Raw genomic sequence first — 288,358 nt, 5'->3', positions numbered from 1 at the left:
CCAACACGAGAGATGTCAATTGAAACAAAGGAGAGGATTATCAAACTCTTAAAAGAGGGTAAATCATCACGCAATGTGGCAAAAGATGTTGGTTGTTCACAGTCAGTTGTGTCTAAACTCTGGACCAAATACAACAACATGGGAAGGTTGTTAAAGGCAAAAATACCGGTAGACCAAGGAAGACATCAAAGCATCAAGACAGAAAACTTAAAGCAATATGTCTCAAAAATCGAAAATGCACAACAAAACAAATGAGGAACGAATGGGAGGAAACTGGAGTCAACGTCTGTGACCGAACTGTAACTGTTTGTCACTCATTAAGTCCATGCCTCAGAGACTGCAAGCTGTTATAAAAGCCAGAGGTGGTGCAACAAAATACTAGTGATGTGTTGGAGCGTTCTTTTGTTTTTCATGATTCCATATTTTTTCCTCAGAATTGAGTGATTCCATATTTTTTTTCCAGTGCAGAAGGTTCCAGGTTCAAATCCCACCCCTGCCACATTTCTCCATGTAATGTGGAGTTGTGTCAGGAAGGGCATCCGGCATAAAATCTGTCTCAATTCAACATGCAGATCCACCCTGGATTTGCTGTGGCGACCCCTGCAAACAAGGGAGCAGCCGAAGGGACTTACTTACATACATACTATACATACATATATATATGTATATATATATGTATGTATTTGAGAGTGTTACATCCATTCATGGTTAATGACAGGAGTGGAAAGCAGACTCATGAGGTGTGATTAATGTCATGTTAATTTGAATTCATCAAGGAGGAATATATGTAGGACATGGCATCATAAACCTGGAAAAAAGAATTTTTATGCAGATTTCCACCTTTTTACATTCAAAAGTTTTAGTCATAAATCTACGGCATTTATGTATAAATGAGGCCTTGGGTCTGAGTCATTTGGAGTCTAAGACAAACACATACAGGGCCTTCCGCACACAGTGTTCTCCCCCTTTCCAATTAATCAAACCCACACGTGGTTGCACTGAGTGAAGGTGCTGTGATGTTCCACACCACATTTGGAACTCAGTTTGTACCAAAATCATTTTCAGTGGCCAGAAAAATAGACATGCACAATGCAGGCTCACCTTTATCCTATGTGAAGTTACTCTGGACTATATTTGAAGGTGTTTCTGTTTTATCCACTTCACTTGCATAATTAAGGTGACAATGTGTTGCGAACACCCCCCCCAAACACAATCACAGACTTCAGTCTTGACAGTGACCATGGAGCTGAGTCAACACCTTTTGCATAATAACAAAAACTTTTAATTATTAGACTTGTTTAAAAAAATATCAAATGAGCGCTGTGTTGCACAGCATTATAACAAAACAGGTCTTTTTTAATTTTTTATACTGAGTGCATGCACTAGGGTTCACAAAAATAAATTAAAAAACACAATAAAGGCACCTTAATGGCCTCTTCTTAGTTTCCAGCACACTTTTTCCAACCCTATTATTTCCAATTATTATAAGTTGCAGTCAGCAAGTTAAAGTGTTTGTAAGTGACCTAAGAAGTGAATCACGTGGTCTCTTCCATGTGGTGCCCAGCACATTAAGAACCCATGAAAACGATACTTTAGCAGCACGTAGACGGACACCTGCGTTACCTGATGTCAAAGTCTGCAGGGATTAAACTTCTGTCTCAGTTGCATCAGTCTTCATTGATTTCATTTCACTGATTACATTTGGCGGTAAAGCCTGCACGTCAAGGGAGCCAACCCTGACGATTTGGTACGCTGCCATGTTGACTAACGCCCCGGTGGGGGGTGGGGAGGGGGAGTCATTGGGATCAATCATATAGTCATTGAACAGCCAGTCATAGTAGACTAGTCCTAAAAGCAGGGTTGTCACCAACTTCATTGATTTACGTAAACTCTGCAGCTATCGTTTATCCTATCACCAATAATGTCAAGTTTGATTATGCACAAATTTAAGTCTTCTCGGTCAGTTTGGTGCATACACTCAAAAAAAAAAAAAATACTCATTGGGTGAACTCAATTCAATTATTTGTAGGTTTTCCATCTAGTAAATCATGTAGCCCCAACTCAAAAAAGCACATCCATACAAGATAATTTAATTTAATTTAGTTGGGACTACATATATTTATTAGATTGCAATCTGATCCAATGAATCAGTTTTTTTGAGTGTAGCTCCAAATACATTTTGCAATGGAGAAAAAATAATTAATAGATTCTGTAGATCATTTGAATAAATGATCACTATTTGCATTTGTCTGTTATGAGTCTCTAAACACACTGAAAAAGGAGAAAAGTTATATCAACTTTAAAAAAGCATTACAAATGGTAAAACCTGAGTTCAGAGTTGTTTGAACTTAAGTTTGTAAGTTAGGTTTGCTAACTTACAAACAGTGGTGGGCACAGCTAACCAAAAGTTAACAATGAAAAAAACACGAGAGGGTGGCGCTCCTCACCAAAGACTCCCACAGGCGAATGACGTAACCGACAGGCGTGAAAAAACTCTTGCATGCCCACGAGGGTTCAAGCATGTCTGATGTAATCACACGTGATTCAAATCCATATGGTTTTTGAAAAAAATATAAGGTCCGTTACTTTTATCACAGACCTCATACAAGTAAATTCTTTAAAAACAAAATCATACATTGTGATTTCCGGATTTTTTTTTTTTTTTTTTTTAGATTATGTCTCTCACAGTGGACATGCACCTAAGATGAAAATTTCAGACCCCTCCATGATTTCTAATTGGGAGAACTTGCAAAATCTCAGAGTGTTCAAATACTTTTTTTCTCACTGTAGATTTTGAGCAGTGTTTAGGGTCGTTGTCTTGTTGAAAGATCCAGCCCCGGCGCAGCTTCACCTTTGTCACTGATTCATGAACACTGTTCTCAAGAATCTGCTGATATTGTTTGGAATCCATGTGATGCTCAAACTTTAACAAGATTCCCAGTACCTGCACTGGCCACACAGCCACACAGCATGATGGAAGCACCTCCAGATTTTACTGTAGGTAGCAAGCATTTTCCTTGGAATGATGTGTTCTTTTTCAGCCATGCATACCACCCTTGTTATGTCCAAATAGCTCAATTTTAGTTTGATCAATCCACAGCACCTTATTCCAAAATGAAGCTGGCTTGTCGAAATGTGCTTTAGCATACCTCAAGTGACTCTGTGTGTGGTGTGTATGCAAAAAAGGCTTCCCCTGCATTACTCTCTCATCCAGCATCTCCTTGTGCAACTTGTGCTATATAGTTGAACGATGCACAGAGACACTATCTGCAGCAAGATCATGTTGTAGGTCTTTGGAGCAGGTCTGTGGGTTGATGACTGTTTCTCACCATCCTTCGCTTCAGCTTATCTGAAATTTTTCTTGGCCTGCCACTTCAGGCCTTAACTAGTCCTGTGCCTGTAGTCTTCCATTTACTCACTGTGTTCCTCACAGTGGAAACTGACAGCTGAAGTCTCTGAGATATCTTTTTGTATCCTTGCCCTAAACCAGGATGTTGAACAATCTTTGTTTTCAGGCTGAGGCAATTTTAGACTTCCAGTTTTAGGGGTGCTTAGAACATTTTTACAATTTTTAAAATCTAGATGTCCAGAAATACAATTTCCCATGATTTCAGAGTGAAAACATTGCTTGTAAAAGCTGTATTCATTGTCAAAATAATGTAAAAAAAACACATGTTAGCAATGGATAACGGCCTATACATAAAATTCCTGCATTCTGGTGCAGTTTATATAACAAATAATTTAATCTCCTAATGTGTTGAGGGCAATTAGTAATTGCAACTTAGGAGCAGGTCTGAAATATTCAGAGGCTGAGTAAAGTATATTATCCTTGTTTTTATATTATGAGCTATAGTTATTGAAGATTTTTTATTTCATCTTAACAGATTATTAGTCATAGTACTTAGTACAGAACACTCACCCTGGTATCATTTTTCAATTACATTTTGACAGTTTTAGGCATTACTTAGCTTGTGTTTTAGTTTTGGCTATTCATTTATTTATTCTACAAACTGATTGATGTCTCGGTTTTTCTGGCAGCACACACATCCACGTTGTAAGTCATAAAAATACAGTAGCTGCAGTTGTTATGATCAGTGAGGTTTAGTGCTGTGTGCTGGAGGACCTGGTTTAGCACAGCGACAGCAGCACTCCACTATAAGGCTGGATGGAGAACACAGATGGTATACTGCACATAAATGGGTTCAGGATAAGAATATATGAATGAATTATTTATTGAATTAACAGCAAAGCATAGAAAGGACAGACAAGATCTAATAAAGTCCTTAAAAGGAAGAAAAATAAAATGTGTGACTTAAAAGTCAGAATTCGTACCAAAACCAGTAACACAAGTAAGACACCTCCAGAGTCTCATACACATGTTCAATTTACCCTTTCCATCCTTTGCTATTCTCAATGTCCATATCTACTATCACATGAGGTCTATAGAGTGCACAAACCTCACCTGAAGCTTTTTTGCTTTTGAAAAAAATGCTCTGATATCCATCACTGCACTGCAGGTTTGGTTTATCACTTACTGCCAACAAATAAAAATACAAAATGAGTTTATGATTTATGCCTTTTTAGCAGGAATTTAAATTATTCACTTATTCATGCTGTGCATTAAACTTTGTGGTAAAGTTTACTGTCTTAATTCTGAAATGCTTAGTTAAGGACCTTAACTAATCATTTAAGTCAGATCTGTGTACATGATATTTGATGTGGGAGAGGGATTTGTTAATGGAGCTACACAGATTGAAGGGCAGCACCATTTAGTAGCTGACAAGAGGATTTAGTTGAAAAAAAAAGACAACACTGAATCAATCTTACATTTGACCACGCGCACTAATTTGTAGAGCAATATACTGTGTTTAGCGATAGGTAGCTAGGTGAGTAAAATAAGCACTTTTCAGAAAGTTGCACTTGCTCTTCACATTCAGAGACATAAACTATGAATAAATACCTCGCAAAAATCACTTGACAGCGCGGCTGGGCAAGGTTACCATGCACTCACAAGACAGCGCCTCTGCTAAATGAGTGCCACCCGCAGCAGCACCACACGACACAAACACATGCCAGAGTAGACGCAGTTGCGGATGGAGAGAGAGATGAATGTAGAGGTGCTTCGTGGATTGAACCATTTGCCCAAGAAGGGGAGATGATCAAGTTACTGTGTTTTGTAATACATATTTTGGCATAATGCTTTAGGTTGTTTAAAAAAATAGCAGTATAGAACCGCACACACACACACAATATATAATATATATATAATATATTATATTATATAATATATATATTATTATATATAATATATGAGAGTTGTTTAGAGGCTCCCATGTTCCCACTCATTAGAAGAGATGCAAAGAGGAGAAACATTTGTAAATGGACACCTTAAATACTCTTTCTCACAATTGGATTCACCTGTGTAAGGAGGTCAAGGGTTAATGAGCTTACCAAACCAATTTTGTGTTCCAATAATTAGTGCTAAATGTATTCAAATCAATAAAATGACAAGGGTGCCCAAATTTATACACCTGCCTAATTTTGTTTAAATAATTATTGCACACTTTCTGTAAATACTAGAAACTTCATTTCACTTTTCAAATATCATTGTGTTTGTCTGCTATATGATAAAAGACAACAAGACAACCAGTGGATTCACTTGCTTTGTCATTTCTAAATCTTCCAGCTGAACAGCCGCACTGGCATTCCTCATTCCATCTTTCTGTCACACATTCTTCTGTCATGTGGTTGGAAATGGATGGTTTGGAGGCAACAGAAAGATTTTTTTTTTACTGACATTTTGTCTGACTGTCCCCTCTACCCCCCCGCCACCCTCTTTCTCTTCTTCTAAACATGACAATCTGTCACAGATTTCCTTGCCGATTCATTTCACTGGTGAAAACGTCAGGACATATTACATCTGAAGAATATTTATTTCCTTCATGGCAGCAAAACCCAAAAAACGTGAGCCCTAGAATAACTCCTGCAAGACATGATAGGATATTTTAACACTTCTTGGCGTGTTTAACTCAAGCGCTCTCCTCTCTCTTGGTACCCGGCCATAAATGTGTTTTTTGTGCTGTGAAGTTAAGGGGTGAATTCGCCTACCACAAATGCCTTCTTCAAGTCTCAGTCTGCAGTGAAACAGTCTGTAGTTGGTCCAGTCAAAGAAAAAATATTAACATTTACTGGCGGGAACTGCCCATTCCATGAAATATGGTTTGCTAGAGTTTGAGTATGACAACATTCAATTATTATTTTAAATGTAAGGTTTAAAAACTGAGTAGTCCGAGTGCATCTGCAAAAAGTAAGTCAACTGTGCACTCAGAGATTACACACCCACATATACACTTAAGTCTTGACAGAAGACTTGAAATCACCATCATAAGATTAAATATTTTACTCAATAAAAATCTAGTATTTCGTGATCACTTAGAAGTAGAAGTATTGTGGTTTTTAAGAGATCACTAGGTTGTGTTAGATCTCATTTTAGCTACCGTTCAGAGGCCTGAGTTTGATATGAAGAGCTGAACACCTGCCAAAACTCAAAGCTGGGGCCTGACTTATGCTCTCATATTTCATTGCCTCTTGATGAGGGGGCCCGTGGAGCCATTAATCAAACACGTCACGGCAGACACTTCCCCTTAAAACTGGGCCCAGGCTCGGCTCCATCTTCTGTCCCTTAGAGGCACCAACTTTCACTGGATATTTCAGCTTTTAAACTCTTCAGTGGAAAGTCACTGAATTTCTGCATTAAATTACTTCAAAACTGAGTCCATTAATGCAACTGAGGCCAAATGCAGTCATCAATCTCCTGGCATATTGACAAACAATATTTCTTGCTACCCTATTTATTCTTTTTGAAAACTGCTCAAGGCAGATGGAAAAGTCACAATTTACCATTCAATGCAATAAAAAAATAATGTTGTGAAAGTGTAGTGACACGGACCCACAACAGGGGGCGCAAACGAACGGTCAATAGATGAGCCAAAAAGTAACAATTTAATGTTGTGAATGTGCACAACGAATACACAGACAATGTCAGAATATGATTACAGTCAATCCACAAAGGTGACGTGTGGGCAGGCTCGAGGATAGAAGACGTCTGTCCTGAGAAGAGCCGGAACCACACGATTTCCGCCGCCACCGAACCTGGTGAATACTGGAGCCGCCAAGTCCCGAATTCCCAGGTGATCACCGTCCCCGACTGTCGGATCTGGTACTGCTGGCGAAGAACAAAGACAGTCAAGTATGGGTGTGTGTACACCCCGTAACAACAATGGTGGGAATGCCACCTCCACCTCTAACACACACTCGTGCAGCGTCTGTTTAACCACTTATCTGACGGACGTAGGACGAAACAGTCGTGACCCACGCCGGTCCTCTGGTTGACAGCTGCAAAACAATAGCTCTTAGAATCAATTAATATAGGCAGAGAAAGTTACCTCCAAAGAAGTACGATATCTCTGCGATGAGGTGGAGATGACGTCTGGGTTTTATGGAGTGAGATGATGAAGAATGAGTGACAGCTGTCAGGAATTAATGAATGACAGCTGTCACTCCCGGCTGTCACTCTCGTGCCTGAAGCCCGCACTTCAGGCAGGGCGCCCTCTGGTGGTGGGCCAGCAGTACCTCCTCTTCTGGCGGCCCACACAACAAATAATAATTCATAATTTAGCCTTCTCTTCTGCATGTGTAGTGTAGAAGACAAAGGCGTCCGTTTTCCTCAAAATGGGTAACGTGCAGCATAAAAGGACAACGAATGAGATGTCATTGCCTTGACTGCACCCTTCAAGAAAAGTCAATGTTTCCATGATGTGCATTTATCTGAAATATTTGTACCTGATTACCTCAATGATGTACATAATCAATGTTCTGAGAAATGTTTGTTTATTCTACTACTTATCGAAGGTCCTTGAGCCATTTTCCAACAAAGGTGCTTTGTGCATGTCAGTTGACCCCAGAATTATCCTTGAAGGGTTTGTTTTGGCAAACGTCCAGGTCATTGGGGTCAAAAGTCAAAATTATGATTGCCAAAGCAAGGTCAAATTTAACAAAGAACAATCACTGGGGTCAAGGTTGTGTCTATGTGGTTGTTAATTGGTCTACTCCTCCCAGGTCAGCTTGCTGATTTCTACCAAACTTTGTCAGTGAATGTTTACCCAAAAATTGGACAAACGCTTCGGAATTTGATTTTCATCCAAATTTGGAGGGCAGCACTGTGGTTTAGACATACTGCCTCACAGTGAGAGAGTCTCGGGTTCCTTTTGAACCTGGTCCTTTCTGTGTGGAGTTTGTATGTTCTCCTCTTGTTTGTGTAGGTTCCTTCTGGGTTCTCCAGCTTTCATCCACTTCCAAAGGCATATGGGTTAGGTGACTTGGCAATGACAACTTCAGTTTGACAGCTGGTGTGAGTGATATGTTGGCCCTGGCAGACTGTCCAGGGTGTGCCTCATCTCTCGCCAAATGACTGATGGGATAGGCTCCCAACCCCCATGACATAAAAACGGAATAAATGGGTATAGAAAATAATGAATGAATGAATGAATGCACTCAATTTGGACTAATTGTGTCACATACTTAGGTGAATACCCAAATGACCTTGCAGTGTCAGCCAGAGGTCAATCATTTGGGCGATGGTCAAGGTTGTTGGCATTAAACATCAGCTTGCCATAGCAGTTACAGTCTTCATGCCCATGGTACCATTGCCGAGTAATACAAAGCACAACAATAACCAACTAAGTTGGTGGCTGTGGTTGACAAAGGATGAATAAATTATAGGCCTCCTCATGCCTTCTGCATTAGCTGAACTTCAAATGGTCAACAATTAACTGCATGTTTATGAGATGAGGTTTCTCCTGAGTAATCTTGGGAACTGCGAGATTGACATTGTGTCAAATGAGCAGCTACATAGGGAGCCACAGAAAAGGTGAACTGCTTGGATTGTAAAGAAACATACATTAACAGGTGCTTCTTTCTGGACCCCAACAACGACATGAGGCCAAGGGGATGCCCTGGCAATGGGCAAAAGATTGTATACTTTCTGAAAATGGGTACAGACGCCCCATCAGCCTGGATAGTTGCTGGTTCAGGATGTTTCAATAAGGTGGAGGATTCTCCTAGGTCTGGCCTGACTATTCTCAGAATACACTATTCTTTACATTGCCTCAAATAAATCAAGTCTGGGAACATGCACTGGTGCTCTGCATCCATGCATCTGCTTCACCACAGAACCGTGCAGGGTCCTTGGTAGCAATAATAAATACACTCTAATAAATTGAACTTGGAGTTTGCCAATATTGGCTTCGTGGAATCCATGTTAAGATGTACATCCCTCACTGTCTTCAGAGGAAGTTATGATGGCTAATGTTAGCTTATGAAAAGGACTTATGACTTGAGGAAAAATAACAACCTAGATAATTACAAGAGAATACTATGTCATACGCTCTTGTTGACTGTGCTGCCGGACACATACACTGACACATACACTACACATACACAGCTGTATTACAAAGTCAGTACATGCCATGCCGTGTTCAGAATAATAGTAGTGCTATGTGACTAAAAAGATTAATCCAGGTTTTGAGTATATTTCTTATTGTTACATGGGAAACAAGGTACCAGTAGATTCTGTTGTGTGGGCCGCCAGAAGAGGAGGTACTGCTGGCCCACCACCAGAGGGCGCCCTGCCTGAAGTGCAGGCTTCAGGCACGAGAGGGCGCTGCCGCCATGGACACAGCCGGGGGTGACAGCTGTCGCTCATTACCTCTTGACAGCTGTCACCCATCTACTCAACATCATCTCACTCCATAAAGACCAGACGTCATCTCCACCTCGTTGCCGAGATATCATACTTCATTGGAGGTAATATCCTCAGCCATTTGTGTTTCTAATAAGCTGTATATTGTGAGTGTTTGCAGGAGTACTGGTCCCTCTTCTTGTGGAGGCTGAGTGAGTGCAGGACGGCACTCTTTTCCTCTGAGGGATCACTGTAAATACCTCAGCATTCTGAGTGAGAGGTGGAGGTGGCATTCCCACCCTTGTTACTGGGTGTACACACACCCACACTTGACTGTCTTTGTTCTTCGCCAGCAGTACCAGATCCGACAGTCAGGGATGGTGATCACCTGGGAATTCGGGGCTTGGCGGCTCCAGTATTCACCAGGTTCTGGGGCGGCGGAAATCGTGTGGTTCCGACTCTTCTTAGGACAGACGTCTTCTATCCTCGAGCCTGCCCACACGTCACTTTTGTGTATTGACTGTTATGATATTCTGAGATTGTCTGTATGTTCGTTGTGCACATTCACAACATTAAATTGTTATATTGTGGCTCAATCTATTGGACCGTTCATTTGCGCCCCCTGTTGTGGGTCCGTGTCACTACACTTTCCCAACAGGATATCTCGGCCAGCGTCATGGACTCAGAGGGGCGTCACCCGGCTGTTGAACGACCAATGGAGAAACAGGGAGCGCAGGCGTCTGCAGGAGACGTGATTGGTGAGCTGCAGCACATTCTCACCGCCTTTACGGCTCGGTTGGATCAAATGACTGAGCAAACATCCTCCTGAACCGCAGGGTGGAGGCTCTCTCCGCACAGATGGCGGCGAGCGCTCAGGGCGCTGCTGCAGCTCGTCCTCCTGCCGACCCTGTGCAGGATATGAACGTTCCAGTGGTGGTTCAACAACCCCTCCCACCATCCCCTGAAGCATACATAAGCCCTCCTGAGCCGTACGGAGGTTGTGTGGAGACGTGCGCGGATTTTCTTATGCAGTGTTCGCTCGTCTTCGCACAATGTCCCGTCATGTACGCTTCAGATGCTAGTAAAATAGCTTATGTGATTGCTCTACTTCGGGGTAAAGCACGCGCCTGGGCTACGGCGCTCTGGGAACAGAACTCACGGTTGTTATCAGCATACACTGGGTTTGTGGGGGAGTTCAGAACAGTGTTTGATCACCCTAACAGAGGAGAGACCGCTTCCACCGTGCTGCTGTCAATGAGACAGGGACGCGAGAGCGCAGCCGCTTATGCAGTCAACTTCCCGCATCGCGGCTGCGAGGTCCGGCTGGAATAACGTTGCGCTCCGCACCGCCTTCATAAACGGACTGTCGTTGGTTCTGAAGGGAGCAGCTGGTAGCTAAGGAGGAACCGCGGGATTTAGATGGGCTTATCGATCTCGTTATACGGTTAGACAATCGGTTGGAGGAACGCCGTCGGGAGCGAGGCGAAGGACGTGACCGGATACGCGCCGTCCCTCTCCCTTCTGGGTTCGAAAAGGGGCCGCCCTCCCCACGCTCCACAGCCGCAACGCTTTGTGGGGCAACAGCTCCCCCTGCTGACATTGTTAGGGAAACGCACAGGGCCAAAATGGGGAGGCTGATCCGTGGAGAGTGTTTTCTCTGCAGCTCAACTGAGCACACACAGAGAAACTGCCCCAAACGGCCAAAACGACAACACTCGCCCTTAGAGACTGGGCTAAGGGGGGGTCAAAACATTCAAGTGAGACACAACAAATTGCCACACGACTCCCAGTCACAATCCTGAGCGGGGATTTAACCCTTCAAGCCCGAGCACTGGTGGACACGGGGTCAGAAGGGAATCTGCTAGACAGCAGATGGGCAAGGGAGGTAGGGCTCCCTCTGGTGGCGCTTCCTTCGCCGTTGCAGGTGCGGGCACTAGATTGGCACCCTCCTCCCTTTACTCACACACAAGACACAACTAGTAACTCTGGTGGTGTCTGGAAACCACCGGGAGGAGATTGAGTTTTTTGTAACTCCTTCTACCTCCCGCGTGATTTTGGGCTTCCCATGGATGTTGAAGCACAATCCCCGGATTGATTGGCCGTCTGGGGTGGTGGTTCAGTGGAGCGAAACCTGCCATCGGGGGTGTTTAGGATCCTCGGTTCCTCCCGGTTCACAGGCTAAGGAGGAGGTCAAAGTCCCTCCCAATCTGACGGCAGTGCCGTTGAGTACCACGATCTTGCTGACGTCTTCAGTAAGGATCTGGCACTCACCCTTCCCCCACACCGTCCGTACGATTGTGCCATTGATTTGGTTCCAGGTGCTGAGTTCCCATCCAGCAGGCTGTACAACCTCTCACGACCTGAGTGCGAATCAATGGAGACCTACATCCGGGACTTATTAGCTGCCGGGCTGATCCGAACTCACCTCCCTGATGGGGGCAGGTTTCTTTTTTGTGGGCAAGAAAGATGGCGGACTTTGTCCATGTATTGATTACAGGGGGCTGAATGAGATTACGGTTCGCAACCGATACCCGTTGCCATTGTTAGATTCCGTGTTCACCCCCCTGCATGGAGCCAAAATCTTTACTAAGCTGGATCTTAGAAATGCGTATCACCTGGTTCGGATCCGGAAGGGAGACGAATGGAAGACGGCATTTAACACCCCATTAGGTCACCTTGAGTACCTGGTCATGCCGTTCGGCCTCACCAACGCCCCCGCGACGTTCCAAGCCTTGGTTAACGACGTCTTGCGGGACTTCCTGCACCGATTCATCTTCGTATATCTGGACGATATTCTCATCTTTTCTCCGGATCCTGAGACCCATGTCCGGCATGTACGTCAGGTCCTGCAGCGGTTGTTAGAGAACCGACTGTTTGTTGAAGGGCGAGAAGTGCGAGTTTCACCGCACGTCTTTGTCCTTCCTGGGGTTTATCATCTCCTCTAACTCCGTCGCCCCTGATCCGAGCCAAGGTTGCGGCGGTGAGAGATTGGCCCCAACCAACAAGCCGTAGGAAGCTGCAACAGTTCCTCGGCTTCGCTAATTTCTATAGGAGGTTCATTAAGGGCTACAGTCAGGTAGTTAGCCCCCTGACAGCCTGACCTCTCCAAAAGTCCCCTTCCCTGGTCGGATCAGTGCGAAGCCGCGTTCAAGGAGTTGAAACGACGGTTCTCTACTGCGCCAGTTTTGGTGCAGCCCGACCCTAGCCGCCAGTTCATGGTTGAAGTGGACGCCTTTGACTCAGGGATAGGAGCCGTGCTGTCCCAGAGCGGAGAGACCGATAAGGTACTTCACCTGTGTGCCTACTTTTCACGCAGGTTGACCCCGGCTGAACGGAACTATGACGTCGGCAATCGAGAACTCCTTGCGGTGAAAGAGGCTCTTGAGGAGTGGAGACACCTGTTGGAGGGAGCGTCTGTGCCATTCACGGTTTTCACTGACCATCGGAACCTGGAGTATATCAGGACCGCCAAGCGGCTGAACCCCAGGCAAGCCCGCTGGTCACTGTTCTTCGGGCGTTTTGACTTCCGGATCACCTATCGCCCCGGGGACCAAGAACCAGAGGTCGGATGCCTTGTCCCGGGTACACGAAGAGGAGGTCAAAACTGCACTGTCGGATCCACCGGAGCCCATCCTGTCTGAGTCCACTATCGTGGCCACCCTCACCTGGGACGAGGAGAAGACCGTCCGGGAGGCCCTGGCATGGAGCCCGGACCCAGGAACAGGTCCGAAGAACCGTCTGTACGTCCCACCAGAGGCCAGAGCTGCAGTCTTGGACTTTCTGTCACGGTTTCCAAGCTCTCTGTCATCCAGGGTGCGATAGGACCGTGGCAGTTGTCCGGCAGCGCTTCTGGTGGGCGTCTATGGAGGCAGACGTCCGGGAATATATCCAGGCCTGCACCACCTGTGCCAGGGGCAAGGCAGCTTACACACAAAGGCCCAAGGACTCCTCCAGCCGCTGCCGGTTGCCTCATCGCCCCTGGTCCCACATCGGCCTGGATTTCGTCATGGGCCTCCCGCCGTCCCAGGGCAACACCACCATCTTCATGATAGTGGACCGTTTCTCCAAGGCGGCCCACTTCGCAGCCCTCCCGAAGCTCCCAACAGCCCAGGAGACAGCAGACCTCCTGGTCCACCACGTTGTCCGTCTGCATGGGATACCCTCTGACATCGTCTCAGATCGTGGTCCCCAGTTCTCCTCACACGTCTGGAGAGCTTCTGCAGGGAACTGGGGCCACCGTGAGGCCTCTCGTCCGGGTACCATCCACAGACGAACGGACAGGCAGAGCGGGTCAACCAGGAACTGGAACAGACCCTCTGCTGCGTCACATCCGCGCACACGATGGCCTGGAGTAACCATCTGGCCTGGATCGAGTATGCGCATAACAGCCAGGTGTCTCCCCATTTGAGGTGTGTTTGGGGTATCAGCCCCCGTTGTTTCCCGTGGTGGAGGGAGAGGTCGGTGTGCCCTCGGTCCAGACCCACCTGCGGAAGTGCCGTCGGGTGTGGCGCTCCGCCCGCTCTGCCTTGTTGAAGGCCCGGACGAGGGCGAAGACCCATGCAGACCGCCGGCGATCCCCAGCCCCTGCTTACCAGCCCGGGCAGGAGGTGTGGCTTTCCACGAAGGACATCCCCCTCCAGGTGGACTCCCCGAAACTCCAGGACAGGTACATTGGCCCCTTCAAGATCCTCAAAGTCCTCAGTCCTGCCGCAGTGAAGCTCCAACTCCCGGCTTCACTGCGGATCCATCCGGTTTTCCACGTGTCACATCTCAAACCTCATCACACCTCACCCCTCTGTGCTCCCGGACCGGCGCCCCCTCCTGCTCGGATCATCGACGGGGGGCCGGCTTGGACGGTGCGCCGGCTCCTGGACGTCCGTCGAATGGGTCGGGGGTTCCAGTACTTGGTGGACTGGGAGGGGTATGGACCCGAAGAACGCTCCTGGGTGAAGAGGAGCTTCATCCTGGATCCGGCCCTCCTGGCCGACTTCTACCGCCGACACCCCGACAAACCTGGTCGGGCGCCAGGAGGCGCCCGTTGAGGGGGGGGGTCCTGTTGTGTGGGCCGCCAGAAGAGGAGGTACTGCTGGCCCACCACCAGAGGGCGCCCTTGCCTGAAGTGCGGGCTTCAGGCACGAGAGGGCGCTGCCGCCATGGACACAGCCGGGGGTGACAGCTGTCGCTCATTACCTCTTGACAGCTGTCACCCATCTACTCAACATCATCTCACTCCATAAAGACCAGACGTCATCTCCACCTCATTGCCGAGATATCATACTTCATTGGAGGTAATATCCTCAGCCATTTGTGTTTCTAATAAGCTGTATATTGTGAGTGTTTGCAGGAGTACTGATCCCTCTTCTTGTGGAGGCTGAGTGAGTGCAGGACGGCACTCTTTTCCTCTGAGGGATCACTGTAAATACCTCAGCATTCTGAGTGAGAGATGGAGGTGGCATTCCCACCGTTGTTGTTACTGGGTGTACACACACCCACACTTGACTGTCTTTGTTCTTCGCCAGCAGTACCAGATCCGACAGTCGGGGACGGTGATCACCTGGGAATTCGGGACTTGGCGGCTCCAGTATTCACCAGGTTCTGGGGTGGCGGAAATCGTGTGGTTCCGGCTCTTCTTAGGACAGACGTCTTCTATCCTCGAGCCTGCCCACACGTCACCTTTGTGTATTGACTGTTATGATATTCTGAGATTGTCTGTATGTTCGTTGTGCACATTCACAACATTAAATTGTTATATTTTGGCTCATCTATTGACCGTTCATTTGCGCCCCCTGTTGTGGGTCCGTGTCACTACACTTTCCCAACAGATTCAGTAGATTCTCACAAGTCCAACAAGACCAAGCATTCATGATATGCACACTCTTAAGGCTATGAAATTGGGCTATTAGTAAAAAAAAAGTAGAAAAGCGGGTGTTCACAATAATAGTAGCATCTGCTGTTGACGCTACAAACTCAAAACTATTATGTTCAAACTCCTTTTTAGCAATCCTGTGAATCACTAAACTAGTATTTAGTTGTATAACCACAGTTTTTCATGATTTCTTCATATCTGTGAGGCATTAATTTTGTTGGTTTGGAACCAAGATTTTGCTCATTTACTAGTGTGCTTGGGTTCATTGTCTTGTTGAAACACCCATTTCAAGGGCATGTCCTCTTCAGCATAAGGCAACATGACCTCTTCAAGTATTTTGACATATCCAAACTGATCCATGATACCTGGTATGCGCTGTATAGGCCCAACACATAGTAGGAGAAACATGCCCCTATCATGATGCTTGCACCACCATGCTTCACTGTCTTCACTGTGAACTGTGGCTTGAATTCACAGTTTGGGGGTCATCTCACAAACTGTCTGCGGCCCTTGGACCCAAAAAGAACAATTTTACTCTCATCAGTCCACAAAATATTCCTCCATTTCTCTTTAGGCCAGTTGATGTGTTCTTTGGAAAACTGTAACCTCTTCTGCACATAGTAGAGAAGCTTGAATCTTCGACTGGACTGGGTTGCTTGACGCGAGGACGTTTCGCTTCAAATCGCAGAAGCTTCCTCAGCTAAAATTCTTGCTCTGGTGGTCTGCCTTCTGTCTTGACTCTTGTAGAGAAGAATAATCAGAAGTCACAAAAGCTGGAGTTTTAAACCTAACCAGACCCCTCCTACCGAGAGGCAGACTGCTATAGGCTAGTGACTAAACAATAGCTCTAATTAGCACCTATTGTGCTCTAGTTAGCACCCTCCTAATGACAGGGCAGCTGTCCCTCCTAATGATGGGATGGACCCTCTCCTGATGGCTCCCTTGACGACTCTGCTGATGACGTGAATAACTCATTACCATGAACAAAAGACTGAAACTGCTTTCACCTGAGTACCCCATTGTAAACAGGGGATAAAGCGTGTCTCAGACCCTCTCCCCGGTTAAGGCTGGGTTTCAAACGTTTCACAAAGAATGCCTCCTTGGCCCCTCTCTCAAACCATTTCTTCTCTCTGGCTAATATTTTAACTTCCTTGTCCTCAAATGTGTGGTTAGTGTCTTTAAGGTGGAGATGATTCCTCTCCACCTTAAAGACACTAACTACTACTACTAACCATTAACCAGGGAGTTTTCCCCTCTCCAATCAACTTTTTAATCAAACTACGCTGTTCTTCTGAACAATGTCTTGAACGTCCCATTTTCCTCAGGCTTTCAAAAAGAAAAGCATGTTCAACAGGTGCTGGCTTCATCCTTAAATAGGGGACACCTGATTCAAACCTGTTTGTTCCACAAAATTGACAAACTCACTGACTGAATGCCACACTACTATTATTGTGAACACCCCCTTTTCTACTTTTTTTTTTTTACTAATAGCCCAATTTCATAGCCTTAAGAGTGTGCATATCATGAATGCTTGGTCCTGTTAGATTTGTGAGAATCTACTGGTACCTTGTTTCCCATGTAACAATAAGAAATATACTCAAAACCTGGATTAATCTTTTTAGTCACATAGCACTACTATTATTCTAAACACTACTGTACCAGCCAGAGCTCAAAGTACATTTACCAGATTGACTTTTTGACAATGGGATTCAGTTGTCCTTCGTCTACCAGTGTCAACCTGTTGTTTCAATCTTTGCAAATCTCTGGAGGTACTCACCCAAGGTAATTGACTTATTGTGGCAAACTTTGATGAGACAACTTTGAGTTTAATGTTTACCAATCTTGTCTATGTGTCTGAGCAAGTCTGTTCTAAAATGCTCTTTTCAGTTCAAAGTTGGTATTTAGCAATTCCGTCATGTCTCATTTACAACATTAGGGACACTGCAAAAAGGGCAATTTCACGCTGTCTGAGCTTCCTCAGCTCTTATCAATCCATCTCGCTGACTCGACACAGTGACCACAGTGACTCCACCCACGTCTTTTGCAACCTAGTGGTGGTGAGTGCATTCGGATTTCTTGTTCTTTCATTTTGTCAGCTCAAAACGAGCACCATTAGACAAACGTACCAAAGCATGTCAAAAACATGTATCCTTTAATTATACTAATGGTTGCCAGAAAGCCAATGCCCTCATTCTTCTTGATATTTTGGATCATTGTTGAACGTGCTAATGACTCTTGAGTCATATAGCTTTATATTATTACATCCTGCTTACCAGGCATTGTAGGTAATCTACTACTTCACTGTACCTACTTGGATCTTTCACCCTGATTGTCTCTGGTTCCTTTTGACACAGCCTGCACATTGGTTCCAAGCTGGTATGGGGATGGCTGCCTCTAATGGCACTCTGCTGAGTGCTTCTCACCAGCATGGTGTTCTTCTTGCAAAGAGTTTTCCAGCCAGTGTCAGAATTGCTCAATATCAGGCACCTCATTTAAAAACTAACAGTACACCCACAAAACCATGTGTACCCCTGTGCTCCCCCCCCCCCCCCACACACACACACACACAGCCCCAATTCCAATGAAGTTGGGACATTTTGTATACAATGATTTGCAAATCCTCTTCAACCTATATTCTGTTAAATACACTACAAAGACAAGATATTTAATGTTCAAAATGATAGACTTTTTTGTTTTTGTGCAAATGTTTGATCATTTTGAAATGGATGCCTGCAACACATTTTAAAAAAGCTGGGACAGTGATAACAAAAGACTGGGGAAGTTGATGATATGCTCAAAGAACACCTGTTGGAACATTCCACAGGTGAACAGGTTAATTGGAAACAGGTGAGTGTCATGATTGGGTATAAAAGGAGCATCCCCAAAAGGCTCAGCCATTCACAAGCAAAGATGGGGCGAGGGTCACCACTTTGCGAACAACTGCAACAACAGTTTAAGAACGATGTTTCTCAACATTCAATTGCAAGGAATTTGGGGATTCCATCATCTACAGTCCATAATATAATCAGAAGATTCAGAGAATCTGGAAAACTTTCTACACGTAACCGGCAAGGCCGAAAACCTACAATGAATGCCCGTGACCTTCGATCCCTCAGGAGGCACTGCATTAAAAACCAACATCATTGTGTAAAGGATCTGACTGCATGGGCTCAGGAAGACTTCACAAAACCGTTGTCAGGTAACACAGTTCGTCGCTACATCTAGAAGTGCAAGTTAAAACTCTACCATGCAAAGTAAAAGCCACACATCAACAAACTCCAGAAACACCGTCGCCTTCTCTGGGCCCAAGCTCATTTGAAATGGACAGACGCAAAGTGGAAAAGTGTGCTGTGGTCTGAGGAGTCCACATTTCAAATTGTTTTTGGAAATCATGGACATCGTGTCCTCCGGACAAAAGAGGAAAAAGACCATCCGGATTGTTACCAGTGCAAAGTTAAAAGCCAGCATCTGTGATGACCAGTGCAGTGTGGCATGGAGATGATCAGCCTGTAGTACTGCTGAGATCTTTTGGAAGCCAAGGGTACTTTGATAGCAGCCTTCTCATTATCTGTATTGTTGAGTCTGCACACTCCCCCCCAAATATCACAGCAGCAGCCCCTCTCTTCCTCCTCCTCCACCTCAACACAACCTCTGCCATACATCACTGTGGACCAGGTCAGAAGACAGCTAAGGAAGTTTCATCCCAGGAAAGCAGCAGGCCTGAACAAGGTGTGTCCCCTGACTGAACTGGGAGAACCACGACAACGCATCTTCAACCATTTACAAAGTGCATTGTAAATAATACACAATTTATACCATGCACAATTTTTGCCATGCAACCTGCTCAACTGTAGCAAGGTTGCAACTTGGGGATGAAGGACCTTGCCAAAGGGACCTTAGTGAATTTCCTGTAAGATAGGGAACTGAACCGATGAGCCCCTAGTCTTGAACCTGCCACTTTAACCTCTACAGATTTGTCAAACTGTTTGTCATACTTTTCTAGACCATGGACCACTTAGCCAATGAATTAAAAATGAATTAATTAATACAAATTTTAAAAAAGTCTTGCAGACCACCTAACTCACCAAATATCCAAAAACAATTATTTGCATATGAGTTGCATTAATAATGAAATTAATACACATATGCTACTATATGGGGTTGGAATAATAATAATAATAATAATACATTCCATTTAAAAGGCACCAGTAAAACCTAAAATCCAATGAAAGAAACAACAATAAAATCAATAAAATAGACAGAGCAATATGCATCAAGAGAAATAAGCAGTCATAAACAGATGGGATTTGAGATGTGATTTGAAAAGGGGAAATGAATCAGTGTTTCTGATTTGGAATGGTAATGAATTCCAAAGACGGGGAGCAGAGTGGCAGTGGAATATGCAGGATAAAACTTTTTCCATGGTTTGTTCATTGTGTACATTCTTGCACCTCAAATCAATGTCTGAATCATAACATGACGGATCTCTTAGTCTCACTTTTGGTGCAACTGCATGTCACATTGTCTGTGACATGCCCCCCCCCCCCCCCCCCCCTTCGTGGACATTGTTATGTCTATCAAGCATACATACATATACAACCCCTGGCAATAATTATGGAATCACCGGCCTCGGAGGATGTTCATTCAGTTGTTTAATTTTGTAGAAAAAAAGCAGATCACAGACATGACACAAAACTAAAGTCATTTCAAATGGCAACTTTCTGGCTTTAAGAAACACTATAAGAAATCAGGAAAAAAAATTGTGGCAGTCAGTATCGGTTACTTTTTTAGACCAAGCACAGGGGAAAAAAATATGGACTCACTCAATTCTGAGGAATAAATTATGGAATCACCCTGTAAATTTTCATCCCCAAAACTAACACCTGCATCAAATCAGATCTGCTCGTTAGTCTGCATCTAAAAAGGAGTGATCACACCTTGGAGAGCTGTTGCACCAAGTGGACTGACATGAATCATGGCTCCAACACGAGAGATGTCAATTGAAACAAAGGAGAGGATTATCAAACTCTTAAAAGAGGGTAAATCATCACGCAATGTGGCAAAAGATGTTGGTTGTTCACAGTCAGTTGTGTCTAAACTCTGGACCAAATACAACAACATGGGAAGGTTGTTAAAGGCAAAAATACCGGTAGACCAAGGAAGACATCAAAGCATCAAGACAGAAAACTTAAAGCAATATGTCTCAAAAATCGAAAATGCACAACAAAACAAATGAGGAACGAATGGGAGGAAACTGGAGTCAACGTCTGTGACCGAACTGTAACTGTTTGTCACTCATTAAGTCCATGCCTCAGAGACTGCAAGCTGTTATAAAAGCCAGAGGTGGTGCAACAAAATACTAGTGATGTGTTGGAGCGTTCTTTTGTTTTTCATGATTCCATAATTTTTTCCTCAGAATTGAGTGATTCCATATTTTTTTTCCAGTGCAGAAGGTTCCAGGTTCAAATCCCACCCCTGCCACATTTCTCCATGTAATGTGGAGTTGTGTCAGGAAGGGCATCCGGCATAAAATCTGTCTCAATTCAACATGCAGATCCACCCTGGATTTGCTGTGGCGACCCCGAGTGCAAACAAGGGAGCAGCCGAAGGGACTTACTTACATACATACATATATACATACATATATATATATGTATGTATATATGTATGTATTTGAGAGTGTTTACATCCATTCATGGTTAATGACAGGAGTGGAAAGCAGACTCATGAGGTGTGATTAATGTCATGTTAATTTGAATTCATCAAGGAGGAATATATGTAGGACATGGCATCATAAACCTGGAAAAAAGAATTTTTTATGCAGATTTCCACCTTTTTACATTCAAAAGTTTTAGTCATAAATCTACGGCATTTATGTATAAATGAGGCCTTGGGTCTGAGTCATTTGGAGTCTAAGACAAACACATACAGGGCCTTCCGCACACAGTGTTCTCCCCCTTTCCAATTAATCAAACCCACACGTGGTTGCACTGAGTGAAGGTGCTGTGATGTTGTCCACACCACATTTGGAACTCAGTTTGTACCAAAATCATTTTCAGTGGCCAGAAAAATAGACATGCACAATGCAGGCTCACCTTTATCCTATGTGAAGTTACTCTGGACTATATTTGAAGGTGTTTCTGTTTTATCCACTTCACTTGCATAATTAAGGTGACAATGTGTTGCGAACACCCCCCCCAAACACAATCACAGACTTCAGTCTTGACAGTGACCATGGAGCTGAGTCAACACCTTTTGCATAATAACAAAAACTTTTAATTATTAGACTTGTTTAAAAAAATATCAAATGAGCGCTGTGTTGCACAGCATTATAACAAAAACAGGTCTTTTTTAATTTTTTATACTGAGTGCATGCACTAGGGTTCACAAAAATAAATTAAAAAAACACAATAAAGGCACCTTAATGGCCTCTTCTTAGTTTCCAGCACACTTTTTCCAACCCTATTATTTCCAATTATTATAAGTTGCAGTCAGCAAGTTAAAGTGTTTGTAAGTGACCTAAGAAGTGAATCACGTGGTCTCTTCCATGTGGTGCCCAGCACATTAAGAACCCATGAAAACGATACTTTAGCAGCACGTAGACGGACACCTGCGTTACCTGATGTCAAAGTCTGCAGGGATTAAACTTCTGTCTCAGTTGCATCAGTCTTCATTGATTTCATTTCACTGATTACATTTGGCGGTAAAGCCTGCACGTCAAGGGAGCCAACCCTGACGATTTGGTACGCTGCCATGTTGACTAACGCCCCGGTGGGGGGTGGGGAGGGGGAGTCATTGGGATCAATCATATAGTCATTGAACAGCCAGTCATAGTAGACTAGTCCTAAAAGCAGGGTTGTCACCAACTTCATTGATTTACGTAAACTCTGCAGCTATCGTTTATCCTATCACCAATAATGTCAAGTTTGATTATGCACAAATTTAAGTCTTCTCGGTCAGTTTGGTGCATACACTCAAAAAAAAAAAAAAATACTCATTGGGTGAACTCAATTCAATTATTTGTAGGTTTTCCATCTAGTAAATACATGTAGCCCCAACTCAAAAAAGCACATCCATACAAGATAATTTAATTTAATTTAGTTGGGACTACATATATTTATTAGATTGCAATCTGATCCAATGAATCAGTTTTTTTGAGTGTAGCTCCAAATACATTTTGCAATGGAGAAAAAATAATTAATAGATTCTGTAGATCATTTGAATAAATGATCACTATTTGCATTTGTCTGTTATGAGTCTCTAAACACACTGAAAAAGGAGAAAAGTTATATCAACTTTAAAAAAGCATTACAAATGGTAAAACCTGAGTTCAGAGTTGTTTGAACTTAAGTTTGTAAGTTAGGTTTGCTAACTTACAAACAGTGGTGGGCACAGCTAACCAAAAAGTTAGCTTCGATGACCGCTAATCCGCTAACTGAAAAGTTAGCTTTTATGATGCTAAACTGCTAAAAAAAAATTTGTGGAACTTACAGCTAACTGCTAACTTTTAGTATTGACTCAGTAAGCAGTCAGCTAAGTAAGTTTCGAGGTTAAGCACCGCAAGTGCTGCTGGGTAAATTCAAAGGCAATCACAAACCAAAAACAAACAAAAAACCAGAGCTTCTGTCTTTGTGCACCTGGCCCACCACAAAAAAAAAAAAAAAAGCATAATTTACTTTCAACATGCATCCACTCAGTCAGTGGGCAGGAGACATGAAGCACAAAGCACCTTGCACTCATGGTTTCATTTAAAACTAACCAATTTCAGACAGTTTATCGAAATTAATGGTAACTGTCGTTTTTACAAAGTGAAAATATGCACATATTTTATAAAGTAATGCACTAATTTCTGAAGGTTTGAGCGTTAAACAGACACGTGCCGAAAGGCATTATGGAAAATTCAAATGATCTGCTCTCATCACTTCCTCTCCCCACCCTCTCCGAAGTTTTGCGGGATTTGAAATCTTAATAGGAGGAATGATCTGAGTTTATAGACGTTGTTATTGTGTTTGTTTTATGTAAACCTGTGAGAAGCTCAGGTTGTTTCACCGTTACTTACAGTGGAGAATCTCTGTGAGCCGCGATCGCTTCATGTTCATGTCATTCTGGAGGAAACTGAAGTTTGCTCTTTAACATCCTGCTTATTGTCCTTTACAGCTCTGTTTGTTCCAGCAGAGTAATATACGAGGGCTGTCAATAAAGTAACGGTCCTTTTTATTTTTTTCAAAAACTATATGGATTTCATTCATATGTTTTTACGTCAGACATGCTTGAACCCTCGTGCGCATGCGTGAGTTTTTCCACGCCTGTCGGTGACGTCATTCGCCTGTGAGCACTCCTTGTGGGAGGAGTCGTCCAGCCCCTCGTCGGAATTCCTTTGTCTGAGAAGTTGCTGAGAGACTGGCGCGTTGTTTGATCAAAATTTTTTCTAAACCTGTGAGACACATCGAAGTGGACACGGTTCGAAAAATTAAGCTGGTTTTCAGTGAAAATTTTAACGGCTGATGAGAGATTTTGAGGTGATTCTGTCGCTTTAAGGACTTTTCACGGTGCGAGACGTCGCGCAGTGCTCTCAGGCGGCGTCATCAGCCTGTTCAAGCTGAAAACCTCCACATTTCAGGCTCTATTGATCCAGGACATCGTGAGAGAACAGAGAAGTTTCAGAAGAAGTCGGTTTCAGCATTTTATCCGGATATTCCACTGTTAAAGGAGATTTTTTTAATGAAAGACGTGCAGACGGATCCGCGCGTCGGGACGCAGCCGACGCGGTGTGGCGGCACAGGAAAAACACCTCCGTGTTGATAACCATTTGTAAAATCCAGGCGGCTTTTGATGGCTTTCAGTGGAGTGAGTATATGAGAAATTGTTTAACAGGCAGGACATGTTCCAACTTGTCCTTAAGGCTTTCAACAGAGGTGTTTTTCCTGTGGCGGAGCATCGCGGCGGCTGCGTCCTGACGCGCGGACCCGTCCGCACGTCTTTCATTAAAAAAATCTCCTTTAACAGTGGAATATCCGGATAAAATGCTGAAACCGACTTCTTCTGAAACTTCTCTGTTCTCTCACGACGTCCTGGATCAATAGAACCTGAAATGTGGAGGTTTTCAGCTTGAACAGGCTGACGACGCCGCCTGAGAGCACTGCGCGACATCTCGCACCGTGAAAAGTCCTTAAAGCGACAGAATCACCTCAAAATCTCTCATCAGCCGTTAAAATTTTCACTGAAAACCAGCTTAATTTTTCGAACCGTGTCCACTTCGATGTGTCTCACAGGTTTAGAAAAAATTTTGATCAAGCAACGCGCCAGTCTCTCAGCAACTTCTCAGACAAAGGAATTCCGACGAGGGGCTGGACGACTCCTCCCACAAGGAGTGCTCACAGGCGAATGACGTCACCGACAGGCGTGGAAAAACTCACGCATGCGCACGAGGGTTCAAGCATGTCTGACGTAAAAACATATGAATGAAATCCATATAGTTTTTGAAAAAAATAAAAAGGACCGTAACTTTATTGACAGCCCTCGTATATAAAATTTTTGAAATTTGGTTTGTGTTCATGATGTTCCATGCAAGTTAAATGTAGCAGACACAGAAAATGTTTTAGCAAGTTTTCAGGGTCTCATGCAGAAGTCTCTTAAAAAGGAAAGGCATAAAAGTTACATTTTGGTCATACAATGTTCATTTGCAATTGTAATTGTTATTTTGACTGCAGCAACTCTCTGGTGCACAAGGGATTATGGAATATCTCAGTGGGGCGAACTGTGATACTTTAAAATGATATTCTGTCATGAAACTGAAATGAACAAAAAAAACATGCCAATTTTGACACCTCCTGTAAAGTTACTGTAACTTGTATGTTGGTTTTTACAATGCCTGTGATCGGTGATCTACATGAGACGTTCTGAGCGTAAAATTGCATTTGAGATTCACAAATATGTTGGTCTATTTACACTCTCATCCAGTAGATGGCAGTGTTTTCTGCATTTTGACGGGTTGGGGTGGGTTGGGGTGGGGGGGGGGGGGGGGCGAGGAAGTAGTGAGAGCAGATCATTTAAATCTTCCCATAACGGCTTTCGGCACGTGTCTGCTTAGCGCTCAAACGTTCAGGAATTAGTGCATTACTTTAAAATATGTGCAATATCATATTTTCACTTTGTAAAATTGACAGAGTTGACATTAATTTTGATAAACTGTCCGGAATTAGGTGGTTTTAAATGAAACCATGAGTGAAAGGTGCTTTGAACTTCATGTCTCCTGCCCACTGTCTGAGAATCGGGGTATGTTGAAAGTAAACTACATTTTTTTCTTCTTTACAATAGCAGCTGGCAGCTGGTCCACTTCCTTCTACTGGGGACAGGAATTTTAGATTTTACAGATTTTTGTGACTGTTTAGCTGTACTTTCTGTACCAGCAAAAAAATAAGTTAGCGAACTGAAAGTTAGCAGAAGCTAGTTGGTCCACTGATGGTTTTCAAAGTTAGCTGAAAAGCTAATCTGCTAATAAAAATGTTATCTTTGCTAATTAGCAGTTAGCAGATTAGCTGAACTATGCCCATTACTGCTTACAAAATTAAGTTCAAACAACTTAATTCATTTATGTTTTACCAACGGTAATGCCTTTTTAAAGTTGGTTCTTTTTTCAGTGCATATAATTTGAAACTAGTCAGTGGTTAACATCACACTTTCACTCTGAAGTCCCAGTCCAGGTCTGTAGGATTATAGAGTTCTCAATGAATTCACACTTTTGGATTAAACGTACACTGGTGGAAAGGTATTTTTTTTTTACCAACAGTGCATGATGGCATATGCTATCAAAAGTGAAGTATTTTCAACTTTTACCGCCTGCCACAGCAGCATACAAAATGTTTTATCTTTAACGAGAAGAAAAGATGAACAGCAGCACAGAAATCACCTGGTTTTATGGAGTAAATTAATTAAATTATTGTCCATTTGGTTTCTTCTACTGTTTAATGGGTGGTGATTTCCTGGCTCCTTCCTGCTATTTGTCCAAAATTCCAAACTATCCAAAAAGTGTTTTCACAGTGTAAACACAGCAGACCATGGTGCAGGTTCATCCGGAGAGAAACCACCTCTTTTAGTCATTAGTCGGACCAAATTATGGTTCTTTGGTCTGGGCCGTGATCTTTTAGCAGCTTTCATACCTGCTGTTTTGCTTTGGACTAAACTGAAAAGTCTGCCAGTCTGGACCAAGCAAGATATGTGTGAAAGCACCCTAATTACAAGAAGTTGGGCCAGGTTATAGTCACGGAAAAAAATAGAAAGAGTGTGAGCTGAGGGAGCATAGGGGAGAGGATGGAACAAAGTTTTTAAATTGCAATTTGGTCAGGAGAAGAGGTAAAATACCACTGGAAAAGGTGTATAAAAACTTTCTCCACTCAAACAGAAACCAAATTGAAAAGAAGCTGATGTCAGACACGCACATCTACAAACCAATCAATGTCAAGTGAAGGGAGACTGAGCCTGACCTTTCTGAGTGTAAGTTCAGATGTTAAACTTAAAATTTCCTCAGTTACATCATGGAAAGTCTCTTTCAGCTTTAACAAATTTTGTTGGACCAACTTGATTAACTGGGATTGGAGCAACTTAAACTGCATAAAAATAAACATTAATGAATAAGTTCAATCAACCTGAAAAATGGTACATCTAAACCTGAGTAAATTACATGTGATCCAACACTTACTAACAGGTTTATTGGACGCTATTAAATTTAACTAACCTAAGTACATTAAGCTGGACCAAAGAAATTAACATTTCATTTAAGACATTCAATCATGTGGAAATACTTTAAATAGTTTTTTTTTTTTTAAGATAATTCAAAGAGTAATTCTTTTTGTTTGTTTGTTTTTATTTGTTTTTTGGCAGTGTAAAACCACAAAAACTGGACTATAGTGCATCTGGAAAGTATTCACAGTGCTTCCCCATTTTGTTATGTTACAGCCTTATTCCAAAATGGAGTAAATTCATTTTCCCCTTCAAAATTCTACTCACAACACCCCATAATGACAACATGAAAATTTTTAGAAATTTTTGCAAACTTATTAAAAATAAAAAACTAAGAAATCACATGTACACAGTAACTCTGCTGGGATAACATTTGGTCCCAGTCCAAGTAGAGTTAAATATACTCTATCACCAGTGACATGCGGTGAGGTTGATGGCTGGTAAGGCACTGATTTCACCACAATCAGATTTACAAACATATGAACCCCTACAGAGTAGCTTATTCAACATTTGATTGGCAGCAGTTAACGGGTTATATTTAAAATTTTGTATGAGCATTCTTTACACATACAAACCGTAGCACACAAAAAGGCACATTTAATTAAAGAAAATGTTATAATGGTCTTACCTTTACTTATAAATGAAGTCCATGCTCCTTCTGAAGCTCCTTCTGAATAAAACCATTGATGACTTGTTTGTAGAAGTCTTCCTGATCTTCCTTCAGTTTTAAAAGTCTCTCCGTCTCAGTGGAGATAGTCGTCCTTCATCAGTCCTGTTCAGACTGTATGTATGGAGTCTTTTCTGGCTTTGAATACAAGTCGTTGACCACTCGTGTTTGATGAGACTTCTTTGTAAATTCTTCAGGTCACAATATCCCATCTGAGTCCAGACTTTGTCCCAAGTTGAGAAAAGAAGGCAGGAAAAGCAGAAAAGGCAGTTCCTTGTTGGACGCCCACACAGCCAAACTTTACGTGTGAACCACTCCGTCTTCTGTCCCATCGTCTGAAGTGTGCCTAGGGTCATTGTCCTGTTGAAAGATAAACCATCGCCCCAGTCTGATGTCAAGAGCACTCTGGAGCAGGTTTTCATCCAGGATGTCTCCGTAAATTGCTGCATTCATCTTTCCCTCAATCCTGACTAGTCTCCCAGTTCCTGCTGCTGAAAAACATACCCCACAACATGTTGCTGCCACCACCAGGCTTCACTGTTTGGAAGGTGCCTGTTTTCCTCCAAACATGACGTGTGGCATTCACACCAAAGGGTTCAGTCTTTGTCTCATCAGACCAGAGAAACTTGTTTCCCATGGTCTTGCTGCAGATGGTTGTCCTTCTGGAAGGTTCTCCTCTCTCCACAGAAGAATGCTGGAGTTCTGACAGACTGACGATCAGGTTCTTGGTCACATCTCTGACTAAGGCCCTTCTCCCCTGATTGCTCAGTTTAGATGGGCAGCCAGCTCTAGGAAGAGTCCTGTTGGATATGAACTTCTTCCATTTATTTTCAAAGCAGCAGAAATGTTTCTGTACCCTTCCCCAGATTTGTGCTTCAAGGCAATCCTGTCTTGGAGCTCTACAGACAATTCCTTTGACTTCATGCTTGGTTTGTGCTCTGACATGCAGTGTCAACTGTGGAACCTTATAGGTAGACAGGTGTGTGTCTTTCCAAATCATGTCCAATCAACTGAATTCTACCCAGGTGGACTCCAATTAAGCTGAAGAAACATCACAAGGTTGATCAGTGAAAATAGGATGCACCTGAGCTCAATTTTGAGCTTCATGGCAAAGGCTGTAGATACTTATGTATATGTGATTTTATTAGATAGATAGATAGATAGATAGATAGATAGATAGATAGATAGATAGATAGATAGATAGATAGATAGATAGATAGATAGATAGATAGATAGATAGATAGATAGATAGATAGATAGATAGATAGATAGATAGATAGATAGATAGATAGATAGATAGATAGATAGATAGAAATCTCAACTAAAGTTTTTCTCACATTGTCATTATGGGGTTTTGTGTGTAGAATTTTGAGGAAAAAATTACTTTCATCTATTTTTGAATAAGGCTGCAACATAACAAAATGTGGAAAAAGTGAAGCACTATGAATACTTTCTTTGTGCACTGTGTAACACTATCATAAAGGAAAACTCATCTGTAGGTATTCAAATGCAAACTCATTTTTTTGCTCTAAAAAAATGAGTTTGAAAAAATGAGTTTGCATGACGAGAAAAACTCAGCCCAAAGCATATTTATTTGTGAAACATGAATGTGAATGAGGACACTATTGTTGCCATGGAGCTCAAAAACCTAGGTTTATGGGTGCTGTTGTGCACTTGAACAATTACGAAGAACTTCTCCTTTAAAGTAAAAATTTCCAGCGCTAAAGGGGAAATGTCATCCCATTGTGTTGGCTTTTTGGTAGGGGGCACACTATTTCTTTATCACGGCTGAGCCTTTAAAAGCATTCACTGTGGTGATGTTGAATAGCTGTAAATGTGTGAAAAGATGAATGCTTGAGGCCAGCTTGGTGGAAAACGTGATTCACTCCACACTGAAAAGACTGGGAAGCCATTGCTCAGAGTACTGCAGAGTTTAAAAAAAAAAAAAAACACAACAACTCACACATTTGGCCAAACTGACAATGCTGCTAACATCAAGTTAAAGCTCCACTGCTGTGTTTTCCACAGTCACCCCACACAATCCCTCCTTGTAAATTTATGACAAACTTATGCATAAGTTGTATTTGGTTGCAAATTTGGTGTGAGGAATGCAGAATTTAAACATGAACATTTTGAAATTTGGGCAGCTATGCAGAAACGATTAAGCTTTTGTTGTGTGTTTCAGCCTACATCAGGCAGCGGCACAAAATCCACCCAAGGTTACTCGCTGACTGCCAACAGAGCAACCGCAAATACAGTATCTACTCTCTTTGTCTGCACTGAAGAAAAACAAACACTAAAGAAATTGTTTCAGCTGGTAACACTCAAATTAATTAAGTTTGTCTAAATTAAAATAAGTTGGCATAAATATTTATTTTCTATACCCACTTATTCCAGTTAAGGGTCATGGGAGGAAGCTGGAGTCTACTTATAGGCAGACAAACCCATTCACACTGATGGTTCATTTGAAGTGACCAATTCACTTAACCTGCATGTGTTTCAAAATGCAGCCCAATGCAAGTTCTCCCGGAGGATTCAGATTTTTAAGTAGTCCATCACAATCTATTAATTAACATCAGATTTAATCTCTTAAACAAATCGGCTCTCAACCAACAGGAACCGCACACATTCCTTAAAACGTCAGTGTTCATGAGCATCTCTCGCTGTTTACAGATCACTGTCAAGACATCCCCTCCTCCACCACTACCAGTTAGTCCTCACCCTCTGCCTGTGGGCAAGCTCTGCTCCTGCCATTTCCATCCGCAGGATTTGTGATCATCTTAAGTTTCCTCTCTGCCATAATGGGGACCAGCCCTAGATCTAATTCACCACTGTGTACTTTAATGTTTCCCAGAATATCCCATAGCACCAGCAGAGTTCTGGCATCTCATGTGGATGGCGTAGATTCAGCGAGTTCACGAGCGATTATGATGATGACACATTCTCCCAAGTTGAGAGGGTTATGTTGAGGAGGTGTAGCACCTGTGATGGACTTCTGCTGTGCCCCAATGTTGTCTTATTGTCCATACTTCACGAGGTGTGAATTATGTGTAAATTACACTGTGCCCTGAACCGGAACTCTGTTGAAACCTACCTCTCCCATGAGTCATGGACCATGAGACGGTACGAGGTTCACAACTGCAAAACAAACTATAACTTTCGACGCATTATAATTTCCAACTTTAAGTTGCCTTCTGACTTCTTCTGGTAGAAGTGGAAGGAAAGGGGAGAACATGAGGGAGAACATGCAAACGCCACAGAAAGGACCAGACGGGAAGCAATCCCAGGACCTTCTCACTGTGAGGCAACAGTGCTTACCATTAACCCACCATGCTGCCCTGGCATAAATATTTCATTGTTAATTTGGTTGATCCAAATTAACTTTCTAAATATTTATTGCTTATTAAGTTGATTTGGATGAGCCATTTGAGCTTAACTTAATTCATATGAGTCTGACACAAATTAAATTAGTTATTTTAAACTCAGATAGCAAGTTGGCAGATAAGTTAATTTGGATCAACTTAATTCATTTGAGTGAATTAAGCTTTTATCTCAATTAAGTTGGTATAAGTATTATGTGTGAAGTTAGTTTGAGTCAACCTAATAATTTGAGTGTTACACTCAAACGAATTATATTTGTTCAAATGAAGTTAGCAAATTTTACTGAAATTAGCTTGGATCAACTCAATTCATTTGAGTGCAACACTTGAATTAAGTTTATCTAAATTAAGTTAGCATAAATATTATGTGTAAACTTAATTTGACTCAACCTAATCATTTGAGTGTTCTGCTTCAATTAATTAAATTCAGTTGACAAATATCACTGAAGTTAGTTTGGATCAACCTAATTCATTTGAGTGCAACACCTGGTTGAATTAATCAGCAAAATGAAGTTGAGCTAAGAATTACTCATCAAGTTAGTTTTGATAAACCTAATTAATATGAGTGTTACGCACAAATTAATTGACTTAAGTGGATAAATATCACTGAAGCTAGTTTGGATCAACATAATTCATTTGAGTGTTACCAAGTGAAGCACTTTCAGTTAGTCCAGCAATATTCTTTGTTTTTCAGTGAAGCTGTGAGCTTTCAAACAGTCATTATTGTTTCCATGTGACCACAGTTATGTTGTAGAGACAGGGCCCCATACTGTTTCTAACCTTTTCTTAAAAGTCTCCAACCCCACTTATTTAGGCATTACAAACACAGAAAGGAATAGTGTGCAAACAGGGCAGATGGCCTGGTCTGACCTCAGAAAAAAATGGGATGACTTTGATATTCCCTGGACACATGAACGACGTACTAAGATTAAAAGCCTTTTTATTCAGCGTGACCTTTCCCTCACCGTCTTTCCTCAGAGAAATCTTCTCCCCTTCCACTCCTATCACAGTGACAGGCCATCCCCACCAAAACAAAAGGCCAAGTGGCAGCTTGACACAAAGTCAATATTGTAAGTTGTTTGTGTTTGAACACATCCAACCTCCACGTTATTTTTGCCTATAGACCAAACCCACAGAGGACATGTTACAACATGAGGAAAATGCAGATGGTGATCACCACAATTGTTTGAAACCTCAACAAAATGTAGATTAAAGGATAATTTAACCCTTCTCCAACCACGACATTGTTAGCAATCGAGTCCGAATGCTCTACTCAGCTTTGACTATACAGAAAATATAAAAAATAACACAATGCTAAAATACCCTCGGCCGTATGAGCATTGTGTTCTTTATAATTTACAATTGTTTAATTAATAATTAAGATCCTATTGTCTAACGTACAATTTGTACATGTTCAAATCAAATCATCATTTATTCATGTTGTGCAAATCAAGGAATATTTGTAGATCACACTCTGTGCATTTGCAGGTATTGAGACAATTTTAACTCCATAGGAAGTTAGCTTTGAGTTAGCGAAACATCTGCAAAATGTCTTGTAAATCACTCTAGAGGTGTTATTGGGTTACAAAAACAGCAATTTTAGTTTTAGAAGTTTTTATTTCTTGCTAGCTTTTACATAATGTACCAGAATCAAAGCTGTTAGCAAGTAGCTACACCAGGAAGTGATGCCATGCTAACCTCCGTAGAATGTCTTGTTAATAAGTTCAGAGTTGTTATTAGGTTCCAAAAACAGCATTTTCATCTTTAGAAGTGTTTATTTCTTGCTAGCTTTAATATATCAGAAACATTTTGCCTTAAAGATGAAACAGAAAATGTCAAGGTGGGCTTGTCGTGTATTTTAGATTGTTAGCTTTTACAAAATATCACATTAACCCTTTAGGAATTATGGCTACTTGTATACACAACCCATATGCAATTTGGTAAACTATATACTTTATTTGACATAAATGATCTCTTTTGTGGCCATTTTTCTTGAGATAAGTCAGGGGATGTATATTTTTTTTTGTGAAACTCCTTAAATTAAAGCTGAAAATCTACACTCCAAGCACACATTGATTGCTGCATTTCAACTCCAAAGTGGTTGTGTACAGAGATGAAAATAGAAAAATTGTATCTCTGTCCATTTATTTATGGATTTGGCTGTACCGCAATCAGTGCATTTTATAAGTAATCACAAAACACAAGAAGATGTCGATAGCTATATTATGTTTTCTACGTTCATAAAAATGTAGTTCAAGATCATTAGGCTTCTTCTACAGCTGCCAAATTGATACCCATGGTTTCATTTTCACCAGTTTATTCAGAAAAATATCATTTCTTTCATAAAATGCAGTTAAATGTTTTAAAATAACTATGGCTGTTAAAAAACACTAACCTTTTAGAAGGCAAACTTTATGTCTGCTTAATTTGAATGTTTTAAGTTATTACTGTTGTTTACATTTAAGAGATGTTCTTTTATCAAGTATGACAGGATTCAGTGTGACACAAACTGATTGCATCCCGGCCTCCATCTGTGTCCAATTTTCTCCCAAAGATTGGTCATTATCACCTCCTCAGTGTGGGTGTGACCTCTCCCCCCAACAACCTGGCATTGGCTCCAAGCAGCATGCTTTATCATATGGTTGTGTTTCTTTTCTACATGAGCCAGTCCAGGAGGTGGTCATGGGTGGCATCATCCATCTCTTCAATCTGACTGGTCACCCCGGGTTCCCACCTCATTATTACCTCCGCCAGGGAAGTTGGAGGAGGTTATGGTATCACCCCTGTTTGTTTGTTTGTCTGTTTTACCGATGATTCATATTCTGATAGGAAAGAACTGATTCCATTTTCAAGGTCATAGGTCAAAGGGTAAAGTCAGGAAAAATCCCTATATTTAACATTGAATGAATTTTCAAAAATTCCTAACTGACAAAAAAAGGTAAAACTTCTTTCAAATGTGCACTTGGTTTCAGTGCGGAAGGTTCCAGGTTCAAACCCCACCCCTGCCATATTTCTCTATGTAATGTGGAGTTGCATCAGGAAGGGCATCCGGTGTAAAACCCATGCCAATGCAACATCTAGATCCACCTCGCATTTGCTGTGGCAACCCGAGTGCAAAACAAGGGAGCAGCCAAATGGAGTTACTACGTAGGATCCTATGTAGGATTTGATCCAGTTTACAGATTTTGTGGCCATTTAAATTTAACATTGAAAACTCCATTTAATGTATGTTTTACATTAAATCTTTATCAAATATGCCCCAATCACTCTCATACAGTGGCTTGCAAAAGTATTCAGCCCCTTGGTATTTTATGTATTTTAATTTGTTTATGGCATTTCTGTTTCTTTCACCAAAACATCATATCTAGGCTTGCATCTCAGATGTACCTTCTGGCAAATGGTAGCTGAACTTTCAGAGCTTATTTTTTAAGAAAACCATCCTCTATACCACTTCATCATGAAGCTGTATAACTGAGGATACAAAATGCAAAACATGCACTATGCACAATGTCTCCAATCACAGCCACAGACACTTGTAACGTCTTCTGGGTTGTCTGGATGTCTTGGTGGCTTTCCTCACTCTTCTCCTTGCACAGTCACTCAGTTTTTAAGAACTGTCTACTCCACATAGATTTACCATAGAGTGCCATACTGTTTGTATTTTTTCATAACTGATAATAAAGTTCAAGACATATTCAGTGACTTGGAAATGTTCATGTATCCTTCCCCTGACTTGTATGGAAAAAAACGCAATTAAACTGATTATTTACAGGTATTATGTGAAAGGGGCCCATTACTTATGCAACCCATCATCTTGGCTTTTATATTTGAAATAAATTTATATCAAGTTGTAGAGATTTGCTTTCAGTTTGAGTCTAAGGAAGATAATTTTAGAATTTTTTATATTGAGAAGCCTGATTTACTTTTTGTATTTGAAATGCCATAAACAAATAAAAATGTATGAAATACCAAGGGGTTGAATACTTTTACAAGCCACTGTATTTGAAAGTGAGGTGCAGACTGGCATGCACTATCGCCTAACAAAGTTTGATCCAGATTTCATCCAGATTACAGATTTTGTGATTTTGTGCCATTTAAATTTAACACTGAAAACCCCATTTACTGTATATTTTACATTATATCTTAATCAAACGTGCCTCAATCACTCTCATATTTGAAAGTGAGGTGCAGACTGGCACTCACTATCGCATGACAAAGTTTGATCTGGATCTGATCTAGATTATGGATTTTGTGAACATTTGAATTTTATATTGAAAAGCCCATTTGGTGTACATTTTGTATTATATCTTGATCAAAAGTGCCTCAATCATTCTCATTTATGACAATGAGGTGCAAACTGGCACTCACTATCTCATGACAAAATTTGATCTGGATTTCATCCAGATTATAGATTTTGTGGCCATTTAAATTTAACATTAAAAACCCCATTTAATGTATATTTTACATTATATCTTAATCAAATGTGCCTGAATCACTCTCATATTTGAAAGTGAGGTGCAGACTGACACTCACTATTGCCTGACAAAGATTGATCTGGATCTGATGCAGATTGTGGATTTTGTGGACATTTGAATTTTATATTGAAAAGCCCATTTGGTGTACATTTTATACTATAACTCAAGTCAAAAGTGCCTCAATCACTCTCATTTGTGACAATGAGGTGCAAACTGGCACTCTCAATGAATAGACTAAGTTTGATCTGCATCCGATTCGTATTGCGGATTTAGCCGATATTTGATTTTAACATTGAAAAGCCCTTTTGATCTATATTTTGTATTATATTTCATCTTACGAAAAGCCATTTCTTACAAGAGTTTGACCTCGGAAATTTTTTCCAAGGTAAAAATTTGTTGGCAGCACAGATTTGGTTGGCAGAGGTTTGCACTCTATGAGCACGCTGCTCTAGTTTTAACCTGTGATTGTCTATCTGACCAATCAAGAGGTGGGACTTGGCTTCAACTGATGAGAAACTTGACTATTGTGCAGAAGTGCAACGATCATTATGCCATTTTATAAAACTGCTTTTCAATTAACTGATTAAAAAGGGGGGGGGGGGGGGCTGGATTGATAGATCGTGGCTGTGCTGGCCTCACCTCTATACTGAATCCAGATTATTGGGGTGTTTGTTTGAGCTCACTGCAAGAACATCCTTTGGTTTAGCACTGAGAAGATCTGCAAAACACAGAAGAGACATTCCTAAAAGTTTACAAATGAGCAGAGACCTCTGCGTATTCTCTCATGAAGGGAACAAAACCCTTGATAACACCCTGCTTCCAAACGTTAGTCAAGACATTAGATGACAGATGACATCATTATCCAACACAGTAAGTCTCCCCTTTGAGCAAAATCTGTGTGACAGAATACATAATTTGCAGAGTTTTTACTTGCATTATTTATGAATAAAATCCCATTAAGCCGGTTTGCATTTGAGCAACACCTCACAAATCTGGAGCTGCGTACATGACATTACTCTCACTGTGCGAAGTAAAATAACTGTTTTGACCTCAACATATGAGATAATATCAATCGTAAATACTAAAAATACAAAAAAACTTCTGGAATACAAATTAGCCAGCCTGTTTGCTGTTTCTCTTGCCAATAAGGTAATGGTGTTCGGCCCAGTTTGTCTTTCAACAATATATCTCGACCAAAAAACATGATTTCAGTGACATTAGGCGGGAAGGTGGCTTTAGATTACACAAGAGTTGATTACATTTTGAGGCAACTGCAGATGGAGAATAATTTGAGTTTCTACAGTGTCTCGCATTCATTTCCATAATATTTCTTCTTTGCAGAAATAGCGCCCTACTAAAACCTTAGTACAGTTAAAGGGGCCATTGTGCAGAATTAGTTTCACTGTTACATATAGTTGGGGCTTCAGGTTCAACATCCCCAAAGTCCCACAATTCTGCAGCGGTGTGTGTAGAAATTCTGCCAATACAACTTTATAGATAAAATATTTACTTTTAGACTTCTGTGACATACATCACATTTCCTGTTTACTCTGTGAGACACACCCAGTGAGCCACTCTGCGCTGTGTGAACACGCCCACATCGCCTCTGAGAAAATGTATGATCCTCCTCTGAGTTGGATGGAGGCACAGAGTGCCTTGTAATTTGTTCAGGTTGGGGCTTTTTTGCCCTTTGTTTGCATATTTTACATTAATTAAAATAGAAGCATATATACATATATACATATATATACATATATATATATATATATATACATATATATATATATATATATATATATATATATATATATATACATATATATATATACATATATATATATATACATACACACACACGCACACAGTGGTGGGCACAGCTAACCAAAAAGTTAGCTTCGATGACCATTAAACCGCTAATCTGCTAAACGCTAACTGATGAAGCTAACTTTTTCATTAGTGGATTAGCTTTTTAGCTAACTTTGAAAACTGTCAGCAGACTAATTAGCTTCTGCTAAATTTAGTTCCGCTAACATTAACATTTTTTTTTCCTGGTAAAGTGAGTAAAGTTTAACAGTCAAAAATGTTTGTAAATCCTAAAGTCATACATGTTAGTTCCTGTCTGTTGTGTAACTCCAACAGTTAGGCCGGTGTTCTGTTGAGATGAGCTCCTGTAGTGTAAATCAACAGTTAGTGTGTCTGCTTTAAAGACAGCATATACATGCAAATCTTTACTTTTTCAAATTAAAAAGACACTTATTGCTATATTTTTATGTAAACACAAAATTCATGTGGGTTTTCTTCAGTGGGGAAGCTCAACACAATGGATGAGGTGTACATTTTACCAGTCGTGTTGAACGCAACACGGGTGAGCCATTCCTGTAGCAGTTCAGAAATATAATACAGAGATAAACTGTGACTTCTAATACTGGAATTTACTGGTTTTGATAAAGATGATGACAATGTTTGGGGTTTTATTTTTTCTGTATTTATTTTTCATGCCTTTATGTTTGTGATCCTGAATTTACCCAGCAGCCCTTGCGGCGCTTCAACTCGAAACTGGTTTATCGGTAGCCGGCAGTGTAATTCAATGTGGCCGCGACTGAGTCAATAGAAGTTAGCAGTTAGTGGTAACTACCGCTAAATTTTTTTTGCGGTTTAGTGTTATAAAAGTTAACTTCTCAGTAAGCAGATTAATGGTTTTATAGAAGCTAACTTTTCAATTGCGACCACTGATGCTAAGGAATCCCACCATCGCATCGGCCCTGTTTCCCTCAAGGCCTACGTTTCAATTACTTTTACTTCCTCGTTCCAGCCTAGGTATTGTCATTGACAGTTTTATTTTATTACTAAGAAATATGTATTACTGGCTTTAAAAAATGTGCATCACACCGTTGCCATATGCACATACAGTTACGCGTACTACCGGGATGTAAATGCTAAATATTAAAAATAAGTAACACCCATAAATGCAATATCACAAAATGGATGCAACATGGAATAGAATCAGAATAATTTGATGCAAATGCACATTAACATGTATGCCGTTCCCTTAAATTCATTACGGTGTGTCTTTAGCTCAAGGCTTTATTTGTCATCGTCCAATTGGTTCATGCCACCCGCTAGTAACTTTATCTCCATGTCCAGCTTTCCATCCACCAAGGCCAATTCCTCTCTCTCTCTCTCTCCGCCCACAAACAAATAAATAAATAAATATCGCCTTTGCACAAGGCCCTCTCATTCATTCTAATTAAGCCAACTGAAACTAAATAGCAGCAGCTTTGTTTACAAGGGGCTAACTGTGCTTAGCATTCTGTGCACAAAGGCACTTGTCTTTACAGCCAGTCAGGGGTTTATCTGGAGCTACACTTACTGCTTACGCTAATTTACATTTGTGTTTTTCTTTCCACTTATTTCCATATCTGCCACTGTGGGGGTAGGACGCTTTCACAGAGGAAATTTATCAATCACATACAAGCTTTAGCTCACACTGGCTGTTTCCGCGGCGACAACAGCAGCAGCAGCACGGGCCCACGTTCAGCTGTGACAAATATGAATGGTGATGCAAGAATATAATTCCCAGTGAAGAAAATGACTGTGCCGAATGAGGTAATTAAATATTTTCCTTCTGAAAAACAAAATATGAAAAATGACATTGTTTTGGGGTAAGAAAGGGTTCAGAGATAATGTGAGCCTGAAAATCTCCATATTAGCTTTCAAAGGGAGCTCACACAAATAGGCAGCAGTGGCTTCCACCAGGGGGGATAACACATCACTGACACCTTTACGGTGTCAAATCTCACGCGTAATCACATTCTCGCTGGGGAGGCCGAGATTTCGTTGTCAGTGTAAACAAGCGTTTGAGGCAACTTGTTTGCAACATTGCGTCGTTGAGCCATCAACATCATCTTATCGGTCCTTCAGAGTGGCTGTTGTTTTTGGGGATGTTTGTCAGGAAAATGATCATTTCTCTACATTGATTACAGACCCTGTAATTAAGTGTTTCTGCAGCGCAGCTTTGCTTTGATCCTTGAACCAATGAAGCAGTGCTTCAATCTTCAATCTGCTGCTTCGTTGGTTCTTTGTTTTATTTCGCTTTATCTTAATTTTTCCCCGCTAAAACCCTAAAGAGCATATGTCTGAATAATATTTACCTTTTTTATGTTAAACCGACCTGTTATGGTCTTCTGAAACAGTTGAAAGATGTATTTTATAACTTAAAAATGGGACCGATGCTAACGCGTTAGCATGTCTATAGCATTTTCAATGTTAAAGTTAGCATTAAGCTGAGCCATTATCAAGCCTCCCTCCCCAGCGAACAAAGGATTCTGGGATACTCTAAAACCGTCAATGGGGAAAGTTGCTATAATTACAGTATTTACACACAAATTAGTATTACTGAACAAAATATATACAGGTATTTTTATTAAATATTTGTAATTTTATTAGGTAATCAAAAACGTGACTTCAGTTGTTTGACTCATTATTTCTTCATGTTTTAGTAGTTTTTTAATGTTTTAGTAGTGTATTGTTTTTGAGCCTTGTGATTGAACTGAATGATGCAACATCACGTCTTGAATGGGACTCATCTGGGACCGGGAGGAGACAGTCTACATGGGAGCTTGCAAATCTCGTAATTTGTTGATATGGAGGTTGGGGGGAGAAATGGAAGATGCCCCAATTCAATGACAGATCCTGGCATCGATGGAATCACTGATTTATTCCTGTGGTCTGTTTGGTTGGGAGTCTGGTCATCACATCCTGGATATCCTCCTGTGTCATTGTGAATACTGGACTGAATGTGATTGAGCCACTGGAACATTTCTATCTCTGCATGTTCTGACAGTTGTGTTGTCCTTTTGTTTTGTTAGTGTGGTCAAAAAAATGATCGCTCCATTGAACATGTCCTGCATGATCTTTCTCATGATTTAAAAAAGAAAAAAAACCATTAGGGTTTTTTTTCTGTTGCCAGTGTGGCGACACGGTGGCTTTGTGGTTAGCACTATTGCCTCATGGCAAGAAGGTTGTGAAATCACGCCCCACCTGGTCCTTTCTGTGTGGAGTTTGCCTCTTCTCCCTGTGATCACTGAGGTTCCCTTCAGGTGTGCCGGGTCCTCCCATCTCCAAAGGCATACAGGTTCAATGAATTGGTTACTCTAAATTTACCAAAGGTGTGCATGAACGTGTTTGTCCCTCTATATGTGGCCCTGCGATAAACTGGCATCTTGTCCATGGTGTATCCAGCCTCTTGCCCAATGACTGCTATGATAGGGTCTATCACCCCTGTCACCCTTGATTGGAGTAAGCAGGTATAGAGAATGTTGCCAGTGTGCTTACTCATGAGGTGAGTAAAGTTTAAAACATTGCTGGCATTTAACATCATGGTGTGACTTAGGTTATGATGATATTTAATGCTATATAAATAAATCAAATTGCATTTCTTCACAATATTTTCCAAATTTTCGACAGAAGCTGTCATTCAAAATGCAGTGATTTTGATTATTTTAAGCTTTTATTGTTTGTTTTTAAGTCTCTTCATGAGTCTGCACCTACCTACATATCCGAACTACTGAAGCCATATGTTCAGTCGAGGTTGCTAAGGTCTACGGATCAGTCGCTTTTAGTCATCCCTAAAACATGACTTAAAACTAGGGGTGCCCGTGCTTTTTTCTGTTGTAGCTCCCAGATTTTGGAATGAGCTCCCTCTACATGTTAGGTCGGCCCCCACGTTGCCCATTTTTAAATCTTTTAAAAATGCATTTTTATTCTTTGGCTTTTAGCTCATATTAAATGTGTAGTCATTTCTCCTGTCATGTCTTTCATTTGTATTTATTGGTGTTTTATTGTTTTATTTAGCTGTTGTACAGTACTTTGGTAAACTTTGCTGTTTATAAAAAATTGCTGTGTCATTAAAGCTGAATTTGATTGGATTTTGTTTCTATAGTTATAGCCAAATTAAAAGAATTTGTAATGTGGACAAACACTGTCACATTTCAAGAACTTGATGCACCAGATCGATTGAAAGAGCAACTTTGTTTTGCTATATAATCAAGGGCGCAATTTCGAACTAGAAATTGGGGGGGACAAAGTGCGAAGCCCATAGACCGGGGGTCTGGGGGCCGCTTTAGGCCCCCAGAAGCCAACAGTTTCTAGATAAGCTCAGATGCATTCTGAGCATCCAGAACAGTAGTTTTAATGTTTTGAGAAACCATAAAGTGGACACCATTTGACTTGTGCAATTTGAAACTGTGGATATAAGTACTTTATTCTGAGAATAGCCAACATTGATTTTATTAACATCCTGGTGTAAATAAGGTATCACCACATGTGTAGCACTCAAAAAGAATGATAGCTTGAGTTTTCATTAAAAAACAACTGCAATGTGGTAAAATGTATTCATAAATATGAAAGAACAGGCTCTTAATAATTATTAACTATCACATACTGCATTTTTTTTTCAAGATTTGTTTTTGCATAAGTTTGAAAAAACAACAGATCATAAGTTTAGGATAAATTACTTATCATGAATTTAATTTTCGAAGTGGCACTAATGAGAACACTCATACTGAACATAACTTTGCTTGCATAGACTGATTTTGGAGATCAAGCAATAATTGCAGATGGGCTTTCTGAGGTCCCAGATAGCTTTTCTGATTTCCTTTTCTAACTTTCAGAATTTAGTAAACTAGCATATGGTCCATTGATACTCATGTGTAGACACTAGTCCCGAGAGGAAACTATTTTTGGTTTCAAATCTGGGCAAATGCAATCCCAGAAAATTCCGAATGTGACAAACAAGAAACAGGTTTTGTAAACAAGTCAATGCTGCTAAAAATACAAACTTGCAGAAACAAAGATACTATTCTGACATGGTTTTGCACATAAGAATGACATGGTTTTGCACATAAGACTGGCATAGCATGTTTCAAGTACACACATATATGTCAGAAGGTGGGGGGGCATACCATATTCTGTCCCCCCTGGTTGAAAAGTTGGGGGGAACATGTCCCCCCTATCCCCCACCAAATTGCGCCCATGTATATAATATCTCGTAAATGTACTGCCACCTGCTGGATGTTTAGTGGAGGCACCTACGAGTGTCATGGATGATTTGTGGAAGCTGGATCCATGATCAAAAATGATGAATAGCTGTGGTTGAACATCATGGGTGTCTGCATCCTGGGTTGAAAGATGATGTCCAATACGTGGACGAATACGACACTATTATACTATTTATATTTCCGACTTGCAATCTGCTGTACTCCTGTCAGGGGGGGATACGCAACAAACAAACAAAGAAATCCTGAGAGAGAACTTTGTGAGAAGAAAAAAGAACTCATTTGTCGTGAATAAAGCAGAGAGTCATCTCTGGATAGAAACAAAAGCAAATACCTGCAGAGCATTTAGCTGTGTCCAATTGCACATTAGCCGGCTCACTAAGCTTAAGAAGAAAAGCCTTCTGTGCCAATTGGAAGAAAACTCATTACTCAGAAACAATACTGAAAAGTGAGATGGACACTTATGGGACAGAAATGCTTTGATTCGAGACTGGCAGAGTAACTGTATTGTAGTATTCTTAAGTGTCTACCTACACACTTTAAAGACGCGGTTCGCTGTGGCTGCTTCCCGCTAAAGAAGACCAGTCACTAATTACAAACCACCACCCAGCCAATCAGCTGCCAGCTTTATCACTTAAAGCATGTGTTTACTTTTATTACAGCCTTACTCATTAAAATATTGGTCGCGCTCAGTGCTGGAGTTTAAATCCTGATTTTAACAAAATTACTTTTGGAAGGAATGAATGAGTGAAGGAGACAGGAGTTACAGAAATCCACTATTTCATCAGAGTCACATTAAAAGAGCTTGCAGCCCACTTTATTATTAGTATGTTGGTGGTACAAAAATATTTAAAGAAATATGTGCACTCAAAAATATAAATGTAACATTTTAGCTTTCGCTCCCATTTTTCATAAGTTGGAGTAAAAGATTGGAGATTTCTGTGCTCACAAAAGGCTTAGCTCTCATGTTTTCTCCACAAATTGTACTATAATTAATAACATTTCTGATGTTCTTGGGCCAGTTTCCAAATCTGCTGTGTCCAAAATTGGCCTTAAAGGGGTTGTCTTGGTCAAAGATATTTCTCAGGCAAGGTCAAATTTGCCAAACTTACAAATTGAAGGGTTTTTTTTTTTTCACTTTAATTTGTACCAAACTTGGCATGCATGGTATGATAGCTTCTGGAATTACACAGCAAGGTCAAGTTTCTTTCCTGGCTGTTGTCCAATTCCCTGAAGGTCCTTCTGCCAGATTCTACTAAAGTTGGTGTGTCAGTGAAGGTTGTCCCTGAAATTACTGTTCAGATAATAATTCACTCACTCAGTCATCCTCAACTGCTTACTCCAATGGAGGGTCATGTGGGTTGGGGGGGTGGGGGTAGCTGGAGCCTATCCCAGCAGTCATAGGGTGTGAGGGGTGGTACACCCTAGACAGTATGCCAGTCTGTGGCAGGCCCACATATAGACAAGTAAACACTCGCACACACCTATGGACAATTTTAAAGTTTCCAATCCACCTAACCTGCATGTCTTTGGATGTGGGAGGAAGCCGGAGAACCCAGAGGGAACTAACGCAAACACGGGGAGAACATGCAAACTCCACACAGAAAGGCCACAGGTGGGAATCGATCCCATGACTTTCTTGCTGTGAGGCAACAGTGCTAACCGCTAATCCACCATGCTGCCCCAGACAGTAATTATTTATTTATTTATTTATTTATTTATTTCCAATGCTAAAGGTCAACAAATTTGATTTTCATCACATTTTGGACCAATGTCGCACACATTTTAAAGAATTGCAGCAATGCCCTTGCAAGGGCAGACAGAAGTATATTATTTGAGTAAAGGTCAAAGTCATTTAGGTCAAATGTCAGGTTACCGCAATCATTACCATCTTCGTCCACTGAATTCAATGGACATCGACCTTGTTTGACCTTTACTTTGGAGACCAAACATTCAACACAGTCAAAACTATTTCATTTATTGATCCTTTTATTTCAACCAATAATGTACATCATTTTTTACTGAAATTGGAGCAGCTTTAAATTTTGACCCCTGTACAAACTGAAATTGACCTTTGTCACCATTTTTGCTGTTTTTACCCCATAACTCCAAAACATTCCATCACAGATAGTCCAAACTATACGTTTTTGGAATCATTATGATCAGACAAATGATGTGATATCGTTTTCAACATGATTGGAGCATTTTTACATTTTGACCTCTGTGTAATTCTTCATTGACCCCTACCTGGCTATAAGTACCACCCTGTGATGGCCATTATACATTTTTGTGTAGGTCATGATACACTGAGGCTGGATTGTAAGTGTCGTTTGGTCACCTTCAGTGGTACCAATCAGGTTAAAATTGATGACTGGCTCCTGAACTATTAATAAAATGAAGAACAGGTGTACAAAAAAAAGAACCAGATGGGGTAATGTAATCCCACCAATGAACACCAGAGGGACACAGAGAAGCGAGAAACCAAGTGAGGCACAGACAGTAAAATAAACCACCACAAAACAACATGTGGATGAAGAAACACCAAAAACAACAGTCAAACAGATAAGTCCAGCAAACAAAACCTAAAGTGAAACTCAGAAATAAAGGAACAGTGCACACAAAAATTCCCCAAGAAACCAAAACTAAATAAAAAAAACAAAAACACTTGAGAAGAAGGAGTCAGGCCCCTTGACTGGATGGCATCCACTGCCACTATAAACTAGACAAACCATCCGTGACATCACCCGTAGGTTTTCTGAAGAGCTGTTTTGGAGCTCAACAGTGGAAATAATATCACCAAGCTACTGATGCCAACTAATTAATTCTATCAGTGCTAATACACAAATTAGATAATACTAAAATTTCACTCAACAGAAATACTGAAACACAGACTTCTTAGATGGTACTTTAGTGAGAATAACAGCACAGCAAACAACGTTATCTCAGATATTTGTAATAAAATGCTCAGAACGGACAAAAATTATCGTGTCCACAGCAGCCACTGCTAAGAGGGATTCTGGATTGTCCAGCCTGGATCCACTTACACATACTGGCAGTCATTCAAAGTAATCATACACCATAATTATTCATAACTTTATGGCTCTAAAAGAGCTTACATTAATTAGTAATGTGAAAAATTATACCCTGTACAGTTGTCTTGAATAGGTAAACGAGCTATATACCAAAACTATTCTTTGTGCCAGGCTGTAAATTTGGATATTCAACATGGAGAAAACTGTATCTTAGTGGAGTTTACCACTTTTTTCAGCATGTACAGTATGCGATCTGTGTCTACCTCAGTACACCAAAAAAGAAAGAAAATATAATTTAATTTAACGACCTCCCAGAAGAAGGGTCCGTTCTTGTCGGACATTCTGACTTAAAGGTAGCACAAGACAGATGATATATAATTTAGAGCTGGAACATCAGTGACTGTGGCTCAGCAAGTTTTGAACAAACCAGACAAGCTCTGCATTGAATTCCTGACTGCTTCTGTGTGGTTTCAAGGTTAAATGCTTCAAATATTTTGGACATTAAATTATTTTAGTTATTTAAATTCATTTAACACATTCATCCATTTTATTTTACTAAATATAAGTTTAGACTGTTTAATACTTTGACTTGACTAAAAGTCACAACTTTCACAACTATCTCACCAAGTCCTGCCTGTTTGACCATTTATTCGCCCTATTGAGGTTTCAAATCCTGCAAAATCTCACAAAACTTCGAAGAGGTCGCCGATGTTGTCCAACAACATCATTAACATCGCAACATAAAACTCTTTGTGTATTGAAACTCTCGTGACTATATTGTCTGGGCTTATAGACGTTATTGTGTTTGTTTTATTTTCAATGGGAGATACCATGAGCTGCGATCCCTTCCTGTTCATGTCGTTCTGGGGGAAAGTGACGTTTGCTCTTTAATGTTATTGTCCTTTACAACACTGTTTGTCCAGTTTGTTCCAGAGTAAAATATATAAGATGTCTGAAATTTGGTTTGCGTTTATTAAATTCCACACAAATTAAACGTAGCAGACACGGATTATTTGGAATATTTGTTTTAGCAAGTTTTCAGGGTCTCATGCATGCAGATTCTTATTAACGTGAAGAAAAGCATAAAAACGTACATTTTGGTAATATAATGTTCATTTACTATTGTTGTCATGCAGATTCTCTATGTTGTTTAGATTGCAGCAACTCCCTGGCGCGCAAGGGATTATGAGATATCTCAATATGGCAAATTGCCTGATTTTGGTGTATTCCACATAAAAACAAAAAGTCACAATGCAAAATCCACAACACTGATTTCTCACTGAGCTGATGAGCGAAGCAAAAATCTGAGATGGCTGCCATTTTTCAAGATGGCTACCTACAACTGTGAAAATCATATCTCATGAGCAAAACAACATTTTTGAATGATTGCAGTTTCTGTTTCTGTTTTTAAGGGCCCTGTCCCACTGGCGTTTAGGAGGATTTGTCCATGAAATGAGGAGACAAAAGCTGAGCGTCCGCAACAAAGGTGGGCGGAAATGACAAATGTCCCGGGGTGGATCAGCGAATACATGAGGAAGAAAAGCGGATATAACAGGGAACAGAAGCGAAGGCGACCGCGGAGGCGCCCCCATGAGGGCACAGCTTCCGTGATGCACTCGCTCCATCCATGCCCACTCTGTCTGCATGCGTGACATACCATTTGCGACCGTGATGTGGCCGTGCTGGGCATGCGTCATATCTGTTTTGCATGCTGTACCGGTCCGCCGCCAAGCCGCGCCAACCCGTCGGTTGCGGATATCAGCGGATGACAGGGGATATGCGGCGCATTGGTTGTGTATGTCCTGCGTATATCTTCAGTATGTGTTCAGGCAGTGATGCGGATCTCATCCGCAGCAGGATTTTTGAGTCGCTCAAAAATCCTGGCTGTGGACATGCGTGCCTCTGCGGATGATCACGGACGTGTTCGGATGGCGGCCGACTCATACAGGAATGTTACACGGTTATTGCGGTTGTCTGGCAGATGTGGGCCACTTTTGTGCGCATTCCATCCGCAAATCCTCCTAAACGCCAGTGGGACAGGGCCCTAAGATGGAACCCATTTAAAAAAAAATTTTACATTGAAAAAGTGAAAGATGTATAAATCAACATTCATGCATGCAACTAGTCCATGATTAAACAGTGAAAGGGCTGGGAAGTGTGGGATGAGCTGATTATCTGCTGCCACTGCAACCTGAACCAAGATAAGCAGCAGAAAATGAATGAATGAATCCTATCCCTCAAGAAAACGGGCTGGAACTTTCTGGCATCCCTTCACTGGCTTCCGATTTCTTTGAGATCGGATTTTAAAGCGTTGTTATTGGCCTACAAAACTGTTCATAGACTGGCACCCCCCAACCTGGCTGGCCTGGTTGAGCCCTATGTACCGGCTCAAGCCCTGCGTTCACAGGGTGCAGGTCGACTGTGCGTCCCAAGGGTGAATAAAAAGTCGGCGGGTTACAGGGCCTTTTCCCACCGCACCCCAGCTCTGTGGAAGGATCTGCCTGCACAGATCTGACAGTCAGACTCTGCGTATACTTTTAAGGCTTTTTTCCCTGTTTTTTCCCCTGTTTTATCATTAGCATTTTATACGATTGTGTGTCTTCTTTTTTTTCCCTTTTACTTATTTTATTCCTTTTACTTATTTATGTTTTTAATCTTTATTTCATTTTATTCTGCCTTTTAAATGATTTTTGTGAATTGCCTTGAGGCGACTTGTCGTGACTAGGTGCTATATAAATTAATATATTTGATTTTTGATTTGATGATTTGTATGAAAAATAATCTAAATAATTTAATCTGCCTAATGATTTACGGAGTTTGAAAATGGAGGAGGACACTGTTTACAAATGGCTTTAATTCCTAAATGGTTAATGTGATGTCTTTTGTTAAGTCCCTTTAATTAACGTTAACAAACTGCACTACAAGCACATTTTAATTGTTTCCTTCTAACTCCACTGCAGTGGCAAAAAGAGACAAAATTAGCAAAATTAGTCCCTGTCCAAATACTTACAGACCAGACTGCAGATTATTATGATGGTTGGCACTGGCTGTGTGTGTGTGTGTGTGTGTGTGTGTGTGTGTGTGTGTGTGTGTGTGTGTGTGTGTGTGTGTTATGTAATGTGATCTACAGTTTTTCAGTTGTACGTGCAGATAGACGGATTGACACAGATTAGATTACAGATTGCAATCTATCCAAAGTAGGAACAAGAAATAAGTTATTTCCTTATTTCATGCCCGTCTTTGACTCAATCAAAACACTATCAGACATGGTTTAAGATCTGTTATTGCTTATCAGAGCCACTGCATCATCTTCAGAGCACACAGCATGGAGCTGGAGGCGTTTCTTCTGGGTTAGTGGTTGGAATGAAGGAGGCGAAACACTCAGCCTGGGCACCTCTGACACCTCAACAGTTTCATATAGGAAGAGGATTTGGAAGAAGAGAATGTTATTGTAAGACTGCAAAGTCGAGGTGAGATAAAACTCTAATACTGTGAATGCTGCTGTGCACAAAACAGCCGGGTGATGTCATCATTCAAGTTGGGAGATGGGACCCAAGAGTGTCCTTCACCATCAGCTGACGTTTTTGAAGCTATAGTCAGATTGTTTCATGGCGTTCTAAGTACAACAGACAAGGGGGAGGCTGTCGGGGCATCTCTTTTCCCTTAGTTTGTGTTCTCTCACTCCTTGGGCGACAAATCAATTGAATTGATCAGGCCTACCAGCATGAACAATGTCCAAATTCCCTTAATTGCGCTCGGAGGAGCGAGAATCAGAAACAGTGAGCAGGATTCTCAGCAGAGACTCTAGTCAACGTACAGCAGTCACAATATCACACACTTAACTGGAAATCTGTCGGGATGGGATTATCAAGCAAACAAGACCCAAATCAGTGCAATTTAATTCTGAATTTCATATTAATTTTCCCATATTTGGATGTGATAATGGTAGACTAAAGTCCCGTGGCCACAACACTTTCAAATTAAGACAAGGACAGAAAATGCAGAAAATAACAGAAATGTCTTGCAGATTGAGTTAAATGTTTGCAAACACAGAGGACACAAAGAAATCTGTCTTAAAGCACATGCAGACATTTCATTTGGCAACATGTCTGCTGAAAATTCACACAACAAATGTAAACCACAGATACATTAAAGACAGCCACAAAACTATGGAAGTAGGAAGTGGGTTTCAATCTAACCAGGTCCTTTCTGTGTGAGTTTGAGTGTCCGTCTCATGTTTGCAGGGATTCTTTTGCACTTCCAAAGGTGAATTAAAAACATAGCCCATATATAGGCCCTGAGGCATACTGATACTGGAGCTTATCTCCAGATTCTGCCACCCAAACATGGACAAGATGCCAGTCAAACACAGGTTACTTCCCCAGCCAAGGCCTGTACCCATTTACAGGTGGGTGGACTGAGACAATATAGGTTAAGTGCCTTGTCCAAGAACACAACAGGGAATAAGCAGGATTCATATTGATAGGACAGCTCATTATCCACTGAGCTGTCTGTTCTAATTAGGTGAACTGGAAAATCTAAAATTCAGAACAAGTCTGTAAGTGTGCATGTGTTGAACCTGTGACAGACTGGCAGCCTCGCCTTTCGTCTCTTGCCTCGCTCCCAATGACCACTGGTATAGCCTCCAGTCTCCCCCAGTAACACTTAACAGAACTAAGCAGAAACTTCAGCCATTAAATGAATGCATGAATGGCAGAAGTACTAACTGACAGACTGTTCATCGCAGATAAAATACTAAAATGCAAAAGTATGAACTGTATGAAAATTCAGTGAGGTATATCTTCTATTATACATTTAAAATCTAAGGTAGAACTCTATTAGTGTATACTAAAGTATATCTAAATATCTAAAAAAAAAAAAAAAAAAAGGAAGAGTAGAGCCACTTAGGTGCCTGGTCTTGAGAACCAGGAATGGTAGGTTAAAAAGCTTTTTTATCCCATGGGAACTCTCCCGATACCCACCTAAGCGGCTCAAGAAAATGGACAGCATGTATATAAGTGATATTTACACAATCAGGGTAGTAAACATCATACACAAGAATTATAGTTACTACATACTCTGAGGCAACTCTGTTGTGATTTGGCGCTATATAAAGGAAAATAAATTGAAATAAAAAATACATAATATTATAGGAGTGAGCTACTAAAACCTAAATAATCATACAGGAGAAGATTGTAGTATATGTCTATCTAATATGTAGACTTGTTGTAAAACTAAATTATAGCTAGTACGCTAGGCTATAAATATGGTATAGAAACAGAAGCTATGATGTAATATGTTTTAGGTATCCATCTAAAGTTCACCTGTTAGCTTACTACAGGAAGACAAAATCCATATTCTACATGTTTTCTAATGGAAACCCCAAACTTAGATACTATCTGTAGATATCTATTAAAGAACCCATAAACTGAAGAACCATTAAAAATCTACACCATGTAAAATCAAAGTGTAAATCACGAAAGTAAGCTAACTAAAGCCAGATAAGCTACCGTTAATTTAGCCGTTAATAAGTCTTGCTAGCCAACAAAGCTAAACAATAACTGTAACTGGTGTATAAAGTACAATAGCGTTGCTTCACCCTGCAGTAACAAATTAACAACAAATGCGTATATGTAAACAAAAGTGTGTATTAACGTGTTTCCCAAACAGAATAGAACCAACTATTTTGTTAGCTATGACAAACAGTGCTGCGGCCAGCTTGATAAGCTAACGTTAGCTGTTATGTTTAACTAATTATATCCCACTCCTCCATTTTTATCATTAATATAATATTTAAAAAAAGAGAAAAAGAAAAAGGACATTTGTATGTATTCACAACCATAAAGCATGCTGAAATGTATATGGAGACAAGATATATGTACCTTAGTGAAAGTATGTGCACAGAATGGTGCGACGTATTTCGGTTAAAATCTCTGATTGCTGTGTCATTTCAGGTTATGGTGGATGCCAGTGTCTGATCCTGTTCGATATCCGACAAATTTAATCAATTTACAACATTTCTAGTATTTTTAATTTTTTTTGCCATTGTTCATATTTTTGTGGTTGTGTGTATCTGTCATGACATCAAAGAAGACCAAGTTTTCTTTCCAGAGGAGAGATGAGAGCACTTCAATCTATCACTGCTGTGTACCCAAATGTACAGTTTCTGCGCAGTGTAACTCCGTTATGAGTTTTTTCTCTTTCCCGAAGGATGCTGAGCAGCAAAGGAAATGGGTCATAAATATTCGGAGGAATAATTTTGTAGTAACAAGTAACACCAGAGTCTGTTCTCAGCATTTTCTGCCTGCTGATGTGATCCAGCCGTCAACCACACAAGTGCGGCGTTTGTTTAAAAAAAAAGAGCCGTCCCGTTCTCACAATTAGTAAAAAACTAATGTTTTCATTAGCGGATTAGCTTTTCAGCTAACTTTGAAAACCATCAGCGGACCAATTAACTTCCACTAAATTTAGCTCACCTAACTTTCAGTCCGCTTGTTTGCTGGTAAAAGTGAGTAAATTTAACGGTCAAAAACGTTTGTAATCCCTAAAATCAAACATGTTTGTTCCTGTTAATTAATGCCGAGAGCTAGCTATCACTTCCGGTTCACGTCGCAAAGCACACAAGTGCTGGTAAGAAGACAAAACATTACACCCTGGACAAAAACAGTATGTAAGCAGCTCAAAAAAGTCAGTATTTTTATTTATTTATTTTTCATGCTTTTGTTTTGTGTTTGTGAATGTAATACGGGTAAGCCGTAGCTCTGTTAACAGTTTATAAATATAGTAGAGAAGCTTGAATCTTCGACTGGACTGGGTTGCTTGACGTGAGGACGTTTTGCTTCAAATCGCAGAAACTTCCTCAGCTAAAATTCTTGTTCTGGTGGTCTGACTTCTGTCTTGACTCTTGTAGAGAAGAATAAACAGAAGCCAACAAAAGCTGGAATTTTTAACCTAACCAGACCCCTCCTACCGAGAGGCCGACTGCTACAGGCTAGTGACTAAACAATAGCTCTAATTAGCACCTATTGTGCTCTAGTTAGCACCCTCCTAATGACAGGGCAGCTGTCCCTCCTAATGATGGGACGGAAGCTTCTCCTGATGGCTCCCTTGACGACTCTGCTGATGATGTGAATGACTCATTACCATGAACAAAAGACTGAAACTGCTTTGACCTGAGTACCCCATTATAAACAGGGGACAAAGCGTGTCTGAGACCCCCTCCCCGGTTAAGGCTGGGTTTCAACTGTTTTACAAAGAATGCTTCCTTGACACCTCTCTCAAACCATTTCTTCTCTCTGGCTAAGATTTTAACTTCCTTGTCCTCAAACGTGTGGTTAGTGTCTTTCAGGTGGAGATGAACTGCAGACTGAGGTCCACTGGCGCCCTCTCTGCGGTGCTGGTATAGCCTTTTGTGTAAAGGTTGCTTAGTCTCACCTATGTAGTGTTCATTACAGTTTTCCTGACATCCGATAGAATACACTACATTGCTCTTTTTGTAACTAGGGATCCTGTCCTTAGGGTGAACTAAATTCTGTCTCAAGGTGTTAACTGGTTTAAAGTAAACTGGGATTTTGTGCTGTCTGAAGATCCTCTGTAGTTTTTCCCCTACTCCTGCTAAATAAGGGAGAGACACTCCTCTTCTTCTTGTCTCCATCTCCTGTCTATCTGGTCTCTTTGTTTTCTGGGACTTCTGCACTTTGTCCAGGGACCATCGTGGGTACCCACATACTGTGAGGGCTTTCCGTACAAGTTGTTGTTCTTTAGCCCTTCCCTCTGCAGTTGTGGGCACCTGTAGGGCTCTGTTTTGAAGAGTCCTGATCACCACGAGCTTGTCTGAAGAGAGACCCAACGAGCGGCTATAAGAAGAAAATCATTAGCTACCTCCAAAACCTGGAGAAAGAGGGACTCATCGACAGGCAGACATACTACAGACTGTACCTGGGGGACGCCACTCCATGCATCTATGGACTGCCCAAAATCCACAAACAGGACGTGCCACCCAGGCCTATTGTATGTAGCACAGATTCCATCACATACAATTTGGCCAAGCACCTCAAGTGGATTTTGGCTCCTCTAGTGGGTAACTCAGACCACCATGTGGAGAACACACAAGATTTTGTGAACAAGATCAAGGACCTGCAGCTGGAGGCAGATGAAACTATGGTGTCATTTGATGTGACATCGTTGTTCACCTGCATCCCCACCGCTGAGGCCATCTCAGCTGTGAGGCAGAGACTGCTGGAGGATGTGTCTCTACTTGAAAGGACCAAACTCACACCAGACCATATCTGCCAACTCTTGGAGATCTGTCTTAACATCACATATTTCCTGTTTAGGGGGAATTACTACAGGCAGATCCATGGGTGTGCGATGGGGTCTCCGGTATCCCCCATTGTGGCCAATCTGTACATTGAGCGAGTGGAGAAGACAGCCTTGACGTCTTTCACGGGCATCTCTCCCAGTCACTGGTTCAGATATGTCGATGACACATGGGTTAAAATCAAGCAACATGAGGTCGAGGACTTTACAGAACACATCAACTCGGTGGATTCCAATATCAAGTTCACACGTGAGGATGCCAGAAACAACCATTTAGCCTTCTTGGACTGTGATGTTACGATTGGAGAGAACAGGCAGCTCCAGACAGGAGTTTACAGAAAACCCACTCACACTGACCAATATCTGCTCTTTGGCTCAAACCACCCCCTTGAACACAAGCTCGGGGTGATCAGGACTCTTCAACACAGAGCCCTACAGGTGCCCACAACTGCAGAGGAAAGGGCTAAAGATGCTCAGTCATTAGGAGAGTGCTAACTAGAGCACAATAGGTGCTAATTAGAGCTATTGTTTAGTCACTAGCCTGTAGCAGTCAGCCTCTCGGTAGGAGGGGTCTGGTTAGGTTAAAAACTCAAGCTTTTGTTGGCTTCTGTTTATTCTTCTCTACAAGAGTCAAGACAGAAGTCAGACTACCAGAGCAAGAATTTTAGCTGAGGAAGCTTCTGCGATTTGAAGCGAAACGTCCTCACGTCAAGCAACTCAGTCCAGTCGAAGATTCAAGCTTCTCTACTATGGAAACCACCTGGACAACTGAGAGCCTACACAGGTTTATAAATATATAATATAGAGCTAAGCTGTCACTTCTAACACTGCAATTTACTGCTTTTGATAAAGATGGGGACAGTGTTTGGGGTTTTGTTTTTTATTTATTTATTTTTCATGCATTTGTTTTGTGTTTGTGATCACCTTTGAATTTACCCAGCAGCCCCTGTGGCACTTAAACTGGGAACTGGCTTATCAGTAGGCGACATTGTAATCCGATGTGGCCGTGACAGACTCAGTACAAAAACTTAGAAGTTAGCGGTAACTTCTGCAAAATGTTTTAGTGGTTTATGGGTTTTGCGTTATAAAAGTTAACTTTTCAGTTAGCGGTTTAATGGTTATCGATGTTGTGGCTGGGGTGCCTGGTGTGCCTGGCTGGTTTTTGTTTGTCCTCTGTTTTCTGTCTTTTGTTTTTCCTTCCAGGTGGCATTGCGTTCAGGACTGAGTGGCTGTGTGGCTGAGTTATTAGGACCTCACCCTGATCACCTGAGGCTGGTCATGTGCAGCTCGTCAGGGCTCACAGCTGTGGTGCATCTTTATGGATTGGGGCATGGTTGCATTTAAGTCTGGAGTACACAGTGTGTATTGGCCAGAGACCCGACCTTGTGACCAGACGGGTGAGATCGTCGTCTAGAGAGCCATCTCATCATCATGGATGCAGAGACTGTACCAGGTTTGATGCCATGGTCTGTGACAGAGGAGGGGGTGAGGTCTCACGCTCATCAGCACACTTCCTGAGGTACTTTAGGTTTTGTGACTAACATGAGTACAGTCAGTAAATGTGGTGTCCCTCACACCTTATTATATTGAGCTGTTATGTTAGTCGTTTAATCAGCTTCCACTGCAGTGGAGAATTGAACTGGGTGTTCCATGCCTGCAGGGTGGGAAGCTGATTGGTGATTAAGCCAGGAAGTGTTTGCTGTTTATGTACACCTTTGAGTGGTCTCTCTGTGTGTGGAGTGGTGGACTCACATGATGGTTTCTTCTTTCACAGACTCGGTTGGTCGCGGCCACCTGGGGGGTGTCGGCGGGGTCCTTGGGTCCGAACTATTCTGGCTCCGGACCGTTTGTGCTGCTGGGAGCGCACCGTTATCCCACCTCGCCAGACCGCGCACTCATTTGTTATTATTTAGCACTCACTGTTATCTTATTAAATTCTGTTATCCTTTGAACCGTGCTCTGCTTATTTTATGCTGGGTCCTTCAAACGCTGGTCGGTTCTCCGCCTGCGTCCGACACATAACAATCGAAGCAAATTTTTCAGTTATCTGTGCCCACCACTGTGTAAAGCTGAAAGAATCTTAAACTAACTTCACATAAAACTGAACTATCTCAAAAATAAATTGGCTGTAAAGATAACAGAGCATAAAATGTAAATAAATATAAAGTATTAATTTAACATAAGTTAAGTTCACTATAATGGATGAATCTTAAAACAACAACTACAACAATAAATTGAGGTGCCGTTAATTTTATGGCAAATACATTTGTGTGCATAGTGTAGAAATGGCTGACATAAACACAGTATCTGCAGTGACTGTTTGTGGTGAGAACCTAAGCTGTACTCCTCAGTAAGAGAGGCTGTAATATTTCACTTTCTGTTTTTTCATGTTGGAGGCTATAAACAAAACTAGTGCTGCTCTGACAAATGTGCACATTTATTATTTGGACAGAACATCACATACAAACTCCAACATATCAAAAGATGCTACTGAGCAGCAAACCGGGCGGCCAAAACAGCGGCTACGCCATCATGATGATGACTGAAATTTCTCCTCTGAACTAGTTACAACTCAGGCGACAGATGCAAGTGAGGAAAATGAGGATGCATGAAAAGACAAATGAGATTCACCTCTCGACTCAGGACATTTTAGGAGGTTCATTTTTTTTCCAGCCGGTGTTGGGAAAAATGTGAATTTACTGAGATGCCATGAAAACAACTGCTGATGAATTCAACGGTGCCTTGATTAATATTTATATATGTGCAGGTAGAACATTAGATAAAAGCACACAAAAAAACTTAGTGTTCCTACCTGCACCAAATCCTGCCATAAAAGCAGAGGGTAAGTTGATGTGGAAACATATTTTATCATGCCAATTAACAGATAACAGCAACAGCATAACAACTTTGTATCGTCAGCCTATTTTGTATCCCAGTTCTCCTCTAGTGAGCACCGTGTCAATTATAATTGAAAATATTATGTTAAGGAACATCAAGCTGCCTCTTACTTGGCCTATGTCTTAAAGCGTCAGCTACCTTCACATTCCCTCCATTCTCAAAATGCAGGTCTACCTTTTACCCAAATGTGAAAAAGAAGTCACCAGGCCTCATGTATAAAGACTTGCATTGACTTTCTACTAAAAACTGATGTACACCAAAACCCTGAATCAGGCGTAAGCACAAATATATTCAGATGTATCAAAGTGTGCGTAGGCATGAATCAATGCACGTTCAGGTTGTACATCCCACTGAATGTGGAATTTAGCACATGTGCCCACGTACCAAACTCCTCCCTGGCCATGCCTTTATCTGAATATGCAAATGTATTCAAATCATTTGGTTGTGTTGTGCTGACGGCACCTTAAGTGTAGACTGTTGTGTGTTTGATGACGTCCGCTATCGTCTCTGTGTTGTTTTGTGTAAAAATTAAAGAACTTTCACAGACAATGTACAAAAACAACAAATGCTGTGGTTAGATTACCGTTCTCTCAGCTTGCTGTCATGCAAAATGGAAATTAAGTAAGTACGATTGTGTGTATAAATGGTGAACTGAGCTGTGCACACATACTGAAGTAAAGAGATATTAGGTGCACGACGGCTGATAGTGTGTGACATTAACATTACACGCACTTTTATTGACAAATACTGAACACAGTCGGGGGCTTGTTAAGATGCTCTGCAGCTCTAGTTTCACTATCAAGAAAAAGAAAACATAATAATAATAATATAATAACAAAAAACATTTGAATGTGCACATACCAAATGTGTCCACGCTGGATTTCATTAGGATCAATTACACGGATAAATTATTTAACCACCAAGAAGCAAACAAATACATTTGGTCAATTTCCCTAAGTGTTTCCTTTTTTCTGAAATACCCTGCCTGTGGAAATAATTTTATTTTTTTTTTCTTTTCATTTATTTTAATTCCTTGAAGTCAGAGTGGCCCAGTAGGTTGGAACTCAAGTTCACAACATTTTATAATTTCTGTGTCTCAACAAAATGGACAGATGTTAATACCTGTAGGTAGTGATGTTATGCTCAAGGCAGACTGGTCGACACAGTATCGAGCTTTCAACGCAGAAGTGTCGCTGCAAGATGTTTCAATACCTCGCTTCACCCTGCAAAAATGACTCCCCAAATGAAGCTTCATTACATTACAAGCATATCGGCGACGTGTCACACCGATTTGAATTCAGGGTGGGGGTTATCAAACTCCTGTCGTGCTTATAAATGGAAAAAATCCCTCTGTAGTTCATAGTTTTTTTTTTTTTTTAGGAGAGTTATTCATCGATTGACAACCACAGACAGAGATTTAGATCAGATTAACATTACATTAGATAAACCATCATACATTCATACACTCACATTGGCACATAGACATTCAGACACTAGATAAACTGATTTAAACATATTAAGTACACATACAGAGAAAGATTAATAAGTTATTTAGTGGATAAGTGTAAAGGGAGAAGTGTGTGAGAACATTAGAAAGTGTTTGTGTGATAGTCTGTGTTGAGCGTGTGAGGAAAGGAGAGATAGAGCGGATGGAGGCAGCTGTTTATCCAGCTCTTTACAAACCAGACAAAATCTATCTTCATATGCCCGTGTGAGAGAGTCTTCTCCAAAACTGGAGGTGGTGACAAAGAAGAGGAACAGACTCAAGATTAACACCACTGAAATGATCATGTGTTTAAATAAAAACCTTTGAAGCCCTCAAATCCCCTTCAGTTTCTACAACTATGGGCCGAACAGTCCTTAATTGCACAAGCATTTCCCAATTTCTAACTCTATTACATACATGTTTAACACTTTAAGTGGTTACTGGGATGATCAGCTGTAATTACATGTGTTCCCACACGAGGGCGAAGCTACTGAATACTGTGTTAGAAATATAAGCAGAAGAAGAAGAAACAGCAAGATGTGTAACGCTGGCAACTGCAGGTTTGGTGATTAAAACAGCCGCCGTTTTTCTCTTTTCTGCAAATATATGTACTTATGTCTCTGTATACATTTCTACACACTTTACTTTTTCTTGTTCCCCCCATTTTTAATATTATTATATTTAAGTAAATATTGGAGGAGTGGGGTACAATTAGTTATACCTAACAACTAACGTTAGCTTATCTAGCTGGCATTAGCAACGTTCATCGTAGCTTACAAAATAGTTGGTTCTTTTGTGTTTGATAAAAATCTCCTGTGATGTCTTATCCTTCTTATGTGTTATTACTTATTATATATACCTTTTTCTTGAGGTGCTTGGGTGGGTAGGGAGAGATCCCATGGGATAAAAAAGCTTTTCAACCTACCATCCCTGGTTCTCAAGACCAGGCACCTAAGTAGCTCTACTCTACTCTTTTCTACTCTCCTATTTTACTCTTCCTTTTTAGATATTTAGATATACCTTTGTATACTGGCATAGTTCCACCTTAGAATTGGAATATAATATATAAGATATACCTTACTGAATTTTCATACAGTATTTTATGATGGAACAATGACGTTATAACACAATAATATTATTGTCTTCAAATGAAAAACTGTCCAAAATTTCAAGATGCACATAGAAACTTTATGATTTAACACACATTACAGCATCTGACTCTTTCATGACATTTTGCTCTTTATTGTTCCCTGCAAGTGCTATGTTGAAGATTGGCCAGCAGATGTCGCCATATTTAATTGTATCAAATGCTTTGAAACACTGAACCATTTCAACACAATTGCTTCATATTGATTCAGTGGTCCAAAATACTTCAGTTTCTCCATCACTACCTATGGGGAGCTTAATTTCTCTGCAACTAAAGGAGTTTTAATATGACTTTGGCTGCAGTTGGTGGAATGTTTGCAGGTCAACCAAGGATAAAGTGATTTAATTTTGAGAAAAATCATTTAAAAGTCAAGGTCATAAAATTGTCCCAGTGCTTATAGGTGATAATTTATGTTGGCCATCCTAAGGACTTGCTCAAAGATACACCTTTGGTTCCTACTTAACACAAATATGAAGTCATACTTCATATTTGATTCTTTAACTACAGGCACTATTGGCCTTGTAAATGTAATTTCCACCACACCATTGCCTTACAATATAAAGCGTCTTGGGGCAACTGTTTGTTGTGATTTGGTGCTATATACATGTGCTGTGATGTCACTGTTTATCTCCATAGAAACTACCCAAACAATCTTTCATACAAACTGTTTAAAGGGACATTAGTGTTGTGGTGGAAATTACGGCAGTAGTGTGGGACAACTACATTTTGTTTAAAAAAATCACAACAGTTGTATGACACTGAATACCCCAATTATGTTTAGATTATTTTACTGATATTTTATTCAGAGATATTTTAAATCATTAGAAAAAACGTTTCTTTACCATTCATTTTTATCATTGAAGATCAAAAGTCTGGGTGTGGGACAAGCACAAAACGGCAATATTTGCAGTATTTTACCGCATGGCCAAAATGTTGCATGAATTTTTTATTTGGGCCTGATCCAGCAGGCAGGTTGCCTCGGTGTTGAAGGCCTCGCCGTGTGGAGCAACCAAAGCGAATGCCCACATTTCACCTGGCTGTAGCAGATAGAAAGTTACTTTTGAGAGGCTGCACAGGTGGCCGTCGTCCTGGACCTGGGTGTGGTGGATGTGGAGACCATGTGGCACCAATATTCTCACAAACTTGACTTAACTTGAAGGACTGTGTGATAATAAAGGGTAAAATTGTTTGATTTTTTTTTGACAGAAGTGATCAAATATTACAGTCATGCAGAGTTCACATACAGAACTCAGTGTGCCCCTTCTTGTGTTGCACTTCTGTTGTATGAAGCTCTGCTGATCCACAAACAGAAATTGGACAAACGGTGCATGTTGTGGAAAATGTACCACCCTCTGTGACATTTTGTCATTTCACTTCATAAAAATACAGTTGAATTCAAATGCAACATTTGTATTTAGTTGTGTTTTCCTCGAAAAAAAAATTGTGCCATTTCACCATGCTTACTATTCAGCGGCGCTTCCAGTAAGAGGAGTTTGTTTTGTTGTATGCAAGACAACAGGGAGTTAAAGGTGAAAAAACAAACCTACCAAAGCTGTCTCACTTGCTTACTTACTGTTGTACATTTGAGCCACACATCAGCTCCAGAGGTGTGTGCATTTTCAATGACTGGGATTTGCTTCAAGTGTGCAGCCTATAAAGTTTGAGGATTACCTCGGTCCAGGGCGATGTACTCGGTGAGGTGTGGGCAAGTATACGGGTGCATGGGAGACAGCGATTTTCTGAGTGTGTGTGAGATACTACACCCAGAGCTGCTACACACTCTCCAAGTGTGTAAACAACCTTGTGTGCAGCGCGGCGCCTCAGGCAGTGAATGTCTGAGGGAGAGGCAGCTTACTTCAAAAATGCTCACGCCACCATCTGAATTCAGCAAAGGCCTCAAGGCTTTTTGGGTATCGCATCCGGATTGGTCACCCGTGTGTTCACCTGGTCCACAGAGTCTGATTTAAATATGCAACTGCACATACGCTTTAATACATGGAAAAACACGTGGATCAAATCTCGTCACACTGGACGCACTATTACAAGCATCTCCTGCAGCTTGTGATTCAATAAAATTTGCATCTAAGGCTGCAACACCACACGGGTGGCATGTATAGATGCAAGTGCATGATTTTTACTGGCATGTAAATCGTTTTTGCCAGGAAATGAACAGATTTTCTGAATGATGTCCTGCAGATAAAATAAGCGAATATACCCCCATCTGGTGGTTATGACCAGCATTGCATTTACCAAAAAAAAAAAATTAGAAAGAAAAGAAAAATTAAATGTAATGGGCTGTTTCCCCTGCAGCCACTCATTAAATCTTAGCCCTTAATGAAATTTAGGATGGGATAGTTTTATCTTTTTTAATTTCATCAGTGTCACTGGTCAGCTGTACACATCTGACAGTTTCTTGAGTTTATATGCAGTCGGTCAAGATTAAGCACTTTCCAGCCCTTGTTAAATGTAATATTGGAATTTAGTGGATATGCTACTTCAAAATTCTACACAATTCATTTATGAATAATAATGCTTAAAAATAAACCAACTCATAACAATCTTGATTAAATCTTGCATAATTTAAAGCAATTCCAATGTATTTAAAATGGAAATCAGGCATAAATTCAAATTTTCAAACCACCACAAAGTAGCTACAAAATTGCCATTTTCATAATTAATGCCTCCTAGATTATGGCAACGCGTCAATCAAGGTCATTTATTTAAATATGTAAAGGCATATTTTACTGTTGCCATCATTACAAATTATTTCTGTCCTCAGGTTTAACCATGAACCATTTGAGTTGAGTGAATGAATAGCTGGCTTTTCAAATTGATCACTAAAAAAAAAAAAGAGCATGTTACTGAATTGCAGTCCTTGAGAGCCTAGCAACACTAACATGTAATCTGATGGACAACAACTCCTTGGCAACAGCAAAGCACATATACGAGGTCTATTAGAAAAGTATCAGACCTTATTTTTTTAAAAAAAACATATGGATTTGAATCACGTGTGATTACATCAGACATGCTTGAACCCTTGTGGGCATGCGAGAGTTTTTTCACGCCTGTCGGTTACGTCATTCGCCTGTGGGCAGTCTGAGTGAGGAGTCGCCCACCCTCTCGTCGATTTTTTCATTGTTTAGGAATGGCTCAGAGACTGCTGCTTTGTTTGATCAAAATTTTTTCAAAACTGTAAGGCACAACTGAGTGGACACCATTCGATAAATTCAGCTGGTTTTCAGTAAAAATTTTAACGGCTGATGAGAGATTTTGGTCTGGTAGTGTTGCTTTAAGGACGGCCCACGGCGCCTGACGGCGATCTACGCTTCGAGACGGCAGCGTCTCGCCGTTTCAAGTTGAAAACTTCCACATTTCAGGCTCTGTTGACCCAGGAAGTCGTCAGAGAACAGAGAACTTTCAGAAGAAGTCAGCATGAGGAGTTTATTCGGACATTCCATTGTTAACGGACATTTTGTAATGAAAGAACGTGCGGGCAGAGTCGCATGTCAGGCCAGACCCGTTTCCGTTGGAAACCTTAACGGGCAAGTTGGAACATGCCCAAGCTGTTAAACAATTTCTCAGTTACTCACTTGTTGAAAGCCATCAAAAGCCGCCTGAATTTTACAAATGGTTTTCAACACGGAGGTGTTTTTCCTGTCACGGCGCACACAGATTCGCCGAGTCGTCACGGAAACGACTCGGCGAATTTGCGCGCACGTCTTTCATTAAAAAAATGTCCTTAAACAGTGGAATGTCCGCATAAAGTCCTCATGCCGGCCTCTTCTGAATCTTCTCTGTTCTCTCATGACGTCCTGGGTGAATTAAGCCTTAAATTAGGATGTTTTCAGGTCGAAACAGGCCGACGACGGCGCCTGGAAGCGCTGCGCGATGTCCCGCTCCGTGGGAAGTCCTTACACCGACAGAAACACCCCATAATCTCTCATCAGCCATTAAACTTTTCACCGAAAACCAGCTTAATTTCTCGAATAGTGTCCATTCGGATATTCCTCACAGGTCCAGAAAAAATTTTGATAAAGCAACGCGCGCCGTCTCGAGCAGTGCGTGAAACAAAGGAATTCAGCCGAGAGGGCGGGACCACATCTCACTCAAGGCCTGCCCACAGGGAAATGACGTCACCGACACGCGTGAAAAAACTCACGCATGCGCACGAGGGTTCAAGCATGATTGGTGTAATCGCACGTCATTCAAATCCATATAGTTTTTTAAAAAATAAAAAGGTTTTCTAATAGACCTCGTATTTTTTTTCAACTCAGGCAAATACATCTTTGTATTTGGATTTCAAATATGAGGAACGTAAATCAGCACATGTTCAGAACAAACACTTAAGTGCTGACGTTTTAGAAATAGATGTGTACAGTGACACACATATACAGGAGGCATATGATATGGTCATGAAGAGCTGAAAAATGGAGAATCTGATTTTATCATTGGTCACTTCCTCACTTGCACTAAATGCAACAAACCAACCAGCAATGTTCTGTATTTTAACTTTGCAGTTTACCACAAGACAGCAAGTCTTCAAACATCCTTTTGTTTTAGAAGTGCAACTACCTCACGTGGACATTTAGCCAGCATTGAATTTTACGGACCTGCTGCCCATATTGATCTCCTCCAGGCAAATGGTGATCCTTGTGTCCTGGTAATCTAAATAATCTTTGTTTCCATCTCGGAAACAGGAATCATCCCAGCTGACTGTAAAAAGGACATGCTATCACTCTCTGGAAAGGGTGATTAAAATAATGTTGGGGGTATTACACTGCTCTGTGTGCCAGGAAAGGTTCTTGCAAGGATCATTCTTAACAGGATTAAATCTGTTACTTGCCACTCACAAACTGGAACAGTCTGGCTTTACACTGAAAAAGTCAACCATCAAACTGCATCCCAGTATTTGATGAATGCAAGCACAAATATTGGCAGTACTTCTTTGCATCCAAGAGGATTGTCACAGTGTTTAACTCTCAAGTGACCAAGCTATTTTAGTAATAGGATGGAGTGGGGTTATTTATGACCCCATTGACATTATATTGGAATACTTCTGCATAAATTATTGTTTTAGCTTTTACCTTTGTTTTGTGAAATCAAAGGTACACCTCATCTTTGTCTCTCAAACTAAGTGCTTACTGAACACAATCATTCTAGCAATACCCAAGAATCTGCCAAGGAGACCTGGTACCAAAGACATCAAGTCATCCCTTTAAGTCACTAGTTAGCTTCCAAGTCTCACACCCATACAGTAAGGCAGGAAGCAACTGGACCCTAAAGACGACCTTCGTTGAAAAGTACTGGCATCACCAAACACGTCTGTCCAGCAACCTTATGCATCATAAGCTCTTCCCATGTGTGTCTCAGTCTCACAGGCCAAGGATCCAGGCACATGAAAAAGAAAAATGTACATTTCAACAAGTTCAAACCTTCCACTGCATACAGTTATACTTGTGATAGCCAAGTCTAGGAAGTCATTGAAAGCCTGGATCATAACCTGTACCCAAGATAATCACTTGTATTTCACTCACCTTCTCAAGTGCAGCAATCAGCATTCAGTGAGAAAAAGATCACAGCATCATCTACAAAGTCAAGTTCAGTAAACCTTTCTTCATCAACAAAGTCACCAAAGTTGCGTCTTGGCAGCCTATGTTGATTTTTGCAAAGCATTTGATTTGACTGACTGGGCTGCTTTCTGGGACAGCCAGAATTGGTGGGATACCCAAGGCATTGTTGGAATACATAGCCGGCCTTTACTCAGGCAGAATCTCTGAATTTTTCCCAGTCAACGTTGGTGTTCCGCAGGGATGTGGTCTGGCTCCATACTGTTCAATGTTCAGTGCTGGGCAGGGTTGTGGAAACCAGCAGTGCAGGTGTCAGTTATTGTTCTTTTTGTTGTAAGGCTATAATAAATTAAACACAAATAATTAGGACTGTTATTCTTTTTATTAAGATCATTTCTGACCAATCCTACTTCATAGACATGAATCAAATCAAATGAGTAACATGTCAACAAACTGATTCTTAAAGGGTGAATAGTTTGATTTGACAATGAAATAATACAGCAATTTATACTTTCTATATAAAACATTATCTGATCAAACTGCAGAATTTGGATAAGTTATGGAGCACAAAATTCCCTCAAATACATGAAGGTTGTGGGATTTTTTTTTTTTTTGCAAAGCGTCACACAGTGAATGCACACAGTTCATAAACTGTCTTTATACTGTATTTCTTGCCACAACTTTGCCTCTGTGGAAAAGGAAGCTGTCAGAGGTAGGAAACAGATGAGCAGGGTTAACAAGTGAATTCATTGACAGTCTGCCTGATATTTTTTATTTATTTTTTATTGTTGTTAGTCCTCAGACAGAACCTGGCTGTCACGTGAAATACGTGAGCATGTCTGATGCTGCTGCTATTTTCTAAAACAAAGGTATGCTCTAACTGCTACATTTTCACTGCTTTTAGTCTGGATGATTCCTGCCAACTGAATGAAGTTGACAAAATCATAATGTGCACAACACAATGTCACGGTGCTGTTGGAAAACAGGAGATTTGAAAATGAACAGTCTACTTGATTTTCAGGTTTGAGGAGAACCAGCATTTATGCAAGGCATTGTTACACTGACATGGCAAGTTTGAAAGTGCTAACGGTGGTTGTGTGGTCACTAGAGGTGCAACATACAGAGAAATCACGGTTTGGTTCACATCAAGGGTCAGTACAAGTGTTATGCATATGTTTAGGAGATTTAAATCTGGTTTATGTGCAGCAGTAGGTGGGGTTTAGGCAGCTTAATGTAGAGTCAGTCATTGATTGACACCTGCCTATAACAGCCACAGTTGTGTGACGAGAGTGGTTTTTGGTCGCTTCACTGTGAGGAGACGGCAAAGAACATGAACAATGCTACTGTTATTACATTAATGGGAGAGACCGACTGTGTGCACACTATGGTGGACTGTATGGGTGTTTCCACCTTTTAACAAAAACCTGAACTGTGAAATGCACACTGGTCACTGCAGGTGTCTGGGCTGAGTGACCGAGCTGTTTGTGGAGGACACCAGATGGAGCAAGCAGTGAGTCAGCCACACACTTTCCCCACCAACAGGTAAGTGAGACCCACCTCACATGGTGCACAATCGTTCACTTCCATGTCAGCTGCCACATCGGGAGAGATCTTAAGTTACGAGCAGGCTTGATCTGGCGGTGGGTTCAACAAACTTTAAAGATTAGTTTAATGCCATAACAAATGAATTACAACAGGAATTGCATTAGGTCAGGCTTCTTTAGTTATTTTGAACATGTTCATTACATTTGAATAAACATATCCAGTAACTGTTGATCAATGCCAAGACACTACCCACATCCAATCAGTCACTCACTCTGTTGTACAACCCCTGGCAAAAAATTATGGAATCACCGGCCTCAGAGAGAGGATGTTCATTCAGTTGTTTAATTTTGTAGAAAAAAAGCAGATCACAGACATGACACAAAACTAAAGTCATTTCAAATGGCAACTTTCTGGCTTTAAGAAACACTATAAGAAATCAAGAAAAAAAGATTGTTGCAGTCAGTAACGGTTATTTTTTTTAGACCAAGCAGAGGAAAAAAAAATATGGACTCACTCAATTCTGAGGAATAAATTATGGAATCACCCTGTAAATTTTCATCCCCAAAACTAACACCTGCATCAAATCACATCTGTTCATTAGTCTGCATCTAAAAAGGAGTGATCACACCTTGGAGAGCTGTTGCACCAAGTGGACTGACATGAATCATGGCTCCAACGCGAGAGATGTCAATTGAAACAAAGGAGAGGATTATCAAACTCTTAAAAGAGGGAAAATCATCATGCAATGTTGCAAGAGATGTTGGGTGTTCACAGTCAGCTGTGTCTAAACTCTGGACCAAATACAAACTGTTCACAGTCAGCTGTGTCTAAACTCTGGACCAAATACAAACAACATGGGAAGGTTGTTAAAGGCAAACATAGTGGTAGACCAAGGAAGACATCAAAGCGTCAAGACAGAAAACTTAAAGCAATATGTCTCAAAATATGAAAATGCACAACAAAACAAATGAGGAACGAATGAGAGGAAACTGGAGTCAACGTCTGTGACCGAACTGTACGAAACCGCCTAAAGGAAATGGGATTTACATACAGAAAAGCTAAACGAAAGCCATCATTAACACCTAAACAGAAAAAAACAAGGTTACAATGGTTTAAGGAAAAGCAATCGTGGACTGTGGATGACTGGATGAAAGTCATATTCAGTGATGAATCTCGAATCTGCATTGGGCAAGGTGATGATGCTGGAACTTTTGTTTGGTGCCGTTCCAATGAGATTTATAAAGATGACTGCCTGAAGAGAACATGTAAATTTCCACAATCATTGATGATATGGGGCTGCATGTCAGGTAAAGGCACTGGGGAGATGGCTGTCATTACATCATCAATAAATGCACAAGTCTACGTTGATATTTTGGACACTTTTCTGATGTTTGGGGATGATGAAATCATTTTTCAAGATGATAATGCATCTTGCCATAGAGCAAAAACTGTGAAAACATTCCTTGCAAAAAGACACATAGGGTCAATGTGAATCAGCAGATGTGATTTAATGCAGGTGTTAGTTTTGGGGATGAAAATTTACAGGGTGATTCCATAATTTATTCCTCAGAATTGAGTGAGTCCATATTTTTTTCCTCTGCTTGGTCTAAAAAAGTAACCGTTACTGACTGCCACAATCTTTTTTTCTTGATTTCTTATAGTGTTTCTTAAAGCCAGAAAGTTGCCATTTGAAATGACTTTAGTTTTGTGTCATGTATGTGATCTGCTTTTTTCTACAAAATTAAAACAATAGAATGAACATCCTCCGAGGCCGGTGATTCCATAATTTTTGCCAGGGGTTGTAGTTTACCAGGAATGTCAAATTTTCCTGCACTTGCAAATTCAAAGAAGGAGGCAGGTCTTCAAATTTGTTTGTAAGGAGAAGATGGCTGACTTAAGTCAGACACCAACCACCTTGACGTAAACTTGCTAAAGGCTTATTGCACAAGGTTTCTGGTCACTTGGAGTTCCAGCTGCCTGAGTATGTCAGGCTGAGGGACACAGCATCTGACACTGTGATCAGCAGCATCAGAGCACCCCAAGGCACAGTGCTGGCCCCTCTTCTCTTCACCTTGTACACCTCTAACTTTTGCTACATCTCTGAACTGTCGCATGCAGAAGGTCGTAAATGACAGCCATTGTTGGATGCATCAGGGATGACAGAGAGGAGGACTACAGGAGCCTAGTAAAGGACTTTGCTGCCTGGTGCCACACAAATCATCTACAGCTCAACACCTTGAAGACAAATGAGCTGGTCATTGACTTTGGGAAGTCCAGACCAAGTCCGTGACAAATTCTGATCGAGGGAGCTGAGGTGGAGGCTGTGGATTCCTACAAGTACCTCAGGATGTGGCTGGACAGCAAACTGGACAACCCACACCAACCACCTGTACATGAAGGGACAAAGCAGGGTGTACTTCCTGAGGAGGCTGCGGAGTGCTGGGGGTGGAGCAGCATATCCAAGGAGGACACATCCAGGCTGGACAAACTGATTAGGCAGGCTGGCTCCTTAGTTGGCATGAAGCTGGACTCTCTGGTGACAGTGGCAGAGAAAACTGCTGGACATTATGTACGATGCCAGTCACCCTCTGCATACCATCATCAGCAACCAGAGGAGCCTCGTCAGCTACAGACTGCTCTTTCCCAAGTGTAGGACCAACAGACTGAAAAACTCCTTTGTGCATTTATATTTACAACCTTTTTTTTTGTACTTTCACTTTTGATGCTCTGTGTGCTTCTTACCCTGTGTACTGCAATACAATGCTGCTGGAACCTCAATTTCCCTGAGGGAGTGGTGGAACTCATGTCCATATTGTACAGTTTATGAGGAGTATAAGCAGGGGTGCACATAACTGGTACTCATTGTGCTTATGTGTGCTAAACACTGATGCACAGCAGAAGGAAAGACTTTTCCTACAATCTGTCATTGCTTTCCTCTTATGAAGTGCTTCCCTCATGTTTTCGGCTACGCGTAATTTATTTTTAGCATGCGCAAGCACCATGAGCACCAGTTATGTGCACACCTGAATATAAGTATTGCTACACCCATAACTGCAGATGATGGTAACCATTAGGGTTACACATGGTTATGTGACATGTGGGTGATTCTTAGAGTACAGGCACTTATGTCCTTTGATCATATTGTATGAAAAACAGAAAAAAGGGGAAATTTCACACTTTTATAGTTATCTTTACAATGAAAGTGTTAAGAAATTTGTTCTAGTAGTCTGATGACTTTTTCACCTTTTTTCTGCATCATTATATGCAAATATTGCTGTTTTGTGCTTGTCCCACACCCAGACTTTTGATCTTCAATGATAAAAATGAATGGTAAAAAAACATTTTTTCTAATGTTTTAAAATATCTCTGAATAAAATATCAGTAAAATAATCAAAGCATAATTGGGGTATTCAATGTCATACAACTGTTGTGATTTTTTTGAACAAATTGTAGTTGTCCCACACTATTGCCGTAATTTCCACCACCACACTGTAATGTCCCTTTAAACAGTTTGTATGAAAGATTGTTTGGGTAGTTTCTATGGAGATAAACAGTGACATCAGAGCACATGTATATAGCGCCAAATCACAACAAAGAGTTGCCCCAAGGCGCTTTATATTGTAAGGCAATGGTGTGGTGGAAATTATATTTACAAGGCCAATAGTGCCCGTAGTTAAAGAATCACCCATGTACGGCATAATCTGTATGAGCATTTTCTTGAATATTGCCAATCAGCAGTGGTCAAACTGTGCTACGCTGATGTAACAATGTGTTACATAATAGTGGTTTGCCTCAGACACAGAATTATGCTAATTCTTGAAAATGTTTAATCATAAGTCTACTTTAATTTTACTATGACTATAATTCCAATCCTATATATATAAGTATGTAAATGTCCCAGTTGTTCAAAAATGGAAATGATAAAAACAAAAGCAACAAATAAATTCTAGTAAGGAAACAGTAAGAATACAAACCATTTTTACAAAACGGGAAAAAAAAAAAAACTATAAACATTACACAGATTCACCTCGTTATATTGCACAAATACTCAAGTGGTAATGTGTACTGGTCCTCTTTTTAAAACTCTCTCTCCAGCTCCACAAAGACAGTCACGTATGTGCTAAAAATGTACACGACACAAGAGAGGGGAAACTAACACATAAGGAAACATGATTTAAATGCAGCGTTGATTTCAAAACCACTGAACGTAAGGTGAATAAATTATTTCAGCAATACAAATTAGGTGATACAGAATGTGAACGTAAATGCACTTGTAAATCAGTTTAAAAGCATATAAAGAAGGCGTTTGAGGCTCTGGTTTCCACGTGCGACTACCTTGTTTCTTATTACAACAATAGATATGATGGGCTGTCTGAGGGGAGCACTGCCAAAGGATGACAAAATAAAATAAAAGTACATTTACATTTGTACATTGAAAAACATCTTCACAGATCAACTGTCTTACTGCAGTTGTAGACCTCATAAAAATCTCCATCATGCATCGAAGCTGCTTCTATCCAGCATTAGCACTGCAATGGCTGATGCAGCCTATCAAACGCAGAAAGCAGAAACCATGACTACTTCCATGTCATTACTCAGGTCCTGTGACAGCTGCCATGAATTTTATAAACACACTTCATAGGTTTAGAGTAGAAGTGTTTGCATTAAAGGGAACCGCAGTGTTGTTTTTCTTTTTGCTGTGGGGTTGAATACATATGTGGGGGCACCGTTCTGCACTTGAACTATTGTAAAGTTTTTCCAAAAATATGTCAAGAAAAAAAGGGGGGGGTGCATTTTACAATCAGGGTCATTTTATATTTGGAACAATATGGTAATTTAGAAGATATAGCGTGCGTACAGTGTTTATTTAGCCAACGGACGGCGTTGGTAGATTTGCCTTCACCAGTAAGTAAATTGTCCACCCACTGCTTTAAAAAAAATAGTACTCAGTTTTATATTCTCATAGCTTTTTCACTGTCTTGTCATTTGCCCAATTAAATCAATGTTTGTTGAATAGCCAACATTTTACTGACTCAACCGCAGTAGTTTTCCTGATGTTGAATTCATGTTGTCCTTTTGTTTGTAATGCCAAATATTTCATTTCCTGTGCATAATGTTCTTACGAAATGTTAAAGTCATTAATGCATATTATAGTCAAAGTGGTTGCACCTCCACATTTCCTGGAATAAACCCCCCGCCGGTCTGTAACAATTTGATCATACTGGGTTGGCAACCTTTCAGTGTGCAGCAGAGATCAAGTACAGTTTCTTGTCAAAGCAAAATTTAAATGCACTTATGATCCATAAGCAACAAAACATCCATCACAGGTCTAAAAGTTCTTTTCCCTTTTGTTCCCTTCACATCTCCATTAGCAAGAGCCCAAGAGCAGAATATTACTGCCCCCATTTGAATGAAAATGAAGCAGGATGTATGAGCACTTTGACTAATTTGTACTTGCTTCTTTGCAATTTGGGATTTTGATCTTCACCTCTCAGGAGTTCAACTTGTTCTATATTGTCAGCATTTCCATCTACAACAGACATGGTTATAATCTGTTCTTGCAACAAATTGTCAGGTCATGGTGATGATTTCTAACAGAGTGGAAGCAGAAAAGAATTACAAGTGAGAAGATCCACATTCAAACCCACACATTAAAGCTGCTTGGCATTCAGCTGGAATACCCAAGATGCACCAGAATGTGTGTATCCACCTGAAATCAAAGTGTGGCACAGATGGTCCTCCAAGGATAAAATCTACCTTAAAGTTTGAAGTGGTGACAAACATAAGTGTGTTGCTGCTGGCTTTTCTTTAAATACATTTAATTTGATATTAACCTGTACAACATACAGCTGGTTTTTCCTGTTCTGGGGATATATTAAAAATGTATAAATAATAGTAAGGCCCACACTTGTTAAAATGTGAGCCAACGGAAAAGACAAATGATCATGTGGGAGTGGATGAGCTCATAGCTCAGAGATGCAACATTTTTTTATTACCCGGGTCAGAAAACAGCCACAGATTATTTATATATATATATATATATATATATATATATATATATATATAAAAACAGGTTAGAGCCTTAGGGTCATAGTGATACAGGGTGTCATTTGTTGTGAATGGTGCAAGACCACCTCAACAATTATGTGATTGTGGGCCATATTAAAAATAAATCTGAACCGATTCAGAATGTGTTTTGCTACAAAAAATTTACAAACAAATGCCACAGACAGCAAATTCTATGTAGAATGGCTCTGGAGCTGATCCACGGCAAGTCTCACGGCTTGAAGGGGATTCCCAGAGTATTTTCACAGATTATTTTTTAAAACGTGTTCTATTTTTCTTGCAATAGTTCATATTTCTGAAGTGACAACACTATATTTTAATATATGTAAATGACTTATTTATTCAGAATTAATCTATCTATAATAAAACTAATATTAAAACCAGAATGTTTTTTTTGTTTTGTTTTTTTTAGCAGAAATGGAATATAGCAGTCATAACCATCTCTTTATTACATCCACCAAAGACGTAATAAAATCATCTGCATTTATTTATTCGTCTGTTAGCGGGATTACTTCAAAACTACTGCTCGGATTTTGACAATTTTCACGAGATACATATTAGGCCATGAAAGACAATGAATTTTGGGGGTGATCCAGATCCTGGATCAAGATTTCATTTTATGTAGGCTTTGAAGGATTACGTCAAAACTACTTCAAGGATTCTCACCAAATTTGCACCACAGATCGATATTAGGTCTTGGAAGACTCCACTGAATTTTAGAGGTGAGTTGAATCCCGAATGGCAGCTGTATGAAATCTCTGATTGCTCGTTATTCTATAATTACCTGCAATAATGAACTGATGTGTTTTCATAAGCTGAGAAATATAGAAGTCAATGCTCATGTACCCTCGCCTGTATGAGCATGCAATCAATGAAAGAGCGTGGAAAGAATGTGACCTTTTGACCACTTAAAATAGGTCAAGGTTAGCCGTATTTGAACTTGTCTAATGTTTGTGTGCCAAGAATGCTTCCTGTGAATTTGAAGACCCTGGCTGTAATAGGAATGAAGTTATGCTGTGCTCAGACAGGCGGACGGACGGACGGACAAAGAGACAGATGCAAAGCCTTCGCAATACCTGATGCCCATATTTTGGCCTCGGGTAATGAGTGCTTCATATTGGCTCCCTCATAGACGCTGCCATGTTGCACCACCATATTGAAACAGTAGCCCAAAATTGACCCAAAAACAGAAATAAGAAGATAAATCCATGTCTAAAGGTTGCTAACAAGCTAAAATTTGAGAAAACTCATTTTTGTGAAATGGAGAATTGTACAGAGGAGAAAGCAAAGAAGCATGAATCCCTGTCGCCAAAGAAGCAAAAACGTGAAGAGAAACAAAATCATGACTGGTGACTGCATTATGCAACCTATAGCCTCACCACAAGATGGCACTAAATGCTACGCAGTGTAGCTTTAAATGGTGTATATCAGCTTGACTATTACGGATAATCTGTACAGACACTAAAACATACGATTCCAAAAGTCAACAAACAAAAAATACACACAAAAAAAAAAAATAGTGAATGCAAGCAAGGACAGCACACTGTATCCAGTGGACACCACATCAGCAGTGGACCCACTAAAGAACCGTAACTGTTTGGGCTTTTTAAGTAACACTGCAATGGGACCATAACAGCTTCCTCTGAGTTAAAACCGTGATGTGTTGTAAGTTACGCACAATTTAACAACGGGAAAAAACAAAATAAGATCCATTCACCGGAGGAGCATAGTGTTTATGTGGAAACTATGACAAAGATCTTGATGTCTATAAAAGGAGGTAGTTGTTAATGTTTGACCTTGAACTCCAATTAGGACAAATACCCTTTGAAGTGAGTGATTCATGAACTGCTGTGAAAACCAACGGTCACTCCGACTCGTCAGACTAACCTGATCAACAGTCGGTTATTTAAAGAACATCTATGTGAAAACAAAACCGCTTTCAAAGTCAGACTTTTCGACTAGTCTGTCTGCCGTCACAGAAGCACAATTCATTGAAAGGAATGCAGTGAATTTCCTGTTAGCTTTTGGGGGGGTGTGGTTTGTTTTTCCTGTTGCTCAGAGCCAATTTATTTTTTTACTCTTGCCCTCTCTGACTTCTTGTGTCGGAGCTTGACTTTACAGAGAGGCTGGAGAGGTGAGTGTCAGAAGCCATTGATTTGACTTCCCTTATCAGTCACTTAATCTCCTCCCCATCATTACAATCCCCCAGATAGGCTTGGTGTGTCAAAGACATGGGTTGTGCTTTTTCTTTCTTTTTTTTGTTCCGGGGGGGAATTCAATGAGGAGCAGGTAGAGAGGAATGCTTCTTAAGCATTTTAAAAAAAAATACCCACAAGCACAAAACCCATAGACGTGACTTTGAAGGAAGATGATGGTGATCCTGCGGGTGGTGGCGGTAATCTCATGCCATGCTGCTGGTCGGTGTACTTTGAGTGCTTCCAATGCTGGCGTTGGCACTACTGTTCTCTGACGGGGAAGGGTTGTTAGAAACCGGTTGCCGTTTCATTCCCGAGCAGGGACATCCTGAACGAAGAGAGGAAAGCCGGTAAGACTACGACAAAAAATAAATAAATAAATAAAATGAAAAATGGCAAAGAAAAAGGCAGAAGATTCTTTACCGGAAAGATTCACCACAGTTGAGGTCATGTCCAGTCCAGTTGGGTATCCTAAATGAGCCGGAAGGAGACAAATTGATATATAAACACTCCTCATCCTTATTTAGAGTTCACACTCACTCACTCACATTCAACCGCTTACTCCAATTAAGGGTCATGGGGAACTGGAGCCTATCACAGTAGACGTAGGGCGTGAGGAGATTGGATATGACACCAGTCTGTGGCAGGGCCACATAAAGACAAGCAGACTCACACCCGCAGATAATTTAAAGTTTCCAATCCACCTAACCTGCATGTCTTTGGATGTGGGAGGAAACTGCACACAGAAAAGGCCACAGGTGGGAATCAATCCCATGACCTTCTGGCTCTGAGACAACAGTGCTAACCACTAAACCACTGTGCTGCCTCGAGTTCATTCAAAACATTACATCATTTAATCCATTTACCTGTTTTAATTTTAATAAACCACAGTGCTGCAATAAGTAATATTCCAATCAGGAATCCTCCAAATGCAATTCCCAGCACAGCAGGAAGGCCAAAATCAAAGCATGGCGGGTCTGAAAAACACACATGAAAAAAATCAATGTATGCAAGCTTCCATTAAATAAGAAAACCCTGAGTAAGTAATTCGGAAGAGTGGTCTCGTACTGTATTACTCGAGGGCCGCTGGTCGGATCCTGTGCTACCAGGTGGGCAGGTAAATAATAAAAGAATAACATGGGATGTCCCATGTAGATGGAAATTATCATTATAGGGGCTGATCCAAGCATTTTACAATGGACTGTCTTAATAATGTAAAAGACGTTAGCAAAGGTCACCAACATCACCACCAACTTTAGAAAAACTGTCATTTTCATTTTGAAGCCAAACTCCACATTTCAAAATAAATATGAAAATGACAACAATAGATCATACTTTTATTGGTGGATATTAGTGACCCAAAAAAAATAAAATGTAGAAGGCACTCAGTGAGTGCATACCTCTGCTTAAAATGTCTTCTGGATCCTTCATCCAAAATATGTTCAAAATCAAATTCAAAATAAAATCCCACTTTTTTTTAGATGGTCGTTTATCCATCTGCTCACTAAATTTCATCAACATGCTCATAACTTTCTGAGTTACTAAATGTTGCTACGTGCCAAACCTTCTTCTCTAACTCAGTTCCAGAATTTTATCCAGATAATCTTCAAACTTGAAATTTATTTCCCGGAATATTATCTATCTGCTTGCCAAATTTAATTGAAATTCATTTATCACTTTTTGAGTTATCCTGCCAGAAGACAAACGTCGCCAAAATCATTACCTCCTTAGCGGAAGTTTAAAAAAAAGATACTGATGATGATATTAATGATGACAGTTTATTTCATATTGTCACACCAGGTCAGTTCTGGAAGCAGCGCAAAAGGAACTGCCCTGGATCCAAACTGGCAACCACCCAGACATACCACCAGTCCAGCCCCACCTCCCAAAATAGCCAACCATCTGCTGGAATGAGGCGATATGTGGGAATCCCCTTAGCCTTCTCCAGCTGCTGAGCTGCACAAAAATCATGCTCATGGAAATATTCCACATAATCATAGTGTCGTAACTAACGTTCCATCAAACTACAAATGGTACACTTCATTTGGGTTTCTCTAGGTAAGGCCAATTCCAGTGGTACAGTATCAAAGGATCCTCTGAGGAGACCAAACACCAAAAACATCCAGTTAGCCTTAACTAACTGGTTAGAGTCTTACAACATCTTATTAGGAGCAGAAGTACTGGGGCCCGGAACACCTGGACCTTTGTTCTCTTGCAAAGATACTGGTGTCGCCAAATACATCTGTCCAATAACCTCCTGGCTCCATAAAACATCTCAACTTGACAGCCAGAGACATTAACATCACTGCCAAGATGCCGACACTTTCATCACAAACAGATTAATTTTTGACGGCTGAATCCAAGAACTCGTTGAAAACCTGGATTTCAGGCAGGATCCAGGACAATCGCAAACCCAAATCCTCACTCAGCTTAAACTACCTGATCGCAGGCCTCATCTGTCCCCCAGGTCACCAGTTTGAGACCATTTCCTCCATATCATGTAATTCAGATTGTTGGAACAGCATATTGCATTCTTATAAGCCATGTTTAACTCCCCCCATCAGCCCCCCGCCCCACTGCACAGATCATTTTAAATCATTTATCGTTTTTCTCCAGCCAGCCTCATTAATACAATATCAATCTATACCATATTACAATAAATGTGGAGCTACTTACTGTAAAACAAATATTTCTACATCTTTATCTTTTTCCTAAATAGATGTAAGCAGATCTGAATGTATTTTGTGTGTTTATTCGTGATCGATATGATCAGTTTAGCACAATTCTCAAGTGAGTTCTTGATCGAAGTTGATGTGGTTTTTTTTTTTTTATGGGAGCAGCACTGATGGGATGTTTTAAAATTGACAGTTATAAAGAAGGTTTATTGCAAATTTGTGATGTTTCATCTTTTATTCTGAGCAGATTAAATCACTGTTTATGCTAGAACTTAAGGTGACATGTAATGAGACAATAACATTAAAAAACAGGTATCGCCTCCATAGTTTTACAATTAAACATTGAAATATTTAAGTCTACACAGCAATGCACTTGTTCTATTAATTAAAAATAGTATTCTTCGAATTAAACGTGATTTAGAGTACTAAAACACAGTGACATCTTGTGGGCGTTGGAGCCGACTGCAGCCTAAAGTCAGACAGCAGAGGACATTCTGTTGACCCCCCACAGGGTCGGACGGCCTGGTGACGAAAGCCGGCTTTCCGCTAGAGACTTTTTTTTTCCCCTGCTGTAATCAGTTTCTGTGTCAGTTTGTGTAAATGTGTCTTTGACAACAAAGCTGAACAAACAGGAGCAGGAAGCAGAAGCTCCAGTGCAGGTGGGGAGGAGGAGACAGGCCTGAGCGCTGACTCAAACAGGAAAGAATCTCGTCCTGTCCGACCAAGCTCGCGGTCTGCTTGTCTTATTGATGTAACCTTTGTTCCTCCAGATAATGAATACTGACGTGCGCTTCTTAAGCCTGTACTTTTGGCATATTCTCCAGAGGGGAACAAATAAACAGGACACAGGAACATATGGAAGAGCAGTGAGTTTCCCTGCCCCATATGGTCTATATTTGTCCTCCAAATAATTGAGACAATTTTGGAAGCTCCAAGAATAAATAAATCCATTGTTATTTTTACACAGATGTCTGACAAAGCAGAAGTGATTTTCCACTTCACTGACATTTACTCCTGTTATTTTTTGCAACAGATGAATAGCACAATAACTGATGAAAAGTGAATCCAAAACACATCTATCGCCCCCTGCTGGGGGAGACTGGGGTTTCATGTTAAACAATCTCCACAGTCGATGCTTGGTTAAAGAGTTATACACTTTGGAAATGAAAGACACTGACAAGTAAGCTCATTTCAAGTGACATAACTCCACAACCATGTTTGTTTTGAGAGAGTGAGAGAAGGAAGAAGTGTCTGCTCTGGCCACACTCATACAAAATCCTTTCTGTAGGGTTGTGTGGACTTGTGATCATGTTTTTTGAGTTTTACAAAGAAACTGGTTTATTTCTACGAAGTTTCTCTCTGTAAGTTTTAATTGACTTCTTTGATTTCCTATATTTATGAACATGAGCAGGTAGAAAAGTTTTTTTTTTTTGCACTTTAAATTTAGTGAGTTTCAGAATGATGGCATGTATTTATTTGTAGCTATTGTGTTAACAGTCATGCACTCATAGCTAAATATCTATTCACTCACTCCATTTGACTCAGCTTGCTTTTCTAAGACCAGAAATTATACTTCATCAGATCAGGGTGTGGTAATACTGGATTAGGTGACACGGCTAGCAAATATGACACCCTCCTGCAATAAAAAAAACTGTAATATAAACTACAAGTAGTTTATATTACAGTTTTTCTGAATTGCTAAAAGACTAAACTCCACTCCCTGAACCAAACGCACAGTGGCCTGAACTCATTTCTTGAATCAAGCAACCCTTTTGGCGAAACCTTAAGCAGTTTTCACCCAGTTCGACACAATTTGCAGATCTTATGCACGCTTTTTTGCAAAACTCTAAACACATTCTCATTCACCAAACACAATGTTACACTTGTGTTGCAAAACTGTAAACACAGGCAGAAAAATGTGAACACAACTCCAACACAGCTGTCAACTTTTACACACAACTCACAACTGCACTCTAAACCTGAATGTTTATATTAATTAAAAAGATTAAGTAGTGTAAACTCAAAGTATTAAGAAAGCGTTTAACATACTTAAATATTTCACGTTTGTGTAACGTGGTCTTGCTTTTTGAGAAAATTAAACTCAGAATTTTTGATTGACTTGAACTAATTGTATATTCAGTATGAAAAACTTCAAAGTATAACTTAAGCACAACTTAAAAGAATTAAGCAAATATATAAGAAAATATTTGAGTTGGCTCAGTGAACACGTTAGCAGGGGTGGTGGTCAAGTGGTTAGTGTGCTTGGCTTTGGTGCAGAAGGTTCTTGGTTCAAACCCCACCCCTGCCACATTTCTCTATGCAATGTGGAGTTGCGTCAGGACGGGCATCTGGTATAAAACTTGTGTCAGCTCAACATGCTGTGGTGACCCTGAGTGAAAAGCAAGGGAGGAGCTAAAGGGACTTACATTTACTTCATGAACACTTTAATTGTAATCATGAGGTACAAGTATCACATATTCAAAACTTTCAAAAGTTTTAAGTTCTGGGAACAATTGACTTTAAGTTCATGAACTCAAAAATATTGTAGCAACTGATTACCTCAGTATTTTTGAGTTGTGCCAACTTGTTTGGGTTTACAGTGTACCAAAGATAGAAAAAGCTTTTGTTAAATAAAGCTTTTTCTGTATCGGAGTGCTGTGGCTATGTGGATCATTCAGTTTCTATCTTTGGTGCAATTTTTCGTGGTCCCGCACTCCTTTTTACATGTTTTGGATGTGTGTCTTCATTGCATTACTTGGGTTTACAGTGTGAACACGCACATATCTAACGATGTGATCTATCATTATTGATGATATTCAGGCAACTGGATTAGCAGCACTGCATCCTGTATGTCAATGTTACAATGTGGCCGTTCACCGCGTTGTCCTGATACCTGAGAGTTTCACCAATAACCTGCACTTCATACAGGTTTTCTTTCCACCTTACAGCCCCTTTCTCAATCCAATAGAGACGTTGTTCTCTGTGTAGCGGTGGAAAGTCTGCGACCGACAGCCCGACATCAGGGCAACTTTATTGGAGGCAATGGAATCGGTCTGTGATGATGAGTCTTGTCAAGGCTGGGTTCAGCACAGCAGAGGGGTCCTCTGGCCAGACAACGCACAAAGACATGATGTTGGCGAATGAATCTCTGCAACTTTGTGCAGTGATGTGCTTTTTATTTCGTTTTATTTTTGTTGCGACATTGCTGAATGTAGATATCGCATCGACTATGATAATTTTTTGCAAAATACATTTTACAATCAACATTTCTAGTTAACTCCATACCCTGGATGCTGTGTCCTAAGTTATTTTACATACCGGTAGTGCCTAACGAATGCTCCAAGGAGAATATATTTTGCTCTGAACACATTGTTTGGTTTTGATCACAGGATAACTAATTTTGAGGTGACAGTTTTGATTTTGATAGAAGAGTCTGGTGTTTTGTAAATGCAGCTTGAATTTTTGGATTTGTGTTGAAGTTTTTGAGAAAATGGGTGGAGGTTTCAAGAAATGTGTTTTAGCAATTGAGGAAAAACTGTAAACGCTGCATCTAATGTATGCAATCAGTTTCCAAATTAACACAACTAAGCAACATGGCAGCCAACTGTCATCAAGGGCAATAGCGCATGAACACATGCCGTCCATTTTTATATACAGGCCACAACTGGAAATATCTAAATCTGCAAAGAATTTTGGCACACCCTTTTGTTTTCACCATTTTTTTTTTTTTTTTTTTTGCTCAAACTGAAACATATTGCGTGGTCTGATAATACCATCAGACTCCGAACCCATGTTTGGATAGAATCACAGTCAGACCCCTTTGGAAATACAAAGAGCCTCTGGTCGCTCCCCTGAGGGCTGTTACTGGTGATTGTGTCCACAATGTCAGCCTGCAGACCTTCCTAAAGGATGAGGCCCTGCCCCGCACCCCCTTACTGGCTTCACCGCATATCCTGACTTCACTGCTATGACAGCCGCCTGTGCAAAAGCTTGTCGTGCTTTGAAAGCAGCAACAGAAATCAAAGTAATAACAGCAGGCACCTTGACCAACTAGCAAAATAATGTAGGACTGCAAAAATAAATAAAGTTTAAAATATTTGTACCTGACAAGTGTGGCGATGACTCACCATATTACATGCACAATTTTAGCCTTAAACATGTTTTCAGTTTCTGTGACATATGTGACAAAAGTCAATAGTTCAGTGTGAATGTTTAACCTGTATGCGACACCCACTGTGCAAGACTGTGCTTTGATGAATACGCCCAAATGTTTCAACCACACAGGCCCTAAGTCCCCACGTCATTTCTGCTCTGATGTCACTTCACTTCTTTGTTGGAAGTTCCCCAGTTGGTCTTGGCAGGCTTCAAACAAATATAGTAATTTGATGCTGCCCATGCGCATCACTCTTTTCGGCTGATTAAAAAAGGAGAAAAATCTAGTGACGTCGGATCATATGCTTTCAGTCGAGCGCCACTGGGACATCAGGACTTTGAAAGCTCAAATACAAGCAAGTGTGAACGATAAAAGTAACAATGTTTTGATAAGTACCCGCCTGGGTGTCCAGCTGTGATAATCTCCCTCTGTGTTTGTTTACAAGTCTTCACCAATGATCAGCACAAAGTACGATGGATGTCTCCTGTAAATTACAATAGTTTGTAGGCGCTTATATATCGAGCTGATTATATACAGAACAAGCAAACGATTGTCTTGTCATAAGTGGTACCGCTCCACACTCTCCTACGCTCCGCTTGCACGAGTTGCCAAGATGATAACTCGCCGGCAGTCTGTCGCGGTGTAAACAGTCACCATGCCGAGGGAGGGAAAAAAAAAAAAAAAAAACACAACTAAGGACCTACCGCTCAGGTAAGAGCTGACCTTTTCATAACTTCGCTTTGTTAGTGGGTTTTCGGAAGAATTTACATTTATTTCGTGGGCTCTGGTTGCTGCACTTGGCACTGAAAAACAGGACCATGATGTTGGATTTGTAGATTTGTTTGAAAACAAAAAATGGCATTACTTCAGTTTACGTTACACTGACAGCAACCCCCCACCCATAATACTTCTCATGTCACCTCAGCAGTTGCTTTCCATGTACAGCAACACCAACAATAAAACAAGTCATTTCTTACAGACCTAAAAATCTTTCCCTTTCTCCCCAAGGCTGTATCACCAGTGTGCAGTAATTTAGCTACAAGCATTTATATCCATTTTGAAAGACACCCGATAGCCTTTATTAGCTCTCTGAAGCAACATAATAGGACCCCTTTAAGAGTTACAAAAAAAGTAAAAAAAAATGCCTGAGCAAAATGAACAGGATATTTAAACGTCAGCAGATATTAAGAAAAATACAGTTTTTGCCATATTCTCTGCTTCATACCATTTCAAACCATCCCTTAAGATATTACTGAAATCTTTAATATTTTAAACCAAAGTGACGGGCATGGATAAAGTTATAAATTGATATTTTCAAATTTTAATCTTCAAAATGTCCAACTCACAAATTATTATTCTTTAAAATAAGAGATTTACCTTTGACAAGCAACTCAAAAGATCATAAAAACTAGAAAAGGCTCAGGGGTTTTATGTTTTGTTTTGAAGGATCCTTTCTGATAAATACAAAGCAGGTGGATCAGAGGGATAAGAAGACCTTGGTTTGATTCCCAGTCACTCTACTTTGTCCTTGGTCAAGACACTTGACCTACATCACCCCAAAGAACAAACAAGAATTAAAGAGAGCTGCAGTGGAAATCTGGTGGAGCAACAGCATAGATGAGACCCTACAGGAGTGACAGCTATAGATCTAATCATTACAATGATGAAATGCTTTCCATCTTGGCTGCACAGTAAAGTGATTACAAATACATACTCCACCCTGATTAACAGGTGACTCTATACACTAACTCACAGACCAGGCTTTGAGTCCATGTGTGTGCTCCAGGCTACCTGTCTGTGTCCTTGGACAAGACACTTATTCAACATTATTCCAGTTCACCCAGCTGTAAATGGGAACCAGCTATGGCTGGAGAAGTGAGCTGTGATGGACTGGCATCCTGTCCGGGGGGAGTCACACACTGTCATCTGCATCAAGCTGTGGAATCTGGATATAAGCAGCAGCAGAGATGAGCCTCAGGGCCTCATATAGGGCTTCAGGCTTCTACTTCCTCATGACAAAACTACTTGAGGCTAAAGGGATAAAACACGGTCCACTGGGCTAAACTTGTTTCTGAAGACACAAATATAGAAAACAGTCCAATTCATAGTTTGCTTAGCATGAACTCCAATTCATAGTTTGCTTAGCATGAACTCACTTGGTGGTTGCAGATAAGACTGGGAGACTGCCAGATTCCGCTTCACTCTTCCTCCATCGCCACATTGCTAAAGAGGAAGATTTAAAAAAAAAGAAGCAAACAAGCAAAATAAAAAAAACAAGATCTCATACAAGATGCATGCTATAATTATTTTTCAATCTGCAATATAAACTATATGATGCAGTAGGTTCTGAAAATATTTTTTTAAATAACAGTAACATGTCCGTCCTATTGTAAAGTACATGGAAATGCAATTTAATTAACGACAGAAAATTACATGAAAAGTCATCATTCAAGTTGACAATGTGGTTCAGTCAAATGCACTGCGATCGATATGAAACAATCTCATACATGAACTTGGCGGACTCTGAAAAAGGAAGCATGATGTATACAAATGGCAAAGTCAATGTGATCATTTGTAAAACCTAAAGCACATCTTATTTAATTTCAGCTCCACTGTGGTGGTCTGCAGAAGCAAGATTACAAAAATTAAGTGACTGTCCAATTACTTAAGGACCTGGCTCTACCCCCAACTTCATCAATGTATTTAACACAAGTTAAAGCTACAGTGTGTATGATTCAGTGTCATCTAGTGGTGAGGTTGCAAACTGCATTATGATGCCAATGTTCACAATTTTGGTTCCCTTCAAGTTTAGGGGATTTAAGCTCCTTTGCATTCGCTTGAGAGTGGCAATATGTATTCTAATCCAATTACATTTGTTCCACAATCTGATTGGCTAATCGTGTGAGATTTCAGACCATAAAATATCAAGTAGACAGTAGCAAAATATTTGACCGTTTCACATTTGATGTATAACTCCGCGCCCTGACCGTATTGCTGCACAGGTGTCACTAATGGCGGTATCAGCTGAGAGCAACAGAAACTAGTGCAGTGACGATGATGCCAAAATGCGTGGATTTAATTGGATTGATTGATGGATTTACCGTGGATTTAACTCAGTGCAGCTGACAAGATGGAAAAATCTGTGGGTTTGCTCACAGAATTTCCAGTTTGGCATGAAGGCGCTGTTGCTACGGTAAGCTTTGACGAGCTGACCACACCCTTTCACAACGATTCGCCGACCGAATTACTTACAGAAAATTAAACCGTGCAAATGATGTATTTGTCTTAGAATGGGAATTAACACTGTTGTGTCTGAATTGCGGACGTTCATGTTGGATTACGGTTGCAAATATCCGTTTTAGCGGCTCCCCTAACGCGTCACCGGTAAAAAGTTTGCAACTGTAAAATCTAGCATGAACGTCCGCAAATCGGACACAACAGGGTTATTCCGCAAATATTCTCCATTTCACAAAAATGAGGGTGATGGTGCAACATGGTAATCTCCATGAGGTGGACCACTCACATGTACATACGAAAGTCTCATTCTAAGATTATGAAAGCACACAGATTCCTTGTTGCAGGCAATTATACACCAATGGACACATGGTTGTGAGTGCTATGTTCCATTTCTGCTCATAAATGCTCTTAAACCTTGTACACTGCAGCTTGAAAATAAACATGATTTTCAAATCCACTTTGGCTCTGTCAGTCTTACCTCACTGTAGCAAACTTTGACGGAACACTCCAGGTCCCAGGTGGTGGACTTCAGCTCCTGGAGCTGGTCCAAAGAGAAGCTTAGTCGAGTACTGTTGGGACAAACTTTTTTTGAGCACATCTCTGGAATGAAGTGCAGCTCTTTTCCTACAGGACACGAGCTGTTTGAGCGCACCACGCAGCTCATCACCTTGATGGTGAAGACGCTATCCCCGAAGGTTTGCACAGAGATCTGCAAAAAACAAAGACGAGACCAGTTAGAGGCACAGTTTCATTTTCTTATACTTCTGATAGTTATATGGATGTGTGTACAGTAAAGAAATTTACACCTTTTCCAGCATTATGCACATCTCCGAAATATCAGTGAAAGAAAATATACATGTAATTTATGGGCCAATCTTACAGCCAATGTTACAGTTTGACATTTTCAAACTTTATAGCTCCTTTGCAGCTTTATCTTATTATATACGGCCATTCTGCACAACAGCCACCATTCATTAACTGTGTTTAAGCAGGACTTGAGTTTGGAGCCACCAGACCCAGACACCAGGATGAATGGTCTCTTACCTCGGCATAAATTCTCTTGTCACTCTCCACCTTGGTGGTGGGATCCAGAGGAAAACAGTAATCTGGTGTGGTGTACAGCTGCATTGATAAAGGTGTCTTAGGAGGGGTATGAGTTGTAATGGCAATGGCTGATTCGGGTTCTGATTCTGCAACTGGAAGAGAAAACATAAAATCCGTAAATGAACAAGAAAAAAAAAAAGACAACATACATTTTATCAGTCTGGCTGTATTTCTGTAGGATTGTCATTACAAATATTCTGTATTCACCCGTCAGAGCACCCAGAGCCCTCCACGCAGAATTCTACCTGAAGAGGGGGTGGGCTGATGCACAAGCATAGCCAATATTATGTTTGTCGGAATATCCATTTCAATACAATGTCTGGTTTTATCATAAATAAAAAATGTAACACAATGCTAAAATATCAGCCATATGAGCATTGTGTTCTTTATAATTTGCAGTTGTTTAATTAATTATTAAGCTCATATTGTGTTACGTACAATTTGTACATGTTCAATAAAGCACCTCTATCTATCAAAAACTATATATATATATATATATATATATATGAGCTTTTGAGAAAAAGTGGAACTTGTGAAAATCAAGGAATATTTGTAGATCACCCTCTGTCCATTTGCAGGTATTAATGAGACAAATTTACTCCATAGAAGTTGGCTTTGAGTTAACAGAAGTTAGCATGCACGCTAACATCCACCAGTTGTCTTGTAAATCAGTTCAGAGGTGTTATTCAGTTCCAAAAACAGCAATTTATTTCTTGCTGGCTTTTACATAATATATGAGCAAGGTGTTATGTGTAGCCAAAAATTAAGCAAAGTCGGCAGCAAGGGAAACCAGGAAGTGATGTCACCACGCTAATGTCCACTAAATGTTTAGTAAATCCTTTCAGAGGTGTTATCGAGTCACAAAAACAGTGTTTTCAGTTTTAGAAACATTAATTTCTCACTTGTTTTATATAATATATGAGAAAGTGTTATTTTTAGCCAAAAACGAAGCGAAGTTAGCAGCTACCAACACCAGGAAGTGATGTCACCACTCTAAAGTTTACAAGATCAAACCATAAAATTATGTACAGAATACAACATTTTAGATCTCTTAAAATAGGTCAAGGTTAGCCATCTGTGAACTTATCCAAGGTCTATGTCCCAAGAATGTTCCCTGTAAATTTGAAGACTCTGGCAGTAATAGGACTTATGCTGAGCACAGACAGACGGACAGACGCACAAAAAGCCGTTGCAATACCCAATGGCCATATCTGATGGCCTCGGGGTAATAAATCACAAATAGCTCACCTGTTTGTGTACATTTTTTGTCCTTTTCTCGTTCATTAAATATATTCCTTGTCATTTATTTTAATTTCAGATGGGCGCTTAACCAACTTTCTTTAAAAAAAAAGGAGGTGAGCTGATACTCAACCCTGGGCCCTCCGACAGGCGAATACAGTACACATACACACGTTTATACATATACACACACACACACACACATATATATACACATACATACATATATACATCGTAATGTGCAAAGGTTTCGATGCGTACGTTGACAATTTCCCAGACATTTGTCTTATTTTGAAAATATTCCAGATATTATTAGTTAATAATATATATAAAGATTAAACACAGAACTGGAGAAGCTGAATCTGATTCGACTGTTCTCATTCTGCTGCATTTATTGAATGCTACATTTGGACAAGCATCTCAAATCTGAAGCTGTTTTCAGGCCTCACCTGTGGAATTATCCTTTTTCCCAAGCACCAGTGAAACCCTGGGGTCGTTCAGTCTGAGTTCATTGTAGCTGGTGAAGGTAGTGGCTTTAAAGTATTCCAAAGCCTTGCTCTGCACCGCCTCTGCACTGTCGTTGTTCAGTTTAAGATTTGGTGGGATTCTGTGTGTGATGCTGGCCAGCAGGATCTCATTGTTGGACTGCAGGAAGGGAACACGACTTGAGATAATTAATGGCAGAGACTGTTTTGTGCCAGAAGGCAAATCCAATCAATAGTAGGAATCATTTCACAAGCATCGAGAAGCTTATTAAAGTAGTAACTTGAAACAAGTGCATACAAGGCGTATATTTCAGGAATAGTCACAAAGTGGTCTTTTCTGTGAAATGCAAATCCTAGCCCATAACCAAGTCATGACATTGTACATATGAGATGATTTAACTAATTAATTCATTTTGCACTGTGTGCAGTTTTACTTACTCCAAATTTTGTGTGTTGTAGGTTTTGGAAGCTCCATACGGTGCCCTCAGGTCCTCTGAGAAACACACTGGTAGTCTTCTTTGTTTCCACGTAAAGCGACACATTACTGCAACATAAAAAATCAAAAGTTACAACAGACTTGCAGTCAGGAAAGACAGCAAAATAACAGACACGAGGTTTACCGGATCCTGCTGGACTCTGGGATGTTTATTATGTGAAGCTCAGTATCATCACTGGGATCCTGCTGCTGCAGGGAGCAGGATTTGAATGGAGAGGATGCTGCCGTTTCAACATTTATAAAGTACTTCATAGATGGAGCTTCATTTTCAAGTATGCACTCACTGGAGCCGAGCTTGAATCCTGTAACAACATAGTTTTCCATTACTCGTTTCTGACTGCTCAGATACACGTGTAAAACAAAATACCATTTAATTTGGAAATGGCAATTAAAGCTCAATCTGCATGGATAAACACATATTGGTTATTTTTCCTATGCCCTTGGAAAAGCCTAGCCATGTAACCTATAAAATGCAGTGTAGAAAGAAACAGAGGAGTCCATCCCCTCCAATTTGTTAAAACAATAACTCAAAATTAGTAAATGCCATCATTTTGTAACTCATCAAATTATAAGGGCATATATTTGGTGGAAAAAAAAAAAGCTGGCAATGACTATGGAAAATTCATCTTTATTTTGCCTATGTCTGCCTCCTACTACAGTGAGATGATCAAGTGAGACGAGTGAAGCTCTAGTCCCACCGAATAATGAAGGATGAATAATGAGGCAGGTAGCATGAGTTTTTTTGGGGGGGGGGGGTACGAGTGTAGTAATTCAACAATCGTGGGAGAATAGTGGCTCGGAGAGGCTAACGAGGCTCATCTCTGAGCGTGGCGCTAATTTCAAGAAGTTCAAAATTTAGCAACAGCGTGGGGCAGTTTGTGTACAAGGTACTACGAGGACAAACAAGGATTTTAGAGGCATGTTTGTGGTGAGGACGAGGCCGTTAAAAGCTCATTATCAGAGCACCTGGCGGCTACGAGGACAGGACAGGCTATTTTGGCTCTGCCCTCTTGCGCACTACAATCCCACCTGCTTTGTGCGCCGGACACTGCATATAAAATAATTATTTTGTAGTGGATTAATCATTTTCTGTCAGTTTGGAAGTTGAAAACACCTCTAATCCCGTCTGGAATCACAGAGAACATTTGGAGCTTTTTTCCTGTCTATCTTGTGCTGCATGAGGTGGAGAACATATTTGGAACAGCCTAAAAGGTCATTATTTGACATCTGTATTTTGTAATAGTTTGGTATAACAGGTGCATGTTCATTTCTTCTTTATAAGCAGCTGTAAAAGTATGTTTATGATAGATTTAACATAGTGTTATAATGGATCATTGTGTCAGCGTGCTCTGAGGCAATGACTCACACTCAAGACAAGCATTTTCGCAGAATGGGAGCGTGTAAAAGAGTGATTCTTTGGATCACGGTGTCAAAATGACTGTAAAACCATGGAAGAAATAAAGCCAGTGAGAAGCACACAGGCCCAGGAACCCGTGGTTCGGTTCTAGTTGGCCTATGGATGCGTTTTGTGCTGTGGGTTTTTTTGGGGCGGGGGGTGAGGAGTGGTACCCACAGTTGCGGGTGTATATAATTAAAGCGGCCACCTCATTGTGTACCACACCGCCTGGACTGTGCACGAGTGGCTTTTTTGAATGGCATTCAAAAAATGGCATTTTGAATGGACGCTGTAAACTGAAAACCCACACTTTAAAAGGGACCAAGTGTGGAAGGGCTGGAAGTTTGGACCAAACCCATACCTAAAGGTGCACCAACGTCAAGTTACATGGCGCTACATGGATCATATGTGCCTTGACATGGATCGTATGCAGTGACACGAGCCATTCGAGGCTGGATGGGGCTCAAATAACAGACGCTAGATGCTGATACCTGGCACAAGCAAGGTACTTAGAGACTTTTTCAAAGCGGATACGTGATAGATTTATACATGGATCATTATTCAAACAATCACTGACAAATCCATACGTGCCTCATTACTTGGTGGGACAGAGGCTTTAAGGGCAGAAATATACTTGCTTTATAACAACATTTTGTGCAGACAACTGGCTGGCTGCTTCTTGAACGTAAATGTGCACATACCTGCCTGTGTACTATGCGTGTTAGTGGAAGATTCCACTAGAGGGCACATCATGGTACTCAAACCTAAAGACCTAAAATTTTACTGAAATATTGGCAGCTGTTATGATGATCATATTGGTTGCTGTGCACTGGCAATGACACATCACCTGCATGTGGGTAACTGCGGACTTGGTCACAACTTCATTTCAAAAGGTTTCTGCCATATTTTGTTGCTGCTGTGGATCCTAATGTGTGTGATAATTGGTATTATCATACAATTATCCTTTAACCACAGCACTGAGGGTAGAAATTAAGTGATAGATAGATATAGACATAGATAGAGATGGATAGAAGGCCATCATCCATGTTCACATAAAATGTAAGAAAATACAGTCTTGCTGCATCTTTTTTCCTCTCCCACTGTGATAATGTCATACCACCAGAAAAACAATGGAACCAACATCCACTCGAGCTAAACCTTTTAAAAAACAGTAAAGACATCATTCAAGCCTACACAGGGTCAGTATTTTCACCGATTTTGGATGCAGTATAACTTTATCTACTGTCCTGTAAGTCATAACTAGCTTGTATCTTGGCAACTAGAATTTGAAAGTAGCTTCTCCACACCGTTTGTTATGTGCTGCTGTTCCACTAACAAAAGCATGCCACTAATTTCAAATTAGACATTCACCATCTTGAAGGGACATTTTATTTTCTGCCCAGAAATCCTCCAACAACACAACTCACTGTTGTGGGTTGGAGTCAGTGAATAAACCTTTGGCACATCAATTTTTGTTTTTAAGAAAAAAAAATTGCTTTTAAAAAAAGCCAGCATTCACAAACAAGCTTCATTTGAAAACATGAAAGCACATCTGAATGTTGTTGATCTATATATTACTGATGCATTTTATGCAGTTGGTGTATTTTGGTAATTGGATCCTCTGGCTCCCCCAGAGAGAAGAAAAGCAGCTACCGTTAACCCAGCATCACCAACCGTTCACTTTTATCTGAACCCCTGTCAGAGCGCGGCTCTCACACATACCACCAAAACAGGATTTGTTAGGAAATAATTGTGTTGGCACCGAGCATCCCGCTGATTCTGCTGCTGATAATGTTGCCTCTTACAGCCAATAATGTCTCCAATGTCCAGCCTTCAGCCAGCCATGAACTCTTACATGAAACTGGAGGCCATTATCCCACAGTTTTCCTTTCCTAATAGTTTTACCAATGAGAAGACTGAAGCCAGTCCTTACTTTTGCAAATAATTTTTATTCGGAACTATTTTGGACATGGAGCATTACAAGTTGTTCTCTTGAACAACTTCAAATTGTTGAAAATCCTGGAAGGAGACTTTTGCCTTTATCCGAAACTAATTTAATGTCAACTTAATATTAAGGCTGCAAATTAATTAAATCACAAAATTATCACAGAATCAACACAGAGTAGCAATATTTGAGATTTAAATTGCAAAGTTAAATTCCAATTTGTGACCTCAATAGGGTTCTTTATTTGCAAGGTGATGGATAAGAAGGCAATGACAAAAATAAAAGAAATAAATTCACCTGCTGCCATTCAGGAAGAAAATAATGTGAGCATATTTTAAAGTCATTTAGTGACATAATATTTGTAGAAAAGAGCATTACAGTTTAATTCCACATGATTCAAATTTTCCATACCATTCCTTCAGTTATTTCAGTATTTCCTTAAGGTTGCGGTCATTCACTCAGTCTTTTGTAAATGGACAGACTGGACATTTTGTGTTGCAGCTATTGTTTTATCAATGTGGAGCTAATTGTGTACAAATACGTACCATAACAATTGTAATGTTAAACTATTTTACAGTCACTACGTGGGTAGCAGTCTGATGTTAGCAGGCAAATACATTTTTGTAAAACTCATTATTTTATCAAAGAAAAGCTTAACACACTTTTCACCCAGCCATCTTCTTGCTAATCTAGCTAGCATGGCTGCTAGCCAGACTATAAATTCAATATTACAATAAAGAGGAATATTTGTGCTGTCAAATTACATGTCAATAAATGACTGCATCTGATAATCTGTCTTTAGAACAGCTTGTACTTGAGCAGGGCAGAAATTTAGGAACTCAAATGGCAAGCTAATGTGATAGCCACCACCATTTTGGAGATGACTACTTCTGCTAGTGCCATCCTGCTCATCAACCTAAAGGCCCTATAGGAAAGGAAAATAATAAGAAATGTAATTCCCCAAAAGAACCAATTCAGTTGTAGAGGAAGTAGACTGACAGACAAGCAGAGCGCATCATTATAGTGCTTCTTTGAGTGGTCAATTATGGACCCTCGGCAGACAAGTACACTACCTTTTGTAAAATATGTTTGTATGCAACATATGCATGTGGATGTGGATGGATGGTGCATTATTTTATTAATAAGTATGCTGTTCTGTGGGGTATTCTGAGAATTTGGGGGATCTCCAAGACCTTCCTGGACATAATCAGTGATCTATCAACAGGTACTATTAGTGCCGTGTGGGGGCATCTGTTTTTCAAGGGGATGTGTTCTGAGACAGAGTTTGTTCCATGTTAGCGTGAACTGGATATTTGCCTAGACCTTTTGAGATTAAGTGATGCCTGAAAAGACGTTATAGAGGCATAAGGTTACTGGACAGAGTTGTTTGGTGATGCCAAGACATTAGGGTTAGGGTGCTTGTTGTCTTAATGTATGGCTGTGACACTTAGATGGTAACTACTCAGCTAAAAACAAGCGGATGTCTTTGGTACTAGGTCGCTTTGGAGGATCTTTGGGTACAGCTGGAGTGATTGTGTGTCCAACAAATGATTACTTAATGAAACTCAGATGATGCATACGACTTGCATTAAGAGGGAACATCAGTTATGAAATATCCTTTGTGGCATTCTGACCATGTGAGGTGACTCCCCAAATGTGACATCTATGGCAGTTCCATAGTATGATGCTTATGGAGACATGTAGCACGAGTACATGGCCCTATACCTGACCTAGCCCGGCAAATAAGTGGACCTTTAAGATCATTTGGAGTGTTTTCTTAAAATGAATGTATCTGTGTGTGTGTGGGGGGCGCAAACAAATCAGTTATATCAATAAGAAATCAGTTGAAGTCAACAAAAAACTAAAAATTCTTTAATCTATGAAAAACAAATGCTGTTAAAAAAAAGTTGTACATGTCGGCCTGAAATGATTTGAGTGCAATGCCCTCATCACAGCATTTTCTCAGTAATTTCATCAGAAATCTATTCCCCTACCCCACCCTCCCCATCCTCCACAGACACACTTTTGATAAGTGATGCCAAGAGTTGATATTTATCAAAAGACTTCTGCAAGTATGCCTGCATTCTGTGAGTACTGTTTACTCACTGCTGCATGATGCAAGTTTGAGTTGCACGATGTGCTGAATAAAATTACTTTGTGTTCATCACAGAACCAAATTGCACCGATACGGTTGGTGACCCAACAGAGAGCCAAATAACAGCAACAAGGTCCGGGGCTGTGTTCTATGTGGAGTTTGTTTGATCGTCTCGTGTTCGCATTGGTTGCCAGGTTCCTCACACTCCCAAAGACATGCAAGTTTGGTGAAATGGAAACTTTAAAATTTCCATAAGTGTGAGGGAGCGTGCAAATGTGTTTGTCTTTGTGTGGCCCTGCGATGGATTGGCTGCCTCTCTACAGTGTACCCCACCTCTCGCCCAATGACCACTGGGATAGGCTCCAGTTCTCCTGTGACCCTTACGAAGGGCACCTGGGTAATTTTCAAAATAAAACACTCCATGTAGGTAAAATCATATTTCACATTATTCATGAAAAAATAACATTAAAGATAATTAAAACTTGGAAAAAATTCTGAGATACACCAATCGTGATTCGATTCATATTGCAATACATTACATCACTGTTCACACTAAGTAATATATGGTGAATGAAAAACTTGAAATAAAAACTATTCTGCAAGACGTCGGCCATTTTTCTATGTAATAGCTGATTTTTCATGGTGTCACAATACTTTTTTTTCTGTAAGGATACGGTTCGACACAGGCCCCATAATTAACATATGTGATGAATCATTCCACCGCGATGACTCAACCACACACTCCCGAAACATTGTCATGGAATCAAAAGGCGCATGCGCAATGGATCAAAATTATGTCACACACACATAACTTCAGCAGAACGCTGTACCTGATTCAATCAAGGGTGACTTTGCATCACAAAAACTAGTTGAGAGTGTGATTTAACAAGCTTGGGAACATCAGATGCTCGCTCTCAACTTCTGCAAAGTGGTTTCTGCTGATACAATTGTATTTCCAGCTTGGAAAAAAGTGTGTTTATCCAAAAAATGCCAGGCTGCAGATGTATATCAGAGCAGTGTTTCTATCAACAGTTCCATCTGGATGTCTTTTCAAAGTAAAGTTCCTAATCACAGAGCAAAGCAGTATCTTCTGCATCATGTTTCCAAACTATGGTCATGTAATGTGTTGCCCATTTTTCTAAGAGAAGCCAAAGCTCGACCATAAAGTCAGAAAATGATCCCACACATTTGAATTAATTATGATTCACATCATTCCTCCAAAGATTTATTACACATCAGCAGAAACACTAATGGCGTAATAGATCATATGTGTTTGAAGTATTAATGAGGTTACACAAATGTTTCTCACCTTCTCTTCCTGTGAAGGAGATTGATTTTGGATTTCGAACTGTGGTGAATGAAGTCACGCCCCCAAACTTCTGCTTCACCCATGTGACCACCTCCTCGTCTTGACTGGGGAAGGCTTCTGTGTTCAAAGTCATAGGCGGGACGCAATATAAAGAATTTGCAAAATTCTTGTTTACCTGGAAAGTACAGTCAAATATCTTAATTAGTAAAAATTAAATAAAACCTTCAAAGAAAACAAAATCATGTATATCTGGCTGTTCAGTCATTGCTGGAACAGGATTGCGTGAGTCATCTTTGTATTTGTTAAAGTTTACCTCATGTCTGCATAAATTCTGTCTCACCAAACATGTCTGCCCGTCCCTCCATTTTTTCATCATGCCCACCCAACTCTGTCTCTCTATTCTTCTCACAGAGTTGTGTTAAAAAGAAATGTTTATTATGGTTAAATGTCCACGAGCACAGTTGCACAACCCAGTTGGAGCCAGGGTCTTTCCTTTGCTTCCTGAACGGGGCCAGGAAATGGGACCTTTTTTAGCTTTGTGCGTCACCAGTCGGCTGGAATCTGGCTCCATACAAGGTATAAATACATACATCTATTCCATCAACCAGACACTGCCGTTTCCTCGTCTGAGCCACTGGGAAATAATGGAGTTAACATGAAAGTTTGCATGAACAAGCAGACAGAGGTGGAGACCAGGCACAAAGGAGTGTGGATTGTTAAACACACACATTACATATTAAGCACATTTAATTCTTAGGCTCTGGCAAAAGCCTTGGTTTGTACCCTGTAAAAGGCAGTGAATGAATAGATTCCGTCCCTGCCAGATTTTTAACACTAACTCCAAAACAGCAAATGCTATTATCTCGCAACTCACCAGACTAAAAAGGGCATACAATGAGGATAAAGAGATTCAAATCTGGTTTTCTTGGCGGTACCAGATAAATAGAAAAATCATGTTTGTTTAACCAAATGCTAATTAGACAAGGTGACCTCTATTTTGATCCACTCCAAACTGATTTGTACACATTGCCCTCCAAGGAAAATAGTAATTAAACCATTTAATCTAGTTAGCAAACAAACAACCAACTTGGTAGAAAAAAAAAATGCAGATATTTTTATTTTAAATGAACAGCAATGTATTGAATTCAGCCTGGCCAAAAAATAAAATGTGTTGCCTTCAAATGTGCCTGTTATCTATCAAGAGTGAATAGTGATTCATGCGTTTATCTCTTCTAGAATACTGCAACATTCTATTTTCTGGTTTACCGCAGTCCAGTATTAGGGCTCTCCAACTGGTTCAAAATGCGGCTGCCAGAGGTTTGACAGGAAGCAGAAAGTTTGACCACATTACTCCCATTTTGGCATCCCTTCACTGGCTCCCTGTCCCAGTGAGATCAGATTTTAAGGTTCTGCTACTAGCCTATAAAATTCTTCACAGACTAACACCTCCCTGCCTAGCTGACCTAATTAAACCCTACGTACCGGCCCGGGCTTTGTGTTCAAGGTGCAGGACTACTTAGCGTCCCTAAGGTGAATAAAAAGTCTGCAGATCATAGAGCTTTCTCTTATCGTGCCCCTGTTCTGTTGAATGATCTCCCTGCATCAGTAAAACAGTCAGATTCTGTGGAGACTTTCAAGTCCAGACTTAAGACGCACTTATTTTCCCTTTCGTATGGCTAGCATACTGGCATTGTATGTTACTATGCTTTTTACTCTTAATTCATGTTATTAGGAAATGCAGCGTGCCGCGGCCTCGACTTTATCTAAATTCTGGGTCTTTTAGTGAAGCTTAGGGCGAGTGGCCAGCGATCACCTTAGTATTTCTTCTGTTTTTCTTGTTACTTAATGCTGACAAATTATACTGTATTTGTTGTCTTACTGATGCTTGATTCTGCTTTTTTTTCCTTTTCTCTCTGTTTGAGATGCAGCTCCATCCAGAGATGGGTGTGGTATCTAGTCCAGAAACCGTCCTGTGCACCAACAGCATTTCTTGTATATTTGTTTGTAAATTGTTCTGTAATTTGTGTCTGTAGCATGGCCCAAGCAGAGGGTCACCCCTTTGAGTCTGGTCTGCTTGAGGATTCTTCCTCAGAGGGAGTTTTTCCTTACCACTGTTGCTCTGGGGGTTGGTAAGATTAGACCTTATTTGTGTGAAGCGCCTTGAGGCAAACTTGTGATATAAATAAATGAAAATGAAATGAAATTAAATAGTTACTTCAGGTAATGGAAATCCATCTCTTGAGCTGTCCAATATGTGTGTCCTGTAAGCCCCAGGGAGTCACTGCTCTCTCTAAATGAACATTTGATTACCATTAGTCAAACTTAGAATTAATAAAACTTCAAAATAAAAGAAAAAACAGTGACCAGATGGAAACATATTAAATCCAGCTGTCTTGTATGCTGTGGACGATTGTAGGTGTGTGAAGCTGCTATGAAGCTTCTATCGTCATCATTATTATTATTAATATCATTGAGAATTTAACTAAAAAAAAAAGAATGCATTGTAAATGCATATTATCCAGCCATGAGCCTGATGCAGAACAGATGACATTCACTGCTGTTTGGTTATATCAATTTAAAATGACATCTATCATGGACTTAAGTCAGTGGGGCACAGAAAGTCCCAGTCACAGCTGTTAGACCCATTCAAATCTAATTTTTGTCTCGATCACGCCATTTTGTTGTAAATGGCACAAATGATGGCAAAACCCACTCAAAAATAACAATAAAACTGAATAGTAAAGCTCCCAACATAGAGCCTAACAAAATGCTGTGCTGCTCCATCTGTGCACTCAGGTCAGTTGTGAAAACTGAAGAAATTTGACACGGACACTAAGCCAAGCTGTCAAGCAGGTGTATGTTCCCAGACACACAACAGATGCTGTTGTTCTTATGTTTGTTTTTAAATCTCTTCACAGTATTGTCCCGCCTTACCTATCTGAGCTTTTTCTTCCTTATGTACCATGTCTGTCTCTCAGGTCAGCTGACCAGCTGCTGATGGAAGTACAGAGATCTAGAAGGAAGCTCAGAGGGGACAGGGCCTTCTCTATTGCTGCTCCTAAATTATGGAACAGTTTGCCCTCGTCTGTGAGAGAGGCCACGTCTTTGTCCATTTTTAAAGTTTGTTTAAAAACCTATTTTTTCTCCTCGGCTTTTGACCCCAGCAAGACTTAGTCTTTAAATTGCACTTCTTATTTATTTATTTAAATGTGTTTTAGTGTACAGCACTTTGTGTCAGCACCAGCAGCTGTGTTAAAGTGCTTTATAAATAAAGTTGTAGGGTTTTTTATACTCCAAGCCGCAGTATCCTCCATGATACCGCTCATCTTGGAAAAAAAAAAAAAACCTACTGTCATGGACAACACTGTCCAGACCGTCAACAGGACATGATCTGAGATGTGATATCACACTACTGTCAGCATTTTGCTATCCTCATCACCCATTTGTGATTAGAAACATAAAACATGCTATGGCCAACAACTTCTTATACAATGGCATCCAAAACCATCCAAAGCGCATGTGGACAACAGGCAGATGACCGACTGCTGTCAGACAGACCCCACGCCATATGTGTCAAAGCCGGCATGGTGCGGTCACTCAGTCATGCAATCACATGTGCACTCATTCTCCACCCACTTCCCAGCGCTACTGACCTCACGTGCGTGTGTAGAGCAGAGGTGCTGGACTGATGACATGATCGCTGGGTGTGTGTGTGTGTTCACAAGTGCTGAATGAGCAGCTATGTGTGTGCATGTGGGACGCACGTGTGTGCCATTGCCAGCTACTGGATACTGCTGTAGTGGGCCATGCTGTCCCATGCATCAGACACAGCCTTTCCAGGGAACTTTAATTTCTTTTTTTGTGTGTGTTTTGGCTCACTTCAGCAGGACAACACAACTCTGGACACCATAATAGTTAGACTATCACATGGGATTTATTTTTGCATGGTTGATTCCAGCGCAAGGCAGTCCGGTGAGAGGATTTTAACCACAGGCTGCGCTCCTAGCTCCACATCCAGGCTGTGAAACACTCCTGGACCACTGTTGGAGGTGAGATTTATGTTTATTAATGCTGTCATGACCTGGCACAACAGTTCCATGTCATATCTCCTACAGAGTTAGGTGATCATACATTATAGTGGCGAGATCCGTTCAACTCCAAGCCTGACGCGTGCAATGATGCGTTACTGCGCATGAGACCACGGAGAGGCACAGCTGCCCGTGGTATATAGAGATATGATGGAGACTGTAGTTCACATTATTTACGTCACCCATGGGAAGGAATGGACAAATGTCTGTACTGTAAGGTCTACTGTGGCTATAGCAGCCTGTTCAGATTTGCGGCGGTGTGCACAGTGCTTTCGGTTTGATAGCCGCAGTTCACATTCACTGTACATGATAATTCATAATTATTATCGTGATGAAGTGTACCACATACATTTCAACACTTTGTGCTCCCGGGTGGGGGGGACATTATTATACGTGGCACGTGCAGTTCATACCGGCAGGCTTTGTCATACCAGATCCATCGAGGTTCCCTCGTATGCGCTCAAATTATTTTGGATCCTGTTTTTCCACCATCAGAATATGTAAATTGCAGTCAGATGGTCCTCACATTGCACATGGACCGCCGTCGGATAAGTGTCCCAACTCGACGGTGCCTGGAGGGTTTTGAACATGTGCATCACACTCGGGGCCACCGGCCAATTTTGGCCAACTGTGTGGACTCTCACAGATGACTGTCAGGATGTTTTAGAACTGAAACCCGACACTTTTCGGATGTGCGCCGATTCATTATTCTGACGCCAACCTGGATCTTAATCTTGATCCAGGATCATGATAAACCCAACACAACAACTCTGTTGAGGACTGCATTAACTGGATCACTATCATTTGGATAGATGGCTACAACCTGAAGCCACGGATTGACCAGTTACCTGCCTAGATGGTTGCCTTCCAGGCCCCAGAGCAGTTCCATAGAGTGGTGACTGCAGCAAGGCATGTCAACAGTGCAGGTTCACAAACCTCTAAATTCACATTCTGGTTGACGTTACAGTGCAAGATCCAGCTGTGTACGTACGTATCAATAAAAGCAACAAACGCTAATCTTTTTCCCTTCCCAGGAGGGTTTTAAGTGAATATCTGTAGTCATGGTGTGATATGAGCTCAAAGTGAGGAAGGAAATGTGCTTTATCACTCGTGAGAACACTCTGCACTAAAGTCATTGATAAAAATGTGCAACTTTGAAAAAACCGCCACCTATCAGAATATGAACAATAGAGTTGGAAACAGCATAGCAGCTTTATCCATTTTGTATTTGAGAAAAGCAACTAATTTTGGTTCACAGACTGATAAGTGTTTAGAAAATCTGTAAAATGTTACAGTTTTATGAAAAGTAAAACAATTTTTTTTTTTTTTTTTTTTAAACCACAGGAGATGTTTTAAAGCAGCAGCAAGCTGTAAAGGAAAATTCTCGCTATACATACTGTAGCAACGCCAGGTCAAAATGATTTATTTATGTCTCATCTCTGAAAGGTTTCAAATTCACTCTAATTTTAAGACTGTCTAATGTATTTAGACACCCCAGGTTTGTCCCAGTTTAACTTTTGTAATAAGATTCTAACAGGAATTCAATTAAAATGTACTGTAACTGCCAGTACCTAATTGTGAAAGTCCACGCTTGTTGTAGCAGGTTTTTTTTTTTAATGTTTGAATCACCTTATTGAACTCATTACCAAAGACAATTTAAATCCACTTTCAAACACTGTGTATTGTCAAGCTGTGACAGCAGCTGCTGTCCTTGTACCACCACTATCCCTCTCGTTAATTAAACACTGAAGAAAATCTGTTTTGTGGTCTCATACAATTATGCACATATGTAAATGTGACAGTTTATAAAAGTCAAAATTTCCTATTTCTTCTTAGACTTGTATTTGGAATGGTATTTGCATTGCAAAATGTCACATCATAAAGATAAAGTTGAATAATCAGAAATATAACCCAATAATATAATATATTATTCTGAATTGGGCCATTCTACATAATGAACACTTTTACTTTTTGTACTCTAAGCATATTTTGACAGTAAAGCTTTTGTAGTTTTGTTTAAATAAAATCAGTCTACTGCCACACACTCCTGTCCATTGGTGGTGGCAGTGGTGGTAACCATTAAAGTTACATGAAGAAGACAGTGCCAGCATAACACCAACTTAGTATTGTTTGCTATTGTACATTAACATGATAAAAACATTTGGATGTGTGAATAATTGCAGTGGATACTGTAATGTTTTTGACTATTGCTTCAATAGATATTCTCACAATAGCATGAAGTTAAATGAAGCAGTTACTGCACTTGGACACTTAAGGTCCTGTCACTGTTGTGAAAGTATAATGACACGGACCCACAACAGGGGGCGTAAATGAACGGACAATAGATGAGCCAAAAATACAACACTTTACTGTTGTGAAGCGTGCACAACGAAATACAGACAAATACAGAATTTGGACAGAGTCAAATGTAGTAAGGTGACATGTGGGCAGGCTCGAGGATAGAAGACGTCCGTCCAGAGAAGAGCAGGATCCCACACGATTTCCACTGCCACCGAACCCGGAGAATACTGGAGCCGCCAAGTTCCGAGTCCCCAGGTGGCCACCGTCTCCGGCTGTCGGATCTGGTACTGCTGGCAGGAAGCAGAAACAGTTATGTGTGGGTGTGTGTACACCCAGCAAATACAAGTAGCGACAGTTCCTTAATGGTGGGTAAGACACCTCCAAAACAGGAACACAATAACGAGTACAGTAGCACCTACTGAATACGGCTGAGAATATACCTCCAAAGGCAAACGATATCTCGGCAGTGGGGTGGAGATGTCTTCCAGCTTATATGGAGTGGTTGAGTTGATGATTGGTGACAGCTGTCAGGAGTTAATGAATGACAGCTGTCACTCTCGGCTGTCCTGTGAGGCGGCAGCGCCGTCTCGTGCCTGAAGCCCGCACTCCAGGCAGGGCGCCCTCTGAATGGTGGGCCAGCAGTACCTCCTCTTCAGCGGCCCACACAACAGGACCCCCCCCTCAACGGGCGCCTCCTGGCGCCCAACCAGGCTTGTCGGGGTGTCGGTTGTAGAAGTCGGCCAGGAGGGCCAGGTCCAGGATGAAGCTCCTCTTCACCCAGGAGCGTTCAGGTCCGTACCCCTCCCAGTCCACCAAATACTGGAACCCTGCACTGGAACCCTGGCACCACCTGCGCCGGGGGCAAGGCCGACCATTCGAAGGCCCAAGGTCTGTTGCAACCGCTCCCAGTGCCTCATCGCCCCTGGTCCCACATCGGCCTGGATTTTGTCACGGGCCTCCCGCCGTCCCAGGGCATGATGACCATCTTCACAGTAGTGGACCGTTTCTCTGAGGCGGCCCACTTCGTGGCCCTCCCGAAGCTCCCGACGGCCCAGGAGACTGCAGACCTCCTGGTTCACCACGTCGTGCGTCTGCATGGGATACCAACAGACATTGTCTCGGCTCATGGTCCTCAGTTCTCCTCCCAGGTCTGGAGGAGCTTCTGCAGAGAACTGGGGGCCACCGTGAGCAGTACAGGACTGCAGCTCTGGCTCTGAAGCTGAGAGCCGGAGCTTCACCGCCGCCGGACTGAGGATTGTGAAGGGGCCTATGTACCTGTCCTTCAGTTTTGGGGAGTCCACTTGGAGAGGAATTTCCTTCGTGGATAACCACACCTCCTGCCCGGGCTGGTATGCAGCGGCCGGGGAACGCCGGCGGTCTGCATGGGCCTTAGCCCTCGTCCGGGCCTTCAACAAGGCAGAACGCCACACCCGACGGCATCTGCATAGGTGGGCCTGGACCGAGGGCACACCGACCTCTCCCTCCACCACGGGAAACAATGGGGGCTGGTACCCCAAACAGGGAGAGGCCGGTGGCAGAGGACACCTGGCTGTTATGTGCGTACTCGATCCAGGCCAGGTGGTTGCTCCAGGCTGTCGGGTGCGCAGATGTAACACAGAGGAGGACCTGTTCCAGTTCCTGGTTGGCCCGCTCTGCCTGTCCGTTCGTCTGTGGGTGATACCCGGACGAGAGGCTCACGGTGGCCCCCAGTTCTCTGCAGAAGCTCCTCCAGACCTGGGAGGAGAACTGAGGACCATGAGCCGAGACAGTGTCTGTTGGTATCCCATGCAGACGCACGACGTGGTGAACCAGGAGGTCTGCAGTCTCCTGGGCCGTCGGGAGCTTCGGGAGGGCCACGAAGTGGGCCGCCTCAGAGAAACGGTCCACTACCGTGAAGATGGTCGTCATGCCCTGGGACGGCGGGAGGCCCGTGACAAAATCCAGGCTGATGTGGGACCAGGGGCGATGAGGCACTGGGAGCGGTTGCAACAGACCTTGGGCCTTCGAATGGTCGGCCTTGCCCCCGGCGCAGGTGGTGCAGGCCTGGATATACTCCCGGACGTCGGCTTCCAGGGACGCCCACCAGAAGCGCTGCCGGACAACTGCCACGGTTCTTCGCACCACTGGGTGACAGGAGAGCTTGGAACCATGACAGAAGTCCAGGACTGCAGCTCTGGCCTCTGGTGGGACGTATAAGCGGTTCTTCGGACCTGTGTCTGGGTCCGGGCTTCGTGCCAGGGCCTCCTGGACGGTCTTCTCCACGTCCCAGGTGAGGGTGGCCACGATAGTGGACTCAGGTATGATGGATTCCGGTGGATCCGACAGCTCTGTTTTGACTTCATCTTCGTGTACCCGGGACAAGGCGTCCGACCTCTGATTCTTGGTCCCGGGGCGATAGGTGATCCAGAAGTCAAAACGCCCGAAGAACAGTGACCAGCGGGCTTGCCTGGGGTTCAGCCGCTTGGCGGTCCTGATATACTCCAGGTTCCGATGGTCCGTGAAAACTGTGAACGGCTCCGAAGCTCCCTCCAACAGGTGTCTCCACTCCTCAAGAGCCTCCTTCACCACAAGAAGTTCCCAATTGCCCACATCATAGTTCCGCTCTGCCGGGGTCAACCTGCGAGAAAAATAGGCACAAGGGTGGAGGACCTTGTCGGACTCCCCGCTCTGGGACAGCACAGCTCCTATCCCTGAGTCAGAGGCGTCCACTTCAACCACAAACTGGTGGCAAGGGTCGAGAACCGACGTTTCAACTCCCTAAACGCGACTTTGCACCGATCCAACCAGGTGAAGGGGACTTTTGGGGAGATCAGGGCTGTCAGGGAGCTAACTACCTGACTGTAGCCCTTAATGAACCTCCGGTAAAAATTTGCAAAACCAAGGAACTGTTGTAGTTTCCTACGGCTTGTCGGCTGGGGCCAGTCTCTCACCGCCGCAACCTTAGCCGGATCAGGAGCGACGGAGTTGGAGGAGATAATAAACCCCAGGAAGGACAAAGAAGTACGGTAGAACTCGCACTTCTCGCCCTTCACAAACAGCCGGTTCTCCAACAACCGCTGCAGGACCTGACATACATGCTGGACATGAGTCTCAGGGTCCGGGGAGAAGATGAGTATATCGTCCAGATATACGAAGACAAATCGATGCAGGAAGTCCCGCAAGACGTCATTTACCAAAGCTTGGAACGTCGCGGGGGTGTTAGTGAGGCCGAACGGCATGACCAGGTACTCAAAGTGACCTAACGGGGTGTTAAATGCCGTCTTCCATTCGTCTCCCTTCCGGATCCGAACCAGGCGGTACGCATTCCTAGGATCAAGTTTTGTGAAAATTTGGGCTCCATGCAAGGGCGTGAACACTGAATCCAACAGAGGTAACGGGTATTGGTTGCGAACCGTGATCTCGTTCAGCCCTCTAATCAATGCATGGACGGAGTCCGCCGTCTTTCTTGCCCACAAAAAAGAAACCAGCACCCATCGGGGAGGTGGAGTTCCAGATCAGCCTAGCAGCTAATGAGTCCCGGATGTAGGTCTCCATTGATTCGCGCTCCGGACGTGAGAGGTTGTACACCCTGCTGGACGGGTACTCAACGCCCAGAATCAAATCAATGGTAAAATCGTATGGACGGTGGGGGGGGAAGGGTGAGAGCCAAATCTTTGCTGAAAACGTCAGCAAGATCGTGGTACTCAACCGGCACCGCCGTCAGATTGGGGGCGAACTATAACCTCCTCACTAGCACTTAAACCGGGAGGAACCGAGGATCCTAAACACTCCCGGTGGCAGGTTTCGCTCCACTGAGCCACAACCCCAGACGGCCAATCAATCCGGGGATTGTGTTTTACCATCCACGAGAAGCCCAAAATCACGCAGGAAGTAGAAGGAGTCACATAAAACTATCTCTTCCTGATGATTCCCAGACACCACCAGAACTACTGGTTGTGTCTTGTGTGTGATTAAAGGGAGAAGGGTGCCATCTAGTGCTTGTACCTTCAAAGGTGAAGGAAGCACCACCAGAGGGAGCCCTACCTCCCTTGCCCATCTGCTGTCCAGCAGATTCCCTTCTGACCCAGTGTCCACCAGTGCTGGGGCTTGAAGGGTTAAATCCCCACTCAGGATTGTGACTGGGAGACGTGTGGAAATACGTGTACGTCCCACGTGAATGTCTGGACCCACCCTTAACCCAGTCTCTAAGGGCGGGCGTTTGTGTTTAACCGTTTGGGGCAGTCTCTCTGCTGATGCTCATTTGAGCCGCAGAAAAAGCACTCCCCGCGGGCCATTCTCCTCTGTCTGTAAGATGATCTTAATCTGGCCCTGCTTGTGTCCATAGCATCGTCAGCAGGGGGAGCTGTTGCCACACGGAGCGCAGAGGCTGTGGAGCGTGGGGAGGGCGGAACCTTGTCGGAACCGGAAGGGAGAGGGACGGCGCGTGCCCGGCCAAGTCCTTCGTCTCGCTCCCGACGGCGTTCCGTTAATCGATTGTCCAAACGTATAACTAGATCGAGTAGACTATCCAAATCCCGCGGCTCATCCTTAGCCACCAGGACCAACGACAGTCCGTTTATGAAGGCGGCGCGGAGCGCAGCCGTATTCCAGCCGGACCTCGCAGCCGCAATGCGGAAGTCGACTGCATACTCAGCTGCGCTCCGACGTCCCTGTCTCATAGACAGCAGCACTGTCGAAGCGGTTTCGCCTCTGTTAGGGTGATCAAAAACCGTTCTGAACTCCCTCACAAACCCAGTGTAAGTGGTATGGAGCTGTGAATTCTGCTCCCAAAGCGCTGTAGCCCAAGCGCGTGCCTCACCTCGAAGCAAATTAATGGCATAAGCCACCCTACTGGCGTCTGAAGCGTACATTACGGGACGCTGTGCAAAGACGAGCGAACACTGCATTAAGAAGTCAGCGCACGTCTCCACACAGCCTCCGTACGGCTCCGGGGGACTTATGTAAGCTTCAGGGGATGGTGGGGGGGTTCGTTGGACGACCAGTGGAACGTCTATATTCTGCACCGGGTCAACAGGAGGAGAAGCTGCAGCTGCGCCCTGAGCGCACGCTTCCACCTGCACGGTGAGAGCCTCCATCCTACGGTTGAGGATGACATTTTGCTCGGTCAGTAAATCCAGCCGAGCAGTAAAGGCCGAGAGGATTTGCTGCAACTCACCGATCACGCCCCCTGCAGACGCCTGTGCATCCTGCTCTTCCATTGGCTGGCCAACAGATGGTTGACGCCCTTCGGGATCCATGACATTGGCCGAGATATCCTGTTGTGAAAGTCTAATGACACGGACCCACAACAGGGGGCGTAAATGAACAGACAACAGATGAGCCAAAAATACAACACTTTACTGTTGTGAAGCGTGCACAACGAAATACAGACAAATACAGAATTTGGACAGAGTCAAATGTACTAAGGTGACATGTGGGCAGGCTCGAGGATAGAAGACGTCCGTCCAGAGAAGAGCCGGATCCCACACGATTTCCACTGCCACCGAACCCGGAGAATACTGGAGCCGCCAAGTTCCGAGTCCCCAGGTGGCCACTGTCTCCGGCTGTCGGATCTGGTACTGCTGGCAGGAAGCAGAAACAGTTATGTGTGGGTGTGTGTACACCCAGCAAATACAAGTAGCGACAGTTCCTTAATGGTGGGTAAGACACCTCCAAAACAGGAACACAATAACGAGTACAGTAGCACCTACTGAACGGCTGAGAATATACCTCCAAAGGCAAACGATATCTCGGCAGCGGGGTGGAGATGTCTTCCAGCTTATATGGAGTGGTTGATGAGTTGATGATTGGTGACAGCTGTCAGGAGTTAATGAGTGACAGTTGTCACTCTCGGCTGTCCTGTGAGGCGGCAGCGCCCTCTCGTGCCTGAAGCCCGCACTCCAGGCAGGGCGCCCTCTGAATGGTGGGCCAGCAGTACCTCCTCTTCAGCGGCCCACACAACAGTCACACCTTGATGATTTAGCCAGTGTATGGCAATCATAGTAAAAATGCTGGCATATGTAGGTGTCACAATAATTTAGCTAGCGTATGCTGAGAGCTCCATTTCCCCAGAGTGGTTCCGGTCGATACTGCATGGTATGATACGTGTCAGAACAGTTAAGTCTGCCTTGGTTTGAGGTTCCACCACTGGCAGAACCCTTTCGTTTGGCAGGTGGAACACTTAAATATTGATGAGCGCGTCATCGAGCATGTGTACACTGTCGCGCTGCATCTTTTCTCCACACGGAGGCAAAACAGAGTAATTTAACATCACTTTATTTCTGTCTTGGTGGATCATGCGATTTATTTTTATTGTGTGCAAAATGCTGAAGAATCCACTGATGTCTGTGGTAAACACTGATGTGAATGAATAAGGAGCTGTGACTCAACTTTTAAAATAAGTTTTCTTGTTGTGGCACAAAGTGTTGTCATTTCCTGGTTCAGACTGAGAAACACAAAATGCAGAGGGACCTGCTTTAAAATGCTACATTTCTTCACCCATGACAAGGAATTAAAGTACTTTCAGATGTCATTTTCCAAAATCAGGAAGCTTAAAATGGATAAGTTTTTGTCAGGCTGTGACAATGAATCAGACTAAGATGAACAGGTAAGATTAAGACTTTATATTAACTCCATGTGTGAATGTTTCAAATATTAAAACCAGTCTGTTTGCATGAGGAGTGCAGCTTTCAGCGAATCAATGGACGCATTTCAGCTTATGAGTAACTTACAAGAAACGTGTGTCAACAATCGCATAACTTACCTACAACTTATGGCCTGCGTATGCAGGATGCATAAGTCATATGTCGAAAATATTGTGCATTTTCAAAGATTTTTTGAGGTGCTCGCCATATATCAATGTGCTCTTAATTTATACAAAGCTTACCAATAACTTGTTACACGCCAGTGTATGCCAGCATTTTTAACACGGTCGACATACGCTGGCTGAATCGTTAAGTGGTGACAGGGGTGTTAGATTTACTGCCATGATACATTGAATCTAGGATTTTAAACATGCCCAAAACAGCACAAATATGCTGATGTCAGGTCAGGGGGATTTTTATGCTGCAGATATATACCGAATACTGTAGTAACCCCCAGATTTCTGATTGAATTGTCTGAATTTCATGTATGCTCATCTGTCATTTAGTCATATGAATCAAACAAAACCACAAAAATGGCCATGGCAATGAACAAAGAAACAAAATATGACAATGTAAAATTTTGCATTTTCAACATTTTCCAGGAAATTATGTTTTCGATATATATACGTACACGTGTGGGTGTATACACAGTTTATGTAGTAAACTTCAAACTCATCACTGATCACTTTGAAAGTGAAACAAATTACACGCAAACAGCCATTTATGATATAAGCTCCTACATCATGTCATCTGTTGATTTTTTAAATGTGAGTCAACATCTTTCACAGTAGCAGCATCTTAACTGAAATTATGTTAGGTGGAGGAGTGCCATTTTATTTCCCTGCACAACAGTTCTGCACAGAATAATACAAGATGTGAACATAATCACAAAAGCTGGGAAAAAAACAAAGACACGACACTTACATAAATGGCAACATCTGTGTTCATGTAGCATGCACCATAAGCGCGGACCGACGAAGTGAGGACAAGGATCATTGGCTTGGCGGTGGTCACGTTGAGATCAAACATACTGGAGTCCTGTGGGGAAATAATAAAACATTTGTTACTCAAAATGGTCCCTCACATCAGGAGAACTTGGAAACAGAGAAATAAGCTGCATTAATTTGATATATTTATAGTGCCTCCTGCATTTCCATAAATTTTGCAGTTGTCAAGCATGTTGTGACTTAATTTTGTGTGAGCTGTATAAAAATACACTTAGACCTTAACAACAGAATCAACCTCGTAATAATAAAATAGAGTGACAAAAAAGGAAAAAAGAACAAAACAAAGAAGGAGAAGAAAGAATAAAATAAAGTGGGAATAGCAAAAGTAAATGTCTCTACAAATTGCGGCAAGTCTTCCAATAAAAGTCCGTTTTAAGAAATGATTTAAAAGATTATAATGATTTTTCACCCTGAGATACAGAAAGTTCCAAAGCAGAGAAATTGTGCAGTTTGAACAACTAAGAGACCTTCACCAAAGCAAATGAGCTTGCACTGTGGCTCGTAGCAAATTAACACGATTAACATACCTGAACTGTTGCTGGAAATCTGACTATTCAGTGGTTTGAAGGCTTAAAGTGTTGAACATGTTGACAGATTTTCAGCAGCAGCTTGGATTCAAATATGCACTTATCTTAATGCTCCATGACAAAACTCCAAAGGTAAGGTGGAAGAGCAAAACATGGGAGGCTAAAGAATTTCAGCATACGGCCGTCAACGGCATAACACTGGAAATTAATGTGTTTATGAAACAGGTCTCTGTGGAGGCGGTGTGCTGCAGCGTGCCAGAAGGTGTGGTGCATCAGTGATGTGGAGCGGCCACATGTATTTAAAATGTAACCGTGTGAGTGAACATCTGCATTTATGTCACACTGAGGCAAGACTGCCTCAGGCATGCCAGAAAAGAGACGCCACATAAACAAACAGAACCACACCAGTGCCTTCACAGAGTACAATCAGTGAAGGAGGGAGCTGAGCGGCACAGGTGTGAAAGACGGCTGGAGAAAGAAGAAAGAGGGAAAGACGAGTGTATTTTTGTCCATCACAGAGGCTGAATAAACACTGGTGTGTCTTCAAGGGACTTTGTGGGACAAGAGCTGGTCTACCAACCTAGAAGACTGGGGATCGATTCCAGGTGCGCGCCTTTGGCTACACGCCTGTGTAATTGGAGAAGATACTTCACCTGCATGATCCCAATGGAAAGAGCCGTGAATGGGTACTGGCTTTGGAAGTCACCTCCATTATTACACTGAGCAGTGTCAGATGGGCCTCAGGGCCTGTAGAGGATTTACTCCTAATATGTGAACTGCTTCACAATTCCCCATGAACAGGACCCAATACTGACTTTTGAGATGTTCCAGTTACCCACCTCACATTTAGACCCGTTCACCCTTGTGCAATGGACAACCCCTCAGCACTGCAACCCTCCAGAGACAAGCACCTTGATGTTGTCCCTCTCTCCAGTGGTTTCACCTTCTCCTGAAATGAGGCTCCAAATGACTTTCCCCACATCCAGATCATAATACATGCCACCTGCTGAAGGAAGGCAGCAACAACTTTATTCCCACACAGTATGGACAGGGCATCGTGCGTCTGGTAAAGGTGCCTCCCTAGAGAGGTGTTCCAGGGTATGTCCATCTGGGAGGAGACCCTGGGGAAGACCCAGGACTAGGTGGAGAGATTATATCTCCACACTGGCCTGGAAACACCTGGGTTCCCCAGTCAGAGGTGGTAAATGTGGCCCGGGAAAGGGAAGTTTGGGTCCCGTGCTGGAGCTGTTGGTGGACATAATGAAATCATCTGTGTTTGTCTGTGTGTTAGCAGGATTACTTCAAAACTAATGCACGGATTCACACGGATTCATATTAGGCCATGGAAGACTCAACTGAATTTTGGAGGTTATCCAGATCCAGAATGGCAGACATCAGAAATCTGATTGCACTTGATGTGTTTATTTTATTATTCTGGTTTGCTTGTTATTATTATTCACAAACATTCAATTTAAGTTCCTAGTTAATCTGGAAAACATTGTACTTAAACCTCAAATGAGATCTAAGCCTAGCATTGAGAGGGATTGTCAGCAACAATATTTTTGCCATGTTGCATGTTTCTCATTTTCCAATTTTCCATGTTTCTCAAAAGGAAAAGCAGACACCCAGGTTTCACCTGGCTGCAACAGAGATTTTTTTTTTCCTCAAGAGATGGGGATAGACTGGATGTCTGTCTGGGGTGTTGCCATCCAAAGCCCAACTTTCTTCCACAGCACACATGCAATGACATGTGGCATCAGTGCAAGCTCCCAGACCTGACTGACCTTTTAGGGGACATCACAATTGAGAGACAACTGTAGCGGAAGACATTTTAAATTCAACAGTGAGAATAAGAGTACATCCAAGCTGAAGCCTCAATATTTTAGTCAAAATACACTTGTGTGAAGTCATAACCATTTATAGCAAATGCATATGCAGTAGCATGATGCAGCCAAGGATCTTGTCTTTTAAGATTTCTGAATGACTTCAAAGACTCTGCTGAGAGCGCTAATCTCCACCAGTAGCTAAACATGTAAACACTCCACTGTGTAATCAACCAAATTAAAGTTTGAATGACATAAAACGGTAGATTTGAGAATGTGGAGGCATGTTTAAGCAGATTCTGCTAAATCGATTTCAGAAAACCCAAAACATTAAAAGTTGTGCACCAAATTCTTGACTTGTTTTTGATTTTTTAAAGGTATATTTGATGTAATCATTTTGCTCCATTAAAAGAACATTATATTGCCATAATATTTGCATCCACGATGGGTAAACGTCAACTTTCTTCTAACCACAACCCTATGCAAGAAATCAATCAATCAATCAATCAACTTTTTTCTTATATAGCGCCAGATCACAACAAACAGTTGCCCCAAGGCGCTCCATATTGCAAGGCAAGGCCATACAATAACCATGAAAAACCCCAACGGTCAAAACGACCCCCTATGAGCAAGCACTTGGCCACAGTGGGAAGGAAAAACTCCCTTTTAACAGGAAGAAACCTCCAGCAGAACCAGGCTCAGGGAGGGGCAGTCTTCTGCTGAGACTGGTTGGGGCTGAGGGAAAGAACCAGGAAAAAGACATGCCGAGAAGGGGGGCAGAGATCGATCACTAATGATTAAATGCAGAGTGATGCATACGGAGCAAAAAAAGAAAGAAACAGTGCATCATGGGAACCCCCCCACAGTCTACGTCTAAAGCAACATAACCAAGGGATGGTCCAGGGTCACCCGATCCAGCCCTAACTATAAGCCTTAGCGAAAAGGAAAGTTTTAAGCCTAATCTTAAAAGTAGAGAGGGTATCTGTCTCCCTGATCTGAATTGGGAGCTGGTTCCACAGGAGAGGAGCCTGAAAGCTAAAGGCTCTGCCTCCCATTCTACTCTTACAAACCCTAGGAACTACAAGTAAGCCCGCAGTCTGAGAGCGAAGCGCTCTAATGGGGTAATATGGTACTACGAGGTCCCTAAGATAGGATGGGACCTGATTATTCAAAACCTTATAAGTAAGAAGAAGAATTTTAAATTCTATTCTAGAATTAACAGGAAGCCAATGAAGCGAGGCCAACACGGGTGAGATATGCTCTCTCCTGCTAGTCCCCGTCAGTACTCTAGCTGCAGCATTCTGAACCAACTGAAGGCTTTTTAGGGAACTTTTAGGACAACCTGATAATGAATTACAATAGTCCAGCCTAGAGGAAATAAATGCATGAATTAGTTTTTCAGCATCACTCTGAGACAAGACCTTTCTGATTTTAGAGATATTGCGTAAATGCAAAAAGGCAGTCCTACATATTTGTTTAATATGCGCTTTGAATGACATATCCTGATCAAAAATAACTCCAAGATTTCTCACAGTATTACTAGAGATCAGGGAAATGCCATCCAGAGTAACGATCTGGTTAGACACCATGCTTCTAAGATTTGTGGGGCCAAGTACAATAGCTTCAGTTTTATCTGAGTTTAAAAGCAGGAAATTAGAGGTCATCCATGTCTTTATGTCTGTAAGACAATCCTGCAGTTTAGCTAATTGGTGTGTATCCTCTGGCTTCATGGATAGATAAAGCTGGGTATCATCTGCGTAACAATGAAAATTTAAGCAATACCGTCTAATAATACTGCCCAAGGGAAGCATGTATAAAGTGAATAAAATTGGTCCTAGCACAGAACCTTGTGGAACTCCATAATTAACTTTAGTCTGTGAAGAAGATTCCCCATTTACATGAACAAACTGTAATCTATTAGACAAATATGATTCAAACCACCGCAGCGCAGTGCCTTTAATACCTATGACATGCTCTAATCTCTGTAATAAAATTTTATGGTCAACAGTATCAAAAGCAGCACTGAGGTCCAACAGAACAAGCACAGAGATAAGTCCACTGTCCGAAGCCATAAGAAGATCATTTGTAACCTTCACTAATGCTGTTTCTGTACTATGATGAATTCTAAAACCTGACTGAAACTCTTCAAATAGACCATTCCTCTGCAGGTGATCAGTTAGCTGTTTTACAACTACCCTCTCAAGAATCTTTGAGAGAAAAGGAAGGTTGGAGATTGGCCTATAATTAGCTAAGATAGCTGGGTCAAGTGATGGCTTTTTAAGTAATGGTTTAATTACTGCCACCTTAAAGGCCTGTGGTACATAACCAACTAACAAAGATAGATTGATCATATTTAAGATTGAAGCATTAAATAATGGTAGGACTTCCTTGAGCAGCCTGGCAGGAATGGGGTCTAATAAGCATGTTGATGGTTTGGATGAAGTAACTAATGAAAATAACTCAGACAGAACAATCGGAGAGAAAGAGTCTAACCAAATACCGGCATCACTGAAAGCAGCCTGCTCTGTGTTGGTATATGACATTAGAGAACATAAAGAAGGAATCATATCCTTAAACCTAGTTACAGCGCTTTCTGAAAGACTTCTAGTGTAATGAAACTTATTCCCCACTGCAGGGTAGTCCATCAGGGTAAATGTAAATGTTATTAAAAAATGATCAGACAGAAGGGAGTTTTCAGGGAATACTGTTAAGTCCTCTATTTCCATACCATAAGTCAGAACAAGATCCAAAATATGATTAAAGTGGTGGGTGGACTCATTTACTTTTTGAGCAAAGCCAATAGAGTCTAAATAGATTAAATGCAGTGTTGAGGCTGTCATTCTCAGCATCTGTGTGGATGTTAAAATCGCCCACTACAATTATCTTATCTGAGCTAAGCACTAAGTCAGACAAAAGGTCTGAAAATTCACAGAGAAACTCACAGTAACGACCAGGTGGACGATAGATAATAACAAATAAAACTGGTTTTGGGACTTCCAATTTGGATGGACAAGACTAAGAGACAAGCTTTCAAATGAATTAAAGCTCTGTCTAGGTTTTTGATTAATTAATAAGCTGGAATGGAAGATTGCTGCTAATCCTCCGCCCCGGCCCGTGCTACGAGCATTCTGACAGTTAGTGTGACTCGGGGGTGTTGACTCATTTAAACTAACATATTCATCCTGCTGTAACCAAGTTTCTGTTAGGCAGAATAAATCAATACGTTGATCAATTATTATATCATTTACCAACAGGGACTTAGAAGAAAGAGACCTAATGTTTAATAGACCACATTTAACTGTTTTAGTCTGTGGTGCAATTGAAGGTGCTATATTTTTTCTTTTTGAATTTTTATGCTTAAATAGATTTTTGCTAGTTATTGGTGGTCTGGGAGCAGGCACCGTCTCTACGGGGATGGGGTAATAAGGGGATGGCAGGGGGAGAGAAGCTGCAGAGAGGTGTATAAGACCACAGCTCTGCCTCCTGGTCCCAACGCTAGACAGTCACAGTTTGGAGGATCCAAAAAATTGGCCAGATTTCTAGAAATGAGAGCTGCTCCCTCTAAAGTGGGATGGATGCCGTCTCTCCTAACAAGACCAGGTTTTCCCCAGAAGCTTTGCCAATTATCAATGAAGCCCACCTCATTTTTTGGACACCACTCAGACAGCCAGCAATTCAAGGAGAACATGCGGCTAAACATGTCACTCCCGGTCTGATTGGGGAGGGGCCCAGAGAAAACAACAGAGTCCGACATTGTTTTTGCAAAGTTACACACCGATTTAATGTTAATTTTAGTGACCTCCGATTGGCGTAACCGAGTGTCATTACTGCCGACGTGAATTACAATCTTACCAAATTTACGCTTAGCCTTAGCCAGCAATTTCAAATGTCCTTCGATGTCGCCTGCTCTGGCCCCCGGAAGACAATTGACAATGGTTGCTGGTGTTGCTAACTTCACATTTCTCAAAACAGAGTCGCCAATAACCAGAGTTTGATCCTCGGCGGGTGTGTCGTCGAGTGGGGAAAAACGGTTAGAGATGTGAACGGGTTGACGGTGTACACGGGGCTTCTGTTTAGGGCTACGCTTCCTCCTCACAGTCACCCAGTCAGCCTGCTTTCCCGACTGCACGGGATCTGCCAGGGGGGAACTAACGGCGGCTAAGCTACCTTGGTCCGCACCGACTACAGGGGCCTGGCTAGCTGTAGAATTTTCCACGGTGCGGAGCCGAGCCTCCACTTCGCCCAGCCTGGCCTCCAAAGCTACGAATAAGCTGCACTTATTACAAGTACCGTTACTGCTAAAGGAGGCCGAGGAATAACTAAACATTTCACACCCAGAGCAGAAAAGTGCGGGAGAGACAGGAGAAGCCGCCATGCTAAATCGGCTAAGAGCTAGTAGCTACGCTAAGCTAGCGGATTCCCAAAAACACACAAAGTGAATAATGTGCAAATAATCCAGAGGAGATTCAGCAGAAGGAGTGCCCCAATCAAGGCACCAAACAGGCCATGAAGCAGCACAGGCAACGCACGACAACGGTGCTAAAATAAAATAAAATAAAAAAAAAACGAAAGCGTTAGCAAGCTAGTTAGCCTGCCAACGCTAATGAAAGTTAGCTGATAAAAGTGCTCCGTCGCGATGTTTCGACCGTTAGAGGTCTTCCTTAGGCGTTGGAGCACAGTAAAAAGTTAAAAAAAATTAAAAAGTAAAAAAAAGTCTTGAAAAAGACTGTTAGTTCAAGTCCAAAGCAGCAGGTAGCAGTCTGACTGTTCATGTACAATTAAGGCTGATAACGTTTCGTTTGATGGGATTTTGTTTTATTCTCCACTGTACGACACTCTGAGCAATACGACCACTACAACAGTTGATCCACCACCCACTTGAATAAACTAAAACAAGCCAACCCTCAAAGTGAAAGTCAATATCCTAGATGGCAAAATAATCTGGCCAAATGCTGGTTCACATCCGGCCCACTTGTGTGAGGTCTGGGCCACATTACGGCTGCTGTCTGGGATAACAGCATGTGACAGAAGAATAACGATGAGAGTGAGAAAAATGGAGGTGCAGAATTAGACAAAGTGTGCAGTGTGAAATCATTAATAATTTGTCAGCTAAAATAATACAAAGAATGTTGCCTGTTATCAGTCATTCCACAAGCCAAATGATTTTTTTAAAAATGACTGCTATTTTAATTTATCCAGCAGGTTGTTGCTGATTTAATTGGAGGTTTATGTTTAAACTCCTTATCTTGTGTTCCCATGTGAAATACCATGTCGTTTAACTTCAAACACTGCATTTTAACACTGTACAGCTTGTCATACCAATAGATTTGTTTAAAGCGACAGTTTATGCATTTGGTGGTGCTGATGGAAAGGATGGCAAAGGAGAGACATCACACTTTATATGAAAAGAAGGTTTCAGATTCTATACATTTAGAACAATTTGGACTTTTGATTTTGTGTTATACCCAAAACTTGCTTTCAAAAAGAAAAGAAAAGAAAGAAGTCCTTCTGCTCGAAACAATCCAGAACAATCTCGACTGAATCACTCGTCTAGATCACTGACATTGCAATCCGGTATTCTCTCACACAACACCGATAATCGCTTTTATAAACTGTGTATAAAACCTCATTAACGTAATTTAGTACATAACGCAATACCTCGTTAACCAAATTTCCATGAAGGACACAGTTGAATGTAACAACGGCGATGTGATTCACTAATTGCCGCCACACTTATGAATCAACTTTAATTAGCATGCTGTGCATTTATGTGGCGTACAGCTGACACTGCTGAGCTTTACAGATAAACACAATGGTGTGTGTGTGTGAACCCTTTCACTGAGAAATAAGGAGTAGTGAACTTACTTCTGATTGCCCTGAATAGAAAATAACTGGGTTATGATGGCATTTTGATTTATCAAAGTTTAAAAGTAACACAATGTCTTCCCATAATGAATGAGTGTCATTTCCTGAGCTTATTGTGATTCATAACATGATAAATCAATGTTTTCCTTAAATACTACTCTGCAATGTGCTTCATTGTCTCTTTTAGTGTCCCTCCCTTCATCCATGGATAATTTCTCATTTTCATCTCTGAATCATGAACATTTCTGACCCAGACTGCTCACTCTTCTACTGTTCTTCCTGTACTTTCAAGATACAATTGTTGTTCGTTGTCAGACATTTTTTTTCCAAAAGAGCATTTTTTCTCTTTGCCAATGCAGTTTCCAGTTATTCTTTTGGCCCACTCCCTTAACTTGAACTGGCTCCATTGGTCCAGTCTCGGCACTGTGCCAAGAGCAAGGCCCGCCAAGCTAGCGTGTGACATCAACAGGCTCCGTAAGCAGCTCCTCCCTGTGAAATTTCCCGGCCCATGCAACCCCCTTGATGCTCCCTCTGTGAGCTCAAAATGTTGAGAGCCAAGTGTCTCTGGTAAGCAGTAAATCAACATGCAAAACAAAGGGATGGGGGGAAAGGTGACAAGAAAAATGTCAGAACAAAGAAAGAGGGAGTCCAGAGCAAAGCTCTCGTGTGAGTGGACAGTTTGGCGAGAGACGAAGTTCCCCATCGTCAGTGTTTACGCAACAAAAAATAATCCATTCTAAACAGACAGTGGAGAACAGATAAAAAAGGTCTGCGCTCTTAAGCTCTTATGTCCACTTTGTTCTTCTACATGATAAAAATCCACTCATAATCCCATGTGAGAACAGGATATGTGGAATATACACTGGTTCATGCAGATGAGAAACATCCACAAAATCCACATCAAGTAAATACCATCACATAACATTTTTAACACATCTTACAATGTTGTTTTTAAGTGTACCATAAAATACTGTGTATATTATATTCTTCAGTCCCCTCAAAATCACTATCCTTGAAATCAGTTTTCTTTTTCTGATTTACAGCACATTAAGTACCAATTTTCAGTTCCAATAAATCCATTCCAACAAAAGACAACAGATTTAACAAGCGTTTGCCAATATTTATGCCTGAAACTCAGCCTGGCAGACAGACAATCTGTGCTTATTCCAAATGAAGGCCAGAGAGTTTAGTTATCATTACTAATATCCACCGACAAAACAAAGCAACATGAACAACAGATTCAGAAAAGCAATCTCAACAATGTAAAAGCAGATAAGTTGCACTTATTTAACATCAAATATCAAAAATACTGCAGAGAGAAACTGACAACACTAAGACGCACCAAACATAACAGGTTCTGAGCATCATGGATGCGCCAGTTAGATGGGCACATGACATGAAGTAGGGTGGCCAGTTCCTTTCCTTGCCATTTTGGACCCTGGCCCACAACTGGAACAACTCAGGTATTCCTATTACTGGTGGGTGAGCAGGCGGGAGGCATCAGGCACCAAATCCAGCTTGGACGTGAACCACCTTCTGCACAGAAGGCCAGTGCTAAAAGCCCAAAAAACAAAGTCTATACCAGGGTGGACAATAGAGCGCCAAGACTGTGCAGGTTTTTCCTTTGTTACCAATCCTCTCAGCAGGTGATTTCAGATGATCAGGGGCCTCATGTACAAAGAATGCGTACACACAAAAACCTGTCTGTCTCCACGTCCACATGCAGATGTATCAAAAGTGACTTGAGCATGGAAATGTGTGGTGTGTCACGCAAAATTCCTGGCTCACGTATGCACGTTTCTACAGCTATTGTGCCATCTCCAACATCTACAGGTGACACAGGGAACAGTTAATAGTGAGACAACAAGATGTCAGAGTGATGTGCACATCAGAGACACATTGACGAACATTTACCACACCCACGTGTGTGCAATTATTTGGATGGATATAAAACCATGTGCAAAGTGATGCGTAAAATGGCACTAACAGTGGCTGTGTTAGCGTTGTTAGAGGACCTTGCAAATGGTGCAATCAGAAGTGAGCGTGTATTTAGGGAACAAAGATTTACTTCCAAATGAGGATAACTGGCTCTGAAACCGATTTCAATTACCCAGGCCACTGTGACTGGAGTTGCGCACAGAACTGCAGCCAGCTCAGAGCGCAATACGGCGAGGAGCCAGGGGTTGTCTGTGCTCAAACAGGTGATGATCACACTGGGTTTCCTGGCATCAGAAGCATCCCAGCATGAGCTGGCTGATTGTAGGGATGGACCGATCCAATCCCAGATCGGTATAGTGTTCCGATACTGACGTAAATCAAGTACTGGAAAATACTGATCCAATTCACGACATTTTCCAATACCTTGGAAGAGCCACTATGAATCCTCAACTGCTGTTTGCTCTCTGCTTTGTTTACTGCCGAGCGGGAGGAGGGGAGGTTTCTGAAGCTGGGCTGTTTGAGAGAGCTCTCTTCCGCATTGTTCTAGCTGCAGTTAGTGGCAAATTTCTGCCCGGCTCTCAGGTTTAAATTGTCCGTTCGTCGAGCATGGATTTTCCGAAAAATTAACTGAATTGTTGCTGAAAATGTGTGCTAAAAATTTAGCCACTTCACGGTCCTGAGGTTGTCAAACGCTATGAAAAGCCAGCTCAGCGTGCAGCCGTGGAGAAGCCGAACAGAGATTCTGTCCGCTAAAAGGTTAAAAAAAAAAAAAAAAAAGAGTCTCCATTAATATCCTGTGCGTGAGCGTCGGTGATGATACATTTATTTTACAGTTGAAAGGATTCGTGTTTCCAAAAAGAGCGACAGACAAGCAGAGATTGAGACAGAGAGGGGACTTCATTTTTACTCTGTAACCCTTGATTTGACTATGTAAACATATCAATAAAGCTCCACTGAAACTGAAAATTGAGCAGAGACAGACAGAGAGTGCTGTCTTTTCTCTTTAAGTCTATAAAAAAATGAAAGTACTTAAGTCTTTCACCAAAACATCAAATCTAGGCTCTCATCTTAGATGCTCCTTCTGACTAATTGTAGCTGAACTTTCAGGTCTCCTCTTTAAGAAAATCCTCATAAAATCAACAATAATGATAATATTAAAGCAAACAGAGCTCTGGACTGATTAGAAAAGTATCAGTAAATATCCAAAATGAGGTATCTGGATCGGATGGGAAGTGAAAAAATTGTGGAGTGGTGCATCCCTGGCTGATCAGTCAGGCGTGTGCCAGTAAACTTTGCACCGAGCCACCAATTGTGTGGAATACAATCATGCGAATGCCATCCACGTACATTCCAACATTACAGCGCATTTTACAACGAGAGCTTGTTTCTCGAATGTAATCAGAGCGATTAACTGCACACATTTTGCTATAAAGGCGCCATGACATGATGAATTTGTTTCTCTTAATAGGAAACATTTTCATTCCATCAATATTCAAATCATATGTGATGCGCAAATGTGCATCAGGCAGCTGGCACGGCGAGTCATAGGGGGCTGCTTGTGTTGAAATAGTTTGTAATTGTTTCGAATGAAGACCAGCGCGGACACATTTGGGCATGTGTGCATTCAAATATGTTTTTATGATTATTATTAGTCTTTTTATTTTTGCTTGATGGTGACCTGCAGAGCTTCTTAACAGGCTTTCTGTGTTCAGTATTTGTCAATAAACGCGCATGTAAATTATGAATGTCACACTGTCAGCGGAGGCAGACCTCACCTTTTTAAACTCAGTGTGTGCGTGCGCCATTCTGAGTTTCAGCCTCATTCACTCACGCTCAGTAGCTCCCACGAACATTTTTCCAGTTTCACGATTAATCCGTCTCCCCATAATTTCTAATCTTCTGTAGTATAAGTTCTTTTCTGTGTTCATGTTGTCTGTTGTGGCGTCGTGGAGAATCCCTGCTCCAATGGCCTATTTACATCAAACTGCATATTTAAATAGGGCGTGGCCAGGGAGGAGTTTAGTTCCATGCTCAATTCCATGTTCAGTGGGATGTACAAATGGATGCGTGAATTCATGCCTATGCACACTTTCATGCATGCGCATGAAGCAGGAATCATATGCAATACATGTAAAGTCATAGCTGCTTCCAGCGCCTCATACACCAGTTGCTACAACTATTTGTACACCCCAGCGGCTGAAAGACAGAGGTTGCCCTGTGATAGCCCTTTCGATCCCTCTCACGGCAGGTGTTGGCCAAATTCCAGGTGATACACTTGCACATCTAACACCGCTCGCATGGCACTTAGAAAATGTGTGGCCAGTTGCACTATTAGCATGACAGTCAGCAGACAATCACTGTTGAGGTGGATGTGAAATTTGTCTAAGTGCCCACACAACTGTAAAGTCGCCAAGTGCACATGGCGTGCCAGAGTGTCGGCTCCCCTCACAACACATGTGTGCATGTGTTTCAGGGGCTCCCCCTGCTCCCCCTACCCCAACACATGCGTGCATGTGGTTCATGCACTCCCGCAGGCGAGGCACCTCTCATGTGATCACAGAGGGACATCTTGGTCTGTGCACTGACAGGACAGGGGCGTGGCTGGCTCCCAACAGCTGGTGAGACATCGATGATCTTGGACGTCACAGCTGCAGAACATGTCCCATGTTTTGACAGACACGCACATGTGTGTGCTTGCTGTCATGGGGAAATACATAAAAAAAAAAAAAAACTATATCGCTTTTGTGACGGGCTGGAGAAATGGACCGTCAGTTCATGTGGACATGCAGCAGGCGATATGAATGTCACGTCTGTCTGATGGGACATGCATATAGGGCCGTGAGCGGCGTGCCATAGAACAAGCCAACACTGCAACGAATAAGCCACTTTCAGTCACATATCAGCAGAAATACACCGTAACAAATGCCATTTGGTCAGTTATTACAGCTTTTTTCCTCTCTTAAAAAAAAATAAATAAAAATTATCTGCTTGTTGATTTTAGCCATTTCATGCTCCTGTTAAGAGAGTAATTGCAGCACCATGGTAAAGTTTCTGTCTAGTAATCAGAGCTTTTGAGGATTTGAATCCCGTGAGGGTTTGAATCCCGTGAGTGGCATTTATTTTTTAATTAACCAGGGTTATTTAAGCGCGGGGTTCTGTATTGCCTCCCCTTTTATTTATATCAACCCAGTGATATTCACCAATTATACAGCTGGTTATTTTATTTTCCTCCACAGCAGCGGTGCGATGTGGTGCAGCAGCTCGCACTGTGTTTCTGCTCGCACGACACCATCACACCAGGATTGTGCACGCTGGCCCGTCGGCTCCATGTTTTCATGGTTCACTCATACGAACTGTTCCGTGGTGAGTCGCCCTGATTTGTACGATGTGTGAAGGGGCCTAAAGAACGCTAAGAAACAAGCTTTTGCTCTCTAACAACCATGGCCATCTGAGTTAATATAAAAGAGTTTGGAGTAAAACTCAATCAGTGACTTGATGTTAAGTCTGGCTTCAGCTAGGGGTTAGTCAGTTCAGTGAAGAGATGCTGGATGCTTAATCACTAGGGCTGCTACGATTAGTCACAATTACACTGACTATTAAAATCATTGACAACTAAGTTAATAATTGACATTATCATTTATTATTAATTTAAGCTTTGTTTTTTCCTCAAAGCTGGCGCTGTACCTTCTGCTGCCTTTCTGTCCTTGATGCACATGCGCAGCAATGGTAATCCAGGTCAGCTGTAATGTCACCAGAAACGCTAAGCCCAAACAATATTCTGGCTAGGCGGCAACAAAGCTCAAACGTGTGGGAACATTTTAACCAAATTAAAGAGAAAAATGTGCAATGCAAAATCTGCAAGGCAGAACTTGTCTTCCATGGTAGTACAACAGCAATGCAGGAGCACTTGAGGAGGAAACACGTGGTGGCTGATTCTGACGCTGATGAAGAGGGACAGTCACCCCGGTAAGCTAACTGGCTAGTTAGTCGCTAACATTAACATCGATAGTAAGCTACCTACTTATATTGATATCTGTAAATGTTAACATTAACGATGATCATTAGCCTTAGCACACATATGTTATGCGTTTGCTGTAACGGTATAACAGCAATGTCATGTTTAAATAGGAAATGTGATAACGCAAATGTTTTATAACGGTACGTTACAGCACACACACAACAAAAATATAAACGCAACACTTTTGGTTTTGCTCCCATTTTGTATGAGATCTAAAACTTTTTCCCACATACACAATATCACCATTTCCCTCAAATATTGTTCACAAACCAGTCTAAATCTGTGATAGTGAGCACTTCTTTGCTGAGATAATCCATCCCACCTCACAGGTGGGCCATATTAAGATGCTGATTAGACACCATGATTAGTGCACAGGTGTGCCTTAGACTGCTCACAATAAAAGGCCACTCTGAAAGGTGCAGTTTTATCACACAGCACAATGCCACAGATGTCGCAAGATTTGAGGGAGCGTGCAATTGGCATGCTGACAGCAGGAATGTCAACCAGAGCTGTTGCTTGTGTATTGAATGTTTATTTCTCTATCATAAGCCGTCTCCAAAGGTGTTTCAGAGAATTTGGCAGTACATCCAACCAGCCTCACAACTGCAGACCACGTGTAACCACACCAGCCCAGGACCTCCACATCCAGCATGTTCTCATCCAAGATCGTCTGAGACCAGCCACTCGGACAGCTGCTGAAACAATCGGTTTGCATAACCAAACAATTTCTGCACATACTGTCAGAAACCATCTCAGGGAAGCTCATCTGCATGCTCGTCGTCCTCATCGGGGTCTCGACCTGACTCCAGTTCGTCGTCGTAACCGACTTGAGTGGGCAAATGCTGGCGTTTGGCACGTTGGAGAGGTGTTCTCTTCACGGATGAATCCCGGTTCACACTGTTCAGGGCAGATGGCAGACAGCGTGTGTGGCGTCGTGTGGGTGAGCGGTTTTCTGATGTCAATGTTGTGGATCGAGTGGCCCGTGGTGGCGGTGGGGTTATGGTATGGGCAGGCGTCTGTTATGGACGAAGAACACAGGTGCATTTTATTGATGGCATTTTGAATGCACAGAGATACCGTGACGAGATCCTGAGGCCCATTGTTGTGCCATACATCCAAGAACATCACATGTTGCAGCAGGATAATGCACGGCCCCATGTTGCAAGGATCTGTACACAATTCTTGGAAGCTGAAAGTGTCCCAGTTCTTGCATGGCTGGCATACTCACCGGACATGTCACCCATTGAGTATGTTTGGGATGCTCTGGACCGGTGTATACGACAGCGTGTACCAGTTCCTGCCAATATCCAGCAATGTGTTGCACTGCATGAGGCAAATGGTGGTCACACCAGATACTGACTGGTATCCCCCCCAATAAAACAAAACTGCACCTTTCAGAGTGGCCTTTTATTGTGGACAGTTTAAGGCACACCTGTGCACTAATCATGGTGTCTAATCAGCATTTTGACATGACACCTGTGAGGTGGGATGGATTATCTCAGCAAAGAAGTGCTCACTATCACAGATTTAGACTGGTTTGTGAACAATATTTGAGGGAAATGGTGATATTGTGTATGTGGAAAAAGTTTTAGATCTTTGAGTTCATCTCATACAAAATGGGAGCAAAACCAAAAGTGTTGCATTTATATTTTTGTTGAGTATATATATATATATGTTACCAAGCCAACATGTGCACCTCGGCCAGCAAATATCCCGACTGAACATGTTGGTGACTGACATGAGACCGATCTCACTTCACCACAATGATGGAAAAGAAATGATACAATCTTTGAGAAGGTCAGTCTCTCGCTCTCAATTTCAATTTGCCTTACTGGCATGAATGTATTAAAAAATACTGTCAACAATAACACAGTAAAATAAATACTTAATATACAGGGTGAACGCAAAAACACTCCTTGGGTTCAAATATTTGTAATATCAAAAGTCAGAAGAATAATTTTACAATTTTGGTATCAACAGTTGCAGAAACACGTTTTTTTTTTTTTCTCTCTTTTGCAGATTCTTCCTCTTCAAAATTGTAAAATTATTCATGTAACATTTGATATTATAAATACTTGAAACCAAGGAGTGTTTTTGTGTTCACCCTGTAATAAACAATAGCAACATTCAAGGACAAATAATAGCTCCATACTGGTGCAATAAGCCACAATTTACGTATGATTGATTAGTCGACTAATCGCAAAAAATAAATCGGTGACCCGTATTATTATCAAAATAATCATTGGTGGAAGCCCTAATAATCACCTCTTTATATATGCAATTATGTGGGGGGGGGGGGATTCTCCTTAAGGATTAGAAGTTTGTATGCTATATGTTCCACCTGTTTATTTTATGTGCCTCGTGTGACCTGTGCAACAATAAACTTTTCAGCACTCAATTGAATTAGTTTTTGTGACATTAAAATTTCAAGACGGAATTATTTCATTCCCATGCCTCCTTTGTTATTACCATAGACGACAATTTGAAGCATATTTATACTCTACAGTTTATTGCAGAGGTAAGTTGGAAATTATCACACCGACTCTCCAGAGTTTCAATCAAAATACGTTTCAGGTCTTCTGCTCTGAACAACAGTGATGGGCACAGTAAAACTGTAGTTAATTATTTTTTATCTCTACCTCAAATGCTATGTTTTAACCCATGGTTGTTTGTTTGCTGCAAAAACACTCATCTTCAACCTCTTACTCCAATTAAGGGTCACGGGTGCTGGAGCCTATGCCAGCAGTCATAAGGCGTTTGACGTTTGCGCAGCACAAAAACACAGAGAGAAAGAAAAAGAGAGCGAGAGACAAGCAGGATGGGACACCAGTCTGTCACAAGGCCACATATCAACAAACACATTCACACCCACACGCACACATAAAGACAATATTTAAAGTTTCCAATCCACGTAACCTGCATGTCTTTGGATGTGGGAGGAAGCTGAACAGATGGAGCAAATTTCATTGTGTGTGAGAGGCTGGAAAGCACCAGGTTGTTCAAAAACTCCAAATCCATGATAAAATGGAGAGGGGAAAAAATGGCTAAAACTGTGGCCAGGAAGTAGCAGAAGACACTTCGATTTTACACACTGTGTTAAACACCACACGCAAGCAAAGCAACGATCACACGCCATTCACACACGCCTTCTGTGTGAGAGGAGCTACACATATGGATGTATGTGCTCTTGGTGACCCTCTGTTTTTACATATCCATCCATTCAACAGCCTGCTTATTCCAGTTAATAGTCATGGGTCTGGACACGTACCCTGTAAAATACAATCAGTGAATAGATGGATAAATTACTCCATCCCCTTTAGTATGTTAACACCAGATCAATCCAAAACTCAATGTTATTTTGATTATATAGTATACCATATACCTGTGTAACACCTGCTGGGCATTGCTGCAGGAAATAACATGATCACATGCATGATGGAAATTAGGAGTAGTTATGATTGAAGTTAAGTTAGAAGTCTGTTCATGTCATTTCTAAAGTCTAGGTTTAGTGGTCACTAAAGCCACGGCTGATTCTGTTTATACTGTTCCCCGGCTCCCACAGTGCAGTTTCATCTCATTTCTCTATATAAATTAATGCACATAACCACTGCAGACAACGTAAGCATGAATTATCACCCATTCACTTGCACTTTATCTTTATATAATACTATTTATTTGCAATTCTACTAGATGTTAAGTTGAACTGAATCCAATATGACCAAAGAAATATGAGGCATTCAAACTGAAAATGCATCACTTTTGCCCATTAATTACCAGGCTGGTCCTGATGTGATCATTAGGCTAGAATCAGCTGAATGATGTTCCAAATGCCATATACAAAAGTTACAACAGCACTCTTTCACAACACAAGATATGTCAAACAAAGTCATGTTTTATGATGCAAAAGGAAAAATGTTTAACCATTCTGTCATGCACCATTTGTCCTGTGCTGAAGTCAGATGTGCTTGTGTCAGATAAATCACAGGAGATGAATCTTGTCTGAGTTCCTAACTGGGGATTTCATATTGAGTGACAGTTAACTGCACTTTTTTGTGTGAGAGATCAGGGTTATTTCAAAGTTCTGAATATAATGCATCCTAGCGATACGAGTGACGTGTTCTCCTTCAGAGATCAGTAGATCTCAAAACTGCTCCTGGGACTACAGTGAACCGTTTATGCTCATCACACACCTTCCATTTGCCAGACAATTATGACACGCATCATAAGTGAAGATAGGTAAGTACAAGCTACATGACAACGACTGAATAAACTCTTGGTGTATGTACAGTCCACATACACCAGCTCTTTCGGTTTCTCCCGTTTTCACTTGGAGTCGCCACAGCAGATGAGATATTGATCTGCATGTTGATTTGGTTTTACCGTTTTACACTGAATGCCCTTCCTGACAAAACTCCACATTACATAGAGAATTATGTACAGTACTGTGCAAAAATCAACTCACCCTAGGAATTTGATCAAAAAAAAAAATAAAAAAAAAATAAAAAATCAAAGAGAGTGGGCCCCCTTATGGAGGCTGCTATATTGCATTGCAATGTTGATACAGTAGCCCAAAAGGGACAGATTTACTCCACCTTTCACATCAACAGCACAGCCAGAAGACTGAAGATGAATCACTGGTCACTCCTCTATACACTGCTGCAGGTTAACAAGTGTGAGAACCCTGGTTTTTATGAAATAGAGGATCATACATATAGGGTAGTGCAGTCACGTTTGAACTCTGATATCGTGGGGTTTCACCACTTATGGGGCAGCCGCTCCCGTTGTGCAATATATACACAGCACAACTTCACACGGAAAAATGGTGTACCGTTTTGTTTTCGGCTACAATCACCGACGCAGTCTCAAAAAGTGGAGGTTTTTTGGTTCCCAGAAGGGAAGACGAGGCAGCTGGGAGACGTCATGTCGGTAAGTGTTAGCTTACACAGCTAACCAAAATGGCGCCGTTCTCTCGCCTGCCTTCATTTGAGCTCTGGGTCATAAACAAAACGCAACACATGTCCACTTTCCACCGTATCGTCAGTTTTTCTTTGCATTTTCACTGTTTGCATGTAATTTGCCCAAAAACTCAGAAAATGCTACATTTCTGTCCCCAGAAGTAAAGAAATTACACCATACGAGTCATAAGCGCTTTAGTGCCTTTACCCCTACTGCGCTGTCCAATTACTTGCCAAAAAAAGCCAAAATGAGAAGGTCGTGATTGGGTACAGCATAATGCAGTCTACAGCCTCACCACCAGATAACACTAAATCCTACACGTTGTGGCTTTAACAACTGATGATCAATCAATTTACAAAAATTTGATTAAATACAACCTAAATTTTCTTATGAATTGTTGAAGACTGAAAAGAAAAAGTATGTTGTTTATTCACCTCACCTGAGAGAAGTGAGGAATTTTTAAGTTAAAAATGGCCAAATATACTTATTTCCATCTATCCTCCATCCATTTTCTATGCCCGGTTGCTCCAATCAAGGGTCATGGAGGGGCTGGCGTCAATCCCAGCAGCTATAGGAAGTGAGGCAGGGTACACCCTGGACAGGATGGCAGCCTATAGCAGGGCCACACAAACAGACAACTCATTCACACTCACCTGTGGGCAATTTAGAGTCACCAATTCACTTAACCTGCATGTCTTTGCAAGTAGAAGGAAGCCCATGCAAACGCAAGGACACCCTGCAAGCTCCACGCAGAAAGGACCAGGTGGGAGCGATCCCACAACCTTCTCACTGTGAAGTAACAGTGCTAACCACTAAGTCACCATGCCACCCTATTTATAAATTTAACAGCTTTTAAATTTTTAATGTTTTGACATATTAAATGTGCCTCACAGCTTTGCTCAGTACTGTACATAAACAGTTATTCAGAACCACTGATGCAGAGTAATCTCCACAGCTTGCTTTTAAACAGCTGTATTTTGTGGAATTTGAAATTGTGGAAATAAAAGTAAAAATGATTCCCCCATTATGCTTAAAAAATGACTTGGCAATATCTTTTATTGATACGTTTTATTATCAGTAACAACCTGAGATGAAAGCATGTGTGCACCTGGGGACAGATTTTTTTTCATGCAGCAAAAACCCCACTAAATGCCATTTCTGAATGAGCTATTCAACAAGTGACACAGCAACATAAAGATTATATTTGACAATGTCAATTTGTACTTTGGGAAACAACAATTGATATTTCCCACCATTTCCTGTCTTTTATGCTCCAAAAGTTAATTTTTAAAATTAATCATAAATAAAATTGCTAGTTGCAGCCCATTAAAAATTTGTTGTCTAACTGACACATGGCTGTGTTGTTTTAAGGTTGTACAGCCCGTTCCAAATAAGGTTTGCAATTAGTATTTGGTCTAGTGAGAGTTTCATCTCTCTTGTTGATTTTACTGCTGCTACAGGGAGTTCACTTGAATAAATTCCACTTTGGTAATGATCATTTCTCAGCACACTGAACATTTTAATCTCTGATATGTTATATGTGCAGGATTTGTTACTCATTTCTAGCATCACAGATGTATGTATAATCTTTATGTGCCTACCGTGGGGTCGAAGTTCAGATTGAGGATGTGGACCTCTTTGTTGTCGTCGTCTCTTACAAAGCTGGTCCAACAGCCATTTAGCACCTCCCGCACATACAGCCATGGATTTTCCTGAACCTCTACTGGCTGGCATAACTGCTTAGAAGCTGAAAAACAAAGTTCACATGGTTAGGTAGTATCACATGCATTTGATAGTACAGTAAAACAAGCATATAACGGATTAAGGTGGGCCAGTGAATTTTGTCTGGTTTAATCGAAATCCGCTATATGTATAAAATGTACAAAATCCAATCTATGTATGTAACGGATTATGTAGTTATAGTCAGGAAGTGGCGAATGAACTACTGGGAATCCCCAGATCCAATTAGGCTTACATATTTCCTTGATTAAATGCCTGACCTTGAATAGGGAACCTGCCTCATTTAATGGCCGGGCCAAAACAATAAACATGTGCCTTAAATAAGCGTCGGATATTATGTGCATTAAAAAAAAAAAAAAAAAATACATTTGGCAGAGTCACTTCTTTATCTAAGCCCACTGTGGAGTGGTACCTTAAAATCCGAAAGCCTGATTTATGCTTCTACAACTCTGTAGCCATGCAGTGACATTGACGTACGGGTGACCCTTTTAAAGTTCTCTGTCATGTTGGTGGGTGTCTTAATGCAATTTACAGCATGAACAGTGGGTTTTTCTGGACCAATTTGTCCCTCAACGAGCTCCACTTCTACAATCAACCTCCAAACCAACGTTACCGAGATGTGTAATTTCTCTACATGAATTGTGGATCATGAGGTCTCTTTTTCCCAACTACGTGTTATAATGATGGTAATACAACCCCTGGCAAAAAATTATGGAATCACCAGCCTTGGAGGATGTTCCTTCAGTTGTTTAATTTTGTAGAAAAAAAGCAGATCACAGACATGACACTAAACTAAAGTCATTTCAAATGGCAACTTTCTGGCTTTAAGAAACACTAAGAAATCAGGGAAAAAAAAAAAAAACAAAAATTGTGGCAGTCAGTAACGGTTACTTTTTTAGACCAAGCAGAGGGGAAATATATATATATACATACATATATATATATATATACATACACATATATATATATATACATACACATATATATATATATATATATATATATATATATATATACATACACATATACATATATATATATATATATATATATATACATATACATATACATACATATATATATATACATATACATATACATATACATATATATATATATACATATACATATACATATATATATATACATATACATATACATATACATATACATATATATATACATATACATACATATATATATATACATATACATATACATATACATATATATATACATATACATATACATATATATATATATATATATATATATATATATATATATATATATATATATATATATATATATATAGAATCAGTCAATTCTGAGGAAAAAATTATGGAATCATGAAAAACAAAAGAACGCTCCAACACATCACTAGCATTTTGTTGGTTGGAGCCTTGTCATGGACCATTTTCTTCAACTTCCACCAAAGATTTTCAATTGGATTAAGATCCGGACTATTTGCAGGCCATGACATTGACCCTATGTGTCTTTTTGCAAGGAATGTTTTCACAGTTTTTGCTCTATGGCAAGATACATTATCATCTTGAAAAATGATATCATCCCCAAACATCCTTTCAATTGATGGGATAAGAAAAGTGTCCAAAATATCAACATAAACTTGTGCATTTATTGATGTAATGACAGCCATCTCCCCAGTGCCTTTACCTGACATGCAGTCCCATATCATCAATGACTGTGGAAATTTACATGTTCTCTTCAGACAGTCATCTTTATAAATCTCATTGGAACAACACCAAACAAAAGTTCCAGCATCATCATCTTGCCCAATGCAGATTTGAGATTCATCACAGAATATGACTTTCATCCAGTCATCCACAGTCCACAATTGCTTTTCCTTAGCCTATTGTAACCTTGTTTTTTTCTGTTTAGGTGTTAATGATGGCTTTCGTTTAGCTTTTCTGTATGGAAATTCCATTTCCGTTAGGCGGTTTCTTACAGTTCGGTCACAGATGTTGACTCCAGTTTCCTCCCATTCGTTCCTCATTTGTTTTGTTGTGCATTTTTGATTTTTGAGACATATTGCTTTAAGTTTTCTGTCTTGATGCTTTGATGTCTTCCTTGGTCTACCAGTGTGTTTGCCTTTAACAACCTTCCCATGTTTGTATTTGGTCCAGAGTTTAGACACAGCTGACTGAACAACCAACATCTTTTGCAACATTACGTGATGATTTACCCTCTTTTAAGAGTTTGATAATGCTCTCCTTTGTTTCAATTGACCTCTCGTGTTGGAGCCATGATTCATGTCAGTCCACTTGGTGCAACAGCTCTCCAAGGTGTGATCACTCCTTTTTAGATGCAGACTAACAAGCAGATCTGATTTGATGCAGGTGTTAGTTTTGGGGATGAAAATTTACAGGGTGATTCCATAATTTATTCCTCAGAATTGAGTGAGTCCATATTTTTTTCCCCTCTGCTTGGTCTAAAAAAGTAACCGTTACTGACTGCCACAATTTTTTTTCTTGATTTCTTATAGTGTTTCTTAAAAGGTGATAGAGAGAGGATGAATGGGGCATTAATCCTTGTTCTGTGATGTGATATGTAGCCAAAAAAAAATTGGTTGGGTCTGTAATGGCTCAGAACCTTCCTAAAAGGCTATCTGAAACAGCTATGTTACTATGCTGGGTTTAGAATGCCTCGTTTGCTTTTAATGGTGTCGTTTCGAAGCTTAGTTGGCAACCTCATTATGAAATGCACGTAGGTGTTGGCGCTGATCGGTTGCCGTTGTTTGATTGGCTGCCCTTGCTCTCACTGAAAATGCCGCTAAGAGGATTAGGAAAGTCTCCAGTTCAACTCAGAAGAGAATGAAAATGATCGCTGATTTGCTCATTTCGCTGTCAATCAAAAATGGATTCAGCCTCAGACAGATCATCCAATCATCATGCAGAAGCTGGGCGTCCGGGCCAGCCAAGGCCAGCCCACTGCCCCATAGACCCCCAGACACGCAGAGCCTCCGATGGGCGGGACAAAGCCCAGCATTTATCCAATGACTCGTCTCGTTTTGCTGCACTTGTGTCGCTATTTAAGTCTGTGGACGACGGTTTAAAGCACTGTGAAGCTGCGGGTTTGAGTGAGAGGAAATCCGCGTCGTTACCAGTGATAAGAAGCTGATTCTGAACAAAAGTTGAGCGCGTTGTAGCAAAAACGAGACAGTAATCTTCACCAACTTATTTAACAGATCACATTTCAACATTGCTGTTGAGTGATAAATCTTGTTCCTCGCCCACCAACATGAAGTCAGCCAGAGGCTGACTGTGACAAAGTCCAGTCACAAAATAATAATGATAAAAAAAAAATGATCCAAAATAAATTTAAAAACAAATTTAAAACAAAAGAAAATGTGATACTTACAGGCTGTACTGATTGCTGGGGTTGATTTTGTCACAAAGTCGGAACTGACCCTCTACTGAGTATTAAATGCCGACTGAAGCCAGCTCGAAATTGTGCAAGGTTTGTGAAACAGTCCTCTGTGAAATGCGAAGAAATAGTCGTCGGTTGTATGTACTGGGGATGCGGTTAAAAATGAATAAAGCCACTGATTGCGTACACTGCTTTCCGTGGGAAGAATGTGTAAAGACCGTAGTCCGCTATGACAGCCTGGGAAGGCACACCTGTAGCTCGCCATTGCTCCTCTTCCAGTGGTAGGAATGGGTGGGCACAACCTTATGAACAATTAATTTCGAAGGCGTATGTGTGAAAGGGGGTGGGGGGGGGGTGTGTGTGGGGGGGGGGGCTATTGGTGAAAAAGTGATGCAACTTTTCTCTCAAAAACGGACTGGCCTGTTTTCTTGGGGCAATTCAAAAAAGGAGAAATACTTGAAATAGAGGTTCTGAAACTTGCTGGCACTTCGTGTGTATTCCCCACAGCGGGGAGACTCTGAACTAACACCAAAAACATGAAAAAGATGATTTTGATTCTCTATCCCCTTTAAAGCCAAAAAGTTGCCATTTGAAATGACTTTAGTTTTGTGTCATGTCTGATCTGCTTTTTTTTTCTACAAAATTAAACAACTGAATGAACATCCTCAGAGGCCAGTGATTCCATAATTTTTGCCAGTGGTTGTATTTGCAGACTTCTCTGTCAAACATTCCTCTAATTAATCCATGATCGACATGTAATTGGCGTGCGCACTGCAAAATCTTTTAAAATATGAGAGGAGAGGAAGCAGTAAAACCAGAAAAATAACCAATAACAGCCCTTGTGGTCTCTGTCATTTCGACCGGGCTATGGGGAGGGTTCACAGCCAAACAGAGGGCGCTGATCTAAAGCAGTTGTCTTATCTTTGGTTCACCATACCTAGAGACAGGGGCGCCAAAAAGGGGAGAATAAGGAGAACGATTCTAGGGACCCAGGATTGACAGAGCCCAGAAAGGCCGCTAATACAATTATAATACTGACAAAATAACAACACTGTTATAAACTTACAATCACACATTTACATCATTTACAATATATTGTAAGTAAGTTTATTTGTTTTGGAAACATTTATCAACGCTCATCCCCCCTCTGTATTTACGCTAAATAGTTCAGTCCACCTGCTCCCTCAGACAGCAAGTGCAGGAGGACCGGCAAGACAGTTCAGAGAAAAAAAAGCTTAGACAGGAGAAAGAAGTGAAGGGTCGACAGAATATCAGGTAAGGTGGGTCTGTGATGGAAAGTTCTGGAATGTTAGCCTGTTGTCTGTTCCTAACTTTGTCCATAAGCTAGCTCACTTTCTCCCCATGTTGGCACATATTTCTGAAGAAAACTGCATTTCTACAGCTCACTGCTGTTTTAGTTAAATGATCACTGCAGCACATCTGTCAATCCACCCCCCACCCCACCCCACCCCACCTGAACAAGCCCAGGAACCCCTGAGGTGAGCAGCTGTGTGTTGAATTAATGGATTATTATGGAGAAAAAGAATTAAAAAAAAATCTTTCTGAAATTAAAAAAAAAAAAAAAAAAGCCTGTAGTCTATATTTATTTCAGAGTGATTTTAATAGTATAAAACCCATCAGCTATGACTGAAATATAGTGTTTGGTCAGTAGTTTGTGACTCTCATCCCATCCCAACACTTCAAGTGCGTGCAGACTGGGTGATTTCTCTCAATCCAATCAGAAATATGTTTACATTTTCAGGAAATCAGAAGATTAAATAGCAACAACCAGCCTCATATATGTATTTTTGTCAGAGTATCAGTCTTGCAGCAAATAACTGAATGCAAATGAATGTCATTGTATTTTCAGGGTTTCCCCCTACCAAGTAACTGTCAAAGCATATTTTTCTTTTCACAAATATGGGAATGATAGCCAAAAATCATTGAAATGCATAGTTTTATGGAAAACAGTATCAAAACTTTTCCACTCGCCTGGCAGCCGGCTACACGGAGACCCAGTAATATTTCTTTTCATGGGGCCCAAAATCCCTGGTGGTGCCCCTGCCTAGGGATATATCTGAAACTTAACGCCATATTACAGTGCAGGCAGCAAGCAGCATGTTGTTAATCGCCAGCCTTGACTAAAGGCCTGTCTCGCTTAGGTGCCGGATGTGAGCACGGTACCTGCTTTCCTCAAAGCGGTGAATGTCAGTACTGAACTTCATTCCATACGAGACTGCTCTGTCCAGTGCATGCGAGGGGCTTTTAATGGAAATGCATTGCAGTGGGACAGGACGTTTTGACCAATGTGAGTGAAAATCTATTATACAAAATTTGGTATATAGGGCGTTCATTCTATGGAAAACTATATATACACGTATATATAAAAACAAAAGCTGGACTTATGCTCTTTTCCAGTGAGTGTGAGTATCAGGTTTATGCAATGACTGTTTAGGAGAGTTTTACTGTATTGCATTGCACATTCCATGTCAGAAACAGACCAAATTTATTGTGCTATTCTGACAGCTGTATGCTGGTCTCAGAGTATGGATGTTAAATGTGTAGGGAGGACTACATTGTTTAAGAATGGATCTGGTGAGTCACATTCATCAGACATGTCAGCACACCGGGCTGCAGTGATCCATCAAGCTTGCTCTCTCCACACTCTGCTGTGAGCCTGCTGTTTAAGTGAGAGAGCCGCATCTCTGAAGGTGGAGTTAATTGAGCCGAGGCTGTATGGTCAGGGACCAGAATGGGTACAGATGCACTGTGTTTGACCCAGGCTGAGGTGTATTGTGTCACATCCATGTATGCACGTGCATGACTGAAGTTAGCAACAAACTCCTTAGAAGAAATCAATGAAGATTCTCAGAAGCAGCATGCATCTTTCCCTCATAATCATAAATTTATATAATAACAATACATTTTATTTATAGGCACCTTTCTCAACACAAGGAAACCACACAAGAATCGAAAAAATAAAAATACGTAAGAAAAAAATAAATAAATAAAAGTCATAAACAGATGGGTTTTGAGTTTGGATTTTAAAAGTGGGAGAGAGTTTCAGGGCTGTGAAATGAGAACTGTGAAATCCGAGGAAAATTCGCAGGGGGTCTGGGGGGCACAGCCCCCCATGAGCCGGGGTCTTGGGCCTTGTGGGGCCCCAGAAACCATATTAAATTTTCATCTACTGATACATTTTCAGCATCTCCTGGAAGAACAAATCTCAAAATTAGCGCATATTTAAATTATCCTAGATTCAACCTTTCATTTGAACCATCAATGATCATGTTGAAATAACAGAATATGATGTGGAAGTAGGACCTGGAATGATTTTCCTTTTAATTGTAAACCAAATTATGCATCAACTCTGAACAATTAAACTACATGAAATTCATGAAGACTGAAAAGACTGTTAAAGTATTTCAAAAACCACAGCTAAAGCTTGTAGAATATTTTAAAAATCAGGGTAAAATATCAATAACATACCTTATAGTAAAAAAGTCACATTCTTGTGTAAATTCCTGTAAATCCAGTGTCTTTTTTCAAATGAAAAAAGTCTACATTAATAAAAACTAATTTACATTGTTGTGTAAATTCATGTAAACTAAATTCATTCAAAGCCACAATGTCTTTTTTTCAATGAAAGAAAGTCTAGCTTAATGAAAGAAAAAAAGGCACAATGTTTTCTGAAATCCTGTTTGAACAACACAATGTTTATTTTCCAGAGAAAAAAAAAATTACCAGTTCGCTTTCCCGTTTATCTTTCAGGTGTGTTCATGAAGCCAGCAACAATTCCACGGATTCTTGTCCTTATCACACTTTTTCAAACAGTCTTTCTCGCCATCTTCGCTCTGTCTGATGTTGCTCTGTGACACAGACATGCTGCAAAATTCTTCTCTTAAAAACTTGAAAGTTCTAAAAGTTTGCGATGTCCACATGCTACGTTTAGCTAAGCTTCACACAGGAGCCACACAGCGTCACCGCAGCAACCAACCAGCCCCTCTTTATGACAACTGTCGCAACAGCCAGGCTTTGAGTGGCATTTATTCTCCTTGAAACTCCGCCGATCCAAGGAAATTGATTCGTATCTGTAACACACAGATCAGTGTCCGCGGACTTATAAAACTTGCATGATGTCGTATTTCTGAGGACAGGTGGTAATGAGTTCCAGAGCCGGGGAGCAGAGCGGTTGAATTCTCTGCACCCCATAGTGGTGAGACAGTCAAGTGAATGGAGGAAGAATATCTGAGGGTGCAAGAGGAAGTGGCAACATGGATGAGGTCAGACAGCTATGAAGGTGCGAGGTTGTGGATGATCTTGAATGTTAACAAGAGAATTCTGAATTCGATGCGGAACCTAACCGGGAGCAAGTGGAGTTGCTGCAGGACTATGGTTATGTGGTGATTGGAGGTGGTTTTGGTGATGTTATGGCAGCTAAATTCTGAACCAACTGAAACTTTATGAAGGGAGACCAAAGAGGAGGGAATTACAGTAGACCAGATGAAAAGTGACAAGGCTGTGAACAAGGATAGCAGTTAATATTACATAGGTGGATGCATGTAGAGTGGGTGATGTTACTGATATGACACTGAAGAGAGGATGACACCCCTTAACCTGTGGGGAGGCGGAGACAGAGAAGATGTCAATAACTAAAGGAAAACTGTCCATTTTAAACAGAGTTTATTTTGTCCCAATGAGGAGAACCTCTGAATTATCACAGTTTAATCTGAGAAAATTTGAGGAGAACCAGAATTTTATTTCTGCTAAGCAGTCAGTAAGAGAGGAGGGTGGGAGAGTGGAAGTGGGATTGCTGGAGAGGTACAGCTGAGTGTCATCAGCGTAGCAGCAGCAACAGATATGACACAAATCTAGATACATGAGCTACAGTACAATTCAGGTGCAATACTTTAGATTTTTGAAATTATAACGATTATTCAAGAAGTTAGAAAAAAAAAAATCCCCCCCCCCCACACACACACACACACCTGTCAAGGAGACTATCCATACAGACCAAAACAGTTTTTTGTACCAGTCTGTAAGCATGTTTATTTCTGCTCTGATGTTGAACATTTTAACATGGGCTCCCATGAGAACCTGGTAAGGATCTGCAACCTTTTCCTTCTTCAGGTATTGTTTCATCTGATGCCATCAAAGCTTACCGCTTGCCCTCTACGTTTTCATTGGCATATAGATTTATAATAAGAATTCACTTATTAAAGAACACAGTAGGCATGACAATAATACCTGAACATGTAAACAATGATAACCTCTACAAGAGGAGGACTAACAAACCAACTTTCTGCAGTGTATGATGTGTCTGTTCATCTCTCCATGGGAAGATGAAGGAGAGCTCACACATCAATTGAAACAGCCAATGTCCCTCTTGGAAGGCAAATTAACCTAAGTGGCTTTCGCTCTTTGAGATAGCAACATCGCTGTCCCAATTGTTTGCTTTTCAACCATGGCACAGACATGCTGAAGGGTAAAACTGGTGTAACAGTATATGTTGGGCTGAAGAACCCACGAGGATGAAGCATGAAACACCTAAACGAGAACTCCAGCCGCTTTTGTCTGAACTCCTAATCCACAGACATTGTACTGGATCACACTGTCCTACCAAATCAAATACCTCTTTTTTGGCGATTAGAGCGTGGATGAAATTGATGTGAGCATTATCAAAACCCATCACTCTGTAATTTTTGACACAATGCCTGACCTGGATCTATTCCTCAAGCCTTCTGTCCTCACATCATCTCTTAAAACTATTTAGGGTGAGGTGTACTTTTTAAAATCAAGCATGATAAAGAAATAAATTTGCAAAAATAATCTCACAAAATGTTACAACACACTTTTTGTAGCAGCTGTAGTTTAATAGTTGTCAGACTAACAGTTTTACTGTTTGTTGGATTTATTTGGGGGGGGGAGACCTTCAAAGAGAGGTAAAAGGAGGTGAAAATGAGAAAAGGAAGAAATAAGAACAAAGAGGAAGGGGTTAATGAAAGCTTTGAGAGCAGGATATGTCTTTTTTAGAAATGGTGCTAATCAAAGACCATGGCTGAAGGTTTTTCATCACTAGTAGGACAGGAAATTGAACAAAAATAGGAAAATGCAGGAGAAAAAGTGGTGACTACAATGAAGAACAGCTTGAAGAGGAGACACTAGCCAAAAAAATGTGGACACAAGTTGCCTGGAAAAGTTAAAGGACAAATACTTTTTTCTTGTCAAATAAACTAGCATGGTTACTCGACAAGAAAAAAGTACTTGTTCTTTACTTAACTTTTTCCAGGCAATCGTTTCCACATTTTTTAAAATAAAGTCAACTTGTCAGCTTTTACAGAGTAGAATGCAGGACAAAAATCACTGTTTTGCTTTTTTCTCTCAGTGGAATCTAATTTGTATTTGCTATGATTGTAAAAGACAAAATAGTTGCTGATTAATTTAATTTGGTTATTTTTAGATTTACTGTATATATATTTTAAGTCAAAAGGTTAAGTACTTTTTTGCCACTGAGATACTTTCACTTAGAAACAATACATTTCATCAGAGTACTTGGGTTAACATTGACCTTGATATTTTGGTTGTAATCAAATCAGAAAGATTAAAATCTGAATAGAAATGTCTCAAATTCTCCAATCAAAGAAATGGATGTATCTGATCAGAAATATGGTTGGATCTATACAATTATTTTACTGGCCATTAGATATGAAAATATTAGCCATGTATATCCGTTCTCTACAGGTGGAAATATGTGCACATGCTCATTACTTGTGTAGTGATGCAAGACTGAGAACATACGATGATGATTGTCCCAAAAAATGGACGAGGAAAGCGACTACAGATATTTAACAAGTTTTTTGAAGTCTTTCAATGGCCAAAAATGGAATCTGGTCTGAGGAGGGTTAAGAAGTAGAAGTAAAGAGCGCACAACGCTGCTTCCTTCATCAAGAGAACATTCTCCTGCAGCACTTTGAGCAGTGAAATTAGAAGAATGCGGGTTCATTATTAAAATAAAATTGCAACAGAGCAGCAAGAGCTACTTGTTGTGGAAGTCAAAATACTTATGTATGATACCTGTGGCATCGCTGAGCAGAATCTGTTTGAATTCCATACAGATTGGAATCTTTCGCAGAAATGTAGCCAGTGTTACTATTTTGAGAATTACACTAAACAATCAAAAGTGTGGCTTGAGATACTTTTTGTCTGTTTCTAAAGGACAAAATACATCAGATGTTGATGACGGGAATTTGTTGAAAATTCTGGAATTTTCTTCGGGAATAACATCCTTTCTTCTGTTCAGCTTTGAACTATGACTTTCTTGGCAAATGAAGATATAGAGCCCTCACTTTGGCCATCACTCTTTTCCTCCCTCACCCCAGAGGTCAAGACCAGTTTCCTGTTTTTCTGGCCTTATGTGCTCGTGTTTGTTGCTCAATATCCACAGCAGCAAAGTTATTTCTCTCCTGGTCTGCTGTGGCAGTGTTAACGGCCCATGAATGTTGCTGAGGTCCTGATATCAATCACACTGACTGTGTAAAACTAAAAGTGTACGCATGCTTGCGTGTGGCACTAGTCTCCTTTTTATGAGTCACCGTAGGATATGAAGCACATTCATTTTGCCCTCTTGACCCCGGAAATGCCAGTGGCCTCACTAAGCGGTTTGCTGGTAAATGAGGTATAGAAAAACCATTCTATTCCCTGTCCTCTTTATCTACTTATATCAGTCCCCTCCATTTCCCATTCCATGAGAAGAAATGTTTATGGTGGCTGGTAATTTCCATTTTGATGTTAGGTATGAAGGAGAAGTGAACGGAGACCATTAGCATTTGATGGGGAAGGAAATGGACTTGATTCACAAAAAAGTGAATATACTCACAATTCATGTTTAAAGTTAGCTTTATTTCTTCATGTAAAGGACATTTTCGGTCGTAAATGTATATATCACTCAGTGGGCAACTGCTAATTACCATATTAACAATTCTTTATGAAGCAATTCATCCGATTAATCAGACCTTTAATTCCATTTGAAAGCAGATTATAGCTCACGTGCTATAAACCAATACGTGCACTGCTAAAAATCAATAAAGGCACTTTCGCTGTTTCCATGGGTGCACTGGGGTGAAAGCACATCTTCACCGACTACGCCAGTAATGAAGGACTGATATGACATACTTAACACTGCCTTCAGCTATTTATCTGAGTCTGTAAAGCACATTGAGGTCAAAACAGAGCATGAGAACAAAATAAAAAAAAAAAAAAAAATAAAAAAAAGACTCTTGCCTCCCCACTTGTCCAGTTCAACATTCACGATGTACAGCTGAACGTTGTCAGTTTGATATGATGTGCAAGTTTGGGTTGTGCCGTGCAAGCTTTGGTTTACCATTTTTACTCAGCCTGGCTTCTGTCACTGTGCAAATTATTAGAACAGGAAGTACAGCTTAAGATAAGTTGAATTTGAAGAGATGCAGACAAGCCCAATTACTGTACATCGACTTTCACCTATTATTACACAAAGTACCCCCAGTCTGCACCAGTTCTTCACATTTTGCACATCACAATTTAACCTGAAGCCACAATTTTTTTATTTTTTTTTTTGACATGTTTAAAAGTCGGAGTAGGAACTGAGATTAGAGTCCCTGCTCTTTCTAAAGGAGTCAGCTGAGGTGGTTCGGGCATCTGGTGAGGATGCCCCTGGTTGTTTCCCTACGGAGGTCTTCCAGGCACTGCCAGGAGGCCCTGGAGAAGACCCAGGACACGCTGAAGGAATATATTTTCCAGCTGGTTTGGGAATGCTTCAGGTTCCCCTGGAAGAGTGACAGGACTTTGCCAAGAATAGGGAAGTGTGGGGTGAGCTGATTGGTCTGTTGCCTCCATCTGTTTCCAGGCCACAGTTTGTTTGTTTTTTGGGGGGGGGGACCAAAAACATACAAAACTAGATATCAAAATATCACAATGGGAAACCACCCTTACACATTAATGTGCTTACACAGAGACAAGCAATGTACCAATAACCAACAGATTATATACTGCACTGTTAAACCAAACACTCCATTTTAATACAATAAGTTAATGTAACTCAAACTCTGAAAGAAGTTATAGTAATATATAGATAATTATTTATCCTCTGTGTGAAAACCATTTGGCCATCGGTACGTTGTAACAAAAAGGGCTAAATCATCACAATATTATGCACATCTTGTTTGTAATAAATTCTGTCAATAATTGCTACTAACAATACAGTTAGGCAAAAAAAGGAAATTTATATTAAAAAACATGCTATTGTATGCATTTTTTTAATAGTCTATTCTGGCATAGAGTCAGAGAAGATCTTGAGTTGATATAAACTGTGCATTTTTGGGTGCATGAGACAACATGGTAACAGCTGCATAACCCAGTTTAAAGGCTGTATACAGCATTTTGTAAATTGCTTAACATCATGGTGATAAGAAAAATGTAACACTTACAAAGCACCATGTGCAGTGAACTGGATTTGGTTTTCTTTTTTTATGAGCAAGAGAAAATTGAATGCTGCAAGCTGAAAAGCTGAAGTGGCTTAAAGCTGAGCAACCACAGAATTTTAAGACCTGGTGTTTGGTTTTTTATTTATATCACAAAATCTTTCTTTCCCTGGGAATCACTCACTCATCTTCAACCGCTTATCCGAGATCGGGTCGCGGGGGCAACAGCTCCAGCAGGGGACCCAAATTTCCCTTTCCCGGGCCACATTGACTACCTCTGACTGGGGGATCCCGAGGCGTTCCCAGGCCAGTGTGGAGATATAATCTCTCCACCTAGTCCTGGGTCTTCCCTGGAGTTTCCTCCCAGATGGATGTGCCTGGAACAGCCCCCAGGGAGGCACTCGGGCGCCTCTTTCCCTAGGAATGTGAAATGTAATTCACCATACAAGCCACTGTGTGGCAATATACTAAAATTAGCTTAATCTTAATGCCGTGCTCACACCGGACGCCACGCGAGCGACAGCGGCAACAGGTTACCATGTAATCCCTATGGAAGGACGTGCTGTGGCGCCACAAAAGTTTAAGCCACACAGAGCGATGCGACGGATGCGAATGAAGCGATTGGCGCATTTGTGGCGCGATATCGCGTTGTGGCGCCCTCCTCCCCAAGTTGAAAAATCTGAACTTTCGTCTTGTCGCTCTGCGATGACCAATCAGGGACTGGATATGTAGTGTCATGGAGATGTCTGGAGTTTATACTTGATATGGACATGGCCTGTCTCTGGCAGCCAGCCTGTGAGCAGGACTTATGTCCCTTATTTCACAATTATGAGAGTTTGAGGCGAGAGTGAGCAACACCACAGCAGCCAGTTTTGTTTTTTGTTTTGTTTTTTTCACGTGCACGCGTGAAAGAATCATCCGTGAAGATAATTTTATTAACTACACAGATTATTTTTTTTTTATATAAAACACACACAACAACAGGTGAACTGCAGAGGCAGCCAGGTTTTTTTTGTTTTGTTTTAAATTGTTCACACGTGCACACACGAATGGGACAGGAGGTCCTCAAACCGGATCATGGAGAGGCGGAAGTACCGCTGAAAGCGGCCGTCATCCAGACGCAGCAGCAAATAATGAAACCCCCGAATTGGGAACGACTCATGAGGATGTTGTGAACCCAGGGACGGCACCTCTGGCGACGTGTGTCAGCTCTCCACAACAAATAGAGCACAGCAACTCGCTCCATGTGATCAAGGTCCGCGTGTAGACTTGACAGCAAGCGGAATGTAAGCTCCTCCTATTTGATGACGAACTGGGGTGAATTTTCGCAGCGAAAGCAGAGGGACACACTGGGCAATGGTCGAATTTGTGGCATCGCGTGGTGTCCAGTGTGAACGTGGCATAAGAGGGCTACCCACTGCCGTGGATCACATAATCTTTTAAAGTGATGTAGATCGAGCCCTAAAGTTTTCACCCAGTGTCATGCAAATCTGTTAAAAGATTTTTGCAATAATGGTGAGAAAGAAATGTTCAAGCCATCTTTTCTTTGCACCTATATAAAGATCCATCCTGAGATCTCTGTCCTGTGTTTATTGCAGGTGAGGCATGAACATTTAAACAACATCACTGGTATCTGACTAATCTTACCAACAATCATATACAAGACAGATATAATTTTCTTGGTGGAGATAATATTTCACAAGTTAGAGATGGAACATAAAATTGGACCACTGTGGTTCCTGACGATTATGCTGAACCATGTTTATTTATTTATTTACTTGGAGTGGGGGGGGGGGGGGGGGGTACATTTTGAAGTGCATTCTCATTCTTTTTCTTTAAGGTTGAGCAGGTTTTTGTTTATTTTGCACATGGATACTATCCTGCACACAGGTATTGAGCCAACCAACCCACTGGTTAATGAATAATCTGCCCAATCAACAGACTTTTAGTCCAACTGACTGTCCATCATTTGGCCTATCCCATTATTATCAAATTAATGGAAAACCTGATGTTCAAACGGCTACTAAAGGAAAACATTGTCAATAAACTGAAGCAATACTATTGTTAACAGCCAACAACAACAACAAGAAGATTCATTTACTGGTCAGATCTTAATAGCCAGTGAGGCTACAGAACAGATCTTGGGCTGTACAATGCCTTGAAACTACACTTATGACTTTTAACCTCAATTTAATTATATCAGCAACATTTGTGGCTACAGGAGAGAGTGGGCAGTAGGCTGAATTTACTCAGCAAGTCTAAAGTTATATTTGCTCCAATTAAGCATTTTTCCTGAAATGGATGTTAATTAAGTGACCCTTCACTGTATTTCCGCTAACAGGCCATCTATTCAATATATTTAATTTCCCATGAGAGCCAAGAGATAAACTTAGTACTAATGAATACCTGTCCCTTAAATAATGACAATACGAGACAGAATGGAAATGGATGGGTTGCTGTGAATAATTTTACATCACAATCAAGATGATACAAACATCTGCTTGAGATTATTCACTAAAGGACAACTCATGGGATGGATACATGAACATTTCAGCCAGATGTACTGGACTTCATTTATATTAATTAATCTGGCTGTAAAAGCCATGATTTACATGTATTACTGTCAATGTTCAGGCCTTCAAATAAAATGGGGTGCATACGTATAAATGCAGCACTTATCAGTTTGTTTATTATTATTGCTATTGTCATTATCATTGTTGAATTAAAGTTTTTCAAACCCCCTTCAAATTGACTTCAATCTGGACCATTTTCATAGGTCCATTGTAAAAGTATCCAATTTAAAGAACCCATTCAAATTATGGGTTGTAACGCACAAAAATAAAGAAAGAAATTGAAAGAAAGAAGTGCAGCGCAGAGTAAATTATACCAGAAGACTCAGCTATTTAACCAGTCACTCAGAATCGGTTAATTAACATCAGCTTGAATCTCTAAACAACCAGGTGTTTCCTATTATCCATCAGCTCTCAACCTATAGGAACAGTGCACTTTCCTGAAAATTTCAGTGACCTCACTCAACCCTCGCTGTTTACAGATCACCAACAAAACATCCCCTCCTCCACCACACTGTCAACAGTTGGTCCCTGTTCTCTGCTTTGGGGTAGGCTCCTCCCTTGCCTCTTCCACTGAAAGAATTTGTGATCATCTCAAGCCTGCTCTCCGCCATGATATTGACCAGTGGCAAATGTACAACATCACAGACTATAACTGTGTACATTTTTATTCACATTTAAACATTTAAGTTTAGGCAAGTTTAACTTGCCTCCTGAGTCTTTCTGGTAGAAATGGAAATGCCAAAGGGGATTAATACCTTTTGCAAAGCCAATGATATAATTTATAACATTTGCAAAATATTTATCCAGACAATCTCATGACATTAAATACAACAAACTAGAGACATTTGTCATGAAATGCCCTGCGCACAGTACTATTTTCCATGTAAAGTGCAGTAATATGTACATGTGTGGGGTAGGTATTTGGTTGAACCCTCATGTGTTTCATGTAAACTGGGATACACAGTGGAAATTGGTGATTGACATATTTATTTAGAGGATGTGGCCAACAGTGACCATAAAGTCGGTAGCCTTTGAATAAATGCAACTATTGGTAATTTTTTAAAAGTAGGTCAAGGTGACTGGCCTTCAAACCCATGCGAAGTACTCCTCCAAGGCATGTACCCATCAAATATGAAGTTTTTGCAAGCAATAGGTGCCGAGGTACATTGTAGCAAACAATTTGCCAGTTGTGACCATTGGTGACCTTGAAAAGTAGGTCAAGGCCACCGACCTTCGAACCCATGCAAAGTATTCCTTTAAGGCATGTACCCATCAAATATGAAGTTTCTGTGAGCAATAGGTGCTGAGCTACGCTGCGGCGAATGAACTGCGGCCGGACAGACAGACAGACAACCGAGATGCTATATGCCCCGTCTCATGGCGCAAGCACCACGAAGGGCATAAAAACAATCCACTCCATTTAACCTGTACTAATCACAGTAAGAGACAATCCCACCACAAGGAGCAGTGGGGAGCCACACACCAATACACAGGGGTTAACTCCAGGTCGACAGACTCAGTCTTGGTCAATGGCACCTTAAGGAGCATTTTACATAATTTTGCCAGTAGGAGGAAACTAAAGTGGCCAGAGGAAAGCTACACAAATACAGGGAGAACATACAAACGCCACACAGAAGGAAGTGGGCATTACTATGCTGTCAAGTAATCCAAAGCGCCCTCATGCTCCGAAACGACGCCATTAAAAGCAAACGAGGCATTCTAAACCCAGCATAGTAACATAGCTGTTTCAGAGAGCCTTTTAGGAAGGTTCTGAGCCATTACAGACCCAACCAATTTTTGGGGGGCTACATATCACATCACAGAACAAGGATTAATGTCCCATTCAACCTCTCTCTATCACCTTTAAGAAATACTATAAGAAATCAAGAAAACAAAAATGTGGCAGTCAGTAACGGTTACTTTTTTAGACCAAGCAGAGGGGGGGAAAAAAAAATATATGGACTCACTCAATTCTGAGGAATAAATTATGTAATCACCCTGTAAATTTTCAGCCCCAAAACTAACACCTGCATCAAATCAGATCTGCTCGTTAGTCTGCACCTAAAAAAAGAGTGATCACACCTTGGAGAGCTGTTGCACCAAGTGGACTGACATGAATCATGGCTCCAACACGAGAGATGTCAATTGAAAAAGGAGAGCATTATCAAACTCTTAAAAGAGGGTAAATCATCACGCAATGTTGCAAAAGATGTCGGTTGTTCACAGTCAGCTGTGTCTAAACTCTGGACCAAATACAAACAACATGGGAAGGCTGTTAAAGGCAAACATACTGGTAGACCAAGGAAGACATCAAAGCATCAAGACAGAAAACTTAAAGCAGTATGTCTCAAAAATCGAAAATGCACAACAAAACAAATGAGGAACGAATGGGAGGAAACTGGAGTCAACGTCTGACCGAACTGTAAGAAACTGCCTAAAGGAAATGGGATTTACATACAGAAAAGCTAAACGAAAGCCATCATTAACACCTAAACAGAAAAAAACAAGGTTACAATGGGCTAAGGAAAAGCGATCGTGGACTGTGGATGAAAGTCATATTCAGTGATGAATCTCAAATCTGCATTGGGCAAGGTGATGATGCTGGAACTTTTGTTTGGTGCCGTTTAATGAGATTTATAAAGATGACTGCCTGAAGAGAACATGTAAATTTCCACAGTCACTGATGATATGGGGCTGCATGTCAGGTAAAGGCACTGGGGAGATGGCTGTCATTACATCATCAATAAATGCACAAGTTTACGTTGATATTTTGGACACTTTTCTTATCCCATCAATTGAAAGGATGTTTGGGGATGATGAAATCATTTTTCAAGATGATAATGCATCTTGCCATAGAGCAAAAACTGTGAAAACATTCCTTGCATAAAGACTCAATGTTATGGCCTGCAAATAGTCCAGATCTTAAGCCAATTGAAAATCTTTGGTGGAAGTTGAAGAAAATGGTCCATGACAAGGCTCCAACCTGCAAAGCTGATCTGGCAACAGCAATCAGAGAAAGTTGGAGCCAGATTGATGAAGAGTACTGTTTGTCACTCATTAAGTCCATGCCTCAGAGACTGCAAGCTGTTATAAAAGCCAGAGGTGGTGCAACAAAGTACTAGTGATGTGTTGGAGCGTTCTTTTGTTTTTCATGATTCCATCATTTTTTCCTCAGAATTGAGTGATTCCATATTTTTTTCCCTCTGCTTGGTCTAAAAAAGTAACAGTTACTGACTGCCACATTTTTTTTCCCTGATTTCTTATAATGTTTCTTAAAGCCAGAAAGTTGTCATTTGAAATGACTTCAGTTTTGTGTCATGTCTGTGATCTGCTTTTTTTCTACAAAATTAAACAACTGAATGAACATCCTCCAAGGCCGGTGATTCCATAATTTTTGCCAGGGGTTGTATATATATATTCACAGCCGGTCTGCTCTGGCTCTATGGCTGCTATGGATTATTTTAGGTGCAGCCGATCTGCTCTATGTCAGACTGATCCTGTCAGATCTCAGAAGCTAAGCAGAGCAGGATCTGGTTAGTACTTGGCTGGAAGACCTCTTTGGAACACCAGCGGCTGTGTGTGTTTCTCCAGGTAAAACTGGAGTTGTGTCAGGAAGGGCATCTGGCGTAAAACGTGTGCTAATTACCAATGCGGATCTGGCTGTATCCGCAGTGGCGACCCCGAACAAAAAACCGGGAGCAGCCGAATGAACAACAGCATATATATAATATATATATTCTCACACACACACACATATATTCTCACACACACACACACAAACTCACTGCCCACTTTATTCGGTAAAATGTGTGAGTACCGGGTTGGACCCCCTTTTGCCTTCAGAACTGCCTTAATTCTTTGTGGCATAGATTCAACAAGATGTTGGAAACATTCCTCAGAGATGTTAGTCCATATTGACATGACAGTGTAGCGGCTGCACACTGCGTTGTGTTGTTATGACTCCGCCCATTCGCTCCCCTCGGGATGCGAACTCACAATCCTCGGCATGGAAGTCGGACTCTAACCAGAAGGCTAAAACCCAGGGCTCTGGCCTTGTGACCAGAGAATCCTTTTGAGCTGTTGGTAGTGAGGTTTACTAAATACATCTGCACAGCGACACCTGCTGGCCTCCGTTACAATAGCATCATGCATTCAACCTGTCTGACCCGTCTCCTCTGACCTCTGACATCCTCTAGAGATGGTTGTGTGTGAAAATCCCAGTTGATCAGCAGTTTCTGAAATACTCAGACCAGACTGTCTGGCACCAATAACCATGCCATGTTCAAAGTCACTTAAAACCCCCTTTCTTCTCCATTCTGATGCTCAGTTTGAACTTCAGTGTATACTAGTGATGTGTTGGAGCGTTCTTTTGTTTTTCATGATTCCATAATTTTTTCCTCAGAATTGAGTGATTCCATATTTTTTTCCCCTCTGCTTGGTCTAAAAAAGTAACCGTTACTGACTGCCACAATTTTTTTTCCTGATTTCTTATAGTGTTTCTTAAAGCCAGAATGTTGCCATTTGAAATGACTTTAGTTTTGTCTCATGTCTGATCTGCTTTTTTTCTACAAAATTAAACGACTGAATGAACATCCTCCGAGGCCGGTGATTCCATAATTTTTGCCAGGGGTTGTATAACTGCTGAGACTTCATGTTCATGCTCTTGCCAGCAGCAAATGTACTAGTGTGCAGTCTTGAACCATTAAATGTCAATCACGTCTTAATAAAATGTTTATTTTGATGCAGGGGATCAAGTGCCTGGAGTCCAATAACTTTCACTCACCTTGAGTATGCAGGCAAGCTTAATTTTATGCCTTACCTCTTTACAAGTCACTCTGGATAAGAGCATTGGGTACTTGCCTGGTATGTGGACGCAAAATGAAAAGATTTTGTACAAGAGGAAGTACAAAAATAAAATAAAATAAAACACCCAAAACTACTGAAGGGTAAACCGTGACAGAAGGCAACCTCAAGACCAACAGTCTCCCTCGGTACCACTGGGTAGAATATACTGTTTGTGTCCAGGGTCAGCCGATGGGGTCAGGAGGGAGTGGTCCTATCAGAGTTAGTTGGAGAGCGAAAGGGGAGCTTCAAGGCTGGCTCAAGTCTCTCTTGACTACACACACACACACACACACCCATTGTCCTGGTGCTTCCGCAGCTGCAGATTGAGGTCTGACCATCCACAGGAAGGTAAACAAACTCTTATCAGTGCTCTGCAGGGGCCCGTACTGTCCCCTGGCCTCTCACCCTTGTACAGTGCACACTACGCACTCCTTATAGCACACCGGCTTCCTGACTATCTCACCTTCCTCTCCTAATTCCTGAAACTATGTTTAAAAAAATATATCTGATTAATCTTGTCACTTTCATCACTTAAGAATCTTAAGGGTGCTTGTGTCTTTTTTGGCAAATCTTGGGTTTGCTAAAGAGGAACTCAGGATGTGACAGCAAGCCTGGAGAGATCCTGTCTTTACACTAACCCTATTTACACCTCTGGGAGCCATTTGTCCATCCATTTATCACTGTCGTAAGTGCCGACGGTGTTTTGAAAGCTGCGCAGCAAACTCGTGTTCCTTCATTCACGTTAAACCAACCTTCTCTACCATTTTGATTGACAAATGTGATCGGGTATTCTGTGTAGCTCCACGAAAGAAAATACTTATGAACCCTCTGAGGTGATCCCAGTACCATGCAAAAACCACAGTTATTCATGCGACTGTTAATTGGTGGATAGACAGACTAATTTAACAACTTTCACATTAACTGTGTGCAACCAAGGCACACAGAAGCGTTAGAGATTCACTGCACAGTCATTGCTCCCAATCATTCAAGATTGATGTAGCTTAGCTGAACATATGCTTCTTGTACAGATGACAGATTAGCTTGTTATTCTTGACTGATTTTGCCAGTAAATATGAATGCTTTCCAGTGTGAGGTCTGCATAGCAATGAAAAGCCCAGACATGATTTAACGCATTAAATGTAAGTGAAGTTAAAAGAATGATCAATGATTCCACCCGCTGCCAAAGTTCCACATGTAGGAGTAGCAATGACTATTATGTGTACTCGTGTTCACGCTTTCTGATGACTTACTTTCATGTCAGTCCTACAGTTCCCGTTATGATTAGGTCAAGAGAGCGATTAATGAGATGGTTTAAAGTGTCGTTGTCAATATTCAGTTAAGAAGAACTTGCTTTGTGCTTTGACAAGTGTAATTTTATTCCCACCGTGTCTGTGAAAAGACCTAGAATCTGCCTTTTTGCATTAATTGTAGCTACAGTATAGAACAGGCTTTGACATTAAGCATTTTGGCTGACTTGCTTATTGGACAACTGGGACAAAATTTTTTACTTGTAGTATAGACTGATAAATTCAAAGTCTTGATATGACACATGCTGCTTGAACAAACAGGATCACGTCACCCGCTTACCACGTCAACACACCAGTATTTGCAGCCAATCACATAGCTCCACTGATACACGACGGCAGGGCAAGACCTGCCCTCCTGGGGGCATATCAAAAATTTGTGATGAATTTGTTTGTGTCGTCATAAGCAATAACAAAAAGTTCCATCGGGTGATTATTTTTTGTCCCAGACAGATATGAAGCACTTGGTTTTATCACTTTAGACTGCATGCAAATGATGACATTTGGGTGGGCGTCATGACTGTAGGTAAAGCACTCAGGTCAAATCTAGTTTGTAACATTAAGTGATCTGAGGACATTTGGGTGGGCGTCATAGAACATTTTGACAACCTTTAACGTTATTTGAAAAGAAAAAACCTTCCAAATATCTTCCTTTGAAAGTGTTCAACCCATAGTGTTCTACAGAGACCCATCAACCTGCCTTTTCGATGCCCTAACCTCAAAGTTGACTGGTAATTTTCTGCAACAATGGGGTTCCATAGCAGGCTCCAATTGGGCAACGTGTAGTATGGCAACCAATCAGAGTGTGGAATTTCACTGCCAAATTGTGTTTTGTGATGGTGATGCTACTGCCTGCTCCAAAGCAAATGTGTTTCGATGCACGGGAACGCATGCTTTCACATGCTGCCACGGCATGTTGCGACCACCATTTTAAGCCATGTCGTACACCAGTTGGGGTTTTTCTCCCCCACAAGAAACTTGTGGGAGACAATGGTTCGCATGTGCATTCCAGAGCTTTGTGCTCACACCAGCTATTACACCACCTTTCAAGTCTATAATAATTGCTGGCACAGTCAACAATAGTGCAATGTGCATCTGAAATGTCCACACATCACCTGAATTTAAGGCTGCACAGCTCCCTTAACACACAATCAAGCTACCTAGATTTGGTAACCAAGCGAGAGCAAGGTTCAGAGTTTGTGCATGAGCAGTCCTAATGCGCAATTCCCTTATGGACAAGTTCTCTGCAATTAATAGGTTACTGTTAAGCAAATTAAATAGAAGTGATTTTATATATTGAAGCTTTATTATAGATTTAGAATGTAAATCATATAAAATACAATGCATTTAACAGAAATTGCATGTACAACACAAATCCAGTGTAACTGCAAAAATCAACATACAGATCCATCTCAGATCAGTTTTGGCAACCCTGGGTGTAAAGCGAGACGAAGGGACTTACTTCCCCCCTACACACACACACACAAGACAAATATTATTGGTCTTTAGTCCTCCATTCAGATGATGTATCTGGAAGCAGGATTGGTTAGTACTCCGAATCAATTTTTTTGAAAAAGCTGTTGTGTCACATATGTTGGGGGAACCTAGGACAGAGTCATACTGTTTGCTGGTATCTGCCCATGTGGGCAATAAATGTTTTAATATCCTATATTATTCTCTCATACGGCTCAGTATGATGTCAAACTCACATGGTGAGATGTGAGAAAGACTTCAGCATTGTCTTGGAATTAAGAGGCCACAGTATTGCACAACACTTCAGTAATGATGCTCAGCGTATATAAAATGCAGTACAAAGAAATGTGTTATGGACTTAGTCCAATAGCAGGTCATTAATATTCTCCCAAATGCCATTGGGGTAAATACCGATTGTGCAAATGATGATGCTGAACTTCATTTATGCAAAGAGAAAAGTTCAAACCAATGACAATGAAGCCCATTTATGCCAAAAAACATTAGGACATGAAACATTTCGTGTTCCTCCTGGAATAGATTGAGACAGACTCTGTCCTTTATAACACAACTAGCATCATTTATTCTGCTGAATGGAGAATGAAATGAGGACACGTGATGGAAAACAATCTCTCAGTCTGAAATAAAAGGTGACGGGCCTGCACAGATGTCTCTGCAACTGCACGTGTACCACCTGTGATTTAACAGCCAAGTCAGGCGGATGTGACTTTTTTCCCTCTGCATCGTGACTTTAACACACAGGTACACTGCAGTGTTTGTGTGAACCCCTGGGTGACAATGGGCAGACAGACCCAGAGATAAGGGCCCCTAATGCTTTGCCTTATCTGCGCAGACAGCAGGCATGTTGACGTGGGCACAAGTGGTCGCCATGCTGACGAGGCGTTTATCTCGCCCACTACTAATGAGCCATTCAGTGCTCATGCCACTGCATAATGAAAAGCGCGGGACAAAGTGTGCAAGGCTTTAAAGTCACATACTGATAATGTTAAAGAAAATTTCAGACACCAAGGAGCCATTATTGGAAATACGGTAATAAATGGCACAGTGTGAAAATATACTGAATTATACAGGCTTTTGTTTTTTGTCTTAGAGATAGAGAGTGCTATTGTTTGCCATCTAGATTACACTATATCACAGAGCCAGTTACATAATATACAAGTTCAGGTCAAATGCTAAATAGACCAAGCTGTGGTGCTGCAGGGTTTATTCATTTTGACCTGCAGTGTGCTTTTCCTGCAAGACAACAATTTTCACAGTTTGATAGTAAACGGGGCCCTCTCATGGCAAAGACAGCTCTGGGAAGCAAAAACTATAGAGGTATAAACTGCTAGATCAGCTCAAATCATTCAGTTAATAATGGGAGTAAATCCTCAATGGCCAAGTGGTTAGTGCACTTAGTTTCTGTGCAGAAGGTTCCCGGTTCATACCCCACCCTATGCCACATTTCTCATCCGGCATAAAACGTGTCAATTCAACATGCAAATCCACCTTGGATCTGTTGTCGCGACTCGGAGTGCAAACAAGGGAGCAGCTGAAGAGACTTTAGTAAATCCTCCATAAAGACAATGTTCACAGTGAAAACGTAATTGTTGCTAAATTGTTTGCATTACATCCAACTGAACTGGGGGGGAAGGTAATTTAATTATAAAGATAAGGAGTCTTCCTTGTGTCAGAGTACACCTGTCGCCACTCTGCTGAGAATCAAGTCCACAGCATAAGGAGCCACTCTCTTCCCTTTGTTTATGTTCATTGTACTGATTTGATTTCCAGATATACAGTCGCTTTGTTGTTTTACAAATAGCAGACAAAGATTTTCTTGGTCTCAATAATCCTGACCCTAAATCTGCCCATACCCCAGATGCAACTGGTTCTCGCTAAAGAGACAACGCCAATTCGCAACCAGTTTTCATGGCTAAAGGAAACGTCTGAGGAAATGTAAAGAACCCTCTTCAGCAGGTATTCCCAAACATTTGATTAAAATTTAGATGGACATGGGCCAGTTTTGCATAGAACCATTGGAATCATAGTTGTCAGGAAAAGAGGGTCAATGTTCACTCTGAAAAACCAACCATTTGGTGGTTCCAGCGTCAAAACAAATTTCATAAACAGTTTATTCTTGGTCAAAATGCTCAAAACACCCCTACAGCTCAGAATGCTGTGGGCAAACCAGAAAACAGCCCATTCACAGTTAGTATAAAAGCTCTATAAAATGACATTACACTCCTCCACTGCCACGTTTTGTTTGTTTTTTTTTAAACACCCAAGTATTTAAAAAAAAAAAAAAAAAAAATCTATACCACATGGTACAAACACTGGCATTGTTAACCAAGCGGGAACAAACAGAACAGAAGAAGGCGGCACTATTGAGGCTCCTCCACGCTGCATTCTAGAGTCAAACAGAGGAAAAGCAAAGCAGTCAGAAATGGATTGTTATTGGGAGGGGCGTAATGCTGATGGAGATTGAAATCGGTCTGAGGCAGCGACAAGTGGTCGCGTCTCCCTGCCACCCAGTCTGACGGCAGGCGCTGCCGGCTCACAACAGTCAAACAGGGGAAGTCGACTGTTTTCACTCTCAAGGTCATTTTTAACTTTTTTTGGAGGGGGGGGAACTTCCACTACCAAGTAGACCTTTTGACAACCCTTTGTTATCTCTAACATCCCATTTATCTCAACTCTAAGTTTATTATCTATCACAGTCTTGTCCAGTTAACCCTCGCTCATTTAAAATCTCCTTTTTTCTTAACATCTTCCTTTTGAACCACTAATCTGCTTTGGCAGTCACATTAACTTGAATGCCCCCGCCGCCGCCGCCTCCATAAATCAGTCGTTATGAATTCTGTTATCTATGTTTGTCTGTCTGCGTCTGTCTCCCCTCACACACACAATTTTCAGCCAGCTTGCCCTCCCCGCCAGCCGCTTGCTAATCACTTTTGTACTTTTCCTACAGCCCGTGGAGGGAGACTCGGGGGTAGTACAGCAGGAGGTCTGGCAGTTAACATCATGATGCCGGGTTCCCACTGGGAAGCTAGTTGCAGCAGGAGGTATATTCAACACCACTTCCCTGCCAGGAAATGCCGAGCCCACAGTGGATTAAAAAAAAAAAAAAAATCACTAAATACAATAACTTTGCTGGGATGCATAAATGACTGATAATGTGTCCAAACTGCTGCAGTAAAACGTAATAGTAGCAGTTAGTGTTTGGCATTATAAAATGGTCTGAGTGTAAATGTTTGAAAATTAGCACAAAGCGCGGTGAGTAGACTGCACCAGACAACCTACTGGATTGGTGCAAATTTTAAGAGAGAACACTGGCATTTTTTTTTCAATTTAAGTGCTATTTTTAGATGTTTCCAGGTTCATCTTTTTACATGGGGGGAACTAATTTAATTGTTGCAATACTGATGGAGAACAAATACCATCCAAGAATAGCCAGGCACCTAATGTATTGTACAGGCAAGCAAAAAAAATAAATAAATCATTACTTATCACCACTAAACAGTTGAAAATGTCCTCAGAAGTGTTTCATAGTATGGAGAGGATCCCTATAGAGGTTCAGTAAGGTTTATCTTCTATAATACATTCCAATTTTAAGGTAGAACTCTACGAGTGTATACTAAAGTATATCTTAAAAAAAAAAAAAAAAAGCAGAGTAGAGCCACTTAGGTGCCTGGTCTTGAGAACCAGGCACCTAGGTTTACCTCATTCAGTTGAAATTCATTTTTTAAAGGTAACAAAATATACACTTTGCCACTTTCAGTGTCCTGTTCAATTGGCGGTGCTGATCTCAACTGAGACATTGCCAGTGGTGCTAATCCGCTATTTAACTTTTTTGTTAGTGGATTAGCTTTTCAGGTAACTTCAAAAACCATCAGCAGACCAGTTAGCTTCTGCTAAATTTAGTTCTGCTAACGTTTTGCTTTTTTTTTACTGGCATAGTAAGTAACAGTCAAACACATTTGTAAACCCTAAAAATCATACAAGTTGGCTCCTGTCTGGTATGTATTTTGCAGTAGTCGGCAGCTGTGAGGAGCTGAGCTCAACTCTACACCAGGAGAAGAGGCCTGGCTGCCAGGCTGCTACAAAAAAAAGAAAAAAAGAAAGTAATTTACATTCACAGCATATAGAGCCCCTGACATGTGGCAAAAGGCATACACAGTAAAACAGGTTTGATTTAAAAACCAAACTAAATCCAGACGGTTTATTGATATTAATGTTAACGCTGTCATTTTTACAAAGTGAAATACAACACTTTTTTAAATTTTCAAATAATGCACTAATTCTGAAGGTTTTAACATTAACACACACAGATGTCAAAAGGCATTATGGGAAAACCAGCCATGTGTGTATTTGTAAAACATGTAATTTTTTTATTTGTTAAAAAAAAAATTCATTTGCAAAACTGAAAATTCTGTAGTGTGATTCAGCTCAATGGCCATGTGATATTTGGGCAGGCGCTATTCACACTGCCATCCAGTAGATTGGTCAAAATGCATAGACTACTGCCATCTAAACTGTGACTTGTAATACTGTGATTTACAGTGTTTGGGGTTTTAATTTTTTACTTATTTATTTTTCATGTGTTCATTTTGTTTTTGTGATCACCTTTGAATTTACCCAGTAGCCTCTGCGGCACTTAAACTAAAAACTGGCTTATCAGTAACCAACAGTGTACAGAGTCAATACTAAAAGTTAGCAGTAACTTCCGCTACATTTTTTAGCAGTTTAGCGTTACAAGAGTTAACTTTTCAGTTAGCGGTTTAATGGTTATCCGATCTAACTTTTCGGTCAGCTGTGCCCGCCACCGATTACATGCAACGAGTCGATGAGTTTTCATAAGTTTAGAATGAGACCTTTATATCTACATGGGGAGTGGGTTCCCTCATGGACGCCACCATGGTGCACCACCATGTTTATACAGTAATGTAAATTTGACATACTCGTGCAGTTTGCAGCAGACTGAAGAAAAAAAGAAAAGGAATCAGTAGCTACTCCCCTGTATACTGGCTACTGGTTGTTAGTGCAGGCTAACAACTTTGAGAACCCTCATCTTTATTCTTAAGTAGAAAATTACATATCTTTTTATCACAATAGAAGGCAAGGGAGCATAAATCCCTGTCGTCAAAGCAGGAACCTGAAAGGAAGGAATATATTGAATGGCAATGGAATAACGCAACCTGCATCCTTACCACGAGATGACATTAAATCCTACCCACTGTTTCTTTAAACCTATTTGGATATTTTAAGTATAAGTGCTTTACGTGAGGTGTGCATAACGCAACCTGCATCCTTACCACGAGATGACATTAAATCCTACCCACTGTTTCTTTAAACCTATTTGGATATTTTAAGTATAAGTGCTTTACGTGAGGTGTGCATAACACAATAAACGAGCACTCCGTCTAAAGCTCCTACTCACGTCTGAAGTGTTTTAGTAACTATAGCACCATCCGCTGGAGATGGGAAAAACTGCAAGTGATGTGGGCCTAACCAAGTACGTATTTTCATAGTCCATTCTTGTTTGTACTGCTAAAAAGTAGTACATATTGGTTGCAGCAATAGAAGCTGTGAAAAAAAAAAGAAAAAATTAAAAACAAAACCAACCTCACTTTAAAGCAAGAAAGAACCACTTTGACTTCAGTCTCATTCATTTGTAAGAAGAAAGGACACCACACAGCAAAGGAAGAGAGAAATTCAACTATTTGCGATCCACTATTAGAAAACTGCTGCCTGCCTTAAAAAAAACAAAAAAAAACAAGTTTGATCTCTGTACAGACAAACATCCCCAGTGAGATGACTTAAAGGATTTAGAAGATAAAACCATGGGCTGGAACATGGACAGCCTTCAGAACAAACATCAAAATGTGGAACACAATTAACCTCACGGGAACCAGTGTAGTGAAACTAAGACCGGAGTGATGCTGTTGGTCTTATTGGAGCCTGGTAGAAGCCTGTCCACAGATTAGTGAAGAACGAGCAAAGCCTGAGTGACGCCGACATACGGGGAATTTTAATAACAGAGGTGTGCTGTGGAAACATGAGTGTTCGTTTTCAGGCCTGAAATAGGCTGGAACCGGTTCCTGAAGCAATCCTGAGCTGAGAAAAGCACAATTTAACAACAAGCGTTTGTGAAATTTCAGAGAAAGATTAAAAGTTCTATTGGATAGTTTGCCTGAGGCTCTCTATGAAATGATGAGACAGAAGGACTACTGAATTACAGTTTGGATAAATAAACAAGCTAGCCACATAGTTTTTCCCCCTCATTTAGTTTGATAAAGATGTGTGTACGAGTAAATATGCAGTGATAAAATATGACCTGACAATATATCCAAGCTCTATTTACATATAGATTTAACTTGGGGCACATTGGTTTGCAAGGCATAGTCATTTGATAGTGATCAAGTAGCAACACTGTCAAAGGTGCCAGTACAACAATGAATTAAAAATTACTTTTTTGAAGTAATAGTTTTCAAACTTCTTAACTGCAAATTTGGTTATAGAAATTTTTAAGGTTAGGTTTGTCACATTTACCAAAAACAAGTTTTTTTTTAGTTACTGCTGCAATTTTTATTTTTGTTTTTGAGTAGGGGTCATCAACCATGTTCCCACCTGCCCTTGGTGGTAGGCACAGCTCTGCTAATCCGCTAACCGCGAATTAGCGAAGCTAACTTTTTCATTAGCGGATTAGCTTTGAAAACCATCAATGGACAAAATAGATTCCACTAAATTTAGTTCTGCTAACATTTTATTTATTTTTTTTTTGGTAAAGTGAGTAAACTTTAACGGTCAAAAACGTTTGTAAACGCTAAAAATTATACATTAGTTCCTGTCTGTTGTGTGTCCGCAGCAATCTGTTCTGTCAAGAAGCTCCCGTAGTGTAAATCGACAGTGTGTCCGCTTTAAAGACAGCATGTGCATGCAAATCTTTACTTTTTTAAAGTGAAAAGACACATTGCTGTATTTTTATATAAAGACAGTGTGTGGGGGTTTTTTTTGTTTTCGTTGGGGAAGCTCAACGTGACGGATGAGGTGTAGATTTTACTAGTTTATCAGTAGCCGATGGACAGGGCCACGCCCAAGTCAAAACTAAAAGGTAGCGGTAAGGGTTGCAAATTTTTTTTTTTTTTTTTATTGGTTGAGTCAATACTAAAAGTTTTTAAGAGGTTTAGCATTATAAAAGCTAACTTTTCAGTTAGTGGATTACTGCTTATTGGAACTAACTTTTCGGTTAGCTGTGCCCACCACTGCCTGCCCTGTAACTGTTCCATGTGTCCCTGCTGCAACCACAGCTGATTTATCAAGTTTGGTGTTTCTAGGTCTTGATTGGCCAAGCACACTTTAATTAGGGTAGTATCTCACTGGGCTGCGATTGTTGACCAATGGCATATGCGAGGGTGTTCCTAAAATTTCACAATACATGCGCAGGGGTCTGCATTTTCTTCGCGGGAGTCGCAGGGCGTCACTCATGTTGGTTGATTTTTTTTTTTTTTTTTTAACACTTCAAAAAATTTGCCCATCACATTTTCTCTCTAAATAGACTCTCAAACCCTTTTGCATTTTGTTCTGCAAGTCAGAAAGTGTGCAACATGTAAGGCAACTTTTAAGGGGTTGATGAAACACTCTTCCTTTTATATGCTCAGAAGGGAACAGCGCTTCTGGAAGCGGATGAGCGAGTCCTTTGTAGGCTACAATCTGGGGTATTTCCTCAGCCTCTTTTCACATAACAGGATCACAGCAGGCCACAGCCATCCTGCACACTTTCTTCACAAATGTGACATTTCAGTATGATTCCAAGTGAAAATTATTGGCAAGTCACCTGTTGTTGCAAATTTATGTCTTCAAATACTTGCCAACAGTTGCAGCCCAGTGAAATACTACCCTTAATTAATCAGCAGTAGAGTGAGCAGGGACAGCAAGAAATCTTGCAGGGAATGTGATCACCAGCATTAGGGTTGGTGACCCCTACTCCAAGGTTTTCCGAGATACACAGAAGCAACTAACCTTCTGGGATGCATACCTGCAAAAGTGACAACACAGCTGAATTCATGTCTGTCAATGACCAAAAATGTTCCATGTTGCGTAGTTACAAAAAAAAAAAAAACACTTCATTTGGAATTTTTTTTTTTTAATAAATACCACCGCTTTATCTGAATCCACTCCAACGTATCAGTTCCACATCAATTTCCAACCATTTTATTAACAAAAGCAGTGCTCCAGCATTTGTTAAATGTTTTTCAAGCAGGTAAAAAAAGAGAAAATATAAAACAAGCAAAAAGGTAACCTTGAGTGATATCACCCTAATGCCGTGTTCACACCGGACACCACGTGAGCGATGGTGGCGACAGGTTGCCATGTAATCCCTATGGAAGAATGCATTGTAGCACCACAAACGTTCAAGCCACACAAGCGACGCGATGGACGCAAATAAAGCGATTTTGAGCGATGGACGCATTTGTGGCACAATACCGCGTTGCCCTCTTCCCCAAGTCGAAAAATCTGAACTTTTTCATCTTGTCGTGATGACTCATCAGGGACTGGATATGTAGTGACGTGGAGTTTATACTTGATGTGAACATGTCCTGTCTCTGGCAATCAGCCTGTGAGCAGGACTTATGTCCCTTTTGTCCTTTATTTATTTAACACAATTATGACAGAGTTGGAGAGGAGGGTGAACTGCAGCAGCAGCCAGTTTTGTCCACATGTGCGCGCACAAGCGAACTGTTTGTGAAGATAATTTTATTAACTACACAGATATATATAAAACAAATGGTGATTGGTTTATAACACAATTACAACAGAGTTGGAGGGGAGAGCGAGGAACTGCAACAGCCGGCAGTTTTTTTTTTCCTCCCCCTCTTTGTTCACATGTGCGCATGCAAATGGGACAGAAGGTCCTCAAACTGGGTCCTGGAGAGGCGGAAGTACTGCTGAAAACGGCTGTCATCCAGACGCAGCTCCTGCAGCAAATGATGAATTTGTGGTGTCCAGTGTGAACACGGCTTTAAACCCAATACCAAATGTGCATGCAAAAATTTAAAAAGATGACTGAGATTCAGGCATGCAAAAATAATTTCAACTTCAAGTGAAACTATGCTAAACCAAAATATAATATACCATTGTCTGCATGTGGTCAAGCATGTCACAGGATTTGTTGTAACCTGCCAGATGGTTTTGTTTTGATTTTGCTTTTTCTACACTTCTGTTGCAAAGCATCCCTGCTTCCAATGTGTCTTACAAGAGGATGTCAAATAAACATGTTGAATCATAATGGATGTATGGCAACTGTGTTTCTTCACAGCAAAGAATTTTTAAAAAGTCACATTTTATTTAGCACCCTGAATGATTTACACCTGCACACCATTCATTCAACACCGACACAAAGTCAAAAGCTCAGGAGACAAAGTCACGAAAAATGACAATATATGATATCAATGCTGGACTTTAACATGATAACACCTTAAACATAAACAGTCGGTGCTTTAAGAATCAGTCAGAAGATGACCAGACATCCAAATTTAGTGTGACTGAAGCGCTCCGCACCCTGCTGTTTGAACAGCATCACCACTCCTTTTTACAGAGCAGCTGCGGAATTCAAAAACAAGACAGAATCAACAAGAAAAATAAAAGCTTTAATGAAAGAAAAAAAAAGTTACACGGTGTTGTGTGCCATTGAGGCAATTAAGACTGAGCTAAACAGCTCCTCTCAGATTCATACAGCAAAGAGCAGAACATCTCCTGTGGTGCAAACTGCAGGAGTCAGTGTTAACCGTAGTTGGTCAAAAGATGCCCGTGTATGCCTGCCACCAGAACCCTCTGTTCCAACACTTACAGCAGAATGAACACTTGACACAACAATCTATCAAAACTTATGTCCAACTTAGTCAACAGGCTTGCTTTTCTGACGTTCCTTGCCAGCTCTATTTGATTGCTGTGCATGCCAGTTTATTTATGGGGTTATGCTGCTTATTGGCTTATAATAATAATACATTTTAAATAAATAAACAGAATTTTGTATTCAAGTATTTGTTCCACCTCTAAAAATATGAATGAAGGCTGATTAATTCTGCATTACATAACCATAACAGGCTTCATCGTGTTTCTTCTGGAGTCTTGTGGCAATAAATGTTCCTTTACATGTTGGTAAACCAATACAATTCACTAATAAAAATACACACAAATACAGTTACATCCATAAGATGTAGATAATGACACCAATTAAAATTTTTGCCTTTGTGTGCCACCATCACGGATGGGAAATAAAACAAATGTGGTATATTCCAACAAAGAAATAATGCTCTGGTGAGCTCAATGTCATTAAAAGACCTTGAAGAATATGGGTAACAACTGTGGTGTGTGACAGAAAAACCCCTTCATAATCATCAGGTCAAAAATCCCCTGAAGCAAGTTGACATCAGCAATCAAGAGATGACTATGGGCCTGATTTACTAAATATTTGCATGTGACACTGAGGATTGAGTCTTTCAAATTGCATATTGCCCATTTTACATGTTTGCCTTCATGAATATGCAATTTGGGGTGTGTCCACCCAAGTGCCCAAAATTGTGGGTGTTATACATGCAAATAGGTGAAGTTTGCGTATGCAATGTGTCTTATCAAGGCTAGCAATTTCATGGCTGATTGCATCTGTAATTCAGTTCATTTGAAACCTTGGCGCCAACTTACCCAGTGCACAGGCATGCATAACTCTGACTCAAACTCATTCCCTGTGATCTGTATGGGTATGCAGTTCTTTATTTTCACCAAGTAGTCTCACTCACCCCGCCTCTTGCCCCATGTCTGCTGGGATATGCTACAGCCCTCCCCCTCCCCTAATTGGAATAAGCAAGTATTGAAAATTAATGAACACGAAATTAATATTTTACTAAATATTGTTAGGACCCTGAAGGATTTATACCTGCACATTGTTCATTCAGCCAATTTAATCAATCTTGTGCCCACACAATTTAGCACTCCTTTTATGGGATCTTAGTAAATCATGTCCTAAATGTAAATAGATGGCAAGCCTGAAAACGATGAGAATAAATCAAAAGCCTTCTAAAAACATAGCCGCTGTCCTGGAAAAACACCTTGATGACATGATGGTAGGAGAAGGAGAATGGGTAAGAGGAGGAGCTGCTCATGAGCCAAAGCACACCACCTCAACTGTAAAGCACGGTGGTGGCAGTACTATGCTGTTGGCACCTTTGTTCAAATGCTTCAACAGTCATTAGGAGGTACTTCATTGTGGAGACAGACAAAGAGCAAAAGCATACGGCAAAAGAAAAAAGTCAATCTGTGGATGTTCTATCAGTCTATTGTAGAAAGCGTCCTCTTTTACACCGTGGTGTGCTAGGGCGGCAGCACATCCAAGAAGGACACATCCTGGCTGGACAAACTGATCAGGCAGGTTGGCTCTGTGGTTGGCAAGAAGCTCTCTGGTGACTGTGGCAGAGAAGAGAACACGGGACAAACTGGTGGACATTATGGACAATGCCAGTCACCCTCTGCACACAGTCATCAGCAACCAGAGGAGCCTCTTCAGCCACAGACTGCTCCTTCCCAAGTGCAGGAAGAACAGACTGAAAAACTCCTTTGTCCCTCGGGCCATCAGACTGTACAACTCCTCACTCAGGGGGAGGAGGAGTAACAGGAAGACAGAGGACGGGAAGGAGAGGAACAGTAGTAGACAGTAGTGGGCAGTATTTCTTGCATTTTTGTATTTAGATTTTGCAAATTGTTTTTTGTTTTTACTTTTGATATTCCGTGTGCTGCTATACAATACTGCTGGAACCTCAATTTCCCTGATACAGTCTTCCCAAGGGATTAATAAAGTTCTATCTAATCTCTAATCCAACCCATCTGAATTTACATATTACCTTCATCTTCTCAGAGAAAGTGAATATCTGCTCACATTTTACTTGCAAAGTCAAGATCATACAGCATAATGCATCAATTAAAAACTACAGTCCAACCATCTCTCCATTAAGTCAACAGGCCAGAGTAATTTTCCTTCATTTTCATTCTTCACATGGCGTGCTAGCATCATGTAATGTTTCACTGAATTACATCAACTGGTTTGGAGAAACTGCACTTACAATATCAATATCATGTGATCATCAATTAAAATAAATAAATACTGGAATCATTTGTCCTTATGCACATCTATGGTTTATAGTTGTCTATAACAATAGAGTGGGCTCTAGTTTTTGTTGTTTGTGTTTTTTTTATGTGTATCTTAAAATGACAGGTACTGTGTGTCAGCAGTTGTTTGATACTATTCATACATCATTAGCGTTGGTAAAATGTTTTGTTATCTGCAGATATAGCATTGTCTTTTTAAGCATTCTGGCACAATTTGAAAACTATGTGGCCATTGGAAAAGCCAAATTACTGAGAGGAAGAAAGACACAAACACCCCAAAGCAGCAAAGAAGCACATTGGTTAGTGGCAGGGGCAAGATTAGCCTGAGGGACTCTCCGGTCTTTGCCACCTTGTAGAGATTATAGTATTGAATTTGATGTGGGCAGCCACAGGCAGCCCACAGAGGAGTGATAGAGGAGGCCAGGACAGAAAGATGACATAAAATCTATGAAGCGCTGTACCCACCCCCCACCCACCGCACCATCCCACCTCCCTGTCCCTTTCCTTTTTTTTTTGTTTGTTTGTTCGTTCAAAGCACATGGACTGTCAGAATTTTCCTTGAACCACTAAAATGTAGAAGAGTAGAGAAATGGTCCTCAAGGTGCCTCAGTGGTTCAATATTGTGTGGTTATTCTGAAAGCCATTTAGAGTTCATATGGATTTAAAGTTAGCTCTTTTATGTTTGTCACCATATTTTTCACAACTGTTTTCTTTGACTGCTGTTGCACAAAGTCAGGAAATGCACCCACGCTCTTCATCTGTTGGTGCATTCCCACATCCAAAGGTCACACCAAACAAGCCTCTTTCATCTTTTTTCAGAATGAAAAGAACTTATCAAAAAAAAAAACCCTACTGTTACACATTACAAACTTGGCTACTAAATCTTCAAGCATGTATTTCATACTGTTGATCACTGATTTAGTGTTGAACACATCTGAAAATTATTGTAGCACCTCCAATCAAGTAGTTTCATGGTAGAGGTTTACCAGTCAGGTTGAATGCATTGTGTTTTCTATAACACTATGGATTTTCCACTGTAAAATATGGGGTGCCTCAGGGGTTGGCTCTTGGTCCACTCTTTTTCTCTCTTCGCATTTTACATAGCCATACATACAAAGCTATGCATAGCCATGGATCAACTTTAATCATTATGTTGATGATACACATATATATTTGCTTGTTTTTGTAGGTAATATGCCTCATATTGCACAATTATAGGCTCGTCTGCCTGCAGTGGAAAAAAAAAAACTCAGATAAGACTGACATGAGAGAGACATGTCTGACAGAGACGATATAATCTTTTAACACTCAGTTATTCTGAAAGACTTAAAATTGGTGTGGGTTTTGTTCCGTCTAGCATGTTAGGTCAGTGAGAAGAAATGGCCCTTTTCACTTCTGAAACACTAGCAATTAGATGAACATATTTGTGACTGATGCATAGATTAGATATAGACATAGCTTCTAAAAAGTTGACAAGATATTAAAAATTTGATCATATTTCAACAGTGTAGGGCTCCCTTCCCTGGCTACCTGTTCACAGAAGTGCAGATTTCAAAGTTTTGTCGCAAGTGTATAAAACATAAAAAAGGGTGATTGTGTGACCATGCGCCCTGCGGTCTTAGGGTGCTGGCTTACTGTGCATCCCTAAGGTTAAGAAGTCGACAAGCAGTAGAGCTGTTATTTATTATATTCAAACTTTGAGGAATTATCTTCCTGTTGACAGACAGCCCAATTCCAATGATAAATTATAATCTAGACTTTTCCACTATCTACATTACGTTTTTGCTGTTCCAAAAAAAAAAAAAAAAAAAAATTAACTACTTTTTAATATTGTAAAGTACTTTGAAATATATGAATAAAAGTGCTTTATGAATGAAGGTATTATTATTGCTGCTGTTGGTTACTAAAGGTAGTGACTGAAATTAACTTGTGGACTTACCTGATGCTGTAACAGTGATGCATAGAAGCACTGCAAATAGCAACGTGTGATGATCCATCTCTGTTGTAGTGAAGGCTCTGGTGTCGGTTTGAGCAGCCGTAGTGGAGATTATGTGTATGAAGTGTGTGACTGTGGCACCAGATAAGACAATTCCAGCCTTCAAAAAGGTCAAAACGTCAAGGAGGGAAAAAAAAAACATGGAACAATTAGAAGAAGTGTCAAGGACATCAGGAACTGCCAGTCCAGGTAAAAACAAATACTGCATAGAGTACATATGGAATAAAAATTAAAGATTTATGTTGCATGAAGAAATACAGCTGAAAAGATGTGTAGTAAGATTAATCAAGATGTTTTTGAAAAAAGACTGGGCAGAGTGCAACTTTTGTCTGTTGCATCACCAGTTTTACAGCTTTTATATTCTTGAAGATGAAAGAAGATGTGAAATTTCCGTTACAGTTTACTGTCAAACTGTACTAGTCAAACAGCAGCATTGGTGAGTTATATTTGATCCTTTTTTTCATGAAAATGTTTCCATGTTCCACTCCACTATGAAGCTGTGGTACAACCTTCAAAAGTTGCACTATGCCCCAGTTTCTACTGTCAACCAGATAATCTTACAACTCTTTCAGTCATTGTGTGTGTCTTGGTGGCTTCCCTTACTAGTTTCTATTTTGCTAAGTGACTCACTTTTGAAAACTGCCTACTCCAGATTTACCATTCAGTACCACATTATTTCTATTCCTCAAGAATTGAGGTAAATGAAGTCTAACACATATTCAGCAACTTGGACATGTTTCCATCCCCTGATTCTAATGATTTACTGTAAATTCCATACCATAAAGGGACTGCATTTACAGTTGTATACAAAGGTTTGGGGGCCCCTGATAATTTTCATGATTTTCAACTATACAGCACACTTTGAAAAAGGAGATGTTGTATGATGCTGTAATGCAGAGGAAGCCTTTTCCACGTACAAGCCACAAACAGTCGCTTGAGGTATGCTAAAGGACATTTGGACAACCCAGCTTCATTTTGGAATCAAGGCGCTGTGGACTGATGAAACTAAAATTGAGTTATTTGGACATAACAAGGGGCGGTATGCATGACTGACAAAACAACACAGCATTCCAAGAAAAACACTTGCTACCTACAGTAAAATTTGGAGGTGGTTCCACCATGTGTGGCTGTGTGGCCAGGGGAGGTACTGGGAATCTTGTTAAAGTTGAGGGTCACATGGATTCCAGTCAACATCAGCAGATTCTTGAGAACAATGTTCATGATTCAGTGACAAAGTTGAAGTTGCGCCGGGGCTGGATCTTTCAACAGGACAACGACCCTAAACACTGCTCAAAATCTACTAAGGCATTCATGCAGTGGAACAAGTACAACATTCTGGAATGGCCATCTCAGTCCCCAAACCTGAATATTATTGAAAATCTGTGGTGTGATTTTAAGCGGGCTGTCCATGCTCGGAAACCAATAAACCTGAGATGTTTTGTAAAGAAGAATGGTCCAAAATACCTTCAACCAGAATCCAGACTCTTACTGGAAGCTATAGGAAGTGTTTAGAGGCTGTTATTTCTGCAAAAGGAGGATCTACTAAATACTGATGTATTTTTTTTTTCTGTTGGGGTGCCCAAATTTATGCACTTGCCTAAATTTGTTTAAAGAATTATTGCACACTTTCTGTAAATTCTATAAACTTCATTTCACTTCTCAAATATCACTGTGTTTGTCCACTATATGATATTTAACTGAAATTTCTGATCCAAACAACCAATCATTTATAAAGGAAAATCATGGAAATCACCAGGGGTGGCCAAACCTTTACATACTACTGTATATAGTGAAGTCCATCTGATGCAGATGCTCAAAATGCTTCACATTCACACGAACACACAATGATGTCAGCATGTTGCCATCAAAGGCATGAGCTGCACGCTAGTAGTAACTTGAAGATTAAGGACATTGCTCAAGGTCACCTTAGTGATTTTATTTTTCTGTGTTACGGGGAATCAAACCAAGGAACCTCTAGCCGCAAACCTGCCTATAATTTTCAGGGCATTACCTCTTTCCATAATATTTGCACATCTTCCTTTTGGTAATAGGAATATGATGTACTCAGTGACTTCTAAGTTACAGTTTACTGCAAATTCTTTAAAGGTGTCCAGCCTTAATTTCATGGATTTTATTGTTTGTTTGTTTAAAATGTCAAAATATAAAAGTATTTCGATATGTTATTACGATTCAATAACTTTATACATTTTATTAAAAAAATAAATCAAGCATAGAAAACTGTTTCATTTGAATCTATTTCTGAACATACCTTAAATTCTGGACTTATAATTATGACCAGAGTTGTAGAGCAATCACCTCCACGAACCTCAAACAAAAATATTCCCAGAATTTTTTTATAGTGCAATAATTGTTCAACTAATCATCACAATCATGTGTTATCGCTCCCTTATAATAGTACAAATACTACAACAATCATTATCATGTCTCCGTTTCACATAAGATTTGTTATCATGTGTATATTAATGACAGTGACATATCCATTTTCAAAACAGTTCATTGTTTGTTGGACAACCACAGACTATATAAACAACCCAAAGTAAAGAATATCAATAATAACAACGTTATTCATACAGTACTTCTGAGCATCAAACTGTATAATTCAAAGTGGAAAGACAATTAAAAAAAAAAAAAAAACCCAAAAAAACAGTAAAAACCATAAAATCCATCATTAAAACAAAATTTTAAATGCTTGCAAATTTAAATTTAAGCAAATAAATTTGTGTATATATGGTAATAAATTTGGTATATATATATATATATATATATATATATATATATATATATATATATATATATATATATATATATATAATTATTGGACATGAGTCAACTTCTAAGGACTGGCACACAAGTGTTCCATGAAAACAAATAAAATAAAATAAAGGGTTGAGGGGGAAAACTGATTTGGCTTTCCAAAATATTGAATATGTCTGAGAGGGATTAAGTGGACTTTGTGGTCTCCCTGGTCTGAACCTTCAGGGTTATCTGGTGGTCAGTTTCACTGTGTCAGGAAGCACTACTAAAGAAAGCATGACTTTCTTTAAATAATACCACAATGCCTCGATCAGATAAGAGGGAGGCTGCTCTTGTAATGTGCTTCATATAGAGAAGAGAGGAAGAGCCTGTGTAAACTGTTTATGAACCTCCAAAACTCAAACTCCACTCTCTGGCTCCACGTCTGATTAGCACATTTCTTCCAAACATCTCTTCCAAATACATCAAACAGCTCGAATAACACACATTAAGAAGTAGTGAGGTGATATAAATCGATATAGGTTTAAAAATAAAAAATAAGCATTTTCGCAATCAAAGCAATACCGTTATTCGAATACAAATATTAGCAGGGAGGCTGATAATTTCAGGAAATGAGATGAAAGACTCGCCCGCTGTCACTCAACTATTAAGTGAACACAACAAAAAAATCAATAAAGTGAAAACAAGTCAAGGGGTAAAAACTTACTGTTAAGGAGGGAATTCCTGGTTCAGTTTTCAGCTTTATAATCCGTCTGACATTAGCGGGCAAACGACTTAAAAGTCTTCACTAACTTCGTGAGCTGCGGGGGCGTCACTGCTTTACTTTTGTACACACCCACCGACCAATCACGTTCCTTGATTATGCTGACGTCGTTAAGGTTATTTGTCTTGGACAGCGCTGTGATTTTTTTTTTTTTTTTTTTTTTTTTTTTTTTTTTTTTTTTTTGCGTGATTTACAGGGAGTCTTCCAGAAATCACAGTGAGACAGTTTTAATTGATTTTTTAAAATTCAGTTTCAATTCATTTTAAAATTTTGTATAACATTTACCCATGTAACACAATCATTCCCGAGCTTTTGACTAAAACAGATGATAAATGCAGATTTTGTAACACTGAGACATAAACAATCTTGTTTTCCCCTCCTCATCTGTGTTTTGGAGTGACATGGAAGACTGAAAATTCTATAATAATTTGACTTTAAAACATTATTCCTAAATTTGAATTCAGTAATAAGCTTTTGACTTTCATTACTAATCTTATCATTTTAATCTGTGTATGACCAACTTTATTTTTAATGACAAAACAGTGAATGAACATTGTCATATTAATAAATATTTAATTAACGTAGCCCCGATTAGAATTCTACAATGTTTCCTGTATAGTTTCAGTTTTATTTATCTACTCATTTTTTATACATTTATTGTTTGTATTTGGTGTGGTTCAATAAAGTTTTTTTGAAGCACTGTAATTTTGTTGTGATGAAAAAAACGTGCATTTGATATTTTATCTCAGTATTTTTAACTAATTGAGTTCCTTCATTTCTTGTTTGTAATTTTAGCATTAATAAATAACCTATAAAGTTATCTAAATTTAATCAATAGGCCCTTTTACCTAGACATTGTGTTGCACACAAAACTTTTCCAAAAAAAAAAAAAAAGATTTGCAAGGCAGATTTTTACAAAGTCTTTAATTATGAAAGATTCCTGACTGTAAAATCCTTTCCTGTAACAAGCATAACATTTAATCACGTAATGAAAGTATCCCCAGTGGTTTATCTCACTTAATGAAAAGCCATTTTCATTTTCAAGAAGTGCCAAGAATAGAACACCCTGTGATGATACATGGTATTGACAAAATTAATGCTGAATGCAATAATTAACATGTATATAATGCATTTTGTAAAAGAAAGGAAAATTGCTCAGAGAGGAAAAGTACGGGAACTGGGAAATGCACATCAAACTTACATGTAAGAAAATAAATTTACAAAAGTAAAAACAAATTTACATTCAGAAAATAAAATTGCAAAATTAAAAACAAATTTACATTTAATTTCATTTCATTTCACTTAATGTGAGATGAGCTGCTTGTTTTGCTGCCATCATGACCCGGACCGGGATGAGTGGCTGAAAATGAATGAATGAATAATTTACACTGAAGAAAAGTTAACAAAACTGAAAACAAATTTACATTTAGAAAACAAAATTACAAGTTGAGAAACATACTTATACAAGGCAAGACAAAATTTTCAAGATGTGGAACACTTTTATGAGTCCTTATTTTAAAATGCTAAAAACAAATTCACATATTGAAAATCTGATGGAAAATCCTTTTGGAACATCTTTACACAAGCAGACTGACAGTGGGCTTAATTATTACCATCCAGTTTGACACATCATCCAGCATCATCTCACAAATCTTTATCTTTCCAAACGTTTTAGTTACTGAAAACAAATGCAAATGTTGCAGTGTTTAACTAGTTCTAATGTCCTTATTTTACCACTGTATCTATTCGCTCACTTTCTGGATTCAAGGAACGTGAGCGAACCATGTGTGTAACCATAATCAGAAAGTAAATTTCAAATCTAGAACTGTCACTACACATTTGAACATGATGAATATAATACTGAGTTATTTATAAACTTATTGTACAGTAAATTTCATACACATAAATGCAGAAAAGCCCTCAACTTCACTGGATTCCTGTAAATCACTACACCTTAAGCATAGACATATGTATTTGTGTGCTGCTAAGTGTGTTCAGTTTGATATTTTCTTTTCCCTTTATTTAATTCATTATGTATTTATTTATTTTTATTATAGAGGTGCTTTGACAATTGTATACGATACCGCTTATGATTTATCCTCTCGTCGCCTCCTATTATTGAGAAAGTTCTTTTGAACAAAAACACAGTGAATTTGTAATAGTAATTTATTTCAATTCAATTCAGTTCAATTTATTCATCTTATAGAGCGTCCAATCACAACAGTCGCTTCACCCAAAACAATTCAGAAAACAATATAAAATAAATTAAAGATTAAAAAAACACAATACAAAGTTAAAAAAAGCCAAATTTAAAATAAAAAGCATTAATTAAAAACATTAAAAGCATGTAATTAAAATTTCATATTGAGAATACTGTTGTGTGGGCTGCTGAAGAGGAAGTACTGCTGGCCCACCACCAGAGGGCGCCCTGCCTGAAGTGCGGGCTTCAGGCACGAGAGGGCGGAGCCGCCTCACGGGAGCAGCCGGGAATGACAGCTGTCCCTCATCACCACCTGACAGCTGTCACTCATCACCACCTCATCACCATCTCCATAAAAGCCGTGCAGCAACTCCACCTCCCTGCCGAGATATCGTTCTAACTCTCAGGTAAACTGCTCAGCCATTTTTTGAGTTGTGCTCATACAGTTTTCTTCTGTATCATTTGCAGTCATTTCTGTGAGTGCTTGCAGCTGGAGGCTGGGTTTGTGGTTCGTGGAGAGATGACGTCTTCGCTCCCCACTCCAAACTTCGATAAGTAAACTCACTAATACTGCACGTGCCGAGTTTCTGGATTGGAGGTGGAGGTTTTCCCTCCGTGTGAAACTAAGGACTGTTGCTGGGTGTGCACAAACCCACCATTAAACTGTTTCTGCTTCCTGCCAGCAGTACCAGATCTGACAGCTGGAGACGGTGGCCACCTGGGAACTCAGGACTTGGCGGCTCCAGTGTGCTCCAGATCCGTGGGCAGTGGAAATCGTGTGGGACCCGGCTCTTCTCTGGACAGACGTCTTCTATCCTCGAGCCTGCCCACACGTCACCTTTGTATATTTGACTTGATTCTAAATCTGCTATTGTCTGTATTCCGTTGTGCACATTCACAACATTAAATTGTTGTCTTTTGGCTCATCTATCGTCCGTTCATTTACGCCCCCTGTTGTGGGTCCGTGTTACTACACCTTCACAACAGGATATCTCGGCCAACGTCATAGACTCCGAGGGGCGTCAACCAACGTTTGAACAACCAATGGAAGAGCAGGGTGCACAGGCGCCAGCAGGAGGCGTGTTAGGTGAGTGGCAGCAAATCTTAACCGCCTTCACTGCCCGGTTGGACTTAGTGACCGAGCAGAGCGCAATACTTAATCGCAGGATGGAGGCTCTCACGGCACAGGTGGAAGCGCCCACACGGGGCGCGGCTGCAGCTCCTACTCCTGCTGTCCTGGTGCTGAATACAGAGATTCCAGTGGTCGTTCAACGAACCCCCCCACCGTCCCCTGAAGCATACATAAGTCCCCCGGAACCGTACGGAGGTTGTGTAGAGACATACACAGACTTCTTAATGCAGTGTTCGCTCGTCTTTGCACAGTGTCCCGTCATGTACGCGTCGGACTTTAGCCGGGTGGCTTATGTTATTAATTTGCTTTGAGGTGAGGCACGCTCCTGGGCTACGGCGCTCTGGGAGCAGAATTCACGGCTTCTATCGATATATACTGAGTTTGTGAGGGAGTTCAGACTGGTGTTCGATCACCCAAAAAGAGGCGAAACAGCTTCAACAGTGCTACTGTCGATGAGACAGGGGCATCGGAGTGCAGCCGAGTATGCAGTCGACTTCCGCATCGCGGCTGCGATGTCCGGCTGGAATACTGTTGCACTCCGTGCCGCCTTTGTAAATGGACTGTCTTTGGTCCTAAAGGAGCATCTGGTGGCTAAGGACGAGCTGCGGGATTTAGACGGGCTTATCGACCTGGTCATACGATTAGACAATCGATTAAAAGAACGTCGTCGGGAGCGAGACGAAGGACGTGGCCGGGCACGAGCCGTCCCTCTCCCTTCCGGGTCCGAAAAGGCGCCGCCGTCCCCACGCTCCACAGCCTCAGCGCTCCGTGTGGTAACAGCTCCCCCTGCTGATGTTGCTAGGGAAACAAGCAGGGCCAAAATAAGATCAGATGACAGATTGAGGAGGCTGGCCCGCGGGGAGTGTTTTCTCTGCAGCTCAAAGGAGCACATACAGAAAAACTGCCCCAAATGGCCAAAATGACAACACTCACCTTTAGAGACTGGGCAAAGGGTGGGTCATAACATTCACGTGGGACACACACGTATATCTGCACGCCTCCCAGTTAAGATCCTGAGTGGGGATCTAACCCTTCAAGCCCCAGCAGTGGTGGACACGGGGTCGGAAGGGAATCTGCTGGACAGCAGATGGGCAAGGGAAGTAGGGCTCCCTCTAGTGGTGCTCCCTTCACCATTGAGGGTGCGGGCGCTAGATGGCACCCTTCTTCCATTAATCACACACAAGACACAACCAGTAACTCTGGTGGTGTCTGGGAATCATCGGGAGGAGATTGAGTTTTATGTAACTCCTTCTACGTCCCGTGTAATTTTGGGCTTCCCATGGATGATTAAACACAATCCCCGGATTGATTGGCCGTCTGGGGTTGTGGCTCAGTGAAGCGAAACCTGCCACCGGGTGTGTTTAGGATCCTCGGTTCCCCCCGGTTTGACTGTTAACGAGGAGGAAAAAGTCCCCCCCAATCTGACAGTGGTGCCTGAGGAGTACCACGATCTTGCTGATGTCTTCAGCAAAGATCTGGCACCCCCGCACTGGCCGTACGATTGCGCCATTGATCTGATCCCGGGCGTTGAGTACCCGTCCAGTAGACTGTACAACCTCTCACGTCCAGAGCGCGAATCAATGGAGACCTACATCCGGGACTCGTTAGCTGCTGGGTTGATCCAGAACTCCACCTCCCCGATGGGTGCTGGTTTCTTTTTTGTGGGCAAGAAAGACGGCGGACTCTGTCCATGCATTGATTACAGAGGGCTGAACGAGATTATGGTTCGCAATGGATGCCCGTTGCCCCTGTTAGACTCAGTGTTCACGCCCCTGCATGGAGCCAAGATTTTCACTAAACTGGATCTCAGGAATGCTTACCACCTGGTTCGGATCCGGAAGGGAGATGAGTGGAAGACGGCATTTAACACCCCATTAGGTCACTTTGAGTACCTGGTCATGCCGTTCGGCCTCACCAACGCCCCCGCCACGTTCCAAGCCTTGGTAAACGACATTTTGCGGGACTTCCTGCACAGGTTCGTCTTCGTATACCTGGACGATATACTCATCTTTTCCCCGGATCCTGAGACTCATGTCCAGCATGTACGTCAGGTCCTGCAGCGGTTGTTGGAGAACCGGCTGTTTGTGAAGGGCGAGAAGTGCGAGTTCCACCGCACTTCTTTGTCCTTCCTGGGGTTCATAATCTCCTCCAACTCCGTTGCCCCTGATCTGGCTAAGGTTGCGGCGGTGAGAGATTGGCCCCAACCGACAAGCCGTAGGAAGCTGCAACAGTTCCTCGGCTTTGCAAATTTCTACAGGAGATTCATTAAGGGCTACAGTCAGGTGGTTAGTCCCCTGACAGCCCTGACCTCCACAAAAGTCCCCTTCACCTGGTTGAATTGGTGTGAAGCTGCGTTTAGGGAGTTGAAACGCAGGTTCTCGACTGCCCCAGTTCTGGTGCAGCCCGATCCTAGCCGCCAGTTCGTCGTTGAAGTGGATGCCTCTGACTCAGGGATAGGAGCCGTGCTGTCCCAGAGCAGGGAGTCCGATAAGGTCCTCCACCCTTGTGCCTATTTTCCCGCAAGTTGACCCCGGCAGAACGGAACTACGACGTGGGCAATCGGGAACTCCTTGCAGTGAAGGAGGCTCTTGAGGAGTGGAGACACCTGTTGGAGGGAGCTGCAGTGCCATTCGTGGTTTTCACGGACCATCGGAACCTGGAGTACATCCGGACCGCCAAGCGTCTGAACCCCAGGCAAGCCTGCTGGTCACTGTTCTTCGGGCATTTTGACTTCCAGATCACCTACCGCCCCGGGACCAAGAACCAGAGATCCAACGCCTTGTCCCGGGTACATGAAGAGGAGGTCAAAACGGAGCTGTCAGATCCTCCGGAACCAATCATCCCCGAGTCCACTATCGTGGCCACCCTCACCTGGGGGTGCGAAGAACCGTGGCAGTGGTCCGGCAGCGCTTCTGGTGGGCGTCCATGGAGGGCGACGTCCGGGAATACGTCCAGGCCTGTACCACCTGTGCCAGGGGCAAGGCGGACCACAAGAAGACTCAAGGACTCCTCCAGCCGCTTCCGATGCCTCATCGCCCCTGGTCGCACATCGGCCTGGACTTTGTCATGGGCCTCCCGCCGTCCCAGGGCATGACGACCATTCTCACGGTAGTGGACCGATTCTCCAAGGCGGCCCACTTCGTGGCCCTCCCGAAGCTCCCAACAGCCCACGAGACCGCAGACCTCCTGGTCCACCGCATTGTACGTCTGCATGGGATACCAACTGACTCTCGGATCATGGTCCTCAGTTCTCCTCTCACGTCTGGAGGAGTTTCTGCAGGGAACTGGGGGCCACCATGATCCTCTCGTCCGGGTATCATCCACAGACGAATGGACAGGCAGAGCGGGCGAACCAGGAACTTGAACAGGCCCTCTGCTGCGTGACCTCCGCGCACCCGGCGACCTGAAGTGACCATCTGGCCTGGATCGAGTATGCTCATAACAGCCAGGTGTCCTCTGCGACCGGCCTCTACCCATTTGAGGTGTGTTTGGGGTACCAGCCCCCATTGTTTCCAATGGTGGAGGGAGAGGTCGGTGCCCCCTCGGTCCAGGCCCACCTACGAAGATGCCGTCGGTTGTGGCGCACCGCCCGCTCTGCCCTGTTGAAGGCCCGGACGAGGGCCAAGGCCCATGCAGACCGCCGGCGTTCCCCGGCCCCTGCATACCAGCCCGGGCAGGAGGTGTGGCTTTCAACAAAGGACATCCCCCTCCAAGTGAACTCCCCTAAGTTGAAGGACCGATACATTGGACCATTCAAAATTCTCAAGATCCTCAGCCCGGCCGCAGTGAAGCTACAGCTCCCAGCTTCACTGCGGATCCACCCAGTTTTTCATGTTTCACGTATCAAGCCACGCCACACCTCACCCCTCTGCAACCCCGGACCGGCACCGCCTCCTGCCTTGACTTGATTCTAAATTTGCTATTGTCTGTATTCCGTTGTGCACATTCACAACATTAAATTGTTGTCTTTTGGCTCATCTATCATCCGTTCATTTACGCCCCCTGTTGTGGGTCCGTGTTACTACACCTTCACAACAAATACATATTTTGCCCCCCTCCCCCCTTTTGTTGTATACATACACTGCTGCAAATCAAAAGTTCAAGCATCTTTACAAACAAAAAACTGTTTTTACCCAAGTAAAAACACTTGTAAAAACCCAAGGTGTTTTTACTCAAGTATTGTGAAGACTTTGCGTCTGTCTGTCTGTCTGTGCTCAGCATAAGTCCATTCCTATTACTGCCAGGGTCTGTCATGATCTCTGACACAAAAAGGTAGGACACAAATGCAGGACTCAAACACAGTGATGGTTTTTCAAAAACCTGTGTCCAAAACAGAAGACAAAAGGCAAGGTCAAAAAACAGGTGGACGGCTGAACAAGGAACTGAGGAAAAAAGGCTGGAAACACAGAAATAACGCACACAATTTGGCAGAGATATAAGGGAAATGTGAGGCATAAATAGCAGGTGTGATGAGGCATAATCAGACAGGTGCAGGAGAGCAAGCAGGAAGAGGGCATGGCAAACAAAAGGGACCAAAACCCCAACAGAAAGACAAGAGAGTGCAGTCATAAAAACACCAACCAGACTCATAGAAAAACCCACACATGAAATAAACACCAAAACAAATCAAACATCCTCACAAATCCCAACCATGACAGGGTCTTCAAATTCATAGGAAGCATTCCTGGGACACAGACCTTGGACAAGTTCAAAGATGGCTAACCTTGACCTATTTTAAGTGGTCAAAAGTCACATACTTTCCACACACTCTTTCATTGATTACATGCTCATACAGCTGAGAGTACTTTCTATATTTCTATATTTTATTTTCATCAAGAGAAAAAGCAGTAACGTTCATGTTGCTCTGTCCTCTGTCTTTGAGGTTAAGAGCCACCTGAAAGACAATGAAATAAAGAGGTTGCTGGACAGATGTGTCAAGCAGTGCTCATATCTTGGCAAGAGAACAAAGATCCAAGTCTTTAGAGCCCTTGATCTTCCTGTCAGTATATGACTGGAAGACTTGGATGCTCACCAGTGACCTAAGGTGATGGCTGTATGTCTTTGTCCTCGGTCTCTTCAGAGGATTCTTGGGTATCCCTGGAATGACTTTGTCTTGGCAATACAGTTAGTTTGGCACCCTCAGATGAGGTCCATCATGTGCATTGTGAGGCAACATCAGCTGTGACATTTTTTCCATGTTGTGCGTTTCTTCCAGGTGCTGCAGTGATGAGGACCCCAGCAGCTGGAAAAGGCCAAGGGGACGCCCACACATCACCTGCATGCAAAAAGATAGATGACCATTTACAGGAAAATGTGATGGACCACTTGTCCGCCTGGGTGGTTGCCATCCAGGACCCCAGGTGGTCCCATAGTGTGATGGTACAGCAAAACACAGGTCCAGTGCATGCTCCCATATATGGCCTGAATTAAGATAGCACATACTCTTATCCATATGCCCGTTGGGAATGTGGATAAAAATGTAGGTGACCTGTGTGTCAACAGAAAGGATATGAATTTTTCTGGAAACAATACATGATTCACAACAGTTTTGTTTGGCAGAAATAGTTTCCAGTTAAAACATCAGTCAGCTACATTAACAACATCCTGCTATCAGAAATTTTTTTATGACTTGATCATCAGGCTGAAAACAACAGCCAGAAAAATGTAATTAAAGGTTAATCCATTAATCATGTATTTCAATCACACTCTTGGAGGAGGTACATCAAAACTGAACCATTCTGTGTCCTCACTGTTAAAATTCATGACTTATTTATTGAGAACACTGAAAAATACCAATATTACAGAAAAAAATTGCTGCTCCACACTATTATCTGAATCCACTGGAAAATTTTAGGTGTATTTCTTGAATGTTTCATGACCCAGCAAAGACAATTAAACACTTTTTGAGAACTCTGTGAAAATTCTTGACAAATTCTTGATCTTGTCACTTGAAAGAAAGTGAAAATTCTTCCTTTTTTCACTCCAACATCCAGTGTGAGTGTCTTTGGCTCATGTTCTAGCCCTCCAAGACATCTTACAAAAAATTTGTTTGTCCATTTATGAGAAGTTGGTGTAAATGTTGAAAAATGGACTATTTCACAATGTTATAGAAAGAAAAAAATAATTCTGCTTCTATCCAGTTGGATAGAGCCACATCAAAATGTAATGATTCTTCCTGGGATTATGTCTCATACATCACCAAAGTTTCATGAAAATCAGTTCAGGGCCTGGAAATGTTTTCCTGGTGGAGGCAATTAGATATCAGCTGCACGGCTTCCACAGGAGCGGTTGAAAGTCACTTAAAAAGTAACATGTTAGGATGATAGAGTTTTAAGGACTTTGTAAGATGGAAAAGAAAATCCAGAATGCATCTCATTATATTTGCCAAGGTTGGTGTTAATCAGAGCCAAAAAAATCTTAATTTGTTTTTATCTTTGACTCCAGCAATCTTGACCCCGGTGATCAACTTTTAGCACATTTCACCTCAGCCATGTGTTGCACCAAATGTGTGTACCACATTTGGTGCAAGTAAAAGTGAAGACAGGGGCAGATCCAGGATTTTTTAAAGGCATGAGTAAGGGGGGATGCCCCCCTCTAGAAATTTTTGAATTTTTAGTTGCCATTTCCTGCATTTAGGCAAATATTTTACCACAAATTACACTACAATTACACCACAGAGAAAAGAAACTTAACCCTAACCCTAACCTGTTTTTTGTTTTGTTTTGTTTTTTTATTACTTTGAACTTGTATTGTGCAATCTTGAATGTGATGCCATGATGTTATAATGGCAAGTAACAGAAAACATTTAAAATGTCTGTGGCTAAAAAAAAGTCAACACCCTTGTTGAATCATGTTCTGGTATAAATGTATCTAACTGAGTCACCTGTTGCCAAATAGAGGGTTCAGAAAAGTATTCGGCAGGATTTTTTATTTATTTTTTTTGGTCCATGATCTGCCCCTGAGTGAAGAACATATACTTTGACCTTTGACCCCACTGGCTTTGATACAAATTATTGACCTTTGTCAAATTTATGACTTTTGACCCCTTTGGCTTTGACACTAATTATTGACCTTTGTCAAATTTGACCTTGATGGACTGTTAATGTGTGACAAGTCGGGTGCAAATTGGAATGAAAAACTAAAGCTTGGACCTTAGACTCCAGTGATCTTGAAAAATGTCTTCCTCTCTCACCAGTCTGCTTATCTCCGACAACAGTCTATAATCACGTCTGAGCTGTCCTGATATGATGTCACACCCCACTCCGTTTTCATGATACAGCCCCGCGAATGACCTGTGCTTGACGTATTGCATATTTCACTGGCATTCCTTATGACCATACAGATGTTCACTTAGCCCCACAATTCTACACATTTTTGGGTATCAGTATTATCCCTCACTTGTGGCCAGTTAAACATTACAGCTGTATTTCACAAGCCGTGCACACCTAACAGCTCATTTTACAAGATATACGCCAGTTATTCGAAAATAATGGACTTCATCAGGCAGCATTATGCAAAATTTACAAATGCTGGGTTTACGTCACATAACCCAAACATGTTCAAGGTTTTACTGTCCATAAAATGCACAAAGAGTTTCTTTTTTTTGCACACAGCTATTTAAACCATGTCCTTAATACCTTCATTGCTTTTAGAAGCTATGCACTAGTAATGAATGCATAATTTAGAATAGTTTCCAAGATAATCAACATATTAGATAAAGTCTATTCAAAAACAGCCGTCGCTGTACTTAGATGTAATTTAAATAAAGCCTGATTCCTATCAAGTTTTTTCAATTTTAATCTCAGAGTTGCTTAAAGTTAAACATTTTTAGTCCTTTCTAGTGTAATCATTGTAGGTGCTCTTTCTGAGATGCAAAGTTTAATTTTAAATAGTGCTTTGCAAAATGTTTGCAGAAAATTTTAATGTGCATAAATCTTTCAAAGCAAACAGGAAATGTGGCCAAGTGGTTAGCGTGCTTGGTTTCAGTGCAGAGGGTCCTTGGTTCAAACCCCACCCCTGCTGCATTTCTCCATGTAACGTGGAGTTGTGCCAGAAAGTTGCATAAATCAAATCAACAAACCAAATCAACATACAGATCTACTTTGGATCTGCTGTGGTGACCCTGATCTTTAATATTGTGTTCAAGTCTGGGCACCATACAAAAATAAATAAAAATATTTTAGAAAAAATGCAGAGAAGGGCCACGAAGTTGGTTCCAGAATTGCAGCATATGTCTTATGAAGAAAGACTTTCAGAATTAGGTTTAACTACCCTAGAAGACAGACGTACTAGAGGTGACCCAATCGAGATTTAGAAAATTTTGCATTGTTTTGAAGATGTAAATTTTGCCAATTTCTTTCAACTGAGAAGGTATGCTGGCCTCAGAGGCCATGAAATGAGCCTTGAAGTACAACCCAAATTCAAATGAAGTTGGGACGTTGTGTAAAATGTAAATACAAACAGAATGCAATGATTTGCAAATCCTCTTCAACCTATATTCAATTGAATACACCACAAAGACAAGATATTTAATGTTCAATCTGACAGACTTTTTTGTTTTTGTGCAAATATTTGCTCATTTTGAAATGGATGCCTGCAACACATTTCAAAAAAGTTTGGACGGGGCAGCAAAAGACTGGGAAAGTTGATGAATGCTTAAAGAACACCTGTTTGGAATGTTCCACAGATGAACAGGTTAATTGGAAACAGGTGAGTGTCATGATTGGGTATAAAAGGAGCATCCCCAAAATGCTCAGCCGTTCACAAGCAAAGATGGGGCAAGGATCACCACTTTGTGAACAACTGCATGAAAAAATACTCCAACAGTTTAAGAACAAAGTTTCTCATCGTCCAATTGCAAGGAATTTAGGGATTCCATCATCTACAGTCCATAATATAATCAGAAGATTCAGAGAATCTGGAGAACTTTCTACACATAAGCGGCAAGGCTGAAAACCAACAATGAATGCCCGTGACCTTCGATACCTCAGGCGGCACTGCATTAAAAAACAACATCATTGCGTAAATGATCTTACCACGTGGGCTCAGGAACACTTCAGAAAACCATTGTCAGTTAACACAGTCTGTCGCTACATCTACAAGAGAAAGTTAAATCTCTACCATGCAAAGCGAAAGCCATACATCAACAACATCCAGAAACACCACCGCCTTCTCTGGGCCCGAGCTCATTTGAAATGGACAGACACAAAGTGGAAAAGTGTGCTGTGGTCTGATGAATCCACATTTCAAATTGTTTTTGGAAATCATGGACATCGTGTCCTCCGGACAAAAGAGGAAAAAGACCATCCAGACTGTAACCAGTGCAAAGTTCAAAAGCCAGCATCTGTGATGGTATGGGGGTGTGTTAGTGCTATGGCATGGGCAACTTACACATCTGTGATGGCACCATCAATGCTGAAAGGTACATCCAGGTTTTGGAGCAACACATGCTGCCATCCAAGCAACATCTTTTTCAGGGACGTTCCTGCTTATTTCAGCAAGACAATGCCAAGCCACATTCTGCACGTGTTACAACAGTGTGGCTTCATAGTAAAAGAGTGCGGGTACTAGACTGGCCTGCCTGCAGTCCAGACCTGTCGCCCATTGAAAATGTGTGGCACATTATGAAGCGCAAAATACGACAACGGAGACCCTGGACTGTTGAACAACTGAAGTCGTACATCAAGCAAGAATGGGAAAGAAATCCTCCTACAAAGCTTCAACAATTCATGTCGTCAGTTCCCAAATGCTTATTGAGTGTTGTTAGAAGGAAAGGTGATGTAACACAGTGGTAAACATACCACTGTACCAGCTTTTTTGAAACGTGTTGCAGGCATCCATTTCAAAATGAGCAAATATTTGCACAAAAACAATAAAGTTTATCAGTTTGAACATTAAATATCTTGTCTTTGTGGTGTATTCAAGTGAATATAGGTTGAAGACGATTTGCAAATCATTGTATTCTGTTTTTATTTACATTTTACACAACGTCCCAACGTCATTGGAATTGGGGTTGTACAAAGATCCAGGTTGAATTTAAGAAAAAAATTCTTTAGCAATTGAGCAATTGGAATATGGAATAGTTTACCACGAGAAGTGATCTCCTCACCCAGTGTTAACATTTTTAAAATAAATTGTGATTTGTATTATAACACAAACACCAAAATTAAAATTAAAATTGTTTTTATTGCAAAATTGTTATGTGTCTTTATATACATTTCTGTATACATCTTTTTTACACAATAAAAAGAAATTATGAATTATTATAAATTATTTACTTTTAAAACATAATGATAAGCCAGATACACCCCCTGGCTATGTCAAATACACTCTCTTCATGTGCTGTATGTGATTTGTGTCTGGGTATACTTGCAGAAACTAAATTAGCATACTGGCTCGTAAATGAGCCTGTCAATCTTGTTTAAAAATTGTGTTGTGCTAATATGTAGTTATTCCCTGCTATTAGCAAGACAGTGAGTGAGTGGGTCCACAAAACATCCGTCATTAATTGCGAAAAAATAATGACAGATTCAGCTGTGAAATTACTGACAGACACCAGTGACTATTATTTGGGTAAATATTGGCAGCTTTTAGCATAATAAGAATTGCAGCTATAACCTCCTCCAGCGACTTTGGAGGAGGTTATGTTTTTGCCCCATTTGTTTGTTTGTGAACAGCCTGGAGTCCACAGCTTTTCATATGTTGTTATGAAAGTTTTACTGAAGATTCATATCCTGGTAGGCAAGAACTGATTCAATTTTCAAGGTCATAGGGCAATGTCAGGAAAAATCTTAGAAATTTGGAAAAATCCCTGTTTTTCACATTGAACTAATTTTCAAAAATTCATAACTCTGTCAAAAAAAAAAATCAATTTTATTTCAAATTTGAGAGCCTTATATAGGATGTTATCCTTTATCGACTGACAACACTTGGTTCGGATCTGATCCAGAAACCCCATTATATTTTACATTATATCTTAATCAAACATGCCCCAATCACTCTCATATTTGAAAGTGAGGTGCAGACTGACACTCACTATCGCCTGACAAAGGTTGATCCAGGTCAAGTCTGGATTGTGGATTTTGTGGACATTTGAATTTAATATTCAAAAGCCCATCTGGTGTACATTTTACATTATATGTCGATCAAAAATGCCTCAATCACTCTCATTTGTCACAATGAGGTGCCAACTGGCACTTTTAGTGTATGAGCCAGTCATCAACTTTGACCTAATCAGTACCACATAAGGTGACAAAACGACACTAGAATCCAGCCTCAGTGTACCATGGCCTCAACAAAAATGTATTATATCCACCCCAGGGTGGTAGTTATAGCTATCTAGGGGTCATTGAAGAATTACACAGCGGTCAAAATGTAAAAATGCTCCAATCATGTTGAAAACTATATCACATTATTTGTCTGATCATAATGATTCCAAAAAGGTATAGTTTGGAAAATCTGTGACTGAATGTTCTGGAGTTATGGGGTAAAAACAGCAAAAATGGTGACAAAGCGGGTCAAAAGTTAAAGCTGCTCCAATTTCAGTAAAAAAAAGGTACAAATTATTGGTTGAAATGAAAGAATTAATAAATGAAATAGTTTTGACTGTACTGAATGTTAATTTGCATCTTCTTTTTTTTTCACTGAAATTGGAGCAACTTTAACTTTTGACCCTTGTACAAACTGGAACTGACCTTTGTCACCATTTTTGCTGTTTTTACCCCATAACTCCAGAACATTCTGTCACAGATAGTCCAAACTATACTTTGTTGGAATCATTATGATCAGACAAATAATGTGGTATAGTTTTTAACATGATTGGAGCATTTTTACATTTTGACCTCTGTGTAATTCTTCATTGACCCCTACCTGGCTACAACTACCACGTTGGGATGTCTATCCTACATTTTTGTGTAGGCTGTGGTACACTGAGGCTGGATTCTAAGTGTTGTTTCATCACCTTAAATGGCACCGACAACCTGCTTGACCCATGGACTATCTCAGTGAATAGACTAAGTTTGATCCGCATATGATCCATATTGCAGATTTAGCGGATATTTGATTTTAACATTGAAAAGCCCTTTTGATCTATATCTTTGTATATTTTAGCTTCTGAAAAGCCATTTCTAACAGGACTTCGACCTTGAAATTTTTTTCCAAGGTAAAAATTTGTGGAATTGGAAACTAGTGTTGGTGGAGGTTTGAGCTCTTCGAGTGCGTTGCTCTAGTTCTTTTTAATACTAGGTTATAATATAAGCAGTCCCTCATTGAATGATCTGACTAACAGGTAATCAATTTTATTAATTGATATATCAGTAAAACGGCCCTATGAAGTCAATGTGCAACTATTTTTGGAAACAGTAATAAGTTGTTATAGTAAAATGCCATTTGTTTAAGGTTCTTTTGTCACATTTGAGTCAGACAATAAAGGACACATATGCAGCAGCTCTTGACTTCATTGGATTTCCTTTTCTTCTGCCACCCGCCACCAAATGTCTATTCGCCTCTAACCATGAGTCGTGTTTCAATAACAGGAAACAATCGGCCATCGTCCGTCATCACAGGGTGACGCTGGCTCTGCTTGGTGCCTCTGGGTCTCTGTGGTGCCAGCCAGCCCGTCACAACACATAACTCAGACTCAGAGAATATGCTGCTGACGGGCTTCCTTATCATCACCCAAGGGGACGATCTGACGCATGGCCTCGCTCTGGCTAAAGCAGGGCCTGACCAGCACAGTCCAATAAGACATAATTCAACTATAAACCCATGTGGTACATAATTTTTAGGGCTCTCGTTATTTAAAAATCCGGTTTGGAAAGTCATATCTCACGTATAGATGTCATTTGGAATTTTTGAAGGAACTGAATAATTTTATACTGGAGACACAAAACTAGTGCTTTTTTTGTTATGTTTTGTTTTTTGGAACAGGCTAATACATTAATTTATCAGCACGATAGTCACATTTAAGTACATTGTATTGCCATTTTTTAATTACTGACCAGCAGCAATTATTTTTATTTGGATGATTTGATGTGCTGGGTGTTAAATCAACCCTTAAATCATAGCACCAAGTCAGTGTGAACCAGTGCAGATGTGATCAGTAATAATGTCATAGAATTCATTTAAATGATTTTGTTTTAATTGCTTATTTAGTTATTTTGAATTTAAGACCACAAGAGCAGTTAAACCATGACCTTCATAACACGGAGAAAAAAACATCTTGGAGGTTTGGTGCAAAGATCTGCAGGACTAAAAACACACAGTAAGTCCACAGTGTTTCTGACACAGGGACAAATGTGGGAGGTTTAGTTTTTTTTCTTCATTTTCTTGGCTGCTGTATAGGATAACTACCACATCCACCTCCTTTCTTTCAGCCTTGTTTTGCACCTTTATTAGGTAACAACCGCATTCCAGACATTGAAGCAGCATCCTCGATAACTTCATGAAAGTACTTAGAGACGCCTTTTCTTGATTGACTTTCCACCCGGCACATCCTGTCTCCCTTCAGAAGCAGCTTTCCTCTTCCTCATCCCTACGGCGCAGAGTCATGATCACAGCCTTCCTTGGAGGATAGTCCGGATACCTGCTGAAGCACTTGTTTTGCCAACTGTGTGTGTGTGTGTGTGTGTGTGTGTGTGTGTGTGTGTGTGTGTGTGTGTGTGTGTGTGTGTGTGTGTGTGTGTGTGTGTGTTTGTGTGTGTGTGTGTGTGTGTGTGTGTGTGTGTGTGTGTGTGTGTGTGTGTGTGTGTGTGTGTGTGTGTGTGTGTGTGTGTGTGTGTGTGTGTGCGCGTGCATCACAGAGAGCTGCTGGTTCAAGGAAGAGCTGCTGGTCATATGGAGCTCAAAGGAAAAGTTCACAGCAGTGAACTATGCAGCTGTGTGTCCTGCTTCCTGTTGTGTCTCGGTGCTGCTGCACCTGGACCGTGTTTGCTGAAACACTTTCTGCCTTCAGATGCTCTGTCCCTCCCTTTGTCTGAATGTCTTTGGAGTTTCTTTGATATCAATATCTGCAGAAAGTACAGCTGCACACATCTTGAAGACTACAGAAGGACACTCAGAGAGCAAATACCTGCACCAAGGGTCAGTAGGTAATGTGGTCTCTATTTGCGTTGTCCTTTCTTTGATCCTTATCACTGAAATTTGAGTGTAATCACTGACTTTTGATTCTGATCACTGAACTTTCTTGATAACTGAACTTTAATCCTGATCACTAACCTTTCACCCAAACTATATACCTTTGATTCTGATTGCTGAACTTTATCTTGATGACTGAACTTTGATCCTAAACACCAACCTTTGATACAAATCACAGACTTTTAATCCTAATCACTGACCTTTGATCATAATCACTGATCTTTGATTCTGACAACTGAAATTTAACCTGATAACTGAACTTTAATTGTGATCACTGACCTTTGACCCTAACTCCAGACCTTTGATACTGATGTGTACACTTTATCGTGATAACTGAACTTTGAACCTAAACACTGACCTTTGATCCTAATCACAGACTTTTCATTCTGATCACTAACCTTTGATCATCAGTGACCTTTGATTCTGATAACTGAAATTTATCCTGATTGCTGAATTTTATCTTGATAACTCATTGCTACGCTGATGACACTCAGCTGTACATACTGATAACTGCTGGTAATCTTGTACACATAAAGTCCTTTGAGGATTGCCTTGCATCAGTGAAAACCTAGATGTCCAACCTACATCACACTGACACAGTGAGGAACCTTGGGGTGATTTTTGATCCCACATTGTCCTTTGTGGTAATAAAACACTTCAAACACCTTCACATTTAAGACAGACTGTTAATATACTTTATTCCTTAAGGTAGGTACAGTTTACAGTTCCTTAGACAGTCATGTTGTGTCTTCATGAAAGCTACAGTACTTCTGTGCTTGAACTCTGGACTCCAAACAGCAGAGAGAAAAAGCCAGACGGGGAAAGACTGTGTAAAGTGCAAGATCGCTCCGGAGTGAGCAGTGTACATCCTACAGATGAAACCTGGAACACATCTCTTCACCTTCTGCAAGCCTACAACCGTTAAGACTCACACACGTGTACAGCTCAGAATATAAGCAGGACTTAATGAGGACACAAAAACTGTAAGTTAGATTTGTTGTGTAAAAGTGGACATTGTTATTGCTGGATCAGACATAGAATTAAGGCCTTTTTGGAAAGTCATTTCTGTTGTTGTTCTCATTTTGTCCTCATGAAATGGACACCAAAAGTTAAAATAAGTTACCCTGAAAAACATTTTTGCCATTTTTCCAATTTCCTCTCATTTTTTAAATTCCATGAAGTATAACAAAATGAAAATAGAGAGGAAACTGGAAAAATTTCAGTATGGGTGTGGCTGTGGGTGTAGTACAATATGTTGTTTTATTACATAGCTTCAATAACTTTACACACTTGTCCGAAGACCTCATCAGGTGCTGGCTCAGAGTCAATCTAGGATGACAGATGCAACACCGCATATAAAAATGTGTCTCAGATGGCAGCAGAGATTAGTTTTAAAATGTATATTTTTTTAATTTGCCCCAAATACATACCTTCCTGACAATCGCACGGCTTTCGTAGAAGGCAATGACCGGTTCGGTTGCTTTGTAATACAAGTCCAGGCGCTTCTTAATGGTTTCCTCATTGTCGTCGCTACGACCGCTGGTCTCTCCACGCTTCAAAAGCCTCTTGACCATCGTATCAGATTTGGCGTCGATGTACAGCAGAAGGCAGGGTTTGCCAATCTGTGGCAAAAAGATGGTTTGATGCCTTAGGGATTAGCCACCTTTCAGCTCTTTGGTTTTCAGGGCCAAAATATTTTACTGAGTCCTACCTTCTTTTCAAACTCCTCACCCTGCTTCACCTCACGGGGGTAGCCGTCAATGACGTAACCCTTGGAGACATCAGCTTTGGCGATCATTGCATCCTTAATCATGTCTAAGACTGTATCCTGAAAGAAACACAAATTTTTTAACATATACATCTATATAAATTAAATGTTTATTTAATTTGAAAGTATTTTAGTTAATTTAAAAAAAATCCATGTTTATGTTTTAGTATTGTACAAATGGGATAAAACTCCATACATCTTAAATTCCTGTTGTGTTTCCACGGTAATATCTTCAAAACAATACAATAAAGTGTATCGTATCGTATCGTACCGTGAAATGCAAAGAGCAATTTCAGTCAGACTTGGTGGATAAATTCAGTGGTCCCTCCTCTCGCGACAAAGGTTATGTCGGAGTCATAGCTCAAAGGTCAAGATCAAATCAGAGGTCATCGGCCAAAATACATTAATGAGTAGGAGTGCAACTATATGTTGTGTAATGTATTGTGCCAATTGTATCGGGGGGGGTATTGAGATGTATTATGTGTTTGTTTTGTTTTTTTATGAATATCGTGATACTACGAAATGCCATCTACTGCATCTTCTTCTTTGTCTTTCGGCTGTTCCCGTTAGGGGTCGCCACAGCAGATCAATCGTTTCCATCTCACCCTGTCCTCTGTATCTTCCTCTGTCACACCAACCACCTGCATGTCCTCTCTCAGCACATCCATGAACCTCCTCTTTGGTCTCCCTCTTCTCCTCCTGCCTGGTGGCTCCATCCTCAGCATCCTTCTCCCTATATACACTGGGTCCCTCCTCTGCACATGTCCAAACCATCTCAATCTCGCCTCTCTGACTTTGTCTCCAAACCGTACAACCTGAGCTGTTCCTCTGATATGTTCATTCCTAATCTTGTCCATTCTTGTCACTCCCAAAGAGAATCTCAACATCTTCAGCTCTGCCTCCTGTCTTTTTGTTAGTGCCACTGCCTCTAAACCATACAACATAGCTGGTCTCACTACTGTTTTGTAAACTTTCCCCTTCACTCTTGCTGATATTCTTCGGTCACAAATCACTCCTGCCACCTTTCTCCACCCACTCCACCCTGCCTGCACTCTCTTCTTCACCTCTCTACCACACTCTCCATTACTTTGAACAATTAACCCCAAATATTTAAACTCATCTACTGCATGCATGGAAGAAATAACAATCTCTTGCAGAAGAACCATAAATGATACAAATTGCAAAGAGATAACATCAAGGATTAAAATTTATACTTGAGAATAATTTGTTTCTTTCATGTTAAACATTCATTGCAGATTACGTTTTAGATTATTTGTGTGAATAGTGAAGTAATTATGATACGTATCAAATCACAATAGGTGTATCGTGATAAGTATCATACTGCGGAGCGAATGTAGCACCTATTAATGAGATATCTCAGAATGTAGATGTCAAAAACACGGTTTGTGACATTCAGTAGGCTTCCTCTCTCCTGGGGAAAATAAAGGTATTAGACCTCTCACATCAGTGATATCCTGCGATGATGTCAAGCGAAAGCTAAAATATTAGCTGGCAACAGGGAGGCAGCTCAGTCATCTGGATGCCTTGGTCTGCATGTAATGTGTATAATTTGCGTAGAGGAGAGAGGTTATATTGCTTTCTCACCAGGGGCACAAGCTCTCCCTTTTGCATGATCTCCTGCAAATGTTTGCCCCTGTCAGAACCAGAGGACACCTCAGCACGAAGCAGGTCCCCGGATGACAGGTGGGTGTAGCCGTATTTTGCTACAATTCTTTCACACTGGGTGCCTTTTCCAGAACCAGGCCCACCTGAAAAAAAGGGAACACAGGTTATTATCTTATATATTATCTTTCTGTTCTTTAATAAAAATAAAACAGCACCATTATGTTAAGGTTAGGGTTAATTAATGTAACTTTAGGGTCAAGTTAGAGTTGAGGTTGGGTGAGGTCATAATTCAAGTTAGAGGTTTGGTTTAGAATAACTGCTTGAGGTTTCTTCCTCATTATCCTAAAAAAAATTTCTTTAATCTCTTTCATATAAACCACATAGTATGCATCATATTTTAAAATCAGTTAGTCTTGACTGTGCCGAATACAAGGTGTGTAGAGGTGTTGGTGTCAATCTCTTTGGTTACATACTGTTGTATGCATGTACATCGTCTATGAGAGGATGCATAATTTTTCCAAAAATAGTTACAAATGAACCTCAAAATAAATTTATATTGTCCATCAACCACTGACAGTTGACACACCATGGTGTAGTGAGTACACACTCAACATTGATGAGCTTTACTTTTATTGTTGATTACAATATACAAAAAATAAAATAAAATAAAAAATGTCCTCTTAATTAAATCGTTTGTCATAAATTGAACTGACTGTATATTGAAAAACCTGTTTCTCAACACTATTTTGTGTAATGCGCCCCCCCCCCTTTTCGAAACTGGTGCCAATGACGGCTGTAACTACTGCATATACCAAGTTTGTTCAAGATTGACAAAAGATGGATCAAAGAGTTACTGCAATGCTTCAAAACGCCCTGATTTGCAAAGGCTATATGCCCAACCATTGGGCAGATAAGTCATACATTGAACATTACATGCACAACCGTTGGCCAGATAAATATAATGTCTTATCTGATTCGTCCAACCGTGATTGTGTATTTGACACGTTTTGTGCACCTAAACTACGTTTTTACACCACTTTTTAAGGCTCTATTATGGCATATGTTTGACACATTTAACAGCATCATGTTTAATTACTGCGAAAACACCGCAATGGATCAAAACAGACAAACTTCATAAGCATTTTGAATGGAAGCCTGCTAAAGACGAGAAACAGTTTTTGAACAAAATGCTGCTTGATGGCTGTAAGATGGTGTTAGTTTGACACTGTTCCCTGGGTGTGATGAGCCAAACAGAACTGCTTTAGATCACAGCCCCTCCGCGGGGTGCGAAAAATATCCACATTTTTTTCCCTCCCGCGTTGAAACCGGAAGTGATCTTACAGGAGCGCTCATTGGTCAGTTGTGGTTGAGCATGCTCGCATATTTACTTTATTGAACCAACGGTTGGGCGTATAGCCACTCCGATTTGCAAATCGGGATGAAACAGGAGGGAACAGTGCTCTATAGAGTAGGAGTCTTGTAAATCACTTCAAGTGTGTTTAAGAGTTTCAAAAATAGCATTTTTAGAAGTACAAAATTTATGAGAAACATATTAGATTTATACCAAAATAAGCTGTTACGTAGCGTTTTCCGCCATTTTGTCATCATCTTTGTTCAAGCAAGCAGCCAGCTGACATCACACTGCCTTTGTCTACTCTGACAGGCTGTCGCCTGTTACACTTATTTTTATTTTGATAATACTTTTTAAATGATTATAAAATTCAAGAACAAACATTGAATTTTCAGTTTCAAAATTTATTTGTTCAATCTTTTTTTATTTTCGGATTACAAAACTTTTAGCCTGGATTTAGCTCCATACTTACTAGCATCCCCTAGCAATCCCCGGGTGGTGGCCAGCAGGGGTGGTGGCCAAGTGGTTAATGCGCTTGGTTTCAGTTCAGAAGATTCTGGGTTCAAATCCCACTCCTGCCACATTCCTCCATGTAATGTGGAGTCGCGTCAGGAAGGGCATCCAGCGTAAAACTTGTGCCAATTCAACATGCCTATGCCTACATAAATCCACCTTGGATTTGCTGTGGCAACCCCGAGTGCAAACAAGGGAGCAGCCGAAGGGACTTACTTACTTACTAGCATCGTAACTCAGGGAAGCCTCCATGTAATCTATGATGTTGCTACCAAATGTAGTTCATGGCCACCTGTTTGCTTGAATTGCTTCCCTTCAGGGGAATTATTCATTGTTTCCAGACAGCGAAAATTTTGATCATATTGGCATATTATGAATCCCTTATTTAAAGCTAAGGAGTAAAATTTAAGTGGTGCCAAAGAAAATTCTTTTATGACTTCAATCTTAAAAAACCCAGTGGTGGTACAGCTTTAAATGGAAAGGAGCTGCTGTTGGCCACGCCCCCCTGAAGGATGCTTCAGTGAAGCGAGACTGACACAAGCTGATTCGGGGCTATATTATGCTGATAATGAGGAGTTTATACATCCACAGACATAGAGAGGGAGAGACTTTGAGGATATTTAGCATATAACTGTAAAAGGTCAATAAAAATGGTTTTTCACAATATGACCCTTCTAAAAGAAAAACATCCATCAAACTGGTTGTTGTAAAGTGTTGCTGCTCACAGATGAGGCAAAATTCACACTCAGTGTACTCACCCACAACAAAGATGATCTTTGCATCTTTAATTTTATCTGAAATGAGCAAAACAGGTAATAAGTCCATATGCCGTTCATCCTGTAACAAAGCTTCATTGTAAATCACCAACAAATGACTTTGGTTACAAACCGTCTGGAGACCCAAATGTGGGTGAAAGACACTCAGCAGCATGAGTGCTACACATATTTCCCATTTCTTTGTTGCAGAGCAGCAACACTAGCTTTGGTTTGTGCTAATTCACTCAAACACTGTCTCCATGGCAACGACTGTCACACAATAACTTGAAAGTTCAAAATGACACACTTGAGTAAAAAAGGTAAAGGAATCACAACATTTCAATACTGACATTCTAACGTCTGATGTAACCCACAAGGAATGTAGGTTCATGAATATCATAAGCACTAATCTCAATTAGCGCTATGCTTGCTTTAGTTTGTAATGTTCAATAAAATGGTGTTTCCATGGCAACCAGTCACCTAGCAATGCTCTGTTTAATATATATTACACACACACACACACACACACACACACAGTATTCCCAATTCTCAAAACAGACCAGCAGAGGGCAGCAGAGTCCAACAGAACAAACTCCTCAGCCGTTTATAATAAAAAGAAAATACAAATATAGCAGAGTAACAAAGATATACAAAAGAACCATGAAAATATAATAAATCAATAATAGATGAAACATACCTGCCATTATGTTGCCTTACTGATATTTTTCTTTTACTGAAAGATAGAAAAGGACATTGATAAAAATTAATTAGTACATCACACGTATGTATTTATTTATTTATAGCATTTTTTAAAGTAAACTGACATTTAAAATTGTGAAAAATAAATATTAATTGTAAGGGTTTGGGTTAAATTAAGAGTATTTGTTTTTCCTCACCACATATGAATATCTAAAGACAGTTGCAAACCTGGTTTTGTTGTTAAACGTTTATTTAAGGTTGGCTGGGAAATACTGTATTTGGTCAGGTGTGTAACTCAATATAATACATTCAAATAATGTATTCATTTGAATATTAGACAACAACAACAAAAAGCTGCAGAACATACTGTGACTTCAACACTTTTTTATAATTCAAATGCTCACAATAAATATCATAATTTGTAATGGTTATACAATAATTATTAGTGTTCTCATGTAAGTATAGTAAGAATATATGGTCAAATTTGCCTTTTGTAGACTTTGTAGTGTTGCAAAGAAAAGATTATGTTTAGAGTAAATGTGTTTATTGTACATCTGAGATAAGAAGTGTAAAAACAGAAGGTTGAGCAATTAAAAATACATTTGGGAAGATGTTGCAATAATAAAATGAAATGATGTTTCGCACTCAGTAGCTGATAGGCAATTGTTTATTTGCTGTGGCCAATTCTGCACCATTTTGTAATGAGATTTGTGCTGAAGAACCAGTCGGTAGGCCCAAACTATACTGCAGAAGGTCAGGTATTCAAGCACTCACTGGTCACTTGTATTCTCCCTGATATGACCCTGAAAAAATAAGTCAAGGTTGGCGCCCTCTGAATCTACATGAGAGGTTTGTGTGTTCAACTTACCTCCAAAATATCTTGAAAATGTGATGTTTTGGTGTTGAGTAATAACACAGACAATGCCACAGACCTGCAAACAAAGCAGAACAAAGGAGGAGGGAGGAGTTGAAGGCCTAGAGTATGAGGTACATACACATTTTGCATTACACTACATAAAAAAGCACCAAACATTCTAGTTTTATTTTTACCCAAGGCCAAAATATGGCCATCAGGTATTGCGAAGGCTTTTCATCTGTTCGTCCGTCTGTCTGTGCTCAGCAGTGATGCCGGTTACTCTAATCTGACCACTTTTTTTAGTAACGAGTAATCTAACGCGTTAATCTTTCCAAGTCAGTAATCAGATTAAAGTTACTTCTCCATGTCACTGTGCGTTACTATTATTTTTCATTGTGGGTCGATAGCAGCATTAAACTTGGTCTGTGGGCAGGAGGTCGGGGTTCGACTGAACCGCCCACTTTAAGTGAGCTGTGAGCTTTTGATCCGCGGTTTTTTTTGCAGCTGCTCGACTCGTCCTCACCTCTTAAAGGGCGGTGATCAGCACACCTGCACTGAGCTTTACGAAGACATTTTTTATACTTTTTTCCTCCTTTATTTAGAATTCTGAGCTGAGCTGCAACGTATCTGGTCGTTAAAAACAGCTGATCCTCCACGACGCGTCAACAACTAACACTATTTTCCACTCAAATGCACCTAAACTCTCTTTCTGAGGACCACATGATGTGAAAACACAATAAAACTTTCTTACCTGTAAATCTGGTCATGTTTTCTGCATAAATAAATGTTATCCATTCTTTGTGCTCAAACGCCAAAGCAGGGGCGAATCCAGATGGAATGGGGGCGTGGGGCAGGGATGTGCCCCCCACAACACCCCTAGATTAAAGGTCCAGTTTTGAAGCCGTTTTTTACTACAACTACTAATATTGCTTAAAATAATAATAATTTCGACAAGTAAAATGTTTAGAGAGAATTTAAATGTTAGAAAAATGTTAGAATTTAATAGTTACATTTATAAACAATGTAGGTTAGAAATTGCAAGTTTTACTGTTACAGTGCTGTCAACAGTTAAATATGAGGTCAAGAAAGAGGTCTTTATTTTACTTTTTATAAAACAAGTATTTATTTTCATTGAAGTCAAGAAAGGGTGACTATAGTGAGTTTTGGCAAAACAGGTATCATTGTCATGTTGACGTGGGTTGTTGTCGACAGCTGGGAAAGTAACTAAAAAAGTAACTAGTAATCTAACTTAGTTACTTTTACAATTGAGTAATCAGTAAAGTAACTAAGTTACTTTTTCAAGGAGTAATCAGTAATCAGTAATTGGATTACTTTTTCAAAGTAACTGTGGCAACACTGGTGCTCAGCATAAGTCCAGTCCTGTTACTGCCAGTGTTGAAACTCACAGAGAACATTCTTGGTACGCAGACCTTGGACAAGTTCACAGATGTCTAACCTTGATGTATTTTAAGCAGTTTAAAAAGTTGCATTCTGTTTTAATCTGATCCATTTAGTTTTTGAGCGACGTGGGTGACAGCCAATCAGAGTAGAGCTACACTGCAATGTCATTCGCTGGTCTCTTCAAAACCGCTTTGTTTTGTGTGTTTGTCATATATTATGTAAAAGCTAGCGAGAGATAAGCACTTCTAAAACTGAAAACGCTGTTTTTGGAACTTAGTAACACCTCTGATGTTATTTATAAGACATTTTACAGAGGTTAGCATGGTGACATCACATCCTAGTTTAGCTATTTGCTAACCGCTTCGTTTTGGGTAGTTTATGTAAAGGCTGGCAAGAAATAAACACCTCTAAAACTGAAAATGCTGTTCTTGTAACCTGATAATGCCTCTGGAGTCATTTACAAGACATTTTGTGGATGTTAGCTTGCACACTAACTTTCGCTAACTTAACGCTAACTTTTCTATTTATCTCATTATTCATATATGCAAATGCACAGATGGTGATCTATAAATATTCTTTGATTTGCACAACATGAATAAATGATGATTTGATTTGAGCATGTACAAATTATACATAAGAAAATAGGATATTAATAATTAAAAAACTGCAAATTATAAAGAACATAAAGCTTACACAGCCTAGGGTATTTTAGCATTGAGTTATATTTAGATTTACAAAAATTGTAAAAGATTCTCCAGTGAAAAAATAAAAATGGGTAAAAACAAATCAAAATTCTTGAAGGAGCCACTTTAGTATTCATCATCTTTATGAGCTTTTTTGTTTTTGTGCCAACAAGCTGTCATTGCAGTAACTGTGTTGTAGTTGTAGTTCAAGAAGTTGCACTGAATGCCAATCAGATTTCTTTTGGTGGGGGGCGGGGGGCAGGTGCTGCTGCGGATCCTCCTATAGTCCGCCCATGCAAACACTGCAAAGAATGTGTCAGGAACAAAGCCTTCAAGGCTGTCGTGTTTGCAGTGTGATAAAACGTCCGCATTGTACTCAGACAGGTTTTACTTGCACCATGCAGCAGCAGTGAAATGCTGTTTATCATATCGCCATCAATTCTCTCTCAATAAATTGCGTAAAAAAATTAGAAAACAGACAGCCTGTGAGGTCTTGGTGGTTCTTCTCACTTTCAGATGAACAAACAGCACATCTTTCTCTATCTGCACAAAAATCAACGCTGCAGTAGATTAATTTGATGCTGCCAAAACAAAATTTTAACAAAGACCATAGAATGACAGAAGTGACATTAAAACACAACAACAAGCTGTGTTTCTGCTTTATGCTGGACTGAAAGGCCAGACGAATGAGAAAGGACGCTGCTGCGGACGTGTAAATAGTTTTGAGGTCAAGCAGTTGCTTGCATGTGTCACGAGGTGTGCGTTCAGTGTTAAACGTGTTTGAGAGAAGTGGCTTTAAATAGCTTTACAGTTTGCCCCGACAAGCAGAGGAGCAGCAACGAAATTCTGCATGTGGTGCCCGACCATGTGGTCAGTGATGACCAAACTGCATATATGCACAAAGGTCCTTTGTGGTAGATGATGTCTGGCCTTTGATCCCTTTGTGACATTTTGAAGCCTTTCATGTTACTGATCCTGAAAGTTACTGATTTTATTAGCACGTTTAGCTTGGATTAAATGTGCTATCTATTTGAAAACACAGGTATAAATTTTTAGGAGAAGAACTATACTGCTCGACTGAAGATTAAAGTACAAATGAGTTAAAGTATGCTACTGATGTTACAAGTTTAGGGAATAAAGTTACAGTAACAATCGCCATGAAACCCTGAAAAAGAAACTATTTCAAAACAAAACTGATGTTATCAGGCTGACAAACCTACATGCTTTTCCTCATCAATATAAGTATGTAAATAACTGGAGACTTTACAGTAGATTTCCTGTAACTGCCAAATCACAACTTGTAGAAATCCTGACACAGTTGGAATTTATGACACTTTGTGACACAATTCGTAACATTAAAGAAGAGATCGAAATAAACCACATTTTGCCACGTTTGTAGGATTTGGGAAACTCCAAGAAGATGCCCTGTTAAACACACAGAGTGAATAGATTGTTGAGTCCATTCCTTCCGGTTTCTTTTATCCTCAAGTGACCAAGCTATTTTAGCGACTAATATGATTGAGTGGGGTTATTTATGACACCCAATGACTTTATATTGGAATACTTCTATATAAATGATTGTTTTAGGTGAGATTAGTTTGGATTATATTAGATTAGATTAGATTAGATTAGACTAGATTGGATACAACTTTACTGATCCCTTGGGAAGACTCCCTCAAGGAAATTGAGGTTCCAGCAGCAATGTATAGCAGCACACAAGATAAAAAGCACACACAGTATTAAAAAAGGAAAGTAAAAAGAACAACAGTTTGCAAATATAAATACACAATATAAATACCAGACATACTGATCAGTACTGGTTTACTGGCTACTACTGTTCCTCTCATTCCCAGCCTCTGTCTTCCTGTTGCTCCTCCTTCCCCTGAGTGAGGAGTTGTACAGTCTGATGGCCTGAGGGACAAAGGAGTTTTTCAACCTGTTAAGCCTTGGTCCCACCAAATAATGAAGGCTGCACTTGGGAAGGAGGGTTCTTCATATTTATTTCACTCTCTCATATATTTGTCCATCATCCTTTTCATCCTCACTCTGGGCATCAAGAATCAGTCTTGATGCTTGTGCAGCTGTAAATCTTGCTATTCTAGGTCTGTTGGCCATGCTTCCTTGCAAAACAGTAAAATATAATGACTAGAGTTGGCAAATTACAACACCATCTGAAGCTATCATGTCAAAAATCTCACAGATTTTCCCAGGGTCATAAGTGACCCAGCACAAGTTTGGATTATACACAGATCAGCCAATCCTTGCAAAATTCTATGAGCAAATGCATGATAAATAGATTGACAAATTCATGGTAGGAGGCTTTTTTCCGATTAGAATTAGTGAAATGGTGCACAAAAATATAGGAGTATGTCTAGTGATCACAAATGACCCCACTTGGTCGCTTGAGGGTTAAACAATAACTGCTATGTGTCTTTCCTCGGTCACATCAGTTCAGCTCATTTTAGCTTCCAATTAAGTTCCCTGTGCTGATATCTGAAGGTGTCTTCAAAGGACTCATCCATCATAACTGACAATATGACTGATCAGGTTTTTAATGCAGATATTTTTGTTACTATTTGAAACACAGTGATGTGCCAGAAGAGGCAGGAAAAGAAAAACACACGCGTACACACACACAAAAACATAGATTTGATATGAATATGAAATTCCTTTTGGATAATTGTTTTCTTCCTTCTGTTACAATTCAGCTGAATATAAATCTATTCTGTCAAACCTTTATGGCTTTATACTCGAAGTAATAACTAAAATATGGAGAAGAAAATGTGTTTGTTTTGACGGATTACCCCTGTCAAGCTTGTTTTCAAAGTACCAGTTTATTGGAAAACCAGAATAAAAAGATCTTTCTGTAAAGCAAGAAACGTCTGTGTGTGGGTATGTGGCTCGCATATCGCTCTATTTGTCACATCGACTTCAGCTTTCAGATATGGCTTGCACATTCACCCAATTGAGATATCCCATAATCCCTTGCGCGCCAGAGAGTAGCTGCGGTCTAAACAACATAGAGAATCCACATGACAATAATTGCAACTGAACATTATACTACCAAAATATACATTTTTTATGCTTTTTATCACGTTAATAAGAGAAAACTTGCTAAAACAATTATTCCAAATAATCCGTGTCTTCTACATTTAATCTGCGTGGATTTTAATAAACGCAAACCGGATTTCAGACATTTTACATATATTATTCTGGAACAAAGAGGACAAACAGTGTTGTAAAGGACAATAAGCAGGACGTTAAAGAACAAACTTCACTTTCCACCAGACCGACACAAACAGGAAATGATCGCAACTCACAGCAACTCCCATTGAAAATAACAGAGCAAAAACCTGAGCTTCTGGCATGTTTACATAAAACAAATGCAATAAGAGCATTGATAAACTCAGCGAATATATTCACGACAGTTTTAGGCACAATATACAAAGAGTTTTATGTTGCGATGTTAATGCTGTTGTCCGTGTGCAGCGGTTAAAGTGCAGCATGATCAGAGTGTCTCAATGTTACTGACATCTCGCAGAGCGGCGACCTCTCTGACGTTTTGTGAGATTTTGCGGGATTTGAAACCTCAATAGGGTGAATGGCATGATGATGTGCATCCTTTATTATGAAAATTTGGGGCATTAATTTTCAAAACCTTTATTTTAACATAGTATATTAGTACTTCCAAGATGGTGCCCTCCGTGGCATCTCCGTCCTGCAAAACCTCAGTTTGTATACAGATTTCCATCAAAATTTGTTTCCATGTTCCCTTTATTTCATCATGTAAAACTGCTAACTTAAAAAAAAAATATATATATATATATATACGTATATAGGCATTATTTTGACACGAAACTCGCTCCACTCAAAAAGGTGATCCTGTTGTTCAAAACAAGTGCACCCTTTCTTCTTCTTCTATGGCGTTTAATGGTAGTCAGAATCCTTATTGTTGCTGCCACCTTCTGGATCAGTCTATTATAGCAGTACTAAATCCTCTTGATGAGTCACACTTCACCCTCTCGCTTGACCTTATGGCTAAAATACTTCCTACAGAAACTTCTTTCAGGCCTTACAGTTGATTTCCTTCCTTCAGTTTTTAGTATTTAATAGAAAAAAAACAATCAAAAATGATGAGATATAGTTTCTAAAATAAAATATTTTGATGGAAAATTATAGCACTGTGCTTAAATACTGTACAGGTATATTAATTGGTTACAATTTTTATTATTTATATTACTGTTGGCATTTGAAAGTGCTGCATTCTGGTGATGGCATTTCATAACCCTTTATTGAGAATTCAATTGGTCTGGTGGTGGTATTTGGCATTATTTATATGGTATTGATCTGGTGGTGTTTTTTTTTTTTCTTCATTTAATAATTTTTTTAGCTCCCAATTTTCTATAGGAATACAAACTTCCTACGGGCACTGCAACAGCAAATCACAAGTCGGCCTAAGGCACTTCACAAGGGTAAGGTCTAACCTCACACACACACACACACACACGCACCCCACCCAAAGTGTCGAGGGATCACTGAATTACATCCTTATGCTAAATAGTAAGTCCCTTCTGCTGCTCCCTTGTTTCCATTGAGGGTCGCCACAGCAGATCCAAGGTGGAGCTACATATTGATTTGGCACAGGTTTTATGCCAGATGCCCTTCCTGACGCAACTCCACATCACATGGAAAACCACTTGGCAACCACCCCTACACACCGTTATGCTAAATATGAATGAAATTGAAGTGTGCAGATTTTTTTCCTTAGCAATATCTTGCTGTGACCTTGAAATTGACCCCAAGGTCACTGTAATCAACTGGTGTTGGGGAATCATCCAAGTACACCCTTATGCCAAATATGAATGAAATTGGTCAACAGGTTCTTGAGATATCACACTAACAAGGGTGGCAATGACAGTATCTTTAATATCTCACTGTGACCTTGAAATTGACCCCAAGGTCACCGTAATCGAGTGGTGTTGGGGAATCATCGAAGTACACCGTTATGCTAAATATGAATGAAATTGGTCAACTGGTTCTTGAGATATCGAACTAACAAGGGTGGCAATAACAATATCTTGAATATCTCGCTGTGACTGTGAAATTGGCCCCAAAGGTCACTGTAATCAACTGGTGTTGGGGAATCATCCAAGTACACCCTTATGCCAAATATGAATGAAACTGGTCAACAGGTTCTTGAGATATCGCGCTAACAAGGGTGGCAATGACAGTATCTTTAATATCTCACTGTGACCTTGAAATTGACCCCAAGGTCACCATAATCGAGTGGTGTTGGGGAATCATCGAAGTACATCCTTATGCTAAATATGAATGAAATTGGTCAAGTGGTTCTTGAGATATCGAACTAACAAGGGTGGCAATGACAATATCTTGAATATCTCGCTGTGACTGTGAAATTGGCCCCAAAGGTCACCGTAATCAACTGGTGTTGGGGAATCATCCAAGTACACCCTTATGCCAAATATGAATGAAATTGGTCAACATGTTCTTGAGATATCGCGCTAACAAGGGTGGCAATGACAGTATCTTTAATATCTCACTGTGACCTTGAAATTGACCCCAAGGTCACCATAATCGAGTGGTGTTGGGGAATCATCGAAGTACATCCTTATGCTAAATATGAATGAAATTGGTCAAGTGGTTCTTGAGATATCGAACTAACAAGGGTGGCAATGACAATATCTTGAATATCTCGCTGTGACTGTGAAATTGGCCCCAAAGGTCACCGTAATCAACTGGTGTTGGGGAATCATACAAGTACACCCTTATGCCAAATATGAATGAAATTGGTCAACAGGTTCTTGAGATATCGCGCTAACAAGGGTGGCAATGACAGTATCTTTAATATCTCACTGTGACCTTGAAATTGACCCCAAGGTCACCATAATCGAGTGGTGTTGGGGAATCATCGAAGTACATCCTTATGCTAATATGAATGAAATTGGTCAAGTGGTTCTTGAGATATCGAACTAACAAGGGTGGCAATGACAATATCTTGAATATCTCGCTGTGACTGTGAAATTGGCCCCAAAGGTCACCGTAATCAACTGGTGTTGGGGAATCATCCAAGTACACCCTTATGCCAAATATGAATGAAATTGGCCAACAGGTTCTTGAGATATCGCGCTAACAAGGGTGGCAATGACAGTATCTTTAATATCTCACTGTGACCTTGAAATTGACCCCAAGGTCACCATAATCAAGTGGTGTTGGGGAATCATCGAAGTACATCCTTATGCTAAATATGAATGAAATTGGTCAAGTGGTTCTTGAGATATCGAACTAACAAGGGTGGCAATGACAATATCTTGAATATCTCGCTGTGACTGTGAAATTGGCCCCAAAGGTCACCGTAATCAACTGGTGTTGGGGAATCATCCAAGTACACCCTTATGCCAAATATGAATGAAATTGGCCAACAGGTTCTTGAGATATCGTGCTAACAAGGGTGGCAATGACAATATCTTGAATATCTCGCTGTGACTGTGAAATTGGCCCCAAAGGTCACCGTAATCAACTGGTGTTGGGAATCATCCAAGTACACCGTTATGCCAAATATGAATGAAATTGGTCAACTGGTTCTTGAGATATCGCGCTAACAAGGGTGGCAATGACAGTATCTTTAATATCTCACTGTGACCTTGAAATTGACCCCAAGGTCACCATAATCGAGTGGTGTTGGGGAATCATCGAAGTACATCCTTATGCTAAATATGAATGAAATTGGTCAAGTGGTTCTTGAGATATCGAACTAACAAGGGTGGCAATGACAATATCTTGAATATCTCGCTGTGACTGTGAAATTGGCCCCAAAGGTCACCGTAATCAACTGGTGTTGGGAATCATCCAAGTACACCGTTATGCCAAATATGAATGAAATTGGTCAACTGGTTCTTGAGATATCGCGCTAACAAGGGTGGCAATGACAGTATCTTTAATATCTCACTGTGACCTTGAAATTGACCCCAAGGTCACCATAATCGAGTGGTGTTGGGGAATCATCGAAGTACATCCTTATGCTAAATATGAATGAAATTGGTCAAGTGGTTCTTGAGATATCGAACTAACAAGGGTGGCAATGACAATATCTTGAATATCTCGCTGTGACTGTGAAATTGGCCCCAAAGGTCACCGTAATCAACTGGTGTTGGGGAATCATCCAAGTACACCCTTATGCCAAATATGAATGAAATTGGCCAACAGGTTCTTGAGATATCGCGCTAACAAGGGTGGCAATGACAGTATCTTTAATATCTCACTGTGACCTTGAAATTGACCCCAAGGTCACCATAATCGAGTGGTGTTGGGGAATCATCGAAGTACATCCTTATGCTAAATATGAATGAAATTGGTCAAGTGGTTCTTGAGATATCGAACTAACAAGGGTGGCAATGACAATATCTTGAATATCTCGCTGTGACTGTGAAATTGGCCCCAAAGGTCACCGTAATCAACTGGTGTTGGGAATCATCCAAGTACACCGTTATGCCAAATATGAATGAAATTGGTCAACTGGTTCTTGAGATATCGCGCTAACAAGGGTGGCAATGACAGTATCTTTAATATCTCACTGTGACTGTGAAATTGGCCCCAAAGGTCACTGTAATCAACTGGTGTTGGGGAATCATCCAAGGATATCGCGCTAAGAAGCGAAAATGGGTGGAGGGGCAGACATGCCGATTGCTATATTCCCCCGTATTTCATACCAGGGGGATAAAAATGAACCACAACATCGATCTGGGGATCAAAATGCATATGTGTGCTAAATTTGGTACAAATAGACAATTATGCCTAGTATTTTTGTGCACTACTGCAGTATCATTACCACGGTGTCGATGGTGTGCCACCCCTTGGTAGTACTGGTGATAACAGCTATCAACTATACGAAACAAGTAGGAAATGACAAGCGTTGCTTTTTCCATTTTAAGTCATTTCATCTTTACACCTTTAAAGCACGGATAGACGGCACCCAAATAATTTTGAATGCTGCATTTAGACATCTTAATGTCCATTTTCATGCTCACTCATCATTCTGAATACATATTAGGCTGTTCTTTAATAACCACAAGATTACTTACAAGCCCTCCCCTCCTTCACTCTCATACACACACACACACACACACACACACACACACACACACACACACACACACACACACACACACACACACACACACGTGGGTTGTGAAGTTATGTGATTAATTACACGTCTCAGATGTGTCTAATGTGATTTGTGAGGAGGTGCAAAGGGCTAATTGCTCAGGTTACATGTTGGATCTGCGCTGGAGTTAAATGTCTTGGTGTGGTCAACGCACAGAAAATGATGAACATTAATTAAAGAGAGCTCATTTGTTTTTTTTTTATACAATAACAATGCTTCTGTGCGAGAAATTAGAAATATTTCATGCACTCCCTGATGTAATGGGGATACGATACATGTGAGAAGGCGTCTTGCGATTATACAACTGTGCTAACGACACTGCAACACTTGCACTAATACTTCTTTAAAGGGATGTTATTGTGCAAAAAACATGTCTATTTAATTAATTATATTTAATCATGTTTTATCCTCAAAGCCTTTTGAGTAAACATGGTTGGAATTTCATGTTAACATTCTCAAAGATCAGTGCGATTCTGTGCTTGTGCATGTTGGAGCTACTCTACACAGTCAGTTTGTAACTAGTGCGACGTAAGTCACAGAAGTCAAAATTTGATCTTCTGCCTGACCTGTGAGACTGAGTTGATTTGATGTCTGCGTGACACATCCACACGTTGCAGATCAGTGAGAGGGGGCGTGGCCAGCTTTCTATTTAAAGTAGCAGGCACAAAAATGGGCCATTTATTATTAATATTTGTATCATTAACTTTATAATAAACTTTCTCGTATGATTTGTGCAACAATCAAGCAGTCTACTAGTGAGGGGGTGTGGCAAGCAACAGCTTTTTTACTTTCAAAAAACTTCTTGTGGTGTGCTCTTCTTATTTTCAAAATTATTTTTTGACTATAACTGTCCATATATAGCCATTATGACTTTAGTGCAATTTCATCATAGTTAATATCATGTAATTTCATATCAGAAAATGTTTGTACATCATATTGATGTTAACTGGGAGCAGTGTATGGAAAGGTTACCCAAAAGGGAGAGACAATGAAAACAGCTATCAGATGAAATCTCATAAATTTAATTTCTAAAGCAATGTTATTATGTACAACATTGAGATATTAATTTTCTGAGACAGAATATGGAAAACAAAATCTGAAATCAAAATTTTGCGCAACTTTGAGATGATTTTCTAAGGCAAGTTCAGAACAAAAATTAAAGCCAAAAAAAAAAAAAAATTTAAGGTATTGAATTCCTAAATCAAACTTATTAGCCGCTATCTCGAGTTGTTGACTTATTTTTAAAATTTCTATTAAATCTAAATTGTGACTTTTTACAGTCAGATTTATAAGAAAATAACTCAAATTCACAGCTTCCCAAATCAGAACGATGACATTTACAGTCCCAAATTTGAACTTTTTTTTTTTTTAGATATTTTTATTAATTAGGTTTAAATTTAATAATTTTTTTCACTCACTCATCTTCAACCGCTTACTCCAATTAAGGGTCATGGGGGGTTGGATCCCAGCAGTCATAGGGCGTGAGGCAGGGTACAAGATGCCAGTCTGTCACAACAGGGTTCAGAATTAATTTTTTAAAAGAATTTAATTTTGTTTTTAATTGACATTACAAAAAGGTCAACAATTTGAATTTGAATTTCATTAATATGGAATTCAAAGTCTTCAAATTCAAAGTTTCATCCAAGTCATAAATTTTATGGTCAAAGTTGTTCATTTTATCACAATTTTGACTTCAAACCTTTGTTAAATTGATATAAAACATTAATAAATCAAATTTTTATGTCAGAATTACTTGATTCTGACATAAAAATTGTTCAGGTACACGTGGAGTTTTTCAACATACCACATTTCATGTCGGACGAAATGGCGACTCCACTCAGTCACATTTATGTTCTGTAAAAGGGGCTTTAGATACACAAAAATGTTTTTACTTTTACTCACCTCAGTGTCTATGCACCACTCTTGATACAAATTTTCTGATCTGTCTTATGGCCAGTGGTGTCTTACAGTATGTAAGCTTGCTGTAATTTGCTGTGGCCACTTTAAACAGAAGGAAAGAGTTCGATTCGTCCTTTTATCGACTTGCGGCTGTTTGCTCACTGGCGCATGCCATTCTGTTCAAACAAATGTGATAATGAAGCACAAATGAATAATGATGAATTGAGTTCAAAAAGCTGAAATAAGCCATTCCACTTTCAGCAAATAAACACTGTATAGCAGAGTGTGAATACTCCTGACTTGTTTGATTCTCACCATCATTACCCCCACCCAGTACTGGTGGTGTCCCTTCTTGGGTGTCTAGTTTCATATTGACGGCCATGAACCTTGAGGAATACCTAAAGGTCATGGCTGGATGGGGGCTGAGTCAGCACTGAGCCTGTTTGGGAATCCCATCCTGACCTATTATGGTGCCTCCTTCAGGGAGTCATGTAGGATAGGGCAAGATATTTAAAGGGGTCATATTGTACTTATTTCAAAAAGCTAATATTAGCCACCAGGTTTAATACAAGCAGCGGTGGTCCAGACCCACAAGATGTAGGCTTTAGAAATGAAAAATAAAACAAAAAACTGGCAAACAGGCTCATTTCAAGCTCCATGTAACTTCAACCACACCTGCTCCTAATTTCCATCATGCATTCATGATGATGCATCTTGCCCAGCAGATGGTAGTGTTCAGCAGGTGGCAGACAGGTCTATGGGATATAAAACAAACATAACAAAGTTCATTTTTGGATTGATTGTTTGCATCAACCCCAACCAACATCTAATCTGTTTATTCTTCATAGATACACTTTTAATTTGTTGAGTTGCAAGAAGACAGCATTTATTATTTTCGAGATATCGTGTTAAAAAGCCGAACAGGGTGGACTCATTTATTTATCTATGCGTTCACTCACTGCATTTTATAGGGCACATGCCTGAAACCTAGAACAAACATTTTAAATTTTGTAGCAACAAATATCCCATAGCAACTAAGCTGACTTACACACTGCAATCAAGACTTTAGGAATGGAGTGTATCTTTCCCTTCAGACAACCAGTATCTCTCTAGTCTTGATATCATCCAATGCTTTTTCCAATTCTTTTTAAAGCTACTTATTAAAAGAGAGCCTGCATTCAAACACAAATGTCTATTGGAACCATTGATGATGCCATCATGCTCTAAAATCAAATAGTGAAGAGCAAATTGGCTGAGAGTTCCAACGTTATCATTGGGACCGAGTTGTCGCACAGGCAGGATGGGGAACTTCCCACTAGTCCTAGAGTCCACTAGTCCTAGTCCTAGTATTAAGGAGAGCATGTTGAAGTCTGTTTTTACAATGATGGTTGGCTATATGTTGCATTAAAGTAGGTTAAGTAATGTTACAAAAGTGTGACAAAAACAATTTATTATGGTGAATTACCATTATTTGCTGGTTTTCAATTCAATTGATTTATATTCAATTCAGCAAGTACAATTAAAGGTGATTAATGATGTATGTCAACAGAATATGTATTATTTTTGCAAACTGAATAAAATTGGATCTGGTTTGTTAGCTATTTGAAAGTATTACATTGATTTGATAAATTTTAAATCAGTTTTGGGTTGTAATATACACCATCAAATAATATAAAGAGGTTAGGACTAATGGACCCTCCCTGGCAAGATAATGTTGGAGGAGAAAAACATTTTTGAACTTTGATGAAATAAGATTCCATCACCAAGTGCCACATGACTTAAACAACTTCAGCGTTTAGTTTTTGTTGAAGCGTTTGTCAAGCGTCAGTCTCCACAGTGCCGTCCGCTGGTCACAATCAAAAAGACAAAGACATGCATTTTACCAGTCTGCTGTGTCTGATTCCTGTGGAGGAGGACTCAGACTGTGGGCGAGTCCATGATCTCACCATCTCTCTCCCAAAGGAGGCTCATGAAGGCCCAGGACACCTCCCCTTAATGTTACATCATTTCCACAGAATGTCAAATAACCACTGCAGGTTCATAAGACGCAGAAAAACCTTTCTGATGATACTTAAAATATAATTTGTCATGGGCACACATTACAGGCTTCCCAAACGATCAAGCCTACAGCATCTGATCTTTAACCCAATATATCACAAAATTACTTCAGCACGAATATATGGTATGACATTTGTGTACATTTGGCGAACTTTGGCATTGTTGTGCTGAACCTTGCAGTTCCTTGAATGGCCACTTGAAGCTTGCTCCAAAAGTGACTCATTGCCCATATTAAAATCTCCAACTCTACAGCAGAAATAAATGTTTACAGCCTGGCACCAAAGAAAAATAGTTTTGGACATTTTAGCTAATTTCCCCATTCATCATGAGTTTTGACTATCTTAAAACATAAAGCTACAAGTAATTAGGGGCGGGCTCGCTTTGAGTGGCAGCTAGTGGGCGTGGTCAGATCCAGGCAGTCAGCCCGCTAGCAGAGGTTGCTAGCTGCTGTGGACTTTATGACAAATATCTGAGATGATATGGCATGCTAAGCAGCTAACTGTACTAACAGACCATCTGGAAGTCTGTGCTAGAGTGTTTCCTTTGAGTGAAACTTTAACACTATTTAATTTGTACGTGAGCACTGTTAGCACTAACAAGTGGATATCAAGAGCTTGATGATGTTACCGCCAACGTTACTCCACAGTTACTGAGGCAATATTCCATTCATCATTTTTTAATACTTGCACCAAAGCCATCAGTGCTTGAAAAATACGCATTAATAAAACAACCAAACTAAGATTAGCCTGTTAGCATTAGCAAGTTTATTAACAAGGCAATGGGGAGGACTATTGCGCACGGGCACTGGGCGTGACGTGGGCTTTGTCTTGTTCAGGTCATATCGATCACCTCTTTACCCATTTACAAGTGGGTGAAGTTTCAAATGTTGCCAACATGGCAACATTTGAAACAAAAACCTGTAGGTCACATTAACCAGTATCCAGTTGATGGTTTTGGTCAGCCGTCCTTCGTTAGCCGCTCTCTACTAGAGGTGGGCAGATCAATCCTAATATCGATACCAATGCTGGTATTGATATTGAACGATCCTCGTGTAAAAGATCGATACTCAAGCTTTTTTCTCTCCCGCACGCACCGACTGCTGCACACGCAGATTCATCAAAGTCTGCTCTGTGACTGTAAGAGCAGCGCTGTGCTGTGTCACACAACACGGAGCAGCGCACCCTTGTATTGTGGTTTGTCAGCCCTCTACCTCAGGAGATTTTGTTTTAAGTTGTGTTGAGTGATATTTTTTTAAACAAAAATGTTGATTGTGATAATAACGTATTTTGTTATCACATACAATGTTTGGTGAAATTCTATCCTAGGACTTTTGGATCCTTTGGATCTATGAAGCTTAAATATGAAAAAGTATCGGTATCGATATCGGCGATACTGGGCCTGTATTTACTTGGTATTGGATCAATACCAAAATTCCCAGTATCGCCCACCTTTACGCTCAACCACAGACGTTGTGGGAGTGTCACATATAGTCCAGACTGGTTTAGTGGGTGTGTCTCACAGAGCGAGCTGTAATTCTGTCACGGAAGTCTAAATCAAGCCATAGATGTCGCTTATATAAGTGAGTTTGTGGATGATTTACGCATAATCGGCACCTTTCACACAGCCTAAAGTGAAACGTCAAGTTTAGAAATACTAGAAGTCTCATTTGCTCTGAAATATCATGATGTTGCACCATCTCTGCATCCTGCCCTCATGAATTAATCTTGTCCACCATTTTCTTTTATATATATATATATATATATACACACACACACACACACATGTAGCTGAACCAAATAAAGGCTTAGTGCATCTGCAGCTGTCACTGGATCGCATGTCGATCATTCTCCAGCTAAATCAAGATGCAACAGGAGGGAAAAGATAGTAGCAGTGAGCATGTGATGTGTTCAGCCCAACTAAATTCTCCTGGAGTTACTGCTGGTTACTGTGGTGCTCTGAACATAAGAACATTGTCCCTTTAAGGGGAACCTTTGACGTCACTAAATGCCTGTGAAAGGATGGAGAGGGATCATATCGCTCTCTGCTCTGGCTCTTGTTTTTGTGAATGTAAAATGTTCCTGTTTGTGGCTTTTTCGGTTTGCACACTTTCAACGTGTGCAACATGTTCACAGCATCTAGGGAGTGAGCATAAAAAGCAGGATGTGAATGCAATTTGTGTGAAAATGGAAAGCAAAAAAAAAAAAAAAGCAAGTGTGGATATGTGGATATGTCACCAGAGACGACGAAGAATTCGATTCTGTGGCGTGTCCTCAGTATGCAAACATGCCTGACTGTTAAGCCTGTCAAACACAGCACTCATCATGTTATGTCATTCCATCATTCCATCCATCCATCCGTCCGTCTGATCTTCCCACATCGCTCGTCCCTGCTCCTCCTCTCTGGAGTCTTCGTCCTCTGTACTGACCTCTCTTTGCCGGTGTGGTTCTAGATCCTGGTGCGAGGGGCTGCCGTCCCTAGATCCCTTGTGTGTGTGTGTGTGTGTCTGCACAGTTCCTGCTGCACGGCAGCCCTCCCTCCCCCATTCTGTGCCTTTTTATAGCTCCTGCTCAAGCTGCTCATTCTGCAGTGCATCCTGGGTAAAACCAAAACAGAGGCGAGAGGGAGGAGGAAGCAGGAGCGGGCCGTTTGAAAAGTTCAGTGGTACATAGGTCATAAGGTCAACATGGCTGAATAAGTCTCTGCAGTTTATTTTTAAAGGGGTCATATTATTGCAAATCTGTTTGATCAGTTTTGTTCAGAGAAGCATGCAACGATACCAAAGGATCCTCCAAACACATCTAGTACCACAGTAGGGAAGGTGATGGTCTAGTGGTTAAGCGTTGGGTTTCAGACCAAAGGATGCTCAGTTCAAACTTGTCTGGCCGGACAATCACCATGGACCCTTGACTAAGGTCCTTAATACCCAAGTTGAGTCCAGTGTGTAGTGAGCGCCCTGACATCGGTGTGCAAGTGTGTCTGTGTGAATACGAGACATCATTGTAAAGCCCTTTGAGCTTCTGATATACATCCCCAATTCCAATGAAGTTGGGACATTGTGTAAAATGTAAATAAAAACAGAAGACAGTGATTTGCAAATCCTCTTCAACCTATATTCAATTAAATACACCACAAAGACAAGATATTTAATGTTCAAACTGACAGACTTTGTTTTTGTGCAAATATTTGCTCATTTTGAAATGGATGCCTGCAACACATTTAAAAAAAGTTGGGACAGGGCAACAAAAGACTGGGAAAGTTGATTCTCAAAGAACACCTAATTGGAAACAGGTCATGTCATGATTGGGTATAAAAGGAGCATCCCCAAAGGGTTCAGCCACTTTGTGAACAACTGCGTGAAAAAAAATAGTCCAACAGTTTAAGAACAATGTTACTCAATGTTCAATTGCAAGAAATTTATGGATTCCATCATCTACAGTCCATAATATATTCAGAAGATTTATGGAATCTGGAGAATTTTCTACACTTAAGTGACAAGGCTGAAAACCAACATTGAATGCTCGTGACCTTCGATCCTTCAGGTGGCACTGCATTAAGAACCAACATCATTGTGTAAAGGATCTTAACACTTCAGAAAACCACTGTCAGTTAACACAGTTTGTCGCTACATCTCCAAGTGCAAGTTAAAACTCTACCATGCAAAGTAAAAGCCATACATCAACAAACTCCAGAAACACTGCCGCCTTCTCTGGGCCCAAGCTCATTTGAAATGGACTGACGCAAAGTGGAAAAGTGTGCTGTGGTCTGATGAGTCCACATTTCAAATTGTTTTTGGAAATCATGGACATCGTGTCCTCCGGACAAAAGAGGAAAAACACCATCCAGATTGTTACCAGCACAAAGTTCAAAAGCCAGCATCTGTGATGGTATGGGGGTGTGTTAGTGCCCATGTCATGGGCAACAACTTACACATCTGTGATGGCACCATCAGTGCTGAAAGGTACATCCAGATTTTGGAGCAACACATGTTGCCATCCAAGCAATGTCTTTTTCAGGGACGTCCCTGCTTATTTCAGCAATGCCAAGCCACATTCTGCACGTTACAACAGCATGGCTTCGTAGTAAAAGAGTGCGGGTACTAGACTGGCCTGCCTGCAGTCCAGACCTGTCGCCCATTGAAAATGTGTGGCACATTATGAAGCACAAAATACGACAACGGAGACCCCGGACTGTTGAAGTGAAGTCGTACATCAAGAAAGAATGGGAAAGAATTCCACCTACAAAGCTTCAACAATTAGCGTCTTCAGTTCCCAAACGCTTATTGAGTGTTGTTAGAAGGAAAGGTGATGTAACACAGTGGTAAACATACCACTGTCCCAGCTTTTTGAAATGTGTTGCAGGCATCCATTTCAAAATGAGCAAATATTTGCAAAAAAAAACAATAAAGTTTATCAGTTTGAACATTAAATATCTTGTCTTTGTGGTGTATTCAATTGAATATAGGTTGAAGAGGATTTGCAACTCATTGTATGCTAGGGGGGAAGGAGCCTGAGCTTGTGCGGGAGGTTGAGAGATACCGACTAGAGATAGTCGGGCTCACCTCCACGCACAGCTTGGGCTCTGGTATCCAACTCCTGGAGAGGGGCTGGATGCTTCATTTTTCTGGCATCTCCCACGGGGAGAGGCGGAGAGCTGGGGTCGCATTGCTTATTGCTCCCCAGCTCAGTCGCCAAGTGTTGGAGTTCACTCCGGTGAACGAGAGGGTCACATCCCTATGCCTTCGGGTCGGGGACAGGTCTCTCACCGTTGTCTCGGCCTATGGGCCGAGCAGCAGTGCAGAATACCCGACCTTCCTAGAGTCCCTGGGAGGGGTACTAGATAGCGCTCCGACTGGGGACTCCATTGTTCTCCTGGGGGATTTCAATGCCCACGTGGGCGGTGACAGTGAGACCTGGAGAGGGGTGATCGGGAAGCACGGCCTCCCCGATCTGAACCCGAGTGGTGTTCCGTTGTTGGACTTCTGTGCTAGTCACAGTTTGTCCATCACGAACACCATGTTTGAGCACAAGGGTGTCCATAAGTGCACGTGGCACCAGGACACCCTGAGCCGGAGGTCGATGATCGACTTTGTAGTCGTATCATCTGACCTTCGGCCACGTGTCTCGGACACTCGAGTGAAGAGAGGGGCAGAGCTGTCGACTGATCACCACCTGGTGGTGAGTTGGATCCGCTGGGAGGGTAGGAAGCCGGTAAGACCTGGCATGCCCAAACGTATCGTGAGGGTCTGCTGGGAACGACTGGTGGAACCCTCTGTCAGCGAGGTCTTCAACTCCCACCTCCGGGAGAGCTTCTCCCAGATCCTGGGGGAGGTTGGAGACATGGAGACCGAGTGGACCATGTTCTCCACCTCCATTGTTGATGCGGCTGCTCGTAGTTGTGGTCACAAGGTCTCTGGTGCCTATCGCGGCGGCAATCCCCGAACCCGATGGTGGACACCGGAAGTAAGGGATGCCATCAAGCTGAAGAAGGAGTCCTACTTATCTTTGTTGGTAGGTGGGACCCCAGAGGCAGCTGACAGGTACCGGCAGGCCAAGCATACCGCAGCCCGTGCAGTCACAGACGCAAAAACTCGGGTCTGGGAGGAGTTCGGGGAGGCTATGGAGGAGGACTATCAATCGGCCTCGAAGAGATTCTGGCAAACCGTCCGACACCTCAGGAGACGGAAGCAGCTCTCCACCAGCACTGTTTACGGTGCGGGTGGGGACCTGTTGACCCTGACTGGGGATGTTGTCGGGCGGTGGAAGGAGTACTTCGAGGATCTCCTCAATCCCATCGTCACGTCTTCCGAAGAGGAAGCAGAGACTGGGGACTCGGAGGCAGACTCATCCATTACCCAGGCCGAAGTCACCGAGGTGGTTAGAAAGCTCCTCGGTGGCAAGGCTCCTGGGGTGGATGAAATCCATCCTGAGTACCTTAAGTCACTGGATGTTGTGGGGCTGTCTTGGCTGACACGCCTCTGCAACATCGCGTGGCGAACGGGGACAGTGCCTCTGGATTGGCAGACCGGGGTGGTGGTCCCTCTGTTTAAGAAGGGGGACCGGAGGGTGTGTTCCAACTATAGGGGGATCACACTCCTCAGCCTCCCCGGTAAGGTCTATTCCAGAGTATTGGAGAGGAGAATTCGACCGATGGTCGAACCTCAGATTCAGGAGGAGCAGTGTGGTTTTCGTCCTGGTCGCGGCACACTGGACCAGCTCTACACGCTCCATCGGGTGCTCGAGGGTTCATGGGAGTTTGCCAAACCAGTCCACATGTGTTTTGTGGATCTGGAGAAGGCATTCGACCGTGTCCCTCAGCGCACCCTGTGGGGAGTGCTCCGGGAGTACGGGGTCCGGGGTCCTTTGCTAAGGGCTATCCGGTCCCTGTACGACCACAGCAGGCGCTTGGTTCGCATTGCCGGTAGTAAGTCAAACCTGTTTCCAGTGCACGTTGGCCTCCGCCAGGGCTGCCCTTTGTCACCGGTTCTGTTCATTATTTTTATGGACAGAATTTCTAGGTGCAGCCAGGGTGTAGAGGGGGTCTGGTTTGGGAACCACAGAATCTCGTCTCTGCTGTTTGCGGACGATGTGGTTCTGTTGGCTTCGTCAAATCAGGACCTTCAGCATGCACTGGGGCGGTTTGCAGCTGAGTGTGAAGCGTCCGGAATGAAAATCAGAACCTCCAAATCCGAGGCCATGGTTCTCGACCGGAAAAAGGTGCTTTGCCCTCTTCAGGTCGGTGGAGTGTCCTTGCCTCAAGTGGAGGAGTTTAAGTATCTCAGGGTCTTGTTCACGAGTGAGGGACGGATGGAGCATGAGATCGACAGACGGATCAGTGCAGCATCTGCAGTGATGCGGTCGCTGTATTGGACCATTGTGGTGAAGAGAGAGCTAAGTAGGGGGGCAAAGCTCTCGATTTACCGATCAATCTATGTTCCGATCTTCACCTATGGTCATGAGATTTGACTCATGACCGAAAGAATGAGATCGCGAGTACAAGCGGCCGAGATGAGTTTCCTCCGCAGGGTGGCTGGGCGCTCCCTTAGAGATAGGGTGAGGAGCTCGGTCACTCGGGAGGAGCTCGGAGTCGAGCCGCTGCTCCTCCACATCGAAAGGAGTCAGTTGAGGTGGCTCGGGCATCTTTTCCGGATGCCCCCTGGACGCCTCCCTGGAGAGGTGTTCCAGGCACGTCCCACTGGGAGGAGGCCCCGGGGAAGACCCAGGACACGCTGGAGGGACTACATCTCTCGGCTGGCTTGGGAACGCCTTGGGGTTCCCCCGGAGGAGCTGGAGGAGGTGTGTGTGGATCGGGAGGTCTGGGCGGCTTTGCTTGAGCTGCTGCCCCCGCGACCCGACTCCGGATAAAGCGGAAGAAAATGGATGGATGGATGTATTCTGTTTTTATTTACATTTTACACAACGTCCCAACTTCATTGGAATTGGGGTTGTAGACGGAAAAGCGCTATATAAATGCAGTCCACATATCCAGTTGAACCATCAGGATGCTGGTGAACATCCAAGTCTCACAACCATACAGGGATCACAAGGAGCTTAAAGACTTGGACCCTCATTCTCCTGCAGAGATCTTCCAAGGCATCTCTTAATCTCAAAGGTCAAGGTTCAAGAGACATGAATGTCACTGGAGTTAAGTGAATCTTTACAAGTTCGCTTTTACCGCATGCAGATGCACATATCACAGCCAAGTGATTGTACCCCAAGCCCTCCTGATTCATTTCTCAAGTGCTACAATCAGGATTTCCATTGATTCTACAAAAATGTCAGCATCAGCGACAATGTCAAACTCAGCAAACCTTTCCGGGTCAACAAAAGCACCTAAGACATCGTCCACAACTACAAGCACTGAACAAAGTAGGAGCTAGAATGAATCCCTAACAAACACCAGAATTCTGCCCCCCCCCCCCCACACACACACACACACACACACAAACCCTAACCCACACACACCACTCACAGTAAATCTGTATCAACCACTGAAGATGTCCGGCAACTAGTTGGGGATCCTGCAAATTTGAATATGTCCCTCAGAGCAGTCCAGTCAACCTACTCAAACCAAACTGCAAGGAAGCAGTGCCAATATTTGCTTGTTTTCACTGATTACTCGCATTAGTGTTGCAGCTTAGCTAAGATTTCCATATCAATTGTTCATTTTGTGACTAAAGCACCACATTTGGTACACATATTCTCAATTAAATATTCATTTTCAAATGTGGAGGCATCCTGGACCTGACCTAACGACCTACAGGGGTCAATGAAGAATTACACAGGGGTCAAAATTTAAAATGCTGCAATCATATTGAAAAGTATATAATATTATTCATCTGGTTATAAAGATTCCAAAAAAAAAAAAGGTATAGATTAGACTATTCTTGACTAAATGTTGTGGAGTTATGGGGTTAAAAACAGCAAAAACAAGGACAAAAGGTCAATTTCAGTTTGTACAGGGGTCAAAAGTTAAAGTTGCGCCAATTTTGGTAAAAAAAAAAAAGTGATGCAAATTATTGGTTAATAGGATTTTGAAAAGGAATAGTTTGCAATATGTGTCATGCTTAGTTATCATGTTACAGGGTAACAAATGTCACACATATCATAGAATCCAATGGACATCAACAGTGTTTGACCTTTACTTTGGAGACCAAACACAGACACAGACCAAACATTTAACACACACAAAACTGTGCGTTGTCATTTCGGCTGCTCCCGTCTTGGGACGGGGTCGCCACAGCGGATACAGCCAGATCCGCACTGGTAACTGGCACAAGTTTTACGCCGGATGCCTTTCCTGACGCAACTCCAATTTCACCTGGAAAAACACACACAAAGCTATTCCATCTATTCATCCTATTAGCTCATCCAATAATCTGCATCTTTTTTTTTTTTTACCAAAATTATCACAACTTTAACTTTTGACCCCTGTACAACCTGAAGTTGACCTTTGTCCTTGTTTTTGCTGTTTTGACCCTGTAACCCCACAACGTTTAATCAAGGATAGTCTAAACTATATCGTTTTGGAATTGTTATGATCAAATAATTTGATATACCTTTCAATATGATTGCAACATTTTTAAATTTTAACCCCTGTGTAATTCTTCATTGACCCCTGTAGGTTATGAGAGGTCAGCTCCAGGATGCCTCCACATCTGAAGAGGAACATTCTAAGTAATGTTAATTAGATGATTCATTTAGAATATGTGTGCCAAATTTCATGTTCGTCACAAAATGCACAATCAGTTTGCGTATCCGCTGTACTATTACTAGGATGTTTTCAACCACTGACTTCATGGCCATAAAGCCGGACAGTTCAGATCTCTGAGCCAAAAGTAACGGACTGAAACCTGTTAAGAATGATCCTCGTAATCACCTTCCCTGGCACAGACAGCAGCAGAATACCCCAGTAGTTGTAATCCTGGTGATCACTTTTCCTTTCCAGAGTGGGATGACAGAGTCCTTTCTTCCAGTCTGCACTCTGTAGGGTAAACACTCACTTCCCAGATTGAAACAAACATTTGCAATACCAGGAGCACTCCACATCCTGTCAGACATGGGGCCAAATACAAAAGTATTTGTATTTGAAAATACTTAAATACATTTTTCGGAGTATTTGTATTTTCTGATTTTGAATTCAAAGTATTTGTATTTCAAATACATCGCCGATCCCAAGTATTTCCAAATACTTTTTCAAATACTTTTCAAACTTGGGAATCTCTGTGACACCGTGTTGAATATAGATTGTGATAGTTTGATTAGTGCCTGTGATATTATAATAGTGAATATGTGATCAAACATTCAATCCTTTACTTATCAATAGTATTTGGTCATGTTATTTTCACAATAAACTGTCACCGGTTTATCAGTTTTTGTGTTGATTTGTTGTTTATAGTTCATAGAAAGTATTTGTATTTGTATTTGAAATACGCATGTTGTGTGGGCCGCTGAAGAGGAGGTACTGCTGGCCCACCACAAGATGACGCCCTGCTTGAAGTGCGGGCTTCAAGCACGAGACGGCGTCGGAGCGACCAGGAGTGACAGCTGTCACTCATCATCCGTACCAGCTGTCACTCATCCACTACTCATCACCACCACCATAAAGGCCGGACTGCAACTCCACCTCCCCGCCGAGAAATCAACTACCAATCAGGTAATTTTCTCTGCTGACTTAAACTTTGAGTATTAGTCTGATCTCTTTTTGCAGCCGTTTTCCTGTGGTGTGCCTTATCTGCGGAGTTGGCGTTTGGTGTGGACTGCGACGGATTCGCCTCACACCCCACTCAGATAAGCGGTTAACTCAGGAGCTGGATGAGTGTATGATTGGAGGTGGAGGTTCTCCCTCCTTTACTGAATACAGACTGTGGGATTACTGAGTGTGCGACCTCACACTCATCTGGACTCTGTTCTCTGCCAGCAGTACCGGGTCTGACTGCTGAAGACAGCGGCCACCTGGGGCTTGGCGGCTCCGGTGTTCTTCAGCTCCGTTGGCGGTGGAAGCTGTGTGGATCCGGCTTTTCTCTCGCCAGGCGTCTTCTATCGTTGAGCCTGCCCACACGTCACCTGGTGTATAATTGACAGTCACTATATTGTTATTGTCTGTACATCGTTGTGTGATTCACAACATTAAATTTTAAACTTTTTGGCTTATCCATTGTCTGTTCATTAACGCCCCGTTGTGGGTCCGTGACACGACACTTTCACAACGCAAAATATAAAGTATTTGTATTTGAAAAAGTACAAAGTATTTGTATTTAAATACAATGCAAAGTATTGTTGACCCCATGTGTGCATCCCGTATGCGCGAAGCAAATGCGTATGATTATCATGATTCAACTAATTCTCAATGTTTTTCCCCAGTTAAGAAGTAATTGGCAACACAACGTTCATGCAAGAATGTTCCAACGGTCGTCCTACTCAGTTACAATAGCAGAGCCAAGAAACATTAGAAACATTTTATTAAAAGCATGGTGGGGGGGGGGGGGGGGACATTCATGTCCTCAAATGGAACATAAATACAAAATATATATGTACAAATTATGGCAGTGACAAAGTATACCAACCAAGTACTTTCTAAAAATGTTTTTTTTTTTTTTCACCAAGAAGCAGGAAACAAATGATCTGCAGGTCCCAATGTGTTATCGAACAAAGACATCATTGAACACACCCACTAACAATCTGACTGAGGTCCACCAAGATGCATGACACTGGAGATACAAAATGAGGTATGTACTCCTTCTGAATGAAAAGCAAGTTCTTGTAACGTGAGATTTTTTTGTACCGTTATACAGATGCTCTCACTATTCCTGGACATTTTATCAGTCATTTTGTTTTTTCCCCTTCCAGTTTGCATCTCTAAGTACTGCTGATTTTTTTTGTTTGTTTTTTTCTTCTCTGCCTCAAAGAATTCTGAGACAGAAACGGACAGACACACAAGCACACTACCTACGCTAACCTAGAAAAACCTCCATTTGTACAGCTAGCAAATACTTGCTACCGAAATAAAAGTGCTCAAAAATCAAATCTGGAGGCATTACAGTTATTACAGCTTTGTTCTACTTTTTTTTTTTTTTTTTTTTAAGGCCATGCCTTTTATCCCATAATTTTTTGTCAAACTAGAGATTGCTCTGTTACAGATATATTTAGCAGGATTACGCAAAAATTACACATGCGATTTTCTTGAAACTTGGTGAAAGGGTGGACTATGGGCCATAGATGAAACCATCAACCTTTTAGAAAAGACAATTAAACGGGCAGATCCAGGATTTTTTTTTCTTTGTTTTTTTGTAAGATTGCTAGAGTGGGCATTTTTCCAGTATTTAAGAATTTCTCAACACACCGTAATGTAAATATTAACACTGTCAAATATTGCAGATTTTTATTTTTTTCCTTTCAGAATTATCTATGCATTATCTCGAGAAATTCACAAAAGTACTGAAAAATGCCCATCATACCATATTGTGTGTGTAATTCCTGATTTCTTCTTTACAATTACAGTTTCATCAAGTTTCAAGAAAATCAGTTTTAGTTTTTGTGTAATCTGTTAACAGACAGAAAAACAGCACCAAAAAAAATATGATCTCCTTGGCAGAGGTAATAAATGACAATCTGCATTTTAGAGTCATTGCCAAATTTTTACCATTGGGAGGGGGCACAACCACTGTCAAGGTATCAGATTGTTCAAAATGTTATTGATCCTTTTTATCCCTCCGACTCCACTATTTCTATATCCATATTATCACCAAGAAGAGTACCTTTAAATCAGAATACTACAAGCCGCAAACCAGTTTGTTTCGATTTTAAAATCCAAGCTGAAATATTCACTCAAGATTGATTTATTCTATAAATCGGTAAGTATGATCTGTTAAATTTAAGATCAGAGTAAGTCATTTATTTTGCTCATTAACTTGGGCTACTGCACACTGTGTGATGTTTAAAGTATTTTTGCACAAATGATAACTTTCTTTAAAGTGATTGGGTCAGATTACCAAGTGACATACATACACAGTCCAGGTGAGGAAACACTGGAAGGATCTCCCAAATACTATTACTGCACTAATACTGTAGTACCAGTCTGTTTGGGCAGTAGAACCACAAAGCAGCTTTGATCAATTTACAGTTAAATTATTGTTTCATCTTTAATTCGGCTTGCTCTTTAAAAGCTGTGGATTAATATTAATACCACACTAAAGTACTAATGCAAGTAAACCTTTCACATCTTTATCAAACCAGTTTAAATAAAAAATTAAAGAGCAATTCTGATATTTTCAACTGCTTAAACAATAAAACATTTGTCGCATCATTATACAAACATTATACTGAATGACATGCTCTTAAAAACACATCTGGCAACAGGAAATACAATCTTGCGTCCGGGAAAAGAAAATCCCATGATTAAGGCATTAGATTGAATATTTACCGTTTTCATGTACGCATTCCAAATTTGCACAATCCCATTTTATATTGTATTAAAACAAGTCTCAGCTTAATTACGCTTCTTTTTTTTCTGTGTACACACATTTCAAATGTAACACATTGAGCGGCATTTGACAGGGCACCAGCTACTGCACAACAGTTTTTTTTCTTTTTAAATTAAAATTCCTTGTTACGTTAGCCGTCACTGTTCTCTCCCAGCGTTGGCTCACCCCTCTCTCATTTCTTCTGGTTTTCATTGCATGTTCTTCTGCAGCATTTGCCAAGTCCTAGCTGGAATCACCACCAGGGGACTGTGCGTCAGGGGACTGAGGGCTGTCCTGCTCATCTGAAGGCAGGTGGACGCGCTGCTCATCCATACGTTTGGCCTGCACCCTCTGGATGAGACTGAAGAAGTCCTCATCAGGCACTGTGGGGGCATGGGGGCTAGCTTCTGGCGGCGAGCACCGCTGATCATCAATCCTAGAGGACTGCGGTCAGGAACATGAAACCATTAAGAGACAAGGCATGTTTAGCAATGGGAAAATTAAAAAAAAAAAAAAAAAAATCTACATTTGATGTTTGACACTTGCAAGAATCCACCAGGTTAATGAATCAATGGAATACAATGGTATGTAAAAGTTTGAGCACCCCTGATGATTTTCCTTTATAAATCATTGGTTGTTTGGATCAGCAATTTCAGCTAAATATATCATATAGCGAACAAACAGTGATATTTGAGAAGTGAAATGAAGTTTATAGGATTTAAAGAAAGTGTGCAATAATTATTTTAACAAAATTAGGCAGGTGCACAAATTTGGGCACCCCAACAGAAAAAAAATACATCAATATTTAGTACATCCTCCTTTTGCAGAAATAACAGCCTCTAAATGCTTCCTATAGCTTCCAATGAGAGTCTGGATTGTGGTTGAAGGTATTTTGGACCATTCTTCTTTACAAAACATCTCAGGTTTGTTGGTTTCTGAGCATGGACAGCACGCGTAAAATCACACCACAGATTTTCAATAATATTCAGGTCTGGGGACTGAGATGGCCATTCCAGAACGTTGTACCTGTTCCTCTGCATGAATGCCTTAGTAGATTTTGAGCAGTGTTTAGGGTCGTTGTCTTGTTGAAAGATCCAGCCCCGGCGCAACTTCAACTTTGTCACTGATTCATGAACATTGTTCTCAAGAATCTGCTGATACTGACTGGAATCCATGTGACCCTTAACTTTAACAAGATTCCCAGTACCTGCACTGGCCACACAGCATGATGGAACCACCTCCAAATTTTACTGTAAGTAGCATTTTTCTTGGAATGCTGCGTTCTTTCTCAACCATGTATACTGCCCCTTGTTATATCCAAATAACTCCATTTTAGTTTCATCAGTCCACAGCACCTTATTCCAAAATGAAGCTGGCTTGTCCAAATGTGCTTTAGCATACCTCAAGTGACTCTGTTGGTGGTGTGTACGCAGAAAAGGCTGCATTACTCTCTCATCCAGCATCTCCTTGTGCAAAGTGTACTGTATAGTTGAACGACGCACAGAGACACTATCTGCAGCAAGATCATGCTGTAGGTCTTTGGAACAGGTCTGTGGGTTGACTGACTGTTCTCACCATCCTTCGCTTCAACTTATGAGATTTTTCTTGGCCTGCCACTTCAGGCCTTAACTAGTACTTTGCCTGTGGTCTTCCATTTCCTCACTATGTTCCTCACAGTGGAAAATGACAGCTGAAATCTCTGAGATAGCTTTTTGTATCCTTCCCCTAAACCATGATGTTGAACAATCTTTGTTTTCAGGTCATTTGAGAGTTGTTTAGAGGCTCCCATGTTGCCACTCATTAGAAGAGCTGCAAAGAGGAGAAACATTTGCAAATGGCCACTTTAAATACCCTTTCACATGACAGGATTCACCTGTGTAAGGAGGCCAAGGGTCAATGGGCTTATCAAACCAATTTTGTGTTCAATAATTAGTGCTAAATGTATTCAAATCAATAAAATGACAAGGGTGCCCAAATTTATGCACCTGCCTAATTTTGTTTAAATAATTAATTCCACGCTTTGTGTAAATACTAGAAACTTCATTTTACTTCTCAAATATCAGTGTGTTCATCTGCTATATGATATATTTAACTGAAATTTCTGATCCAGACAACCAATGATATAATATAAAGGAAAATCATGAACATTATTAGGGGTGCCCAAACTTTTGCAATACAACTGTACAAGGAAGATTTTTTTTATAAACAATTTGTGACTACTGGGTAAAGAATTGTGAAAGTCATTGCTTCTATTAAATGTAAACAAAGCTAAAGTCTTGAGGACAATTATTACTAATATGAACTTGATTCAGCTACGCACTTAATGCAGAAAATACGGCCCAAAAACGTGACCTTGTATCATCTTGAAAGGAGCACCAGTAGCTTTTTCAAAAAACACTGTCAGAAACAGCTCAAGTTACAAGTCAGAATCCATGCACAAAATTACTGCAGTTACAGAAAACATTCTTCTTGGTGCTGCACTAATTCCAATGTTGGTGTCAGATGCTGCCTTGTGCAACTGCACTCGCTGGTGTTTAGTGTTATTTTAAGGTAATTAACTTTGTGATGGTTGGCATTGAAGAGAGAAAAATAAGTCAGTGGCTTTGGGCATCATAAAATAAACGAGGAAGAAAAAAGTAAAGAAAATTGCAAGTTTTGCTTTTTGCAAGTGTCGGGGGGACGAGTCAAAAGTAGTGAAAAGACAAGAGCCCTGCCAAGAGTTCTGGCCATAAAAAAGGATGACAACCAAACAAAAATGCAAGAAACTTCAGCTGCAACTGTTTTCTTGATGTAGAGAGGAAAAAAAAAAAAAAAATCCAGTCCACTGGAAATCCACTGGAGCTCTACTCAATCCCAAGTAAATACAATTTCTAAAGAAAAACTGCTTAGTTAATATTAGAATGTACCATATGTTGCCAGACAATATATTTCACAGCAGTACTCGTCACGTGTCAAAAAAAGTGTCACTGAAAAGATGAGGAGGGGAGCAAACGTTGCATCAGTCTATAGGTTACATTTATTTTCAAAATATGTGCTATTGCTTCAGTCAACAAGAAATGAAGTTATTTGAATCGGTGCATTATCTATCATGCAAACCGTGTTAGCAAGCAGATGCTAACGGGCTGATTAATGTTGCTGTACGAGGAATAGAAACCACTTCTTGTTACCACTGAACAGGCAATAAACGACATTAGAAGGGCCCAGACGCACTGACCCCTTCAAAACAGAGATAAACGTGTCAACATTTACCTCACTAAATGTAAATAATCTTTTTAAAGCTACTCACTATATAGTTAGCCTTAATCGAGCCGAGCCACTCTACTGCACTGCAGTTGAGGCTGCCCAACAAAATGCAAATTAATCGAGTGCTGATTCGGGGCTCTAAGACCCAGCCCCTCCTCCTTATTCAGATCACAGTACATGAAAATGTTCAGTCATGTGTGCAGATGGGGGATGCCATCTTGTGGTTGTAAATGATAATGCAATCTAACTTTGGCATATAAACCACTTTGGATAAGTTGCAGGATAAGTCGCAGGGCCAGCCAAACAAGGGTCAAAAGCATGACTTACAGTCTGGAAAATATAATTAACCAATTGAATGAGATCCCCAGATTCAGATCTGGTTTGGGAGCATCTGCTCATACTGCACACTGCCACGTACACCACCCTGTGGAATATGCTTTGGGTCCCAAAAGGTGGCATTCATGCAGTCCATCTACAGTACATCTCGAAAGAATACACAGGGCTTCACTTTTCAACATTTTGTTATGTTACAGCCTTATTCCAAAATGGATGAAATTCATATTTTTCCTCAAAATTCTACACACAATGCATAATGACAATGTAAAAAAGATTTTTTTTTAGATTTTCACAAATTCATTGAACATATAATAAAAAGAAACCCTAAAAAAAAGAAAAAAAAAATCACAGGTACACAAGTATTCACAGCCTTTGCCATGGAGCTCAAAATTGAGCTCAGGTGCATTCTGTTTCCACTGATCATCCTTCAGATGTTTCTACAGCTTAATTGGAGTCCACCTGGGGTAAATTCAGTTGACTGGACATGATTTGGAAAGACACACATCTGTCTTCATATAAGGCCCCACAGTTGACAGTGCATGTCAGAGCACAAACCAAGCATGAAGTCAAAGGAATTGTCTGTAGACCTCTGAAACAGGATTGTCTCAAGACACAAATCTGGGGAAGGGTATAGAAACATTTCTGCTGCTTTGAAGGTTCCAATGAGCACAGTGGCCTCCATCACTTGTAAATGGCAGAAATTCAGATCCACCAGGACTCTTCCTAGAGCTGGCCACCTGTCTAAATTGAGCAAATGGGGAAGAAGGGCCTCAGTCAGGGAAGCGGCCAAGAGCTCCAGCATTCCTCTGTGGAGAGAGGAGAACCTTCCAGAAGGACAACCACCTCAGCAGCAATCCACCAATCATGTCTGTATGGTAGAGTGGCCAGACGGAAGCCACTCTACTTAGTAAAAGGCACATGGCAGCCCACCTGGAGTTTGCCAAATGGCACCTGAAGGACTCTCAAACCATGAGAAAGATCATTCTCTGGTCTGATGAGACAAAGATTGAACTCTAGCATGAATGCCAGGCGTCATGTTTGGAGGAAAGCAGGCTCCATCCCTACAGTGAAGCATGGTGGTGGCAGCATCATGCTGTGGGGATGTTTTTCAGCAGCAGGAACTGGGAGACTAGTCAGGATTGAGGGAAAGATGAATGCAGCAATGTACAGAGACATCCTGGATGAAAACCTGCCCCGGGGCACGCTTGACCTCAGACTGGGGCGACAGTTCATCTTTCAGCAGGACAATGGCCCTAAGCACACAGCCAAAATATCAAAGGAGTGGCTTCAGGACAACTGTGAATGTCCTTGAGTGTCCCAACCAGAGCCCAGACCTGAATCCAATTGAACATCTCTGGAGAGATCTGAAAATGGCTGTGCACAGACGCTCCCCATCCAACCTGATGGAGCTTGAGAGGTACTGCAATGAGGAATGGGCAAAACAGCTCAAAGATAGCTTGTGGCATCATATTCAAGAAGACTTGAGGGTGTAATTGTTGCCAAAGGTGTGTCAAGAAAGTATTTGCGCAAAGGGTGTAAACATGTGATTTCTTAGTTTTATTTTTAGTAAATTTGCAAAGATTTCAAAAAACTTCTTTTATGTTGTCATTATTGTGAGTAGAATTTTGAGGGAAAAAAAATTTACTCAATTTTTGAATAAGGCTGTAACATAACAAAATATGGAAAAAGTGAAGTACTGTGAATACTTTCTGGATGCACTGCACACCTCCAAAAGGATCCATTTCTGTGCATTATTCAGCTATTACGTGGCCATACAGTACACTTCCAGCTGCTGGGAGTCCTTACCAATGTGGGTGTTGGCTTACGCTTAGCAAAACATGCCACATGGCCACATTGTTACAGTTGGCTCTCCTGCACAGTGCACATTCGAGTGTCCCTAAGTAACCGATCACTTGACACAAAGTCAAACCAGCTATATCAAAGGATTTGCCAGACACACAGAATACGGAAGATATATTTTATAAATTAAACTACATACTTTGATCATTACTGACAACCAGATAGTAAATAGACATGATCCTTAAAGATGTTTCTGTAAACATGGCTGAAAGAAACTTTGCCATAAAGGAGAAGCATCTTTAAAAGCCAAAGTTCTCTTTTACTGCAACATGATGCCTTCAGGCGATTAGACCACCAAACTGTGACATACGTTAATCCTCACCTGGCACTTGATTAACATGTTGAAGAAGTCATCACTAGGTTCTTGATGATCTCCCTCACCCACCAGGTGACCAAGGTTGTTATGAGTAATCCTGAGGCCTGGAAGATTACCAACATTAACCCGCTGGTCATCGAGACGGCGACTCTGAGAGCTCTCGATCAAATCAAACAGCTCCTCAGTCTGTGGAGAGGTGGTAATTGTCGAATCTAGTAGACAGAAGAGGTCTTTTAGTGCAAATGTTTGTTTTAAAGACAACAAAGTGAAAGAAAATTAAAACATTTTGGAATTCTCATCTTCTTACAATGGATCATCTCAACCGCAGTTAGCATGGCTGTATATGTCACCACAAACTGCTAACAAGTGGATATGTCAACCATGTTTACCGTTTTCACGAATGTTGCTCATCAATATGTCTGTTTCCACTGCAGGAAGTCAACAAACTTCCCAGACAATATTTATAGGACTCATGTCCCGACGAGATGGCCTACCTGTCGAGAGAACATCCATCACGCAACCGCGCATGCGCAGTTCTCTCTACCCGGACTTTAACACCTCCCCCTGTGGAGTTTACCTACATCTCTTTACTGCGCATCTCCCCATAGCGATGAGCTCCCCATCATCTAAGAACAATATTCTGCTTTAAAGATGACGTGTACATGCAAGTCTTTACTTTTTTAAATTGAAAAGACACATTACTATATTTTTATGTAAAGACAAAAATTCCGTGGGTTTTCTCCATTTTTTTTCATTGGGTGAGCGCAACTTGACGGATGATGTGCGCATGCGCAGTTGCACGGTGGAGCTCATCTTGAAGGGACTCTGTCACCGGTCGAGATGAGCGCCACTAAGGCAGAAAACCCATGTAAGTTTTGTATTTACATAAAAATATAGTAATATATGTCTTATCAATTTAAAAAAAATAAAGACTTGCATGTACAGTAGTCCCTCGCTATAACGCGGTTCACCTTTCGCGGCCTCGCAGTTTCGCAGATTTTTTTAGTGCAATTTTGCTTTTTTTTTTTTTTTTTTTTTTTACAGCGCATTGTGTTCTGCACTCTCATTAGGCGGGCCGGTTGCGGCACTGGTCGGCATCACCGCGACTGGCTAAGGGAGAGGACACGCATTGTGTTCTGCGTCCTGATTGGCTAAGGGACTGTACACCATTGTCAATCAGTCTCCTCCGTGCCGTGTCTCCTGTACAGTACAGAATGCGGTCAGCTTGCCAAATTTGTTTATAGAATCTTCTCGCCCAGAAGAAAAAAAGAGCGCCAACAACTACCCATAACTATGTTCTTCACTCGGAAGAAGACATATGCACCTAGACCTTCAGTGGAAAAAGACGCTACAGCGGAGGTGCGCCAGGATGAAGAGGCGTGATCAAAGGAACTGTGAAATGCTGGTCAGTCACTATTAATAATTTCTTATGTGTCCAACCTTGTAGGTTGATCGTTAAAATTAAATTCATTAGTTCTAAAAGCCATCATAATTAATTATAGGAAAACGCTCTATTTTTATTTCTCAAACAAATGTTTGGGCCTGAAAACAGGTTTTGCTCTTTGGTTTCATTCTATAATACTGGACTTATTTATCCACTAAAGTTTGAAAAGTGAGAAAATGTTAATGCGTCTTTGAGAAAAGTGTATAGTGTGTAGTGAGGGGTTTTACAGCCTTAAAACATCTATAATAATTGTAAAAAACTAACGCTGACTACTTTGCGGATTTCGCCTATTGCGGTTTATTTTTAGAACTCCCGCGATAAACGAGGGACCACTGTACACGCCGTCTTTAAAGCAGAATACTGTCATTAGATGACGGGGAACTCAGCTCGATGGGGGATCTCAACTTGGAACACGTAACTGTCGTTTTGCGCTATGGGGGTTTCAATTCGACAGGGCACCTCATCTCGACAGAATACCGACTCACCTAATTTGCTTTCTCAGCTGTTCTGTCTCCCTTAAGGCGAGGACTCACTGGACACATACAGTAATGTCACAGTAATTCTGTGACAGCTTCGGTCACTATATAGATTTTCTCATTTCTCGCTGAGGTCTCTAATCCTCTCTAGACCTCTTCCATCCTGAAGATATCCAACAGCGCCAGGTTTGGCACGTTTCTTCTCTTGATTCTCTAATCTGGTTTAGTGCTTGCTGTTGTGTTATTCTCGTTCACAAGTTAAATCAAATCAATTTTATTTATATAGCGCCAAATCACAACAAACAGTTGCCCCAAGGCATATAGGTTAATTCATCATACAAGTTAATGATGAAGTGTGTAGCCCCCCCCCAGTGGTTTTTCAGGGCTGCTCTTAAGCACATACCTCAGAGCAGGGACTTATTAAGCCAACCTGGAAAAAGGCCCCAAAAACCATCTTTCAGGAGCAATCTCTGCAGTGGAGACACACAAAGGTGTCAGACCCCCTAAAATGGCTCGCGAGGAAACAAGACTTTTGTTCAATATAAACAGCGGGGTGCTCCACATGCAAAAATCTGGTCATTTAAAGAAACAGTTTATCACTGTAAATTGCAAGCTAAGGGATAGAACCAGTTTTCATGAACTTGGAGAAAATGTTAGGCCTATCCTGGAATAGATTCCTCCTGTCCTTTGGGGAGTTGAAGGTTTGTGAAAGCTTTGTGAAAATGGAGCAGCTTTAAAATGTTAACCATTAATGTTGCCATGTTAGCTATGGCATGTTAATGGCAACAAAAGGAATCATTTTAAAGCATGTTTATCTGCCTTTCACCTGTGACGTTGGCTTCATTATTTATTTGTGGTAAAAACGGGAAGAACAAAATACCAATGAAGCACTTCATCTCTATTCTGACTGTAGTATATTCAGGGATTTCACTGTCAACCGCATTATAACTGTTCAATGCAGAAGAAAAATAATTATTCAAGTGAATTCCACATTTTTTACTGAATCAACAGTTGATCATTCACCATTCTATATTTTGCGCTCACTTTGTGGCCCTTAAAATTGTGAAACAAGACCTTTTACTATTAAATATACATTGTGTCAAGGAGAAAAAGTTGTTAGGTGTGATTACTGATGATAGCATTAAATGGAAAGCACATATTCAACATATCCAAAAGAAAGTTTCTAAAAGTACTGCAGTATTAAATAAGGCAAAGTACATTCGAGATGGTAAATCACTACACACTCTGTACTGTGCACTGATTGCACCTTACTTGACTTACTGTGCTGAAGTTTGGGGTAATAACTATAAAACTACATTACAATCATTATTCATCCTTCAAAAAAGAGCATTAAAAATACTTCACAATTCAGGGTTTCGGGATTATACCAATCTGTTGTTTATTAAATCAAAGATATTAAAACTTCATGATATGATTTCTTTTAAGACAGTTCAATTGATGCATAAAGCGAAAAATAAACAATTACCTTTCAGAATTCAAGAATATTTTACGCAGAGAGAAGGAATGTATAATTTAAGGGGTTTGTATCATTTTAAAATTGCTGGCGCTAGGACCACTAGGAGGTGCTTTTGTGTCTCCATTTGTGGCCCAAAAAAATGGAATAATTTACTGGAGAATCTTAAGCAATGTCCAGATATTAACTGGTTCAAATATTTATACAAATGAATGGTATTTTCTCGATATGTATTAGATGAATGTGGTTGAGGTGTATTATATGTAGATGCTGTTATACTGGAAACCTATGATCAGGCATATATGCCTGGTTTGATGTGACTTTATACAGGGGTGTAGGCGTTAATAAGAGTTGCTTCTACCTATATGCCTTTAGGCACCATGTATTTTGTTTATTTTCTTATATTTCTTTTCGCCTTTGACTTTTCTGTTTTGAGTTTGGTTGTTTGTATACGAGTGAATTTCTTTTATGCACGGGTGTCTAATAAATTCTAAAATTCTAATTCTAAATTCATTTTCAAAAAAGTTACTGAAAACTAAAGTAAGTCCCCGCAGCTGCTGCCTTGTTTTCACTCGGGGTCGCGACAGCAGATCCAAGGTGGAGCTGCATGTTGATTTGGCACAAGTTTCACACTGGATGCCCTTCCTGATGCAACTCCACATTACATGAAGTTTTAAAAATACAAATGCAGAGTGCAACACTTTGGGCTTTGGAGCAACACACTGAGTGCCCTTCCCATTAAAATCATTTCATTTCAGCATTCATATGTCAAAGGCGTGGCGTTAGCAATACTTTCTCCGTTGTCCCCGTTCTGTGGATCATCAAGATGGCAGCGCTGGTCATCCATGCGACTGCTCTGGAACTTGCTAAGGAGGTCAAAGAAGCAGTCCTCATCAGAGGGGTCACGACCCAACTTCTAAAGAAAAAAAAAAAGAAAGAAAGACAAATTACTTAATTAAAAACTAAATCAGCACACACTGACAGATTATCTTATCTCTGAAGCATGTTTTTTTTGTCAAATTGTACCAACTGATGCCTCGTCTGGTTGTCTGTCTGATCTCTTCTACTATGCTCTAAGGCTGGAATAACACACCGACATCACAAATTACAGCAATTATGTAAATACACCGTTTTGCATGGTGTGCTTCAATGCATCACAGTGCTCACACTCATCTCCACTTATGGCAGCTCTTGCTCCCTGGTATGGAACATATGAGACTTGATCCCAAAAACCTCAAACCTGATGATCAAAAGTCAGTGAAATCTTGAAGATACTACAGCCAAGATACCTAATAAAGAGAGCTAAAATGGTGCTCTGCTCGCTTTGAAAAATTGCTGTGCACAAGCATCTCAAAACAAAAACATCCTGGGCCTCACTGACCTCAAAATGACAAGATGGGAGTAGACAAACTTGGGACTTTTACAATTAATTGGATCTGATTGTTGGTTGATAGACATTACCCGAGACTCGTCTTTCCTTCCTTATCTCAATAACACAACGAAGACTTTTTAGAGTAGATGTTAATGGCTAGTACAGCTTTCCAGTATTTGTAAGTTGGAACTAGTTTGTTGATGTACTATAAACCTATAAAAGTAAGCAGTTATTGTGAGAGTTGTTGTAACATTTCCCAAATCAATAATACATTTCATTACAATTGGCATTAGTCAATGAGTTAATCATATTCGTCACTATCTGCAGTAATAAACAGCAGGGTACAGTAAACACCTTTTCTAATTGAACCTACACACAAAACATTAACAGCTGCAGCCTTACTAGCTTCCATTCCTGTGTTTTCACATAGTATATGTACTGTGATCTACTACTTTTGACTACTTTTGTACTTCAGCAAAGTCTCAAAAATGGTTCATTTTTATTTTTTTCTCTAGTTGTAGACATACAGTGCATCCGGAAAATATTCACAGTGCTTCTCTGTTACAGCCGTACTTAAAAATGGATGAAATTCTTTTTTGTTGTTTTTTGTTTCTTCAAAATTCTACACACAATACACCATAAAGAGTGAAAAAGGTTTTTTTTTAGATATTTGCAAATTTCTTAAAAATAATAAAAAAGAAATCACATGTACATAAGTATTCACAGTCTTTGCCATGAAGCTAAAAAATGAGCTCAGGTGCATCCTGTTTCCACTGATTGTCCTTGAGATGTTTCGACAGTTTAATTGGAGTCCAGCTGGGGTAAATTCAATTGATTGGACATGATTTAGAAAGGCACACACCTGTCTTCATATAAGGTCCCACAGTTGACAGTGCATGTCAGAGCACAAACCAAGCATGAAGTCAAAGGAATTTTCTGTGGACCTCTGAGACAGGATTGTCTCGGAGCACAAATCTGGGGAAGGGTACAGAAACATTTCTGCTGGTTTGAAGGTCCCAATGAGCACAGTGGCCTCCATCAGCCATAAGTGGAAGAGGTTCAGATCTACCAGGACTCTTCCTAGAGTGGCTGCCTGTCTAAACTGAGCGATTAGGGCAAAAGGGACTTAGTCAGGTAGGTGACCAAGAACCTGATGGTCACTCTGTCAGAGCGCCAGCATTCCCCTGTGGAGAGAGGAGAACCTTCCAGTCTGGTCTGTATGGTATAGCGGCCAGACAGACATCACTCCTGAAAAAAAAAAGGTACATGGCAGCCTGCCTGGAGGCACCTGAAGGAGTCTCAGGCCATGAGAACCAGTTACACCAGATCAAATTCTTTGTATGAGAACTTACTTGGTAATAAATTCAATTCCAATTCTGATGAAAAAATTCTCTGCTCTGATGAGACAAAGATTGAACTCTTTGGTGTGAATACCAGATGCCATGTTTGAAGGAAACCAGGCACCATCCCTACAGTGAAACATCCCCACATCATCATGCTGTGGGGATGTTTTTCAGCAGCAGGAACTGGGAGACTAGTCAGGATGAGGGAAAGATGAATGCAGCAATGTACAGAGACATCCTGGATGAAAACCTGCTCCAGAGCGCTCTTGACCTCAGACTGGGGTGAAGGTTCATCTTTCAGCAGGACAATGACCCTAAGCACACAGCCAAGATATCAAAGGAGTGGCTTCAGGACAACTGTGAATGTCCTTGAGTGTCCCAGCCAGAGCCCAGACCTGAATCTGAAAATGGCTGTGCATCGACACTCCCCATCCAACCTGATGGAGCTTGAGAGATGCTGCAAAGAGGAATGGGCAAAACTGCAGCACCTTGCAGCACCTCTAGGTGCACCAAGCTTGTGGCATCATATTCAGGAAGACTTGAGGCTGTAATTGCTGCCAAAGATGCATCAACAAAGTTTTTTTTTTGCCTCCTTGCTCTCGGCCGAGACGGTCGCATTTTTCTCTTCTCCCTCCCTCCTTATCTTTCCTGCTTCTGTGGCGTGTTGTCTGTGAGGCTGCCAGCTTTGCTCTTCTGGAAACAGCAAAAATGGATCTGTTAAAGTGGTCTCTGAACACAATTGACACTATTTTTTCTACAAGACACTCAGGAGCGGAGGACCCGACCTGTCCTGCCGGGACACGTGATGGGTTACGTGACAGTTGGAGGAAATGGCAGGTCATGTGCCTTTACACGCTGTCTGTGGAGGATGTCGAAGATGTGTTTATTTGGCATGGTGGTGACCGGGTTCCTGCTGTGTGGAGCGGGCATAGCGCTGGTTTACAATTGGCCCATCCAGGCTGCCCCACATGACTGATTCGATTGGAAGGGCAGTATCAGCTCAGTCGGCGGGGGTTAACCGCGCGTTGGAAACCATCTCTGGTAGGATGGCTGCACTGGAAAACCGCACTGATCGTCAGTAATGACCACATCTCCTCTCCTAATTCAGATGTATTGGAAGCCACTCTGTCTCAGACTGTGGAATCTTTCAGGTGTCTGCTAATCTGGATTTTCATTCGGCTTCCCAAAACACAGCTGCACTTCAAGGCCGCTGTGATAAAAACCTCCTGGAGAAGAACAACGCTCATGCCTCACCCCCCCTGGTCTTCCCCCGCCCTCAGCTTCTCCAGCTCTGACGTTGACTGTGGACAGTGGACTGTTCAGGGCTGGGCCCTTCCTCCCTCCAAAACGGACAAGCAAGGCCGTTGATGGCGCCTAAAGGCGGCCTCCGGGTGTTCTGTCTGATAACTGGACTCTTACAAATCTTGGTCGTCGTCTCGTCCTGTTGTTGTGTGTGATCATTGTTCATTGTGCTGATGGGTTTTTTCCTGCATTGCTGCTGCATTGAATCATGTAGCAGCAATGAAGGTTTTTCTTTCCCAAGTCTTACCTTGTGTGCGCTTTTTATGTATTCATGTACTGGGCCGGCTTATGTGTGTTGTTTGTGTGTGTCGTTTGTCATCATGAGGCCGGTCATGGTTTGCTCAGCCCTGCTGTTGACCTAAGGCAGGACATACATCTGGAGCTGGTCCCCGGGCACCTAAAGGCGACTTCTGCTCCTAACTGGCAATTAGGATGGGTTAAATGCAGTAAACACATTTCATTGTGCAGGGAACATGTTCCTTTGTGCATATGACAATAAAATTCTTTTGAATCCTTTTGAATCCTTGAATCCTTTGAGCAAAGAGTGTGAATACTTACATCCATGTGACTTCTTAAGTCTTAATTTGTAATAAATTTGCAATAATGAAAAAAAAAGCAACTTTTTTCCTGTTGTCTTTAGGGAGTGTTGTGAGTAGAACATTCAGGGAAAAAAGAATTTACTCAATTTTGGAATAAGGCTGTAACATAACAAAATGTGGGAAAAGTGAAGCACTGTGAATACTTTCCAGATGTGCTGTACATGTTATTTCATAGTTTCGTTTTTTGTTGTTTTGTTTTATAAATTTGCAAAAACTTTTTTCATGTCATTATGGGGTGTTGTGAGCAGAATTTTGAGGGGAAAAATAATTTACTCCATTTTGGAATAAGGCTGTAACATAACAAAATGTGGAAAAAGTGAAGCGCTGTGAATACTTTCCGGATGCACCGTAGGGGTGCTATAAACTTACAGCAACTGTACTGAACAAAATATTGTCAAATTTAACAACAAGGAATTCACACCAGGCACCCATTTAGACTACAATAGGAAGATTAATCCAAGCTTTATAAAGTGTCCATTTTTTAGGAGAAAATACGGTGACATGCAGAGGATGGTGGTGAAAAGCCTTGAAGGATGACTTCTGTAGTTAATGTGTTTCTCACAGAAACTCATTTGTTATAAGATCAGCAAAAAGAATGTGATTCACTGTGCTTTTGCCAAACTGATAACAAAAGCTACATGTTCTCAGGAGGGAAAAAAGCCTCATTGTACAATAATGATCATCTTTGGGGATCTGAAACTCACATGGGATTGGCTTTATGGAGACTCTACCCTGGCCTAGATAATGAAGGTGTTGTAATATCTTACAATGTGATGTGAAACTGAACTACACTTTATCCAATAACTGGGTCATTTTACTTGTAAAATCCTGAGATGAAAATCAAGACAAACAATTCAGTATCATAAAATGTAGCTGACACAATCAATCTATGCATGTTTATACTGGACAGGCTTCCCAAATATGTGGTATTGTGCAAATGTTTTAGGCACACATATAAGCCTAAACTTTTGAGAAGTGAAAACCGGAAAATAAAGCTTAGCATCTAATATTTCATCAGACTGAGAAAACTGTGTTTCCAGTTGTGCCCTGCCACACTCTAATGAGAATAATATCTTAGCGCCAACTTGGTATGTTAAAACAAACAACAAATGTTAAATTCCAAATGTACAAGAAAAAAGAAAAGTCATTCTCTGAGTTTAAAGTGGTAAAATTCATGAGGAAAAAAAGCCCCCACAAACTTACAATAATGCAAATGTTGCCTTAAACATATATAGGCAACAATTCTTTACCAACTTATATTTTTAAAAAGTGCTTATTTATTCCCAGGGTTCAAAAATGTGACTTATAATAAATACAATGGTTGTTTTAAACACTATATTCAAATATGTCTATCATTCCATTCTGCTTCATTAAGATGTATTTCTGGACAAAACTAAAGAAGGATGAAGATCCATTTTGAAGATCTCATTCTACAACACATCAATACCCATGAAGAAATGAAAACCACCAACTGGTTATCACCAAAATAATACTTAAAAAACATTTAAATTATTAAAAACTGAAAAAGCAAGCAGTTAACAGATAAGACCAAAAATATCACAGATCAATGCAGTTCAATGATTTAACAAAGTAGCTGTGGTCTTGGTGGCCAGCAGACCTACTCTTTGGAAAGCAAAGAAGCTGACAAACAACCTCAGTTCTATACATATCCAACGTCAATACTACACTTAGGACAAAAGCGAGAAACAGAGAGAAGGAACAAGTATCCGCTCCAACTGCATTCACACAAAATCCTTTCTGCAAGGTTGTATGGACGTCACCACTGTTTGAGTTTTAGAATGTAACCTGAAATTAATTATTAATTTCCGATTTAGTAAATTTCTGTACAGGAAAGGTCTCTCTCACACCTACTCTTGCTTGACCATCTCCCTTAAGACCCGGTCACACGGCGTTAGCTGAACGAAGGAAAAAAGTCACAAAGCCACAAATCGTCGAGAAAAAGTGGACGAATGAGCCGGCATTTCTCCCATCACCGAAAAGCCTGTGAGTGCAGAGCGCATAAAAGACCGAAACTAACAAGAGAAAAACGAAGCGAACTTTGACGTTTTTCAGCTGCAAGAGATGGTTGTCTTGACAACAGGTTTGTCTTTACTACAACAATGTGTGCGTGCACATGCACGTTGCAGCCAGAGACGGCTGCAACGTGCGTAAACAGTTAAAGTAGTTGATAAAACGTTCGTGCCGCTATTGTTTCTGTATGGAAACATTGCTTTTCATCCCACACAGTCACGTTCAATTCGTCGAATCATTAGTTATTGATCCGTTCAGATATCGTCAATGTTTGTGCAAGATGTCGGACTTGGGAGGTTGGACGACAATCAAATGGAACGATAACTGTACGGAACTATGCAAACAATGAGAAACCGTTAAGACAGACAGGAAAACGGAATACGGACGAATTGAGGTTGTAGTTGGGATTTGTTCACATTTTTCAACAGTTCGAAAATTCTGATGAAGCGCGAGCTACAGGAACAAAGCTGGACAACGGTTAAACAATGTCTCCAAACGTTAGTGTAAGTCCAAATTTCTTGTTTCATTTCGGCTTTGGTGTCCTTCGTTAGTGCCATATGACTGGGGATTTACTCTGTTTTCTTTCACCTGAATTCACGCAAATTTCTTTCGGCAGGGTTGTGCGGAGGTATGACCATAACTGCTGTGAAAGAATCAGAGAACAAGTTTACTTCTCTGATTTAGTACACTTCTGTGGAGAAACAGTCTGTCTCTCTCACTGACAACCACACCTGCTCCAAATCCATCATCATACCAACATCTACTCATCATCCAGCAGGTGGAAGACATGCAGATGAGACATAACAGACAAACCAAAGTGACTTTTTGGATTGATATGGTGCACTAAGGTTCACCAGATTTGAAAGAAATGGTCCTCATTATGCCCTTTAAATTTAGTGAGTTACAAGATGACAGCATTTATTATTTGTGAGTCATCACGCCAAACTGGGAACGTTGGAATGAGTCATGTTTATCCATCATCTGCATTTTCCAGAGCCAAGGAATACGACTCAAAATACTGCAGTCAAAACAAGGCAATACAGAATAACGTTCACACCAACCTGTCGTAACAAAGCTACAAACACTCTGTCGACAGCACGATGTGAAGTAGGTCAGAGTTCGCAGTTACCTGACGTCTTTCTTGACTTTATTTGATAACAGCAGTACACTGTAGCACCGTATTACCATCACAAAAAAGTTCTTTTGGCACCAAATGAGCACAAACCTGTTGGAACACTGAATAAAACATACCTTACTGAATTTTCATGCAGACATTGACCAAAAAAAAAAAAAAAAAAGAAAAGAAAAAATTAAATATTTTAAAAAGCAGTGAAACATCTTACCACAGGCAGGTTTATGTCCTCTCGCTGTCCGACTCACTCTCTCTTCGTCTATCGCTGTCCACATGCCTGTCCCACACCTCCCTCCATGCTCCTGCCATACACAGCTCTCTCCCTCTAATGTTCTCTCCCCCTGCATCCCTTTATTTCAGCTTTCCTTTATTTCTTCTTACGCTCCTCCTCTCCAAGCCTGTCTCTCTCTCTCTGTCTCACCCTCGCTCAGAGTGTCTCCTGCAAGCCATTTTTGTCTGTTCGTTCACTGTGGGAAAACAACTCATTATGGGAAAGTGGGGGGGTAACCCAGGGGGGAGGGTAGTTGGTCTCTGATCAAGGTCACTTTATCCTCAGAGAGAGAGAGAGAGAGAGAGAGAGGACTGGGGGGACACAGTGCGTAGCGAAAGATGGGCGCACAGCTACTGTTTCAAACAAAGCACCAAAGACGCCAACCACCAGCGTCGGCTCTCGCTGCTTCAGAACCACACGTGGAAAAACCTTGCCGATATTAACTGATGTGTCCTGTGAATCCAATGAATGTTAATCAGCACAATATATTCCATTTCCCATCTGCATCAAACAAACCATGTGACAGGCATTTACTCCGTCCCGTGTCCTTGACCCCTTGGTCTCCCCTCGATTCTCTTCCTCAACTGTCCAATTAACCAAGTAGGCCACAGAGACTGAACAAAGCATGATGATGAGGGCAGAGGAAGAAAAGAAGTGAGAAGAGGAGAGCAAAAGCGTGTCACATGTTTTAACACCTTTGTGCGCGCTAATCTTTTGTCCTGTGTCAAAACGTTGATATACTTTATGTGTTAATTACAAATTAATGAAGGTAAAATCTGGGTTTTAAGAAGGAGATAATGTAAAACTTAATTTAAATGTATAAAACAGTCAAACAGGGCAGCAAGAAGGTCATGGGATCGCTTCCCACCTGGAGTTTGTATGTTCTCCTTGCGTTTGCATGGGTACCTGAATTGGTGACTCTAAATTGGCAGTAGGTGTGCGTGCCAATGTGTTTGTCCATCTATATGTAGCCCTACGACAGACTGGGGTCCTGTTCATGGTGTCTACCCCACCCCCACCCCACCCCCTGTGACTGCTGGTATAGGCTCCAGCCCCCCGTGACCCTTGCATGGAATAAGCGGTTATACAAAATGAATTAATAAAAATAGTCGATCATGATTCCAGACTTTTCTGAATTCAAAATGATGATATGGAAGCGACACCACACGGTCACTATGCGGCTGAACCACGTCACACATGCAACCAAAACGAACAAACACGTTTTTAAAACTTCAAATGTAGACTCTATGCAATATGTTACAGTTTTACACCATGTCTTACCAAAATGTTCCATAATTATTCTAGCACAACACAAGAGAACAGCACCCCCAAATCCTAGTTACCAATCTTACTGCTTTACTTCTATTTTGAAACCATGAACATGGACGTGGAAAATGTAACACGGTCTTTTAAACAGTCAAGTTATCCAACAATATAAATAAAGCAGCTTACATAAAATTAGTCATTTTACTATCTATTACCATGGGGCCAGAAATCTGAAGTTGACCCCTGACCAACCCTATCCAATGTCAAATCACTTTATCTCCATCCACAGGAACAATGTAGCTGCCAAGTCTGATGTTAATTGGATTATACCTTCTTAAGATATCTTACTAACATACATAGGCACAAATACTTTCATCAAGACCAACTTGATCATAAAAGCCTCTGGCAGCATCACTAAAAATAGACACCAGACTCCTCATTCACCTTCTTTGGTGATGATGTGTCTGTGTGATTTTGAGTAATCCTATTCTCAAACAAATAAACCAAGACTTGTCCACTCACCGGCACAGGAGGCAGAACTTGCACGGTAATGTCACCAGCGTCGACAGGTGAATCCAACCACGGCCTTTCTTCTGACAACTGACTGTCAGGATAGCCTTTTCTTCTCCATGGCTGTGACAGATGACTTTTGGATCGACGTATACTTTCCAAATCTTGATTGTCATCGCTCTGCAGTTAACAGTTCATATTGGTTGTGAGACTAGAGGACATGGATCACACTTACTGGCACTATTCACTTCTGAGAGTCATAATTGGATGCCATTCTAGAAGACAAAACACCTTATCTGAAGAGAACTTCCACAACTCTATGCTGTCCATGCTGTTTCTCTTGGTGAATTTAGGTCTTGCTCCTATTTCAAAGACAAACACAAGAACACACAACAAAGTCATCTCTGAGATGTAGTCATTTCTTTAGTGATTAATCTGCCTTTATTAAGTCTTCAACCGCTCTTTGTCTTTTCCTGCAACAACCTTCTGCAAAAGGTCTCATGATGTGCTGTGTGCATGTGAGCTGTCGGCATAGTATAACAGGACAAACAGCCTGAATAATAGCTCGTTTGTCCACGCTGCACCAGAGAGAGAAATGTAGGACACGGGTGTGAGGTTTATGCCTGGAGGAGGGTTCCTGACAGCAAACATCACAACAGACTTGTTGGTTGCACAAACCAGGATTACACACTTTCATGATTCCTCTACGCCTTTGACAATCTTCCATTTTAAAATAAGTATGTGAAACATTTGAGGTGAATATGTTCTTGAATTCCATTAACTGAAACTGAAAGGCAAAAACAGACTCGTCAAAGATGAATTCCTTCCGGAGGCGAGAGAATATACATCTTAACTCAAACTATACAATGCCTTAGGTTCTGTCAAACTGAACTTGGTCTCAGTACGTTATCTCACCTTTATTATACCCTCCTCACCCCCCGAACAAAGTACAGGACGGGGACATACTCAAAAGCACCATTCGTCTGAACATTTTCCACGACATGTCCAAGGCTGGTGTGGGTGGTTCATCGGTGTCACAGTCATCACCGGTGTGATAATATAATATATAATAGGGCTGAAACGATTAGTCGAATGACTCGAATAATGTGATTACAAAAAACGTTGGAGGCAAATTCTGTGCCTCGAAGCTTCGTTTAATGTTGTAGCACATATGCCAGGCCTGTGTGTGGCGCTGTAACGTCCCCCCCCCAAAAAAAGAAGAAGACTAGAGCATGCCCATAAGCATACTCTCACGAGTGCCACTATCTTAGCTTATGGCAAGCTAAAAGTGGCAAGCTAATCTAATCTACATTTTGAGCAAAATCTCACACATTATATTGTTTAAGTGTTGCATTATGACATCCAATACAACAGTTCTTTACGGTATTCGCCTAAAGGCCACCTAAAGGTGGAATACCAACTAATCACTTGGGAATCAAAATGGCGAAACAAGAACAAGTTGAAATTTTTACTTTGTAAGTCAGAGATACTGCTGTTGTTTATCACATTTTGCAATATCTCCAATCGAACATTAATTATCACACTCTCACACAGACAATCACAGAACACAACAGCAGCATTCTGTTGACAAAGCTGTGAATAAAAGCTCTCCAGTTCCACTAAATGTCAATAATCATTTTGACTGATCTGTGTCATTTAAACCATTACATCTCTCGTTAGCTGAAGAACAACAATTAGCACGAGCAGTAACAATTCAACAATTTAAAGAGAGTAACAGGTGGTTTCTGGTTCTATTCAATTTGTTAAATTCATTAGTGTATATGAAAATTCAGTAAGGTATATCTTATATATTATATTCCAATTCTAAGGTGGAACTATGCCAGTATACAAAGGTATATCTAAAAAGGAAAAGTAAAATAGGTTCGTAGAAAAGAGTAGAGTAGAGCAACTTAGGTGCCTGGTCTTGAGAACCAGGGATGGTAGGTTAAAAAGCTTTTTTATCCCATGGGAACTCTCCCTACCCACCCAAGCAGCTCAAGAAAAAGGTATATATAATATAATAAGTAATAAGACATAAGAAGGATAAGACATCACAGGAGAAGATTGTTATCAAACACAAAGGAACCAACTATTTTGTATGCTACGATGAACGTTGCTAATGCTAGCTAGATAAGCTAATGTTAGCTGTTAGGTATAACTAATTGTGTCCCACTCCCCCAATATAAAGCATGTAGAAATGTATACGGAGACATAAGTACATGTACAACCCCTGGCAAAAATTATGGAATCACCGGCCTCAGAGGATGTTCATTCAGTTGTTTAATTTTGTAGAAAAAAAGCAGATCACAGACATGACACAAAACTAAAGTCATTTCAAATGGCAACTTTCTGGCTTTAAGAAACACTATAAGAAATCACGAAAAAAAAATTGTGGCAGTCAGTAACGGTTACTTTTTTAGACCACGCAGAGGAAAAAAATATGGAATCACTCAGTTCTGAGGAAGAAATTATGGAATCACCCTGTAAATTTTCATCTCCCAAATTAACACCTGCATCAAATCAGATCTGCTCATTGACATTGACCCTATGCCATGACATTGACCTTATGTGTCTTTTTGCAAGGAATGTTTTTGCAGTTTTTGTTCTATGGCTACATGCATTATCATCTTGAAAAATGATTTCATCATCCCCAAACATCCTTTCAATTGTCCAAAATATCAACATAAACTTGTGCATTTATTGATGATCTCCCCAGTGCCTTTACCTGACATGCAGCCCCATATCATCAATGACTGTGGAAATTTACATGTTCTCTTCAGGCAGTCATCTTTATAAATCTCATTGGAACGGCACCAAACAAAAGTTCCAGCATCATCACCTTGCCCAATGCAGATTTGAGATTCATCACTGAATATGACTTTCATCCAGTCATCCACAGTCCACAATTGCTTTTCCTTAGCCCATTGTAACCTTGTTTTTTTCTGTTTAGGTGTTAATGATGCCTTTCGTTTAGCTTTTCTGTATGTAAATCCCATTTCCTTTAGGCGGTTTCTTACAGTTCGGTCACAGACGTTGACTCCAGTTTCCTCCCATTCGTTCCTCATTTGTTTTGTTGTACATTTTTCGATTTTTGAGACATATTGCTTTAAGTTTTCTGTCTTGACGCTTTGTCTTCCTTGGTCTACCAGTATGTTTGCCTTTAAAAACCTTCCCATGTTGTTTGTATTTGGTCCAGAGTTTAGACACAGCTGACTGTGAACAACCAACATCTTTTGCAACATTGCGTGATGATTTACTCTCTTTTAAGAGTTTGATAATCCTCTCCTTTGTTTCAATTGACATCTCACGTGTTGGAGCCATGATTCATGTCAGTCCACTTGGTGCAACAGCTCTCCAAGGTGTGATCACTCCTTTTTAGATGCAGACTAATGAGCAGATCTGATATGATGCAGGTGTTAGTTTTGGGGATGAAAATTTACAGGGTGATTCCATAATTGTTTCCTCAGAATTGAGTGATTCCATATTTTTTTCCTCTGCTTGGTCTAAAAAGTAACCATTACTGACTGCCACAATCTTTTTTTCTTGATTTCTTATAGTGTTTCTTAAAGCCAGAAAGTTGCCATTTGAAATGACTTTAGTTTTGTGTCAGGTCTGTGATCTGCTTTTTTTCTACAAAATTAAACAACTGAATGAACATCCTCCGAGGCCGGTGATTCCATAATTTTTGCCAGGGGTTGTATTTGCAGAAAAGAGAAAAACGGCGGCCGTTTTAATCACCCAACCTGCAGCTGCCAGCGTTACACATCTTGCTGTATATGACACTCTTATATAAATAGTCCTCTTAAATTAATTTCTCTTCATTTTGTTTTGTATAATTTTACTGATACAGAGTTTGATGGATTGCACGCTCACATCCAACAGAGGCACTTTCATTATTATTTGGTTGGAATAACTCTATGATACCTGTCTCTATTATATTCTGCTTTACAGTGTATCAGCCACCAGCTGGACCCAGCAGGTAAAAATTTATTTGCTTGTTACCTTGCATCTCAAACTCTGAGCTGCAGGGAGAAAGGTCACTCTCGCTGACTCCCAGCGCCTCCATCAGCTGCTCCACATTCAGTCGCGCTGTCAGCTCGCCATTTCTGTCTTTAATCTGCGGCAAAACCATCAGACACAAGAAATAATGTGGAAATAAAGGTGACAGGGAAAGCGTTTACTTCATTTTTGTTTTAGCTATTATGAAAATTTCACTTCTTTAGAAATGTCCAGGTGCTTTCGAGCGTAGTGCAGAGCTTGTTTGAGGTTTCCTAAAGACACGTAAGCATTGCCGAGGCTCCAGCAGGCACGGCCCTCACCAACCCTGTGGAGACATGCACGTTTAGTGTACGTACGTGCATGTATGCCTGTGTGCCCATAGCTGCATGAAGCTGTGGTGATGCAAACCTGTCATTAAGCTCCTGGGCTATGCACAGGTGTTTCAGGTGGTAATCTATAGCCCTCTCATACTGCTGCAGAAGAGTGTAGGTGTTTCCCAGGCTGTAACAGGCCTGAGCTTCCATCACTTGGTCTCTCAGCTGTCTCGACAGCTGCAAGGTTCTCCTGTCGAAAGAGAAACAGATAGTGAAGGGAAAGGCAGGCAAATGTGTGGAAATGAATAATAAACTGAGAAAATTAGGTTGTAGTGTGAAAAACATGGTGGGTGAAGACAAAGAAAACCGAGATGGCTCAAATCAAATAAGCTTGTACCACATTTTCACTGTGCAGCTCTCATGCTGTGTGCATTTTCTCTTATGAAACTGGTTCACTTCATCATCCCTCCACTAGATGTCAGTGTTCCCTCACCTGTAGTACTCCGTGGCTGAGTTGAACTGACCTAGGAATATCAGGGCATTGCCGAGGTTGCTGTACGCTCGCCTTTCTGCTGCTTTGTCACCAAATTCTTTGGCAATGGACAATCTCTGTGAAGACATATGCGTACTACAGTGTTAAATTGTACACAACTCTGCAAATTGGTGTAGCATGTAATGTTATGGCCACAGGTGACTACAAACTCTTCTAGTAGTTGTGTATCCAATCAGCTTATCTTGTGCCCTAAAGCAACATTTTCCATCCATGGCCAACAGAGTTATTTTGTCATGGCGAACACCAACAGAAATCAGGAAGAGAGAAACCCTGAAGCCATAACACCAGACGTTTTTGGATTCATTTGTCCTCCAGCTCTCTCTATGGGAACATTTCCAACTCCACTAGCTCTTTGTGTAATGTAGACTGGAACATGGCCTGAAAAAAAAGGCCCTGACTGCTCGTCAAACCCCAAATTCAGAGCAATCAGGATACCATAAAGGATGCAGTGGAATGCATGAGCTTTTTAATTTCAATTCAATTTTCAATTTAATTAGCTTATAATGCGCCAAATCACAGCAAAAGCTGTCATTACATTCCTCATTACATAAAACAATTCAACATAAAATTTAAATAAATCATTTGAAAAAATTCAAGTACATAATTAAAAACAGAAGTAAAATAATAAAACAGATAAATAAAAACTATTCATAAGAAAGAGAATAAAAATAGGTTTTCAGTCTTGACTTAAAAATGTCCACAGACTCTGACTGCCTCACGGTCGCAGGAAGACTATTCCACAGAGCGGGTGCATGATACGAAAAAGTACTTTTTACCACTCTAAGGATGGTTAACAGGTCAGAGGAGTTCCATTCACTTAATGCACTATGTGGATATGGAGGCTTACTGGATTTCCTTCTGCCTTGAGAAGCAGTGAAGAGTGAGGACAACTGGAATGGTGTCAGCAATAATACAGTGCTGTGGTGATAAAGAGAGCTCGCCACTGTCGAATTCAGGTCCAACTCTCAACTACAGTCATAAACACTAGGTACTGATCTAAAGACCAACATAATCGATATAGGTGATGAACAGCAGTCAGCTACATTTTGCAGTAACTATTAGTTTTCTATAAATCAGTGAGCCATAGATACATGTAGACAAGTAGAATCACAGTGCATTTTCATTGCACGGTGAAGAAAGTCAGCACAGTGCATGCTGCAGACACAAGCACTCAAAAACCACTTTTCTAAGGCCCCACAAAAAAAATAATAATAATCCTCCACCTGGCATTTGTCCATCTGCGGGAGACAATGGTGTAGCGTCCAGTTTGCTTTTTGCTTTTTTTTGTTTGTTTATTTTTTACACTATTTCAATTAAATTTTAATTTCTTTTATTTATATAGTGCCAAATCACAACAAAGCTGCCACAAGTAAGATCTAACCTTACCAACTCCTAGAGCAAGCACACAGGCGACAGTGGTAAGGAAAAACTCCCTCTGATTATATTGAGGAAGAAACCTCAAGCAGACCAGACTCAAAAGGGTGACCCTCTGCTTGGGCCATGCAACCAGCACACTTGACAATACAAATATACAGGAAATTTTGTCATAATAATATGCCATATGCCAATTTGCCCCTATGCCGAAATTGGCCCGCATCAATTTTTTTAATTTTTTTGCCAAATTTTACTGACGTGGTACCGGTAGTGCAAGAACAGGCAGGTCGGGCTATGCTTTGGCCAACGTTTACTGAGCTGGAACCGGAACGTACCGCTTGACAATGGAGGTAGCGTGGACACGAAGTAGTTGTAGCTCTGTGCAGACACATTCTATTCTGTGTGCCTTCTGGCAAACTGTAGCTGAAATTTCACACTTTCTTTTGAAGAAAATCCTTCTACCTTGTTATATCAAAGAAAACTAAAAAAAAAAATCTAAATATATTTCTAAAAAAGTCCACCCTCCCTCATCACTTTTTTCTGATGTCAAGGACGATAAACTAATTTTTTTGTTTGTTTTTTTTCTGGAACGCAATGTTGTGTTAATGTTAACTATTTAAGTTTTGTAAAAGTATTTCTGTAAAGATTTCATAGTTACTCACCTGACGATGAAACTTGATTGCTTCAACAAAGTTTCCTAAAAGATAGTGGGTGTTCCCAAGGTTACCATAGGCCCTCCCCTGAGCAGCTCGGTCACCAAGTTCTTTGACCAAACAAAGGTTCATCCTACAGATGTAAGCACAAAGCAGATATTTATACAACACAGCTCATATATTGTGGAGTGTGTGCATTGTTCATCAATGCAAAACACACTAGTTTTATTTATATATGCCAGAGAATACAAAGACTTCTTTATTTCAGTGTGTCGTTTTAGCAGCAAATTTAAAAACCTGTGTACAAAGTCTGTGTGTGCAATGGCAGCTGTACTTTCAAGGCACCATAAGATATAAAAGTGTATTGAAGCCTCACTCATAACGACTCCAAACATGTTTGAAATCTGGTTTAACAAGGCTTGAGGTTAGAAAACAGCAAAATATGAAATCCTTCAGGTATGTCTGTATTTGTATAATTTCACCTCTAGATGTCAAAGCAATTAATCTCAAAAAAATATTTGGTCTTCAGAAGCATCTTTTTGTAAATGATCTTCAGGAGATATCAACCTTTGTCACTTTTTTCTATGTTTTGCAAGTTACAGCATTCCTTTACAATCAGTCCCATTAAGTTTTTAAGTAATGTACAGTGTCACACTGCATATACTGCAAAATCCTGTTATCCTTATTTCCTGATGGTACAATCTGACTTTTATTCACTCTGTATTTCCACTTTTGCAGACCCAATTTGCAGTCAATTTCACAGCCATCCGTTGAGATGACATCTCAACTTAGTTCCCATAATATAGTAACTACCACATGTAGTATGTCTAAATAAGGTTTTACAGCACAGACACATTCAGACAAAATAACTGCACATGAAGTCCAGATGACAACAAGGAGGTGGAGCACATGTAAACTAGTCCTAAAGTAGTGGGTGATAAACAAATTTAGCAATATAATGCATTAAGAGGAAAAACGATGGTGTCACCATTTATTTTATTTAAAAAATAAATGAAACTGTCCTTAGAAGGCCATAAAGCAAATAAGGATAAAGGAACTTGCATTTAACAAAAAGGCAAACCCAAGCCAGTTTATAAGATGGTTTCTTCTGTCGTGTGTGCAAAATAAATAGAAACCAACAAAAAAGAAGTCTCATTCAGCTGTAAACTCGGCAGTTTATGACCAACAGTAACAGCATCTGAGCTGTAAAATATGACCACGGCTGCATGTTTGTGGCCCTTGCTCCTAGTAAGTATCCTTGAGTCAAGTTTTACAGATAAAAGAATAAAAATAAAATAAAGGCTGTTTTTAGATGAGAACTTACCAAACGGTGCCAAATGGCCTTAAATTGAGGTAGTTAGTTTTGATTGGAAAAATGGTGCAGGCAAAAGCCAGCCTCAAATGTCTGGAGAAATTTGAGTAATTTCAGTTGGGCTTTAAAGAACATTGTCATCCGCCTTAATTAAGGTTGAACAAAATCTGATGATAAAAATAAAGGAAAGAAAATCCACCAATATAAATCTGTTAAGGAGGAACAGATGTACCTAGGAATAGCTGAGATGTTTGGCAACGTGATTCACAAAACAGTGGTTTGGTTCAATTTTCAAAGGGAATCTGAAAGAATTTTAACTATTCATGAGGCATCGGCCATGTGAAGTTTTGTGGATAGAGCGATGGTGAAAGAACATCTGGCTGTCACAAAATTCAGGGCAAAACTGAGGTGGTTCCTCACTTTCTGAAGGCCGCTGACGAGCACCTGAGAAGAATTCCCCTCGTGCTACGTTTGCATGTATTTTGTATGTTTCACATCCATATCCATTTGCTTTACAGGTACACTGTGGATAACACGTACTCGTAGAAGCTCGTTGCCCTTTGCAGTGTTTCTCTGACATCAGCAGGCAGCTCGCCAGGTTCCTGGGTACAACCCCACAGCTGTTGTTTACCTTTTGCATGAAGCACATTCCCGATATTATACAGTGCTCGGCCTTCTCCAACCTACAAGCAGACGAAAAGACAAACAAACAAACTGTATATCAGTGTGACGTTGGAAACAACAAATTCAAATCTGAATGTATTTTAGCTTTCAGATGACTTACGTTACCTTATCACCTTGTTCTTGGGAAATTTCCAGGTGTCTCTGACAGCAGACGACGGCTTCGTCAAAGCGTCCCAAAACTTTCAGTGTGTTACCCAGGTTACCGCTGGCTTTACCCTCACCAATTCTGTCTCCTATTGTTCTGAAAATGGGTTAAAAAATAAACACAAGAAGGGGTACTCACAGAGTGCAACAACTCTGCACTACATGTCTGTCAGTGCTCCATGCAAATTATTCATTTGTGATTCACTGAGACAGTAACATACATGCGCATGCACTCTTGATATTTGATCAATTCTGTTCAAAATGCAACCAATTTATCACCGACAAGTAACACAACTCTTGCTGCAGCTGGAAACTGTTATGACCTCGAGGTTGGCCTTGTTCTGACGTTATGTTGAGCACTTTGCACTTTTCCCCCTATTTAAAGTGCTATATTATTTAAAAAATAAACAAAAGCCATGACTGAATATTAAATCTCTGCATCAGTACTTATATACAAACAGATGCTCAAGGACATGAGGATGTTCAAAGTTTTTTGCAATCCTGCATATTAAAAATACTCATAAATAACTTAATTATTGGTTCTTCATCACAACAGCCTCCATAATCAATGCTTCATGTCCACTAGAGCTGCCACAAACGACTATTTTGATAGTCGACTAGTCAACGATTATTTTTGTGATTAGTCAACTCATATGTAAATTGCAGCTTATTGCATTTTATCAATATCGAAACCATTATCGATTCCGCTTATCAATCTGATTCCTTATTAATTGCCTTATCGAAACCTCCTATGAATTTTCTGTGTGTTACAAGTAGGCTTTACAGGTTTTCTATGTCAACAACATTTTATTGAATCTTAAAGTAAATAAATATGAAATTGGTCACTGGATTCTTGATCTGTGGACATAAATAAACTTTACATGGTGGATCCTTGATCTCTGGACACAAATAAACTCTACTTGGTGGATCCTTGATCTCTGGACACAAATAAACTCTACATGGTGGATCCTTGATCTCTGGACACAAATAAACTCTACATGGTGGATCCTTGATCTCTGGACACAAATAAACTCTACATGGTGGATCCTTGATCCCTGGACATAGATAGAAAAAATCTGTAGTTTTTTCAAAAGCATTTCCTTCCAGACATTAACGACATGGATGTCACGCCATACATCTGAGCTGAGCTCAGCTGGCTGCTGGAGTTTGCAGGTCTGCAGCCATACAGTCTTGGGCTGCTGCACGTCAGCCAGGATGTCTCATTTTGTGAGGAAAAAAAAAAAAACATTTTGATCAACTGCAGTTTATTGTTTGTATTACAATGTTTGGAAAGAGGTGTCATTTGATTTAAATGGCAATTTGCTTTGAAGTTATTAATTCCGAGCAGACCATCTTTCTAACTAGACTTGGCGGCACAGTGTTTGGAGCAACAGAACGGAGGACGATTCACGTTTCTTTCTCGCAACAAGACAGGAGTCCCAGTTAGTCACTTTAATCTGCACAAAAGTGACTCACGATTTACATATTTTAATGGCTTTGAGAGAGGATAAGAAGTGGAGTTGCCGCTTCTGGAGAGGAGCGAAGCAAAGATCAAACGACGCAGCGGATCGAAGCAAGCACTGCTTCATTGGTTCAAGGTTCAAAGCAAATGACTCGTCGACTACTAAATTAGTCATCGATGGTTTCAATCGACGCAGTCGTGACTAGTCGACTAGTCGTAGCAGCCCTAATGTCCACCCTTCTATTTCTGTTGCTAAATGCAAGATACGTTTATTTGCGGAGTTCAAAATAAACCATGTCACAAGAATCCCGCTGTGGGCTTTACAAGCTGCTGTTATAGCTGCAGAAATACGTGTCAAAAACGAAGTTTTAAAAAACAAATACAGGACAGAGACTTGCAACAATATACTTTCACCCTAATTTCAAAAGTATAGTAAACTGGAGAGCTTGTGCTTTCAAAACAGAGGCCGTCTCCCACACTTGTTCTACCTTTATGTGAAACTGCCACCCACGGGTGGTAGAAAAGCATAATTCAGCCTTAATAACTCAATAATTAACAACCAATTATGCAGTATAAAACAGTTATTACAGTCCTCACCTGGCCAATGTGAGGTCATGTCTGTGATATTCCAGGGCTTTACCGTACTCCTTGAGGTAGAAGTAGGCATTGCCAAGCTGGCTGTAAATGGCACTGAGGGTCTTCAGGTCTTCCGTGCCTACCTGCACAGCAGCCTCAAAAAATGCCGTCCCTCCTTTAAAATCCCCTGCCTTGCACAACCTCTCTCCTTCCAATGCCAACTCCAGACACGAGGCCTCCATCCTGAATGGTGCACAGGTTGAGTTTACGCGAACAAAGACACAGAGAAAGAGACAAAATGATATCAGCGACACAGCGATATACAGTAATGTGGACACTTATTACAGTAGCAGAGCTACAGCTCAGAAAGAAAGAAACTGGTAGCATCACCATGACAACAAGGTCTGTCGCCACATCCATAGACTGTTGCCTTAGAAACTGATTCAGACACTGAGGCTGTGAGTTGAGCACCTTGAAAAGGTGTTTCATCTTTTCTTCATTCTTGCACATCTAAGATTTTTGGACTGCGAGTTCTAAAAACCCACCTGGTTCAGTATGTACAGTCTCACTAATCTCAGTCACAAACTTGTGTAACTCCAATGTTGTCTTGATGGCTTCCCTCACTAGTCTCTTTGGTGAACATTAACTCAACTGCTCAGAACAAACTGATTAGGGCAGATTGATCCCACTACTATTTCCATGTCACCATGATTGATTTAACTCCAAAGGACATCATTCAAAGACTTGGGACTGTTCTTCCCAAGTGCTTTTTTAACACGAGCAAGGAATTTTCAGCACAACATTTCTAAAATCCTTGATTCATTTTGGATGCTTACATTATTTTACTTTGCACACAGAAACACAATTATTTCACAAAAACCAAAAACTACCAGGGTCAAAATGATTAAACCACCACCGACACGAGGCCAAGAGTCAGTTGTATGTCCTTTTTGCTGGATAACAGCTTGTAGTTGTTTGCTGTAGTTTTCAACAAGTCTCAGTCATGTCTCCTAAGGAATCCCACCCCATCTTTCTTTAGTGAATCTCTCAAGCGCCTCTAAATCTGACGGTCTTCTGGTATGGACCTTGGGCTTCAGCTCACCTCACAGATTTTCAATGGAATTCCACTCAGGGCTTTGTGCAGGCCAGTCAGTAATGTTGACTTTGGTCTTCTGGTGGTAGTTCTTCATCAGGAGCAACATATGTTTTGGGTCGCTGTTGTGTAGGAAGACAAAGTGAAGACCCAGACCCAGTTTTGCTGCTGGCTGCTTGAGGTTTTCAAAATCTTCACATATTGTTCTTTCTTCACGCTTCCTTCCACCTTGAAGAGATTATCAGATCCAGACGCACTGAAGCATCCCCACAGCATAATTCTCCCACTGCTGCGTTTCATTGTGAAGAAGGTGTTTTTTAGGTTATACACCTCTCCGTTCTTTCTCCAAACATAAATAATCTCTCTCTCTCTCTCTCAAAGGACATGCTTCCAGTGTGTATAATCGTTCTCCAGGTTGTCCTTAGCATACTTGAGTCTGGCTTGAAGGTGTCTCTTCTGCAGAAGTGGAGGTTTTCTTGGCCTGCAACCAAACAGTTCACTGCCTTCCAGGGCTCCAGTGACTGTCTGCTTTGAAACAACAATTCCAAACTTAATCATTCACTAGTGTTTTGGCGGTTGTTCCAGCATCTTTAGACACATCTCTCACTAGTTTTCTTTCCAGAGTATTTGAAATCTTTCAATTCTTCTCAAGTGTGAACTGCTTTATTTTGATGTTTTCTCAAGTGATAACTCAAATCCTTATTGAGGTTTTTATACTGTGTGCATATTGGAAGATAACCCTCATTTTTAACTTTATTTTACAAGTTTTGAGCATTACATCATTGCACCAACTGTTTTGAAATGATGCACTTTAACAGCATTGCACAACCGTGGTTTGTGCTATAGCTCAACAAAAAGATCAGTTCTTAATGGGGCTAATAATTTTGACCCTGGTAGTTTTTGGTTTTGTGAAATTATTTTGTTTCTGTGTGCAAAGTAAAATAATGTAAGCTTCCAAAATAAAACTAGGCTGCTAAGACTTACCGTATTTTCCGGAGTATAAGTCGCACCAGCCACTTTATCCATTATAAAGAAAAATAAACCATAAATAAGTCGCACCGGAGTATAAGTCGCACCAGCCACTTTATCATTATAAAGAAAAATAAACCATAAATAAGTTGTACTGGACTATAAGTCCCATGGACATACAGGTATGTTAACTTAACATGAAAAGTTCAGATGATAATATTGTGACGGCTACCGTTTTCAGATGCATATTTCACCAGTCGTAACTTACAATCTGCAGAGTATGATTTTCTTTTTGCTGGCATTTTTTCGGGCCTTCTCCGTTGTCTTGTTAAGTTATCAGTAACGTTGAAATTTTTCTTTTTCTATGGTAGTCAGAAGTCGCAGGAACAGTCACACAAGCCTTGAGTGCCCTCTCGTGAGCTGCATTTTACCTACAGATATGTTTGTATTTTGCGGACCACATTGCGAGCCGAACCATGCAGCGCCTACCTGCGCAGCTCATGACCACCCAGCGTTGTCGATCCAGCTCCTTCCAAGTGCAGACGCTAATCCTCCGCCATCGCTCAGTGCTCCCATGCAGCTCTCAGCGTCAACTCTGCTCACACTGATATCCAAGGGTTGAAGCTGTTTTGTTAGCCGTCCCGGAATAAACACCATGTTCGTCTGCTTCAAACGCTATTCACAATCTTCGACGCCAGCTCCTTCCAAGTGCACACACTAATCCTCCGCCGTCGCTCACCCGGTGCTCCCACGCAGCTCTCAGCGTCAACTTAAACACTCTGCTCACACTGATATCCAAGGGTTGAAGCTGTTTTGTTCGCCATGCCGGAATAACAGCAAGCACCGTATTCGTCAGCTTCACACGCTGTGGGTGAGGTGAGGAATACGCGTCCAACGTTCTGTTATCTGACTGGTTATCGTGACCAGCGTGACTTATAGGACGGCCGCCATACTACAGTGTCCATGATGCATTGCATTTCCTTTTCTGGTGGCCATTTTAAAACATAGATCAACTCTGTCACGTAAAATTGTTTTGTTACAGTAAATTAATTGAGATCCTACCGGTATATTTTTCATTTATAAGTCGCACCGGAGTATAGGTCGCACCCCCGGCCAAAACATGTAAAAAAGTGCGACTTATAGTCTGGAAAATACGGTAATCATTTTTATTGTCCTTCAGTAAAAAACATCACAGATGCTGTCACAGAACAAAATATCGATGCACTGTACGAATACTTAAAAACACAGGATAAAAGCACAGAATACCAGTCCAAGGTGTGTGATAGTGAAAAACAGGGTTTTTTAAAAACCATATCAATAACTGTCTCTGTATATAAAAGTAAGTCCCTTCGGCTGTTCCCTTGTTTGCACTCAGGGTCGCCACAGCAAATCCAAGGTGGATCTGCATGTTGATTTGGCACAGGTTTTACGCCGGATGCCCTTCCTGACGCAACTCCACATTACATGGAGAAATGTGACTGTCTCTGTATATACACAACATAAATAAATAAAGGATACGGGATATTGCACAAATGAAGATACTACAAGGATAAAGTTAATACCAGATGCTACAGTGCCACATTCTACATTGCACAGTTCTTTCTATCAATTAGTATTTAACTGTCTTATGGCAGTTGGGTAAAAGCTGTCCCTGAATCTGCATGTTTTGCAACTCAGGATACAGTACCTTCTACCTGAGGGCAGGAGGGAAAACAGATTGTTAAAGGGATGTGAAGTGTCCCTGATTATCTTTGTTGTCTTGGACAAGCAGCGTTGTTCTGCCAGTTCACCAATGGTTGGCAGCCTGGCCCTAATAATCTTCTCTGCTGCCCTCACGACCTTCCCCAGGGCCTTCCTGTCTGCAAGACTGCTACTTTCATGCCACAGAGAGAGGTTACTGGTTAATACAATCTATCTTGTTCCTCTATAGAAGGAGGTGAGGACAGCCAGGCTCAGATGGGCACTCTTCAACCTGTGCAGAAAGTACAGATGCTGGTTGGCCTTTTAACCAGAAAGGATATGTGCAGAGTCCAGGTCAGGTTGTCGGAGACATGAACCCCCAGGAATTTTGATTGCTGCACAATCTCCACAACACAGTCCTTGATGTAAATGGGTGTATTGGGGGGGGGGGGGGGGGGATCTTCGCCTGAAGTAAATCACTAGCTCCTTGGTTTTCTCCACATTCAGGATCAGATTGTTGTTGTTGCACCGATCAGTCATGAGTCTCACCTCGTCCCTGTAGTGTGTGTCGCCCACATTCTGGATAAGCCCCACTATGGCTGTGTCATCAGCATATTTGCTGATGTGATTTTTGCTGTATTTTGCACAACAGTCATGGGTCATGAGGGTGAAGGGGGGGGGGGCCCTCAGCATACACCCCTGTGGAGAGCCTGTGCTAAGTGATGGTGTTCGACCTGCTGTTGTCAGGTATCCAGTTTAGCAGGGGGGGGTGTTCAATCCCAGTGGGCCCAGTTTGTCGATCAGATACTGTGGGATTATGGTGTTAAATGCAGAAATAAAAATCAACCAGCAGCATCCAGACCTGGATGTTGAAAAGCTGTGTTGAAAATTTCTTGCTCTGTTAAAAAAAAAAAACCTTGTTAAATTTAAATGTTAAATTTCAATAATTTCGTCCTCATCTGTATCAATGAAACTATGATGTACTGAGTTGAAAAGGGAACTCCAGAAAATAATAAAAGGCCATTTTCAAATATTGTCTTTTAAATGTTTGCGGGGAAAAATACCAATAAACTGTACATTTTTCAAAGGGCTTTTGAAGTAACCTCTAATCACATCAAAACTGTGCCATTTCATGCAAGACAAAAGCCCGAGTGCACAACAATGGGCCCCCACCCGCCTGAAATACAGTCTATATTTGAACAGACTGAGCACAGTTGCGTCAAGGTCTCAGTGTTTGTTGAACAGCCCACATTCATTATGTAAGCCTGGGTAAACTAAAGGCAACCTCTAACTTCTAGATGAGATAGTACAGAATGCCGAAATAAATGAGGATTATCCTGGAACTTAATCTGTTTTACAAATGGCACTGTAAACCTAGAGTAAAGGAGTCATGTACTTTTCCCCCACCTGCAAAACTGAAGATATTTCTCCAATTTATCTTGTGGCTGTGTTTACTAAACACTTGCCATTTTGTTTTCCTTCTCTTTACCAATCTGGTTCTTGCCTTATTTTTTAACAATAACAACAATAATTTTAAGTTCTTTTCAGCTTCTTCCTTTTTCACTTGGGGTAACCACAGCAGATCTGACATGGGTCTGTGTGCTGATCTGGTTTAACGCCAGACGGCCTTCACCTCCACATTACACGGAGAATGGGTACAAGTGGTCTTGAACTGGCAACCTTCTGCTTTGGGAACAAGTGAACTATCCACTTGGCAACCACACTGCAAATAATAATATATAACAAATAAATGAAAACATTCCTCATCCTAAATCACTGTTGGGAGACCTGAAATACTAACCTCTGTGTTGGTACTGTGATGACAGTATTTCCCTCATCTTTAAATAAAGCAAAAACGAAGACCCATCCACCAACAGCAGAAATGAATGTCAATGTATCAAAGGCTCCGACGAACAATTATTTTTGTAATCAATTAATCTATGGATTATTTTTTGGTTTAATCTTAACTTTTTTTTTATTAGTCTCTTGATTGTTTTCAACTTAGTTGATAATCATTTGGTTAATCTGGCAGTAAATCAAACCTAGAAATTTTATCAAAAACTTTCAACCTAGCACTCAAATATTTTGTTATAAAATTAGCTATTTTAGAAAACTTGTAAAGTGCCAAAATTTAAAAGGTATTATGGGTAGGAAAAAAAATGTTTCATAGGAATGCAACTAAAAATTATATTTTATCATCAATTAATATGTTGATAATTTTCTGGATTAATCCATGAGTTGTTCAGTGGATTAATCCATGAGTTGTTCAGTTCATAAAATGTCATAACATTATTGAAAATATCAGTCAGTATTTTTCAAAACCCAAAATGATGTCCTCAAATATCTTGTTGTGTCCACAAACCAAAGATGTTAATTTTACTATTACAGATAGTATAGTATTAAAGATTAAACAAACCAGACAGTATTCACATACAAAGGACATATCTTTGGTAAATGAAATACCAAATGAGCTGCTTATTCAAAATAAGTAAAGAATAATGAAAAGATTGGTGTATGGCATTTTATTTTTGGTGCCACGTGCCCTGAGCTATTAAGGCATAAACATGGGGAATTTATAGCCTCTGCTGTTTGAAAAGATCAGAATTTGTAGTCCTCGGGAATATTTATTTCTATGATGTCATGGGATTCCACCACACAGAGCTAGTTTGGCTTGTGTTTTGAAGTTAGGGTTGCCAACCATCCCTTCTATAAAGGAACTGTCCCGTATTTAGAAATAAAAGTATGCGTCAAATAGTTTAACAATCCTTTCAGACACAATAAAAGGCTGAAAAAAATTCACCACGCCAGGAGGGTTGAAGGCAATCTGGTTGGCCACCCTGCCAACGAGGTGTCCTTATTTATTTTTCAGGGAGTTGGCAACGCTACTTGAAGCGGACGGGACGAAAAGGATTTGTTGACATTTGGAATTACCATATTTCTTTAATTAAGTCTTAAATACACGCCGGACTTATTGAAAGGTCGGGTCACGTATGTTAGCCGCCAGATGTCGCTGTCTGGCTGATTGTCCATGTGAGTAGTCGCGGGTCCAAATGGCGGCCTCCTGCTTGAGTGCCTGCTGATGGACAATGTACTGCTAATTTGGCTCCTGAGGGAGCGACTCCTACCAGTGATGTCACAAAAGGAAGTACAGTTCCTACACAGTTAAGACAAAGCTGCAAGCTGTTGCGTTTGCCAAAAAAGCAAGGTACGTACAGTTTAAAATTAATTAGTCATTAAATGAAGCAAAGGAAGCACGTTAGTACATCTATTTCTTCAGCTTTGAAAAAATAAATTGCCATAAAATATTACAGGTGAGCCCCGTTTCTCACGCACGCACAAGTCGCGATTCAGCTTCACTCGCAGTCAAGTTGTATACCCCAAAAATTTAGAATACTGTATAGAAGTCCATTTTCATTTGACCGTTTTTAGGAGGGATCGCCAGTGTAGATAATTCTGGACGATGAGATGTTCTTCCTCCTACAGCTGCTGCAGGTCAGCGATGAGGACGGATGATTCTGGGCACGTGTGTAGTGTAGGAATTCCACTTATACAACCCCTGGCAAAAATTATGGAATCACCGGCCTCGGAGGATGTTCATTCAGTTGTTTAATTTTGTAGAAAAAAAAGCAGATCACAGACATGACACAAAACTAAAGTCATTTCAAATGGCAACTTTCTGGCTTTAAGAAACACTATAAGAAATCAGGAAAAAAATTGTGGCAGTCAGTAATGGTTACTTTTTTAGACCAAGAAGAGGGAAAAAAATATGGACTCACTCAATTCTGAGGAAAAAATTATGGAATCATGAAAAACAAAAGAACGCTCCAACACATCACTAGTATTTTGTTGCACCACCTCTGTCTTTTATGACAGCTTGCAGTCTCTGAGGCATGGACTTAATGAGTGACAAACAGTACTCTTCATCAATCTGGCTCCAACTTTCTCTGATTGCTGTTGTCAGATCAGCTTTGCAGGTTGGAGCCTTGTCATGGACCATTTTCTTCAACTTCCACCAAATATTTTCAATTGGATTAAGATCCGGACTATTTGCAGGCCATGACATTGACCCTATGTGTCTTTTTGCAAGGAATGTTTTCACAGTTTTTGCTCTATGGCAAGATGCATTATCATCTTGAGAAATGATTTCATCATCCCCAAACATCCTTTCAATTGATGGGATAAGAAAAGTGTCCAAAATATCAACGAAAACTTGTGCATTTATTGATGATGTAATGACAGTGCCTTTACCTGACATGCAGCCCCATATCATCAATGACTGTGGAAATGTACATGCAGCCATCTCCCCAGTGCCTTTACCTGACATGCAGCCCCATATCATCAATGACTGTGGAAATGTACATGTTCTCTTCAGGCAGTCATCTTTATAAATCTCATTGGAACGGTACCAAACAAAAGTTCCAGCATCATCAACCTTGTTTTTTTCTGTTTAGGTGTTAATGATGGCTTTCGTTTAGCTTTTCTGTATGTAAATCCCATTTCCTTTAGGCAGTTTCTTACAGTTCGGTCACAGACATTGACTCCAGTTTCCTCCCATTCATTCCTCATTTGTTTTGTTGTGCATTTTCGATTTTTGAGACATATTGCTTAAGGTTTTCTGTCTTGACGCTTTGATGTCTTCCTTGGTCTACCAGTATGTTTGTCTTTAACAACCTTCCCATGTTGTTTGCATTTGGTCCAGCGTTTAGACACAGCTGACTGTGAACAACCAACATCTTTTTACAACATTGTGTGATGATTTACCCTCTTTTATGAGTTTGATAATCCCCTCCTTTGTTTCAATTGACATCTCTCATGTTGGAGCCATGATTCATGTCAGTCCACTTGGTGCAACAGCTCTCCAAGGTGTGATCACTCCTTTTTAGATGCAGACTAATGAGCAGATCTGATTTGATGCAGGTGTTAGTTTTGGGGATGAAAATTTACAGGGTGATTCCATAATTTATTCCTCAGAATTGAGTGATTCCATATTTTTTTCCTCTGCTTGGTCTAAAAAGTAACCGTTACTGACTGCCACAATTTTTTTTCCTGATTTCTTATAGTGTTTCTTAAAGCCAGAAAGTTGCCATTTGAAATGACTTTAGTTTTATGTCATGTCTGTGATCTGCTTTTTTTCTACAAAATTAAACAACTGAATGAAAATCCTCCAAGGCCGATGATTCCATAATTTTTACCAGGGGTTGTAAAAGCAAGTTACACCTTGCTATTAAGCAGGTTGCAACAGTGTGATCTGTGGAACATTCCACACATGGACACAGAACTTAAGTGTCAGGGCAAAAGACTGGTATGACGTTACACATTATGATGATCAAGTGCACGGCATCTTGTCAGAATGTGACAGGCACTTTACTGACTTTGCATCTATTGAGCCTGTTGTCAATTTTCTCTGTTTTCCATCTGGTGAAAATATAGATGTGGATTGTATATCATGCAAAGTAGCATCACTCTTCAACCTGGATAGCTCTGCTACTGAGAATGAGACTGAGCTCAAATCCAGAGCAACCCCTGATATGAATGTCCAATTCTGGAATCTAATGCAGAAAGAGAAGCACCCCAACCTCAGACAAACTGCACAGAATTTGACTGCACTTTTTGGATGAACGTATTTGTGTGACTCTGCCTTTTCACACATGAAAATCATCAAGTCAAAATACAGATGCAAAAAAAGAAACCAACATTTCTCGACAAACCTTGGGACTCTGACGAGGGCAGTTGCATCTCCTCCACTCTCCCTTATCTCTGTTCTCTGCTTTAACCTTCAAGTCCCTACTTCACCAGACTGTGAATTCCTCAAATTATATTGGATAATGGATCTACTGGACTACTATTGGATTAACCATGGAATTGATCAGCTGGTCTCTGAATGCTATTGACAGCATTTTTTCTACAAGAAGGTCAGGACTGGGGGATCCTACCTGCCCAAATGGAACGTATCCTGCGGGCTATGTTCTTGACTCCTGGAGTTCCTGGCATGTGGCATGCTTGGCGCCTTTCTCCATTGAGGACATCGAGGATTTATTCATTTTTGGTCTTATGGTAGCAGGGCTGGTACTTTTTGGCTTATGTGCTGCCCTGATCTACCGGAAAATTGGCAAGACGGCAGCATCAAGAACCACGGCCCCTCACTTGTCCGTCATGATTAACGAGGTTGGCAAGGCAGTGCATTCTCAGATGTGATGACTCTTGAACTCAGATGCAAACTGAATGACATCTTGGAGCAGATGTGTGCCTTGCAGTTGAAGTTGAAGATTTCAGAGGCCGTTGAATATTCTTAATTCATAATTGGGATTTGGTTGTTCAAGTGGAACTGTTAAGTGTTTTTCACTGCTCAAACCGTAACACTACAGGCTTATCAAGCCTGAAGGTCAAATTGCCCAACTGTTCTCCCTCCAGAGGAATTTCTTTGGCCTGCGGATCATTTGGTTGTTTCTTATCTCAACTCACAAAAACAATAAACTGCTCTTCCCAGGACTGAAGCATGCTCCATTCCCTCCCCCCACCCCCCCTCCTATCCCCCATCAACACTCCCCACTCCGGCGTCTGCTCACGTCACTCCTTTCCCCTTGTGCGGGGGCGGTGCAGTTTTAGCTGCAGCCCCCGTTCTTCCCCCCAAGCTGATGGCGGCGCATCTCAGGGTTGCTGCGTGGCCTTCACCCACTTGCCTCAATTCGGATAACGGACTTCTTCAAACGTAGTGCACATAAACAATGTCAAATGTGTATGTGCTGTTTTTAATTCTGATGTGTGCCATTATTACGGTAAACAAGTAATAATTGTGGACTAATTGCTGTTTGAGGTAACTGGAGTGTAAAGATAATTTCTCCACTGTGAGAAGTATATCTCATCTCTCAAGTATATCTCAAAGCGTGAAGTTTTGACTCACTGGGTGAAATGCTGAGAAATGCTGGTTTCTCAAAATGCAAAAGATGGAGCACCACACCCTATTTTTTACCAGAGTCAGGCTCAAAATTCTCAATCTCCCCTCGTACCTTATTTTTCTTACAGCTTGAATAACTACCACTCAAAGTCATTTGGAGGACAGCAGAGTGGAAACAGAACTTGTGCTGAAGTGTTTTAACAGTACCTGTGTTTTTGCTTGGTTCGTGTGTGGTCCACGTATATTTGTAATTCCACGTGTAACGGCCTCAGCATAGCTCGAGGACGAGGCCCCCGGTAGACAAGCCTACACACAGCCCTCTCTGCCCCCGTCAGAGGAAACGACTCGGACGCCATGAGGGCAAATGCTACCAACACAAACTAAATGGAAACAAACTAAGTAATGAACAATCTTTAGGGGCAACAGTTCCGTGCATTCAAGCAGGACACATATTACTGACAACACTTCGATGTATCCAACGTCAAGTAAGGCAGCAACTCAAATAAATTCCAGTAACATCAATTTCTGTTTTTAAACTCATTTCCAAGCTCACATACTGAGCAACAATGTGCTCCTTTAGAATGTCCTGTCAGTAATGTTACAGCAAATCTGTGCACAATCAAACCAGAGGTCCTGTGCACAATCACAAAGCAGCCAAGAATCACATCTGCCCTTCACGTCCGCTAGAACCTTCCAACAACCTCAGTGAACTTCTCCTGTGGCCAAGACAGTCAAGAGGGAAGAATGAAAGGCTCCACAAGGCAGCAGCTCAAGGATATTTCCACTTTTTATGAAAACAGTAATGCGTCACTAATCCGAGTGAATATGAAGTAGAAATCTAAGATGTTAAATAATACAATTCAGTTCTTCTAGCTTTGAGTTCCTCTTCAAATCATTCTCTGCTGCAACAACATTTTTCTAGCTATTACAAACCACGCTAAAACACGATGGCAACCACTCTGATGGCAACATGGCAAAGCGAGTGAAGTACTTCGAAACATGACCGCCTTCGAAACATGACCGCCGCCTGACTGAGACAGAGAGGATGGATGAGAATGAATCGCTAATCTACTGAGCTGCACCACAGCGCAGCGCGTGGCCTCGGCTAATCCAACAACCTGCTGACACCGAGAGAAACAATAGTAGGTCACCAGCCACAACATACAGTATAAGACGGTGAGTGAAAATGACCTATAAAGAGTCATAATCTGCACATATTTTCAGTTGTTTTGACTAAAAACTTGCAGAAGTGAGGATGTGTACTCCATTCACATAATCACCTGTTATTTTTGGCTAAAATGTTTTACATTTTCAGTGTAAGACAATAAGCAACAAAATCTTTTCTCAATAATAGGTGTTGTGCTCCTCCAATCCTGTAGATGGCTCATTGGTGTGGCGCTATCTTTATTGAAAAAACAGTCAGCCAAACTACAGTAAGCATGTATGAGAACAATGCAGGTTGTAAACATGCAACTACTGTAATATTTATGAACAATTCTTTAAAAAGCAAATGTGATTTGACTAATTAACCCCTCCCCTCTACTCTATGTTAGATTATCCAATGAAATGGTGATAACTTACACCCTTAACTGGGACCCTTAATGATAAAGTTTTAAATTTGTAGAATTTAGGCTTACGTTGCTCAGTGATGCAGACAGCACAGTACCTTATCATTCCCCAAAGAGTTAAATTCATCCAAGGGGTGTCTTAAAATGCTCCAATCATATGTCCTATAAATTTAGGCATTTCATTTGAACCGTGACCAAAAGCTTTAACTTTTGAAAAGTAACTACTGGTATCTTTGAAATACAACCTGCTGTTGCTTTTCTGTGTGCTGAATCTATGAAGTTAAAAATTTAGTCAAAAATTCTTACAAGGGAGACTTTGTTATTTTCTTTTTTCTTATTCAACGTAGTTACTTTATGAAAAATGTGCAGTCATTGTTATTTTGGTGAATTACACAAGACAATTTATTTATTTATTTATTTATTGCCCGTTTCTGTTTTGCTGAAACACTTTGCTTACAATAAAAAAAATGTAAAATATAGTGTTTTCTTTTTTGGAGTAAAATTGTGTTGCAAAACAGACACCATGGTGCAAATTTAATGCCAAAATAGGTGCATGATTGGTGGGAAACACAATAATTTCTTTCAGTTTGTGCAATAATTCCAAGTCTTTCTGCAATTAAAGTTAACAGAGTTAGGTAGATCACAAAAGTTAATCCAAACAGCTGGCTTGCTGTATTGTTGTAAAATATAGAATTTGTCAAAAAAAAAAAAAATTAATAAAATGAAATCCCCCATTTTCCCCTTTTTTTGGGTTCATTTTTAATCTTCAGTTTTAACCTATGAATGTCCCAACATGAAACAAACTCATATTCCTGAAACTTTAAAGAATTTTCTGTCACTTTACTTTTGGGTCTCTCATTTACGTGGAAATTGTACAAAAATACCCACAGGTCATCACCGGTTAAAAAGTCTTTAAAGATGTTGATAATTCATCAACCCCTGGGGAAAAAAAAAATTAAATATGTACAAAATGCAGATTGCAGCACATTTCCTCTGCTCAGCAATTACTACAATTTATGTGGAAAAATACACTCAGCAGCAACACACTAACATGCCTACACAATGAAAAATGTATAAAATAGTACTTTAAAAAAACACGTGATAAAACAATTTAATGACAAAATAAGAAATTATGAATCCAACCCAAAAAAGTCAGAACTGGGACATTTTTTTAGACACAGATTGGTGTTAGCCTCAATAACAGCACAGACATTATTGCCACTTTGTTTTTTTTCCTCTTTTTTCTTCTCTCTCTCTCGGATGTATGACCAAAGATCAGATTTTGCCCTTTGACCGCAAAGTGATGACTGCATTTGATACTGGTAATAAATCACAACAGAACAATCCAGAAGGGTGGATTCATTAGTGTCAGTCAATTGTTTTATTTATAAAGCAAACACTGGGGGAGGAGGGGGATTATTGCCAGGTTACTAATTCAGAAAATTAATCATTAGTTTCAGTCTTGTTGCGTTCATCTTAATTGTCAACGTTAGAATGTTATCAGTCTGGTTTATACAGCAATAGCCTGTTTGGCAAATCATAACATAAAATTAAAGAGATAAATAATACAAGAGCAACTGAAGATAAACTTGTCATTAGTCACATGGTAATAATAAACATGAAGACATCTCAACCATCGACTTTTTACAGTCCCCTGTCATTACCATTTTTTTTCTCTAGCTTCCATGATATGATACACCTAGCACAATTTGATAAATGTCACAATTACATGGCTGTTCCTGCTCATTATGTGGAAAGTAATCTGTGGTGCATGTTTTAACTTTAAAGAACCAAATTATTCTGAAGTATAAGTTGTAATCCTTGTTGATATCCGTTTCCTACTGGTATATTTTATATATCATTTACGATTCTTCTGCAAGAGGACATTCTTTCTTCCATTCAATAGCTGACTTTTCAGGGTATCACAATACAATTTGTATTTTTTTATTAATAGAATTCAATAGAGGCTTCATGATGTGATTAAGACAACAGAGCAAATAAATGACAAATCAAAATGTAATGTGAAATGACCATAATTTGTCTTTAAAAATCAATTCTGCTGTTGTTGGAAAAAATGCGTCCAAGCACCTAGGGAGCCAGTTCACAAAGCAGCTTTCAAGGTCAGAAATACCCCTCTGGAAGGATGCTGGTCCCAGAAAAAAGTCCTCTCTGATATTACACAAGATTAAAATAGTAAGTAAATCAACAATAGGTGTCAGTCATAGCAATGGAATGTAAACCCCTCTGGAGATCCCCCAGTAGCAATAGTGGATGATAATTTTACAAAGTATATAAAAGTCTCGATTACAAACAACGTTACACGAAAGTCCAGACAGAAAAGCAAAGCAAGCAATAACAGCAACAGTCAGTGGGCTCCGTGGCACGCGGTCAGATCAGTTACACAAAATTACAAAGGGAATACATTTCTAATCAAGTCATCCCAAAAGCTTCAGATTACACTGGTATACAAATATTTAGAAGTTGTCTGCTTCAAAAATAAAATGTGCTATTCATTATGGATTTTGGCATGTTGAATTCAAATATGACAATAACAACAGCCATTTGGCTACTGTCTCCAAGATAAACAAGGTTTTACATTTTGGATCTGAATGAATGAATGAATTTATTCGGCACACAGAACAACAACACAAACAATAACACACTCATAAAATGAACAACGTACAATAAATCCGTGTAGCCAAAAGGGTGAAGGCAGAAGCAAAGCTTATAGATACCCTCCCCTTATACCATAAAAAAATAAAGAAAGTAAAGAATGTATACATATACATATGAGGAAATTTATGGTTTTGACGATACTGGATTTTTCATCTGAACTCCCCACATATAAACATATATACAACAACACAAAAGAAATGTGCATAAACAAAACAACTCAGTGCACCAGAATTATAAAACATAACCAAACGAGCAACAGTACATAAACCCAAGCACAACAAAATGGTAAACCTAATTTTCCAAACTATAACGAGTAAGTATATTATTTTTTTGTAAAGTCTTTTAAAGCTGAATAAGGTACCAAGTAACTTAATATTATCAGGACATTTATTCCAAATATCAACACCCTTAATGGAAACTTTCTTTTGCAATAGAAATACTGGATTAGTATTGGTTCTATATGTGTTTCCCCAAACCTCAACACAGTATGTCATATATGGAACAAGTAATGCATGATACAAAATAGCCAAAGAATGTTGGAAGAGGAAGTCTTGTACTTTATGCAGAATTGCAATGACTTTTGACATTTTAGATTTAACATAGTTAATATGCATTTTCCAGCTTAATTTATCATCAATATAAACACCAAGAAATTTTGTACTTGTTACAATTTTAATTTTAGTATCATGTAATAATAAATTTCTATTTACGGTCCTGGGCTTATTACCAAATATGATACACTTAGTTTTACCATAATGGAGCGATAATTTGTTTGAATCGAACCACAGCTTAAATTTATGTTATTCATTCTCCATTTTGTCCAGGAGCTGTCCTAAATGATCCCCACTACAAAACACAGTTGTATCATCAGCAAACAAAATACAACTAGCAGACTTGGAAACCAAACATATATCATTAATGTACAAAAGAAACAGCAATGGCCCAAGGACAGAACCCTGGAGTACCCCACATGTAATCCTCAAAAACTCAGAATTTGTCCCATCAAAGGTGACACACTGGTACCTATTGCACAAGTAGCTTGTCATCCAGTTATGTGCCAATCCCCTGATACCATACATCTTTAATTTGTTCAATAGCAAAGTATGATCAATAGTATCAAATGCTTTCTGGAAATCAAAAAAGACCCCTACAGTATATTGCCTATTCTCTTTTGCATTGGAAATTGTTTTTGTTCAAAAAAATCCATTACTGCCAGTGAAGTAGTGCGATTTTTCCTGAAACCGTATCGTTGCTCGCTAATCTACATAATTATATTGTGTTAACAGTAGAGTTTACATGAAAAATCATAAATATAGGTCTTTTTTATGTTTCTCTGACTGTATAATTTTCACCCGTTTTCTTTTTTCTTTCGTTTGTTCTTTTTTTTAAAACTACAGTCAAACAATATTTTCATTCTCAGTCGCCCAAAATTAGTAAAGTTTAACTATCTTTAGTTCAGAAGCATTTTGGCTGTAGACCAGTGTTATATGCACTCATTGAGGGAGAAATACCACATCAGCATGCATGCATCAGCTCTTTTGATAATAAATAATTGAAATGAGATCAATTCCCCCACATTTGATGTTTTGTAGAAGATGGCAAAAGCTGGTGGGGATTTATATTCAACCAAACAGAAATTTGCAACAATACAGTATTGAGAACTTGCAGAAGAAAGGTTCAACTCCAAAGGACGATCATGCTGAAATGATAGCTACATTAGGAGATGACGCTGCAGCACAAAAGTAGGCAACTGACATTAAAAGATGTTTTGAGGGCTTTGAAGATAACCCAAGGTCTGGGTGGTCTGCAAGTGTCACCACCAAGATCTACATTATGTTTAGCATATTGTGACGGACAACGGGTGACTCAGTGATGTAGCTAATGCTGTTAGGAATATTCTGCAATATAAACTTGGAATCAACCATGGTTGACCTGACCAAAAGATCATTTTTGTTTTTGGATAGAATAACAGTTCTCCCAACAGCTTTATTTGAACTCGTGATCACCTGATTACTTGTGGATATGGTTGGTTGGATACAAAGCCTGCCACTTCCACACACAGTTGATCTTCATCTGTCATGTTCTGTTTACAAAATAGATTACACCTCCAAGATAGCGTGTCCACTGAGTGTTGTCATAACAGTGTCACACCCATTTGTGCTTTTATTTAGCTCATGTACAGTGGGAACGCTTGGACAGCATCATTATTTATTTATTTAAGGACGTGGTCCATACAGTTCTCTGAAATAGCAAGTCACATGGCAAATTAAGATCATCCATGATATAAGATCACCACCACAAAGGAGTTGAAATGCCACAGAATATGACTGAAATGTAGACTTTAACCCTCTGGGGCCGACGTCGTCATATACGACGGCTAAGACCAAGCTTTACTAAATTATAAATAACTTTTGAATGATATAATAACTTACTCTTTTTTTTTTTGCTGAAAATTTAACTCCATGGACTTTTGAGCCAGCCATCGGCCATCTTGGTACTCCTCACAGAAGCTGTGTGATGACGTGTGCAATGTGAGTGTCCAATCGGAATTGGTTCACCGTCACATGGTTTTCCAAAATCCATTGTATGGCAGATTTACCTCACGTGAAAAACCAAAGATCGTCTTCAGGAGTGATATGTTACTAGTTGGCCCGTTTGAATAGCCCCCTGGGTGCTCCAATGAGTAATGAGTACATACTATTAGTACATACTCAGTGTGCCCTGCGCCATTACACACAGCGATCAGTGAAAGCAGGAGCACACGGAAAGCCTCTGATGACAATCTCACGTGCTTAAACAAAGAGTGTGTAACTATCAGGATTGCTCCACTAGTTTGCATGTGAGTGTTACTGGATAACTCTGTTGATTTCTCTGCATAAAGCACTGTTTACCATATAAAAGGACAACAAAACGCATAGACCATTTTGTATATATTGTTCAAAATGTGCATTTGTGTTTATTGTTTGAACCTTTTTGTTGTTCAGTCTTTCACACAAGACCTCAAATTACCTTTATAAAGTATCAAAACAGTTGTTTATTATAGTTTGCTGTGTGTTTTGAATAAATGTGTGTGGAAAATTATTTTTCGCTTTATATGTTCCTTGCCTATTTTTGATTGTAAACCTTTATTACCCTTAGAAAACACAACAAAAACATATATATTCGGAAAGCACAGGTTGTCCTGAAAAAAAAAAGACATAAAACTTGATTGTGGAATGCAGGGAGAGCTGTTAACAGCAATAATAAAACATTTATGCCAGGAGAGTGAACTGTCCAAAAAATGCCCTCGGACCCCAGAGGGTTAAGCTTTAGTTCAGGACATTTACAAAAAAAAACATTAACTAGAAAGAAATTACTATAGATTCATTTTTATACAATCTGTTAATTTTCAGAGGCCAAAAGTAATTAGACACTAACCATTGTAAATATAAGGATTACAGTTAAAACTTGGATGAAAATCCTTTGCTGTCCATGACTTTCTTAAGTCAACAAACCCAGAGTTTCCTGACTTCAGATGCTTTGCTAGACCTTTACTGCAGCCTCCTGCAGTTATTGCTTGTTTGTGAGTCTGCCTTCAGTTTTATCTTGAGTTTATAAAAAAGGATGTTCCATGAGGTTGACATCAGATACCTGAATTGGCCATTACAGAATGTTGTATCTGGTTGCCTTAAAAAGCTCTTGGCTTTCTTTTGCAGTATGTTTTGGGTCGTTATTGTTCTCCAATGTCAAGCCCCATCCCAACAGTTTGATAGTATTTGGCTCAATCTGAGCACATCGTGTAGCTTCCCAGAATGCCCCGTGGTGCCAGCAAAGTTCTGGTGTCTCACAGCGCATGTAAACAATGGCTTGCGAGGATGTGGATAGCGTTGATCTAGCGAGTTCAGGGGCGATTATCAAATCAAATCAATTTTATTTATATAGCGCCAAATCACAACAAACAGTTGCCCCAAGGCGCTTTATATTGTAAGGCAAAGCCATACAATAATTACGGAAAAACCCCAACGGTCAAAACGACCCCCTGTGAGCAAGCACTTGGCAACAGTGGGAAGGAAAAACTCCCTTTTAACAGGAAGAAACCTCCAGCAGAACCAGGCTCAGGGAGGGGCAGTCTTCTGCTGGGACTGGTTGGGGCTGAGGGAGAGAACCGGGAAAAAGACATGCTGTGGAGGGGAGCAGAGATCAATCACTAATGATTAAATGCAGAGTGGTGCATACAGAGCAAAAAGAGAAAGAAACACTCAGTGCATTATGGGAACCCCCCAGCAGTCTAAGCCTATAGCAGCATAACTAAGGGATGGTTCAGGGTCACCTGATCCAGCCCTAACTATAAGCTTTAGCAAAAAGGAAAGTTTTAAGCCTAATCTTAAAAGTAGAGAGGGTGTCTGTCTCCCTGATCCGAATTGGGAGCTGGTTCCACAGGAGAGGAGCCTGAAAGCTGAAGGCTCTGCCTCCCATTCTACTCTTACAAACCCTAGGAACTACAAGTAAGCCTGCAGTCTGAGAGCGAAGCGCTCTATTGGGGTGATATGGTACTATGAGGTCCCTAAGATAAGAAGGGACCTGACTATTCAAAACCTTATAAGAAAAAGAATTTTAAATTCTATTCTAGAATTAACAGGAAGCCAATGAAGAGAGGCCAATATGGGTGAGATATGCTCTCTCCTTCTAGTCCCCGTCAGTACTCTAGCTGCAGCATTTTGAATTAACTGAAGGCTTTTCAGGGAACTTTTAGGACAACCTGATAATAATGAATTACAATAGTCCAGCCTAGAGGAAATAAATGCATGAATTAGTTTTTCAGCATCACTCTGAGACAAGACCTTTCTAATTTTAGAGATATTGCGTAAATGCAAAAAAGCAGTCTTACATATTTGTTTAATATGCGCTTTGAATGACATATCCTGATCAAAAATGACTCCAAGATTTCTCACAGTATTACTAGAGGTCAGGGTAATGCCATCCAGAGTAAGGATCTGGTTAGACACCATGTTTCTAAGATTTGTGGGGCCAACTACAATAACTTCAGTTTTATCTGAGTTTAAAAGCAGGAAATTAGAGGTCATCCATGTCCTTATGTCTGTAAGACAATCCTGCAGTTTAGCCAATTGGTGTGTGTCCTCTGGCTTCATGGATAGATAAAGCTGGGTATCATCTGCGTAACAATGAAAATTTAAGCAATGCCGTCTAATAATACTGCCTAAGGGAAGCATTTATAAAGTGAATAAAATTGGTCCTAGCACAGAACCTTGTGGAACTCCACAATTAACCCCAGTCTGCGAAGAAGATTCCCCATTTACATGAACAAATTGTAATCTATTAGATAAATATGATTCAAACCACCGCAGCGCAGTGCCTTTAATACCTATGGCATGCTCTAATCTCTGTAATAAAATTTTATGGTCAACAGTATCAAAAGCAGCACTGAGGTCTAACAGAACAAGCACAGAGATGAGTCCACTGTCTGAGGCCATAAGAAGATCATTTGTAACCTTCACTAATGCTGTTTCTGTACTATGATGAATTCTAAAACCTGACTGAAACTCTTCAAATAGACCATTCCTCTGCAGATGATCAGTTAGCTGTTTAACAACTACCCTTTCAAGAATTTTTGAGAGAAAAGGAAGGTTGGAGATTGGCCTATAATTAGCTAAGATAGCTGGGTCAAGTGATGGCTTTTTAAGTAATGGTTTAATTACTGCCACCTTAAAAGCCTGTGGTACATAGCCAACTAATAAAGATAGATTGATCATATTTAAGATCGAAGCATTAAATAATGGTAGGGCTTCCTTGAGCAGCCTGGTAGGAATGGGGTCTAATAGACATGTTGATGGTTTGGATGAAGTAACTAATGAAAATAACTCAGACAGAACAATCGGAGAGAAAGAGTCTAACCAAATACCGGCATCACTGAAAGCAGCCAAAGATAACGATACGTCTTTGGGATGGTTATGAGTAATTTTTTCTCTAATAGTTAAAATTTTATTAGCAAAGAAAGTCATGAAGTCATTACTAGTTAAAGTTAAAGGAATACTCGGCTCAATAGAGCTGACTCTTTGTCAACCTGGCTACAGTGCTGAAAAGAAACCTGGGGTTGTTCTTATTTTCTTCAATTAGTGATGAGTAGTAAGATGTCCTAGCTTTACGGAGGGCTTTTTTATAGAGCAACAGACTCTTTTTCCAGGCTAAGTGAAGATCTTCTAAATTAGTGAGACGCCATTTCCTCTCCAACTTACGGGTTATCTGCTTTAAGCTGCGAGTTTGTGAGTTATACCACGGAGTCAGGCACTTCTGATTTAAAGCTCTCTTTTTCAGAGGAGCTACAGCATCCAAAGTTGTCTTCAATGAGGATGTAAAACTATTGATGAGATACTCTATCTCACTTACAGAGTTTAGGTAGCTACTCTGCACTGTGTTGGTATATGGCATTAGTGAACATAAAGAAGGAAACATATCCTTAAACCTAGTTACAGTGCTTTCTGAAAGACTTCTAGTGTAATGAAACTTATTCCCCACTGCTGGGTAGTCCATCAGAGTAAATGTAAATGTTATTAAGAAATGATCAGACAGAAGGGAGTTTTCAGGGAACACTGTTAAGTCTTCAATTTCCATACCATAAGTCAGAACAAGATCTAAGATATGATTAAAGTGGTGGGTGGACTCATTTACATTTTGAGCAAAGCCAATTGAGTCTAATAATAGATTAAATGCAGTGTTGAGGCTGTCATTCTCAGCATCTGTGTGGATGTTAAAATCGCCCACTATAATTATCTTATCTGAGCTAAGCACTAAGTCAGACAAAAGTTCTGAAAATTCACAGAGAAACTCACAGTAACGACCAGGAGGACGATAGATAACAACAAATAAAACTGGTTTTTGGGACTTCCAATTTGGATGGACAAGACTAAGAGTCAAGCTTTCAAATGAATTAAAGCTCTGTCTGGGTTTTTGATTAATTAATAAGCTGGAATGGAAGATTGCTGCTAATCCTCCGCCTCGGCCCGTGCTACGAGCGTTCTGGCAGTTAGTGTGACTCGGGGGTGTTGACTCATTTAAACTAACATAATCATCCTGCTGTAACCAGGTTTCTGTAAGGCAGAATAAATCAATATGTTGATCAATTATTATATCATTTACTAACAGGGACTTAGAAGAGAGAGACCTAATGTTTAATAGACCACATTTAACTGTTTTAGTCTGTGGTGCAGTTGAAGGTGCTATATTATTTTTTCTTTTTGAATTTTTATGCTTAAATAGATTTTTGCTGGTTATTGGTGGTCTGGGAGCAGGCACCGTCTCTACGGGGATGGGGTAATGAGGGGATGGCAGGGGGAGAGAAGCTGCAGAGAGGTGTGTAAGACTACAACTCTGCTTCCTGGTCCCTTCCTGGATAGTCACGGTTTGGAGGATTTAAGAAAATTGGCCAGATTTCTAGAAATGAGAGCTGCTCCATCCAAAGTGGGATGGATGCCGTCTCTCCTAACAAGACCAGGTTTTCCCCAGAAGCTTTGCCAATTATCTATGAAGCCCACCTCATTTTTTGGACACCACTCAGACAGCCAGCAATTCAAGGAGAACATGCGGCTAAACATGTCACTCCCGGTCCAATTGGGGAGGGGCCCAGAGAAAACTACAGAGTCCAACATTGTTTTTGCAAAGTTACACACCGATTCAATGTTAATTTTAGTGACCTCCGATTGGCGTAACCGGGTGTCATTACTGCCGACGTGAATTACAATCTTACCAAATTTACGCTTAGCCTTAGCCAGCAGTTTCAAATTTCCTTCAATGTCGCCTGCTCTGGCCCCCGGAAGACAATTGACTATGGTTGCTGGTGTCGCTAACTTCACATTTCTCAAAACAGAGTCGCTAATAACCAGAGTTTGTTCCTCGGCGGGTGTGTCGCCGAGTGGGGAAAAACGGTTAAAAATGTGAACGGGCTGGCGGTGTACACGGGGCTTCTGTTTAGGGCTACGCTTCCTCCTCACAGTCACCCAGTCGGCCTGCTTTCCCGGCTGCTCGGGATCTGCCAGAGGGAAACTAACGGCGGCTAAGCTACCTTGGTCCGCACCGACTACAGGGGCCTGGCCTGCTGTAGAATTTTCTACGGTGCGGAGCCGAGTCTCCAATTCGCCCAGCCTGGCCTCCAAAGCTACGAATAAGCTACACTTATTACAAGTACCATTACTGCTAAAGGAGGCCGAGGAATAACTAAACATTTCACACCCAGAGCAGAAAAGTGCGGGAGAGACAGGAGAAGCCGCCATGCTAAACCAGCTAAGAGCTAGTAGCTGCGCTAAGCTAGCGGATTCCTAAAAACACGCAAAGTGAATAACGTGTAAATAATTTAGAGGTGATTCAGCAGAGGGAGTGCTTTAGTTAAGGCACGTGAAGATAACACTGTGAAACAAATCGTTATCTAGGTAACTAGATCAATCTAACTGCGCAGATTAAACAGCTAACAGATACAGCAAAACACCGCTGTGCTCCGGAACAGGAAGTGATACAATACCGCAGTGAGAGCCAGTGAGATTATGATGATGACACCTTCTCCCAAGTTGAGAGGGTTATCTAGAGGAGGTGTAGCACCTGTGATGGACTTCTGCCGTGCCCCGATGTTGTCTTGTTGTCCATACTTCACAAGATGTGTTTACACTGTGCCCTGACCTGGAACTCTGCTGAAACCGACCTCTCGCCTGAGTCAGGCCTGGTTCACACGGCAGGATAATTAGGCCGATATCGGACCCGATCTTCCCCTTCTGACAATCTTAAGGACGCCCTGACAATCGTGATGACGCTAAAGATAATCTTATCAGATATTCTTGCCATGTGTGGTGTGTTAAGAGCGTTCTGATCTGCTCGGAAAGACGTCAGGGGCTCTCCGATCGCAAAATGGGGATATTCAACATGCTGGATTTTTTTGGCCCCTATCGCAGCGTGTGTTGTGTCCTCCGACTAAAACGAGCGTGCATCCTGCTGAATGTGATGTGCAGCTAATCAGAAAGCGAGGTGACGGACGTATGGAGCGGAAAATAAAATCAAAACAGGTGTTCTGACTGACCAGAGAGTCCGGTGGTTGTGCTGTCTCCACTCCTTTAAAGAACACTTTTTCTTTTTGTATTGTTTTCTACCCTCTGTTTTAAATAGTCCACAAAGTATCTCCATTTGTTTACTCTGAAGTCACGTTTAATCTCGAGAGATTTTGCGAGATTTCCTGTCTGAGGTGGGAGTGTTCATGTGTGAAATCTGTTCATGTGTGGTGTTGTCCTTACCGTGTGGCTGAACACCACACACTGTACGACCAAAACTGTCGGATCTATGACTTATTTATTATCTCGTGTGTGGTCTCTCAGGTTTTGGAAACCTAAAGATAATTTTAAAATCCTGCTGTGTGAACCAGGCATGAGATTCACAACTGCAAAACAAGGAATGTCCCAAATGGTCAATTTTGTCGCTCCTTAAAGTTTCTGCTGTATGTCGGACAGGGGGTTGGTTTTGCCATTTTTCTCAGCACAGTTAAGACCTTAGTCAGTTGTACCGACACCTCTTTGGACTTCATACTGACAGTTGTAAAGAACAGGTACTGAATGCGAATACAACACTTGAAATCAAATCCAGACTTTTTATCTGTTTAATCTGCAATGGAATAATGAGGGAACAGATCGTACCTGAACAGGAAAGTCCTCACCAGTCAAGGATCAAAATATTTATGATCTCTGAAAATGGAGGGTCCATGTATATAAATGGCTGTAATTGATAAATTGGTAATGTGATTTTTTTTAAATCCTTGTATTAAAGCTGAATGTCTACACTAGAAAGATCTTGATTGCTTTATTCTGAATCCATTTTGATGGTGTACGGATGCAAAATTACACAAATAATGTCAATGTCCAAACACTTGTACCTGCCTGTAGATTGGTCAGACAAAAATGGGAACTTAGGAATTAAATGCAAATGCTTTCCTAAGCTTACATCAAGTGTGCACTTCACAGAACCATCTGAGTGACAGAACTGAAGTTTACAGAGGTAATTAATGACACTCCTGCTGTTACAGCTGCTGAGACGAGTGACACAAGGTGATGGGCCCAGCTGCGTGTAAAGACAGGGCCCGGAAAGAATGGTAAAATCCTTAAGAGTCAAACAGATTGTGGAAAAAGGGTGTAACCTGAAGGACGCCTTGTGGCATTGTTAAAATGATGTGTAGCAGTGAAGATGCCAATTAATGATGATTCATTTTGATTGAAGTCAATGACCATGACATAACATGTAGCCTGAAAACTCACTGGTAGACACAAAGAAAGTGGATACAAGAGACCAAAAGGGAGAAAAATACATTTGTGGGCTTCTCCTTGAGAGGATTTGCGCAAAGTGAGTTTTTAGCGTACGAACGGAGCTGTGTGGTACAGTCTGTCACACTCTCTCCTCTGATGACTACTCTAATTGGCCTGTTTGGGAGACACTCATCCCATAATAGCTTTCCTGTGGTCTAAGAGAGAGTCTCTCGCCGCCGTTACCATGGCATCACAGAATACATGTAACATACTGGACCGGTTTCGGGGAGTAGGCGTGGAGGTAAACGTGAGGTCTGAGCGCGAGCTGAACTGTGCATCAGCCAAGCTTTGTCCTTTTAGTGCAACACGCCTCAACATGAACAATGGAACTTTGTGAATTCATGCATCTCACATTTAAAAACAAAAATGGCCTGCACTGAAATATGTAACCACAGTATTCATGTATGGCTACAAGTTTCACCAGGATTTTCCAGGGGGAACTTAGCGGGGCACAGCCACATGATGAGTGTTGCAGGTGCGAGTATTGTAGGAAGGTCCGAGAAAATTTTGAAATTCATAACCCTTTGAAACACCATTTCCTGCATTTTCAGGGCCACTTTGTGTTGCTAACTTGCACGTCAAATAACGTGCAACATGTCCAAACAGAAAAGCCCCCCTATAGTGGTTAAATCACAGCATAGGGGCTTCTACACTCAACTGCACTGGTGAGAACCCTGCAAGTGTTACAAAAGCTATGGTAGAGATTAGGTTAAGGCAGTTTGTAATTAAGTTTAAGGTGGAATAGCCAGCATGCATTTATCTTAAAAATACAAAATACAATCATTTCAAGCGGTTTGGGGTCACTGGGTGGGACAGCAGGTGCACACAGGATTAACACAAATGCACAGACAACTACTCACACACATGCATCATTGTGAGGTATTGATTTAGTCCAGCAAACGCGTTGTTGGACAATGACTAGGGATGGGTATTGATAAGATTTTATTGATATCGATGCCATTATTGATTCCGCTTATCGATCCGATTCCTTATCGATACCTCTTGTGAATTTTCTGTGCACTAAAAGTAGGCTTTACAGGTTTTCTATGTCAACAACATTTTAAATTGGTCACTGGATCCTTGCTCTCTGGACATAAATAAAAATAAATAAAATCTGTAGTTTTTGTCAAAAGCATTTCCTTTCAGACATTTTGGCATGAATGTCTCTCCGTACCTCTGAGCTGAGCCCAGCCGGCTGCTGCACATCAGCGCAGGACGTCTCATTTTGGGAGGAAAAAACACGTTTTAATCGATTACAGTTTGTTTGGATTACAACGTTTGGAAAGAGGTGTTATTTGATTTAAATGGCATTTGATTTAAACGGCATATATTATTATTATATTTATGTTGTTGCTATTATTATTAATATATGAATAAAAATAAATTTAAAAAAATTACAAATTGTCTCTTTTACGACAACGAATGGTGAGCCATTAATTATACAGAAAACAAATCAACACAAACATGATGAGATGCGAACAGCTTAATGCTAACTTTGACATTGAAAATACCATAGACATGCTAACGCGTTAGCATCAGTCCCACTTTTAAGTTATGAAATACATCTATCAACTGTTTCAGAAGACCATAACAGGTCACTTTAACATAAAAAAAGGTAAATATTACTCACAGACATATGCTCTTTAGGGTTTTAGTGGGGAAAATTAAGATAAAGTGAAATAAAACAATATATCAACAAAAAAACAGATGGAAGCAGTGCTTCAATGTTTTTTTTTTTGTTGATATATTTTTTTGTTGATTACAGACCCGCTGCAGGGTCTGTAATCAATGTAGAGAAATGATCATTTTCCTGACAAACACCCCTAAGGGTTTGGGTTTGGGTTTAGGGTTTTAGCAGGGGGAAATTAAGATAAAGCGGAAGAAAAAAATGAATCAACGAAGCAACAGATCAAAACACTGCTTCAATCTGCGAATCACTGCTTCGATTGGTTCAAGGTTCAAAGTAAAGCTGCACTGCAGAAAAGTTGATTAGAGACCCGCTGCAGGGTATGTAATCAATGAAGAGAAATTATCATTTTCCTGACAAACACCCCCAAAAACAACGGCCACTCTGAAGGACCGATAAGAGAATCGTTAAGCAAAAAGGTTATTGATGCCGGTGGATCGAATCATTTCTTAACGATACCCGAAAGGAACCGGTTCTCGATACCCATCCCTAACAATGACAATTGGAATGATTGGCTAGAACCACCACAGACACGGGCAGAACATGATACTGCTGCACTAAAATAATGAAGATGAGGTTCAAACTATGTTTGCACTCTGAGGCAACAGTGTCAACTGCTGTCCACTGTGCTCCCAGATATAAGCAAAGATTACACGTAACCCCACGACAAAAAAAAAGTTAAATCCAGATGCCAAAGATACTTATCTACACCAGTCTTCAGCCTACTGTTTTGGGCTATGATGGTATTTTTTAACATGCACAAGATTCACAACATAAAATAAAAACAGACATGCCTATTAAGTTCCTTAAATTAAAGCTGAAATTCTGCATTACAAGCACATCTTGAACTGACATTCTAACTGCACTGTGGAGGTGTAGAAAAGGTAAAATTACAGGACGTGTGTCACTATCCATGGACATAGAAACCTGACCAGACATTCTTCCTGTATCCTCAGTTCTATACTGTTCAATCTTGATTTCACTCCTAGTCCTACAGTGCTGTGTGGTTATTCTCTTAGCTAAAATACTCTGTGCTCAGAGTAGTAATCCAGCCATAATTACACAGTACCATGACTAGTTGTCAAGGAAACCATGCAGTCAAACTCTCTAGGAATGTTGTTCTTCTTGCAGTGCATGTCTCCTTCAATTGCAACAAAACCTTTCCTTTCATATTTCTGCCAATTCGCCTGCATTATTCATTTATCCTCGGATACTTTTTTCTAAAGTATTAACAGGAAGACAATGTAAAATATGCTGAGATCTGAAATCAGGTTTTAATAGGACATGTGATTTTCATTAGAGTGTAATACACTTAACAAAAATATAAACGCAACACTTTTGTTTTTGCTCCAATTTTTCATGAGCTGAAGTCAAACATCTAAAACATTGTCTATATACACAAAAGACCTATTTCTCTCAAATATTGTTCACAAATGTGTCGAAATCTTCTCCTTTGCCAAGATAATCGATCCCACCTCACAGGTGTGGCATATCAAGATGCTGATTAGACAGCATGATTACTGCACAGATTGCATTATTGCATGATTATTCTTTCCATTTGTTAGGGGGGCTTGAGTGTATTTTTTCTAAAATACTAAAAATGTGGCAAAATGACAGTGAGAATGCGTAGACGTCCTATTTCACGCACCTCCCTTGCACTATTGTTGTTGCTCTGGTCCTTCAAGGAGCCTCAGAATGCCCTTTTTTGATCTCAAATTTTCAAAAGCTCCGCACTGTCCCCTCCCACTCAGTCGTTCAGCTCCTTTAAATCTGATGTCCCCCCTTTGCTAAATACCCCCCCCAAAAAACCCTGATTATATCCAAAAATTAATTTGACAGACAAAAAGGATTTAATTTAATTCCAAAAGGCTTCAGTAAAAATATTTCTATAATATTGAAATCACATTTTTTTTGTGAAACAGAATTAAGTACTGAGTTAATTTCAATCAAAAAGAGGTGTAAAGAAGGTAGTCAACCTATAAACCTCTGTTTATGAATAAAAAAAAATAAAGAAATGAATAAAACAATAAAAGTTAACATCATCACAACAACAAATTAAATGTTAATGGAACTAAAGCCACCACAAATGATCTCATTGTCTCATCTGTAGTACCTTGGCTGCAGCAGACAAACAGTAATTCAAAACCCTCATGCCAGAAAGGTTGGACCTGTGTTTGTGAAACAGAGGGAAAGCAATCATTGGCAACAGACATGACCACGTGATTTACCACTCTCTGGACTTGTCGTTTGTTTATGTTATGGATGGAACAACCTTGCAGGGTTTCTGAAAGTCATTTCACAACTCAGCAGTTATTAACATTCCCAGCAGCCTGCTCTGTGTCACAATCAGTGGTCTTCAAATAGGACGGCTGCACAGGCACAGTATGGTCATGTGCACTATGACTACTGCAAACTGTATTATTTTGGGCTCCATATCATTTCTCAAAACTTAATACAGTTCGATACGCATCATTAGACATCCAACACTCATACATGATATTGATACATTCATGTGCTTATCTAAATGTTCTGTAAATGCATGCATAAATTGTATGAACTCAGCCACATGGAGTTTTACTTTTTTATAAATAAAGACAGAGTAAAATTCAATGAAAATATTCAATTGATAATTGCTAGTAAATGTTACTCGAGTCATTCTTTTAGATAAACTAATATGCAATTTGATTTTACTTAAGAATTCTCCTCGTAATAAAATTTACTTGGAATTTCTATAGTGAAAAAACTTGCCTAGGTTTTTTCAAGTAAATCTCACTCCAAATTTTTTTCAGTGTACACCAAATGGGCTTTTCAATATTATATTCAAATGTCCACAAAATCCACAATCCGGATCAGATTTGGATCAAACACTGTCCGGCGATAGTGTCAGTCTGCACCTCGCTTTCAAATATGAGAGTGATTGGGGCATGTTTGATTAAGATATAATGTAAAATATACATTAAATGGGGTTTTCAACGTTAAATTTAAGGCAAAGGCTATTCGCCCAACCATTGGACAGATAAATATAATATCTTACCTTATTCGCCAAAACGTAATCGTGTATTTGACACGTTTTGTGCATCTAAACTACATTTTTTACACCACTTTTTTGAGGCTCTATTGCGGTGTGAAAAGCGGCATATGTTTGACACATTTAACAGCGCCCTCTTTAATTACTGTGAAAAAAACCCACCTCAATGGATTAGGGATGGGTATTGAGAAACGGTTCCTTTCCGGTATCGTTAAGAAATGATTTGATCCACCGACATCAATAACCTTTTTGCTTAACGATTCCCTTATCGGTCCTTCAGAGTGGCCGTTGTTTTTGGGGGTGTTTGTCAGGAAAATGATCATTTCTCTTCAATGATTACAGACCCTGCAGCAGGTCTCTAATCAACTTTTCTGCAGTGCAGCTTTGCTTTGAACCTTGAACCAATCGAAGCAGTGATTCGCAGATCGAAGCAGTGTTTCGATCTGTTGCTTCGTTGATTCATTTTTTTCTTCCGCTTTATCTTAATTTCCATCTGCTAAAACCCTAAAGAGCATGTGTCTGTGAGTAATATTTACCTTTTTTATGTTAAACTGACCTGTTATGGTCTTCTGAAACAGTTGATAGATGTATTTTATAACTTAAAAACGGGACTGATGCTAACATGTTAGCATGTCTATGGCATTTTCAATGTTAAAGTTAGAATTAAACTGTTGCAGCTGTCAGCACATTTGGGTGCATTTGTTTTCTGTATAATAAGCGTTTGTTGTCATAAAAGAGTAAAATTTTAATGAAAGTTTAATGACAGTTTGTTTCGGTCAAACCATATTTTTAATTTGTTAATTTCTTCAGTGATTTCCTCCAGAACTACCTGCCAAGCTAGAAAACTGTTGCATCCTAGTAAGAGCAGAATACTACTGGAATGAATTTGAATAAGGAAAGTTGTTGTTTTTTTTCCCCACGTAAATGGATGCTGCACTCACTGCAGTTTATCATCTGGAATAGTCCCAGATTGCATTTCAGAGCTTCTAGAATTCAAACTTTTTTGTGCAGGTGGTGTTGGGGGGTAATTTGGGGTTTCAGCTTTTTTTGTTTTTCACCACTTTCATCCCTGAATATGTCAATCGTGAATCACTTTTGTGCGGATTAAAGTTACTAACTGGGACTCCTGTCTTGTTGCGAGAACGAAACAAGAATCGTACTCCGTTCTGTTCACATAGCTCCAAACGCTGCGCAGCTCTCTGCCGAGTCAAGTTAGAATGATAGAATCCAGTCGGAATTAATAACTTCAAAGCGAAACACCGTTTTATTTTTATTTATGTCCAGGGATCAAGGATACAGTGACCAATTGTTATGTGTCGGACGCAGCTCGGAGAACCGACCAGCGTTTGAAGGACCCAGTATGAAATAAGCAGAGCACGGTACAAAGGCTAACTGAATTTAATACATAACAGTGAAAATGTAATAACAGAAAGGTGCGGCCTGGCGTGGTGCGCTCCCAGCAGCGCTAACGGTCCGGAGCCAGAAGCTGTTTCGGACCCAAGGACCCCGCCGACACCCCCCAGGTGGCCGCAACAACCGAGTCTGTGAAAGAAGGAACCATTATGTGAGTCCACACTCTACACACAGAGAGAACACTTAAAGGTGTACAAACAGCAAACACTTCCTGGCTTGATTACTGATCAGCTTCCCAACCTGCAGGCATGGAACATCCCGTTCACAAAACTCCACCGCAGTGGAAGCTGATACATGACTAACAAACAGCTCAATACAATAAGGTGTGAGGGACACCACATTTACTGACTGTATAACTGTTAGTCACAAAATCCAACGTACCTCAGGAAGTGTGCTGACGAGCGTGAGACCTCACCCCCTCCTCTTTCACAGACTGTGCATCAAACCTGGACATTCTCAGTGTCCGCTGCTGATGAGATGGCTCCCAAGACGACGATCTCACCCGTCTGGTCACAAGGTCGAGTCTCTGGCAAATACACACTGTGCACTCCAGTCTTAAATGCCAACATGCTCCAATCCATCCAGATGCACCTCAGCTGTGAGTCCTGACGAGTCGCAGGTGATCAGGGTGAGGTCCTGACAGCCTCAGCAACACAGCCACTCAGTCCCAAATGCACGCCACCTGGGAGGAAACCAAAAGACAAACAAACCGGCAGCCAGGCCCCCCCAGCCATATAACACCAATTTCATATTTATTTACTTTAAGACTCAATGAAATACATAGAAAACCTGTAAAGCCTACTTTTAGTACAAAATTCACGAGGTATCGATAAGGGAATCGATAAGGAATTGAATCGATCAGCAGAATCGATAATGGCATCGATATCGATAAAATCTTATCAATACTCATCCCTACAATGGATGAAAGGAGACAAACTTCATAAGCATTTTGAACGGAAGCCTGTTAACGATGACGAAACAGTTTTTAATGAACAAAATGCTGCTTGTTGCCTGTAAGATCGGGTGTGATGAGCCAAACACAACCGCTTTAGGTCACAACTCCTCCACGGGCTGCAAACCTTCCCGCAGCCAGCGAGAAAATATCCGCCTTTTTTCCCTGCTTTGAAACCGGAAGTGAACTTACAAGCGCGCTCACTGATCGGTTGTGGTTGGGCGTATATGCTCGTGTATTTACTTTATTGAATCAACGGTTGGGCGTATAGCCACTCTGTAAATTTAAATGACTATAATCTGGATTAGATCTGGATCAAACTTTGTCAGTCAATAAAGAATACCATCCTACATAACGCTCTCAAATATCTTTTTTGACAGTTATGAATGTTTTTAAAATTCCTTCAGTGTTAAAGATAGGGAATTTTCCAATTTTCCAGGTTTTTTCCTAACTTTGACCTTTGATCTTGACAACTGAATAAGTTCTTGCCTATCGCAATATGAATCTTCAGGAAAAAATTTCTGAATGATATATGAAAAAGTGTGGGCTCCAGGCTGTTCCCAGACAGACAAACAGGGGCGAAAACATATAACAAATCCCCAGTTCTGCAAATTCCAAGAGCATATGTTAAAGGAGAGTAAAGAAAAGTTTTTCTACATCCACAGCTGAAAAATAACACACTTGGACATAGTAAAAAGGGGGAATTTGCAAAGGGGGGGGGGGGATGTGGTGCTGTCATTGGCACAAATTATGCAAACACAGGAAAGAATTATTAATATTTAGACAGTTACTGTAATACATGAAACAGGATGTGGTGTTCTCCTGCAGCAAACATGATGATACTGGAGACCATCATGACTGTGAAAACAACTAAATAAACATGTTTTGTACTTTGAATGTGAACTGTGCGCTTTAATATAAGTCCACACTCCATCTCCAAAATCAAAAGCAGTCCTACATGGCTCCTGTCAGTCTGCGCTCTGCAGCCACAGCAGCTCCTCGGTGACCTAAGCCAGGAATGAGGCTTGGACCCGGCTGGAGCTGGGGCTGGTTTTTCTACTGAAGCTCCTCCTCAGTGAGCCAAGCCTTGAGCTGGCAGCCCAATTTCTCTGTCCTGCTTGTTTTTCTCCTGTCGGACCCCCTGCCGTACCCCGTGGAATCCTACCTTGAGTGAAGCCTCTTGGTGGCCAGGTCCAGGTCCAGGTCCTGGTCCTGGTCCTGGTCCACGCCGTTAGCAGCCGCCTGAGCCATACAGCTGATGCTAACCTTCCCGCTTGGAGGCCCCCTTTAAAACCGACGGTTCCCCCCGCCTCCCTAAATCGCTTATACCGTCTTCCTTCTCGAGCGGTTCTTCCTCCCCCCTTTTCCTTCTCTGACCGTCTCTCACACGGTCTCTCCGCTCCTTTTTCTCCACCTCACCTCCCTCGCGCCGCGCTGGTCAGCAGCAATGGCAACTGCCGTCTGAAGAAGCGAGGTGTCGCGCAAATAAGCCATAAAATCAAAGTCCCGCCCCTAAAGCGAAGACAGCCTGGGGCGTGGCTTCCACGAGACTGACAGATGACTGACAATTTTTACAATAAAAAAATAAACTATAATTTATGCTGAAAATAAAAGTAAGAAAATTAAATTGATCACGAATTTAATAATACTTAATGGTAAATTTTATTTTTGAAAACTATAAGGTTATTATTACATTATTATTTGTCTGTTACTGCATTATTATTGTTACTGTAGGGCGTGCGCGCGCGCGTGTGCATGTGTACGCGTGTCTATGCATGTGTGCGTGTGTGTGTTTGTCTGTGTGTGTGTGTGTGTATGTGTGTGTGTGTGTATGTGTGTCTGTGTGTCTGTGTATGCGTGTGTGTGTGTGTGTGTGTGTATGTCTGTGTTTGTGTGTCTGTGTGTGTGTGTCTGTGTATGTGTGTCTGTGTGTGTCTGTGTGTGTGTGTGTGTGTGCGTCTGTGTATGCGTGTGTGTGTGTGTGTGTTTGTCTGTGTGTGTGTGTGTCTGTGTATGCGTGTGTGTGTGTGTGTGTGTGTTTGTCTGTGTGTGTGTGTGCGTCTGTGTGTGTCTGTGTCTGTGTGTGTTGTGTGTGTGTGTGTGTTGTGTGTGCGTGTGTTGTGTGTGTGTGTGTTTGTCTGTGTGTGTGTGTGTCTGTGTCTGTGTGTGTTGTGTGTGTGTGTGTGTGTTTGTCTGTGTGTGTGTGTGCGTCTGTGTGTGTGTGTGTGTGTGTGTTTGTGTGTGTGTGTGTGTCTGTGTGTGTGTCTGTGTATGCGTCTGTGTGTGTGTGTGTGTGTGTGTGTGTGTGTGTGTGTGAATTTCTTATTTCTTTTTTTAAAAAGTATCTTATTTAAGAGGTCATATTATACACTTATTTGGCAAGGCAATTAATTACATATATCCAGGTTTGTATCAACAAGCACATACACACACCAAGGTCACATATTGGTTAAAACGTCTGCTGGATCTTGGTTCCAAAATATGCTCCAGATTGAATTCAAAATAAAATCCCTCATTTTCTCTGGCATTATACATCTGCTTGGCAAATTTCATCATCATCTTCTCACAACCTTTTGCGTTAAATGTTGCAATATGTCAAACATTCTCCTGCATCTCAGTTCCAGAATTTATTTTGGATCTCATGCAAAAACTGAATCACCTATTTCCCAGAACATTATCTATCTGCTCAGCAGATTTCATTGAAATCTGTGCATTACTTTTTGAGTTATCCTACTAACAAGCAAACTCTGTTGAAAACATTACCTTCTTGAGCAAAGTAACAAATGCCTAAATTCTGTTCCTGTTGCATTAGTCCAACAGGACCCCAGTTGCTCTTGGACCTGGCCCAGCAGAGGTTGTGTGTCACCACAGGGTTGTGATTCA

General features: G+C 40.8%; 3 protein-coding genes and 2 long non-coding RNA genes across 7 annotated transcripts; all 5 read right to left on the bottom strand.

The window, feature by feature from the left end:
* Positions 1-54,879: 54,879 nt before the first annotated feature.
* Positions 54,880-73,464, bottom strand: LOC117529676. The gene is made up of 3 exons (XR_004566071.1): positions 73,245-73,464; positions 69,130-69,136; positions 54,880-54,891 (listed from the first exon to the last, which is right to left on the bottom strand). It is a non-coding gene; the product is annotated as an uncharacterized LOC117529676 (long non-coding RNA).
* A 1,581-nt stretch (positions 73,465-75,045) lies between these two features.
* eng (endoglin) lies at positions 75,046-170,972 on the bottom strand. The gene is made up of 14 exons (XM_034192120.1): positions 170,870-170,972; positions 167,332-167,488; positions 130,058-130,203; positions 109,247-109,360; positions 95,311-95,485; positions 88,690-88,867; positions 88,508-88,613; positions 88,034-88,229; positions 86,286-86,437; positions 85,720-85,950; positions 84,161-84,227; positions 76,043-76,153; positions 75,600-75,647; positions 75,046-75,504 (listed from the first exon to the last, which is right to left on the bottom strand). Exons 2-14 carry the CDS (start codon positions 167,387-167,389, stop codon positions 75,383-75,385), a joined length of 1,704 nt encoding a protein of 567 aa, XP_034048011.1. The 5' UTR covers positions 167,390-167,488; positions 170,870-170,972; the 3' UTR covers positions 75,046-75,382.
* An 18,677-nt stretch (positions 170,973-189,649) lies between these two features.
* Positions 189,650-212,728, bottom strand: ak1 (adenylate kinase 1). The gene is made up of 7 exons (XM_034192592.1): positions 212,608-212,728; positions 195,102-195,137; positions 194,408-194,443; positions 191,765-191,928; positions 190,103-190,219; positions 189,822-190,013; positions 189,650-189,720 (listed from the first exon to the last, which is right to left on the bottom strand). The coding sequence occupies exons 2-7, from the start codon at positions 195,106-195,108 to the stop codon at positions 189,655-189,657; spliced, it is 582 nt and encodes a 193-aa protein (XP_034048483.1). The 5' UTR covers positions 195,109-195,137; positions 212,608-212,728; the 3' UTR covers positions 189,650-189,654.
* Positions 212,729-221,122: 8,394 nt separating this feature from the next.
* gpsm1b (G protein signaling modulator 1b) lies at positions 221,123-286,916 on the bottom strand. 3 transcript variants are annotated; one of them, XM_034191599.1, is made up of 14 exons: positions 286,641-286,916; positions 253,208-253,429; positions 251,110-251,245; positions 250,861-251,003; positions 249,018-249,141; positions 246,922-247,037; positions 246,523-246,678; positions 246,331-246,439; positions 246,118-246,232; positions 242,407-242,477; positions 242,128-242,301; positions 233,082-233,202; positions 228,902-229,107; positions 221,123-223,584 (listed from the first exon to the last, which is right to left on the bottom strand). In XM_034191599.1, the coding sequence occupies exons 1-14, from the start codon at positions 286,724-286,726 to the stop codon at positions 223,384-223,386; spliced, it is 1,980 nt and encodes a 659-aa protein (XP_034047490.1). In that variant the 5' UTR covers positions 286,727-286,916; the 3' UTR covers positions 221,123-223,383. The 3 variants fall into 3 exon arrangements, with proteins under 3 accessions (XP_034047490.1, XP_034047489.1, XP_034047491.1); XM_034191598.1 differs by having other exon boundaries at positions 233,082-233,205; positions 286,641-286,915; XM_034191600.1 differs by having other exon boundaries at positions 233,082-233,205; positions 242,128-242,295; positions 286,641-286,915.
* LOC117528950 lies at positions 263,369-269,481 on the bottom strand. Its single transcript, XR_004565910.1, has 3 exons — positions 268,487-269,481; positions 264,088-264,090; positions 263,369-263,380 (listed from the first exon to the last, which is right to left on the bottom strand). It is a non-coding gene; the product is annotated as an uncharacterized LOC117528950 (long non-coding RNA).
* Positions 286,917-288,358: the final 1,442 nt, after the last annotated feature.

Source organism: Thalassophryne amazonica, chromosome 17, assembly GCF_902500255.1.
Source record: "Thalassophryne amazonica chromosome 17, fThaAma1.1, whole genome shotgun sequence".
In the NCBI taxonomy this organism is placed as follows: domain Eukaryota; kingdom Metazoa; phylum Chordata; class Actinopteri; order Batrachoidiformes; family Batrachoididae; genus Thalassophryne; species Thalassophryne amazonica.
The sequence above is the reverse complement of the archived record's forward strand: the minus strand, read 5'-3'. Positions and strand labels throughout refer to the sequence as shown.

Excerpts from the sequence above, each read along its gene's own strand:
- gpsm1b (XM_034191598.1), bottom strand. The coding sequence starts at position 286,726 with ATGGCTCAGGCGGCTGCTAACGGCGTGGACCAGGACCAGGACCAGGAC. Across the intron at positions 253,430-286,640 it reads ACCAAGAGGCTTCACTCAAG|GATGGAGGCCTCGTGTCTGG; the intron begins GTAGGATTCCAC and ends TGCACCATTCAG. Across the intron at positions 246,233-246,330 it reads ACCTGGACATTTCTAAAGAA|ATTAAAGACAGAAATGGCGA; the intron begins GTGAAATTTTCA and ends GTTTTGCCGCAG.
- ak1 (XM_034192592.1), bottom strand. Across the intron at positions 190,220-191,764 it reads AGGGAGAGCTTGTGCCCCTG|GATACAGTCTTAGACATGAT; the intron begins GTGAGAAAGCAA and ends TGTTTCTTTCAG. Across the intron at positions 190,014-190,102 it reads GTGAGGAGTTTGAAAAGAAG|ATTGGCAAACCCTGCCTTCT; the intron begins GTAGGACTCAGT and ends TTTTTGCCACAG.
- eng (XM_034192120.1), bottom strand. The coding sequence starts at position 167,389 with ATGGATCATCACACGTTGCTATTTGCAGTGCTTCTATGCATCACTGTT. Across the intron at positions 88,614-88,689 it reads CCAGAGTCCAGCAGGATCCG|TAATGTGTCGCTTTACGTGG; the intron begins GTAAACCTCGTG and ends TTTATGTTGCAG. Across the intron at positions 86,438-88,033 it reads GAAAAAGGATAATTCCACAG|TTGCAGAATCAGAACCCGAA; the intron begins GTGAGGCCTGAA and ends TTTCTCTTCCAG.